The following is a 287,166-nucleotide window of genomic DNA, read 5'->3' on the forward strand; positions in this document are numbered from 1 at the left end:
AGCTCTCCAAGCTGAGGGCTGTGTGGTGAAAAGCAGCTAGTGGAGCTGTAGCCGAGGACATTGTGACAGGGCAAAGCAGTGCAGAGGCTCCTCCATCTTGTATTCTTGCTGAGGCCATTTTAGGTTTAACTAGAATCTGATCTCCTAAGGCTGAGGGAGACTCCTGTGGAAAATCACCCAACTCTATTCTAGGAACCCGAGGTCAAGTTGCCCCAGCCAGCTTAGCTTGTGTTAAATGGCTTACTTCCCCCAGCAGCTGCAGAGCGAGACACCAAGATCAGATTTTGCCTTTGAAAGTCCCCTTGCACTCTAACGGTGGTTTTCAGTCTGTGAGTCATGACCCCTTTGGAGGTTGAACAACCCTTTCACAGGGGTTACCTAAGACCAGCTGAAAACACAGATGTTTACATTATAAATCACGACAGTAGCAAGACTGCAGTTACGGAGTAGCAGTGAAAATAATTCTGCGGTTGTCACCACCTCAAGAGGAACTGTATTAAATAAAGAGTTGCAATGTTAGTAAGGTTGAGAACCACCGCTCTAAAATGCTGGGGGTGGGGGGCTACAGTCTCAGTGAGGCTTACCTGAAGGTAGTCCCAGACATTTGCAAGAAAGGCTTCCAATTGACTATAAACTATGTCTGAGTGGTCCTCCCTGGTGAGCTTCTGTCCTGTGTGGCTTCTAAAAGCTTGTCAAAGACCTTCTCACGCAGAGTTACATCCTCCAGACAGGATCCCTAGTGAGAGCTGTTCCAGCAGAGAGCTAGCTTTGTTCCAGAGGAATGAAAGAATCCTCTTTGCAGCGGGAATTCGGGGACACTGCTTGCTAAACTGTGTGATTCTTTGGAGTAAGGAGGCTCCTTGTGGCTTCTGTCACACTGGGTTTGGGGAGAGATAGCGGGAGTGCTTGCCCTGCAAACCCTGGAACCTGAATTCATTCCCTATAGTCCCCTTCACTAAAATGCGGGGTGTGTTTGTACATAGAAGTTTATCCAGCCAGTGGTATTCGAATAGTCCATGTGTGTGCATTCACCCTTATGTATGTGGTCTGTAGGCATATGAGGTATTGGACAGTAGACGCCAACCTTAGGCTGTTTGAGGGCACGCTTGCAGTGGCCCTGTGAGATTCCACTCTTGTTAGACTTTCAGCCCCGCAGCAATCAGTGCCTGAAGACATTTTCAGGCTGGGAGACAAAGATGAATGGGCTGCTACTGTTGACTAACTCATAAGTGCCAGGGAGGGGAGGGGAATCCCCCCTCTCTGAGTGTGAGTGTGTGTGTGTGTGTGTGTGTGTGAGTGTGTGTGTGTGTGAGTGTGTGTGTGTGTGTGTGTGTGTGTGTGTTTTAGTTTGAAGCTTCACTTATTTATTTTGTTGTTTTATTGGGTTGTTGATTTTCTGTAAAGTTTCTTGTTTGTTTGCTTGTGCAACAGTGTTCCATGTTTCCTAGGTAGGTCTTAAATTTGCTCCATAGCTGAGCTTGGCTTCAGATTGTCTTAAGTACTGACATTACTGGCTTGACCACCATACTCCCCTGGGAAGTGCTTGGACATGGCTTGGCTCAACCTCTTCATGTCCCAAAGCAAGGCTGGGGGTGGTCCCATAGGGAGCTAATTTAAGTCTGAATTGAGAATAACACCCCCCCAAACCTTGGCCAGGCTTCTCTTTTCTACTTGGCAAGATCAAAAGAAACCCTAGCCAGCACCCAGCAGGGCAAGCGCTTGCTGAGACTGTGCCTGCAGAAATGCCCTCCCAGGCAGGCTGGGGTGAGACAGATTATGTAGGTCATTTGGAAATCAGAAAAGCCAGCCCAGACTCTTTGCATAAAGGTTGCTTCATTTGGTCCCAGAAGATTGGATTAGCACTGATTGCCAACACAGAGCTTGGGGATAAAGAGAAGCTAAGCCAAGCACTGAGCTCTGGGCCCAGTTTCCACTGCAGTGTCTGGGACTCCTTGAGCCAAGGGAGCTTCCAGAAGCCTGTGTGGGCCAGCCCCTCTAATGGGCAGAAAGTTGGAATGGCATCAAGAGGCAAAGCTGGGGGCGGGGAGATGAGAGCAAAATAAAGCCCTGGTCACTGATGACTGTTATTCTAACCTTCAGTACACAGGCACATGTACATACATGCACACACAAACACACACACATGTACACATACACACATCATGACTTGGCAGACCTCAGTTGTGACCCTGCTCAGTACGGTGTCAAGCATCTTAGTAACTCAGTGAATATTTGTGACTGCCGTGAGTGCACACACTTAACCATTCCTTCACTCAGGATCGCATGGTGTACACACTCCCAGTTGAGATTCCTGTGAAGCCACCCCCTGTCTGTCTCTCATCCTTTCCTTCCATCTCTCCAGTCTTCTTTAGTGAGCCTTCCCCAAACTCATCTTCCCACCACAAGGCTTAGTCAGACAGACTCCAACTTCAGGTCCACTCCTAAGACTGTGTGGTTGTTATTCCAGCTCTCAGGAGGCTAAGGCGAGTGGATCATGAGTCCAAGGCCAGCCTGGGATTCATAGCCAAGCATTGTCTCAAAAGCCTTAATTAACTGAAAGTAATCACTTGAAATAGAACCTGCACCACACACAGGAAGCTGGCACTGACAATGTGGATGAGGTTCCCGTGCATGCAAGAATTGATCCTGCATTGCTCTTTAGAGGATAAGACAGTGGAAGGAGGCTCTGAGATGCTTCAAAGACTTGGGTTCAAATCCTGTCTCTGCTGCTCACTAGCTTCACATCTTCATATGTTGCTTGCCTTCCCAGAGTCCAGCAAAATCCATATAGGCGAGTATCAGACCCTCCTCATGAGGTTCCGTGAGTCTGAATAAAGAAAGCATGAAAGGGCAGAGGAGCAGGGAACTTGTCTGTCTGCTCACGGATATGGCCCAGCACCTAGAACTGTACCTGGTACAAGGGGGCAATCAACAAACGTTAGTTGTATGAATAAGTAACAGGAAGAAAGGTCCTTGACATGGTTTGAATGGGATCGGGTGTGTGCCCCAGAGGGTCATGCAGTGCGGACGAGTTCCCTAATGATGAGAGGATGGAGCCTTAGGAGGTGGGATTTGGTGGAAGCAGTTAGGTCATTGGAAGGCATTACTCTCAGAAGGGATTAATGTAGTTTCCGAGGGACCCAGGTTAGTTCCCCAAGAGTGTCTGGCCTGTCCTATGCGGTTGCCTTCTTTGTCAAATCAGGGGTGTCGGGAGGAGTCCTCACCAGCAGCCAAGCAGAGGAAGTTTCTTAGTTTTCTTAGTCTTAGTTTCTTTCCCATTGCTATAGCTAAGCACCTAGTAAGAAGCAGCTTAAGGGAAGAGGGGCTGGCTCTGGCTCACAGTTGAAGAGGACCACTGTCCATCACGGTGGGGAAGTCTCAGGTGGCAGCATGCGGGGCAGTGTCACACACAGTACGTCACAGTCGGGAACCAGAGAGAGCAGGATGCTGGTGAGAGAGGTGGATGCTGGTTCCCAGCTCACCTTCCCCCTTTACTCTGTCCAGGGCTTCAGCCCGTGGGGTGGTTAGGGTCAGTCTTCCCACTTCCGTGAATAGTCTAGAAACTCCCTCACAGACTTCCCTGGTCTCCTAGGCAACTCTAGATCCTATCAAGATTAAAGAACTCACCACTCAACCTTGGACGTTAAACCTCCGAAAATTAGGGTTATTTAAAGCTTAAACTTATTTAGCCTTCTTTTCTGTTGTAAAGTACCTTACCTCGGGTAGATTGCTATAGCAACCCAAAATAGACTAGAATGGTTATTTGTTAAACAGCCCGTGTGCTCCAAACTTTGTGCTAAGCTGTGCCAGACAGGCAGCACCATGTGCTATCTTATTAATCCTCATTTCAGTCCTGGGAGCCAGCTCCACTTTACAGGAGAGAACACAGAACACGGGGGCTGCACCCTGTAGTGAGCTTTCAGTTAGGGTTTATTGCCCTTTCTCCTGTGCTACTCTTTTCCCCCTTACTCCTGGCTCCCCACCCCCACCCCACCTTCAGCTTTTCAGATCTCGTAGCTTCAGTCTCCTCCCTTGGAGGTCTTGGATCCCCATTATAACGTCCCTATGTCTAGACAAGACAGATGGATCCTCCTTTCCCCGTCTCTGTCTCTCTGTCTCTGGTTACAAAACAGCTGCCTATGCCCTGGTCCAGCCCTCACTCAAGGTCTCCTCTGCTGAGGATTCTAGTCTCTTGACTCCCTTGCTTCCTCCATCTCTCCGTGTGCTTACTGGCTGTTGGTCTTCTATAGGACTCCTATCTTCCCGTTTAATACCCAGAACCGTTTTCATCTGGCCAGCTGGTCCCACACCTTGTCCAGAGGCAGACGGTGTGACCGATGACTTACCTCTCCTTAGTGAATCCCACAGCAGACTCTATGCTCTGTCCAGGACCTTGCCCTGCTTTCTCTTCCCAGGACTGGGCTCTCATGGGAACTTAATATAGAACTAAAATGCAGTAAGGTAAGGTAAGGAACTGCCCAAAGCCAGCCAGTCTGTTTGGGACAGAGAGAAAATCAAATCTCAGCTTTCCCAACACAACAGCAGACAGCCCAAGGTCACACAAAGCAAATAATGGGACCTGTCTGCATGGTGATCTAGCATCGTAAGTCAGGTCTACAATGGAACATGGGACATTGAGTTCCAGCCTTATGTCTCCTGTCTGATTGTGTAGGAAGAACGGACCTATGAATTCTCAATGCCACCGTGAATGGCTCATTCTTCAAGAACAGCGAGATTGAGTAATGACAGAAGAAAGGCCAGGAAGGAAGGATGCAGCTCAATTAGACTGCACCAGGTTGGTCCAAGCACAACCTTGAGAGCAGGAGTGACCTTGAGAAGTAGGTGACCCGCTTAGCCCTGCTTGGTGGAACCTTGTCTCCCATTGGGGTAGGGAGCCATTCCTGTGGGCTGTGAGTGCCCGTCTGCCGTGGAAGCCCGTCTCAGCACACACTGCTGCTGAGCTTCCCCACAACTCTCCTGTCTCTAGCTCAGCTTTCCCTAGGGAAAGATTAGCACAAAGCATGAGGAGCTCCCAGGTACGTCCAGAGCAGGCACATCCCTGGCTGGTGTGGGTAGAGGGAACTTGAATCAGAGCTTTGAGGAGTAAGTCTGCTCAGGGCAGGCAGTCCTCTGGCAGTCTGTGACAAATCTCCAGAGATCTCACCTGCATTGTCTCGGAGCCTGGCCTTCCAGGAGGGGACAAACAGGACAGGGAATCTGATAAATTACTCCACAGAGCTCTATCTATAAATGGCCCTAGCTTCAGGGGGAAAGGCATGGGTCCTGCAGGGTAGCTCTATCCAAATGGAAATGATGTACCTATCTTAGCTTCCTTCTGCTGAGAACCAGGGCTTTGGAGGAGTTGGCCCAGGAGAAAGACTGGGTAGAAGAGAGGGGAGAGTTACTCCACAGTTTGAAGTGGAATGTATATATATATATATATGTATATATATATGTGTGTGTGTGTGTGTGTGTGTGTGTGTGTGTGTGTGTGTACAGCTTGATGTAGAGGGGGGTCCCAGGCTGTCAGGTGCACTGTGAGAAGAGGGGTGTGTGTGAGTGTGTGTGTGTGTGTGTGTGTGTGTGAGAGAGAGAGAGAGAGAGAGAGAGAGAGACAGACAGACAGACAGACACACAGACAGACACACTGACACACAAAGAGACATACAAAGACAGAGACAGACACTCACACACACAGAGAGAGGTTTATTGAATCAAAGATCAAAGCCTTCCATGACTCTAGAGCCTTCATATTTAAAATCCAAAGGGAATCTTAGTGTCACACAGGTAATCCCAGCACTTGGGAGGTAGAGACAGAAGAATCAAAAGTTCAAGGCCATCCTCTGATACATAGAGTTTGAGGACACCCTGAGTTACATGAGACCCTGTCTCAAACATATTCTCTCTCTCTCTTTCTCTCTCTCTCTCTCTTTCTCCCTCTCCCTCTCTCTACCTCCCCCTCCCTCCCTCCCTCTCCTTCCTCCCCTCTCCCTCTCTGTCTCTCTCTCCCACTCTCTTTTTCTGAAGCACACTCAGAGAGACAGACACATAATTAAAAATAAAACAACCTCCCATTCTAGTAGACAGTGAGAAGTCTATTTCATATGTGAGGAAACAGAGTCTCAGAAGTGTCAACACCAAGTACAGAGCCAAAGAGAAGCCCTGCTCTCCAGAGGGCATGACAGAACCACCTCTGTCCCACGCCCCAGGCCTTACTGAGACTGCCATGTCAAAAGGTCCACCCACACCAGAAGAGAAACAGCCGTGATTTTGCTATCAGGAGGGCGGGACACCTCTGCCACAGTGATGTGCTTTCAACTAATAGGGCTTCCTCAGAGGTAGTCTTTGAAATGTAAATTCTAATTAAAACCCTAATTCTAATAAGCACACCATAGATTAAACCCAGCCAGAGCCGGTTCCTGCTGAGTGAACTTCTCCCCACTTGGACAGACAATGTCCTGGGAAGGGGCATGTTTGAAAACATCTTTCAGCCAGCCTCCCTCAGAGGAACAGCTCATGGAGACCATAGGAGCCTTGCAGTGAAGGAGCTGTGAGGCCAGTCTTTAGCCAAATGGGATCTGAGGGCTATCTGCTGTAGACCGGTCACTGACATCATCTGTCCTTTGGTGTCAGGATGGGTGAAAGTAGTCTGTTGGTTTGAATCTGAAATGCGCCTCCCAAGCCTGTTCCCAGCAGTGACACTTTTTTTGTTTTGTTTTTGTTTTTGTTTTTCATGACAGTGTTTCTCTGTGTAAGAGTCCTGGCTGTCCTGGACTCACTTTGTAGATCAGGGTGGCCTCGAACTTACAGAGACCCGCCTGCCTCTGTCCCCTGAGTGCTGGGATTGAAGATGTGTACTACCATGCCTGTCCAGTGGCAGTGATTTGAAGGTTGTAGATAGTCTTTAAATTTGGGGTCCAGCTACAAACCAAAGCTTGGTTTTACTCCTCCCCGTTTCCTGTCTGCTGATACCCCAAGCCCCACTGACAGACCTACCACCTCTGTCCTCCAGCCCTAAATTGTTTTAGCTATCAACTTGACACTTCGGGGGATCACCTGGGAAGGGAGTCCCCACTGAGGTATTGACCAGATCAGATTGGCCTGTGGTCCTGTCCCAGGTGGGGGGATGGGTTGGAGGTTGTCAATTGATGCAGAAAAGCCTGGCACACTGGAGGCATCCTCCTCCATGGGCAAGTGCTCCTGGCAGACACAGGAGATCTATCCAAGCAAGAGCCCAGGGACCAGCAAGCATCCTCCCCCATGGTTTCTGCTTTAAGGACCTTCGTGAGTTCCATGCTGGAGTATGACCTGGGAGTTGTAGTCTCAACGAACCCTTTCCTCCCCTATACTGCTGTTGGCCAGTGTTTTATGACAGCAACAGAGCTGAAATAACAGGAAAAGTCACCGGGACAGTGTCCAACAAGGGAATCCTCCTGATCCCCAGCTCAGGGCCTCCAGGTCTTCACTCCAGCTTGGCAGAGGAGCACCTGTGCTCCTTTCTCAGCTCAGTCTCTAGCTCTCCATCTGTAACACTGGGGGAGTTACTCTGTTGCAATAGCTTTCATGTCACCTTGTATCAAAATAATATGGGAATCTGTGGAAATCCTGTTGTCTGGTCCCACCTAAGCCCAACTAGACCAGTAGTGCCTCTGCATGAAACCAGGACATGATGAGTTTTTGTTTGTTTTGTTTTGGGGGGTTGTCTGTTTGTTTTACAGAGATGGGGTCTTTTGGAATCTTGACTGGCCTCCCACTCACTACATAGCACAATCTGGTCTTGAGCTCCTGACCCTCGCCCCCTGCCTTCACCTCCTGAGTGCTGCAATTACAGGCATGTGCCATCAAACCCAACACAAAACAATTTTTGTTTTGCTTTTAGGACTCACTATAAAATTGTTTTAAATTTTAAATTCCAGCCCCTACCCCCTCCCAATAATTGAGTCAAAGTTCTGTGAATTTATTTATTTAGCTCTAGTGCAATTATTGGGTAAATTACCCCTGGTTTAATTTTCTAACATTAGTCTAGCTACTTCCCCAACTGTATTCCCAAATACTTGCTGTTTGAGACTTCCCAGGTTATTTCTGTGCCTGGGGAGAGGGGTGGATTTCACTCAGGTGCCTGTTGCTGGTCCATCATGGCTAATGGAGACCTCCTGTTCCCTCTGTCTTCTTCCTCCTCTGAGCTCCTTCTTTCTCTCTCCTTCTTCCTCTTCTCCTTCTCCTCATGGTCCCTACCTGAGACTCCCAGCTTGATAACTCAGACTCTCTGCCTACCTCTATCCTCCCCAGGAATGGGCTGTAGCCCATTATTATTATTATTTAATTAAATTATATAAATTAATAAATAATTATATAAATTAAATTATTATTTAACAAATAGTTTTAAATTGGGAGCAAGGTTTACACGGCATCATTTGGTATAGATGAGGATTTTCTTGTCAGGGACAACTAGATCTGGGAGCTAGTATTTAGCATTTGAGTACATAGCAGCATCAGACCAACCCTCAACAGTTTATCTTATGTTTTATTTGTGTGTGTGTGTGTGTGTGTGTGTGTGTGTGTGTGTGTGTGTGTGCGTGAGCGCTCACAGGTAGATGCTTGAAGGGGCCAGAAGAAGACATTGATTCCTTGAAGCTGAAGTTACAGAGGTTAATGAGTTAGTTACCCAGTGTGGGTGCTGGGAACCAGATTTTGTTCCCTTACAAGAATGGCAAGTGTAGTGCCAGGGAAATGTTAGTGATTCCCCCAAAACCAGGCAGGAGCCAGTCCAATGTGACTCACAGCAGGGTTTTTATTCTATTCGAGCTAGCCTCCCCCAGTGCACCACCATCACGCAGGACAGTTTTGGTGGTGGTGGTGGGGACCCTTCATATCTATCTGGACAAGGCTTTATAGTAAGTAGCAAGCAGGGGATAAGTGTGCAAGCATCTAATTGGGAAGCTACTGTGGTTTTTTAACATAATTGGCTGGTGTCATACCATAAACTTAATTTCTGTTTCCCTCTACATTTGTGGTCATTAGGCAGGGAGTAAGGTAGGCTTGAAACCTGGGGGGGGGGTGCATATTTGTTGGGTGAATAACCTGGAGATGGTGGTCTTCTTGAGGGGGTAACCTGGAGGTGCTGGTCTTGTTAAGGATTAGCCTAGAGACGAGCTAGGCTCAGGTTTTTGTTGGGGGAAGGGCAACTTGGAAGCTAATGCTAGGTAGGTACCACCCTGTAAGTTTACCTGCATTCAAACTTAGGTTAGGTTCTCAAAAATGGAGTCTGAATTTAAAAGATTTGGCCTCTCACAAGCACTTAACTGCTGAGCTATCTCTCCAGTCCCAGAACACAATGTTTATAAAGCTCTTCAGGGGATTCCAGTCGCCATGACTTAACTATTCCTCCTGAGCTCTTCCCTGCTCATAACTCGAATCACACTTTGCAGTAATTATATTTTATGGCTGTCTTCTTTGTAAACTGAGTGACAGCAGAGACAAGACCAAACATAGTAGAAAGGCTAAAACAGACACCAATTATCCCAATCCTGGTGCTCGCACCGCCCACGAGCCTCCCTATGTGCCGTCCAGGAACTGAAATTTCTGTAAATATGGCAAAGTAGTGGGATGTTTTTTATGGGTTGGTTTTGTTTCTTCTCCCCCCCCTTTCTCTCCCTCCCTCCCTCCCTCCCCCCCCCCTCTGTGTGGTGTGTACATGTCAGGGCTGATGTTCAGAATCATCCTTGACTTTTCTTCCACCTTACTCAATGAGGCAAGGTTCATTAATCAAGCCCATAGCTCACCGATATGGCTAGCCTCACTAGCTAGCTTGCTCTGGGGACCCCTTGTTCCTTTCTAGTCTTCTGAGGCTAGAATTACAAGCAGATAATTAAGCCCATTTTAACTCAGGTCTTCGTGTTTACATGGACAGTACTTAACCACTGAGCACCTCCCCAGCCGATTGTTGTTTTTTTTTTTTTTTTTTTTTTTTGGAGACAAGATCTCACTCTGCAGCCAGACTGGCCTGGAAGTCTCCAGCCTCCTACCTCAGCCTCACAAACCATGGGATTACAAGTGTGCACCACACTGACATCAGGGCTGAGGTGATGATGTAGCAGGAGGCAGTGTGTTTCTTGCTATCTCGCTAGGTGACTGCCTTTGCTGACTCTCAGGAACCAAGTTACTATGTTAGGATGGCCACACGGAAGGGAACAGAGGTGACTTTCAGCCAATGACTGATTGGGAACCGAAGTTCTTCGTTTCCCAGTCTGTAAGAACCTGAACCCTAGCAACTATACAGATGTGGAAGTGAAGTCAAACACCCGTAGTGGCATATACCCAACAATCAGCTGCATATGCAAAATACCTTTGTGAGGTTATCACGGAACTGGGAACTTCCCATTGTCTGGCGGTGTCACAGCCATTACCATTCATTCTTCTCACCCCCATTTTTATATCCATTCATTTATTTGTGTGCACCAACGATGTATTGTTAACCGTATAAATTATCCAGACTCAGGCATTTTGTCGTGGCAACAGAAAGTAGTCTAAATGCATTAACGGTTTGTTTGTTTGTTGTGCTGTACTTTTGTTTGAACCATAACCCTGCTTACTAAGACAGAAAACCGACTGTAAAACTTTGCTGCTGTGAGTCAGCCTTGTATAACTCCTCTTCACAATGGCCCTTGATTACATCACTCTCTGAGGCTTGGTTATATCTCGAGGTTGTTTCTTTCCACTTGAGCCCAGGATCAATAAGCTAAAGCATACAGGTGCCCGTGCACACACACGTAGCCAATGTGTAGCAAGCTCTATACTCTAGATGTGTACAAGTACCCTCTGTACTATTCTCACAACAATGAATTATCTCCTAATGGATTTCTTAGAGCACTTGCCTGTCACGAGACTGTGTCATGGGACTCAACTGCCGATGAATCATCAAACCTGGGCTGGCATCATTTTTCTTTCAATTTCAGGTGTGCGTGGTGTATGCATGCATATACATGCATATTCTGTATGTGTGTGGGTACACATGCATGTGAAGCCTGGGGTTGATGTTACCCTCCATTAGTCTGCCCCATCATTAAAGGCAAGTCTCTCAGTCAAACTCAGAGCTCTCTAACATGGCTGATGCCACCAGCCAGCTTGCTTCAGGAATTCTCTCTCTTCCACTTCACAAGCTGGAATGATAGGTCATCCACCGTGTATGTGGTTTCTGAGGTGAACTTTGTTCCTGACGTTTGCACAGTATCTCCCACCCCAGGGATGGTTTCTTAGTGACTGCCTTGGAGAGGGCCAATGCTCAGACTCCTGGTATCAGAAATCGGTGCCACATTAAGATGCTAAGTTCACGATGAGCTTATTAAAGGGTGATTTAAAAAAGGGGGGGGTGGTAGTAGGGCTCTGTGGGCTGCATTGTTGCATGTATAAGACTCTAGTTATCAAACACATACTGCACATACATAAATATACACACACATGCACATAGCACACACATATGCACACGCACACACATACACACCGCACACAGCAATAGAAAGGAAACATCGATGAGCACCTCATCAAACCCCTAAGCTCTTGACATCTAAAACAGGTCACAACACACACAGTCACTCAAAGGTATTTGTTGAGTTAATTAATTAATGCAGCACAGTAACGACCTCAAATCTTTTGTCTTCTTTAAAAAAAAAAAAAAGATGTATCTATTTATTTATTTTATGAAAATACGTTGTAGCTGTTTTCAGACAGACCAGAAGAGGGCATCTGATCCCATTACAGATGGTTGTGAGCCATCATCTGGTTGCTGGGAATTAAACTCAGGACCTTCAAAAGAGCAGCCAGTGCTCTTAACCACTGAGCCATCTCTCCAGCCCTAAATCAAATAATTTTGATCCTCTTTCCTTTTTTTTTTTTTCCTCTCAGTCACAGGCTGACAGCCCTGGCACTCATAGCCCCTCTACTCTCTGGAGGCCATAAGGGGATGCTTACTATTGTGACAATGACTGTTGTACTGTTCTAATGAACTCTGTGGTTGAATAACAAGTCACTGGTTGTAAGTTGGTACTGTTATCCATCAGCCATTCCCTTCCCAGGATGAGGGCTGTCAGTGAGCACTCTAGGCAGAACAAGCAATCCCACCTCACATCTCTGATCACTGTGGAGATGCAAATATGGCTGGGGATGGCTTTTGAGTGTCACTGGCACTGGGTTACAGCCTGCATGGGGACTCTTCCACACGGGCTGACTCTCAAGTCTGCACAAGTCAGTCAGTCAGAACCAACAGCTATGAGGCACAGCTCTCCCTGCTGTTCCTGCACAGGCTGCTGTGGTCAGTCTCCATGGGACTCCATGAGGCCCAGACTCCAAAGGCCCAGGAACAACAGCTCTAGGGAGCTATCAGACTTTCCTGGGGGTCACTGTGATAATTGCTGGTAGAGGCTGAAACTAAAGCCCTGGCAAGACCTCACTGGTCTCTGCTAGCCTTTGGGGTAGCTTCCAGTGAGTGTTTCGGACTGGCTGTCTAACAAAGGCCAAATGAACTGGCTCTCACTGGATCTTAGGGATTAGCTGAAGTTCTGCTTGGAGCCTGGTGAAGGTGTGTTGGAAGTTCCAGTGGGCAAGGCTAGAGGGCTGTCCTTAGATTCTAGGCAGAATGTCAGAACCTGGGGAATAGAGCAGCCTGTATCTCTGTCTTCCACCTATACATTCCACAGTCAGTCTCTGTCTGCCTGTCTGTCTGTCTGTCTCTGTCTCTCTTTCTCCCTGAGCTTCAGCTTCTCATCTGCTTCTGTTGCTTGCTCTCACAAATGCTCACGTCTGGGGTTCAGCTCATTGGCTGTGTGCCCACCTGTTATCACCTACACCGTGAGCAAACCCTTTAAACAGCACTTCATTGAGAGCTGCAGGTCTAAGAAGGCAGCAGAAATACACCCCAGGAAATGGCTTTCCATCTCATCTCCAGCTAGCTAGTTATATAGAGAATAGAACTAAGGATCTCAGTCACTCCAGAGGTCAACCCTTCGGTCAGGTGGTCAGCTTCGTCCATGTGACTATCACCGTCATTGTTGGTCTCTGTGAAACTCTAAGTGTGTTTGCCCACAGCAGTCCTGTATGCCTCCCAGCACCACCTGGGCTGGGGGTAAACTGAGAACAAGCAAAGCATTAGTTAGTATATGTGCTGAGCCATCCATACAGAAAATGCAGGTTCCATGCTACAACATGTAGAACAAGTGTGCCCTTATTTTTTTAAAGATTTATTTATTTTACGTATATGAGTACATTGTCGCTGTCTTTAGACACACCAGAAGAGAGCATCAAATCTTATTACAGATGATTGTGAGCCACCACATTGTTGCTGGGAATCGAACTCAGGAACTCTGGAAGAGCAGTCAGTGCTCTTAACCACTGAGTCATCTTTCCAGCCCCCAAAGGTTTGTTTGTTTGTTTGTTTGTTTATTATAAATACACTGTAGCTGTTTTCAGACACACCAGAAGAGGGCATCAGATCCCCATACAGATTGTTGAGAGCCACCATATGGTTGCTGGGATTTGAACTCAGGACCTCTGGAAGAGCAGTCAGTCAGTGCTCTTAACCACTGAGCCATCTCTCCAGCCTCAAGTGTACCCTCATAATGTAGAAAAAATAAAAGTCCCTATTTGTTCTTACTTGGAGAGCACTGGCCAAATACTGCAAACTTTTATTCCTCCACAGCTAAGCCTGCTGAGAGAGTCCTTCAGCAGGATCAGAAAGCGTTCCCCAAAGCAGTCCCAACGGAAGTAACTATTTACAGCTCCCTACCCCTTGCGGTGGGCTAGGCTCTTATGCACACAACTCATTTAATATGCATGACGTTGCAAGGAGACAGGGATTGTTTCTGCTTTGCAAACATGGACAGAAGGCCTTCTAAAGGATCTAAACACTTGGTCCAGACACAGGGGCACATGCCTTAAACCTCAGCACTATTCACAGTAGAAGAAGCAGGAGGATCAGGGGTCCAAGGTCGTCGTCAGATACACAGTAAGTTCAAGTCCAGCCAGGTCTGCTATCTTCAAAAACAATGAAACCAAAAAGGGTCTAATCACTAGGTCCTGTCACACAGAATACAGGAGTCACTGCACTGAATCTGTGGAGTGGCATCTGATGTAAACACACACAGCTTTCCCACGTTCTCACCGATAATACCCATTGTGTGAGGACTGGTGTGAGCATTCACTTGTTGGGCCTGGCGGGAGCTTCTGCAGCACAGCCAGAATCTTACTGAGCATGGGCCAGCTTGAACCGGCCCTGGAGAATCTGTTACTCAAGAGTGTGATCAGAGGGAAGAAAGGTGCAGGGCTGAGAGAGAGGGCGCCTTGCTGCAGGCCTTTAGCTGGCCAGCCCTGGTTCACTTTACTATACCACAGCCCACTGGTTTCTGGAGCTTCTTTTCTTCACCATGAGAAACCGACAGGAATGGTACCATACCAAGAATGGCTGCTCTGAAACACCATGGGATATTCCTCCTTTTCATTTCAAAGTTTATTATAAGAGAGGGTACTCCCATACCCCAAAAACTGTGTGGAAGTCAGAAGACGACTTTTGGGAGTCTACCCTCTCTTTCGGCTATATGGAAATTCTGGGTATCGAACCCAGGTACTCAGGCTTGGCCGAAAGCTCCTTTATTGGCTGAGTCATCCCACTCCCCCACTAGGTAAAATAAGGACCATATCATTCACATTCAGATGAAACAAACCCCTCCGATTCCATTCAGGTTCCATTTCTCCTCTTCATCCCCCGGAAGCTTCAGCTGCAAATTTGATCATTGTCGCCTGGCTCGTTTCGTGCCTGCCTCTCCACATACCCAGGAAGCTCACACAAACAAAATTAAACGCTGATGTCGTAAGCAGAACCACACTGTACCCATCATCCTGCTGACGGCTTCTTTCCTCTCACGAGCTGCCACTGAGGACACTTTAAAAGTTAAAAATCATGTCTTATTGGTTCTCTGCGGCCCCACATGCCTTGTATTTTCTGTATGCTGAATAATTCAAAAGAAAAGAGGAGGAGGGAGGAAAGGGATAGGGGTGGAGGAAAGAAGAAGGCAAAAGAGAAGGGGAAGAAGGAAGAGGAGAGGAAAGGGGAGGAGTGGAGACCAGTTAATGCCATCAACCTTGAGTCAAAACTTCCTGTGTGGGTCTCAATGTTCCGGATGGAGTATGTGAGACGAAGGAACCTTGGGCTCCCTTGAATCGCTGGGATTCATCGCCGCCAACTTGCTCTCACAGGTCTCTGTTTAAAGTGTGTGAGAGAGGCAGGGACGCTGACCTCCTTCCTATGCTCCATGCTCTCCGCATCTGTGAGAGCTGCCGAGTCCCATGCCAGCCAGCGTCTCTGGAGATTCTGATGTGAGGAACCGCTCACTGCTCATTAATCACCAGCCAACCGGAGCCTGTCAGCCTCTGGAGGATTCCCTGCCAGGCCTGACGACTTGTCTTCCCTCCTTTGCTTCTTCAGATTTTACTGTGTGTCTGTCAACCGTGGGTGTCCCTGGCTCTCAATGGCTCTAGGTCTCCTAAATGTCCACCTGGAGCATCTCTGATTGCTCACCCTGCCCCTTCCAGTGGGCTCCTGGGCCTGCCTGCCTGACTTCTTGTTCTCCCAGGCATGCTACAGCATAGAGCCAAGGTTGAGGCTGGGCTGTAGATCTCTCCTGACTCCTGCTTGCCCCCATTTTAAGGATGCTTTTTATAGTGGCTTCAAGCACAGGAAGCTGCTGGAGGGTTTTTTTTTTTTTTTTTTTTTTTTTTTTTTTTTTTGGGAGGGGAGCTCCAACAGCACCTGCTCTCTCTCCAGCATCCCAAACTCCCCCCCTCCCCAAACTTCACCCCACACCGTGTGGTGGGTCTTTTATTTCTTAAATCATTATGAAAACAGTTATGAGACACTGAGTAAGGCTGGGGATCCAGAGATGGGTCAGACAGCTCTGCTGGAGTTCAGGTTTTATGGAGAGGCAAACAGAAGCCTACAACTACTCAAACAAACAGTAACACATGCTAAGTCACCCTCTGACAATAGCCCCACCCCCACCCCGTGCTCTAATTATAATGTCTGTCTTGCACCTGGCAATAGTCTAAGCATCTGTTCTATGTTTTCTTTTCTAAAACAAAGAATTACATTGTATTTATTATTTATTTTATACATATATATCCTATGTGTTATTATATGTGTGTGTGTGAGTGTGTATTTGTGCCTGTAAGTCATCCATGCCATCCCATGTATGTGGCGGTCAAGGGACAACTTTCAGGAGTTGGTTCTCTCTCCCATGAGGCTTCTGGTGGTCACATTGAGGTTGTTAGGATTAGTGGCAAACACTGATACCTGTTGAGCCATCTTGCCTGCCCTCACACAAATTTTACCCTCCCATATAAGGAGGCTGAAGAAAAGTGTGTATGAGCCGCCTGCTCACAGGTACACAGCTTGTGAGAATCAAGGCCAAGATCTGATCACTGTGTGTGGGAGAGCCAGGGAAGGAAGGCATTCTTCCTGTCCATGGATAGACATTTTGTCCCTGATGGTTTTGGTTTCTTTGTTTGTTTTTTTGTTTTGTTTAAGTCAAGGTCTCACATGTCCCAGGCAGGTTTTGAGTCCTCGATGCAACTAACCTAGGATGACCTAGAACTCCTAATCCTCCTTTCTCTACCAACTATACCCCAGGATTGCAAGCATGCACACAATGTTCAATTGCTGGGAACAGTATCTAGGACCTAGTGCATGACAGGCAAGCCCTCTACCAACGGAGCTATATTTCCAGGCTTCAGACTCTTATTTTGTCCCCTCCCCTCCAGAGCTGAGGAGCGAACCCAGGGCCTAGCTCTCTACCACTGAGCTAAATCCCCAACCCCCAGGCTCCAGACTCTGAGAGTAAAACCAAATCATTAGAAATGAACCATGGGGTTTCTTTTCTGGGCAAAAAAGCTCAAGGTTAGGGAGATGAGGAAGAGGCCCCTCCAGCTAAGATGGCCGAGTGAGAGACGGAGTACCACAAGCGTCTAAAAGGAACACCTCTGCTACCCAGCAAGGTTCTCCCCACTGAGGAAGGCCGAATGCTTACTCAGTCCCAGAGTGCAGAGAGTGATGAATGGGCTGCTTTAAATGAGTGACTCAATTATAAAAACAGCAGGTAGCACCCGGGGTTTCCCACACCCGCTTAGGTTCCAAGTCCTTTCTCCCCATTCTCACAACCTTGAGGTGTCTGGTCACCTCATTCTTGTTAGGATTTTTTTTTTTTTTTCAGATCTTGCTGTTTCAATTAGTAACTGAATTTGATCTAGATGTTTTTCCTCATGTTAAATCCCTTTTGATAAAACAGTCCCCAGAGAACTGGTCTTTAAAGCCTCTTTATGAGATCCGGAGTGCTGGAAAACGCTGAGGATAATCACCCACAAGCAGACACTTCTCAGAATCTACTTGCAATCTTGACAGGGTCCTGCCCTGCCTGAGCTGGTCTTGTCAGCGATCCTCAGGCACCACCTCCCGGCACACTGGCCCGGACAGCTGCCTGGGGGAATTTCAGCTCAGAGAAAGCTTTGTGTTGCGCTGGAAATTCTGCCTTGGGGCCTTTGGCTATGAGATGACTCTTGGATGCTTCTGGAACACACAACGGCTCTCAAAACTTAAGAAGGAAAAGAGGGTAGCTACAAGACTGAAAAAGTCTGGGGCTGAACTGTCAATCTGAAAAGAAATGGTGAAGTCATCCAGCTGGGAAGCAAGTGGGTTTCAGTCCCTCATTGGGCCCCTAAGATCAGCTGTGTGTGTGACTGGGGCCATGTGACTTCCAATCTAATGACACCTGTTTTGTTGCCACTAATGTCAATCAGAGAAGCTTTATTTCAGCTGTCCATCATATGATTCAAGTTGTCAAACACCCCAGAAGAGCCTCTGGCAGGTGACCGCCATGTCTACTTGGGCTTTCAGAACAGAGGTGCGCACACTTCCCTTTAGTTTGGTGTAGTGCATTGTTATTGTTCAGATCCTTGTTTAGGGTGAGTGCGAGTGGACTGATACAGGGTTTCCTGTAGCCTAGATTATTTCTGTTTTATATAGTCAACGCCAGCCTTGAACTCCAGGTAATCCTCCTGCCTTAGCCTGCCAGGATCACCCATAAGCCACAATGCCATGCTTCACACATCTGTTTGATCTAGCTTTTCCTATTCCGTTAGTCGGAGAACTCCACAAGATTCAGGTTCCAAGGCCGACTTGGTAGTGCACATGTGATTCAGTACCTGAGAAGTGGAAGAAAACGGATCCAGAGTTTAAGGGTCCTCTGTTAATTAAAAGCGTGTCTTAAAAAGTAAAGCCAATGTGTGACTGGAGGAGTTAGAGCTTTTATTCTGGCACATTCCACAAGTGTCTGAACTGGTTGGCTCTACGGGACAACAGATTAAAACTCAGAAATATATATTTTTTAATGGTCAGATTTTCGGGGGGAGGGATGTCTCTCCAGGGATGGAGTCATTGGCTTTCCATTCATGACTGAAATTCTTGGCTTTTCTTTAGCAGAGATTCAGAAATTGTATGCTTCTGCCAATCACCGCTCCCCTCCACAAGTGCACTCCCCACCCCCCACCCCCACCCCGTCCTCTCGGATCTGAGGAAAATCCCACTCGTTTTAGTAGCAGACTCAGTGCCCACACTACGCACTGCTCTCCGGCAGAATCAGGTTCTCATTTTCTTTCTACTTCCTACGCTCTAAGCGATCGTAAGAAAGAAATGTTGTTAATTTCTGCCTGTTGTGTGACAGACTTTTCTCAGGGACCCTAGAAAGGGAACCCATCAGCGGCCATTATAATGATGGCACTAAAGTCCAACTTGGTGAGCCAGTGAGGTTTTCTGTTGTTGCTGCTGCTGCTGTTTCACTTTGTGAGTGAAACTTTGTTTCGTTGTGAGTTTCACACCGTGCACCCCGATTTTACTCTTCTCCCAGGCCCTCCATATCCACCTTCTGCCCTTCAACTTCCCCTGCAAAAGAAAACAACACACAAAATAAAAACAAATAAAACGAAAACATTAAAAACAAAAACAAAAAAAAACACCTCATCATGGAAGCTGTAGTGTGTCACAGCATGTCCCACAGAACACCCTTTCATTCACGCATCCTGCAAATGTTCACTGCGATGAGTCACTGGTCTGGTTCGAGGCCTCTGGCTTCTGCTACACTATCAATACTGGATCCTCACCTGAACTCCTCTTGGATATCCTGTTATTGTCCTGTGTCATGGAGACCCTGCAGCTATGGATCTGTAGGACCAGCCCTTTCACATGCTCCAGCAGTTCACAGAAGAGTTAGATGTTGGGGTGGCCAACTCAAAGCCCTGGAGCTGGGCCTGGGTGGTAGCTGAGTTGGTCAGCCCATCTGCTCTCTCAGACACACACCACCGGGGCCAGCTGGTCGGCGCTGATCTGGCTTGATCACCAATGCTGCGGCCAGCAAGGGGCATAGTCAGCTCTCCTGCTCACCTGCAGCCATGTCACCAGGGCCAGCTCTTTTGTGCTGCCCAGGCCATGAGAGGAACACAGGGCATAGGGCCCCATGGAGTGACCACCAATGAGTTTATAGGAGGTTACTAACAGGAGGACCGGTGAGGGGATCACGTACAGGACAAGGAATGACTCAAAAGCAGCCAGGTCTCCCATGTCCCTGCCCTAGAGCTAGCTCTATAGGACTGTCACAGGTGAGCGGAGGGGCGGGGCGGGGCGGGGCGGGGCGGGGCCAGCTCCTCTCAGCCCTTGGACATCAATGTGGTCCAAGGTGGCAGATCAGACCAGGAATGTTTATATGGTCTTTAGTGGTAATATGAGCCACAGACATTGACACAGACCCCTGCTGCTGTATGGCCACACACCCAGACATGGCCCTCAGCAAAATGACTGTGCCATGGCCTCAGGTTGCTGCAGGGTAGGCTACTCTCTCCAAGCTGTTCCTCTCCACCCACAAGTCCCCAGTTTCATCTTTCTGTATGATGCTCAACCCATGCTGCTTCTCTTTCTCTCCCATCTGCCCACCTCATACTTACACATTGTAGTGGCTCCCAATGAGGATAGGCCCCTCGGCCGTGTCTTCCTTTGCCTGCATTGTACCCTGTGGCATGGCTGCGGGCAGACTTCTGGGTGTTCCGCACTCACAGCAGCTGCCATGTGGCAGGTTCTGGATGTCATTCTCTACCCACCACATGGAGTGTCCACCGGTGAAGATTTTGGGGGGTTACTAACAGGAGGATAAATGAGGGGTCACTTACAGGAGCAGGAATGACTCAAAAGCAGTCATCTCTGAAATGCCCATCCAGACTCACAAAAGCTGGGACCCTGAAGCTCCCTGTACCGCACGAAAGCAGCTCCCTGGGTCCAAGAATCTCCTCTTAGCAGCTCAGATAGTCAGTCTCCCTGTCCAGTAGCTGTTGACTGCTTCCTGTGTCTCTGAGGAGGGGCTAGTGGATTTTACCAGTTTCACCTTTCATCAACTTCTGAAGTCTGTTTACCTCCTAATGTAGTAAGCCTCTCCTCCTCCTCCTCCTCCTCCTCCTCTTCTTTCTCCTCCTCTTCCTCCTCCTCTTCTTCTTCTTCCTCTTCTTCTTCTTTTTCTTCTCCTCCTCCTCCTTCTCTCTCCTCCTCTTCCTCCTCCTCCTCCTCTTCCTCCTCCTCTTCTTTTTCTTCCTCCTTCTCCTCCCCCTCTTCCCTCTCCACCCACTCTTCCCTCTCTTCCCCCTCCCCCTCTCCTCCTTAAAGAAATGTTTCAATTCGGAGAAAACTGGTCTCTAACATTACTCAGCCTTTCTCCCTTTCTTTCATTCAGGATTCCACTCATGCTTATGAAGATTGTCCTTCACTAATTACCAGCCTGTGAGTCTCTAGAGTGTTAAGGTCTGGTCTGTTGCTATGTATTGTAATGCTAAATACTGGCTCCCAAGGTCTGGTTGCCTCCAGGGACAAGGAAATCCTCAAGTATACCAAGCGATGCTATGAAACCTTGCTTCTTAATACAAAATTATTGACTGAATAAAGATGTTTATGGCCTATAGCTGGGCAGAAGAGAGGTAGGCATTGTTTTGGTTCCCAGGCTTGGGGTCTGAGGCAGGACCATGAAAAAAATAAAATAAAAAGAGGAGAGTTGAAAGAGGAATGCCATGGAATAAGGGATGGTGAGAACTGGACATGAGGGCTGGTCAGACGGAGTAAGAACAGTCCAGGCAGAACGTAGCAAGTCCTATTTTAGGGTTATTTATAGAGAGGCATAGAGGGTTGATATCTGTCCAGCTCTAATACTGATTAAGGCTTATTATAATATTACATTTTTGTGTCTTTTATCTGGGAACTAAATTGTCAAAGGTGGGATAGAAACCGACTGATATTAAATATTTACAATACTAGAAAGCCTGTCTGATCTATCCATGTGAACAGATGACATAGGCCTAACCAATCAGAGTGTTCTAGTCACATCCCCTCATGATTGATTCTGAAATGGTCATGTGAGACCTAACCAGAATCCAAAGACATCTGCTAGAACTGTTGAAGAGCTGTTTGTTCCCTGGGAGTGGCTAAGCTGTCCACAAATGAGCCTGGGTTTTCTGAGGTTTACCAGATGGACAGAACCTACTAGGAAAGAAAGTTGGTTGTCTATTACTTTCTTTGTTGCTATGATCAAAATACCTGACATAGTAATTTGAGTATGCTTAGCTCAGGGAGTGGCACTTTGTTGGAGTAGATGTGTCACTGTGAGAGTAGGATTTGAGACCCTCCTCCTAGCTGCCTGAGGATGTCAGTCTTCTCCTAGTTGCCTCTGTAACAAGATGCAAAACACTCAGTTCCTTCTCCAGTGCCAGGCCTGCCTGGATGCTGTCACGCTTCCCACCTTGATGATAACAGACAGAATCCCTGAACTTATAAGCCAGCCCCAATTAAATATTGTTTCTTAGGAGAGTTGCCTTGGTCATATTGTCTCTTCACAGCAATAGAAACCCTAATTAAGGCACCTGATAAGAAGCAATATATGGACAAAAGGGATTGGTGTGGCTTGCAGTTTGAGGGTGTAATCCTTTATGGCTGGGGACCCATTGTGGCAGAAGCCTGAGGCAGCTGGTCACATAGCGACTGAAGTCAGGAAGCCAAGAGAGATGAATGCTGACGCTCAGCTCTCTTTCTCCCTTTTATTAAGGCCAGGGCAGAAACTCAGGAAATAGTGTCACCCACACTCATGGCGGGCCTTCCTTCCTTAGTTAAACCTCCCTGAAAATACCTTAATAGACATGCCCAGAGATGTGTTTCCATAGTGATGCTAAATCCAGTCAAGTTGACAGTGAAGATTAACCATTGCATTGACACGGAGAAAAGAAAAGGAAGCTGAAAGGCAGCAGAAACAAACCCCAAAGGTAGCAGCCAGAGCCAGTCCCTTGGCTGCAGACTTCTAATCACCCTAGTCAATACCTTTAGTTACATTTGAGTTTTTGACTTATTATTATGATTATTATTTTTGTTTCACTTTTGCTTTTTATCCATTTCAGATGCATCTGAGCGAAACTTATTTTCTAATTCATTTCTATTTTTAAATTTTTTCTCTCTTCTTAGCTTTTTAAAAAATTTCATATTCGCATTCTGTACACACCATTCTTCCCTCCAGCCCCTCCCGTTTCACCTCCCCTGCCCCCAGATTCATGGCCTCTCTTCCCTTAATTATAATGGTTACAGTTATTTCTTTTTGAGACAGGGTCTCACTATGACAAAGTACTGCAGGCTTAGGGAATCACATGATACAGCTTTATTATGTTGCAACACTGTGTGTTATTTCCTTACTGCTGTAATAGAATATCTCAAAGGAGCAACTGAAGGGAGGGCAGGTTTATTTCAGCTCAAGGTTTGCGTGGACAAAGTCCATTATGGCAGAACAACAGCACCTCCAGCTGGGCACCAAGCGTTCAAACGCATGACCCTGGAATGGGGACCATGTTGCGTTCCAACCTAAGAGCCTGCATAGACATCCTTGCCAGATTCCTCAGTTCCTCTGAGAGCCCCAGGGGGATCTGCTTCCTGCAACTCCTCCATGGAGGCTGCTTATTCCTTGGCTTACAGCCTTTCCCAGGCTCGAAGGCCAGCAGTCCAGCTGTGTCCTATCTTTTCACTGTCACGTTGGCACAGGCTTCCCTCCTGTTGCTAACCTGAGTCCTCCCAGACAAGGGAAGATAAGGTCTCCATCTCAGGGTTCTAAATTGACTACACAAAAGTGTGGTTGTTTTTGCCACATGTGTTCTGGTGATGAAGACAAGAACTTGTTGGGGAGACTCGTAGTCACAGATAGAGAGCCTGGATTGCCTCGTGACCTCCATTTCACAAGGAAGAACCGTAATATAGGAACTGTTCTAATGCCCGGCAGGAGCCAGAGTCCAGACTCATCCCTTCAGGTGTGGTCAGAGCTGATGTCCCTTGTGATTTCATTCCTGGTGTCCCAGCTACAGGTGCTAAGACACCTCACAGGTGACTTGGCCACCTCATGCTTCATTTATGTCACTCAAAAAAATGGAACCAAAATCTTTATGAACATTTAAGGGCATGCATGTGGTATTCTTAGCACTGTGTCTGTGTGTAGATGTGGCTGTTTGTTTGTTTGGTTTTTAGTGGGTGGCAACCTTGCACATCTATACACACATGTAGAGGCCAGAGGGAGGTCACTTGCCTTCACTAATTGCTCTTTATCTTATATACTGAGGCAGGGTCTTTCACTGAACCTTGAGCTCACCAATTAGGCTAGACTGTGTAGAAAAAGATGGGGAAGAAAGAGGAAGGGAAAAGAGGGGAAGGAGAGGGAAAGGAAGAAAGGAGAGGGGAAGGGCAGGGAAGGGAAGGGAAGGGATGGGGAAGAGGAAGGGGAAAGGAAAAGGAACTCCAGACAGAGATCTGCCTGTCCCCATCTCCCCAGGGCTGAGACCAAGCCCAGATTTTTATATCTTGGTTCTGGGGATGTTGAACTCAGATCTTCCTGCTTGCATAGCAAACACTTTACCAAGTGAGCCATTTCTCCCACCCAGGCTACTACCCTTTGGATTTGTTTGGTTGGTTAGTTATTAGGTGATTTGGTTGTTTAGGCTTTTTGTTTTTTGTTTGTTTGTTTGTTTTAGGTTTTTCTGAGACAGGGTCTCATTATGTAACTATGACTGTTCTGAAGCTCACTTTGCAAACTGTCCTCCAAATTACAAATGCTTCCCAGGTACTGGGGTTAAAGGCACAAGCCACTATGTGTGACTTTAGGGCACTGTTCTTAAAATTGTTATTACAGGCACAAAGATAGCTGGTGCTCAGAGGCGCTGACGTGGTATCTTTAGACAAGGGAGAGAGGCAACCTCAGGAATAAACACTTGAGGCTCCAAAGAATCTGGTCTCCAAAGATAATGATGGGGTAAGATATACCTCATCTCCTTAATTTTTTTTCCAGACAGGGTCTTACTGTGTATCTTGGGGTTGGCTGGAGCTCAGACTATGCAGACCAGACTAGCCTCAAACTAGACATGTCTGGTTCTCCCTCCCGAATGCTAGGTTTAAAGATCTGCACCACCATGCTGAGATGTACCAGCTTAGAACTCGGGCAAGAAGACACCTAGGCAGTTTGAGGTAATAGTGTCCAAGCCTGGCACCAGAGAAGATGATTTTTGCTGTGTCTATATGGAAGCACCTCTTTTTCTCCAAAGAGGATGAGAGAGATTTTTATCCCAAGCCAAATCCTAGTGAAATGACTCCTTCCACCATGGGCGTGGTCACCCAAACCTATAAAGTTACCACACAAAAGGCAGCCACAAATCAAAGCATTTGTCAGATTCACTACTGGGACATGAGGCTGCAGCCAAGTGGAAGAACTTGGGGGTAGGACTCAGATGGTGACACTCTCAGCCTTGGGGGCGTTGGCAGTCACTAAGTTAATACATTCTGAAAGCCTTAGTTCCGCAGATCTTAGATCAGATGCCGAGAAAAACGATTAATGGCTCTTGAGGAGTCTAAGGACACCACAAGATGACTTTGGCCTTGGCTTTGCAACATTCGTACCTTCCACAAACAGGAAGTTCTAAGGAGTCCAGCAATCTGCAGGTTACTTCTTGGAAACCTCAGTTCATGGCTGATAGGGAATGAATAGGTGGGGGGAAAGAAAGCAAAAGCAACCGCTCCCTTCTCCCCACAACCTCTGCCTCGCATCCGTACTCACTGCATGCAAACTCTATTCTCGGGCCATTGGCTAGATCCTGCGGCAGCCTCCTTCCACCCCACACCCTAAAGTGCTTTGCTCAGAGACTGCTCCCGTTTTGTCCCTGCCTGTTTTGCTAAATGGGCTCTTTGTCAGCAGAAGGACAGCAGGATTTGCTACCATCCTAACTTGTCCATTTGTCTCCTGTGCAGAGGGTCTGCTGAGGAGTTTCCAGGGACCTCACTGAAGGCAGAAGCCAGCTCTTGACAGAGACACATGGTGGTGATTTCACGGGGCGTTAGGCACGGCTTCTGTGGATGGTGACTCCAAGGACCCTGTTGAGCTCCTGGATCTGTGTGTCAGTTAGTACTGTTAGAGGATGGCAGAGAAGGAGCCGGGAGCAGAGGTGGGGTGCCAGTCTCCCGAGGTAAAGTGTGTGTGGGGTCGGGGGCTCTCCTGGTATAGTCTGATGGTCTAAAATTTTTGATATCCCGGCTCCTATCAGGGTTCACAGACATGTGCTCCCTTCTCAAATATGAAACTTGAACCAGGACACTCCCCACTTCATAATGGGATGCCACCAAATGACGTGAGCTAGCAGCATGGTTCTGAGAGATAAGGGCTGTGGAAAAGGTTTCCAGTGAACACTGGGTATTGTCTTAGTTCCCATCTCCTTCTCTACCCTGTATGGAGCCAATGTTTGCTTAAACGCCTTCCTGGACCACAGTTCACTACTACTCTGGGCAGCTTACTGCAAGTGTGGTGTCTTTTGCTTTTGTTTTTAATCTCTGTGTGCATGCATGCGTGTGTGTGTGTGTGTGTGTGTGTGTGTGTGTGTGTGTGTGTGAATGCACAGTTGAATAGAGCACATGTGAGATTGGGAGGTTATTATTTCTAGTGTCCTCCTTGCCTCCTTTCATCTTCTTTGAGACAGGATCTCTTGTTTTGCTGGTTTACAGACCAGCCAATGGTCAGAGCTTCTAGCTCTACCTCCCATCTCCCTACGGGATCACTGGGGTTACAGTCAGGAGCTACCCGTCTAGCTTTCACGTGGGTTCTGGAGATTGAAACTCAGGTCTTCATGCTTGCTCAGCAAGAACTCTATGCACTGAGCCATCCTCTCAGCTGTCTCCCTCCTCTTCCCACTCCTCTTCTTCCTCGTCTTTTGGGTTTGGCTACATAGCTCACGTTGGCCCAATCTTCCCATCTTTTCTGTCTCAGATCTCTAAGTGCCTCGGTTATAGCTGTACCCAGACGTCTTCTTACATTCTCATTCAACTCTGATTTTTAGGGAGATACTTCAGATTGACTAGGAATACAGCTCTCAGTGGCCAGCCTTGGTTCTTCTTGACAGCCTGAGTTCTCAGCTGTTGGGTTTGCCCCAAGGCAATATACCATGCACGCCATGGTATACAACTATACAAAAAAAAAATTAAAATGTAATATAAATGCAGGATTTCTGGGCTCATTGCTAACCCAGTGAATCAGAACCAGAGTCAGGGTCCTGGGAACATGTTCACAAACACAGGCTGCCTGAGCTGTTAGACCAGAGTTGCATAGTCAGCTAGAAAAATGCCCAAAGGCAGGAGATTTGCAGAGCAGAAATATCCAAAGGGAAGATCGGAGACTCCTCCCACTTGTCAAAAACCAAGCCAGGCATACAGCTAGGGTGAAATTGTTGCTTTCTGAATACCCACTCCTGTTGTTATGTCTATAGAGACTCAGACATGGGTTGTGGAGAACCTTTGGGTGCCACTGGACAGTTGGCGGCAGGAATTTTGACATCACCAGGACAATTAGAAGTATAGTCAAGGCAAGACTCTGGCTCTAAACTTAGGAGACTGACCCAGATTAAGATCATTTACATTTGAAGCTCAGGTCCGGCTCAGTGGATGTAGGTGTGGCAGTTCCTTTGTCTCTTGGGACCCCCTTTTGTGCCTGGTCTCCTCACCTAGCCCCTAGAAAGTTTACTGGATTTTTGATTATTGACTTGCTTGTTCCTTGACTTAGAACTGATGTTATCTTCCTGCGTGTAATTAAAGTGGTTTAAAAGAGGACTGAATAAAAAAGACTTTGCTTCAGTCTCAGAACTGGCTGAAGTCCTGTTATAATTTTGACTGTCTCTCTTTCCTTTCAATCCTTGCTCCTGCCCTGGGGAACCCGTTGTCTGACCGAGCTGGCCTCGGACAGTGGGCCGGCCAGATGGCTCAGCCGGTAAAGGTGCTTGCTGTCTGGGTCCAACAATGTAAGTTCCACCCCGGGAGAAGTGGAAGGGGAGAAGCAACTTCACAAAATTACCCCTCTTACTTCAACTTTGTGACAGGCATGCTCCCACACGCATCGTAGGCACACTAGTGAAAATTAAACTGTAAATAAATAACTGGATTATAAAGTTTCTGGCACACGCTTTGTGTGCATGTTATGCTTCGTTCTAGTCTATAAGGAAGCTAGGATTCGGAGAGCTGATGTCACCTACCCTAGGATGCTATGGGGCCGTGCCTAGGGTGAATTAACTCTCCTTTCCCCCACAACTGTTGGTTAACTCACTGGGAGCCCCAGACCTCAGCCCCACAAGCTCTAGGCCTCTTTCTTGGGTTAAATGAACAACACAAATTGCTGTCATTTGACAGAAATCAGTTTTCTCCTTCTGGAAGGAGAAAAGTTCCTCACTGGGGTTGCTCACGAGGACACCCACCCCTGCCTACCACTTTTAAAGTATTTTTTTAAGATTTATTTTTATTTATGAGTATACTGTTGCTGTCTTCAGACACAGCAGGTTCTATTGGATTCTATTACGGATGGTTGTGGGCCATCATGTGGTTGTTGGGATTTGAACTCAGGACCTCTGGAAGAGCAGTCAGTGCTCTTAACCACTGAGCCATCTCTCCAGTCCCTGCCTACCACTTTTAAGGATATGTTCTCTGTATGAAGAGCAGCGAAGACAGACCATCCTTTCTCACTGCAGTCTCGATATCTAGTTCACTCCATTAGGGAGGTTCACCCAAAACTCTACAGGGTCAGTTCCCACACATCAGCATTTGAATGATCAGAAGTTAAATTAAAGAAGCACCTTGGACACAATACATGTACTGTCTCCCTATCTCGACAAACATTTTTTTGTTATGACCTACAAGGGTCAAGCAGGATCTCCTCCGTGAAATCTGACAGTGCAATGGGTGTGTGCTACCAGCCCTGGCTCCTAGTTTGCCCATCTTCTCTTTTGTTTGTTTTCAAAACGGTGTCTCTGTGTGGCTTTGGCTGTCCTGGAACTCACTGTGTAGACCAGGTTGTTCTTGAACTTACAGAGAACTTTCTGCCTTCTGAATGCTGGAACTAAAGGTGTGAGCCACCAGCTCCTGGTTCATCTTCTCTTTTCATTCTCAACTCTATCCCACTTTTTGAAGATCCTTGGTGCACCGTATGGCTTTCAGATCACACACCTGGCAGCCCCATTCACATTCCTGCAGACAGCCACACTGTGGCCCCTGCACAGTGAGCAGGGTCGTGTAATGAATCCTTCTTGCCATCCCAGCGCCAGCTTTGACCCTGCCTAGCTATCCTGTTCCTGACGAAACTACACTTGGGGGCCAAGGTGGGAGAGGGTCGGGATGCTGCAGGTCACCTGGTTCACCTGTCGGCACTCAGCCATGCCATCAGAGGAGAGGTGAGAAGCATCGTCTCTCGCAGCCAGTGAAGCAGAAAGAAGGAAATGAAGTCCTGGACTGCTGCCCAGCCTGCAAACAGGAGCGTGTGTATTCGAGTGTACGTGTGTGTGTGTGCATGTGTGCATGTGTGCGTTGGGGTGAATATTAAGTCACGTTTGCTTCCCCTAACCCTTTATCTTTGGATTCTTAAAAAAATATGGTGCTAGCTGGGGAGGTCGGATGCTCCCTGTGGAAGCATGAAGACTTGAGTTTGGTCCCCAGAGTCCACGAGAAGAAGCAGGGTATAGTAGCATGGGTAGGGGGTAAAGGGGAAAAATGTGTTGAGAGGTGTGAATGGTGAACCCCAGAAGTCTCCACGACTCACCGGGGATGCCAGTGTTACACACTGAGAAGATGAGCTCAGCTGTGAGGCTGGACCGGGGAGGCTGGGAACGGACAGCTCCACCGCCCCTTTTCTAGGCGTGAGGAGGTTCTGGAGTATGAAGAGACTGGGCCATTTTGCTAATGGGTTCACCCTCTCCTTCATTCATTCTGGAAGACGCTGTGCCAAGTGTGGGGGAGGCTGTAGTGGGGAAACTCAGAGATGGTTTTCATCCCGTGGGAGTTCTAGTCTAAAAATCCAGGCCCACCCAAATAAGCAATTCCGATAGCAGATGCAACAGTACTACTGTGCTGACTGTAATAAAGGGGCAGGCACTTGGTATATTAGGGGATATAATCTGCCTTGAGGGTTCAGAAGGTCTGCCCTCTGTCACCTGACTTGGAGTGCAAAGGTTGAATGAGGAATGACCTAGAGGGGTCCTGGTGCTGATGCATAAACGCGAGGGCTTGCGTTTGATCCTCAGAACCCCTGTTTTCTTTCATCTGTTTGAAGATCTACTGATGTTTATGCGCATTGATGCTTTGCTTGCATGTGAGAGGGGTTCCAGAGTCTTTGAAACTGGAATTACAGTTGTAAGCTGTCTTGTGCGCACTGGGAGTTGAACCAGAACTGGGGAGGTGGAGAAAGCCTGACAATCACTGAGCCCCAGTTCCCAGTGAGAGACTTTATTCCAAACATCAAGCTGCTGGCTCCAGTGGAACAACACATGCAGTTGACCTTTGCTCTCCACATGTGTGCACACACTTGCCTCCCACATGCACCTTCACAAGGCACGTTACCGCTACCCCTGCACGCATGTGCACAGCGTTTAAAATAAATGTGAATAAAAAATACTGAGAGGGCTGGCAGCTAGGCCAGAGAGATACTGGAGTTTGACAGGCAAAGAACTAATGCACACAGAGCTCCTAAATGCTGGACCCTTCACAGGAATGTGTGAGGTTTTCCTACCTGTGTAACCTGCAGAGCAGTCCCAGTGCCTGCCGGGGATACACTGCTGGTCAGAGCCCGTGTACTGTGAGGTCCCTGCAGGACCATGGAGAGTTGACTAGATGGACCAGGCCAGGGGCTGGAGGCCAGGGAACCTAACACCAAGGTGTTGTAGGCACACGGCTGTCTAGCTCCAAGGTGAACCCCTTCCTGGAAGCTAATCCGCAGGGCATCTCCTGGAGTCTCCATTTCTTAGTGCCTTCCCCTCAGAGGGCACTGCACCTCTGATACTGCAGACTACATTTGCCATGCATACCTCCTGCCTAAGCTTTCCTCTGTGTTAGCCCTAGCACGGAGATAATTTCTTAAGCACCAGACATGGATCTGACACGGAAGTGAGCATCACGGTGGGTGGGGACAGAAAACTAGAAATTCAGAGACAGCCTGTCCATCATGGGACTCACAGGTGATCTCACATAAGCAAATGCCAGTTGCTTGTAGGGTTGGGACAAGGAACAGAGGTTTGCATGCATTGCTTATATCTCCGGGGGGGGGGGTTCCCCACATCCACACTCAACATTGCTGGTAACCATCTAAAACTGTGGGCAGAAGATGGGGATTCAGTGAGAGACAGGCCCATCAATCACGTGAAGATGTCAATAGCTACCGTCTGCAGTGGTAAATCAGGAAGCAGAACTAATAAATCATCCACAGGAAGCACCGGAGTTGCATGATTACAGGCACGGGAGGGAGGGGGCCGGGAAGCAGAGTGCTGGCGCTCGGAGCAGGGTGCTAGGAGCATGGCTGGCGCTCGGAGCACACTCCTGCTGCCCACAGACTGAGCGACCTTTGAAGGATCATTTAACTACTCCCTGCCATCTGTAAATGAAACAAAGTGACGGTACCCACCTCACACACTTCTGTTCCTGGGGAGGCAGTGTACAGCAAGGGCTCAGCACAGGGCTTGGTCTGTGATATACTCAGCGACTGTCAGCCGCAGTTAAAAGTAAAACTGTTAGGAAGTGGCTGGCTTCCGAGGACCAGGATGTAGAGGGGTAAGCCTTTCACTATAGCCAAGTGACTTATTTTTATGACACAGGCACATGTCAGATTACTAAAATAAGAATGTTAAGTAGACATGCAGGGGATCTCATCATGGCTCAGTTGGTATGTAGCGATTGCCCAGTGTGTACTAAATCCTAGATTCAATCCTCAGCAGTATATTCAGGGAAATCAAAAGGTTAAAGTCAGGGAAAGGGGATGGGAGTGGGCACGGTATCTCAGTGGGTAAGCACTTGTTTTGCAAGAATGAAGACCTGAGTTCAAATCCCCAGTGCCCATGTGAAAGGCTGAGTACAGAGACAGGAGGATTGCTGGAGCTTGCCAGCTGCCAGCCTAGCTCTAAGGTCCGTGAGAGAGCCTGTCTCAAGGGAACAAGGTAGAGGCTGATAAAGTGGAACACCTTTATCAGTGCCTTTTGCTCCACTTGCTCACCGGCACACACATATCATTACATCATAAACACACATCCTCGCATGCACATGCAAGCACTCGAAAGCACACACACACACATACACACGGTTACTTCATGATCATCTCTAGGAGTTCAAGGCTTGCTTAGACTATACGAGATCAAACAAACCTACAGCTGGGTGTGGAGACACATGTAATCCTAGCATTCCGGATGCTGAGACAGGAGGATTTTGAATTCTAGGCTGGCTTAGGCTATACAGTCAGTTCCTCTCACATGTGCAGGCATGCACGTACACACTGACTAGAAAATTTGGTTTTGAGATGGCTTGGGTCTGAGCAGCTTTCTTCCTCTATACCTAGAAGTAGTTGTGTTAGGGTGTCATTGCTCTGAAGGGACATCATGAACACAGCAACTCTAGTTATTTATTTAGATATAGATTTATTTATTTTATGTATATGAGTACACTGTAGCTGTCTTCAGACACGCAAGAAGATGGCATCAAATCTCATTACAAATGGTTGTGAGCCATCCTATGGTTGCTGGGATTTGAACTCAGGACCTCTGGAAGAACAGTCAGTGCTCTAACCACTGAGCCATCTCTCCAGCCCCCACAGCAACTCTTACAAGGGAAAATATTTAACTGAAGCTGGCTTACAGTTTCAGAGGTTTAGTCCCTTATTGTCATGGCAGGACATATGGCTGTTTGCAGGCAGCCATGGTGCTAGAGGAGCTGAGAGTTCTACATCTTGAGCCACAGGCAGCAGAAGGAGACTTTGTACACTGGGTGTAACTTGAGCATAGGAGACCTCAAAGCCTTCCCCACAGTGACACACTTCCTCCAACAAGGACATACCGACTCCTACAAGGCCATACCTCCTAACAGTGGATCTCTCTATGGGCCAAGCATATTCAAACACCCGAATCTACGGAAGCCACACTATTCAAGCCACCACAACAGTCATGTCCTGTTTTTTTTCTTTCTTTTTTTTTTTTTTTGTTTTTTGTTTGTTTGTTTGTTTTTTATTTCTTTGCTTCATTTTCATAAGAACTTGACTGAACATTTCAAAATTATTTGGCAGAACATCTTACTTATGAGGGCAGAGGTCAGAAGATAAGGCACAGGTTCTCAAGCTGTGGGTCACATGCCACAATCCACGGCACTGCGCACAAGACAAAACAAGAAAATGTGGTTTTCCTGTCAACATCACCAGTAACTATATAAAATATTAGAGCCAACCTGGGAGGGGTCAGTGCGGATAAACATGAGACAGTGTAAGACACTGGTTACTCTCGCTCTGGACTCTGATTTCTGAGAAATCAGTCCAAGCACCTCAAACTCAACCTTCCCATCTGGACCAGTCCAGGTCACAGAGGAAGGAGTGTCCCTGAAGCTACCGGATCCAGCTGGGATCTAATCATAGGCTCTCACAGGTATGTAAAATCTGTTTTACAGAGCAGGCCAGAAGGCTAAGGATACATGTAAATTTTACTAGGCAATAAAGTCAACATTATTAGGTCCCGTGTAAGATGTCGGGTGGCGTGGAGGCCCAGGTGACAGTGGGGTGTTTTTTTGTTGTGGGCTTCACTCTTGTTTCCTATGTTCTTAGGAGGTGCATCTTGATTGTGGGTCTTGGTAGGTCAAGCCAATAAATTAGAGAAGAATTTAACAGAACAACAGGATGGGGGATAGGTGACCACAAGGGAAGGAAGGTGACAGGGCTGGAAATGTGTGTTATCCATCAGTGAGCCTGCACAGGAAAAGAGGTGCTGGGACCAGAGCCTAGAGGGGAAGGCTTGTGTGTGTGAAAGGCAGGGTGACTAGAGATGTGGCCCCTTGAAGGGGAAAACTTATGGCAAGAGAACTATTTGAGACATCCTGGCATCTTTCTGTCTCCCTCTGCATCCACTCCCTGGCTACACTAGGGTCCAGTCTATTCAGAACAAACAAATATATGGCACCCCCACCACCACCAAGTTCTGGCTGACCAATCACAGAGGCTGGGCTCAAATTCAAAGCAATCCCCTGCCTCTGCCTCCAAAACCCTGGGATTACCGGTGTGAGCCACCACCATGGCTTCTATAGATGTCTCTCTACCCCTCCCTAAAGCACAGAAGGGATTCATGGGAGCTAAGGTGGATCCAACCCAGTCCACACCCCTCAGAGGGCTCATAACCAACACTTTAAGCAGCCAGGGCCCAGGGCCTAGTTCATCCCTTCACAGATCTGAACATCACCACTCACATGTAACTCCCAGAAGTTCTGGCACCCAACCCTGCAACACTCACTTTCACTGAAGAAGAGAGAATGTTCTGATTGGCTAATACAGCAGTTGAGGGTGGGGAGTCACAAAAGCGTAGGCTCTAACTTGCTATAAAAAGAAGGCGGTAACCTGAAAATGGCTTAATCAGAGCTCCAGAGAGCCTGATCTACTGACCTGGGGTGCAGGGCTGAGCATGGTGACCCTTAGCATACAGCCAACAGCTTCAGAGCATCCAAGCTCCTCACAGTGCAGAGGTACCTTGCAGAACAAATCTCCTCTCCAGGGAGACTCAGAAACCTAGAGAGATGCCTCTGCTCCACACATTACCACCCGTCTTCAACTTTCACCTTCTCTGTACAAAGGTGGGAAATAACAAGGGGCTGGTGACATGGCTTAGCAATTGAGAGCACTGGCTGTTCTTGCAGAAGACCCTGGGTTCAGTTCCTGGCATCCACATGGTGCCTCACAGTTGGTTGTAACTCTAGCTCCCTGGGCTGGTGGTCTTGGATAATATAAGAAAGCAAGACCAGCAAACTGGAGAGCAAGGCAACAAGCAACATTCCTTCCTGCTCCCTGCTTCAGTTCCTGCCTCCAGGTTCCTGACCTGCCTTCCCTTGAGGAGGGACTGTAACCTGGAGCCCCTTCCCTTCCAAGTTTCTTTCAGCCATTGTCTTGCTACAGCAAAGGGAGACACAAATTAGGGCAGGGCGTTTCACCTTCTTGTTTGTACGTGCACTGTGGATGTATCTGGCGCCCTCAGGAGCCAGAAGAGGGAGGTAGATCCCATGGAAATGGAGTTACTGATAGTTGGGAGTGCTGGGAATTGCTGCATGAGTGCTGAGAACGAAACTGAAGTCTCCAAAAGAGCAGCAAATGCCCTGAACGGCCGGGCTATCTCCCCACTTGGTTGTTTTTTAGCACATGTGCGCACGTGTGTGTGTGTGTGTGTGTGTGTGTGTGTGTGTGTGTGTGTGTGTGTGCTTGCACGTGCGCAAGAGAAACACAGAGAATTTACGTAGTCCCACCGACCCTGTGTAGTCCAGGCTGCCCCTCCATCCATGTATAGGCTGGCCTTGGACTTCTAATTGTCCTACCTCCCACTCCCAAGCGTTGAGGTTACAGATGTGCACCGAGCCCAGCTGATTAAGAAAATAGGAACTTGAATCTGCTCAAGGCCTTGACAAGATTAAGGAATGTTTGAAACAGACTGACCTCGCCTATACCTCAAGGACTTCATGTCCCTCCGCTCAGAGCTCGGACTCGCCAAGCCTGGCTCCTCAACAGGACTTCTGAAAGGTACGGGGAAGACACCCATCTGGAGCTGCACGCTGAAGGCCTGCACCTGTCAGCCTCTCCTTTGAGTGGCTCTGTCTGTCACTGGTGACAGAACAGAAGACTAAGGAGCCAGCCAGCCATGAAACAAACAGTTCCTTAAAGACATGCAAAGCGAAGTGAGACCGGGAAGGTAGGACACGGGATGTAATCCCTTCTGAAGTGTCGGGATCTGTGTTTCTCCTTGGGCTCCAGGATGTGGCAGGGTGTGAGGAGACAAGATGGCTGCCCCAAGGCTCTAGGTGGATACTCTGGTGAGAGCACCCAATGATGAAGGAGGAGATACGCCTGAGGCCAAGAGGGCTGTGTTGAAACTGCAGTGAGCTCTAGGTGCGGAAGAGAGAATTTTCAAAAGAATTGATGTGAAGAGGTCATTTTCTCACAGAGACCCCGAGGATGAGCGCCAGCTGGCCGCATGGGAGGTCTGGCAGAGGGAAGAGTAAATGCAGGGTCTCAGGGCCAGAAAATGGAGGAGCAGGAGCAGGAAGGAGGTGTCTGTAGGTGGTTTCAGGCAAGGAGGAGTGCAAGGTGCAAGTCAGAGCAGGTGACTTGCCTTGCAGCTGACACTTGGTTTCTATGTTCCTGTTGGTGATGAGCTTTCTTTACATCCACAGTTACTGTGCTCACATTGGACAAGGTTTGCGGTTGGTGCTTTGAGTGCACTATCTCATTTAACGACCACTCCGGGCTTAGTGACGTGACTTGGTCTGAAGGTAACAGCTCCTGTGGATTTCAGTTCATGGCTAGCTCAGTTTTCCGGGGAAGTGGCATTTTTCTCTGTGAATAGGATAAAGTCCAGGGAGCCCTCCTCCTGTCCAACCCATCCCACATGGTAGAAAGTGATCAAAGGGCCTTCAGATTAAAGCTGGCTTCTCGGAGTCCCCATTGGGGGCAGATTGAGCTGCTGTGAGCTTTGATCAACAAGTGACTTTGCTAAGTCATGAGAGAAAGCTCAAATCCAATTTCCTGTGGGATGCTCTAGGGAGCTGGAAGAAGAGGGGGAGGAGAGCAGTGCGGAATTCATTCCTTCCCTGGTGACATTAACTGCATGTTTCACCCAGTCAGGCATTACTGAGCAGGACATCCAGTTGGGTCCTGAGCTTCATAAGATGTAGGAAGACAGTGAACTAGGGTCTTTGGGTACTCACACATTTTTCTGTAGAAAGAGATTCTGGTTTCCTGGCTAGCAGTAAAGGCAGGGCATGTGTTGGCTGAGATGGATGTGTTTCTAGGAGACGAGGAAACCCTGCTTTTCCAAATGCTTGGGACTTGCATTCTTGACAGGGAGGCCCAGCTTCAGAAAAACCAAGCGTTGGGAAACCAAACACATGGAGATGAGCTTTCCGAGACAGAGGCTAGGGAAGCTGTCACAAGAGGTAGGACCTCCGGTCTGATTCCTGAGAAAATGAAGAGAACCCTGCAAAGGTTCAGAGGAAAAGAGTTCTAGGAATTGTCTGGTTTCACTTCTGGTGCTGAGATAAAACGCTAGCCAAAACCAACTTGGCAGGGGTTGGGGGATGATGGGGGGAGGGTGTTTGGCTTATACACCCAGGTCAAAGTCTGTCACTGAAGAAAGTCAGTGTAGGGGCTTGGTCCAGGTCCATAAAAGAAGGCTGATTGTTCGATCTCTTGTCTTAGCCGCTAGTTTTCTTTTGCAACCCGTGACCTTCCCACTGCAGGCTGAGCCCTCCTACATCAATTAATAACCAAGACAACATCCCCCCAGATGTGCCCACCTGTTAAGCTGATTTAAGCACTTCTTCAGTTGAGGGTCCCCTGTCAGATGGCTGTAGGCTGTGTCAAGTTGACAAAGCTAAAGTGGATAGGCCCTGAGGTGAGGCTGTCAGGTGTGTGTGAAAGGCATCAAAAACCAGGGTAGCTGGGAGAGGATAAGGCCTGGCATAAACCAAGGGGTTGAGCTAAGGACTCTCATGTGTTACTGGTGTGTGCACACACATGCATGTGGAGGTCTGGGGACAAAGTTTAATGTAATTGCACAGACACCTTCCCCTTCTTTCTCTGCTTTAGCTGATCAGAGAGTTTCTAGGGCTCCACCTCTCTCCATCCCCCTTCACCATCACTGGGATTACAGTCATGTATTTCCGTAATCCTAGCTTTTTAATCCGGCTCTGTGGCTTGGTCCTCAGGTCCTCAGGCTTGTGAGGTGAGTACTTTGTTGACTGAGCCATCTCATAAATTATTCTAAGGTGATGGGAAGCCACAGAGTTTACAGCAGAGTCTTGCCATATGTGGCTACCTACACCGTGCTCAAGGATGGGGAAGCAGTGCCATCTAACTACACCAACACTGTATACTCACGACAGCTCCAGACACAGACGGGACTCAGCATTACTCGTAACTGGGGAGTGATGGGGATAGCTGGAATGTTATCCACAGCCAACTGGATAAAGGAGCTGTAGGGTATACGCGTGTGACTTCTCCTGGGGAGATAAGAGCACATGTCTGTCTCACATAGAACACTGACAACATACCAAATAAATGATTTCACCCAAGTTTAGATTAGACATCCAGCCAGCTGGTTATGTGAGCTATTTTCGGGGTTGTCACTAAAAAGCCCATACCAATATGGCTGATAGCTCATGCACCCTGAAGCCCTACCATGCACCCTGAAGACAGCATGGTTGATCCTGAGGACCCCTTCTCCCCAGGATTATTACAGCATATGTAACTTTGGGGAGGAAAGGTGACATCTTTTAACTTTTTAAGCTTCTTGAGTCTCGTGAGACTAATTTACTTCCTGAGTTGTAGAAGCATCCCTCTTCCTTACGGGGGGGGGTGGGGGGGATTTGGGGTGGAGGGACCCATACACACACACACACACACACACACACACACACACTGTAATAAAAGTGTTTTTTTTCTTAATGGTTAAAAATGATAAAATTGTTATGTGTATTGCCACACACTATAAATTATTTTTAAAGACATTCATTATTCATGAGTATGTGTATGTGCTTAAATGTATTCCTGTGCGCCATAAGTGTGCAGGTGCCAGAAGAGATGCATAGAGACTAAATTACAGGCAGTTGTGAGTTATCTCATGTGGGTGCCAGGAGCCAACCACGGGTAGGGGGAACTGAACCCATGACCTCTGGAAAAGCAGCAAGGGCTCTTAACCACTGGGGCATTTCTCAGTCCCTATAAATTTATTTTTTTTTAAGATAAGACAAAAAATAGACAGAAGAATGGTTAGAGGTTACATCCAGGTATGGCTGATAAGACAAAGGTCCTGTCATGCTCTGACGAACAGCAAGGGGGCTGAGTTTGGGAGACTTGGAGGAAGAGGTGGTGATTTCCCTAGACATAGAGGTGCCCCCCCCCACATAGACAAAGAGGTTTTTGGGGTGTGTGTATGCATTTTTTTTTTTTTTTAGGTGCAAGGATCTGTATGGTCTACAGCACTTGGAGGAACAAAGCTTGCAGCAGAGCCAAAGAAAGGCCAGGCAGAGAGGGGAAATATTTAACCTCAGGGAAATATAACCCGGGACTGTGGACTCTGCAGTGATGTGACCCAAGCTGTGATGTCAGAAAGAAAAAAATGCACTGTTCAGCCTGGAGTCAGACCTGCAAGGCTAGAATTTAGGACACTAGCCCCAGGTAGCCACAGGGCTCAGTGGCTCCTCTGAAGAAGCAGATAGAGCCAATGCATGCCCCTGCAGGAAGGTTGGTAAAGAAGAAAGCAGAGAGGAGGGGGCTGCCCTTGGGCATCCAGGAGCAAGCTGTTAAAAGACAGGCAGTCACTCCGCGCCTGGAGAAGGATCCCACGGACTTCATGTGAGCTCAGAAGCCAGACTTCTTTGGACAAGTGCTCCCTGATTCTGCGAGATTTCATGCAGTTCTGGTTTTCTTTGCTCCTCACTCCTAGACCAGTATCGGGCCCACCGTGGGCGCTCGTTGATGGTTTGAATTTCAGAGAGGAAAGAACATGAGGTTTCGGGAAAGTGCTCTGGGCACTGTGTCCAGAAAAGCACTCTTGGGGCTGAAAAGCAGCCCAAATCCACCGGTTTGGATGTGCAGGAGAATAGCTCTCGCGAGGAGGCTCCGGTCACCTCCTCGAGGGCTTTGCAAAGAACCCAGACTAGTGGCGAAGCATCCAGCACTCTACAGCTTGGAGAGGAGGAAGGAAACCCGGCCACCCACTGAACGATGTGCAAGGTGCCCTTGGCATACAGGTTTCACAGAGTCCCCAGGTCAAAGGCAGGTCAGAATGGCACGTCCCGGGGCAGAGCCCGGAAAAGAGTGGACGGCAGCATCCCAGCGCAGTAGGCTGTAGCGTGTCCGCGCAGCCCCGAGGCTCTCGCTGGCATTGAGCCGCGCGAGTTCCCCAGGGCGTCCCCGATCGCGTGCCCCGCGGCCCCAGAGACCGCCCAACTCCCTAACTCCGGGACTTTGGCAAAGCTGCTGCGGGTGGGGAGCGGCGGCGAAGCAGGACGCACCATTGGGACCCGCGGGGGGGATAGCAGTCAGGAGCCGGGGCTCTCTTGCATCCTGAAGGATTGAGATGCTCTATAAGTGGATGGAGGACGGAAGGATGGAGGCGCATTGAACTCAACCGTGTATCTCATGGTAGAAAGCGAGATGCAAGACCTGGAATGAGATGCCAGGGGATGATGGGGTTGGAGCGCACCCCCACGGCGCTGACACGATGGAGGCGCCCGGGTCCCCCGCTGGCGAGCAGCGGAAGTGCCGCGGAGTTGGAGCGGGGCCGGCGCCGCGGCCGCTTCTGCTGGCCGAACTGCTGCCGCCGCCGGGCGGACGGGCGGACGCGCAAAGCCGGGGGCGGGCGCGGCGGGGCGCGGCGGGGCGGACCGGCCCCGATGAGGCGCAAAGAGAAGCGGCTCTTGCAGGCGGTGGCGCTGGCTCTGGCGGCCCTTGTCCTGTTGCCCAACGTGGGGCTCTGGGCTCTGTACCGCGAGCGGCAGCCCGACGGCAGTCCTGGGGGATTGGGGGCAGCGGTGGCCCCCGCGGCGGTACAGGTGAGTGGTCCGCGGCCGAGGGTGGAGAGCACTCATTCCCCCACTTCGCTTCCACCCTGCAGTTCCTTGTTCCACCCATCCTTCGTGTCTGCTCTGAGGCATCCCATTTTGGGGATGGCAACATCGAGGCTTAGGGAAGTCAAAGACTTATCCAGGCTCCTACTCCAGCCTAAAACTGTTCAGCCCTAGGTCCTTTTCCTAGTTTACCCCCACTCCGCTTATTGCCGTCTATTCCTGGCCTCTTAGCTCTCCCTTTTTCGGAGGATCCTATCTGCATCTCGGTACCACCCGGGATTGTTCGTTCTGAGGGTAGGAGTGAAGATTCTGGTCGTTCTGGTCCGTGTTGTTCAGATAGTCTCTGCGCCTAGCCCCCACCGTCGCCTGCTGATTCTATGTTTGAGACAGACCTGATTCTTCCTGGTTTGTCATCTACACAGGCACTCCTGGGTCTCCACTAAGTTTCCCATCTGGAGAAAGCTTGCTTCCCTTCTCTTCTCTTCTCTTCTCTTCTCTTCTCTTCTCTTCTCTTCTCTTCTCTTCTCTTCTCTCCTCTCCTCTCCTCTCCTCTCCTCTCCTCTCCTCTCCTCTCCTCTCCTCTCCTCTCCTCTCCTCTCCTCTCCTCTCCTCTCCTCTCCTCTCCTCTCTTCTCCTCCCTCCCCTTTCTCCCTTCTCCTCTCCCCCTCTTTCTTTCACGTGTGTGTATGCCTTACCTATATGTACGTCTGCACTACACACATGCCCAGTGCTCACTGAGGTCAGAAGAGGGCATAGGATCCCCCACCCCAAAACTGGAGTTGCACACGTCTTGGAATCACTGTGTGGTTGCTGGGAGTCTAACGTGGAAAACCAGCTCTTAACAGGCCATCCATCTCTCTCCCCGCCTCCCACATCACTCGGTCTTTATCCTAGTCAGATTCTGTGCCTCTCGTGAGACTACTGAGACCATGCCCTCGAGGGGGTCAAGTAAGGACTGAGTGCCTTAGCCTTAACTTGCTTCCTTTGGCATGAGAGTTGAGAATCTCTGTAGAGGGCTTCCTACATGTCCCAGAGCCACAGGTGTCAGGTGCCCCCCACCCCCACCCCAGGGCAGAGTATTTCCAGCCTTCCTTCTTTGTACTAATGAGATATGTTTCTTGTAGGCAAAATTAAGACAGTCTCTTTGAAGTTGTGTGTGTGTGTGTGTGTGTGTGTGTGTGTGTGTGTATACACATGCATATGAGCATGTGCATGTGGACTAGCAGTCTCCTGGAATAGCTCGGTCACTTTCCTCCAGCCATCCCAGCTTTTCTACCCCAGCTCCTGGCACGTGTGGTCATGCTTGAATTATTCCTCCAGCGGGACACTGAGGAGTTGCTTACGGGATTTTCTTGGCCCCATGGGAAGTAAGCAGATGTGTGCCAGGGTCAGCCTTGACTGACTGCTGGCTGGCCTTGAGGGAAGAGGCTGATTTCTTGAGATTGATGCTCTCCTCCCCACCCCCCCATCCCTTCCCTTCCACTGTTAGGGCTGCCATCTGGGCATTTTGGCTTCTGGGGCATGGAAGACTCTTTGCTACAGAGCTGATCAATTTAAACTTGGCTTGCCGCTCTGGTAATTTGTAAATCATCGTCAAGGTCTGGGTGATCCATCTATGGTAGATCTTACTGTTTGGGAAGTCAGGAAACCCCATTTCTTAATCCCTGGTTTGAATTCTGAAAGCTGGATTTAGAGCTCCCTCCCGTAAACTGTTTGTCTGAGTGGGGTTTTCCTGTGGGAACTCTCTTTCCTCTGTTACTGTTCCATGTGGTACCCATGCTGGGAGGCCAGACTCCTGTTCTTAGCTCAACTGTTAATTTGCTGTGCATTGATGAGTCTGGTCTCCCACTCTGAGCCTTGCTTGCTGCATATGTACGATTTGGGGCCAGTATTCTGTGATGCTGTCAATGTGCCATGGAGAGTGGGGCAGGCTGCTGCTGTTTCCTTTCCTGAGGTCCCTTATAATATTCCCGTCTTGGGATGCTCTGCTGAACACAGCCCTGGCTGGGGATGGGGGGGGGGGGGTTCAGCCAGGTCAGACTCTCCTGTGGAATGGCTGTGAGCAGTTCTAAAATAGCCCTTGACATTATGCCTCTGCGCGGAGAGAATTCTGCCGTGAAAGCCAGAGACATCCTCATTTTCATTTTCTATAGACCCAGATGTGTAGCCAGAAGGTCAAGGTTAACTGTCAGTTTGGCCTTAGCTTTCATGGAGAACTACTAACTGTACAAAAGGGTATTGATGCACTAAGGCCACCTTTTGAACAGGGGGCTGGGGGCGGGCAGCTACTGAGTGCCTCTTGGGAGCACTACCTAGACCTCACTGAAAAGGCTGCTTTACCTGTTTTTTGTCTGCCTCTCTGGAATGGCATAGAAACAGTGAAGGAAGGGTAGGGGGGGGAGGCTTCCATGTGATCATCTTTGCTTCTTGGGGGGTCACGGAAGAAAACTGTTTCCCAAGGATGGGCCCTGGTAGGTGCGGCAGGATTCAGCATTCATAGGCTGCCTTTCTGGAACAGTCTGCCAAATTTCCACACAGCCCCTTTGTGTTCCACTCCCTTGCAGATGCAGAGCCCTCCAGTCCCTCTTCCGAATGTCAGCTGGCCTCCAGGAAAGAAGCCGGCTTCTCCCACCCTCTGTATCAGGTGGCTAGCTGGGGAACAGTCCTCAGCACCCAGAGTTGTTGGGACAGTGACGAACCGGCCAGCACTCCCGACGCTGCTGGGTTTATCTCCAAGCAGGTCCGTGGTCTTTCTGGTAGAAATAAGTGCTGGTCTGAAATGTGGCTGAGTTGATCGAGTGCTTGCCTGTGTCCAACCAATCTTCAGCGCCGCATAAACCAGCCTGTGGTGCATGACAGCAATTCTAGTACCCAGGAGGGGAGAGGAGGGGAGTTGGAGTTCAAGGCCAGCATGAGACCTTGCTCTAGAGCAGCTGTTGGGACTTTATTACTGTGAGAAGTTCCAGTGACTTTTCTGTGAGATCACACCTGGGTTTGGGCAGCCCTCTCTGATGCCTGGCCCTGTGATACCTCATGCTGGTCCCTCTGGAGCCAGGAGACAGGGTATTTGGTTCATAAGTGCACACCATGAGTTTGGAGTCACATAGCTGGCTTTTTTTTTTTTTTTTTTTTTTTTTTTTTTTTTTTTGAAAGATCCAGGATTCAGTAGGAAAAGCTGGCCCCGAGGCCATTTTATGTTTTAACTTGGGCTTCCTCCTCTTTCCCACTCCCTAGACAGCCTGACATCTTGGTTTAATTCTAGGATTGGTTTTCATCTCCAGAGCTTGGGAGCTGGTCTTTGATATCCCACGGTGGGACGCCCAAGCGCAGCTCCTCCCACTCTGGTGAGACTTGGCTTCTCTGGGTAATGGCATCTGTTGGGTAGAGACTGCTGGGATCATGGGATGCCAGTGTCTGTGATTTTTTTTAAGTCTCAGGACTTTTTCTCCTTGGGTCAGAGCTGAACTTTATTCTTAGAACACCCTCCCCTGCCCATCCCCCCATCGGACCCTGTACCCCACGCCCCGTTTCGGTCTTCCTGGTAGTGGAACGTTACACACGTTACACACGTCAGCAAGTTAAGTACCATGGCTTTGTGGTCTGGAGTGGTTTCTTTACTTTTCCAAGGTGGAGCTGGTATCCGTTAGACGGCTACTCACCTCTCTGTCAGCTTGGCCAGATGAAACCGGATGCCACCGGGGAAGGGTTCTTGACTTAGCAGAGCAAATCTGCTTCTGCCTCCTTCTCCTGGGCCTGCTGTCTGCCAAGGATGAACACAGAGAAGCCTGGGAGAGAAGGCTGGCCTTGGTTCTCTCTTACCCTAAGACCATTTCGACCTCCGGGAAGTGGCTTAGCCTCTCTGAGCCTTGTATTCCTCACCTGTGAAAGGCGTGGAGATTCAGAAAGGAGGGAGGCAAACGTATATCATTATGGGACCTTCCCACTCGTGGCCTGGGCAGACAATGCTAATCAATCTTTACCACCAATCCCAGGCTTGGCCTCAGGCTGTTGTCCAACAAGTCTTCTCACAACTGGGCTTGCTGGCATCATTTACCACTTCCCCTTTTATTCGGAGTCGGGGCTGTGGGAAATAGATGTTTTGTTGTGGCTTTTCGCATTCTGACATCCCAGGATTCCGTGAGTTTGGAAGTGTTTCGGAAAGGTCGAGAGTCTAGCTGAAGCCCCGACTTAGGTACCTGTTCCTGTTCCAGCTGCTTCTCACAGGCAGCTTTGTGTGCGTGAGCTCCGGTGACAGGTACCGGATAATGGAACCAGGGATGGGAAAGTGAAGGCCTATTTAAAAGATAACCATCTAGCTTGCTAATTGTACCTTGTCTACAGCCAGCTCTTATTCAGAAATGGCACCCAGGACGTCTTTTGTTGCTGTATAAAAGGCACCTGGAGGTGAAGGGGGCCTTGTAACTAACTCACTGCTCCTTACACTGTGGCTTCTGTGCTTTGTACAACTACCTGGTCCCCTCGCATCTATGGAAACAGAGGGTTTGTCTAAGAATCTTGCTTCTCCAGAGAATCACTGTTCTCATGTCTGGGGCAGTGGGGACAGGAAGTAGATCCTACACGTGTGAGCTCCCATGGGTTCCACAGTGGCCTTCCTGCCTGTAGCTGTCCGGAGACTGAGGAGGCAGAGTGCGTTTGTTGAACTGCTGGAGTATAGAGCAGGCAGGGGGCTTCAGAGGACCTCTCCAGTCCAGCTCCCTTCGTTTTTGTCTGATGGAAACTGAGCCCCCCCCCCGGGGGGGGGATGGTCGCTTCCAACAGGTTCTCACCGGAGGAACGCAGACCAGAATGCAGTGCTACGGGCCTAATGCTCCATTTCGCAGCAGAGGTTTTTCCTCCACAGACTAATATTTGCGCCTTCTCAGCCATTATTTCCCCCGAGAGCCCAGATGATCTCGCTGACTCCCAGAGGCCAGCAAATAAAATGGATTAAATGTTACAGCTGTGAAGGGATCTTGCGTGGGGTGGAGAGATTCAAAGGTATATGGTACATGGCAGCGTTGCTGTCTACAGAACTAACTGATCCTCAGAGCCCCCCTTACGGTCTCTTCTGTATCAATTTCAAATAACAGTGGATTCAGCATGAAAAAGCTCACAGGCTCCAGGGACCATCTGGTTCTCAGTATTGGGTGATCTGGCTTCTCTTTTGCGTCTGGCTTTTTCTCTGTTACCTGTGACCTAGACCGTGTCCCTATGAGTAGAATATGATCCCGGAAACGAGGCTGCCTGTGTAGAGGAGAGAAGAAACGTCTTATGAGCCCTGCCTTCCTGTCCCACTTTAGGGACGAGCTTGGGACAACCACACATCTGCCTTGGTGTGTGTGTGGGCGGGGGGACTCTATCCGTGCTGGAGATGGGACTGGGTTGATCTTCTTAGGTGAGAGAAAGAATAGCTCCTCACAGAAGAATCTGAACCCTTGTAAAGAAAGAGGTGCCATAGGCAGATGCTAGCGTGTCTACACAGAGCCCTGGTGCGTTTCCCCAGGCATTGGGCTCAGGCATCTTGGACACTCCGGACTTGCCCTCATATTCAGAATCCGTGGCTGTTAAGTTCGTGTTCCCATTAGCCCCGCCCATCTTGGGATGAGATTCGGAGTGCGGCCTTGCTCATGGTTGCGGAGGCTCAGGCCCGGGTTTTTGCCAGCACCGTACGGAAGCGTCTTCCTGCTTTATCCCCCTCCAGTTCTGTGGCTGCCTTCCTCTCCCCTCACACTTGTCCTGAGTGCAGCCCTTCCCCTCCACACACCCAAAGCCAGCCCACTGCACATTTTCTCTCGAGCTGAGAAAAGAACTTCTGTCTCTCCAGCTTCGACTTTTTTCTGCCTGGCCCTGCTCACTGGAGGGGGCGGAGTGTTCATACTTGGGAAGCTAGAGGAAGCTAAACAATTCCGCTTGCTGCTGCGGGTGGGTGTGTGTTTATGTGTGTAGCTTTCTCTCCATGTGGCACCCTCTTCTCTCTTATCTCTTCCTTGGTTCCCGTTTGCTGCCCTCTGCTGAGTGTTGATAGGAGATGGGAAGGGAGAAAGCACGCCCGGGGTTTCTTTGCTCTTGAGAGAAAGCCGAGCTTCAAATGCTGGATTTTCTTCCACCTTCTCAGGAGAGAAGCCACCGCCTAAAGCAACATTAGTAAAAAAAAAAAAACAATTACAGTGTTGGGGGTTGGGCAGATGGCTCAGTAGGTAAGCTTGCTGCTCAGCAAGCTAGAGGACCTGGGTTTGAATTTCCAGCACCCACATAAAAAGTCAGCCAGACAAGGCTGCGTATGCCTTGTACTTCAATATTGGAGCAAAGACACTGGATTCTGAGAGCCTGCTGGACCTGCAAGCCAAAACAGCCTCTGACTCGTGAATGATCCTGTCTGTGGGCACTTAGGCATTTGGTGGTGGAGGAAGACATTGCACATCCTGTTCTAGCTTCCACATGGATAGGCATGTGGATGTTCACATGCATAACCATACATACCACCCACACACGCACACATGCATGCTGCGAGTCATGTTTAACCCGTCATTACTATATTTCTTTGTATCTGATCAGGAAAAAGGGCTAGTCTCTCAGCCCATCCCTCCACTCCTTCAGACTGAGCAGAGGAGAGAGGCCATTGCCTTGGGACTAAATCTTTCCAGTAGGCCCCTGGGTGGTGCTGTGATATGACCTCCCTGCTCTCTTAGACTGTGACTGGGTAGTGTGCAAGGTTTCAGCTTTGTTACCCACAGCCCTATTCAAACCCCCAGGCCCAGGTGGGACACCTAACATCGGTACCCTAAAATGCCTGGTCTGTGTCACAAGAGTGACACTAATTATCTTGGAACTTCCTTTGAGGATGAACTAGTCACAGGTCACCGAGTACAAAGTCCTGAGCACACTGCTTAGCTCATAATTAAAGCCCCGGACGGAGGTCAAAATGGCTGTGCTTTAGCTTGACCTGGCTTTGGGTAAGGACTGGTTTCTTAGCTTCTCTGTGACTGAGAGAGGTCTGGAAGCTTATGCCGTCACTGGAAGGTTAGGGCTCTGGGAGGAAGGTCTGGCCCACAACAGAGGCGGCATCACAGCTTCTGAGCATACCATAGCTGGTTGGTTGGTAATGTGGTTTGGGAAGTTCATCTTGGGTGCCCACTCTCATTGGCGAGACATCCGTGCCAATCCGACACACACTGTGATCATTTCTGACCGGTGTAGACTTACAGAATGACCAAGGACTGTCAGACCAACTGTATGGTTCACTCTCAGTAGCTACTGGGCTCAAGGCTTAGCCTCAGGAATGGCTTTCCGTGAGCTTCAGGGTGCTGAGACCCCCAAGCCTGGAAAGGATAGAGACCTCAAGATACGTGGGGGAGCTTCATCCCTGGATCTTCCCACACACATCTGGGAGACTGACCACCTCTTGGGCCTGCTCCACTGCTACAAGAATGCCCCCAGGAGGCCTCGTCTCCGAAGGTTGGGCAATGAGGAACAGCTCTCTGCCAGATATCAGCAGGTCGGGCTCTGAGCCCGTGCCCTTGTTTAGATCCGGTCTGAGTGGTTACCTTTCTCATGCTCTACTTTGGCCTGGGCGCCTGCCACCTGCTGCCTTCCAGGGCGAGGTTGTACCTGTGGGACCAGGGCAAGGTGCCTGAACCAGGAACCCTAGGGGAAGGGTGGCTTCATGAAGAACTCAACAGCCTCTCCCTGTAGGGAGGAGGGCAGAAGGAACTGTGTGGAGCTGGGAACCAGTCCTATCTCATTACTAGGTCCGCCGCTCCTGTCTTAGGTCTTATGACTGGTGTCAAGTTCCTTCTCCCCAAATGAGCATGTTACACTGTGTCACAGTGCCCTGGTGTTAGTTAAAGACGGGGTGACTGAGGTCGGCAAGATGCTGTAACACATCTGTGGCCACACAATCAGTGGGCGAAGCGGGCTGGTCTCCTTCTGTCCACTGCTGTAGAGCTGCTGACCGTGTGATTAGGTTGAGTTCAGTCTGTCCCCTCCCTTGGAGTACAGAAGGACAAGTTGGAGGTCACCACTGAAGGCTATAAATCCGGTGTTTGCTCTAATAGCTGCTGCTTCTGGAAGGCACTGAGTGCCCAACAGCAGTGCCAGAATGAGGGTCCCAGCTGGACACGGCCCTTGCCTCCTAAGAGCCTGGGCCTCCAGTTGTGCGCTGGTGTGGGGTTGGTGATCAGGGCTCATAGAATACATTTCCCAGACTGGGTTGGAACAACTGGTGGAGGTGGTTGTGGTTTCCTGTTACTCAGACTCCATGCTCTCAAGTGAGAACTGTTTCTTCTTGCCTGTTTTCTCCTGAGTATTGATTGATTGTTGTCAGCTGCTTACAGCATCGTGTGTGTGTGTGTGTGTGTGTGTGTGTGTGTGTGTGTGTGTGTGTGTGTGTATTTGTGAAATAACCAGTTTCTAAGTTTGGTACCTAACTTTCAGCAAGAAGTTAATGATTCTGGTGCATTGGGGCCTCTAATTTGGATTCCTGGTTATTCTGTTGACAATAAGTCTTAACAGCTGTTTTCTTCAAAAGGTATTTTTTCATTAATTGTGTCTGGGAAGTGGTGGGCGTGTGTGTACTTGCCTATATATGACCATGGATGTGAGGGCCAGAGTTCAACGTCGGATGTCATTCTTTAGGTATTGTCTGCCTAGTTTCTTGAGACAGGGTCTCTCACTGAGACTGGGCTCACCCATTAGGTTAGACTGACTAGTGAACCTCAGGACTCCTGTCTCTGCCTCCCATTCTATTGTTGGGTTATCGCTGTGTTAACCAAGGCTGCTCATGCTCTCTGTTTCTCTGTATCTCTGTCTCCCTTTCTCTCTCTCTTTCTTTCTATCCCTCTATCTCTTTCTCTGTCTCACTCTCTCTTGGCTTCCTTTTTCCTTTTCCTTTTTCTTCTCCTCCCCTTCCTCCTTCTCCTCATCTCCCTCCTTTCATGACTTCTAGGCATTGAATTCTGGTCTTCATGCTTACACAGGAAGGACTTTATAGATGAAGCTAAGCCCCACTCCCCATTCTAATTCCCCACTTTACCTGTGTCCTCTGATGGATTCTAAACCATGACTCATGGGCCACATTCAGCCCAGTAGTAAGCTGTGGCTTGTTCAGGGCTGGCCCTTACTTGGTTAGATGCCATTGTGTTTAATTTAAATGTTTGTAGTTGATAAAGCCAGTCGTTAACATTCTGGCATGGATGAGGAGGGTTTCTTGAGGCCCCACCCCCTAGCTGAGGAACCATTGACAGTTGATCACTGCTAGAGGAGGGGGAGTCATTTGTCCTTGGGGGCGTGGCTATTGTCAAATTGTCCAGGCTCCACCCCTGTGAACAACATTAATTGGATTCAGTGGGTTATTAAGAAAGAAGGCATGGAGGTGGGGGGGGGTATGATGTCCAGGGGAGTGAGAGGTGGGTGCTGGGAATGTGGCCAAATTACATTGTGTACATGTATGGAACTGTCAAAGAATGAATAACACAACCAAAGAATACGTTGTTAATTAATTCATCTTTTTAGAAAAAATTTTCTTATCTTTGGTCTTTTGGGGTAGAAATCTGAAAGTCTGGCACTAGACCTAAGTGTGAGTATCATTAAAAAAAAAATATGTTCTAGGTCCCCTAGCAGCTGCCCCTCGAGTCAAGCCCCCATCTCCCTCCAGCGTCCCCAACCCTGCCACACTCTGTGGCCTGAAACCTGGAACCTCACCCTTAGAATTATCAGTTTATGGGAGCTTCATGGGAGACACTTGAAAACCCTGTGACTAGATGCTAGGCTGAGTAAGAGTGGGTGAGTTGTGGCTGCGTCTCGTAACTCGCAGATTGTGGTTGTCAAAACAGCTTATATGCAGATTTCTGCTCTATCTCACCAACATGGGGGTCCCCTGCTTCTCTCTCGGTCTCTGTTACTCAGCCCCCCCATGTCTAGTGAAGCTTGCTCGTTGTGAGACGGCTGTCAATGGTAGTTTGCTGCTTCCTCAGTGATGGGGGTCCCCCAGAGTTATCTGAGAGTAGAAGACCTGTGTGCAGTCAGATTGGGGTCCCCAGGAGGTACTGGGGGGTAATTCAGTCCTATGCACCCATGTAGGTCTGAGTCCAAGGCCCTTGGATGTAGTGAGCACAGTTGAGGGACCTTTTCCCCTGCAGGTTTCTGCCACAGCCGGGACAGGGGACGCTCTAGCAGGAACCTTGGCTTGGGGTGGTCACAGTCTTGGAACGGCAGCCTGCTCTGTCTTCGTACCCTGGTTCCTTAGCAGAGACAATAGTGGTCACTTTTTGAGCTAGTCTGCATTTGACACTCGATGTGACTTCTTTTCCTCAGGCCTCTCATCTCCCGGTGGGGGTGGGGGGCTCTGCTCATTGTCATTACACAGACTGGACAGCGGGCTGAGGACACCTAAGTAAACTCCAGGCCTGTGCAGAAATAAGCCACAGTGACTGCTTTATCTTAGGCTTCTCTGGCTCCCAGATTTGTGCTCTGAGCTGCCAAATCTGATTGACCCCCCAAGGGGAGTCATTTCCACCTCTTGGCCTGTAAAATGGAAACTGAGCGTCCTGGCACGTGGGCAGTGTACAGACAGGAGGGAGTGGACGCTCTCCAACCCACGGCCTTGGCCTTCCCTCAGCACAGTTGTCCCATACTAGTATGGGGGCATTTTCTTGCCCTCTGGGGTACAGACCCTGGTCCCTCCTGTCCCCAGCCTGAAGCCTGCTGCTCTCCAGTTCTCCTGGCAGCAAGAAAGACAGCTGACAGCTCCTGCCAGGACCTGAGCCAGGGAACAATGGGGGACATTGAGAAGCTGCCAGGTGCTAAGCCAGAGGAACATTTGATTAATTTCAACCCAAATTGTCAGGCTCTGCTCTCTATCTCCATGCAGTGGTTAAAGGGGACAAGAAAAAAAGGTATGTTCCTCCTTGGGGCTGGTGCTAGTTCTTTACTGGGCAACCATCTTAAACCTGGAACTCCCAGTGATGGGGAGCTCACACCACTTCCCTCAGCAAGCTCCTCACTTCACCGTGGCACAGGGCGACAAAGGATCTCTCAGTTGCTCTCCACCCAGCTTTTCTGTTTCTTCTCAAGTTTGTCCTTTTCTAGAAAGCCTTCCCAGACCGTTGGAGGAGGAGCTCATCTGTGTCTTGGAAATATGTGTAGAACCTACTACCCGGTGCTAACCCCACAGACCTTCAGGCTTAGCAGAAGGAAGTCATGTTGGGGAGGTTTTGGATGGGGGTGGGGATAGAGAAGATGGGGGTCCCAGATTGTCAAAGGTAGGTCCACATTCCTTCCCTGGGAGTTCTACTCCCAAACATAGCCATTGTATCTGGGGGTAAGTTTTCAGTCAGAAGATTCCCCTGGACTTGTGAATGGTCTGTTTTCTGTTGCAGCTACTCAGGTAATGCCATTGTGGAATAAACATGACTACCTTATTGTGAACATGCTGTGTTCTAATAGAACGTATCTTTGTAGAACAGGCAGCGTGCTGAGTGGGCAAGCTCTGGTTTGCTGGCCCTGCTCTGGTCTCTTCCTGATAGAGGAGTCCTCAGCTGACAGATAGAAGCCTTCAGGAACTGACCATTTGCTGGCCCCCAACTGTGTAGTGCCTCTTTTGTAGAGGATCCAGCCAGTTCTGAACACACAATGGGGCCCCATGCTCTCCCCAGTGGGTCTGGCAAACCATTGTGGCTGAGCAGAGCTCTGTGGCCCAAACCAAATACTCCTTCCCACAGATGCCCCACTGTGTGCCTGCCCCACCTTTCTGAGATCATAGCCCCACCCTCCTATGAGATCATAGTCTAGTCGGTACGTACTGTCAGAGAATGTCACAGACAGAACTCAGGGGCACAGGTCCTTCCTCTAAAACTCCAGCAAACTTGCCAAGGCAGCACCCACCATATATAGAGCTCTGTTCATCTCTCCAGCTATAGTGGACGTCGTAACGCACCAGACGTGTCTCCCCATGATCCTGGATGTAGAATGCTTTCAACAAGACTGGTACATGACTGGGTCATGGTCTTCCAGGTCTCAGCTCCAGTGTCACCTCAGAGAGACCACTCCCCCCTCCTCTCTCTGCAGTGTCTCAAACTGAATTACCCATCCTACGATCCAGTTGACTAGCATGGCATCACTTGTCATTTCCTGGTTCATGTTTCTGTCAAGAACCAGGAGGGTAGGTACTTTGCATGTCTTATTTACTGCTGCATACACAGTATAGCACACAGTAGGTGCTCAGACTGTTCTCTGAATGAGTGAGTGAATGGTGCATACTCTTGTCCCAAGCAGTCTAGAGTCAGGGCCATGACTTTGAACTTTCCTTCCTACTCTCTTTGCACATCTCATGTGGATGTTCTGGGACCCTGGGGCTGGGGGATGCTGTACACTTTCTTCTGGAAAGAAGAGGGAAGAGACAGCTTTCTTCCCTGGTGAGATGAGAGGGCTTTAAGAGTGTGAGTTCAGGGTAGCAGCCAAGGATTGTTGGCAAAGCTTGGAGAAGCCCTGGCGGGACTCCACTTCTCTCCCCCAAGTCGACTCCATCGTCAACCATGGGGCTTGCTTGGTGGTACCCTTGCCTGAGAAGGGTTTTACACATTCCCTTCAGACGTTCCTGGCAATTTGAGATGCCTTCTCTGGGCTGGTATTTTTCTTGTGGTTCTTGGGCATGTGCACACCCATGCTTGCTTCTCGGTCGGGGGAGAAGGTGTCCGCCGCAGGCAGAGCTGAGTATCCCATCCTGTCAGTCTGAGCTGAGTATCCCATCCTGTCAGTCTGTGGTGGGTCTCTGAGGAGAAGGGCTCCTGACCAGGCCCAGGCTTTTTTAGGCCCACCGACACATGGATTTGAGTGGGGTTGGTATGTGTGAGGGGTGTTAACATATTTCCTAAGTCATGCATTAGATTCCTAAGCCCAAGTACCTAAGAATAAGACCCTACATGGAGGGATGGTGGTTACTGTATGAGGTCATGCTGGAGCGGGTACATTCTTCACCCTCCATGACTTATGGGGCTTTTTAGACGTGAAGAGACACAGAGGAAAGGGAGCCCAGGGAACCTAGAGGTATCATAAGCCAGAAACTCCCGGCATGTCCAGAGCCATGGGTAATAAACAGTCTTAACTTCTTTCTGTTACTTCTGCTCCATTTTAGTTTATGGTAAAGATTCTCTCCTGAGAGAACATAGCATGTCATACTGCACATATGTTCCTTAACTAAAGCCATGCCCTGATTAGGATCCATAACTCTATCCCCCCTCCTTCTCCTCCTCCTCCTCCTCTGCACCATTTTATTTTGTCCCAAGTTCCTACATTGAGTGCAAAAAAAAAAAAAAAAAAAATCTGAGTCCTCACTAAATTGATCTGGAGGATTACTGTGTGCTAGATACAAAAGTCACACCACATTTCGCCCCCACCACCTCCTTCAGAGCTCCAAGCCTAAAGGAAAATACAGACAGGTTCTGGGTGCTGCTTGGGAGACCAGCATCACACTATGGGGTACTGGGAGACGACACTGGTCCAGGTCAAAAAGGGTTTCTGTGAAGAGATGATTTTTACATAGGCCAAGACCATAGCAGTGTGTGCCTAGTAGGACTGTGTCTCCAGGTGGCAGAAAGGGGACCTTCTCCCAGCAGCAGCTGGGGAAGGCAGTTGTACCCAAAACTGCGTGTGTCTGGAGAGGTTGGATCTTAGCCTCTGACTGTTGACCTGGGAAACCGGGAAGCTATGGTACAGTTAAGGTATAGGATGATTGGATAGAAGCCGAGGCTGTACAAGAAGAACCGGAGGCAGAGATCAGCTGCTGAGATGGAGGGAGGGTGAATCCTGTCCTTCATCTTGCTGTGTTCTGATGACAATACTCCAGCCACAGCGCTGGTCGCTTGAAGTCTCTGAGCTCCGGATGTTGGTGACACTGTTGCTAGCTCTTTTGCCAGGTGTGGCCTGGCAATGAGCCTCTGTTGTGAAGAGATACCATGACCAAGGCAACTCTAATAAACATTTAATGGGGGCCGGCTTACAGGTTCAAAGGTTCTGTCTGTTATCAATGAGGTGGGAGGCGTGGCTGTGTCCAGGCAGGCATGGTGCAGAAGGAGCTGGGAAGTCTACATCTTGATCTAAAGGCCGACTGAAGACTGCCTCCCAGGCAACCTCAGAAGCCCAGCCTACAGTGACATACTTCCTTCAAGTTCACACCCACTCCAAGGCCACACCTCCTAATAGTGCCATTCCCTAGGCCAAACATATTCAAACCACCACAGTGGAAGAGGGGGCAGCAGCATGGTCAGCGTTGTGGGATGGGAGGTTCGGCGTATGGTACGGGATACTCAAGGTATTCTTTGGCACTTGAGGAGTAAAGGCAGGTGTGGGACTGAAAGACGCTGGCATGTAGGCAGAGCTAGATTCGTGATCTAGGAAGATCTGTCTTCTAGTTCCAGGAGAAGAGAGTCCAGGCGTGAAACCATGTGGCCAGATTGCTTTTCAAGCTTTCTGCAGTCCAGGAGTTGAATCTCGGATCTCCCCCCTCCGGCCCCCCTCTCTCAACACTGTGGCCCGGTGAGGCAGAGAAGCTTCGGGACCCGAAGGCTCACAGAGCTGCTGTGCGAGCCAGTGTCCCGCCTTGTTCACCATGTCAGTCACTCGTCAGCTTCTGACTCAGTACTGGATGTGACCCCTAGGCTGGCTCTGCTAAGCACTTGACATTCCAAGAGGAAGGATGGCTTTCCCTGTCCTTGAGGACAGCTAGACCGCTGGACAGGTCATTCCAGGGCGGAGCGCCTGCCGAGCTGGATTAAGCAGAGTAAAGGATGCCCAGCAGCCCCAGACTGCCTTCCCAGCCGCTCCTCCCTCCTCCGTGTCCCTCCCCACACTAGTCTCATGTCTGGTGCTGTGATAAAATCCCTTGACAAGGGACTGGAGTGATGGCTTAGCAGTTAAGGGCACTGGCTGCCCTTCCAAAGGACCCAGTCCCTCGTAGCAGTGAAGTCAGTGGGCAGGAGCTTGAAGTAGCTAGCTAGCCCCATGACATGTCCAATCAAGAGCAGAGAGAATGGATGCTCAGTGCTCATCTCCTTTTCCTTACTCTTATGTAGTGCAAGGCCCAAAGCCAGGGAATGGGCCGGGGCTTCCCACATCAATTAATGTAACATAGGCAATCCCACACAGACATGCCCACAGGTCAGCCCCATCTACACAGTTTCTTCCTCCAAATTCTTTCCCTAGATAATTTTAGGCCTTGTTGAGTGTTGAAACTATCACACTGCCTCAACCCTAGGCTTTTACATCCTTGTTTTTATTTTAAAGTGACTTTGATTTCGCATACGAGATGTTTAGCCCGTATGTGTTGTTTGTGCTCTGTGTGCAAGCCTGGTGCCTGTGGAGGCCAAAAGAGGGAGTCACGTGCCCTGGAGCCGGGATGACAGACGAAGTGAGATGACATGTAGGTGTTGGGGACTGAACCTAGATCTCTGAGAAGCGGAACAAGTGGGCTTAACCACTGAGCCATCTCTGCAAGCCCAGGTGTTTTCGTTTTTAGAGATAGGGTCTCATGGAGCCTCACCTAGCCTTGAGCTGCCAAAGAAGCCCCCCATCCTCCTGTTTCCACCTCCAAAGAGTTAGGCTTACTGTGCCCGGTCTAACTCTAGGCTTAAGGCCACACAGGTTTAACTGGGTTTGAGCCCCAGTTTGGCATGTGTGAGAGTTGGGTTGCATGCACTAATCTTCTTCATGGGGACCCCACCCTTGTAACCTGTGTCCCGATTACCTCCTGAAACCCCACCTCCAGATACCATCAAAGTGGCAGCAAGAACTTGAACATGGACCTAGGGAAGCGTTCAGTGTGTAACCCTGGCACAGGTGGCGTCTGTTTGGGGGCATCCGTGGGATGCCTGCATTGTATCACGTGGCTGCCTTGCCGGGGTCTGCGGAGGCTCCTATGATCAAATGCTTTTATTTTTCCCTGTGACAAAAAGGACAGACACACCAGGGGAGGAATCAAGACTGTGAACAAGGCCGTGTCTATTCAGGTCAGACTCTGTCACTAAACAAGTTAATTTAAGAAGTTATTAAAAATGCATCTCGGATCTGGGAATTGAAGCTAACGGCTGGTTGACCCGTCTTATTTTCATTACTTTGCTTCTGGTTTGTAAATTATGCCGCTGCTCCCCTGAGAGTTCTTCAGCAGCTTCCTGCTCTAGAATAGAGACCTGAGCTCTGCCCCAGGCCCCTCCTCCCCGTGCTGTCCTCCCCACCTTCGTCCTCACCAAGTGCAGGACCTCTTCTCTCATCAGGGAGTACTTTCTCAGTGCTTGAACACTCATATGCACACATGCATACGACAAAAACATGCATGTACCCAATACACCATGCATACCCACCAGATAAGCAAGCACAGGTGCGCCAAACACTGCCTACACATGCGTACACTAGAGACGCACACACATGCAAAACACACCCCAAACACACATGTGTGAACACACTGCTCATGCACTACACACTCCTCTGCGCACACTCGGCACACACAATTTCGCACGCACCGGAAGCTCTCCCACACACCCAGTTCAGCTTGCCGATGCCGTGGTCCCTTTCAGATCTCAGCCCGGCCATCTTCTCCCGAGATGGGACTTCCCTGGCCCACAGCCCACTTAGGGATCTTCTTTCCTTTAACGCTCCCTGTCTTAGTTTATACAGTCTTAAACTCATGTTGCTTGATGAGTCCCTCTTGCTGTTAACTATCAATCCACAAGGACAGTAGCTGTGTCTGCTTCCTCACCGTTTTATCCCTCCTGTTTTACACAGTGCCTGCCCCGTGTCAGACCTTACGAGTGAGAAAAGGAATGAAAAAAACTTGGATGCTCTTATGGCCCAGAATTCTAAAAAAAAAGCACAGCTGGGCGCAGTGTCAAGGGGTGGCATCATGGGCTTATAATCTCAGCACTCAGAGGGAAGAAGCAGGAAGATCAGATTTCAAGGCCAGCCTGGGCTACACGAGACCCTTGACTGGACAAACTAAAACGCATAAAGAATGTTAGTGGAGAAATCGGCAACTTGTGGTGTGGGCTGTCACTAGGCGATAGTGTTGTGGTCATGTTGGTGCCTTTATTCTTAGGTGACACACCAACGAATGAAAGCAACAAAAATAAATTTTCCGGTGGGTCAGAAAAACAGTTGGAGGCAGAGAAGGGAGAAAGGAGAAATAGGTGTGAGGGAGGTAGTCAGACACCAGAGAAAATGGCGGAAGCTGTCTCCTCTGCCTGCGTCTTTCTGCGGGTTTAAATTTTTACTCTCTTCTGAGGAGTGACTCCGTGAGCAAGTGAGGAACAGCAGTGTACGCTCCTAGTATTCCCAGCCCTGCAAAGGTTCAGACAGGATTGCCGTTTGAGGCTAGCCTGAGCTACACGAGGCCCTGTGCCACCTCCAACCCCCGTTGTTCTGTTTTATTGTTTTTCTTTAGAAACAAACAAACAAAACCACAGAGGAGCTGAGGATACATCTCAGTTGCTAGAGAGTTTGCTTAGCTTGTAAGAAGTCTTGAGCTCCATTCCAAGCACCTTGTAAATGGAACGTGGAGATACAATCCCACCCGGAGCTCTGGAGGTGGAGGCGGAGGCGGGAGGGTCAGGAATGCAAGGTCATCACAGAACAAAAGGCAGTAAAATGTAAAATCCCAGAGAGTGAATGAAAGAGAAAGGAGGCGCTGGGAGGAAAGAAGCCAGATGTCCAGAGGAGGTGGGCAGGAACCTGCCAGCAGGCACTGTGGCCCTGAGTGGGCCTGGGGCTGTCGCATCCTGTGGCAGAATCTCTAGACCAGGGAGGGTGTCGTTGCTATACCGTTAGGCTCCGCCACGGGGCCGTCTACACCCCCTCGTTTTCTTGTGATGATTTTTGATTGTATGAAGCCAGGTGGTCCTAGATTTACAGTCTGGATTTCCAATTTTGCAGATTGCTCTTCCTCCGTTAAAAAATAAATAAATAAACCCCACAGTTTTCCTGCTGCCTGCTTGCTTTCGAACACATTGCATTTCCCTTCTTAGTTATTTATTGCTGTCCAAAAAGTTATTCTCAAACACGGAGGCTTAACAAACGGATATTTATTTGCTCTGGGTTTGGGTGGGTCGAGGATTCTGGCTTTGCTGGAAGGTTCTAGCTCTGGGTCCTATGAAATTACAGTTTAGAGGCTGGTTCAGTTTGCTTACTTTAAGCTGGGTGTTGGTTGTAGCCATTTGTAGTCCCAGCATTGGGAGGGTGGAGGCAGGATTAGAAGCTCCTGGACATTCCTGATGATTAGTGAATTTCAGGCTAGCGTGGGTTACATGAGACTCTGAAAACAAACAAATGAGGGCTGGTGAAGCCCGAGAGCCCCAAGTTTGATCCCTAGAAGCCACGGTGAGAGAAGAGAACCAACTCCCAAAGAGTTGCGTTCTGATTGGTCTCTCTGTCCAGGGAAGTGTCTGAGTGGTTAAAGCACTTGTCCTGCAGGTATGAAGACTCTAGTGTGGATTCCTAGAATCTGTCTAAATGTCAGATGGGCATGCCAGTCCGTCTGTTACTCCAGATTTCAAAGGCTGGGTCATGGGATCCCAGAGAAAACTGCTCCTGAGACTAGCCTGTTTTGATTGAGAAACCCTGCCTTAATGACTAAGGTAGAGGAGTGATCAGAGATGTTTCCTGGCATTTACCTCAAGCTTTTATATGCACGTATACACACACACACACACACACACACACACACACTCACATGTGTACATGTACGCTCACAGTGTGTGTGCCCTGACACATGTAAAGCATGTAGCACACATGAAACACACACAAAATGGCAAGTAGTTGGTGGTCGTGTTGCAGGTTTCTGCAGTGTCCCTTGCATTGGGCAGTCTGCTCCCAGAGGACTTGGCGTAGGAGGAAGCCTTGGTTGCTCAAAATATGGACCTGTTGACAAGAGGCTTCAGTGACCTTGTACTGTGGCAACTAGCTTTTCCTAGACCAAGTGACTCAGGAGGGCAAGCTGAGACCACAGATCCTCTGGTGATGTAGCCCAGTTGGTAGAGTTCTTGTACCTTATACGACAACCCTTGGTGGCTCAGGCTCAGCCATGACCTAGGTAGAGAAAGAAGAATCAGAAGTTCAGGGACTACATGAGTCCCTGTTTCAGACAGAAGTTAATTAATTAGGTAATTAATCTAGGGCCGTATTATTGTTTTGTTTGAGGCAAGGTATGTAGCCCTGTCCTGGAAATCACTATGTAGACCAGGCTGGCCTCGAACTCAGAGATCCGCCTGCCTCTCAAGTGCTGGGATTAGGCATGTGCTACCACAGCCCAGCTAAATGTAAAACCGCACGCTTCAGCTTGTGTCTCTCAATTTCTGCATCTGTAGTATGTAGCTGGATAACACACATGTCCGGCTGTATGTCACCCTCATCAGTGCCCGGCACGTGGGAGGCCACGGCTGTACCTCTGCCACAGTTAAGGGTCAGACTTGGCTTGGTGTCTTCAAGGCCTTTGCATCAGTTTGACCAACATCCAAGGCCGAGAAGAGAGAAGCCAATGCCAAGTCCAGCCTTCCAACCTTCACATGTATGGATTTGGATGAAGGGAGGGGACTGGAGAGATAGCTAGGCAGTTAAAAGCAGGGACTAACTGCCCCCTCGGGGGACCCAAGTTGAGTTTCCAGCATCCTCTTTTGGCTGTCTCACTACCTCCCGTAACATCAATTCCAGGGGATCCAGATGCTATCCATCCCCTATACGTAATAGAATAAAATAAAAATGAGAGATGAAGGGAAAACATTCCCAGGCTCGCTGTTCCAGCAGGTATTCAATCCCAGTGGCTCTGTCCATGTGGGCATGAAGGCCTTCAGGCATGCCTGCCCTTAACCTCGCCACAGGCCCAGACCACAGCAGATGTGGATTCTTAGGAAGCTGAGCTGGCGCTGGCAACACCCCCACCCCCACGCTTTCTCTGTTGAGCAAAGAGCCCTGGCTGGGTGACAACCTAAATCAGGCAGGGTTATAGAGTTCTGGAACATCTCTAGGCCCTGGGGACCTCTGACGAAGCTCTCCTTCCTGCAGGTGGAAGGCTGAGAACATTTTGGGGTGGGGGTGGGGGAACTTGAGCTCCACTGCACAGCCTCAGGACTTCTCGCTCCTAGCTGTTGGAGACATCTGGGCTCAGAACGGCCGGTGGGATTGTGCCTCCCCGCCCACAGCCAGCCCCTTAAGGTGACTGTCAGTAAAAATGCACCCGAGAAGGATGAGTTTGGGTCTGAATCCTGAGGGTTCCCAGCAGCTCTCCAAAATCGAGAGCCAGACCTCAAATCCAGTAAGCAGTTTGGGGGACTTCACAGTTAGAATGATTGGCTTTTTCTCTGCCAACTCTGGCGCCTGTGCCTGTGCAGGGTCATTATGGATCCAGCCCAAGGTTTCACTGACTAAGCCCAGAGGTATCGGTCAGGCTCTCATCCTGGGGGATGACAACCCACCTTGAAAACCCCTAGATCTTCCGTGGTCATTCTTCACTTCAAACTTTAAAAACTTCCTGTTTGGAACTTAAAAAACAAGTTTCTCCAGCCACAGCCTGGCACAAAGTGGTAGGGGCGGGCCCAGCCTCCTTCTTGTTAGGTTCTCAACTCCTCTCCCCCTCCCATCATAGAGAATAAACCTTTCAGAAGGCAGGAAAGAAGAGGAGGAGAAGGAGGAGGAGGGAGGGAGGGAGGGAGAAAATAAGGACAGCCCTAAGCCAGATAGTACTTTATAAACTCTGGAACCTCACATGGGTACCCAGTACTGGGCCGTTGAAGGCTCCTTCTCCTAACTCTCTTTAAAGGAATAAGGATACTTTTAAAACCATGTGTCTGGACCCTTATTTTTCATGTTGCAAGTCACAGGCTTACTGTTTTGGCTTCTAATTGAAGATTGCTCTGAGAGGCCATGGTTACGAACGATGCATGCATATCCATCTGACACATCCGCCGGCCATCGCTCTGGGCCAGGCTGTAACTCAGAGCGCCTGCCTAGCATAAGGGAAGTTCTGGGTTCAGTCCCCAGCACTGCCTAGAAGTGAGTGTGTGGGGGTCTGTGAGATGGCTTGGCGGGTGGGCGTGGGGTGGGGGTCAAAGGATCTGCCAATCCCGATGGGTGCTCACCTGTTGGAAGGAGAGGAGAACCGGCTCTCACAGGTTGTCCTCTGGCAAACACTTGCCCACATACGTGCACGGACATGTGCATACAAAATAATAATAATAATAAGTGTAGAATTTGGTGTGGTGGTGCACATCTACAATCCTAGCACTAGGGAGGTGGAGGCCAGAGGATGAGGTTAAGGTCATTCTCGGCTATAAGAGATCCCCTGTCAGAAACATAACCTATGCAAAACCCTGAAGGAAGAGCAAAATCCCAGTGTCCCCCTCCCCAGAAAAAAAACCCCTCTTTGATTAATTTTACTGTAAACCATAGGTATCTGAAAGTTAAGACTTTGTAATAATAAAAGGCAACTTTTCCAGCCTTTCAAACACGAGGCTTCAATTGTGGAAGAGGCTCCTGTTTCTCAGAGAGCCTGAATCTGGCCACCATTGGTGGTTTTGGACGGCTAGACAACATGGCAATCCGATTTCACAGAAGTAAGAAACTTCCTTGGTTTTCAACTTGTGCACGGAACCTGGATGATCCCCTTGTTCTCTATGTATCGATCCGCTAAAGAAAACCTCCACCAGCCTCCGGAGAAGGGTGTGCCACGCCCGCCCCAGGTGGCGACGCTTTAATTATAAGAACATTACCTTTTACCTCCCAATTTGTTTCCCTGTGTGCTCAGAGGCTTAGTGGGAAGCTTGCCCATAAAATATCACCCCAACCAGTATTGAACGGGCAGGAAGATGAATAGATTAGTCTTCAGCCTCCTGGAGAGCTCACAGCCTCTGTTCCCTCCTCCCCTCTTCCTCTCCTCCCTTAATTCCCTCCTCCCCTCTCTCAATCTGCCTCCCTCCATTGCACCTCTTCCTGCAGGACGTTTGTCCTGCTCCCGCCTCCAGCCTCTTGTGAACTGCACAGACTTCACCTGGAGAGATTCCAGGACAGCCTGTCTCCTGGTCAGCTCTGGCCACGCAAACATGATGCAGTGGGGGGGGGGGGGAATAACATGTTAGCCTTGTGGTCTCTCTGTGTTTATGTTGAGGCTGGGGTGAGGGTGAAATCTGAGGCTGGGGGATGGGAGCCTCTGGCTTCCTTCTCTGTGGAGTTATCTAAGTCTGTTAGTCTCTCTCTCTCTCTCTCTCTCTCTCTCTCTCTCTCTCTCTCTCTCACAGCAGCCATCCCTAACCCCTGCTGTGTCTGTCCCCTCCTCTCTCAGGGTGGAAAATCGGATGGTGGGGAAGATGGAGAGCCCCCCCCAACCCCTCCCTTGACTCTGAATGAAGCAACTTCAGTAAGGGGGAACAAACAGGGTGATAAAATTTGACCTTTGTCCACGAGAGCTCAGCAGCTAGGGGGGCCTGGTCTACATCTTGACCCTGTCACTGTCAAGGAATGGGAAAGTGAAGGAAGAAACTGCCCGGAGGCTGGGCTTTAAAAAAAAAAAAAAAAAAAAAAAAAAAAAAAAACCTCAGTGTATCTATCTGTAATGGAGAAGATAGTTTCCAACTTCACAGGCTTCTAAGATAGGGACCCGAGTCTGGTGGACTAAACAGCTTAGAACCCAGTGCTCTGCTGAGACCTTCTCTTTAAGGCATGCTGTTTATCTGGCCTTATTTGGTGTGAACGAGTTGGGAGAGGTAGACGGAAGGGAACTGGAACTGGACTCTTATGTCCCCCCCCCCCACGTGCCAGCTTTCTCCTGATCCAGGCCGGACTCTCCAGGAGCAGAGCAAGCCCCTCTGTCTTGTGGGCATGGTCAGCACTTCTCAGCTGGCCCACAGCCCCCCACTCTCCCTCTCAGGCTCCCCTGTCATCCCAGAGTCCCCCAAGCCTTCCTAACCTAGCAGAGTGTCTCCAGCACTTCGTCTTAATCCTGCAGAGACATTTTAATTAATTACAGTAGAGGTTGGGGACCCTGTCCAGCTGTCCGTGAGCAGATACAGGAGGCTCGGTGTCTTGTAGATCAGGGACTCCAGTTTTACAAGAGCATGGTGACATGGTTCCAAGGCCTGGTCACAAAATGGCAGGAACTTTAGCTGGCCATAAGCAAGTTCTAATTGAGCTGAAACTTCCGTTCCCTAATGGCAAGCGTGAAGGCTGATTCACCTCTGAACGCCTTCTGGAACCTTCTCGCTTTTGCCACTCGTTGCTTTAAAACCAGTTTTACAGCTTCCACTTTGGTTCCTGAGCCCAAGGGAAGGAGGCAGTGGAGGCAGTGGTAACAGAGAGGGGAGGAGGCTAGGAAAGGGAGAGGAATATAGGCCAAGGTGTCTCTTCTCTCAGCCCTGGCTTTCTCCAGCCAGGAAGAGGTAGCCACCCTTGTGGGGCCTGTGTGGAGAAGCCCGAAGCCTGCACTTTTCCTTTCCCCTGCTGACCACCACTTGTTCTGTCTGATCTTTGTGAAGAGTCCTGCACGCCAGCATTTTTTTTTTAGCATTACCAGAGACCAGGCTCTCGAGCCTGCTAGGCAAGAGCGTTGCCACTGACCCCCAGCCTCCCCTTCTCTCGTCCCACTGACCCCCAGCTTCCCCTTCTCTCGTCCCACTGACCCACAGCCTCCCCTTCTCTCGTCCCACTGACCCACAGCCTCCCCTTCTCTCGTCCCACTGACCCACAGCCTCCCCTTCTCTCGTCCTCCCCTGTTGCTTTCCTCGAATCCTGTTCTGCCCGGCACCACATTCATCTTCCAAAGCACAGGTCTGTGCACGTCCCTCCCCAGCTCAGAACCCACTGCCAGCCCCCATAGCCATAAGGATAGAACCCAGAGTTTTTGCTGCCCAGGCCTGGCATGGTCTAGCCTCTCCCATCGTCACCATCTCCTCTCCTGCTGTCCCTAGCTTCTTCCGCCCCAGGCCTCTGCCCCGCCTATTGCCCACACCGGGAGGGGCTTCCATCTTGGACAGCTCCCACCCGGGTCCTTTACACAGACAGTCAGATCCCTGCTGAGACACTGCTTTTCTTAACAAGTGTTTCTCTGCTGCCATTCAGACTGCATGGGTGGCCTCCGAGTCCTGGGCTTGTGGATGTATCAGCTCCTCCTACATCCCAGCACAGCCAAGGTGACCTTGGCAGCATCTCTTCCCAGCCCAAGAGTGCAGTTGTTCCTCAGGGCTGTACATTCACGCTTCATTTCCTGCCACAGCCCCCACCTCTAGCACCACGGAAGACAGGACGGAGCGTTACCACACCTAGGAACCAGGCACCTGTCAGACTCACACATAGCTTTGGGGCCTGTGCCATGTCTCACCGGCTAGAGACAGAATTCTCAAAGAAAGAAAGAGAAGAACAGAAAAGAGAATATTCTCTACAGTAATTCTGTACGTGGCTAGACAGTCATTTCCCTGAGTATGGCAAGATCTTGCCGTGATCTGGCCCAAGTCCAGTGTTCATAAAATTGGTACTTGACCCAGAGACAGACAGTGACTTCAGTATGATTCTAATCATGATCTCCCTCTCTGACCTTTGCTCTTCTTCACCCCCTCTCCTCATTCTCCCCCTCCTTTCCTTCTGTACATGAACACAAGCATGCATGCGCGCGCACACACACACACACACACACACACACACACACTCACACTCACCCGAGAGATGACACAAAGGTCTGATACTTCCCACACTCACGCGGTATTCATCTTTGGGAGAGTGTCAGGAAGTGCAGGGGAGAAAATGTGCCTCCTTGCAACCTCAGTTCTGAACAAGGGAATCTTGGCAGGTTGTTAACTTCCTCTCTGTAAAAAGAGCTTCACTTCAGAACACCGCTACTTATTTTTAAAACTCCGAAGAACGACTTGGGTTCTGTGACTTGGGTGGATTTTTTTTAAATACAGGAAATTCCAGATGGTTTATTTTTCTGTCTCAGAAATTGACTGTAGGGAGGAGAATGATCCCGGACGGTGCTGAGAGGTCTGTCAGGGAGGCAGAGCCCAGTGTGGACACAGCATGGTCAGTGTTTGGGGAGGTGCCAGGCCATGAGGCCTTTCTGCATGTTTGCAGGGGAGAGCCTTGGTCCTCTTGTGTTCCACCAGCTCCCAGGTAGTGGGAAGAGCCAGGCTCCACACAGAAAAGATCTGGGGTGGAGGTGGGGCACTCAGAAGACTTCAGGCTGAAGGGAAGCGCTGAGGAACCCAGCAGTTAAATCTCCTGGAGAATTTAGCTGGAAGTAAATACCTGTGTGCTACCAGCAGGAGGCCCTACAGCGAGGATTCCGGACATGAACGTGGAGGGTTCTGGGAAAGACCTTCCAATAATCAGAGGAGATTTTTTCTGGAAATAAAGTCTTACGAGTGAGTGTCCTCCAGAGATCGTGAGTTCTCAAAGCAGGGGCTGGGACCGGGTTTGCAGTAGGCCCATTGCAGAGTTCTGGGCCAGGAAGGGGCAGCTTGGGCTAAGTTAGGTCCCAGCACCTTCTGACTGATCGTATGGTGCAGGAATACCCTAACTGTTGGAAAAGGTCAGTGGGTCCTATGAGGCCGGGTCTTTGGGTTTTTTTCAAGACAAAAAACACTTGTGGGTTTTGTCATAGGGACATGCAGTGCTGTCCAGACAGAGCCGTCTGTGTCTGCTGGGTGGGTAGGCACTTTAGACCTTTTGTTGAGTTGCACGAGCCTGCAGAATCATTGTGATTGGACACATCCACTGGAGGCTGAGTGGTTCCAGAGAAGAACCTGTAAGGATCAGATGTGGGCAGCTTTGTCCTTGCCCATCACTGGTGTTAAAAAACAAAACAAAACAAAACAACCCCTCCCTCTTTTCTTAAAACAGGACTTGGCATGGGGATGGGGTGGGGGTACAGGAAGGCCTGGTGCTTCCCTGGCAGATGCTGGCATAGAGTTCCACTTCTTAAGAGCACTGAGATGAAAGATGCTGTCCTTTCCCCGCACGACCCCAGAGCTCAGGTACCCAAGCCTGCTTCAGAATGGAAGCAGAAAAAGAGCTAAGCCACAGGAATGCACCCTGATGGGGCTCTGTGGGCCTGGCAGGGACAGGAGCATTGAGTAAGTGGGCCCCACCACAACCCCCCACCCCCAGAACTAATCGCATCCAGACGACGTCTCTTCCCCAGGCCGCCGGCTGCCCATCTTCCTGCCCCTGAGCCCCTGGTTCCAGTAGCAGCCTTGAGCCCTCCGGGAGCTCTGCACACTTCAGTGTCATCAAACCAACTGCCCCCCCTTTAAAACAAAAGTCTTTTAAATTAAGCTCAATAATTTGTATACGTACGTGGGCGTGTCTTCCACAGTGTGTATATGCGTGCTGGCCAGAGGACAGGACTGTAAACTTAAAACACTTCTTTTCTCAGATTTTTCTCTTTTTGATAGCTTAACTGTGAGGTCCAAGCGCGAACCTTGTAGACAACCACGTTGTATTGTAGTGTCGAGTGATTGGCATGCCTGTAAAGACCTTTATGTAGAGGGAATCATGAAGACCTTTGTGTAGAGGGAATCATGAAGGTTGTGTGTGCCTTTTGCCTGGTATTTTTTCCCCCTCATTAGCTATGATTTCTCTAATATGCCCATGGCGGAGAATAAAAGCTAAGCAAACCCAGACTTCTTTCTAGGTACGGGCAGGAACAATCCTATGCACCATAGACATGAAAGAAAGAGGGATGAGGGGGCTGTCAGGTGTACCCTGTTAGTCCTAGGCTTAGAGGAAAGACGTTATAGCTGGTGGGCCTTGACGCTTTGTCTCCTTCTGGGTCATGGCACAAGCCTCAAGCTGTCATGCTCCAGTCTCCGAGCTCCTTTCTAGCGCTTGGTATACAGACTGTCCACTGATGCTTCCAAACTGCATGGCTTGTGAGCATGCTCAGGACCCGGGCTTCTGTGCCCAGTGGCTTCTCTACCGAGTCCTCAGCACATTTTATTTATGAATGAGTTTCATCTCGGAGTCTATTTATCGTCACACACCCCTTCCACTGTACATCCATTAGGATATGGGGGTAGGCTCTCTGCTCTTTGGGGAGTCAGGAACTCAGTGACGCAGCGGGAAGACGCTAAAAGAGAAAATATTCCAAGCAGAGTATTACAGAAAATGAGTTAGAAAACCAGTGCCTGTCTGAGTCCAGAGCGCAGTGCTCGGTGACTCCAGGCAAGCCAAAGAAACCCTCTTAATCTTTGTTGCATCTCTAGCACTGAGAGAAAACTCTCATCTGCCCTCCTTTCAGTTGGTTATTGGAAGGTTTCTGGCTAGTGCACAATGTAAGTTTTCTATAAAAGTGGTTATAGTTAGGCATGCTCCTCCAGTGCAAATAAGATTTATTTATTCAGCTCGCTTATTGCTCGTGCCTGCCATATGCTAGGAACAGTTGTGTATAGTGACAAAAACCACGCCCAGCCTTCTGGAGGCTTCCACTATAGTGGGGGGAAAAAATCAACCCACCCTAGATGGCAAATAAGCCAGCTAATGGTAGGACAGTGTTTGTGGTACTGGCGCAGAAGGACCAGGAGGTCTGCAAAGAAACTGAGGGGACATTCCTGTCTCCCTCTGAAAGTTCCAGCCTGCTAAAACCACCGGGAGCTCATCACGTTCACTGCTGAAAGGACTATAGGGACCCAGAGTCCCCCTAGCCTTCCTAACCTAGCAGAGTGTCTCCAGAACTTCGTCTTAATCCTGCAGAGACATTTTAATTAATTACAGTAGAGGTTGGGGACTGTGTCCAGCTGTCCGTGAGCAGATACAGGAGGCTCGGTGTCTTGTAGAGTGGGGACTCCAGTTTTACAAGACATGGGTGATCTGTCAGGGTAGCCCGGAGTGGGCCAGAGCACAAACAATGATACCTCTATATGGAACAGAGTTCCCCTGGCTCTGGAGAGGTGTACAGTTCTGGGAAGGTGGGGAACAGAGTTGTCATGGTGCACCATGTGCTTGAAGTCTCCAGAAGGGACAATAAAAAAAGCATGTCTGGGCATGGTTGAAGGAGGACCTTTTGAAAGCTGCCTTCTATGAGAGGAAGGCTTGAGAGAGGGTTGCGGAGGACCCCGAGGTGACAGGGAGGCTTGGGAACTTACTGCCAGAGCTCTGACCTTGGGGAGTGTTTGCTGAGCCCCAGCAGTATGGCTTAATCAGGTTGTGGCCTGAATCTCAGAAGAGTGTGTCAGCAAGCAGGGTTAAGGAGGGTGGAAACTCTTAAGGTTTCTGGGAGTGGGTTTACTAGAGGCTATTGGGGAGCAGCGTGGCGGGGGCTGGTGAGGGGCAGCATGGGGGGAGCCCCTCTACACCGGCAAAACCGTATCCTCTTTATCTCTTCTGTTCTTTCCTCTTCTCTAGGTTTCAGAGTTACTAAGTCAGTGGAGGTTTGTTCTGACTCCCCAAAGCATTCTTTAAAACATCCTCAGGGGCTTGACGAGTTGGCTCAGCTGATTACCAAACCGGACAACCCGAGTTTGATTTCCCCAGAACCCGTGTGGTGGAAAGAGAGAACTGACCCCACAGTTGCTCTTTGACCCACCCATGCCCATAAAATGGATAGATTAAAATGTAAGAAAACATGGACGGAATGTAGAAGGGAGAATGCTGCATCGTGGCGTCAGTTCCCTGGGCCATGGTCATCTCACTACTGTCCTTCAGCGGGTGGTTACAAAGATAAAGCTAAAACGTGAACATGCTTGGCTTTGCTTCAGTGATACCGAGTATGGCAAATAGACCTGACCAGAAAGTGGGTCCTTTGCATCACAGGTTCATCGGGCTTCGGTGCCTGGGTGCTCTTGGCAAGGTTTGTGGGGTCAGCTTGGGTCAGGTGGATCTGCAGATGGGAAACCGTTCCACGTGCATCGTTCCAGTGCCGCAGAGACAGGATTCTGAGGAAGGAAATGAATAATGAATGAGTGTTTGTCAAGTCAAGCTGCTTCTGGAAGGATTCTGTGAACAGGAAACAGTGAATGTGGACAGTCTTGGATTGCTCTCTCTGCAAGAGACTGTCAACAGCGAAGGCTGCCTTCTCCAAAAGTGTGCGTGGCACCAAGGCCACAGGGTCAGGGAAATAAGGCTGTGGTTCTTCAGAGTGCCACCCCAGGGTGTCCTAGAGCCCCGCCCTGTCTGTGCCTTCAGCACAGCAGAACAGTCAGTCATTCGGCAACATGAGGCTATCAGCTGTCAACCTTGTCTCCGGTGGGGACGTGGTAGACAGAACCCCGCAGCTGAGGCGGGCTGGAGACGAGCCCTGAGGAATAAACAGAAGATGGTGGTTGGTACTCGGCAGTCACTGGCCAGAGCAACAAGTGCTGGAATACAAGGGCAAGCTGCTTGGGAGAAATGCTGCTGGGTAGATGTCTGAAGAATAAGAGAGCCTCAGGACTAGGCCCTGGGATGAGGTCTGGTCTTAAGGACTGAGGGTCAAGACCAGAAATGATAGTGGGTATTTGGAAGGGGGAGTTTGAGGCCCAGGGAGAGAAGTCTGGATTTTTTTTTTTTCCTAATGTCTTTGGGAATCAGAGTCCTGAGTCAGAGGTGAAGAGTCAGGTCTGTATTCTGCAGGGTTGATGGCTGCAGGCTGGAAGGGGGCATACCCAGCGGGGAAGAGGATAGCTGTCTAGGTAGATCAGGCTGGCCTCAAACTCAGAGATCCATTTGCCTCTGCCTCCTTGAGTGCCGAGGTTAAAGGCTTGTGTGTCACCATGCTGGATGTCCTGGTTAGGGTTTCTGTTGCTGAGATGAAATCCAGCTGGGGAGACTCAGGGTTAGAGTCCGAGACCCCTCAGCTTTGGGGATAGTGCTGTCTTCCCATTTGAAAGGGCATCTTCAGCCGGCATGGCAGCCAGCATCTAGCTCACCAACAAGCCTGAGTTCTTCTGCACTGTGAGTGGGGCCCCGGCAGCAAGTTCTAGGGTCACATGCTCTTTACTTTGCAGAAATGAGATCATTTAGCCAGTCTCACCACTGTCATAAGCTGACACTTCCCCTCCTTTGGGGTTGGGCTGTAGGCAATTTTTTTTTTTTTTCAGCTTCTGAGTAGCAGAGCAGAATTGGGACACATCTGTCAGCATCTGCAAAACATCCCATGTGCTTGTGCCTTGTGTCCTTCAACCCACCCACCCACCCATGTACAGGGGATTGAGTGGAAGGCCTTGCACATGTTAAGCTAGTGGTCTAAACTGAGACACACCCAAACTTTCCCCTCCTTTCATCCCTTTCAGATTTGTTGTGGATGACTCTTGGTTTTGAGACAGGGTCTCACTATCCTGTTGTGGAACTTGCTATGTAGATCAGGCCATCCTCGAACTCAGAGATCCACTTGCCCCTGCTGGTGCCACCAAGCCGGATGTCCTGGTTAGGGTTTCTATTGCTGTGAGGAAACACCAAGACCAAGGAGCCAAGTAGGGGAGGAAAAGGGTTTATTTGGCTTGTGCTTCCACATCATAGTTCATCATAGAAGGAAGCCAAGACAGGAACTCAAACCAGGCAGGAACCTGGAGGCAGGAGCTGATGCAGAGGCCATGGAGGGGTGCTGCTTACTGGCTTGCTCAGTTCACTTTCTTATAGAACCCAGAACCACCAGCCAACAGATGGCACCATCCTCAATGGGCTGCGCCACCCCTCCTGCCTCCCATCAATCACTAATTAAGAAAACCGCCCTACAGGCTTACCTGTAACCTGCTCTTATGGCCACAGTCCTCAGTTGAGGCTCCTTCCTCTCCAGTGACTCTAGCTTGTGTCAAGTTGAAAGGAAACTAGCCAGCACAGACACCTTCTTCCTAACTGAGTCTTGCCTGGTGATTCAAGCTGACCTTGAACTACTGATCTTGCCTCAGCCTCCCAAGTAGGTAACAGGTCAGTGTTGTCAGGCCTGGCTTTTCTCTTCCTCCTCCCCCTCCCACTTGCCCTTCTCTAACAGGGCCTCGTGTAGTCCAGGCTTGCCTTGATCTTGCTGTGTAGCCGAGGATGACCTTTCCTAGTCCCGAGTTTGTTCTTGAGGGCTAGAGTTATAAGTGTGGAGCATCACTTCTATTCACGCAGGACTGGGGACCAAACCCAAGGCCTTATGCGTGTCACACAAGTACCCTAGCTACTAAGCGCCACTCCACCTCTCCACAAAGCTGAATCAGGTTAAAGTGGCAGTTGCAGGTTTTCCTCTGAGCCTTGGTGGCTGATGCTATTGTAGTGACCAGGCCCTTAAGCTCCAGGGCAGGAGAAAGTCCCAAGGCTGTGGGGGTTAGTCTACAGACAGCCAGAGGACTGTTTGCTCTGTTCTTGGTGTGCAGTGTTGGCAACCCTACGTTTACTCTCCATTGTTCTGTGTGTCTGTGGTCAACGCCTTTGCCCCTTAGGAGAATTTTGTGAATTGTTAGTTTATTCTGTATGGGAGGGAAGTGGGAAGGCATGAGGTCAGGAGATGTGCCAGAGCTGTCTCATGGGTACATTCAGAAGGCTTATGTCTACTATGTCTAGCAGGGAGACAGCGTAAATGCACAGGACTTTGCCTGTTTAATCTCTCTCTCTCTCCCTCTCCCTTTTCCTCTTCCTCTCTCTCCCGTCTCTCTCTCTCTGTGTGTGTGTGTGTGTGTCTGTGTGTGTGTGTGTGTGTGTGTGTGTGATATGTGAGTGTGGATGTGTATATCTAGCTACAAGTGTGGAGTTCAGAAGACAACCTTACCTTCCAGTTTGCTGGACACAGGGTCTCTTGTTTTACCAAAGCTGTGCCAAGCTAGCCAACCCACAAGGGTTCCATAAATTCTCCTGTCTCCACCTGCCATCTTACCAGCCGAGCACTGTCATTACAGACACGTGTTACCACGCCCATGTTTTTATACGATGTATGGAAATGCAAACTCGGGCTCTTGTGTCTGTGTGGCACATGTTTTACCCATGGTGCCATCGATCCCGGGCTGGGTGTTCAAACAGGGGCCCAGTATGTATGGAGTCCTGGCTAGAGCTGGTGTTCTTCAGCTGTCCGGCGTCATGGATAGTACACAGGTGTTGTACAAGTGAGTGCTCCGCTCCCGGAGGTCAAGGGGAGGCTGGCAACTCCTGAGCAGGAATCCTGAACGGAGGCCTCGGTGCCGCATGAAACACATTATGTGAGACAAGCTTAAACCTTGAGATCCTCTGAGCCCTGAGATTCTAGGATCTGTCACCTGCCCTCCCACACCGTCACTGGCAGTAGAGGGAAAACACCAGAGGGAAGCGGCCTTGTATAGAACTCTGTGGGAAATGGGGGTGGCTCGGGGACTTGTAGACCTTGCTTTTGATGGCTGACTGGGTACTCAGAGCTCAGTGCAGAGTTGCTTCTTGCCCCACTGCACCAGAAAGCACTCAGCAGCTACAGGTTGGTTGTGACTGTACTCTAGAGTGCTTGCTTCAGCACCAATGGGCTCAGTCTGAGACCTGCAAGATTACAGTTTTATGGTCTGCCCCATCGCCCAGACACCAGATTCCCTGCTCCAGAGCCATTGAAGGGTCATAGGGTCAATTGACTAATTCCTCTGTGTGTGTGTGTGTGTGTGTGTGTGTGTGTGTACAAGTGCATACGTGCACATGCACGCATGCATGCATGTCTTAGAAAACTGTTGGTGGATTTGAGGTGGCTGGATATTTCATCGCTCTGCCGTTAGCTTTCAACACCATGAGCTAAGGTATTCTGTTCTCTACAAAGGAGACATGAACGTCAGGGCTGGACCTAATTTTTTTCATCAATGAACTCATGAATAATTCAAGCAGGGCAGTGCTTTATAGGGTTTCAGAAGACTTTTCATGTACGCAATGTCATCAAGTTGTCCTAACAGCTGGAAGCTGGTATTTCCTCCATTTTGCCAAAGAAGAAACGGAGTCTAAAAGGCCCAGGAGGAGCAGGGCACTGCAGAAGTTCACTGTCTCCTGACGGGTGTCTACAGGCGTGTCATTTGCTCATTGTGCTAATGACAGGCCCTGTAATGTGACAGTGGTATAGTCCCCAGACCTTTTCTGTTCACAGTGACACCTCTACCCCTCACCAGGACAGCATCTTGTTATGTAGTCCAGGATGGTCTACATTTCAGAATCTTTCTGCTTCTGCCTCCTGAGTGCAGAGGGCACAGGCTTGTGCCTTGTGGGTCACTGTGCCCTGACGTGGTAGGCCCTCCGCTGCTGTCTGCCTGTCTCTGTCTGCCTGTCTCTGTCTGCCTGTCTCTGTCTCTGTCTCTCTGTCTCTCTCTCTGTCTCTCTCTCTCTGTCTTTCTCTCTCTCTGTCTCTCTCTGTCTCTCTCTCTCTCTGTCTCTCTCTCTCTCTGTCTCTCTCTCTGTCTCTGTCTGTCTGTCTCTCTCTCTCTCTCTCTCTCTCTCTCTCTCTCTCTCTCTCTCTCGTGTGTCAGCTTTGACAGGGAGAGACCAGCAAGGTTAGCCAGACCTCAGACTCTACTGTGCGCACACCCCCAGCCTGCCCCTCCAGCTGTGGACAAGTGACTTCATCAACACTCTTGGGTGTAAGATAAGGATAAATCGCAGCATCTGCTTCATGGAGTAACTGCAGGAGTTCCATCAGGTAATCCACGTGCAGTGTGCAGCCCCGTGCCTGACCCATTGCATCGTTTGTCTACTTATAGGCAGTACCCAGGGTTGAATCTTGGAGCTCTTGCAAGTCAGGCAAGAGCTCTATACCTGAACTACAGCCATACACCCCCATCCCGTTCTTAGCTGTCACGGTCTCTGTTCTTGAAATTATTGCTTTTATGTGCTAAGTATATTCATTTTTGTTTGGACCAACATGTGTGTATGTGTGTATTGAAATCATATGTAAACATGGATACACACTGAAAAGCTTTTAGCAGTTGTTTAATCTTTTTCATTATTATGAGTTTTGTGTGTCTCTGTGGGAACACACATGCCACGGAGTCAGTGTGGAAGTCAGAGGACAACTATGTAAAGTTGATTCTCTTCTCCCACCTTTTGGTGGAATTTTCCTTTCTGTTGTTTCGCTAACACATCCTGGGAAAAAGCATCCCCGGGGAGGAAGGGCTTTGGCTCACAGTTCCAGCTCACTGTCCTTACTGTGGGGGTGTCCAGCTGTGGCAGTTCCAGGGAGCTGCCACCACACCCACAGTCAGGAGCAGAGAGGTAGGCACACACGCACGCTTCTCTTACACAGTCTAGGATCCAAACCCCAGGGAGTGGTGTCACCACTTTCAGACAGGAAATCCCCTGCAAACATAGCTCTCCAAGCCAACCTGAGCTAGACAGTCCCTTATGGACTCATTTCTTTTCCCCAAGCCCTTCTGGATTTAGTGGAGTTGACAATTAAAACCAGCCTTCATATGAGGTGAGGTTTTGGGGACCAGCCTCCCATCATAAAGCTATGTGACAAGCATCTTACCTACTTTGTCCCGTGATTTTTAAGACAAGATCTTGCAGTGGGGTCCAGTGCAACCCTTGATCATCCAGAGCGCCAGTCAGCCCAGCTCCTTAAACATACCTTTAATAAACCTATTCCATCTGGAGATCCCAGTGGCCTTCAGTTTTCTTCTTAGCATCTGTTGTAAGAGTTTTTCAGAGCCCCACCTGACTTCACAGGGAGCCCCTTGAAATCCATTGGAAAACCTGTCTTATCACTGCCAGCCCACAGAACACCCCTGCGAGATGGAGAGGGAGGAGGGAGGATGTGTGTGATTTACGGCGCCACTCCTTGATGCCATTTGGCATTCTACAAGCTGCCTCAGCCATTAGCAGTCACTTTTGAGTATTTATGAGCTTGCGGCTGGAGCACTTTGAGTCTCATAACAGAAACAGGGTCACATTTAGAAAATGTCCCCAATGCCATGCTGGAAAATGAGACGCCCCTCCTCTCCTCCCCAGGCTGATGGATGGGCCCGGGCAGGCAGAGTGTGGCGGCTCTCCAGGTCAGACTGTGCCCCTTTTCACACACCCCAATTGCAGGTTGGCTGTGTGACTCAGGCTTTATTTACCAGGACTGGGCTGTCTGCTTAGAGGTGGCCAGCGTGGGCTAGGGTAGAAAGACATGTCACTAAATATTAGATTGGCTTCCTTGTCAAGGAGATAAATCTGGGAACTGGTGACAGTCCCCCACAGTCCTCAACTGGTTCTGTCTGACTACAGAGAAGGAGGACTCAGCAGTTAAGAACACTTGTTACTCTTACAGAGGATCCAGGTTCAGTTCCCAGGAGGCTCACAACCACCTGTAACTCCAGCTCCAGGGGCTCTGATGCCCTCTTCTGATCCCCGAGGGTAGTCAGCATGTGGTACACATACAAACATGCAGCCAAAACACTTGTACAGATAACATAAAAGTAAAATTAAAGAGAAAGAAAAGAAAGAGCTCTGAAGTTGGAGTTCAGGCTAGACCAGACACCCAACCCACTGCCACTACTGCCTCTATTAGAGGCTTCTGGTTTCCCCTTGTTAAGCTGAGAGCCTCCTTCACCCACTCAATTGCTAGACTCCCTGCAGGTGTCTGGCAGCCAAATTACACAGGAGTGTTGATCAAGAGAAGGAGAAGAAGAACTAGTGTTTACATTGCCAAGTTAAATTAGCAGCTAGGATGGTTAGCATCTATGAAAAGAGTACTCTTAGTACTCCAATGCACCAGCCTGCTACGGAGAGTTTTCAGGGAAAGGTCTGAGGGAGATGTGAGTTCCTGTTCCTGCCCCTGCCATCTCTGTGAGCCTGGGACCAAGATTAGCATTTATAGATCTCCCACTCCTCTCTTCTTCCCTCCCCTCCTCCTCCCATTTCCTCCTTCACCCCTTCTCTCCTCCCCTCCCCTCCTTCTCTCCTCCTCTCCCCTCTCTTCCCCTTGTTCACTTACCTCTCCTTCCCTCCCCTTCCCTTCTCTCTCCTCTCCTCCCCCTCCTTCTCTCCATTTCTTCCCTTCTTCATTTACCTCTCTCTCCTCCTCTCCTCTTTGTTTTCTCCCCTTTCTTCCCCTGCCCTGCCCTCCTCTCCTTTCTCCTCTTAGTCTCATTGTAGCCCAGTTGTCCTTGAACCTCTCCTAGTCCCCCTGTCACCAAGGCCTGCTGTGTTTCTCTGATGCTCACTTTCGAGACTGGTTTTAGACTCAGAAAGCAGGGGACCAACTGCCACTTCCCTTTGTCCCTACCAGGGCTTTCAGAGCTTCCCACTTTTCCCCCCAGAGGTCAGGATATGACCTCAATCCTGGGGTGACGTAGAACTATGCACCATGGCTGCCAGCACCCGGGGGGGGGGGGGACGACAAAGATGACACCCCCCTCCCACCTGTTTTATCCTTCTGTGCTTTACATGAATTCTGCTAATGCACCATTTCCTTCAACTGTAAAAGTATAAATGTTAAAAAACGAGAGAAAATAAGAGCGGCTGGCTTATTTCCTTCTTACCCAGAGACTCCTGGATGTTATTATTTTTTTAAACCCTCCCATTACACTTTCAGCCTTGAAAGCGGGTTTTTAGTCATTAATTAGTAATCCGTATTAATATGCAGATTGAATTAATCTGGTTCAGGCAAAAGTTTGTCTGGAGGAAACAAAGTATCTGGTGTGTTAGATCCTTCCACCTGCCTCTCCCAGTCTCTCCCCCCCCCCCCACACCTCTCCTTGATCATTCATTAGCAGGATTATGACTGATTAGGAAGGGCTGGTGGGGCTCAAGAGTGTGTGCAGCCCCAGGGGCACTGTGGGGGAGGACGTGTCCTGCTCTGAGTGCTCTGATGCACTGGTGCCATGGGGGAATCGTTAGCTTTTAGAGCTGAAATTGGCTTCATAAATACTCATCTATGAGAAACAGTCTCTGCTCTCGTTTTTTTTTTTTTTTTTTTTTTTTTGGTTTTTTTTTTTTTGGTTTTTTTTTTTTTTTTTTTTTTTTGTTTTTGTCTCAGCTAAATTCCTCCTTGGCTCTGTTACTGTCTGTGGAGGTTGGGGTGGGTTTTTTTTGTTTGTTTGTTTGTTTGCTTGTTTTGTTTTAATCTCCGGGGGAAAAATGTATCCTCTCTAATATGACTACTGATTGCTCTTTTACTGTGTGTGCACTAGGCACCTATGGAGCTGTGGGTTTGATGTACAAACACACCTCTGGAGGAAGTTGTCGCTCAGTGAAGGGAAATCTAAAGACTGACAAAGGGCAGAGATGGTGTGAGAACCCTTCGTTGTTTGGCTTGGGGTTTTTTTGGGTGTGTGTGTGTTTTTCAGGAAGGTCTTTCACTGTGTAGACCAGGCTAGCCCAGAACTCAAGATGATCCTCCTGCCTCAGCTTTCCCAGTGCTGGAATTATAGGCTTGCACTACCATGAACTGCTTGGGTGTGAACTCAGAACCCTCTAGTATATGCTTCTCTTTTCTTAAAGAAGAAAAAAAAAAAAAAAACAGAAGAGGGCACCAGATCCCATTACAGGTGGTTGTGAGCCACCATGTGGTTGCTGGGAACTGAACTCAGGACCTCTGGAAGAGCAGTCACTGCTCTTAACCACTGAGCCATCTCTCTAGCTTTTCTTTAGTTGACCATTCACAGCCTGTCCGGCCTGGCTGCTGTGTCTCTAGTGTCCTCAGGTAGTCACCTTCTGCAGGCTCCGGGTAGGCAAAAGTCCCCGCACCGTACCCCTCCCTGCAGGGTGACCTCATCTTGCAGGGAGGGACCTTAGGAGCTCAATACTGTAATTGAGAGGAGTTGGCCTGCCTATCCAGAGTATGGCCCAGAGCCCTGGGCAGGAGGCTCCTGTGTCCTCTGCCTAGAGGCCGTGCTGAGTAGGTTATAGGCCTGAGCGCTCTGGGCCCAGAGTTTCAGCGGCAGCTTACATTCTCCTAGGGAAGAAACCCAGAGTCTGGGCAGTCCGTGGGTTGGGAGCTTCTGTCTCTAGCCTTATCTGTCTTTTAGTAAGCAGCTACTGAGAGCCAAGCTTTGTGCTCAGAGGGTGACATCCATGACTCTTGTTCTTAGCTGATAAGATTGTTGGTGAGCCTATAGGCCAGCTAAGAAAACCTGGAGTTCACAGAGGGCTGAACTGTAGAGCTGCTTAGGACATGGAAAGTCTATCTAAATCCAGAGGCTCCCATTCCATTTTCCTTGTAGTATCGTGCCCCCCCTGTGTGTGTGTGTGTGTGTGTGTGTGTGTGAGAGAGAGAGAGAGAGAGAGAGAGAGAGAGAGAGAGAGAGAGATGGCTTTACACAAGTCTCTTCTCTTAGCCCTATGTCCCCACCTACAAAGTAGATACGTAAAAATGACTCTCCCAGGGCCTTGATAAGGAAGGACCTGAAGAGGGCAAATGTGCTCTTTTGTTTTTAATGTATGTGAGTACACTGTTGCTGTCTTCAGACACACCAGAAGAGGGCATCAGATCTCATTACAAATGGTTGTGAGCCACCATGTGGTTGCTGGGAACTGAACTCAGGACCTCTGGAAGAGCAGTCAGTGCTCTTAACCGCCGAGCCATCTCTCCAGCCCTGAAATGTGCTACTGATGGTCGAACCACTAAGCAAGTGGTACAAAGACAGGTGAGTGACAGTCTGATCACAGATGTGTATCTCAAAAAGTACCAGCCTGACAACCCCATAGGCTTCTGTCCCTCTTAAGAGATAGACAATGAGGAGGTCAGATGCTAAGGATATGGGTCCTTTCCGTTGGTTCCAGGACACCCAGAAGGCTACTCAAGTCTTAAATGGACAACATGTTGGCTAAAAACAGCCATTCTGTCCTGTGAGTGAGGATGGGATGGGCATGAGTCTATTTCTTGGATAAGGAAGGCAACTCAAGGCCAGATATGTCCAGTGCCAAGTCAGTTCCAGGGTGCTCCGGTCCTCCGCAACTCCACAGAGGACCTAGGATTGAGTCCCTCTTGGCCACTTTCTGGTTTCAAGACCCAGGCAGGAGATACAGCCTCGTCTGTCCTCATCTGAGAGCTGTGCCTCTCTGTCCGGGCTGTGAAGACAGAATGAGGCAGTGCTCAGGACACATAATCCTGCGGTGCTCAGTCAACACGGAGGCAGTGCGAAGATAGCTCCGCCCAGCTTTGGGCCATAGGGGGAGCACATGTTCTGGTCAGGTCAGTGTGGCTTCTCTGGGAGACCTCACCCCGGCTTTGAAGTTCAGCAGTTCCTAGGGAACCTGGCCTGAGAGCCCCTGAAATGTGCTGAGACTGACTGAAGACTGACATCGGGGGCGTGAGGTTAGTTTCTTGTATTCTTTCCCAGTAGCAATGACATTTCACTGTAGGAAGCTGTCAGAATGCAAGTGAACACAGACACCAGAGCAAACTCAGTGACTGTCACGGTCTGCAGATGACCACAACCATTTGTGTTTCTGCTCAGCCAGCAGATAAAGAGGGCAAGAGGGTGACGCCCTCCAGGGTCTTGGGCATGCGTTTCGTCATGTAAGGTTATCATAGAGCGAAGGGAGAGCATGCATTTTTCCACTTCTTTAGGGCCATGGAAAAAGGGCGCTCATCTGCCCATTGGGCTCACCCAACCTCTGTGATTAGGTCTGTCCCTCAGTTACCACACATGCTCCTTTGTCCCATCTTCCTGTGGGCTTGTTAAACTCCTGGCTCCTGCCCCTACCCCAGGGTGAGTGTCAGCTGATTGAGGGCACAGTCTGGAACTTGCATTCGTAAACCGAGTTTCTGGTGTCTGTACTGTGTCCTAAGCCGCGCTGCTCTCTTGTTCTGACTTCCCCCTGGAGTCCATGGGTTCTAGGCCAGTGGGCAGGGTACATCACCAGTCCTAATGACAGAGGCTTCAAGTCAAAGCTGCAATGGAATTTGAACAGCCAAGAGAGTAGACTCCAGCCTGTCCCTTAATCCTGGCCCCAGTTCCTCATCCCACTAACAGCTCTGCCCCTGTGTGGTCTTCAGGATGTATGTCAGCGAGTGCCTGACCTTCCATCTAGGGTCCAGCCAAGGTGCCTGGCTCAGGCAGTTGATGGACTGCAGACTCCATGGCAGGCCCACCCACAGCTCCTGCTGTTGAGAATCAGAATCCCCAAGGAGGCGAAGCCAGACACCTTTCCTCCTTGCTTGCAGAGACCACAGAAACCTCTTGCTCCCCTGCAGGTCACCCTTGGCCTCCAGGAGCATATGAGGGAATGTCTGTCTCCATCCCATGCACACATCCCATGTAAGCAGCAATGCTTCCTGGGACCCCAAGCAAAGGGTTCCACAAAGAGACGCCAGGGAGACAAATGGGCTTTCTGTGGAATGAATCCCGCTCACCGGGTTGTCTCTGTAGGCTTCTGTTAAATTGCATTTTCTTTTCATTTTTCTCTCTCCCTTCCCTGGGACCAGCTGCCCTCAGAGCCCGACACCAGCCCGATTTGTGCGATTAAGCATTGAAGTTAAGGAAGCTGTGGGAACCCTCCCCCCCCCCCCCGCCCCAGTTCATCAGTAGAACCAGGAGACCGTGGGGGAACCCTAGAGTCACGTCTCCTCTGGACTTGAGGGTGTCGGGACTGTTTAGATGTAGGTTTATTTCCTGGAGTGTCACTTCTAAGTGCTTGGTGAACCTTTAGATGATCTCCCCTAGAAGCCCCATGCATAATTCTGGCTGCTTGTAGCTGTAATTAATGGGAGGCACAGCTCACTCAAATGATAAGGGGATTTATTACTTGGCATAAGAACCCGACTGAAGGGTGACTGTGGAATGAATTAATTCAGCAGCTCAGCCAGGATCATCTGACAGTCACCGTCCCGCCCTCATAGGCTCTACCATGCTGGGCCTGTTCCCCACTGGGTACATGTCTTTACTGTGCCAAGACGAGGGCAGCGGTGTCAGGACTTTACTGTGCCAAGACGAGGTGCAGACGCAGAGCCCTGCAGGATGATGGATAAATGCACAACATGAAAGTTCTGTTAGGGCGGAGTAAGACACTGGAGCGAGGCAGGACCCCTGGGGTAAGGAGCCTAGTGCCAGTCCATGTTCAGACACATTGACCTTTTTCCTTCGGTCTGAGAACATTCTGTCCTGACAGGATGAGGCTCACACAGAGGACCTCCAACCAACACTTCCTACATTCATCTTCTGGTGTCGGCCTGTGACCCCTGGGTGTCAGACCACTGTTCTCAGCGTGAGTCACGCCCCATCACTACCTCCTTGCCTTGCCCGGGCTTGTGACCTGTGTCTGGAATAGCCCCATTCCACAATGCTCTCAGCCCAGGATGTACCACACCACAAGGAATGAGCAGCTCTTTCTCTTCTCCCTCGCACGCCTGTCGGTTCTAAAACAGATTTTCTTTTTTACTGAGAAAGAAAGAGCAGGGAGACAGAAAACCGTGGGAAATATGGTGTTCTAAATGCCTCGCCCTCCTCCCAGAGAAGACAAGGAACCTGGCAGCTCTCCAGGTACCCCTGCCCTGTGCCATCAGCTTCCTCCATCCTACAAGAACAGATTTACCTTCTTGCCAGTCACTTCTTTTCACTTAGAAAACAGGCTTACTACTCAGTTTACTACTACTCACACGCCGCGGCTGGATTTCGGTTATGCATGCTTTTAAGCTCCGGCTCCTCTGCCCTGCTCCTCCAAGAAGCTCACGTTCTTACCCTCCATGATATCCATGTCTGGTGGTTTGGCCTGACAAGATACTACGCTTGCCTTTGCTTGCTGCACGCCTATGGCTCTGGTTCCAACATTCCCGGCTTTTCCCTATTTTCTACTGAGCAGTAGCTTACCAAACTGCAAGGGTTCCCTGTAGCAAGAGTCCCATGTTCTTCCTCAGAAGGCACACCGCGTCTCCTGCATCTTCCCTGTCCGTCATCTGTGGGGCTCTCAGCCTTGGTAACATTCTCTGGAATCTTTGACAGCGTTGTTGGCTTCTGCCATGTCATGATACCTGTGTTCAGCCAGTGTTTTCTCTGCCTCAGGCTGGGAGTCAACCATTTCTCTGAGAAGCTCCCTGGCTTCTTTCAATGGAATGTGAGATTCTAAGATCATAGGCTAAGTTCCAGGGATGCTTTTTTTGACCCCTAGGTATACTCTTGGCTTTTGGAGGGAACCCCTTGGGAGGGAGGGATTATAAATACAGTTGTGGGCTGGAGAGATGGCTCAGCAGTTAAGAGCACTGGCTGCTCTTCCAGAGGCCCTGAGTTCAATCCCCATGGCGGCTCACAACCATCTGTAATGGGATCTGATGCCCTCATGGTGTGTCTGAAGATGGCCACAGTGTGTTTGCATAAAATAAATAAATAAATCTTTTAAAAAATAATAATTAATAAAAAATTTTAAAGAAATAACAATCGGGGTTATTATGTGAGACAGTTAAGAAAATTCAATCAACCTATACAATAAAAATTCCCCAAAATACTGCCTGATAGGTAAGAAAACAAACAAACAAACAAACAAATATGGTTGTATTCACGTGTGAAGATATAGTATCTCAGGAGTCCTGATGTACACATTTAATTTAAACCAAAGACTATATTTTTCTTTTCTTTCCCTCCTCCCTCCCTCTCCCTCCCTTCTTCCTTTCTCTTTCCTTCACTGCTTCCGTCCTTGCTTCTGTCCTTCCGTCCTTCTGCCCTTCCTTTCTTCGGTGTTCTGTGCATCTTTTGGCATAAGGAGAACCCTAGTTACCTTGTTACCCTGGACAACAGGGTCAGGATAGCAGCTTCAGCATTGCCTCCTGCAGACTGGAAAGCGCTGGAAACTCCTTGGGCCTACTGTCCCTCTTCAGGTGTTTATAGGTGTCTGTCCCTCCTCACCTGCCTCTTAGTGCTCATTCTCTTAGCCCCGGGATAGCTGTGTTACTCGTCCACCATCTGCACACCGATGTCTCTGAGTTGCCTCAGCTCGCTAAGGCTCTTTCTGGTAGATTCTCTGATGGGCTCCCGGGTGACGCCTTACATGCTTCGTTCGGTCTTGTGTCCTTTGACCTTGGATACCAGGGTTGCTGGACATTGTCCCTTCCCTGGATGTACTGATCGTGTGAGCCCCGTGGCTTCTGGAGCAATGCCTGTGTTGGGGCTGAGGTCTTGCAGGCTGTAATCCTCACCTGGCCTGTGGCACTCTCCCGGCCTGCTTCTGTGTTTCTGCCCGGACTCTGCTCTCAGGACAGAGCTGTGGTCCTTGTCACTTCCTGCTTTTTCCTATGCCCCTCCCCCATGCTTTCTGATAGTGTTTGGGCTTTTGGGGAGCCTTGTTCCCATTGTGTATGCTGTTCCAGTGGTAGGTAGCCTTGCGGATCTTCCTGAAATCCAGACAAACCGAAATCCCACACTTTGTTGCTCCCTTGCCTGTCTGGTTCATGGCGCACTCGACGAGAACTCTGAGGGGAGCTATGAACGTGCCCCCAACACAATATAGTAAAATCTGAGAACGTAGGTGATTTGATTTTTTTTTTTTTAACTCCACTGGGAGGGAGGTTTTCCAGTTTGAACTTTGGAGATGACAACTCCATTGTGTCACGACGTGACAAGGTTGAACGCACTCCCAGTGGGTCTTGCATACACTTTAGACACGGTGGCATTCTTTCGTGCCCCTCCACTTCCTGCGCCGACCCTTCCTCTTCTTTCCCCTCCCTTTCTCTCTCCTGGCTTTGTTCAGGTTTGATTCACACACTGTTATCATTTGCACATTCCAGGGGCTCAGAATCCACAATTCTGAGGCTGTCACCAAGGAAGCCAAGTGTCTCTCTCCGCAGCGGCTTTGCTTCTGCCTCTGGGAGGGTAGCAGGAAGGACCCTGGGCTGGCCAGCTTGCACACCTCCGCCTCCATTATAGGCCTACTTCAGGCAGGTGAGACTACTGCCCGTGAGGAAGAAGGGCTGGCTGGGCTGTGGATGAAGCAGACAGCCCCCATCAACGAGGCACAGCTGTTACATGCGGCTTTAGGTACCCATTGCTGGCCCTGCCATCTGTGCTGTCAGGGAAACGGGACATTTGGGTCTTCAGAGAACTTTGTGTATGCTCAAGCATTAGCTCTGTGTGGGCCCTGTGGCCTTGGCTGCCTTCCTGGTGTTTCTTGTTTTTAAGATGCTGTTATCACTTGCAAACGTAGAACTCCCAGCTCCTGGAAAAGACCCAGGGCAGTGCTACCTTGATGTTCAAGGATCCCAAGGATTCTGTGACCTCTACTGGGTATCATTTGCCTCTTCTAGGAAGGCCCTGCTCCTCCTTCAAGGCAGCAGGAAGGTTCCAGAACCTCTGGATTTGATATCTCCAGCCCAGCTTCCCTAGCACAAAGCTACCCTCCTGCTGCATGTAGCCAAAGTCACAGGCTAGCCCAAAGTCACAGGCTAGCTCAGCACCTCCTTTCTGTCCTACACTTTATTTATATTCCTCCTCTTGTGGTGGTAGGGGAGGGGGAGGGGGGGCAGGGAGAGGAGAGGCTTACCCTGAAATGGAATGAGGAGGCTCAGGAGCAAGCAGCCAGAGAAAGTGCCCATTCTCCAAAATCAGGTACACGGTCACCTGCTTTTTGTATTTAAAGCATCAGATACCTTAATATTTAGTAAGAATATTGATATCAGATACCTTAATATTTAGTAAGAATATTGATATTCAATATTAATATTCATAATGTCCTAGAAGCATCTGTTTCAAGGGTCCCAGGTTGTTGCTATGGAAATAGATAGGGCTGCCACGTTAAGAACTGCAGATGTAGCTCAGTTGGTAGAGCGCTTTGTCTAGCATGCCCTAAGCCCTGAGTTCCATCCCCGGCACTATAATCCTAGGACTCAAGGAAGCACCTTGCATAGAGAGTTATGAGGTCAGCCTCTATTAAAAACAACAAACAAAAACATCCAAAATATCAAGAAGCAGGGTATCTTTAGTAAACAGTTTACTAGGTGGCCTCTTAAAATGAAAGGCCGTTTGAAAGTTTAGCAAACTCATGCTTTTTGTGATCAAGAGGGGGAAGGGCAGCTTTCCTGCCCATGTGCAACTAACTAAAGGCTGTGCACATTAGCCTCCTGGGGTCTTCACACTGCATCCTAGAAAAGCAGAGCTGTTCTCTCACCTGCCATCCTTGGGGAGCAATGGCTTCTGCATGAGCGGGCTTTATCGACTTGTTTGCGCTTCCCAGGTTTGCCTCTGTTTTATTTAAAAACAAAACAAAACAAAAAAACCTTCCTTAAAACCCTTCTTTACACTAAGGACATGCTGATCCAATGAATACAAACGGAGCTTTTCCCACTGCTCTTCCATCTGACTTTTCCAGAAGCCAGGCTGAGTGCCAGCAGGTGTGAAAGTCTGTGGGGGGGAAAATCAGACTTCTTCCCCAGACCTGAGCTGGGAGGATCCAGTCTTTTCACATGAAGTAAACATGTGTGTGTGATGTAAGACTCTAGGGGAGTGTATAGATGAAACCTGGAAAAGACAGAGCTTCAGACCCTGGAACTCACTCTGTAGCCCAGGCTGATCTCAAATTTACAGCAATCCATCTGCCAGCCTCACCAGTGGCGGGATTCCAGGCATGATTCTCCATTCCTAGCTCACCACTAGCTAAGCCTTCAGGCCAGGGAACATTAGGACTTGGCCAGAGAAGCCAGAGACCAGGTCTTCAAGATGAATCCATTTAGATCCTGCCACATGAATCAGTCAACTTTTCTTGTGACTTGTCCAATGTAGACTTGCACTGGGACATTAGTCTTCTGGCCTTTGACCATCAGATAAATGGGATGCCAACCCAAATGCTCACCCTTCTAACCCATGGCCCTTGTCACTTCAAAGGAAATGGGAACCCTGTGCCTTCTTGACAGTAAAGCAGTGCCCTACCTGCCCCTTACTGCCAAGAGCTCATCTCTTGCTGCTCCGGCATCTCTGAGCCGAAGCAGGAATTATGGCCGGCTCTTCATGACCATTCAGAACCATTCAATTTGGATCCTGAAACAGAGTCATTGGTAGGGTCAACCCTAGCAAAAGCACAGTTGTTTTTCTCAAAAATACTGACTCGTCAGACGTTACTGTGCTGTGAAAACTTCCTAACCTATAATTATAGATTTATGCCTCTCCCAAAGAAAAAAAACCCAAAAGTGAATTCCATGCTCTGGAATGCTGCGTGCAAACCATAGCCCTGGTTTATGGCTTTGGCTTTCGATGGTTATGATTTTTTTACAAAAGTTACAAAGTCTTATGCACTCAAAATATTCTGTGGGGTGGTTTTCTTTCAAACACGAAATGAGCCAAGTTAGACTTAACATAAGCACATGGGGTATACTTCTTAGCCCTCAGCAAGCATTTATTTAGCACTTTTTGTATATAGTCCCTCTGTTGTTTATGGGACATGAAGTTCATGTGGCATAATTGTTGCCCATCAAACCTGCATCTTTTCCCCTTTCCACAGGAGGGTTTTGTATCAAGACCCAAGGAACAACGGGAGAGAAAGCAAACAAACAGAAAAATGTGCTCTTAGGAGGCAGTACATTTGAGGATCTTTGAAGAGTTCAGAGAAGGCACAGAAGTTACTTTGGGCTAGCTGGCCTTATGCCATGGCTTAAGATATCTCTAGTCTGAAGTTTCCCTTTCTGAGATACTAAGTGGAAACTTCCAGAAATCAACAATTCATTGGCTTTACCTTAACTTTATTATAGATAATTGCATCGTTTTATAAATCACTGCTCTTATTAATCTTTATACTTCCCAGTTCCTAGATTAAATTTCATCGCAGCTTCATATGTATAGAATAAAACATTTATAGAGAAGGTTGGCATCATCTGATTTTGGATGTTCCTAGGGTGGGGGGGGGTGTGTGCCTCAGAACCTGTTCCCTGAGGATGAGGGGACTACATTCATTTAAGCAGAGGGAGAAAGGGAGAAGGTGGGAGAGGAGAGGAGAGGGAGATGGTAATAGAGTTCCAGCCGCCTTCTCCCTTAAATCCCACCCTTTGCTGGCTTTGATTCCAGTTCCTGTGTTTGAACAGCTCCAAATCCTTGCCCTTCATGGCTGAGGTGTTTTCTCTCTGTAATTACATTATTATTCCAGACACCGTCCGGAATGCTTGTCACAGAGGAAGGAGGATTAGGCCGGGCAGACTGAAGCTAGAGCAGCCACACAGCTGCCCTGAGCCGGGTAAGGGAGATTGTGCCTCTGGAAGCCAGGCTCCCGGCTGAGCTGGCTTCATTTAATTAGTCTCTCGTCTCTTCCTCTTCCGAGACAGGGGCAGAATCCAGGACATACCCCCTTAATGGCTGCAGATGCTTCTGAAGACATTTTGTCACTGCTCATTTCAAGAAAATCAGAAAATTGTCAAAACTACTCTAGTCTCAGGAAATAACTTTGAGAAGCGTCTGTCTCTCAGGGGAGGGATCTCTTCCAAGTCCCTTCAACAAAGAGCCTCTGCCCGCTGCACGCTCTGGTGCTGTACAGTTTAATGCTGTTTTAAGTGAATTCTCTTTAGTTCCTTCATGAGACTCGGCGTGACCTCCGCAGATCCGTAAATTTCTATGCTGATCACAACCGAGAGTCAGTGTGTGAAACGGTAATAGTCTAATTAATCGGTAATAGATCGTAGGCAATGTCAGGCGAAAGAGAAGGAGCGAGTGCTGCTTTGTGAATCAGCCTCTGAAGAAAGCATAGACCGGGTCTTGTGCCTCCTGTTGGAATGAGTTATGGATGGTCCAGTTAACTACATAGGAGTGTGAGGTTTGGGGGACTGAGGGCGGGGGGGGGGATTCATTATTAAATGGCTGTGTCCAGCCAGTCAGGGAAAATTCCTGATGCATGGAAACTCTCCCACGCCCACCTTGTTGTCTGCTAGGAAGTGGAAGAGAGACAAGGGCTCCTAGGCTGAAGAGCAGCCCAAGTTATAGATGGAGAATCAGGATCCCGAGGGGGAGGAAGGGGCTTCTTCCTGGGAACCGAGTACATGCATGGGATGGGTGACTCTGGGAAGGAGTCCATGTTCTCTGCCCTTTCCCACGAGAGAATCCCAGGTAGAATCTCATTCCTGCTACCCTGAGCATGTGTCTTCTTCCGGTGGCTAGATTGGCTAGAGAGAGCAGGAGGCCTCAGAGCCACACCCTCTCTGAGTAACCTTCCCCACCAAGACAAATAACTAGGGTAGGGTCCTCACCGGGACTCCTCACTTTCGGCAGCATTCTTGTGTGTATGCTCCGGCAAGTTTCTTGTCTAGCTGAAACTGTAGAATGAATCCCCACTCACCCAGCCCTGTGTGGAGCTCCTGGTCTAGAGCCCCTTCTGGAGCCTGTGGTCTAGAGCCCCTAGTCTTTAGGTTGGTTATCTGGCCTTCACTGGATGCACCGTAATTATGTTCAGGAATCAGTTCATTAACCAAGTTCAGGAGCCTTCATCCATTAAGTGGGAATAGCTCAGACCTTTGGGAACAAGAGAGGCAGCAGAGGCAGAACAGCAGGGCTCCCCAGGTAAGAAGCTACTGGCTATGTTGCTGATGCTATCAGCAACTCTTGTTTTCTTGCCATGTTTCCTTGTCCAAGGAAACCTGAGGTCTCAGCAGCGCCTTAGGAAAGGCGTCCTGTGCAGACTACATTTCCTCTTTGGTGATGCCAGGAGCCTGGCCAAGCCAGGACCAGGTTTCTGCTAACCCACTTATGCCCTCTGGCTTAAGTTTGTGAGTTCTTGCTGCTGCAGAAGTTGTGGTGTATTTTATTAGCTCCTGCCTGAGAGGTGTGTCTGTGCAAGCTCATTACCATGCTGGGAGTGAAAATTTTAACTCTCCGTGATACACCCTAACTCCAGTTAACCCCAACCAGTACTTAAGGCATCAGAAGCAAGCAGACATTGCCGAGAGCCACTTAGAGGCCAAACTCTGATTCCCCATGTCCCTTCAGCTTCCCGCTTCTTCTGTCTGACCTGCCGTTCTTTCCTTGGCTTCCTCCTGAAATAAGGCTTTGGATGGTTTTCCCGGTGGTCAGGATCTTACAGGATCATTTTCTCAGCATCAGTCCCTGGAGGATGCACCCCAGAATTTCCATGTTGCTGGCATGCTAGGCTAGAGAAAGGTGTTGTGTGGGTCCAGTCAGAACCAGAGTGAACCCCTCCCCCATCCTGTGCACTAGGTCCTGCCCCTCTTCCCTCCATGTTGTATCACAGAGATGGACTGGTGGTGTTCGAGCTAGTTACCGAAACCGAAGTGGAGCAAGGGGCAGACCCCACGACGGACCTGCCCAGAGGGGAAATGGCTATCCGTGCAGAGTGTGATGGGTGATAAAGTGTGCTGGTGAGGCAGTGGAGGAGCTGGGCCCTGGAGACGTCCGCAGCTCTTTGGAAAGGTTCATTGTGGAGTTGTCATGTGACCCAGAATTTCTACTTCTAGGAACAGACGCAAGAGAATAAACCCAGAGACACACCAGATCTCAGAGTGGCACATATCACCTTTTTGTGGCAAATATTAAAAAGTGATATAACCTTTTATCCCGTGTGAGTGCCAGCAACCGCAGGGCCACATAGCACTGTGGGGTATCTTTATCTTAGTGGCTCCATGCCGCCTCTAAGTACTTTCAGACACCAGCTTCTTTTGACCCAGGCGTGGCTCACTCTCTGCCCTGGCTGCTTCTGTCCCAGGTGGTCCATGACCGCCCCAACGTATTGTTTTTACTCACTTCCCCTTGGTGTGTTTTTGCCACACTTTGCACACACACACACACACACATCCCAACACCATGACGGGCTTTGTGCGTTCCGCCACTACACCCCTTGAACTCAACTAAGTCGTCTCATCAAAGAACACACCAGAATACTCTGATCTAATTGGTATGATATAATTTGCCTACCTAGATAAGTCAAATGATCCTGTACAATTCCATCCCTTATAAAATATTTATAACAACCTTATCCATATAGAGATGGCCTGAGAGAAACACCCATGTCTGCTTCCATGTTGCCTCCTCTTGAATCTCATGCTTTCTTCTCCCCCTCTCTCTATCCTAGACATTTTCCCCCGCCTACCTTCCCTTCTCATCCAATGATAGGCTTAACCTGCCTTGTTCTATAATGACATCATCCTATATCACCTTAGTGAATAGCTGTGTACAAAGCAGTGTGTCAGCCATATAGACCTCAGCCGGTGCGTATCACCTCAGTGAGTGGGTGTACAGAACAGCTGTGAAAGGATGGAGGACTGACTTCCAGGGGAGACGCTGTACTTCTTGGTTTTGTCACTTTGACACAAACTTATATATAATTTGGGAAGAAGAAAGGTCAGTTAAGGAACTATCTCTATTATACTGGCCTTGGGCATATCTATGGAGAATTTTCTTGATTGATGATTGGTGTATGGGAGTTCAGCCCATTGTGGGCAGTGCCGTCTCTGTGAAAATGTGTGGTCCTGGGCAGTATTAAAAAGCAGGCTGAGCACGCCATGGGAGGGAGGGGAGATAAGCAAGTCAGTAAATGGCATTCCTCCATGGCTCTGCTTTAGTTCCTGCCTCTGGGTTCCTGCCTTGAGTTCCTGTCATGACTTCCCTTCAGGATGGACTACAAGATGAAAGATGAAAGAAACCCTTTCCTCTCAGTTTTGTTTTGATCATGGTGTTTATCCCAGCTATAGAAAAAAAAGCTAGCACAAATTTTGACAAGTCTGTTCATTCCAGATAAGGTCCTGACCACAAACAAAAGAGGAGGAGTGGCCGTGTTTGTGTTTGTGTGTGTGCATGTGTGCGTTTTTAGTTATAGGAACACAAATGACTTATATGTGGTTGCATCACTGAAAAGTCCACCCCAGCATGAATGATGCCTCATGAAAATTTGGAGCTCTGTACACAACTTGTAGGCAGAACTCTCACCCTTTGGGATGGTTTAGTATTTTCAGTCTTGGTGAGGGACCCTGTGATACTCCTAAGCTTATGAACTTCATGGGCCTTCTGAATTTCTTTGGCTTCCTGAATCTTGCAAGTCTCTTCCTCCCACCAAGAGGGAGTGTTTCTGTCAGGATGAGGTTTCTGTGCAGCAGAAGCCCCTAGGGAGCATGCTGACTCCTGGTGTTTTTCCACTCCCTGAAGAAGCCAGAGTACACAACGTTACATACATTACAAGCCTCATGTAGGTGAGCAGTAGGTTAGTGGTGTCTAAGCCTGGAGTGGGAGAAATGGGAAGGGACTGGCTTTGTCTATGTTTGTGTGATATATTAATTACTCTTGTGTTGCTGTGATTAAAAACACTTGACCGGGGCTGGAGAGATGACTCAGCTGTTAAGAACACTTTTCCAGAGGACTCAGATTCAAATCCCATTACCCACATAGCAACACACTACTGTCTGTAACTCCAGGGATCTGACACCCTCACACAGGCATACGTTCAGGAAAAACACCAGTGCACATAAAATAAAAATAAATAATAATAATAATAATAATAAAAACACTTTGATCAAGGCAACTTCCAGATGAAAGCGTTTATTTGGACTTACGGCTTCAGAGGTTTAGAGAGTCCACCGTGGGACCGAACGTGATGGTGGCACACACCTTTAATTCCAGCACTCAGGAGGTGGAAGCAGAGGCAAGCAGACCTCTTTGAGTTTGAGGCCAGCCTGGTCTATGTAGTGAGTTCCCGGCCAGCCGTCATGGTGGCAAGTGGCAGGCACGGTGGCGGGAACAGAAGCTCCAGTCTTCAGACACAGGCATGGAGCGGAGAGGGCAAATCGGAAACAGTTCGGGGCTTTGAAGCCCTCGATTGGTGAGGGCCACGTGTTCAAATGCTGAAGACTACGGGGGGGGGGGAATCTACATTCAGTCACTACAGGTGACTTTATAAAAATGCCTAAGACGATTGATTTATACAACACACACATAGAGGAGATGGCATGGAGACAGCATCTTCCTTCCAGCATCTTTATCTTCCAGCATCTTTTTGCAGTGCCCTCACATGATGAAGGTCTTATAGGTCTCTTATAAGAACGCTAATTCGGACTCTCATCAGTCACTTCTCAGTTCCCATCACCTTAGGGTTGGTGCCGTCACTCGAACTCACAGATGTTTGGCCACAGTGCTACAGAATCTCCATCGTGGAAGATGGAGGCAATGCCAAATGAAAGCATGGCGGTATGACTAGAGCCATGTCAGAGTAAGAACCGCGCACTTCCAGAAGGTTTGTCTTGTGTCCTGTGAATTATATGCTCATTAAGAAAATAGGGGCATGACACTGGGAGGTTGGATCCCCAGAACTCAGGAAACAGAAGGTAGTTGAGTTGGCACCTGTAGTGCCAGACTCTGAAGGCAGTTGTCTTAGTCAGGGTTTCTATTCCTGCACAAAACATCATGACCAAGAAGCAAGCTGGGGAGGAAAGGGATTATTCAGCTTACACTTCCACACTGCTGTTTATCACCAAAGTCAGGACTGGAACTCAAGCAGATCAGGAAGCAGGAGCTGAGGCAGAGGCCATGGAAGGATGTTACTGGCTTGCTTCCCCTGGCTTGCTCAGCCTGCTTTCTTATAGAACCCAAGTCTCCCAGCCCAGGGATGGCTCCACCCACAATGGGCTGGCTCTTCTCCCCTTGATCACTAGTTGAGAAAATGCCCTTACAGCTGGATCTCATGGAGGCATTTCCTCCATGGAGGCTTCTTTCTCAGTAATAACTCCAGCTTGTGTCAAGTTGATACAAAACCAGCCAGTATGGCTGTGATGGGACTAGCCAAGTCAGGGAACTCCGGCTTGTTAAGGGCAGTTCATGATAATGCCTGATGCCAACTTCTGTGTCCCACACATCTGCGTGCTCACCCGCACACGTGCATACAGGCACACCACACACATCCATGTGGAAAAGGAAAGGAAATACAGAGTAATCTGGGGACCTGAGGGGAAGTGTTTAGATGTTGCACACATACATAGGAATGCCAGTTATGTGGAATGGCAGGGGAATGTAACCGGGTAAGGGAATGATCTTTGGCTGGCGAGGAGTGTGCTGAAGCACCCAGATGGCCGAATGTCTTGAGGTCATCTCATGAGTCGGCAGAAACAGTCTAAATAGGCGAAGACTGGTCATAGAGGGACCCCAGTGCTTGGTGACGGTGCATTTCTGTTGATATGATTGGACATGATGGGCTAACAGGTTCTATTTTCACAAGTCACTGAGTTGGGATTTTTAGAATGCCGAGGGACAGGAAAAAAAGTCAGAGGGCTCTTGGCTGTCACCCATCTTGAGTCTCTGTCTAAGACAGGGATAAATGGACCATTGTTTCTGCCTTCCCCAGGGCAGTGAATTCTGTCTCAGAGCAGGGCCGCCCCCCCCCCCCACGCAGCTGTTCCTAGGAAAAGTCTGAAACTCACAGCCCAGTCTATCGGGCCACTGTGCCAACCACCAGAGGGGACTTTTCGTCTGACCTCCAGTGGGCAGCTGAAGGCACGCCCATCCCAAGTCACGGCCCCCTCTCTGACCCCGTTCTAGCCAAAGACTTTCCTGGTCTATGTGTTTCTCTCCTTGCTGTGTTTGTTCTTGAGGGTATGTAGAACCTTGTGGGATGGGTCCCTAGTTTTGTGCCCTTGTGCCCTAAATAAAAAAGAAAGAATAATCCCCAAGTTTCCAAGCAATCTACATTCATGAAGAATCTGGCCAGATGTCTGCTAGAATAATCGGAGAATTAATCACCCGAATATCAGACCTGGGGGCTGAGGCTGTGGCTAGATTAGTAGAGCACTTGCCCAGCAGGCACAAGGCCCTGGATCCAGTCCCTTAGCCCCCATATAAAACCAGGCACGGTGCTGTCTATTCATAATCTTGTCACTCAGGAGATACCAACAGGAAGATGAGAAATTCGGGGATATACTTGGCTACATAGTGAATTTGAGGGTGGCCTGAGACATATTAGACCCTGGCTAAAACAAAACAAAAACAGGGTTAGAGGGGTCCTCTGGGCTTCTTGTTCCCTGCGCGTTGACGAGGCCTGCCACCTGGGCAGTGTGACTGGGAGTATTTTCAAAACCTTTGATGGCAACAGCCATTTTAACACTGGGCAGAGGCTGTTCTTTGGATGTGCAGACTTGTCATGAGTATACAGTGTTTCGATTCTAAATTCACAGTGTACACCTTCATTGGCGCAGGGTTTGGATCCGTGTTGACCCCCAGTAGCAATGGTCTGTGTCTGTTTCCTGAGCTGTAGCCTTCTCAGAGCAGAGCCTGGCCTTTCTTCAGAGAAGTCGGGTCCAGCAGCTGCAGAGATGTCTCAGCAGTTAATAGCACTTGTATGTGGAGGTCAAAGGTCAGTGGCGGGCATTTTCCTCAGCCACTCTTTATTTCAGCCATGGCTTACATGTATTTAGTGTGTGTCTGTGTGTGTGTGTGTGTGTGCATGCCATTATGTGGTACCTGTGGAGGACAGAGGAGAGAGTTTGTGGGAGTTGGATCCGTCCTTTTACTGGGTAGAACGCAAAGATAAAGTCAGGTTCGGCAGCAAGCACCCTAACCCACCGAGCCAGCTCGCTGGCCCCCTTCAATTTATTGGGGCAGCTGAAGCTGGAGCTCACTAAGTTGGCTGGTCTGGCCAGCTAGCCCACCTGGGAATTCTGTCCCCACGTCCCCAGCACGGGAATTACAGAAGGGCCACCAGGCATGCTCACTAGGCTTTTTATGTGCACGCCGGGGAACTGAGTTCTGTTCCTTACACATGTGCAGCAAGTGCTTTATCCACAGAGCCATCCCCCTGCCCCATGCCAAAACTTACATAGTGGAAAACAGAGAGCAAATGAACTCCCCAGCAGGAGGGGACAAGATGCGCCCATGTGTTAGGGTGCAATAGGCTCTGACGAGACTTCCAGAGTCTCTTTGATAACAGAGAGCTTCTCTTGATAACTGGTAGGTGAAGAGATGCCTCTGGACCTCTAGTTAAGGTCTTCGGGTTTCAGTCACACATGGAGACAGGATAGCACAGAAGAACACAAAGCCGGTCTCCGTGGTGACACGAGGCAGTGGAGTTAGGGGAGCTCTCCTTAATCACATTGTCTCGTTACTTTGAGTTAATCGTAAATTCCACATGCAATTACAGGAAGTAAGGATTACAGGCAAGTCCTCTGTGCCTGCCTCTCTGTTTCCTGGAGGGAATTTTTATTTTTCCCTTTGTGCTTCTTCCTGGCCACATAATTGACAGCTGAGGAAAATAAAGTTGAGGGTTATCCTTGTAAACACATGTGCCTGAGTGCTCCCTCATGCACATGCGGGTACACCACACACACACACACACACACACACACACACACACACACACACACACACACACACACATGGAAAGCTAGCTTTTTGTTTCTCTGTAGACCTCTGCCTCCTGGTCCACTGTGAACATTAGAATCTTATACTAATCTCGAGTTGCTGAACCCCATGAGTCCCGTGCCCGGCCTAGGCTTTCATGGAGAAAGTTCATGTTGCGCTCCTGAGAGCATCAGGCTTCCTCACCCCATTTGGACAAGAGACACATGGCTGTTGTGTTAATGTGAAATTGCAACATCCAAATTCTCAAGTGAAAAGTAAGGCCCGAAATAAGCATTAAAGCAAAGCGTCGCAGCCCTGGCCACCTTCTTTTGAAAGCTTGGAACATGTTCCTGGTCTGAGCTGTCTCCTCTGGGGACAGTGATATGTCCGTGGAGTACTAAAGGAATCCAGCTAGATGGCTCGTGTGTTTTCTTACCCTCACCCAGTGTGGTGGAAGTCAGAACACACAGCACCATAGGAAATGGGGCAGCTAGAGTCTCTTTCCTTTTTATTGTGTTTATTTTGTGTGTTTATTTTACTTGGCACAGAGGAGAGAGTCTGTTGAGGCCCAGGCTGGTCTTGAACTCACTAGGTAGCAAGGGATGAACTTGAACTCCTGACCCTCCGGCCTCCAGCTGCCAAGTGCTGGGAGTCACGCTGAAGCCCCACCATGTCTAGCATCTCTGCTTTTATCAGAATCTTAGATTCTCTGTGTGTCTTAGGACTCATGGCTTGCAGAGAATTACCTCCTCCACTCTCATCCAAGAGTCAGACCCATGGGTAGGGTTCTTGGCTCCGGCGTTGGTTTCTGTATGTTCCCGTCAGGTTGTCTTGTGTCTTGGTCCCTCCTCCATTGCTAGCTGATAAAGTATCATCTCTCAGAATTCCCCCTCTCTAAGATGCTTCAGGTTAGTCCATCGGTCTAGAGCATGGAGTGTCACCAGCTTTTCCAGATCCTTGCACCTTGTTGAAGATCCACAGCGCCCCTCAAGAAGTTGAGCACCCTTTGGAGCTAGCCTTTGGTGACTGGATTTGTTTTTCTAAAAGAGTTAGCTGGCTTCAGAAATAGACAGGCAGGCGACTTCTACTTCTTTCCCCTAAAGATCATCCCGGGGATGTCAAAAGCAGTTTTTATAGGTAGGCTGTTCTTTTACAAGAGATGGGTTTACAAAGCATGGGGTTAACATTTTTTGCATGGAGTCAAGGAATTCCCATTAGCATGGTGGCTTGGGTGTCAGGTTTGTGGCCCCTGTGGTTGTTAGCAAGGTCAGTGTCTCACGCGGCGATGATACAAGTGGCAGACCCTGTCATCAAAGCCCTGAGCCAGACAAACTCTGGACTTCTGAAATTTGGGCTAGTGAGGCTCACCACACAGTGTTCAGGCACTTGACCGCTTACAAGAGGACCTTTCCCAGAGTGGATGGCTACTAAGGAGCCACAGATGGTGTACATAATTTGAGGGAAGACAATAGCACAGGTTAGATCAACAGGTGCACATTTCAGTTGTAGTTTAGGATCTCTTTAGGCTCATAAAGCTAATAAGAAAGTGTTAAATTCTATAAATAAAAATCTATCCAGGGAATCGTGTTGATATATAATTTCAGAGTTGGAGCTGTTATTTTTTTTTAAGATATTATTTTTTTTTAAATTGTGAGTGGGGCTGGAGAGATGGCTCAGAGGTTAAGAGCACTTGCTGCTCTTTCAAAGGTCCTGAGTTCAATTCCCAGAAACCACTTGGTGGCTCACAACCATCTGTAATAAGATCTGATGCCCTCTTCTGGTGTATCTGAAGACAACTACGGTGTACTTATCTATAATAAATAAAGAAATCTTTTTTAAAAACTGTGTCTGTGTGTATCTGTGCCTGTGTCTATGTCCTGGAGCTAGAGGTACAGGCAGCTGTGAGCCTTGTTACCTGGGAACTGAACCTGGGTCCTCTGGAAGATCAGCGAGAATTCACAACGGCTGAACCATTCCCCTATTCCTGGGTTGGGTTTCTGTTGGTTATATTAAGTGAGATAACAGATAAGCTCTGAACTCTCTCTGTTGGATCTCCTCATAGTTCCTTCTGTAAGCTTATATTTTTCCAGTCATAAGATGGCTTCTTAATAAGGCTTCTTAAGCTCTTCAGCTTCTCTTCTAGCCCACAGACTAAAGGTGGGGGAGGAAGATGGTTAAAAGGAGAAGGAGATGTGGACCTGTTTAGAAGTGGTTCTTTGGGGTGATTCCAGTCTTCACTGTCAGGATAGCAGTGGTCCAGTCCAAAACAATCAGCAAACACCAAACATGAATCAGTAGCAGTAGCAGCAGTTCAATCCAGAAGAAACCACAAGTCCCCGGCAAAAGGGCACACACAGGTCTGCAGAAACAGCAAGAAGCAGCTGGAACACCATGAGAAGTTCTTTATCTCTATGAAGCCACAACAAATGAAGATCAGCGAAGCCCGGCAAAACTCTGCAAGACAAACCAGTGCCAGAGCATCGTTCATGGTCTCTGGGCTTCTTACAGTCTTTCCAAATATCGGGAGTCCTCCCAAGTGTCTGCCTTAGCAAGACACCCTCTCACAAGACAGCTTGCAGAAAAACGTCACCATGAAACCAGAAATCTGCACTTCATCTTTCTCGTGTGACTTTTGAGATGCGCTCTAGCCTCAGTCTCAAGAGCCCCCCAAAAGGGATAGGAGGGGGCGGGCAGAGTTCTGGAGAACTTAATGAGAATTGCTCAGAAAATGCTGTCAAGGGTGTGTGATGTCCATTCCTGAGACCCGGAACCAGGCATGTGGAGGAAAGCCTCTCCTCGAGGGTCACACTCCTGTTAAGTCTGTTCGCTAAAGCAAGGAGAGCAAGCTGCTGGGCTGGGGATTGAGTTCAGCCGAGTAGAGTTGAGAACTGTAAGATGGTTCAGACTGGCTATCTGAATTCAGTGTTCCACCACAAATACACGGAGAGGAGGGAGGGAGAGTGGGAGAGGGAAAGAGAGAGTGAAATGTAATTTTAAGACAACTTTTAAGTGTGTGTATGAATGTACATATGTATGCATGTATGTGAGTGCTCTATCTGCATGTATGCCTGCATGCCAGAAGAGGGTACCAGATCCCGTTACAGATGGTTGTGAGCCACCATATGGTTTCTGGGAACTGAACTGGGGACCTCTGGAAGAGCAGCCAGTGCTATAACTGCTGAGCCATCTCTCCAGCCCCGTAAACAAATTCAGTCTTTAAAAATTGGAAGCCTGTAGTCATGCAGACCTGGGTTCAAATTACACTATGTCTGTAGCACTAAACAAATTATTTTACACTGTTTATCTTGTTTTTGAGACAGGGTTTCACTATGTACCCCTGACCAGCCTGGAATTTGCCACATATGACCTTGAAACTCATAGAAATTATCCTGCCTCTGTCTCCTTAGTGCTGGGATTAGGTAAATGCCACCAACCCAGTGTCTCCAGTAAAATGTATTAGCTTCCATCTAAGACCTTGGCAATACTTTTATCCTCCTCTTGGGCTGGTTTTGAGTGTAAAGTGGACTGATGCACTGAGAAGAGAGTCCAAGGATCAGTGCGTGAAGCCAACCATTCATCCGTTTAGTTGATTGAGCTGGCATGCCCGGTATGTTACTAAGTATGGTCAGTGGAGTGTGATTGTGAACCAGAGCAGACGCTGCCGCCACCTTGCTGAAGTGTGTGATTCCTTGCATATCCCTTAAGCAGTCATACAGATGTAAGCCCACTTTCTGATGTAGGGTGACTTTGAGGAAAAGATCAAGCTATGCAGGGAGCAGCCTACACTGAGAAGTTGGGGAAGATTTCCCTGAGGAACTGACATCTGAGGTGTAGTGTGGACTTGGAACGGGGACAGATGTGACTGGTATCTGTGGCAGAGAAAATGGCTTGTGCAGAGGCTTCCCAGTAGGAGAGATCAAAGTGTATTTGAGAGACATAAGAAAGTCTCTAGAGCTGTATGACCCAAAGGGAGGTGGGCAGAGGCCGGGCCCTTCAGAACTTTCTAAGCCTAGTAAAGCATTGGACTTCATTTAAGAGCCCTGGGAAGCCATGGAAGATTTTTAAAGGAGCTTTTAAAAGTATTAAGTTCAATAAATGCTGGTTCTATTGTTCTGTTCTGGGAATGTTTGTACATCCCAGCCTTTTTTCTCTTCCTGGATTTTATACATGTGCCACTTTAAAAGCACAGACAATAGGGCTGGAGAGATGGCTCAGCAATTAAGAGCACTCACTGCGTTTCCAGGGGACCCGGGTTTGGTTCCCAGCACCCAGATGACAGGTGAACTTTGTCTGACAGGGAAAGTTTGACTGAGGAGAGAAGTCAGGCTCTGAGACAGGTATAGGGTGCCCAGATCACCCGACCCAGCTGAGCTCCTGAACCTCTCAGTCAGCCTGGGATTCTGGCCAAGACCAGACAACTCCAAAGTCAGGGAGCCTTGTAGGCATCTGACTTTGTCATCCCTGGACGACCACAGGTAATGAATCCATGTTGTCTCCCTGCTCACACTGGAGTTTCCTAAAACCCTACTGCTACCCGATAGATGTTTCCATCCTCCACCCTTCTGGTCCTGCCTTCAACTCGGTTCCCTGTGAGGAGTCTCAAAGCTAGGAATGTGTAGTCTGTGTCCCTGTGCACACCAGCGTTCTCTAGTTGGTGGCTGAGTAGCCAGGGGTTGGCTTAACCACACTCAGCATCACGCTACACAAGCACCACCTTGGGGCTGAGCTTCCAGAGTGCATCTTTGAAGACTCGGGCCCTTCTCAGAGGCAGAAGCAAACGTGATTGCATCCCACCTCCTCAGCCCAACGATGTGAGACCTCTAGCTTCCCAGGTAGACCACGCCCAAGGATGGTTTATGACAGCCACTTCTGTGATCATGGACATTTGCTGGCGCACCTCTCTGTCTCTCTGTCTGTTTGTCTGTCTGTCTCTCTGTGTGTGTGCATGTGTGTGTGTGTGTGTGTGTGTGTGTGTGTGTGTGTGTGTACATGAGTACACTGCCCCTCTGTTTAGACACACTAAAAGAGGGCATCAGATCGCATTACAGATGGTTGTGAGCCGCCATGTGGTTGCTGAGAATTGAACTCAGGACCTCTGGGAGGGTAGTCAGGGCTCTTAACCGCTGAGCCATCTCACCAGATCACGGGGACCTGTAGTGGTCACGGTAGAAAGGATGAGGAACAGAGCTGAAGAAACATGGGCTTGGCTGAATGGTTTAACAAAAGTCTTGGACATTTGCTGACTCTGCTACGTAAGTTTTCCAAGTCCAGGTGAAAAGCGTGTGGCCCCGTCTGCCTGTCTTTCTGTGTTTTCTGGCAAGAAGTAGAATAGCACATCGATATTTATCCTTTGAGTGATAATGTATTTCAGAAATATGGCTCATTGTCTACACATATATGGTCACCTGGGATCCCCTCAGGAGACCAAAAGGCACCCCAGAAGAGGAGAGCCTTAGAAACAATAACTTCGGTTAAATGGGGACTTCAGTCAGCCACCAGAATGTCTCTTAGCGAAGGAGCCCTCTGCAGGACCTGGTGGGTAGCCTAGTCTTTAAAGCGCTCACACACAAGCAAGAGGGCCCAAATTCAGATCCCCAGAGTCGCTTTAAATGCTAGGTAGGCATGGTATAATTCTGGGGCTTGGGATATGCAGTTACAGACCTGTCTATAATTCTGAGACTGAGATGAGATCGCCGGAACAAGCTGGCCAGTGAGACTAGACTAACCACACCAGGGAACTCTCTGACTAAAAACTAAACCCTGCCTCAAAGCATAGGGTGAGAGCAATTAAGGAAGATTCTAGACATTAACCTCAGCCCCTCCCCCCACACACACTTGAACATAGACACATAATAGAACACACATATGCACATGAAAAATGAAAAAGAGAGCGTGTGTGGGGGAACGCACTCACCTCCCCCCCCCCCCCGATTATTTCCAAGTGTGGAAAATGGGAAGAAGTGGAGTCTCTGCACGACAGATAGCTGCTTCTCCAGGCCCCGCTCTTGAACGGACCAAAGAATCCAGCTTTTAATTGAGCTCTGACTGCCAGCATGTTTCTGCCTTGTGGATGCCAGTGGAGAACTCTTGGCAAGTGAATGTTTCCCAGAAAAAAAGTGCCCATCCCCCTTCCTCACTCCCAGTGCCATGTGACCCCTCCCCAGTGTGTGTCTACCTGTGCCAGACTCCTCGAAGCACTGAAGACTTTATACCAGTGGATTTTGGTTTTTTTAATGACCAGTCAGATACCTCTGGACTTACTCACTTGTGCTGGGAGATCAAGGGCTGTGTGTTCCATCACACCAGTCTGACTACACTAAACAGGACGTAATCGGCAGCGGCTTAAGCCCCTCCCCAGCCACCCCCTCCCCTGCAACAAAAGTAAGATCCCTCTCTTTGCAGATCTTTGGCCTTCTCTGGAGCTGAGTCTACATCCAATGCCTCGGGAAGGAGCTTGGTGGGCTGTCAGATAATGGAGGGGGCATCAGGAGGAGTCCCTGAGGTTGGTTGTTTGGGGGCATCTCTTTTGGAACTGCAGTATGTTGGTGTGCTGTGTACGAAACAACAACAGCAACTGCTGGGGGCCGTGAGCAAATTTCCCTAAGCCTTGGGTTAACAGGCTCCGTTTTCCTCTCTCATTATCCCTTCCAACCCCATCTCCCGCTCTCTGAATCACGGAGGGTAACACAACAGCAGTTCCACCCTCAGGCTTGCCCCTCCCCGCCCCCACACAAATCCTGCTGCATAGAGAGCCCCACAAGTGCTAACCGTGGTAGGGGAGAAAGCTACCCGCCTCATCTTCCGAATTTGAGGCAGCAGAAAGGTGAGGAAACCAAGAGAAACAATGAAGTCACAGGAGGCCTGGGTGGGGAACAGACAGGAGAAGGGCAAATATGTCAGTTCTACAGAGAGAAGTGACCAGGCTGCAGGAAGCTGCTCTCCAAGATCAGGAGGTACAAAGGTGTCATCCTCGAGGGGTGGTTACTCTTTGGTTGAGACCATGTGCCGGGAATTTTACACAGGCTCGATTTGGACTTGAGCTGGGCCAGTGCTGATGCTGAGAGTGTGGAGAGACTAATTCTAGTCACTTCCCCACCATGGAACAGCCCACAGGGCACAGGGTCTCACAGACAGGGCACACACGAGGCCCTCCGTTCCATGAGTGGGGCTGACAGAAATCGTTTCGAGGGCTGTGCTGGGGGCTCGGGCTGTGGTGCTGCAGCTGCTGGTCTGTAATGGTGATCTCTGGAAACAACAGTGACTTCAGCATAGTAGAAAGGTAGAGAGAAAGAACAGAAACATAAAAGTCCAGTGGGAAGACACGGGGCCTGGCTGAGTGCTCTCTGGAGCCATGCTCTGGGTCTGATTCCTCACTATCTATTCTGGAAGCATCCACAAGACGAGGGTCATTTCTAGGGCACGAGACTGGGGGCTTAGGCATGGAGAAACTTATTTTCTACTGGGTGCTTTTTTGACTCTTTCTTTCTTGCCTCTTTCACATTTTCTCTGTTATTTCTATGATTGTAAATCGAATTACAGGGTTTGGCTTTTGGGGGGAAAATGCAATGAAGGGTTTGGATCAGTCCATTGGTTTTCCAGCTTTCTTTTAAATCAGCAAAACACGTTCTGTATAATCTTACGAGAAAGCCTAATTAACGTGTAACAGAGAGGAAGCCCCTTTGACTGGCCCACCCCATCCCACCTCCTGCCCTCAGCATCCCCCATGCACCTACGGCACCGCTAGAAACAGCGATAGCAGCTATTTCTTTTAGGCCTATTTGCCTCTTCAACTCTGCGCCTGCCTGGCACTCATTATGAAAGCCGCCGTGCTCCAGCCCTGAGGACTGGCTGCAGTCTACACCCCCCACCCCCAGCTACCACTACCCCCAGTAGCCACAGACCTCCCGTCCTTGCAGGAATTGGTAGTTGGTACCAGTTGAATGTCACCCAGAATCTTGGAATGTGGAGAAACAGGTCACTTTGGGGTGACTTCTCTTAGGCTTGTGAGTTGATGCTGTGGTGTGTATATCAAGTGCCCACCCCCCCCCCCGACGGTGTCGTGTGTTTGAATATGGCTGCCAGTCAGGAGTGCTGTCTTAGGAGATGGAGAAACCACTGGGAGGTGGGAGCCTGGTTGGAGGAAGTGTTTTGCTAGGGAGTTTATATTCTGGCGCCATGTCTTGTCCCAATCTCTATTCCGGATCCCACCCACACGTGGCAAGCAGCGTCTTACTCCCGCCGCCACCACAGCTTCAAGCCACATGGTAGACTGTACCCTCACACTGTGAGCCAAAGCCAGTTCCAAGTCCCTGAAGTTGCTCCTTGTTAGAGTTTTGGGCATTATTGATAGGAAAGGTTCACGAATACAAAGCGATAGAGAAGGGGCTGCCAAGAGGACTCGGCAGGGAACGGCTTGTGCCACCATGCAGGCCTGAGTTCCACGCCTGCATGCACATACACACACACACACACACACACACACACACACACCTGCGCACATACACATACCCTTGCATGCATGGAGAGGCACAATTAATTAATTAAATCAATGATAGAGAAATATTAAGAAGATGCCTTAACAGCCATCCCAGACAGAAGCTTCGATAGGCAGGATCCTACCAGGACAGTAAAGTGGGGAAGAGCAGTAGGAAAAAAAAAAAAAAAAAAACCCTTCACGTTGTCACAATGTGCATGTGGTCACAGACTTCACAGCCTGTGCACACCATGATCCCAGCAAGATGCTTAGAGTGTGTGAAAGAGGAAACGAGCCCCTGCTTCCTGGGACCATTGAACAGGACTGTACTCGTGATGTTCAATAAGTATCACTGGTCATTTTTTGTTACTGGTATCCTCGTCACCATCCTAAGATGCTTAGGGGACTCCGACGACCATCCTTGCTGCGTCTTTCTTGGTATACTCTTAGTAAAATTGCCACCTCCCGGGATTTCATTTCATCTGTGTACCTAAGAGGTGTTGTCTTGGCTGAGGATTTGCTCATTGGATTGCTGGACAGAATCTACCCACAGATGTGTTTGCTTATCCAGACCTCTGAGATTTCCAGCTTTCTGGCTTCCACCCGGTAACCATGGGCCGGGACTGGGTTGCCGGTACCCCACACAGTCAGACTCTTGCCTTCTCTGTGTGCTTTCTCTCACACTCGGCCAACCTCCCCTCCACTTAAAGGCATTCTGGAAGTTTGTGTCGGCATCCTAACTCTGGGCTTACTCCTTCCATGACTCAGTGTTAGGTAAAATGTCCCTCGCAGGCTCCTGTATCTGGACATTGGGTCTACCATGGTGCCGCTTGGGAAAGTTGGAGATATAGACTTACTAGAGAAAATGCACCAGTGGGAGTGAGGTTTTTAAGGTCTTCATACCACTTCCTGCTGGTTCCTGAGATGCAGTGTAAGCAGCCAGCCTCTTGCTCTTGCCGGTCTGCCTTCCCAGCCTCAGGAACTGTGAGCCAAAATAGGCCCTCTTCCCTTAAGCTGTTTTTGTTGGAGCGTAAGCAACAGTAAGGAAACTAATACAAAAAAATAAAAAGACAAAGAAACGAATACAGAGACTGACCCTGAACGTGCCTTTGCCACCTCTTGGTACCCATGCCTGCCCATCTGTAAAGCGAGCAAAGCTGAACTTCCAGCCTCAGCTCTCTCAGATCTCTGGGCAGTGTGCACATTTTGTAAATGTTCATCGGGGCCCTCTTTTATCCAGGAAGTCTAACAGGAACTGTGACCACATGGAGCCAAGTAAGAAGGATGGGTGTGGCCCAGAGGTGTTTTAGCACTGCTTCCCAAAGGGTGACCTGCAGACACCTCAAGCTCATGAGATGGATGCAGGGACTGAGGAGGAAGCTTCTGGTGTTGCCATGACAACCATGTGCACAGGTGGTGGGGCTGCTGTCAAACAGCTGTGGATCAGGGTTCCATGTTGAACTTGGTGTGGTGCAGGCACACACTTGCTTCATCTTAGCGTTTGTACTCAACATTCTGCTCTACAACTTGGTGGCTTGGAGGTGGAGAGGTGGCTCAGAACACTGGCTGCTCTTCCAGAGGACCTGGGTTTGATTCCCAAGATCCATATCTTGGCTCACAACGGTCTAACTGTTGAATTTGAGTTGAATTCTGATCTCTGCTGGCCTCCACAGGCACCTGGAACACACTTGGTACACAGATAAGGCATCTGTCCCGTGAAATCCTATTGGCTGGGACATTCACAGGATCTGCTCATGTTTAAAAGGAAGGAGCCAAGAGCCCATCGCTTGGTGGGCTTGTAGAAGGTTCCAGAAGAAAACTAAAGGTGAAAGATTTTGTTAGCAGCCAGTTTGGAAAAGTAAAGCAGAAAACAAAATGTCATTAAGAGGTGTAGTTGTTTTCCATCGCCATGTAACAAGACATCCCACGTTTTAAAGCTGGGGACTCTGCAGGTCTGGCCTCTGAGTGGGATTGCCTGGGTTTTCTCAGGAGATCAAAGTCAAGGTGTCAGCCAGCAGGGGCTCTTAAGTGCCAGGAAGTCTAACAGGAACTATGATCACAGGGAGCCAATTAAGAAGAACTGAAGTAAGGGTCTGACCCCGACTATTTCAAGTTGGTGGCAGAATTGAGTCCTTGTGAATGTAGGATTGAAACCCCTACTTCATTCCAGGCTCTCCGATAGAACTGTTTTCTGCTCCTTGGGCCATCTATACATAGTCCCCTTGATCTTCAGAGCCTACAGCTCCAAGGCAAATTGATCTTCACTCCAAATCCCCTTGACTTCCTCTTCTGCTGCCAGATGGAGGGAGCACCCAGGGATTTGTGTGGGATTATGTGACTTTGGCCCTGGAACTCACTGCAACCACAGGAGGGAAGCTGTGAAGCCGTGTGTGTGTGTGTGTGTGTGTGTGTGTGTGTGTGTGTGTGTGTGTGTGTGTCTGTCTGTCTGTCTGTCTGTCTGTCTGTGTGTCTGTCTCTGTCTCTCTCTGTCTTTCTCTGTCTTTCTCACCCCCCCAGTATGTGTGTGTGGGGGGGTGCAAGCGTGCACAAGAGCATACATGTGCACCGGACCCATTCATGCTTAGGCCAGGATTGTAAAAGCTGCTTGCTCACTCTTAGAACTTTGGTTTCACCTCTCAACGACTCAGAAACGCAAACGAAGTCGCTCTTCTTCACAGACAGTTCGAAAGCACTGTGTGGTGTCCAGCAGGAGGGAACAACATGTCTGCAAACAGCCGTGACTTACGACTGTGCCCTAACTTCCAAAGAGAGACTAGAGCACTCAGGGCCCAGTGAATCTGTTTTTAGGTGCAGCTGCGCAGAAGGAGGCTTCATGGAGGCCACGGGCTCTGAACAGGCTGTGCAAGGGAGGCATAATTTGGATGTTCAAGAAGTAAGTTGAGTCGGGTGTGATAGCACCTGCCTTCAATCCCAGCACTAGGAAGACAGAGGCAGAGGGATCTCTATGAGTTTGGGGCCAGCCTGGTCTACAGAGTAAGTACCAGGACAGCCAAGGCTGTTACATAGAGAAACACTGTCTCGGGAGTGTCTGGGAGAGTTGGGAGGCCAAGGCTCAAATACTTTGGATTTTGACACCCCAACATGCAAGGGACAAATTGATACGAACCTCTTAAATCATTGCATTGCCCTCCGCCCCCAGAGACTGTGTACTTTGTTATAAACTAACCCCCATGTGCAGGGATTTCATGTAGCCACTAAATCTTGCTCACAGGTCCACAGACCAGTGGGTAGTTTCTCCCACCTTGGGCTCCAGTGTGCATCTGTGGTCATCCACATGTAGCAGGAAGCCCTGCTCCTCCCACCAGGGATCTTGCACCTCTTTGGGGATTGGCTGTCCGTCTGCTAGCCTAGGACATTTGCCTTTTCGTTACCATGACAAAATACATGCTATACAGCAACTTAAGGGAGGTTTGATTCTGGGCTCACAGTTTAAGAGGGTGGCCCACGGCAGCAGAAGCAGGAGGTAGCCGAATGTGTAGACGGATCAATGGAGTGAAGATGGATCAATGGGTGGATGGATGGTTAAAGAGACAGATATAGGTGCTTCCAAAGTTGTTACCATAAACTTCATTTCCCTCCTGCCAAGTTACCGAGATTGAGCACAGTGGTTTCATGTCTACAAACTTTTCCTTGGTGGTGGTTTTTGTTGTGTTTTGCTTCTCTAAGATAAAGTCTCTACGTGTATCCCTGGCTGGGCCTCACACTTACCACCCTCCCTGGGATTACAGGCACTGGCCACCACAGTCAGCATCAAAATGCTTTGAAGAAACAAATTGGAATCAAAAACCCTGTTGTGGGTTGTGTGGAGAGGAGCCGTGCTGTGTTCTTTCTCCTGAACCCTGTAATTATTAGCAAAAAAAATGAGGTCCCGAGACTCCTCCCTGGCTACATTAATCACTTCTTGGTGGCCGGGGGTGAGTGGGATAGGGGAGACTTTTATTCAGGCAAAATTTTGAAATGCTGTATTAAATTTTAAAAGCTAGGCAACTTTCTGTGGGGCTTCAAACAGCCTTTCTTTACTGTGTGTGCGGATGTGTGCAGGTGGGCATGAATGTAAGGCTTGTGGATGTAACACATGTGGACTCACACACTCATATGAAAACAGAAAGGAAGTAAGATTTGCCTAAGTAATCCCAAGTCACTAGGATGTATCCCACATACTTCTTTCTTCTGTTTGGTGCCATGACCCAGGCTCCTTTCGTGTGTTGAGCTTTGCTAGTCTGTCTGTCTGTGATTCATTCTTCCTGTAGCCCATGCTAGCCTGCATTCTATTCTCCTGCACTCACCATCCTCCTGCCTCAGCTCCCCAAGTGCTGGGATTGCAGAGAGCAGCACCATGCTGGAAGAAAAGTTTGTGTTCATTTTTGGTGTGTCAGATGTAATCATTCCAGCACCCCCTGTTGGAAAGTTTTTCTATTCAATTCCCTTAGCACTTTATGTTCAGAATTTATTCAATAAGTTTGTATGCACATGTATGTGTGTGAGTGTGTACATGTATGTGCATGTGTGTACATGTATGACCAAGCATGTGTGTGCATATATACATGGGTGTATGTGTGCACTCTGGGGAGGGGGGTGTTCATATGTTTGTTTTATGCATGACCTCATTATTCATTTGTCTGTCCTCATTTAAGGACCACATTCTCTTGTTCACTGTAGCCATGGACCAAACCTTGAAAAGTGTATATGTGTCCTTTGCCTTTGTCCTGTATCATGTTTTTGACATGACTGTGTTGCCTATAGATCAATCCTTTAAGGACCAGCACGGTTTTGTTTTGTTTTGTTTGCAGCTAGGTCTCACTATGCGCCCCCCCCCCAGGCTGCTCTGAATCTCATGATCTTCCTGCCTACACCTCCCACATGTTGGGGCCCCACCTCTGGGAGAATGGACATCTTGACATCAAGGCTTTGCAGATGCTGATGCCACCTGTGTCCTGGTCTAACAATCTTGCTCTGTCTCCTCGAACACCCACTTGTAGCTTTCGGTGCCTGTCATGGCTGTTTTGTTCAGTTTGTCCCGTAAGTGTTTGATCTGTTGGCACTGTTGTAAGGGATAGTTCAGTTCCCAATGTTTCGTTGCTAGTATTTAGGAATTAAATTGACTTTTCCACATCATCCCTGTCTCCCATGACACTTTAAACTAGCTAGTTTCGGATGCGTTTCTGTCCGTACTTAAGCATTTTTCAAACTGATTTGTCTGCTAATGCCCTGGCCAAACTGTAGCGACCTAGACAGACACGGGATGGTATCTGTAGACCCTCCTCATGGATGTGGACAGAGGAATGAGAGAAACAGCTCTTCCAGCTCCCCTTAGGCTCCCTGCTACAAAGGCTTCTCAGCAGAAGAAGCTTGTCTCAGTTACGACCGGATTGGAACAAATCAAGAAAATAGGAGTTTTTCCCCTCACTGAAAAGCCTGGAAGGTGTGTGACTGGGTGTATTTGCTTGTGAGCTAAAATGTCTGCTACTTCCATGAAAATGAAAGCAGCCCCAAAGAAAAAACAGGCAGAACCTCTGCTGCCGGCCTCAGGGCTAGGAATACAGACAGGGACACTGACTGGCAATGAATATGGCAGGTATGAGAGTTCAAAGCCCGGGGAAGCTTTCAGAAATCACTTTAGGGTCAGGTGAGCCCTCTCTCTCTTTAGAATTTTGCAGCCCATTAAACTGACCTGAAGCCATTTGATCAGAGGATAAAGTTAAGCCCTTCGTGGTATTATGTCCTTGTGACTGTGTTAGGCCTGTCTAATCCCTGTGTGACCTTCTGTCCATCCAGAAAATAAAAAGAGGGGAGGCATATCTGTCCACTCAGCCGTCAGTGAAAATATTTTTCTGGAGTTAACAGTTTGGGGAGACAGGCAATGTCTTAGTTAGGGTTTTACTGCTGCGAACAGACATCATGACCCAGGCAACTCATAGGCAACATTTAATTGTGGGTAGCTTACAGGTTTAGAGGTTCAGTCCATTATCATCAAGGTGGAGGCTTGGCAGCATGTAGGCCAGCATGGTGCAGGCAGAGCTGAGTGTTCTACATCTTCATCTGAAGGCTGCTAGTGGAAGACTGGCTTCCAGGCAGCTAGGGTCAGGGTGGTAAGCCCACACCCCTCCCAAAGACTCTTCTGTAGGAATCCTGGTGAGAACCTCTTCTACATACCTAGAGATTTTATCTGTACCTCCTTTAAGGCAATACACGTTAGTGATATGTGTCTTTTCCTATGCTATTTATTGAACCCAGGGACCATCTTATTTAACTATATGTATTAACTACTTTCCTCATTGCTATGGCAACCTCATCCAAAGCAAATTACAGAAGGGAGATGGTTTGTTTTGTTTCGTTCTGTTTGATGTGAGTGGGCATCTGTTTGCATGCAGTCTGCGTGCCCTGCATTTCCCTAGTGCCTCTGGCAGCCAGAAGAGAGCATCAGATCCCCTGGAACTAGAGTTGCAGATGCTTGTGAGCTGCCGTGTAGGTTCTGGCGACAAAACCCAAGTCCGTTTGAAGGACAGCCAATGTTCTCAGCCACCATGCTGCCCTCTCCAGCCCCATGAAGGGTTTATATTAAAGTTACAGTCTATCCTGTCAGGGATGCCCTGGTGGTAGGATCTGAGTGTGAGACACTGTCACATTAGGTCCATAGTCAGGAAGCGGAGAGAGATGGCCCTCCGTTCATTCTCCTTTTGTTGGGTCTGGGACCGTGGACCAAAGGGATGGTACCGTCTACACTTAGGGTGTACTTTGCTTCCTTGGTTAAACCTCTCTGGTTAATGCCCTCTTGGGTGATGCTAGACCCAACCAAGTTGACCCCAAGGTTACCCATCACATTTTGCCTTTCCTAAAATTCCTTGGACAAAGTAGGCCCTTGTTATATGGGTGAATGAAAATTACTCAGTGTTTGGCCTTAAAATTCATAGAGAATTTCAACCTACAACTGTCCAGATCCCCTTCTATTGCTATGAAGAGACACCATGACCAAGGCAACTCTTACAGAAGAGAGCATTTAACTGGAGGCTTACTTTCAGTTTCAGAGAGCAAGTCCATGATCATCATGGTAGCAAACATGGCTGTGGAGTAGTGGCTGAGCGCTTACATCCTGATCCTCAGACAGTAGGCAGAGACACTGGGCCTGGCATGGGGTTTTGAAATGTCAAAGCCCACTACCAGTGACACACCTCTTCCAACAAGACTGCACTAGTCCACACCTCCAAGACAGTTTCACTAAGTGGTGACCAACCATTCAAATGTGTGAGCCTATGGGGGTAGTTCTCATCACAGCACCACACCTTTTATAAAAACAGCTTTATTCATTTGGCTAGATAAGTTCTACTCTGGCTGTGTGTGTGTGTGTGTGTGTGTGTGTGTGTGTGTCTGTGTATGTCTATCTTGTCTGCCTGCCTGCCTGTGTGCGTGCGTGCGTGTGTGAGTGCATGCGTGTGTGTGCATTGACAGGCCCTGCCAAGTCTGCAGCCATGGGATTGAAGTGTGTGCTCAGACCAATCTTTTGTCTCCAGCAGATTGGAATTGGCTTTGCTCCGCTATTTCTCTTGTCAAAGGGTGCCAGACTCGCTAAAGGGTGATTAAGCAAAGATTAAAATTCCATTTGTGTGAGTGAGTGGGTGGCGTGTGGGACCTCTGGTACCGTGATGGAGCACGAGGGTCCCAGACACAGTCAGTCTGAGCACATCAACATGCATTTAGGGAATTCCAGTCCATTCCACCAGGCCCCCCAACTAGCTCATGTCCTCAAGTGTTCCTGCTCTTTGCATTCATTGCCTGTGGCAAGGGAATGTTCTGGAAGCTGGGGGAAGGAAAAGTATCAGAAAATGATTACAAACAAAGAAAATGATCTCAACCTTCAGAGACACACCCCTGGGTGTTCAGTGTTACAGAAACATCTGAGTACCTCCGGGTCGAAGTCTTGGGGTGCTTTTTTTACATAATATTACATCATCAGTGTTACTTAAAAGTTGTGTTCTTGGAGCTCAGTGGGCCCAGCACTTGCTGTACAAGTGTGAGAACCTGGCTTTGAGTTCCCAGGACTCTTGTGAAAGCAGGAATCTGTCATCCCAGCCCCTGACTCTCATTTCTAAGGCTCTGTCCTGGTGTAGCCATTACTCAGCCACCTGCAGCTCCCAAGCACTGGAAAGGGGTTAGAACTGACATGAAGCCAGGAGGCGTGCAAAGTCTTAGTCCAAAAAGAGCAAAATGCCACAATTACATGTTATATTGACTGCATGTCCGTGCAAATGGTTTAGAGAAGGTGGATTGGATTTAATTAAATATATTGGGGCTACATAGATGGCTTAGTGGTTAAGAGTGTGCCCTGGTCTTCGCACAGTACCTACATTCAGTTCCTAACACCTGCGTCTGAGAGCTCACAACTGCTGGTAACTCCAGCTGCAGGGGATCCGCTGCCCTCTTCCGGCCTCCACAGATATGCCCCTCCGCATACATACACAGATAGATACATAGTCCAAAATAAATACATCTTTAGAAGAATAATTATGTTACTCAAACCAGCGTCAGTGTCACGTATTTCTTGATCGTTCCTTTGGAGTGCTGAGGACCAAACCCAAGGCCTCGAGAAGGCTAAGCAGGCACCCACTATTGAGTTGCGCCCCTTAGCTTCTGCTTATTTTTGTCTCGTTTTGACCTGTGACAGTGTCTCACTGTATAGACCAGGTTGGCCTAGAACTCGTGGTCTTCCTGCCTCTGCCTCCTGGGCATCAGGATTCCAGGGACTCACCACCACCCCCAGCCTCGTTTTCTTCCTCCAGTGTGGAAAGCAGTTTGCTTTGCCTGTGAGGGCTTCGTCACAAACCTTCCTGTTGGGCCACAGCACACTTGGCACTTTGTCCCCTGGATAGAATGACTATGCCTATCTTTCTTCCTCTTCTGCGTGGCGACTTCCCAAGGGGCCGCGCTGAGCTTCTGTGTCCCCCAGCCTCGGCCCATCTAACAGGCACACATGGTCAGCACTCAGGAAAGATGCTGAGGGCTAGACAGGAGATAGTGTCTCTTGAAGCAGAGTAGTCTCTGGGCTGTTGTTACTGCCAGTATTTCCTTTTTCTTTCTTTTCATGGTTTCTTCTTTTTTCTTTCTCTCTCTCTCCTTTTTAAGGAATTACACAGTCCAGAAAAGAAGACATTTTTCCTGGGAGCTGAACACCGGCTGAAGGACTGGCATGACCAGGAGGCCATCAAGAGGGACGCACAGCGTGTAGGTATGGAGGGCGGGGCCAAGTGTGGGCATAGTGTAAGTGTGCCGTGGGCGTGTTCGTATGTGCTGAGTGTGTTAGGAGTGTCTGGACTTCTGGTTCGCTTCCTGCCTGCCCTCCACCATCCTTTCTAATTCCTGTACCTACCTTTCACCCATCTGACCTCAGCCGTTAGCACCATATTCTCTGTCTTCAAGTTCTCCCTGCCACCTGCACATCAGCCCATGACTGTGTCTCCATCCTAGCAAGTCCCATCCCAAAGTAAGGAACAGTGATTCCGATCGACAAGGATTGAACACGGAGCAAGTCCCACCCTCTGCAACCTGATCAGCCTTTATGGGCTGCTGAATAAGAGGGAATCTTTTACCCCCAGAGAGATGCTGCCACCTGCCAGCCATCACCCAGGGAGAGAGCAAGGCCAACCTGGGACTCACCCAGGACTGGAAGGCAGAGCCAGTTCCTCACCAACTACAGATTTCTTTTGCTAATAGGGCTTTGTCCCCAATCCTCAACGCCAGCAGATGGGGGGAGGGCCAGCACAAACAGGTAGAGACTGTGTAAAGATTGTTCTCTGCAGAGTCTGGACAAAGGTCAAGAGAGCAGCTCCAAGGCCACCCGCAAGCCTGTGGGCCACCGCTGAATTCTGCCCTTCCTGAGCCTCTGTCTCCCCATCTATGAGTGGGTGTAGGCAGCCTCAGAAGGTTGTTCTGAGTGCGTGGAGGGAGAAGATGGCTGTAATGTTGCTTTGCTTGACTGCAAAGTGGATACAGCAGCCAGAGGGATTGAGATGGTGTGTGCTGATCTGGGTTAAAGGTGTCCCTTCTAAATAATAGCAACTAAATAAAAGCAACTCGCCACAAAGCTCAGAAGAGGAAGAGTGTAATAACTGAGCTGATGCTCAGGACATCCCCAGCCCCGACACATGGTGCTCTGTGTGCCAGGATTGAAACCAGAAGGGTACTCCTTTAAATTAAGGAAGGAAACGTCTGCAAAGAGACAGCTGGCCAGACAGTTGTGCCTGAATTATTAGAATATCGGGCTGCCTAGCAAGGGAAGAAAGAACAGCAGAGAGATTAGGAAAAGCAAATGACTGTTTAATTTCTTGTTTGTTGAAATAAAATTATACATAAGTATTGAAGAGTAAATATTTTTTAAGTAATTTATGAAGCTGCCTCATTATATAAAAAGAAAGAAAAGCGACTAACAAGACCGGGGAGTGCTAAGTACACACAGGGCCTCTCCTGCTGTCTCGGAGGACCCCGTTTGTGGAGAAGACAGAAGCCGCAGCCTTGCCAGGATGCTGCACGGGGGTCCGGCTGGCTGACCTTTGCCCCCTCTCCTCTACTCAGCATTCGGGGCTGATTATTGCTGTGCAGGTCTCCTGGAGCCTCGTTCTGAGCAGAGGTCAGACCTCTTCCAGCCTGATGCACCTGAGCAGCCTCAGTGACCTTGGTTTTGTAACACCCAGAGGACGGTTGGCCCTAAGCAGCCGCTGGGGTGGCTGACTGTTGGACACAGCTGTGCAGACCCTCGAGGTGCTTCTCCCAGAGTTGAGTCCTTTCTCAGTCACCAGAAGCTCATGGGAGCCCCAGAGAACACGCTTTCCGAGTATTAGGGACCCCTCTGGGCTTGTCTCAGGAGCTGCCCTCATAGACAAACCCAGAATGAGATCTATTGATCTAAGAGCATCTTAAAAGCCCCAGATAACCTAGATTTAAAAGAACGAGTTTTCTTCTATTTTATTAAAATCATGTGGGGGCCTGGAGAGAGATGGATCAGCAGTAAAGAACACTTTCTCACGAGGATCTGAGGTTAGGTGCCAGCGCCCATATTGTGGTTTATGGCGATCCATCATACATTACTCCAGTTCTAGGGTATCTCAAGCCCTCTTCTGACCTCCTCAGGCACCAGGCACACATGCAGTACACATACATACACACAGGCAAAACACTCTTATACATAAAATTAAATAATTTTAATTTTTACAAAAATTGTGTGTGTGTGTGTGTGTGTATAACTGTGTGGGTATGTGCAAATATGAGTGCAGTGCCTGTGAAGGCCAGAAGAGGGCAGCAAATCCCCAGGAGCTGGAATTGTAAGGCAGTTAAACTGCCTGATTTGGGTTCTAGGTCCAAACGTGTTATCTCTGTAAGAGCAGCAAACACTGTTACCTGCAGAGCCATCTCTCCAGCCCCTAACGATCAAGATGAACTTCACTCAAGCATCCCCCCACACTGTGCCGGGGGAGGGGGTCCCAGCACTCACTTAGCCAGGGTCCTGCTCTGTACTCCACAGATCGTTTCCCTGGAGTCCCCACTGCAACCCTGTACAGTGGACTTGACAACTGTCACTCTGAATGTACTCTGAGACTCATAAAAGGTTACGGAACCAAGTGCGAGGGCCGAAGCCCATGCTCCCCGCACTCCCTCCTGAGCCAGAACCCCCTGCCCACTCAGTGCCCCCAGACAGGAGACAGGTCTACTTTCTCTAAGCTGATGAACCCTCTGATACCAGCAGGAAGCATGTCTGGGGGAGTCAGATGAGAGAGAACACAGTGATACCTCTCTGTGAGCTGTCAAACACCAGTTAGACTTGAGGCTATCTGACCATCATCATCTAAGTGAGGTAGATATTCCGTGTCAATCAAAATTGCCATAAACATGGGCTGGATGCAGCTTAGTGGCAGAGCATTTTGTCTAGTGCTGTCTTGGGGCTGGATGCTCAGAACAGCTGTAAATAAATAATAAATGATTTTTTAGATGCTGTGATTTCTCTTTAAAGCTGGGAGATAACTTAAGAGCCGCCTTATCTACTAACACTAGGTCTGCTTGGAACGTTCTGATGCAAGTCCCAGATTCAGTGGACAAAGGGCTGCCAACCTCTGGCAGATCTTTGGCGCTCGGCCTGAGGAAGATTGTCTTACAGAGAGGAACACTAGGAGACATGGGTTTAGGAGAAGGGCACCAAGATGAACTCCTCTTCCAGGGGAGAGATTTACTACTGTCGAATGAGAATGGTCTAGCGAGGGCCTGAAGAGAAAGTCTTCAGTCTCAACAGCCAAAGCACGGTGTCCATCCTTAAAGACTTCCTCGGCCAGGCTGGATGCGGCCATCGTTAATGTACGGTCTAGCAGTAGTCCAGTAGTCAGGTTGTCTCCAGCGTCCAGGGAGCAGAGGGAGGGAGAGGGTGTGGTTTCTTGTGAGGGCAGTGAGCGGTCTGCCTACTTCCCAAAGAAACCCCTGGGGAGAGAGAGGTTTCCGGAAGGTGCGGCTGGATATTTTGAAGCCCTCCAGAACACCATCAGCGGGGTTTGGGACCCAAGGTGATGAAACTGATAGGGACAACAGTTTGAGAGGAGACAGAAGTAGCGGGCAGGGCCCCGGTGCAGGAAGTAGAACACGGGGTGGGGGAGGGGTGTCCTGGGGGCCGGATCTCACTCTGACCTCTTCCTGTACTTCCTCTCTCTGCTTCCTGCTTCTGCCTGAGCCCACCAGCCTCCTCCACACATTCCTGCCACCACACAGCAGGCCCAGAAGCACAGAGCCATGTGACAATGGACAGAACTCTCTAGAATAAAGCCCTTCCTCCATCAAGTTGCTTAGCTCAGGTCCTTGGTCACGATAATGCAGATGTAACTTAACCAATGTGCCCCATGACCAGGTATAAGATTTTTTTTTAGATGTTTTTATTTTATATGTATGAGTGTTTTGCCTGCATGTAAGTCTGTGTAGCACGTGGTGTACAGTGCCTGTAGAGGCCACAAGAGGACATCTGGTCCCTGGAACTTGAGTTACAGGTGGTTGGGAGCCACCATGTGAATGCTAGGACCCAAGTCTCAGTTTCTCTGCAAGAGCAGCCAGTGCGCCAACCACTGAGCCAGACATCTCTCCAGCCCCAGGTGTAAGGCTTTATCTGAGGTCCAGTCATCTTCCCCCAGTCTCAGCCCTTGTAGATGTCAGGTAAGCCAGCAACACTGAATTTGCTCTCTGCCTCTAGGAAATGGAGAACAAGGGAAGCCTTACCCCATGACCGATGCCGAGAGAGTGGACCAGGCATACCGGGAAAACGGATTTAACATCTACGTCAGTGATAAAATCTCCCTGAATCGATCTCTCCCCGATATCCGGCACCCAAAGTGAGTGTCCCCTCTCTCATCTTCTGCTCTCTAAGGATTTTGCCCGTTGCTCTAGGTGGTGAATTCATTAAAACAAAACAAACAAACATTCACACAAGGTGCTGGCTGCCAGGTGAAACAGAGCCCCTGCAGAGGTTTGAGCAGTCTGCAGCTTGGAGCTGGTGTGCCTGGGGACGGTGCACCGGTGTGATCCTTCACTAGGAATCGGAGCCAGCAATCCTCCCGGTGTCCGAAGAACAGTGACGTTGGTTCACCTGGAAATTTGTTATACTTGCAAGAGTGGGTGAGGGGCGTGAGTGTCACACCCACATGTGGAGGTCAGAGGAGGACCTCTGTTGTAGGTCCTTGCCTTCTGCTTTGTTTGAGACAGGGCCTGATTGTTATTCAGAAGGCTGGCTGTTGCCAGCTCCTAGAAATTCTCCCCTCCTCGCCTCACCAGTAAAGTGCTGAGGTGACAGATGGTCCATAGCCATGCCTAGCTTTTCCGTGGCTTCTAGGAATTCAAACCCAGGTCGTCTGGTTTACTTAGCAATCATTTCACCCACTGGGCTCTCCCCAGCCCACTCCTGTGCCTCCACTCAGATTAACTGTCCCAAAGCACGAGACCATCAGCCCACAGTGTCCTCAGAAGCCCCGAAGGTGACTCTGATGCAGACAGAGGGTAGAACAGGAAACAACATGACAGGCAAGCCTCGCTTGGAAGACAGGCTGTCCCCCAAGACTAGACTCTTTGCATCAAACGCTTGCCCAGAGGAGACAGAAGAGGGACCTGGAGTGCTTGCCTGTGGGATTTACTGTCTGTTTCATGGCCTTCAGGAAGGCTCTAGAACCTTCCGCTGTCAGACGAGAGTGTTGCTCAGCCACACTGGTGTAGCTGGCAGTGAGCTGACACTGAGCATTACCAGACCAAACCTGTGCCCGACACCGGAGCACCAACGGTCACAACTGTAAAACTTACACCAATTGTCCCAACCCCCCACCATCGTGAGTCCCCGGGAAGCAGTATGACGACTGGTTATCTCCCACTCTTCTCCTGGTGCGGGCCTTCGATATCTGTCCTCCTGCCTCAGCCTCTCGAATCGCAGGCAAGACAGGCCCAGCTCATGTAACTCACTAAATGCTGCCCCAGCATGAGCAGGAGATAGATTATTACATAAGGGATCTTTTAATATGATTAGACAGTAAGTAAATGCTCAGCTGAATAGTCCAAAGTTGGAAATGATGTCTATCTGATTTGCTCCCTTTCTTTTTTGTTTTTAAATTTCATGTGTGTGCATGTATGTATGCATGTGTACATGTATGTATGTGTGTGCATGTATGTATGTGCATGCATGTATGTGTCTGCATGCATGTGTGCATGCATGTACTTGTGTGTGTATGTATGTATGTATGTATGTATATGATGGTGCATATTCCACAACATGCCTGTGAAGGTCAGAGGACAGCTGACAGGAGTCACTTTTCTCCTTCCACCATGTAGGTTCCTGAGATCGAACTCAGGCTTGGTAGCAATTGCCTTACCTTCTGAGACAATCTCTACAGGTTTTCTTCTTATTTTGTATGTATCCTTTCCTTCCACATTAAGAGTGTTGTCCTGAAACGCGTCACGGCTTGAGAAGGGGGTCTGAGCTCAGGAGGCTTCTGTTAGCAGCCTGTCCCCCAACCCTAACCTCCTGCTTACTAATGTTGAATCCATCTAACACCTGCCTTTTGCAGTCACCAAGTGTAGAAGCCGAGTTTCCAGCAGCAAGTAGACAGATACCTTGAAGACCTCCTCTCTCCCCAGAGGGGAGGCTTTCCTTCAGTTCGTCAGTGGGAGCTGTTGTGCAGCGCGCTGCGCTCCGTTTCTTTTAGCTTAAACAACTTCTCAGGCAGGAGCCGGGGTTCCTCTTTTCCCTTTATCCCTTCAAACTGAATTTTGGCAGCAGCACCCCAAGAGCAGAATAGAGGGGGAACTGTTTGCCTCTGCCGTCACCTTTATTCACACCAGAGGCTGCTGTCCTGGAGACACACACCCACAGAGAACAGCTTGCTGGGCTAGCCTGTGGGCAGTGCCCACTGGCTCTGAGCAGGCCTGCCCTCTGCGTCTCCAGCCAAGTTAGCGTGAACACGGGCTGGCTGGTGGGCTGGCCCACTTTCCCTGCTTTCTGGGGAACCCAGCCTGGCTGCTTGGCAACCAAACATAGAGGCTCTTCAGGACCCACAGCAGGTGACATAGGGATCCTAACATCCTAACAGAAGTGAGTAGGATCTGTAGGCTCCTCGGGGATGCATGCAGTTGGACCTTCAGCCCCCCAGTGCTAAGCTAATCACAGTGGGGGTGACAGCAGCCCTGCAGCCACAAATTGCTCCGTCCCGAACATTGAACTTCAGGAAAGAGTGGATACGAATGGAGTTTTTCTCCTACCACATCCCCACCCCCATGTCCCCTTTTGATTTTTCCTCTTTTTTTTTTTTTTTTTTTTTTTAAAAAAACATGGCTAATTTATGATGTGTTCTGGACTTCCTCAAAAGCATGTATGGATTATTGTCATAGGCCAGATTCTCCAGAGCCTTTCTACAACTCCAACAGGTGACAGAGTCCAAACGAAAAGGAAGGGAAAGCTCACTGCCTCTAACAGTCGCGTGACGCACACTGACAAAGTGAGATGGTCTGCAGAGAGGGCTCAGTTGACAAGGTGCTTGCAGCTCATGTATGGAGGCCTGAGTTCGGATCCCCAGTACCCACATAAAAGCCAGGGGTGGTGGCACACGCCTCAACTGCTAGCCATGGAGATGGGGGAATGTGGTGGATCCCCAGAGCGCACAGAGAGAGCTCGAGCAGCCTGCGGAGGAGCACTTGTCGGTGGCTTCTTCAGCATGTGTCTTGGAGAGAAAAGCGTTACCCAGCAGGACTGGAGAAACTCTACCAGCGGCTGATAACTGTGCCTCCTCCCACCGCTCAGGCTGGGAAGGCTCCTAATTGAAACTTCCTGAGGAGGTGGGTGAAGAGAGTTTATTTACCTTGGTGGGAACTGTTTAACCCTCTGGACCGGTCTAGAAAAATCATCATAGATTATGAATGGGAGCAACAGAGGTGTTTTTCCGAGTAACTTAACATAATGCTAAGCTCAAGGGTGCAGATGTACAAACAGACACTCGGCTGTGAACGCTGATATAGCCAGCCAAAAATTAGGAGCGCAAAGTGGCAGGGCGGCTGACCTGTGGTAATGAGAGCAGGCTTCAGGCAGAAGCTCCCAGAGCTGAAACAGATGTGGCCTTAGCAGGACACTGCAACTCTGTTCTGTTCATAAAGTTAGGTAGAGGCATAGACAATATTAGAGAGACTCAGTGGGCAGGAGAGACGGCTCAGTGGTTAAGAGCACTGGCTGCTCTTCCAGAGGTCCTGAGTTCAATTCCCAGCAACTACATGGTGGCTCACAACCTTCTGTAATGGGATCTGATGCCCTCTTCTGGTGTGTCTGAAGACAGCAACAGTGTACTCACATACATAAAATAAATATTTTTTAAAAAAGTATTTTTAAAAAAAAGACTCAGAAATGGAGATTTACTCTCTTTTTCTGTGTGTGTGCTGTTTGCATGTATGTGTATGTATACACCCCGTGTGTATGTGACTGATACGGTGTCCTCAGAATGCACAAGAGTTCATGAGATGCCTTGCAACTGCAGCTGTAGATGGTTATGAGCTGTCAAGGATTTTGGGAACCGAATCCTCTACAGGAACAGCACGTGCTCTTAACCAGTCAGCCATCTCTCTAGCTCCCAAACTCCATAAGGAAAACCAACTGTGTCTGAGATGAAATGTGCGTACACTAATGATGGATTAGCTGTTGCAGGGGAAAACGTTAGTGAACTTGAGGGCACAGCAAAACAAACTGCCCAAAATAATACATAAAAGTTTTAAAAGGGGGGAAAAACAAACTCTGGGAAGTCTGAGACAGTTATGATCCGATCTGTTTAAAATGCGTGTAATTGGAATCTGTGGTAAAAAAAAAAAGGAGGATAGCAGCTCGAACGTCTCCAAATTGGGCAACGGTTTTAAAGTCACGTCCAGGGAACCCAGAAAGGAGGCAGGGAAGATGGCCCAGTGGGTAAAGCATGTGAGGACCCGAATCCAGATTCCAATAGCTAATAAAGCAAGACGTGGTGGAATGCGGCTGCGACCTCAAAACTGCCATGACAGGGTGGAGTCAGAGAGGACAAGAGCGTCTCTGGAAGCTTTACAGGTCAGTTAGCTTGGCATGGATAGAAGCCACAAGACCCTGTCTCAAATAAGGTAGAAGGTAAGGGTGGACACCCAGGGTGCATTGCGGTATGGCATACATATGCCCACACACACGCGCACACACACACACTAATGTGTGCACACAGATGCAAGCACATACATGCACACATCCAAAGAATGAACAATTGTCAGCAGCCACTGGTAGGACCAAGGGACCAAGCTAGGAGACTGTGGCTGCAAAGGAGGAGCCGGGAGAGTGACTTGTGTTAGCTGGGAGCATCAGAGGAGCCAGGGCTAGTCTCAGGGCACCATGAGGTTGACACACTAGCGTCTGCCTCAGAGCTGCATGGAGGTGAGCGGAAGAGCGGCTAAAGACAGTGCAGTTTCTGGCCCGGAGCGGCTGAGGGGGTGGAATCACAGTTCACAGGCGGGGGGTGGGGGGTGGGGAGTGACCCTGGAAAGAGCAGGATTGCATCCAGCGTGAGACAGTGTCCACCAGGCAGCGAGGGGTGGTATGGAAAATGGAAAAGGGGTTTTTGAGTTGCTGTGTTCCAGGTGTGGTTTTAGTTCACCGTCCATGAAGGATAAAAGACGGCAGAGGCTCAGCAGGATTGTAAGTGTGATACTGACCCGAGACGGGCTGTTGTCAGGTTACGTGGACCCTGTGCTGATTAGTTTTAACTGCCAACTTGCCATAACCTAGAGTCCCCTGAGAAAACAGCCTCGGCTGGTAAATTGTCTGGAACACCTCTTGGGGTTGGGGGTGTCTTGAGGTAGAAAGAGAGACCTGGGCATTGTGGGAAGTGCGGTTTCCTGGTTTGGGGTTCTGAATGGTACAAGGGTGGAGAACGCTAACTGAGAGGGAGCAAGGGACGTGAGTTTATTGTTCATTTCTGCTCCTGACTACAGATTTGATGTGGCAAGTTACCGCCTCGGCTTCCCCTCAGTGATAGAGTGTATCTAACCCGAGGGATAAACCATGTAGACCAGTGGTCCTCCACCTGTGGGTCGTGACCCCTTTGGAGGGGGTGCACATATCAGACACTTACATCATGGCTCCTAACGGTAGCAAAATTACACTTAGAAAGTAGCAATAAAGTGATTTTATGGTTGAGTGTCACCACAACATGAGGGACGGAGTTAAAAGGTCACGGCGTGAGGAAGGTTGAGAGCTATTGATCTAGAGCCTCCATCCAAAGGCTGTTTCTGGTCAAGGTGTGTCATCTTGGTGACAAAAATGGGGTCTAGAACATTCCTTCTTCAGGGTTCAGAGGTCAGAGGTCAGCAAGAGCCCCACTCACTGCCTCCACACCCACTGTCACTTCTGCCAACTAGTGACAAGCTTAGAAGACACAGTACTGGTTGGCAGCCTCCTTTTCATCATGGTTCATGAAGGAAAGTAAGCTGGGTGGGCGCCCCTAAAATGGAGTACCCCAGAAGCACCCAAGATGTGGAATTTTGCCAGCAGGGATGTGGGCATGCTTATGTGACAGTCAGTTACAGAGCCAGCTATGGGCAGAGAGCCCTTGTGGGTGTGGGGGTCTGTGCACTGGGAAAGGAAGTCTGAGTTTCTCTGTAGCACCTCTATTTCCTCGGGAGATACATCAGCGCTCCTAAAAAATCAAACAATTTCCTTCTGAACCATGGGGTGTTTTTTTTTTTAAGATAGCAGTTATTGATCCATTGGACCCAATATCAAGATTTAAAGGTTCACGTGCCTCGAAGTAAAATGGCAGCCAGTAAAATTTCTCCAGTTGACTTTTTTTCCACTCTCAGTTTTTAAGCCAGATTTCAGTAGGCTCAGGCCTTAGGTTGAAAATTGTGGAGATTGATAGCTTACGAGCAAAAATGGCTGCCTGTCAGCTAAAACTCAAACAGACATGTATCGCACACTATGCATGCTGCCTAAAAAAAAAAAAAAAAAAAAAAAAAAAAAAAAAACACCCACAGCCACACCAGCTGAGGGGTGGTCTGTATGTCTGAGTTTGGATTTTTCATTGTTGTTTTTGTTGTTCTTACAGAGACATTTTCTAAATCTGCCAGAAATAGATGCTGCATTAATCTTTAATAAAAACTTCCATTTATCAAGTGCTTTTCATTCTTTGCTGGTATGGTAGGCTCTGGGTGGGGCACTTCCCAGTTACAGTGTGGTTCCAGCCCCTTCAGCACGATTTTATGGAGGTCTCCCATTGCATCACCTGGACTGAGTCTTAGGGATGCTCTTGGCTAAAGTCAACACAGCTAGAAGAAGGGAGATCAAAGCGTGTGACTCTTATAGATAGAGGCCCACATCGCACAGAGAAGAGGAAGGGATCATAGTAATTTACTTGTTAATGGCTGGAGGTTTTTGAACTAGTTTTTTGCTAGTCCATCAAGCATGGCCAGCACACGCTCCATCCACTTGCATTCCATACTCCATGTTGGAGATGATACACACCTATCCAGGAACAGGCGGTTGAAATCCAGTTGGACTGGTTAGAGATGAGTGGAATTTATGTGATATTGGTCTTGAACGAGTTTAAGGATAAAAGAGATGAACCAAGGAAAGGTGAAGTTAGCATTAGCTGCCAACCTGACCCAGCATAGAATCACCCAAAAAGAGATTCTCAATTGAGTATCTGTCTTCATCAGGTTGGTCTGTGGGCAGACCTTGCTTGATAATTGATGTAGGAGGATCCAGTCCACTGTGGGCATCACCATTCCTTAGGCAAGTGGTCCAGAGCTATATAAGACAGCAAGCTAAGCATGAGCCTGTGAGCTAGTCAGTAAGCAACATGCCTCCAAGATTTGTGCATAGATTTTCTGCTCCGACATCCCTCGGTGATGGACTATGACCCGGAAGTGTTAACTAAAATAAAACCCTATCCTCCCGTAAGTTGCCTTTGGTTGTGGTGTTTATCATGGCAATGGAATGAAAAAGAGAGCATCACCTCTCTCTCCTCATGAGGATGGTATCGGAGAAAGATGATGACAAGTTAAGCAACTTAGTTCAGGGACAGAACAGGGTACTCTCCTCGTGGCAAGTTCTTTTATCCGTTTGGATGGAGGTTGGGGGACCAGCAGTCCTCCATTCCCACACACTCAGATCCCAGCTTTGCCCAAGCAGTGCACGAAAACCATTTGGTCTATGTTCATAGTGTATATAGACGTGTGTGAGCTTTGTTTGTCTTGATTTTACAACAACGTGGTTGGACTGTTTTGTTCTACGAGGGGCTTCTTTTATGTGTAATGCTCATGTTTGTCAGCGACCTTCCATGACTGTGTGACACTCCTCAGGAATAGTCCTCTCTATTGTTGAGCGGTGAGCCGTACCGGTACTTTCCAATCCTTTGCTTCTGGAGACACGTGGCAGAACATTCTGGAACCTGTAACTCTTTCCAGCTTATTTGTCTTCTCTCATGAGCTGAGTGTCTTAGGGTAAAGTCCGTTTCCTCCTAGCAATTGTCAGCTGTCGCTAACCCATCTGCCATGATGCCCTTTAGGAACCACAGTCATTAGCAGAGGCTGGAGGAGCATCAGGAATTTTAAGCCAGCTTTTGACTAGCAGGCAAAGCCCTGTCTCAATAAATGAACGAATGAATGAATGAATGAATGAATGAATGAAAAAGAAACATTTGTTTATGACCAGAACAAAGAAGTCTTGAGAAGGTAGGATCATACAGGTTTAAAATATATATATAGTCCAAGGGCTGGTTGAGGCTGCCTGCATCTGAACCCAGGGGCAGGAAAGGCAGGCATGTAAATCTAGGTCATGACCCCTGATAGGGCTGAGGCCCATAACTAAGTGGTAATAAACTTCGTTTCTCTGGCTGTCTTGGGCAGGTGCTGGCTCTCGGCAAAGTGTCTGTGAATGGAACCTATCCATAAAGAACTTGGCTTTGGCTCTTTTGTCCCACACATCTTCTCGCCCCTGAGTCCAGCCAGCTGTGAGCAGCTGTCTGCTGTTTCGGCTTTGTTTGGTCTTAACACTAGGTTTCAGTGTAGCTAGAGTCGGCCTTGAACTCCAGACAGACACCCTCCCCGTCTCCCACCCCATAACCACCAGGGCTTTCAGGGCTGGGAGAACAGGTGCACACAACGGCTCCAAGCAGGCACATCAAAGAGAAAGCTGTCTCATCCCCAGACACAGAGAAGGCCTGGGGGTGCCCGCTTAGGAAGGAGACTGAACACAGGTGTGTGGCCTCAGAGAGCAGGCTGAGCACTAGGCACACAATTCCTTCAGCTCTCAATGCTCCTGACTGTGGGTGTCACGTGACCAGCTGTTTACGTGGGTTCTCTGCTATGGTGGATTGTGGCCAGAATAAGCCCCCTTTCCTCCCAAGCTTCTTTTTTGTCAAGGTATTTTGTCATCGCAACAGAAATGAAACTCAGACAGGGCCACATAAGAGCAATCTGCCGGGTTTGTCCCTCCGCCATGATTTTGTGGGTCGTTGAGGCTGGGGACTGAGGATCTAAGCATCACCTCTTAGGAGACAGCGTGGGATGTGAGAACTGGAGAAACCAGTCTCATAGTGAGTGATGAGGTCCCTCACGAGGGCATGGGGCCAGCTTACAGCTAAGAAGCCAAGAGAAACATTTGCGCGGGGCCCACAGCACAGGCTTGCTCTCCGCTGCTCTCTCTTCCCTCGGGCTTCTTCTTATTTCTGGAGCCTGCCCTACCTCCACAAGCTGTCCCCCAGTACACAGGTGCTTAGACAGGACTGTGCTCCTTTCCTGGCAGGGCTTCAAACCCAGTGATGTCACCTATGAACCGTCCTGTCAGTGGGACTCTTAAGTGGCCACCTTCCTTCCACACTTCTCGGGCCTTCCCTCGAGCAAGGATGGCATGCCCACCGGGTCTGCCCTGGGGTTCTCCTCGGACCCCTTCTCTTCCTCTCCCACCTCTTCCTCTCTCTTCCTTCCACTCTGTCCTCAGGATCCCAGGAAACCTTTCTGCAGTGGTGTTGTGTCTTTGCTTATCTACCACAGCGATCCTTGAACTTGAGTGGGCATCAGAATCACCCACTCAAAAATTGAGTTAAAATTGAGGCTCTGATGACCGCCCTGAGAGGCTCTTAGGTCTGGGGCGGGCCAGAGAGTTAATGTTCTAACAAGCTCTCGGTCGTGCTGAGCCTACTGGTCCAGGCAGGACAACGCCTTCAGAACAGCTGTCTTCTCTGCTCCCCCTTTCTTCCCTTCTCCTTCCCTCTTCCCATCCATCTCTCCTGAAGCAAAACAGTTTATTAGAAAGCAAATAAATTAGCTTTCCTTCTGCATAATAATCTTAAGCTGAGCAAACTGACTTAGATATTGGTCCCCAGAATTGGACTCGCCCTCTTCTTTAAAAACCTAAAATGGGCTGAGAAGATGTCACAGTCGGTGAGAGCACTTGCAATGGAAGGGTGAGGACTTGAGTCTGAATCTCCGGCGCCTGTGTAATAAGATGGTCGTGGCTACGTGCCTATAACCTCAGCAGTGGGCAGCTGGGGCCAGATGCTCAACACACTAAGAATATAAGAACTCCTTGGCAAATGACACCAGTGGAAAAGGAAAATGACATTGCATTCAAGGATAAAAGGTCCGTGTGTCATCACTCCAAGCCATCCCACCATCACCTCAGGCCAAGACAGCTAGCTGCCTTTGCCACTTCCCCCCAATATTGCTTTACAGTCTTTAGTAGGACAATCAGACAAGATAGATAGATGGATAAATGGATGGATGGATAAACGGATGGACGGACAGACAGAGGAAGAAAAGACAATCAGACTAGATAGATAGATAGATAGATAGACAAATAGGACAATCAGACAAGATAGATAGATAGATAGATAGATAGATAGATAGATAGATAGATAAATAGATAGGTAGGTAGGTAGGTAGATAGGTAGATAGATAGATAGATAGATAGATAGATAGATAGATAGATAGATAGCACTAAGCGCACAATTCCTAGTATGTGACAACATGGATTAGAGGCAGGTAGGCAGGTAGATAGATGGCTTCTCGGTTGGAAATTAAGTAAAATGATCTATTTGTAAATGACATTGTGTGTGTGTGTGTGTGTGTGTGTGTGTGTGTGTGTGTGTGTGTGTGTGCGCGTGTACAGAATATTCTGAGGAGTTCATAGTGGTCAGCATGCCCCCCAACACACAAACATGACCTACTCTGAAGAGGTTGCAAGGATATCTTATGTAATTAATTAAGTAAAGCCTCTACGCCAGCTTGTCCTGCATAGCCAGCTGCAGACCACTGCAAATCCTGGAACCAAAGTGACCCAGTGTCCTCAGCACACCAGTAATAAGGAAAAGATGGGCATTTCCAGAGATGCAGGAGACATGTCCACAGTGGAGAGACTTGGTTTTGATCTTCATTGAAACCAGCCGACTCTAGGCGGATGTAAGACCAGGGAAATTTGAGCGCCAACTAAATTTTCAACCCTCTTTTTAGTTTTCATTTGTTTGTTTGTTATTTTTGTTTTGTTTTAGAGACAGGAATCCCACTGTAGTGACTGTCTGACAGTCTGGTTCTGTAACCCATACCCTAGGATTAAAGGTATACTCAACTTCTCCCGGGACAGCCAACTGGGACAAGCATGCCTCCCATATGGCAGCACACCGTTTTCCACAGGTGACCTAGGACCAGTCCGACACCCTGGTCACACCCTTGCTGTTACTGTGCCACAATTGTGGAAAGGACCAAGCTGCTGTTCTGTTAGGCTTGGCCATGTCCCCTACATGAACCCTCTTCAACTTCTAGGGTTAAGAACCTTTGAAAGATTCCTTCATAAACGCTTGTCTTTTCTGTCCCTCGTCTCTGTTACTTTCTAAACTTGGCGAACCAGTTCTACTGGGAAAACCTACCCCACCCCCACTGTCACCTGCCATTCATGGTGATGTTGTTGCAGGTTAACCTTGACAGTGTGGGCATTGCTGCTTTTTGCTTTTCTGTGCAGTCAGTACTGTAACGTTTGTTTTGAGTTTTATAACTTTGTAGCATTTTAGATAAGGTTGTGTTTGTAGTGGTGTAGAATGAAAGGTGTTGAATAAACCTAGGGTTAGAGTGCAAATTGGAAGAGATAAATGTCAAACTCAGCTTCTCCTGACCCTATCCAAACTTCTGGTCATGATTCTAGTGACCAGAAGCGTCACTTCATTTTGACAATGGCACCCCACTCGGGACACTTCTAAAGTCATCCGGAGTCAGTCTCAAATTCGTGCCTATGTGCATGCGTGTGTGTGTGTGTGTGTGTGTGTGTGTGTGTGTGTGTGCATATCTGTGAGCCTGACTGTATACTAAGACAAAGGGTCATTTACACAGGGCCTACTCTGCTAGCATTGGAAATAGGACACCATTGGACCAAGGAGAACAAAGCTTCATCCGCATTCCTGCCAGTGTAAGAGCTGAATAGTGACTCTGTGTCTTCTCTCCTCCGTCTCCCTCCAGCTGCAACAGCAAGCTCTACCTGGAGACTCTCCCCAACACCAGCATCATCATCCCTTTCCACAACGAGGGCTGGTCCTCACTGCTGCGCACTGTTCACAGCGTGCTCAACCGCTCGCCCCCAGAACTGGTGGCGGAGATCGTGTTGGTGGATGACTTCAGTGATCGAGGTAGGCCTCACCCACCCTGGCTCTGCTTTTCATGTACAAAGCGGTGCTGCCCAGAAAGCGATTCTCGAGCAGAGTGCTGTATGATTTCCTACTTAGGCAGGCTACAACAGAGACCTTACCCATGAACTCATTTCCCACTCACGACATCCCAGCAACAGATCCTATTTTAATCCCCTGTTGTTGGTTTGGAGATGCCGTAAACCTTGAAGAAGAAGATTAGATGAGCCGTCTCTGTTAAGTCAAGGATCCGTTCTCTTTCCTGTCTACCTGTTTACAGGACTGGCATTTCTTGTATCTGGGGTCTAACCAAGTTTACTTTCCATTGCTGTGATAAACACCATGAACCAAAGGAGGGAAAACACCACTGGGGGAGGAAAATGTTTACTTTTATGGTCACAGTTCATCACTGAAGAAAGTCAAGCCAGGAGATTAAACCGGAACCGAAGCAGAAGCCATGGAGGAATGCTGCTTACCGGCTTGGTCCCTAACTTCTGCTTAGCTAGCTTTCTTACATAGCTCAGGCACACTGCCTAGGGGATAGCACCACCCACAGTGGGCCAAACCCTGCTCTATCAAATAACAGTAAAGACAATACCCTATTTCTTCAGTTGGTTTTTTTTTTTTTTTTTTTTTTTTTTATTTTTGAAGGTCTGTATCAAGTTGGCAGTTTAAGAAAACAAACAAATAAACAAAAACTAACCAGGCTAGGAACTGTAGTAAAAACAAAACCAGACACTTCACTCATTCCATACCTCTTTCCTTTCCTCCTGGTCACAAAATGGCTGCTGAGACCTGTGGACATTCTATGTAAAAGGCACCACTTTCTCATGTCAAGCTTCGTCTTCTTTTTTTTTTTTCTAGAAGTTTCTCCAGAACCTTGTGACCAGAGGTTCTGGGATCTGGTTGTTTTATCAGTGTGGGGAACTCTGAGGCTTGTGTCTGTTGTAGAGGCAGAAGGAGGGAGGTAGGAAATAAGTTTAGTAAACCAGCCTGCCTGTGGCAGTACCAAGCTGTGCCTGTGTGCCTCCAACCATGTGTCGATATGCAGAACCTCCAGACTGTGCATCTCACCTGGAGGTTGAAGAAACACACTGGTGCAGCCAGAAACAAAATCCAAGGCAGAGTGCCTTACAGCTCACAGCCTCTCACTTCTCGGGCACCCAGTAAGGTCTGTGAACCTGCGGTGGCAGTGGGGAAGCCTTCCTTGTCTCGCAGCTATTCCAGCTTTTCGATGCAAGCCTGGAAGTAGCTAGCCTCTGATCTTGTCCCTGACTCCCACTGGCTCTGTGACCACAGCCCAGGTACCTGACCCCCTCTGAGCTTCAGCTCCTTCATGTGTAAAAAGGAATGGTTAAGATCAACTTCCTTTAAGGAACCCTGGCCGTTAAATGAATCACTAGGACTAGACCATAGACACTAAAGCGCTTGGGGCAGTGCCTCACACAGGGAGAGCAAAGATAAGCCTGTTCTGCCGGCTGTCATAACCGCGTCTGGCGTTTATTTATCAGTGGTTTGTGGTGGACTACCCTTTGTCCCCTCTCTCCTGCTCTCCTCTCCGCAGCCTCCTATTTCAGCCTCCTCCTAGCTTTTCTTTACTACCCTCATGTCAGAGAATCCCATTAGTCAGCACAAAGGCATTTGTGACTCGGGAGCAAGTGACCCTCTACGAGGGCAAATGGTCTCAACTTTGCTCACACACTTACCCCACGGCCTAATCCACTCTTAGAGTCCCCAGCTCGGACCCCATCTCTCCCAGGGCCTGCCCTGGGCTGTTCCTCTTCAGTGGCTCCTCCCCAGGTTGTGCTCAGAGACTGCACTGCTGGGGCATCCTGGGAGATGACACAGCTGGGCTTTCTGTGACCTGTGTACACATTCCTCTGTCCCACCGCTCCCGACTTTGGAACAGCATCTTTCCCGAGGAGCTCAGCTGTGAGTGAGTGTGTGAGTGGATTAACTGTGAGCTGCCTGGAGTGTCGACATGCTGAGGTGACAGCCATGGGGTATCTTCTGCACAGTAAGACTGCCATCACACAGATAGGGAAACAGAGGCTGTAGGGTAGCAGATTCCCCCTCATGAGTTCTAAGAGTGGTCAGATGGCATTTGGCATGAAACTGGGTCTCCCTCGAGATCAGTTCTGTAATTCTACGATCTACAGTAATGGTTGCGTGGTGTCACGGTGATGCATACAAGCTTGCGGGTCCCCCTATTCCTCCTGTCACTGACCACACGCACTGACTTGCAGGCTCTCTCCGCCGTTAGCTGATCTGCTGAGCACTTTCCCTCATACTCAACATAGAGGACTGCTAAGACTCAGGCACTTCCGGAAATGAAAGAAATCTAGAAACCTTCAGGGAATGTCTGGCAAAAACACAGGGTGTACGAATCAATGTGTTTATGGGACGTTTTGTGCATCTTTAAGAAAGCAAAAGCTAGGGTTTATGAATCAAGCACTATATAAATGATGTCTGGGGAAAGAAAAGAATCGGGCTAATCTCAGATTGCATCTGAAGCTTCAAGAGCTGTGGTGTGTGGGAAAGGATTGTTTCTGTTGTGGAAAATAGATGCATTGTATTTTCAGAAAGTGACACTTCCACTGAGGCGGTGAGCCCGCCTGCCTTCTTAAAAACTGTGCGCAGCAGGAGCATTCAGCTATGCATTTTCTCTTGGTTTTCCTGCGATGACTTAAGCCTCCTCCGAGAGCCTGTGTGAAGCCAGTGGATAGTCTCAGATTCCATTTGTTTGAGTTTCATTCCTATGGCTGCAGTAAGACACCCCGACAAAACGCTTCTTAGGAGCAAATGGGTTTATCTGAGTTCATAATTCCAGGTGGCAGCCCATCACTACAGAGAAGTCACAGTGGCAAGAACTTAAGATATCTGGTCACATCACATCATGGTCAAGAGCAGGGGCTGGTAATTGCATGTGTGCCCATTTGCTTGCTTATGCTCAGCTTGATTCCCCCCCCCCCCGTCTTAGACAGTAAAGGACCCCCTGCTTAAGGAATAGTGCCGCCCGTGGTAGGCTGGGGTCTTTCCCCTTCAATTAATTTAAGTAGGACAATCCCCCGTCGCCATGTCCACAGGCTAACCCAATGTAGGCAGTTCCTCATTGGAGGTCTCTTCTCAGGGGAGTCTCTGTTTTATCTTGCTGCCAATCTAAATGTAATTATATTTTATTTTCGCATGTATGTTCATGGGTATGAGTTTGGGCACTGGACAAAGTGTGGGAGTTACTTCTCTTCTTCCACCACGTGGGTCCCAGGGACCAAACTCAGGTTGTCAGATTTTTATTGCAAGCACACCGAGCCATCTCACCTTCCTGAGTTACGATTAAAGCTGACTCTCACATCATTTCTCGGGAGCCACCTGCCCGGTGTGGCTGTCCGTGTTTGTTTGCTTTTGAGATGGGACCGCTAAGTAATCTGGTGTTTGCCACTCAGCTGGACTGAATACCAGAGAGCCGCGGTATTCCCCTGTTCTAGCCTCCCCAGCTCTGAGATTACAAGCATGCACCACCCGGCATGCCCAGCTTCCCTCATAGGCTGGGGGGTCAAACTTAGGTCCTTGTACTTATGGTAAGCTCCTACTTGAACCATCTCCCAGAACTCTTGAAACCAAACTTTAAACTGTTTCAGTGTTTCACTAAAAGAGTAGTGGGTGGGGAATGAAGTCCAGTGGGGCAGGACATTGAGTTCCTTGCTCAGGGTTCCCAGAGAGAGGGCATGGCATCACCCTGCTCTCCGTCAGGTGACTGCTGAACTGCCAGCTGAAACCTGCCGGCTAAGTGTCAATCACTTGAACTGAGTGGAGAGCACATAGAAGGTAGTGAGCATTAACCCCGGGGGGGACGCTGATGACATAGGCTCGTGCGTTTAAAACACTCTGTCCCCAGTTGGTGGTGCCATTTAGGGAGGTTGTGGATCCTTTAAGAAGTAGAGCCTTGTGCTGGCTTCAGCAGCGCATAGATTGCGATTGGAACGATCCGGAGAAATTTAGCATGGCCCCTGCGCAAGGATGACGCACGAATTCTCGACAAATGGATCCGCTATCTCTACAAACACCTTAACCGACATGGGAAGTGCAGAGAGAGCAGGGAATGGAGCAATATATTTGTCACCATGGAGAAGACAACCGGGACTTATCCTCATATAGTTTCGGGGAGGAGGAGGAGGAAGAAATACAGCCTTGCTGTAAGAGGTGGCCCACTGCTAGCCCTTGAGGTTTTATTCCCTGTTGCCTACTTTTTGTCTACCCTGTGCCTCCGTGTGCCTGCAGACGCAGTGAGTCCCAGGCACGTGCTCCCAGAGCTTTGGCCTCCGCTGTACCACCCCAGCCATGATGGATCGTATCCTCTCAATCTGGGCATGAGGTAGACTAAAACTTCCTCCCTAAGTCAGCGGTTCTCAACCCGTGGCAGGTCAAAGGAGCCTTGTACAAGGGTTGCCTAAGGCCGTCAGAAAACAGAGATGTGCACATTACGACTTTTAACCATAGCTAAAGTACACTTATGAAGTAGCAGTGAAAATAATGGTATAGCTGGGGGTCACCACAGCATGAGGGACATGTGTTAAAGGGGCGCAGCATTAGGAAGGTTGAGAAGCTCTGTCCTAAGTAGTTTTATGTCAGATATTTTTAGTCACAGCAGAGAAAAGTAACAAGTGATTTAAGCACATTGTAGCTAACTGACCTATCTGACTATCAACACACACACATACATGAGTGTGCTCTCACATGCACACATGCATGCATATGTACGCATTGCATGTACACACACTGATAGACACACCAACACACACGTGCATTCATAGGCACACACATTCACACCCAGGCATCTTCATGCATATGCACACACACCTCCATACCTGCACACACAGACATATCCACAACGACACACAGAGACTGACACACGCCAGTGCTGATTCACACAGACATACACACCAACACACACATGCCTAAATATGCACACACATACACACAGAGAGACAAACACCGGTAACAACACTTGGAGGCGTGCACCCTGACACACAAATGCACACAGGGTTGTGTACAGAAACACAGATGCAGTCACCTGGCAGACTCCAGAGGCCATGGCTTACTGAGACCACACAAGAATTCTTCCTGCCTTTCTGAGATTAGAGCATGTCTTATTGGGCACCCATCACTCCAGAGCCAGTGGTGGTTTGATTTGAATCCAGAAGCACCACTGGAGCTGTTACTATCCGGCTCCAGCTAGGTACAAGCTCATAGCACTGAAGACAAGGTGTGCCTTTATTCTGAGATCTTTCTGAAAGAAGAAAACAGTATCCAGTACTCTCCAGCCTCAGAAACCTAATTTCCCGTCTGTCTTTTCCTCTTGCTTTCATGCCTCAAATTAACAAATTTTATGACCAATTAATTTTTACATCGTTCCAGAAAACAAAGGGTCAGGTATGTGTTAAGGCCTCTGGCATCGACATTGGCTCCTATAAAGTGTTAACAGGTGTGTTCTACTTAGACTCGGGAAGCCTGCACACTGGGTTCCTTCCAGAACATTCTTTGATCCCACAATGATTTTTAAAACTAATTGTATTCATTTCTTAGGGACGCACACACGATGTGCGAGTGACTAGCCACTAACTTTTTCCTGTCTGCTGTTGGCTCTGAACCTACTGGGTGGTAAGGGGATTTGTAAATGGCTGCAGTGAGGAGATCACAGCAGGGGAGTGGGTAGCTCTGCTCGATGCCAAGCCTGCTCAGATGTCAGAGTGTGTGCTAGAATGTTCTCCGTCTGAACTGCTCCACAGCCTCTCTTCATGAGATTCCAGGTAACAGTCACCCTTCTGTGCCTCACCGCAACCAGCCATGACCTTTCCCAGCCAACAGACTGCATCCGGTCCGGGACAGCCTTGTGACCCGGAAGTGAGGGAGATTGACCCGTGAGCAATCCTTCCTGAGGAGAGGCCATTGCAAGATGCTCTTTGTAGTGGACCCCAGCTCCCATCCTGTTCTCCTCTTAGGCTTTGGGAGCAGGGAAGTGGAAGGTTGGGTGTGGTAGCTTTAGGCCAGTGTACCCCACCCTGTCCCTGTCCCCAGAGCACTTGCCTTCTCTTCTCGAGGCCTACGGGAGTGGATTTGGCATCACTTCCACTTTCCCCGTCACGGCTGAGTGAGGACCAAGTGAGTTGATGCTCCAGGCCAACATGGAGGCCAGCATGGAGCGAACAGCCATTGCCAGTCTCCACTGTCACAACCAGGCTGTGCTGTTACTGTTAACTGGAGCCGTGCTTGCCTAGACTCCCCCAGTGAGGGACTGAGAGGAAGGCTGAGCCTAGAGAGCCCCTGCCTAGACTTCCTAGTGAGAGGCTGGAAGAGTGGCTCGGTGAGAGGAGGCCTTGCCTTAGCAGACCGAGTTCTTGGTTCCAGTCTAAGGCTCTGAGACTTATGGGAAACCCTGGCTTGCAGGCATGCCAAGGCCACTGAGGGCACTTTGTAGCATATTTGGAGGGTATGATCCAGGAAAGTGTGCCACCACATATGATAAAGCACACAGCCCCTGGTGGGGTGGGGGAGGCTGGGTGTCAGCCTGCAGGCTCATCAGACCTTGTTTTTCCAGGAAGCCTTGTTGTAAATCATCACTATTCCACATCAGGCCAGGATTTATGGTCCCACGTGTCATTTCAACCCCTGTTCATTAATCCTGAGACCTCACTTAAGTTATTAAGCCATCCTGTTCTGGTTGTGAGGGTTCTCATCATATCCTCAAGAGGCTGTCATCACCCAGGTTGTCAGCTACACTCAACAGGCACTAGTCTGTCCCATCCCCAGTGTCGTTTCTGTTGTCCCCACCCCCGGCCCTCCATCCGTCCCTGCTCTCCCCACACACACGCCCCATCAGGACTCACCTGTGTTACAGGACAAGATCTAAGCCAAAGAGTCAGGAGGCAGAGAGCATAGGTTCTCAAAGTTTGGTGTGCATGAGATCATCTGGGAAATGTGTGTGTTGTGCAGATTCCCAGGTCACACCCTCTCTCCACCTGTCTGGGTGGGACCAGGAAACTATACCACAGCCAATGTTTCTGGGGATGCTGATAGTGATAACCCTAGGAGCCAGAGCTAAGACATTCAGCCTTGGATGTCAGGGCTGTTCAGATCTCTTGAGAAATAGCTGTCGGGAAAAACAAAAACGGACACGCAAGCTCTCTTAGTCACTGTTCTGCCGCTGTGAAGAGACATCATGACCACAGTAGCTCTTATAGAGGCAAGCACTTAATCTGGGGCTTGCTTACAGTTTCAGAGGTTTGTCATCATGGCAGGGAGCTTGGTGGCACTCAAGGTGCTGGAGCAGCAGCTAAGAGCTACATCCCGATCCGCAGGCCCAAAAAGAGATGCTGGCCTGGGATGGGTTTTTGAAACTTCAGACCTCTGTGACACACTTCCAACAAGGCCACTCCTCCTAATCCTTCTCAAGCAGTGCCACTCCCTAATCCTCCCAGTCCCTCCCTTACAAATCCCCCTATTATCTCCTCCCCTTCTCACCTTGGGTACCACCCTACCCTAGTACATCTAGTCCCAGCAGGACTAGACACATCCGCTCCTGCTGAGGGCCAACAAGGCAGTCCAGGTAGGAGAAGGGGAATCCAATGGCAGGCAACAGAATCTGAGGCAGATTTTATTCCAGTTGTTTAGAGAACCCACATAAAAACCAAGCTACACATCTGTCACAAATGTGTAGGGGGGCTGGGTCCAGCCTGCGCATGCTCTTTAGTTGGAGTCACTCTTACTCAGACCACCACGGAACTTTTTTTTTTCAGACAGGGTCCCTTGTAGCCCAGGCTGACCTCAAACTTTCTATGTAGCCAAATATGGCCCTTAAACACCTGATCCTCCTGCCTCCACCTCCCACTTGCTTAGATTATAAATGTACACTCACCACCAGGCCAAGTTTATGCAGCACTAGGGATAGAACTCGGGGCTTCGTGCATGCAGGCAAATGTTCTACAAGCCAAGGTCCATTTCAGCTTCTCCTTTTCCAGTAGAGAAGCTGAACCCCAGAGCAACAGCCTGGCTCCCTGGCCTGCCGTGGGGATGAGGTAATCGATGGCCGAGCACTTTGGAATCATTCAACACTCTATAAATACACGGTGATGGTATTATTTTCCAGCTGGATCGTCCCGTGACAGAAATGGCTTGGTACTTTCTCTCTAAATTACCATAATCACCTGTTTGAGGCTTCCACCAAGACCATAACTCTAAACTCACGGGGCATAGAATAAATCGTTCCTGAATGAACAATAAAAAAAAGTTTATGGGAGAACGTGCTTGGGGCCCTTCCTGGTCCTCAGGCAGACGTGTCCTGCCTGTTCTGTTGCCTGGACCATCTGATTTGCAGATGGATTGCATCTTTCTCAACCACAGGCAGCGGGTTTAAAGGGTCTCTGGTTTTTCTTGGTTTTCTTGGGACATGTGTAACTCACTTGTGAGCCTTCGCTTCTGCAAAATCCTTTACCCACAAGAGTGTGCTTCAGCTTGTCTTCATAACTTCAGAAAGGAGGAAAAAACTCAATTCCAGCATCTAGCGCTTTGTGCTCAGTAAACTGTCTTATATGTTACCCACCCACAGAGCCTGTTTTCAAATCTGGACCAGATCAAGTCTCCCCTTCCCCAGGAAGCTTCATCTTCCAAGGCCACGTGGCTTCAGTTCCAGGGAGTAAACCCTCTCCTGCTTGCAGGAATCCACTCCCGAACTGCACTACTTGTTGGGGTTCTAATAACCCCACCCCTCAGTTACCTGGCAATAGCCAGGTATGCTCCGCCCCAGTTACCTGACACTATAAAAGGGGATGCTTGCCCCTCCTCTCTCTTGCTCTCTTGGCCTCTTGCTCTCCCCCCTACCCCTCCTCTCCCCATTCCCTTCCCCCCTCTCTCTCCACGTGCTCATGGCCGTCCTCTGCTTCTCTACTGCTCTACTCCTCTCTTGTCTCTCTGCCCCTACTACCCTCTTAACTCCCCTCCCCATGTCCTGATTAAACTCTATTCTATACTATACCGTGGCTGGTCCCTCTGGAAAAAGGATTCCCAACATGGGTCCCCCAGAGGCATCCCCCTGCCCCAGGCCTTGCCACATCTCCATGGAGCATGTTCCCCCCATTCTCTTCATCTTTTTTCTAACATTCTAACTCAGGACATCATCTTTTCTTTTTTATATATGCATTGGTGCCCCGTGTGAAGAGATTAGCTTTCCTCAAGATCTGATATCTTCTTTTTTTTTTTTAAGACTTATTTATTTATTATATGCAAGTACACTACAGCCGTCTTCAGACACACCAGAAGAGGGCATCAGATCTCATGACAGATGATTGTGAGTCACCATGTGGTTGCTGGGATTTGAACTCAACATCTGGAAGAGCAGTCAGTGCTCTTAACCACTGAGCCATCTCTCCAGCTCTGACATCTCTCTTCTTTCACTACTGAACTGCCCTACCTCACAGAGCCAGTTAGTGACAAGTCCTGCTCTACATTCAAGGGGCACCAGTTCCTGGCAGCTATAGCCACACTTGACACTAGGCCCCTTGAGATGCTGGGCATATGGTCAGATCCCCATAATCCAGTCTGTTGCTACAAGACCCTTCATTCCCTCAAGAAGCAAGATTGAAGGGTCTTAACTTTGTCCCATTACTAACGTAAGCCTCACAGGAGCATACCTGCCCACACTCCTACCCTCACAGGTGGAACTGACCAAGGGGGGAAAAAAAACACTAAGGTGTCCAGGATGGGTGTTCACTTACTTCTACCATCAACTTGCTCGGATTAAGAAACACAAGGATCCTGGCCTGGTGGCACAGGCCTGTAATCCCAGCTCTCAGGAGGCAGAGGCAAGCAGAGTTCTGTGAGTTTGAGGTTAGCCTGGTCTATATATCTAGTTCTAGGACAGTCAGTGAAAGGAAAAGATGACGGGGCACCACTGAAAGGAAAAGTCACGGGGCACCAATGTTGTATAAAGATGACGTCCCGGGTTTCAGCACCAATGTTGGGGAAAGGATGAAGAGAGTGGTGGGCATATGGCCCATGGAGGTGTGGCGAGGACTGGGGGCAAGGGAGATGTCTCTGGGGGGCCCATGCTGGGAATCCCTTCCCCCCTAAGGGACCAGCCACACAACGGTATAGTACAGAATAGAGTTTATTCAGGTCATGGGAGAGTTAAGAGGGTGGTAGAGGCACGAGGGAGGGGGGATAGACAAGTAGAGGCCAGCCATGAGCACATAGAGGGAGAGAGAGGAAGGGAAGGGGAAGAAGAGGGGTAAGGGGTGGGAAAGCAAGACTGCAAGAGAGCCAGGAGGCAAAAGAGAGAGGAGGGGGCAAGCAGCCCCTTTTATAGTGTCAGGTCACTGGGGCGGAGCAAACCTGGCTACTGCCAGGTAGTTGAGGGGTGGGGTTGACAGAATCCCAACAGTCAGGGCTGCCAAGTGGACCTTTGTCTCAAAGGCATGGGGCAGATAAACACAAGGACAAAAGCTGAGGCACACCTTATGCATTCCCAGAGCAAATGAATTGAGGAGAGCGAACGTGGAATTCCCACCCTGTGGAGTTGGCTGGGTTGGTGGTAAAGTGCTTGCCTAGCAAGTGAAAGGCCCTGGATTTAGTCCTCAGCTCCAAGAAAAGGTTTTAGAGAGAACACTTGCTGCTCTTGCAGAGGGGCCTGTGTTCTGTTCCCAACACCCACGTGGCATGCGCAATGGCGTAGCCGATGGAATTGTTAGTGTTTGTTAGCTAGTGCTGGGTGGCACACATCTGCAGGAGTGGAAATGTGGGTTTGGCCTAAGGAAGGTATACTCGGCCAGGTGCCTGGACATTTCATGCCAATGCCAAGGAAATTTGATTAGCATTGAGTTTATGAAACCTTGGATCGCCTGTGTATTATTTCAAGCCTCGGCCGTCGATTGGAAGGAACTTCACACGGTTCCCTCCCTAGATACAATTCCTTTGTCCTGAGTTCTGTTCTGACTTCTCACAGCTGCACTGGGATCCATGGTCCTCCCAGCAGGAACCCTCCCCAACTCTAACCCCCTCCAGAACAGAAGTGGCATCAGCTCCAGGAAGAACCAAGGGCTACATTCTTCAGCACAGATGTTTCCTTATCATCAATGCCAGGAACTTGGCTTTGCCCTAGAATTTATCTTTTTTTAATTTTGTTTTTGATTTTTAGGGTATTTTGGGTTTTTTTTTTTTTTTTTTTTTTTGGCTTGGCAGGGGTTTGGGGGAGCTGGATTCACACTTGTGTATTGGTTGGAGTTCCCTAAAGAGAACAGGACTGATAAAATGATCATTTATATATATATATATATATATATATATATATATATATATATATATATATATATATATATATAGCTGGGTAATCCAACAATGGCTGATTCTGGGAGTTGCTCAGTCCATGAGAATAGATGTCTAGAGCAGCCCCAAGCTGGCGCAGGAGTCCAGAGAATTCCTAGAGAGCTGCTGGTCTTTGGTCTGTGCAGGAATTCGAAAGCAGTAGGTTTACAGCTGGGTAGATAAACTTGCCATCAGAGCAAGGCCACATGGGCTGAAAGCAAAAGCTTCCTTCTTCCACATCCTTTTGTGAGGGCTGTCCCCAGAAGGCATAGCCTAGGTTTTGGTGGCTCCTCCCACTTCAGTTGATCCAATTCGGATCATGCAGCTTGGGTTTTAGTTGATTCCAGATGTGGTCATGTTGACAACAGAGATTAGCTATCACAAGGCATTTATTTGCGAGCTACCTAGTGTGGGTGCTGAGAACTGAACTCTGGTCCTCTGAAAGAGCAGCAAGTGCTCTTAACCACTGAGTCCCTACAGCCCCAGGAAGTTGTTTGTTTGTAGGTTTGTGGCTTTATGCTAATTTTGGTTTCCATCTCCAGGGCCAGTAGAGGCCAGGGTGTTCTTGGTTTTTATTTTGTTTGGGTGGTGGTGGCCAGGATTTGTGAACAAACACAAATTGTACTGACACCCCCATCCCAGAAAACTTTCAAATTCTGTCTCACCATAGCCAGTCCAATCTGGCCAAGGGTCTTACAGACTCTGTGTCTCAGGGAGAGCTGTCACTCTCAGGGTCCCGCTTTCTAAGGGGGATCTGCTGGGGTACTATCAAGGAGTAAGTAGAGTCTAGACTGGGCCACTGGGCCAGCTTTCCCTTGCCTTTCTCTGCTTTCAGAAGTCTCTGCTGAGCCCCAGTACATTCCAGGCTTTGAGTAAGGCTTTAGGAATGCATGAGGTAGAAGACAGGGCCATGTCCCAAGAGGACCTGAGACTCTACAGAACACTACAAGAGAAGAATTAGCAACTTGAGCAGAAGTCAGAGACGCAAACACACAGAGAAGATATCAGTGAAGACACATTTGCCCTGGAGCTATGGTGTCCTTAGAAGACTGACATACAAGCTGGGGAGATGGCTCAGTAAAGTGTTTGCTGCACACACGGGGACCCGACTTCATTCCCTAGCATAAGAGTCTGGGTGTGGCAACACGTGCCTGCAATCTTAGCACCGAGGAGTGGAGCCAGGAGGAACCCAGGGGCTCATTGGCCAGCCGGTATCTGAGGCCCGTGTGCTCCAGGCTCAGTAAGATGCCCTCTGTGGTGGTTTGAATGAAAATGGCCTCCATAGACCTAGAGGGAGTGACACTGTTGAGAGGCGAGGTCTTGTTGGAGGAAGTGTGTCACTGGGGCTGGGCTTTGGAGTCTCAGAGGCCCAAGTCAAACCCAGTGTCACTTCCTGTTGCCTGTGGATCCAGGTGTAGAACTCTCAGTTACCTCTCCAGCACCGTGTGTGCCTGTGGGCCACCATGCTTCCTGCCATGGTGATAATGGACCAAACCTCTGAACCCTAAGCCCAATTCAGTGTGTTCCCTCGTAAGAGTTACCGTGGTCAAAATTTTACTTCACGGCACTAGAAACCCTAAGGCAACCCTATCTGCAAAACTAAACTGGCGGAAGGTATTTGGTGTTGACTTCTGGATGCCACACGTGTATACGCACAGAGAAAGTCAGCACACACACATTGCCTTGCTGGGCGGAGGGAACTCAACACAGTAACAAGCTGGGAGCACTCGGAGCTGAAGTGGTACTTGGATCTGGGACATTTCCCGGGCACCTTCTGCCATCATACTTTCCCCACCCATCCCCCACCCCTGCTCTGGTCCATTTACCAGCTGTTGTTTCCGTTTATCTTTTTGTCACCTCCCGGCCAGATTGCCAGCTCACTGTGATACTGCTAGTGTGCTCGGCTGGCACATGTCATCCACGTGATAGAATGAGGTGTCCCTTAGCACCGCATGGGACTGGGGTGAAACAGACCAAGGGCTGAGTGCTGCTGCAGGAAGGAGTCAGGGAATCTACCCTCAGGAACAAGCCGGGAAAACACACACACACACACACACACACACACACACACACACACACACGTCCATCCACAGCCCCAGTCCGAACCACCCTCATTCCTGAGCGTGCACATCTGTCCTGTGCTGTCTGATGGCCCTCATTCCCATCCCTACCCCAGGTCAGGCAGCCAGGCTTCTCCGGCTCTGAGAACACTTCTCCCACCCGGCTATACTGCCTGGGAGGTCTGAGAGCCTACATGCCAAGCCACTCACTGGTGGAACCCTTGTGATTTGGTCCCTGGCCCCAGGCTCTGGGCCAGGCACTGCCTCTCCGACTGGAAGTGAGCAGTCACAGGGATGAGGAGCCAGGCTCAGTGGGAGTGGGCAGGCCTCAAAAGTTGGCCGGCCTCATGAGCATTCACAAAATTTAAAAAAAATTTTTAAAAAACAGAAACAAGAAGGGTTCGAAAGAGAGCACACATTGCTGTCAATGAAGCTGCCTCTTGGGTCCTGGCTTGATTTTACTGCAACCATCTCTGCCACCATCACTGCCCACCCCAGGGATAAGGTGGTAGGTTGCTACACTTCAGGTGAGGCAGATGAGATTCCGAGGGTTGGCATCAAGTTCATCAGATGAGTCCAGGCACAACCATGGGTTTGGCAGGAGAAAAGCTTGGTGTGTGAAAACTGCCTACAAAGGGCCTGTTTCTATGCAATGCACACAACGCAAGAACACCGGTGTCCTGTATGTATACTGGTGTGCGTGTGCGTGTGTGTGTGTGTGTGCGTGTGTGTGTGTGTGTGTGTGTGTGTGTGTGTGTGTGTGTGTGTATGCTTATTTTATGTGTATCCATCTTAGCAGCGGTCTGGATGGTGGCCTCTGGTCCTTCCCTCTTCCTTTTACCCATTCACTAAACACCTTTGGTCTGTGAGAACTACTTGGTGAATTGTTCTCCTTGGCTTAATAGCTTATGTTCCTTTCAAGGTCTTAGAAACAGCCCCACAGACCTCCTCATCTAACCTTCAAATAATTAAATTTTGAGGTTGTTGCCAATATTTAGAAGCCGAGAGAATTAAAAAAAAAAAAAAAAAAAAAAAAAAAAAAAAAAAACCTGGGTCTCTGGCTCTCCTCGTCCCATTGCTGAGCCTACACCCCCAGGAGATTCCCGTTAGATCTGGGGGCTCCACTCTAACACTGTCCCATATGTCCTCGAGCTGACCTGTGCTAGAAACACTTGGACTGCATCCGCTTCTCAAGCCCCTCAGCCCAAGCATTGACATTCGTTGTTAATAATTGCTCAGAATCTACTGAGCCTGGCATTTGGCTAGCCCAGGGCCCAGGACACTCCAGAATGCGATCCAGGGGAAGACTGGGAAGAATGGACTTTAGATCCTGCTTGCTATACTTAACACAAAAGGAGGATGAAGACCGGAGTGGCCAAATGCAGCTCCCAACATCTCTGTGACCTGCCCAGTGTTCTGAAACTGGAGAGCGTCTCGAGGTCCTGAGACCTCATCCTTCCTGGCTTTCAGACAATAATAGTTTAATAACTATCAAATAGGTTTTCAGTCTGTCAGTCACTGGGTTCCTACTTTGCAGACAAGGATTTGGAGACCTAAGTACAGAGCTGGTCTGTAGAGAAAGGAGGTGCTGATCTAGGAATGCGGCTCGATTGATCATGTCTGCCTAGTTAGTGTACAAGAAACCCTGAGTTGGATCCTAGTAGCACATAAACCAGATGTGATGACACATGCCTGTAATCCCAGACCTTGGGAGGTGGAGGCAGGAGGATCAGAAGTTCAGGTCATCCTTAGATATGTACCAAGATTGAGACCAGCCTGGGTTCCATGAGAAATGAAAAGGGGGTAAGGGAGTCTGCCTGGCTCTGCCTGAATCAGGGACGCCCCCTCCCATTCCTGCATATGCACCATGGTATCTCCCTGGATACTTGGGAAAGTTACACCCATTTTCCCCTGGCATGGCTGTGGGTCCCAGAGTAGTAGACTGGAGCCACATAGCTAGCCTTCACCCCTCTTCTTCATTCATTCTTAGGACGTCACCCCCCAACGGATTGTAGTGGGGCTCCCCACACTGCTCTTCCCGGAGCATGTGACTCCTCCACCCCATTACCTACATGGCCTTCGGAGTTCAGGGCTGGTTTTCCTGCTTTCTGCCCACGCATGTAAGATCCTTCCCACGAGAGCCTGATTAATCACTCGGAGTGGAAGGTTACCAAGAAAAATATGCCAGAGCGTGACAGGCCATTAGTATTTGTGTTGTAGGGAAACCAGTAATCATCTTAATTGGCACTCACTTTAGAGCGGAGAGGGGCTCTCTTGATCGCTCTCTCCTCCTTCATACACCCTTAGCACCAGGAAAATGCACCTTCTCCACTTCCACTCACTGCCACGGCCTCGGTTCGCCCCGTGAATGCTGCTGGGTCATCTGAAGCGACTCAGAGGAATAGGGCCAGTCAGAGGTGCATGAGCTCACCGAAGCAAGCCTGCCTATGTCCCTGGACGTGTCAGACCTGTGGCTTGATGGTGTGCCTTCCAAAACACAGGTGTTCCCAAGGCCCGGGGATAAATGAAGTCTGCCTTTGGGGACCCTCCTCCCCGAGTCTGTGATTTCCACCCAAACCCAGCTGGACTCTGAACTTCTCTCCCTTTCTCTTGCTTCTTCCCTTCCTCCTCCCACTCCTTCATCTCTGATCTCCATCCCTCCTCCTTAAGCCACCTTCCCATCTTCAATGTGGGTGGGACCTGCCCCCTCTTAGAGGGAGGGCCTTACTCTTGTGTATCACCCCAAACCAAGATTAGTGTGTCTTAGACATCTGGGAGTCTACTGCTCAGTTCCAGCTTAGAGAGACAGGCATGTGTAAACCATTAGCATATCTAAGGACGGCCACTGGGACGTAGCTTTTAATCCCAGTGTATTAAAAACAACAAAGGGCTAGAGAGATGGCTCAGTGGTTAGGAACACTGACTGCTCTTCCAGAGTCCTGAGCTCAATTCCCAGCAACCACATAGAGGTTCATAACCATCTGTAATGGGATCCAATGCTCTCTTCTGGTGAGTCTGAAGACAGCTACAGTGGACTCATACACATAAATAAATGAACAAATGTTTAAAAGAAAGGGGGGGCTGGCGAGATGGCTCAGTGGTTAAGAGCACTGACTGCTCTCCCAGAAGTCCTGAGTTCAATTCCCAGCAACCACATAGAGGTTCACAACCATCTCTAATGGGATCTGAAGACAGCTACAGCGTATTCATTAAAAATGTTTTAAAAAAGAAAGAACCTAAAACTTCATCCTCAGGAGAAGGTGGGTAGCAATATGGCCAGGGTGGAATGAGGTGTCCAGGTGTGGTGGCACACACTTGTGACTCCAGAATCTGGGATGCAGAGGCAGGAGAGTCACTTCGGAGTCAGCCATGGCTACAGGAGCAAAGCTTGAGAGCAGCCGGGATAAGTGAGGCCATGTCTGAACTGCATAAACAGGGTTCTGTCACGTCGCGTGGAAAGAGCCGGTTGTCACACAAACACACTGCGGGGGAAGGGCCTAACAGAGAGAGGGAAAGAAAGAGTTGCTTCGGACTGCCCCCATTGGAGGCAGTAGAGTGGCCGAGGGTTGAGGGTGATTCCCTCCTTGACTGTGCTAGAACACTCAGACCAGAAGCAACTTGAGGGAAGCTGAGGCAGCACGCTGTTTACTGGCTTGCTTCCCCCGGCTTTCTCAGCTCCTTTATTTTTTTTATACTTCTACAGCCCAGGCCCATCTGCCCCAGAGTGGCATCCCCTACAGTGGCCTGGGCCTTCCTACAGCAATAGCAACTAAGAAATTCCCACAAGCCACTCTGACGGAAGAGGCAGTTCCTAGGTTGAGGTTCCTCTCCCAGGTATGTCTAGTTTTGTTGGGGTTCCCCCTACACACACTCACAAAAACTATGACACTTTGATCTGTGGTGTTTTGTTTATTCAGGGAGTGCTTATTTCTTCGATTGGAAAGTGGTAGTCTTTGAGAAAAGAAGGTAAATGATCCAATCACTTACTTCCCAAAGTTTGCACCATGGCCCCCACTCCTGTGAGGGGAGTGTCGTAATCCAGAAAAGAGCATACTGGATATTTACACACCTTTAAGAAGCACACCCTTTCCATCTAAAGCAATTACGAACAACTCGCTCAGTGCATGTTAATGAGACAGATCATTAGCGAAGGCTGTTGGTTTCCAGTTCCTTGGATGCTCAGAGGGTCTAGCACTCTGTGCCCTAATGCGAATATTCTCTCTTTCCTAGAACAGCACACAGTGAATTCCAATACAGCCAGCTCCAGTGGTCTCTCCTTTTGTGGACCTGCTCCACACTGAACCCATTACTCAGTGTCTGCTAATCTTTGCACACATGCCAACAAGCAAAGGAAGCCCAGTGGTTAGAAACACAAGCTTGGGACTCAGACTAACCTGGCCATATGTCTGCTCTGCCCCTCAGCTTCCATATTCCCGTATCCAACTTGGGGTGCAATGAGGATCCTGGAGGATGCTTTGTTCTGTGTCTAGAGACCAGGGTCGCTGTGAACAGAAGTGCCTTTCTCTGTAGATATGGTCTGAACTTGTCATTCAGCTATTCTTACCTGTGCTGTCCTGGGCAGTGCCGACCAGGACTGCACAGTTTCTCTTCACCTTAGGGACATGAAAGGCCAAGCAGACCATAAGCAACTAAAGGAAGCCACTTGGACGGTGAGCTTAAAAAGTGACATTTAATTTCTCTTGTGTGCCCTGTTTTCCAAACGGGAACGTGCTTTACTAGTATAATGCTTTCATATGCACCCCAGAGGACAGCCAGGTTAACCACAAGAATAAGGTCTCAGTGACTGGGCGGTGACAAGCTCTGGGGCATTAACACTGTGGAATCTTGGGTAACTGTTATGTACCTGAGCTCACATCCCTGGCCTCTCCTGATGCTGGCTGTCTGACTAAAATAACTGGGTCCCTAGATGGGAGGAGGATCCCAACTACTTCTTGCTACGGTGCACAAAGGGCCTACAACCCTCCTTATTTGGATCTGATCGCCCCAGCTCCATCTTCTGATCTTAGAGCCCACCTCTCACTAAGATGGGAGCACTGGCCATTAGGGGAGGGTTTGCATGCGTGTGCACATTCATACCTGAGTGTGAAACAAACCAGAATCCCCAGGCGTGCAGCTCACATCCACAGGAGTCCTGGACCATCCAGTCAGAACACACGGAGCTCCAGCCCGCATCACCTTCACACACAGCTCCTCCTCCAGCCACAGCATCCCCCTGGGCAGCCCTGATGTGTTTTCTGGCCTTTGACAAATTAAAGCAAGCCTAGCACTGAGAAGTGCAAATTGCTCACAGCTGGGGCAGAGAGACAGCTACAGGGGTAGGTAAACGGGTGCCGTTTATGAAAAGGAAAACACCGTCTATGCTGATGACTGGGTGCCTCTCTGAGGAGCCTTCAAATTACAGGAGTCAAGCTTCATCTGGGTTCCTCCCATTCCTGGAGCGCTGTGTAGAATCTCACAGTGCCAGGGCTGGAGAGAGCCTTCAAGCCCTGAAGTCCAACCACGCATCCAGCATCTGAGGTAGGGCTAGGCAGTTCTGTCTCCGAATGGGTTACAATGGCAGAAGCTCTTATGTGAACTTCCTTCTTTGTCCACTGAGCTTTAACCCCCTGCAGTGGCTCTTCTGGCTCCTGACAGTGTGATACCAGGACAGCGCCTGAGCCAGAGAGCACAGATGTTCACACTGAGCGAATTCTCTACCTCTCCCTGTGTTGGTCTCCTTGTCCTACAAACCGGGGCTGTTTCTCACGTGGCATAATCCTAAGAACAAGAAGGCAGAAAGGGAAAGGACCAACTAGATCTGCAAGTACTGATCTCGAAAGGAGACTATGCCATACTGCCACTAATAAGTAGGAAAACGGGCTTCGGAAGGAATGTGCACAGGTCAGCATCAGTGCGGTCTCTCAATTAAAACACTCGCCGTGGAGGAGGCTCGTGAGACTCAAGGCTAAGGAGACTTACAAGGCTTAGGAAATTACACAAGGCCCCCTCCCAATGTTACAAAAGCAGTAGCAATTGCTAGGGAGGAGACTCCGGTGGAACTGCCCCCAAGCTGTGAGGAGACTTCCAGGGATGTGGCTTTCTTGATTTGTCACTCATGCTGGTCACCTATGCCCCTGTAACTTACTGGTTCATGGAAACAGACTTGGAGAATCGTTTTGTTGGTTCTTTGTTGGTGTCCTATCAGAGGTCAAGAGACATTTATTCATGTCTCCTGGGGGTGGGGATTCATTTTGAAAAGCACTGGGAAACTAGTCGGAAAATGAACTGTTGGATTTGGCCATCTCTGGCAGGGATGACAAGTGTGACCAGAGTGGCTTGTGTGTCACATGCACCGCACACTCGACAACACAAGAAAGTGACTGGCTAAGTCCTGCTGGACTTTCCTCATGTCGTGACCTCTCATCTGTCCACACCGTGTCACTCGAGGCCACTCCAGAAACACAGGTGGCAGCCTCCCTGGCATGCTTTTCTGTCTTCCTCTTGGTGACAGGTGAGCTTTTAAGGTGCCTGTCATATACGGGGTCTAAAACTGTAAACGCAGACGGCAACAAAGAAGGATCCAGTCAGCACTGAGCACCAGCCCTCTCTCAGCACCTTCCATATGCTAGGTGCCGTGAGGGACATAAATCACCCTGTGCGCAGCCCCCAAGAAACCTGTGCAGGGCAGGAGCACACATGTCCCCAGGGACTGTGAGTGAGCCTCATCTGGGGATGCTGCTGCCTTGGGAAGCACTTCGAGCATGAATATGATTGCCCAGGACAGAGACACGGAGCAGGATGCTTGGAGCTGAGGGACTGGCAAGAATGAGGGACTGAGGTGAGAAAATGTGGAGTGGAATCAACACGGTGGAGCATGAGATTCAGGGAGACGAGGCTGGAAGGGTGGGTGAGAATGGCGAGCCCCAGACATTGCTGAGAGGCCTGGATTCGATGATACCACATGAACTGTGGTAGCGGAACAAGAGGCCAGAGGACTCCTGTCTGTCAGATTAGTTTCTGGGAGGAAATTTGTAGAAGCAGCCAAAACCCTCAAAGTTCCTGCCCTAGTATTACTCAATGTAAAAGTGATCTGAACAGTCCAGATACTGTGTTGGCTTGGAGTTGTATGTGTGTTTGCGTGTACGTGTGTGTGTGTGTGTGTGTGTGTGTGTGTGTGTGTGTGTGCGAGCAGAAGAGCGTAAGCATTCATGTGCATGAAGTGTGTATGTGTGCATACATGAGCATTTATGTGCATGTGTGTGTATGTGTGCACATATAAGCGTCATCGTATGTGTGTCTGTGTTTGTAGGTGCAGTCATGCCACAGCACACCTGGGACGGTCAGAGGACATCCTACAGAGGCCACTTCTTGTACTATGTGGGTACAGGAGATGGAACTCAGGTTGTCAGGGTTGGCAGCACCTTTACTCCCTCAGCCGCTTAGAAAGCTGCGACATGCGCTAGGCTTTTTCTTTCTATGAACTGTGTAGGAAAATCCCCGCCGGAGGCACCTTTGCCCTTCAACAGATGAGAAGCTGACAGGCCAACCCGTTGCCGGAATGGAATTTTCTTTTCCTTTCTTGATAGCGCTGTGAGTGATAGGCGTGGAAACCCACATCCTTCCTGAAACACGGGTTACATGTTACATGTTACACTTGACGTCTGTCAAGTGGCACGATTTAAAAACAGCCACCAAGAGCCTGATTCCCTGGGTGGGCTGCCACTGGGGAGGGGCTCAGCCAATTGGTGGGGAGTCACTTTCAGAAAACAGGGCATCATTAACTCCATCAAGGTGGCTTTCAGAGTATTTTTATTTGATGTCTGACTATTAAACAGATTTATGCTCCTGCCCACCTGCTGAAAAGAGACGAAGACATTTAGCTGAAATTAAAAATGCAGACAGGGCTGTCTGTCTAGGTAATAGCAGCACTCTCAAAGGGTGACTCATCTTGTGTGGAGTGAGGACAAGCCGTTCATTTGCATGATGAAGTGCTTCCCAGTCCCCGGAGCTGGCTGGAGGGTGCCCACTGCTTGAGGAAAGAGCATAATTCATTCACAAAACCACCAAAGGCATGCTGATATCCCAGTCCCACTGGAACTGTCTGCTGTCCTGCTGCCCCTCACCTCCCCCCAATCTTTGAATTTCCCTCCAGAAGCAACCAGTACAATTTCACCCCAACTTCTCTTCCTGTTTTCTTGGCCCCATCACCAGCTACCATCCAAAGCCCATTTCATACCCAGACAAGATACTCACCAAGGAGACTCGGTGGGTGGAGCATCTTCCACCCCGGTATCTTTTTCCTTGACTCACCCAGTAATCCGTGTATCTCGGGGCTGTGCTGTGTGCATTCACTTGGCTACACCAGAGGCTGTTTTTGGTGCTTTGGTTCTGTGCTCAGTCGGTAAAGTGTTTGCCATGCAACCATGAAAACGTAAGTTCCATCCCCAGAGCCCGAGTAAGAAACCAGACATGGTGACACACACGTGTAATCCCAGCACTAAGGAAGCAGAGAGAGGCAGGACCACTGGGGCTCATAAGCCAGTGAGAGACCCTGTCTGAAAACAGGGAAGATAGCTCCTGAGGAACAATGCCTGCACATGCATGTGTGTGCATAACACACAGACAGACAGACAGACAGACACAGCACACAGCATTCACTGATGAAGATACACAAAACTATGACAGTTACAGGACAGTGGTTCCTGTATCCTTGGGAACTGGACTCTTGGAGCCCAGAGGATACCAACATCTGCAGACGCTCAAGTTTCTGATTCAAGATGGTGTGGCATTTACATAGAACCTTATCCTCTGTCTCCTGGAAGTTGTCTCTGAGTTGTTGGGGGTAAGGGCACTTGCTGTCAAGCCTAATGACCAGAGTTTAATGACCAGGACCTACATGGTGGAAGGAGAGAACTGACTCCTGTAAGTTGTCCTCTGACTCACACATGTGTGCAATGGCACATGTACATGGACGTGTGTACACATGCATTCGTGTGCGCACACACACACAAACATATTTTTTAAATAACTACCCCTCCATCGTTTGTCACACACGGTACAATGGATATCTTGTGTGTAGTTATTAAGCCTTGTTACAGTGTTCCCAGTGTTAGGCTTTATCCTTTCTTATTCAGGAAATAATGACACGAAAAGCAAGTCTGGCATGACCAGAACAGATGCAATTGATCTTTCTAGCATTTTCCCCATACAGTTGAGCAAGATTGCATCGCCCATGGATCCAGAGCACTGACTATAAAAATGCTTGGCTCCATCTCTTCCCTTCTGTCTTCAACTCAGACATTTACACACCGAAACTATTGCGGTTGTTACCTGTCTGTAAGACCACGGTTGTGGCATTACATGGAAATCTTTGAAAAGTGGTCGTCTTAAGGTGACTAGGTGATTTGTAAACTCTAAGACCTTGAAAGGCAACATGTGAACCATGTTACATAAAGAGACATCGAGCCATAATTAAAAGGGGGGAGGGTTCCAACCAGATGTTCTGCTGGCCTTTAACAAAGAGCTTCTGCCCAATTCCCACAAATCTGCGGTGGGCTTAATGCTTTCCAGCCTCCAAGACAAGAGGCCTGCAGATATAAGTGTTTTCACTTCTCTGCACACTTTCCAAGCAGCCGCTGTGGTGGGAGGAAAACTCCACCATCCCCTCTAGAGCCTCAGAGAAGGAAGAGGTCCATTGTCATTTCTGAGACCTTGAGTCTGTAAGAGATATGTCAAGGAATGGCCTGTTGAGGGAAGCAGGTAGGGACAGCCCTATCTAGATATGACAGTGGACACCTGTGTGTTCTCAGAAGCATGGTCATCATAGCAAACTGGGGACTGGCGTTGTAAGATGCACCAGCCCCGGAGTCATAGCTGATGCAGAAGACCACTCTCTCAGGATCAAGCGTAGTGTCTTATCACTGAATGTGCTCCAGGCTGGAGTTCTCTAGAGAGTAGCAATGGACCCATTCAGGGAAGCAGTCTGCGGGGTCTTCGAGCCCAGCCGGTTATCAGAGCAGAAACACAGAGGTGTGGAGGGAGTACATTCCAATGTGTCAGTTTTGAATGTCATTTCAGTGTTTGTGTGTGCCCACACATGTATCTGCCTGTGCAAATTTGTTAGGGTTCATGGGGTCGGGGTGGGCTCATACATATACATGTGGAGACCAGTGGTCAGCCTTGAGTGTCATTCCTCAGGCACCAGCCATCTTGGTTTTGGAGACAGGGCCCCTCAATGGCCTAGAGCTCACCAATAAGGTTAAGCTGACCGGTCAGTAAGTGTCAGGGATCCTCCTGTCTCTGTTTCCCCAGCTCTGGGATTACAAGTGCCTGCCACCACATTTGTCTTTTGTGAATAGGTCTTGGGGATTGAACTCAGGACCTTGTGCTTACTGGGTATGTATTTTACAGACCGAGACATCTCGCAGCATCCCCTTCCCCAAGGACTTTCGGGGTCAATCTTAACAGAGTTCTTCAGAAACACCATTGCTAAGCCACAGCTGTGTCACCATTTCCAGCAAGCACAGGTCGCGTTTATAATGCTGCATGTCCTAAGTGTCGATATGTTTAGACTTTTATGAGCAAATGCGGGCTCTGGTCAGTGCAGAGCTCCATTGCTTCCCTCTGAAATTCTCCAGTATCTTCCCCAGTGGCGGGTCACTTACCTTTCCCACACAGCAAACGATGCTCCAACATATTGTCACTTGCCAGAGCAAACGAAGGACATTAGACATTCGAGCAACGGAGGAATGGAGAAGCTGTTCAGTGACGTGGTTAAGAAAGCATGACACCTGCCTCATTCCAGGCTACTAACTCCCAGCTGGCTGAACGGAGCTTCATACAGGACTGGGCTGATCCTTCATTTCCCCATATGGGGTACAAGGGGGGGTGTCATAGGTGACACCTTGGGAATGAAATGGCACATGACCATAAAGGTGAGGGTCCACTGCTCCTAAAAGTATTTTCTTGGGTGAGAAATACCTTCACATCCAAAAAGGACTGCGTAGGATGCCTTCAACTGCTGGAGCCCTCCTCTTGCTCCAGAAGTATCACTGGTGCCTCAGGCACTCTGAAGTTGATGAGTAGACACTTCTGTTCCTGAAGATGAGCTGCAACTTAGAACACAAGAAATCCAAGCTGAGCCAGGATGTCATGAGACGCAGAACATTGACAAGTACACCAAGGACGGCGTCCACCAGTATGGTGGCCACTGGTGGCCTAAGGACTGTCTGGACAGTGCTTGTTTTCCATCTCTGTGTCCAACCCAAGCAAGGGACATACAGACATTCCAGGTGCCACCTCAGACGGTGTTTCTGGTTGGAAGCAACAGGCTTTGAAATTCAGATATAGTCCAAGTGGGAATTGATTCTACAGCTCAGAGCACCAAAGACTCCCAGAGGACCGAAGGGAATTTGAAGCCATCTTGAGCACTTAGCCTGCTGCTGTATAACCTCAGATCAGGAAACTTTTCAACATGAGACAAAGATGATGTCCTGTGGCCACTTCCCTTGTGGCATTGACTGGAAGCCACGGAGAATTTGGCGGTGACATGTGTAAGCCTCTGGCTTAGTGCTGGGCACAAAGGACACCTAATAAACAGAGAGTCTACACAGCCTGCTTCACTGAGCTTGTGGTTCAAAGCAGAGGGATGTGGAACCTGACTCCCAGGGAACTGCCACCAGCCAAGGTGGGCGGCTTTGGTCACAGAGGTAGAAAAATGAAGCGGTAAGAGAGGAAGATGTGCAACTTCCACCTCTGGCCAGCTGCACGCAAGAAAGGCATGCGTGTCTGCACAGACACACCTGGAAAAGAATGTGTTAGTAAATAAGGGGTTAGCAAGATGACTCAGCGTACTGCGGTGCCCATCAACCTATGTACAATCAACAGGACCTGAATGGTGGAAAGGGAGAATTTGTACTCACCAAATTGCCCTTTGAGCTCTTTACTTGCACCATAATGTAATCTCCCTACCCTGCACACGCACACACACACACACACACACACACACGTGTGTAAATAAATAATTTAAAATGTTAATGAAAATATTAAAGAAAAAACTTTGGGGAGGGAGGGAGAAGGGACACCGCTAAGCTGTCTCTAGCAGCCATCAACTCACGTGGTTGAGGGTGTTGTCTTTCCTCAGCCGGCCCTCATTTCCCTCTTGCTGCCTGTCCTGATGGTAACACATAGAGGTCTGCCTCCACCTTCCACTGAATGTATGACCAGTTTCTCTCTAACAGGCCACCGGCCAGTGGCTTCAAGCCCACCTTCACCCAGTGTTAACTGCCCTGAACTGAGTCGATCTGCAGAGACTGTTTCCAAACGGTGCCGTGGCCACGGGAATCGAGAGTTGGGATTTCAGTATATCATGTTAGGGGGGTGCAGTTTCAAATCAGCCGCCCTTCTGACCTCAGCTCTCCCAGAGACTCGCCTGTAGATCCAAGAGCATGGGGCTAGCAAGATGGCTTAGCAAGTAAAAGTGCCTGCCACCGCACCTGACAGCGTGTCTGTCTAGTCACTAGAACTCATGAGGAAGGAGAAAACCTGTCACATGCACACCCGAGCTGACTGATCTGTTCCCTCACATAGTAGAGGGCAGTGGAGATGGGCTCCGGATGGTGGACCAGGGCAGGGGGACAGGCGTAGGTAGGCAAGGAAAGGAATTTTATAACACAGAACTTCTGAACTGGAAGATAGTCCTGGCATGTTGACCCACTGTGTGAATCTGAGTCATTAACTTCTCCAGCCCTCTCAGTTCCTCGATAGGGGGTGGGGTGAGTGACAAAAGTGTTAGTAGGCATCAGGTGAGAGGTGACATTAGTCTCCGTAGACCTGGCGTTCTAATTTGTAACTGTTTGCTGAGCAAATCACATCCCTGCTCTGAGCCTTAGTATCTTCTTCTGTAAACAGGACGGCTAGATACTAGCTATCTGAGGTAATGCATGTGAAGCAGGGAGACCTGTGTGTGTGTGCCCGGCTCAGCAGGTATCCCCTGTCCTTGTCACCATGGTGACCATCGTCCTTATTTGCAGTTCCTTTTAGCTCCAAATCCTGAGACCTTCTCAGATGTCCCTGTGCAAGGAGACTGGCAAAATAAGGCAGCCCTGCTTTGAGTAAATACACCTTCTCATACAGACAGGAAGCAGTAATTGCCCCTAAATAATCGTTCCAACTGTACCACGGGCTGTCGAAGGGCCCTAATTGGCCCATCAGTAACAAGGGCAGCCATCTGCATTAGGGTGATTTAGCGATGGGGCCCTGTGCACGTGAGGATCTCAATGATTACACGGGCAGAGGTGATATTTCTCCCTCCTCAGGAGCACTGGCGTGTGGCGCAGAAGATAATCTCACTCCCAAGTTAACAACCCACTGGTTGAATGCAGCCCCGAAGCAGCAGTGGGCAGAGACCTAATGTGGCTTTCTGCTTTCCTCTTTCCTCCGAGAGACTGTTCTAGAAGAACACCCTCTTGCTGTGTGTGTGGGGGGGGGGTCTCACTGACTGAGAGCAACTGAAACCAAGGCTTGCTCTTTGTGGGATCTTAATATCCCCAGTATATTTTTTTCAGAAGAGAAGAGGTTTCTGGAATCTTTTTTTAAAAAAAGATTTGTTGATTTATTCTATATAAGTACACTGTGGCTGTCATTAGACACACCAGACAAGGCATTAGATCTCATTACACATGGCTGTGACTGGGATTTGAACTCAGGACCTCTGGAAGAGCAGCCACTGCTCGTAACCACTGAGTCATTTCTCCAGCCCCGGTTTCTGGAATCTTAAGTCCATATGGCCCACAGCCCCCCTGAGAGCTGTTGTAAGTGGTACCTGGGGTGACCTACATGATCACATGGTTTCACACGATCTCAATGGGGGAAGACGCCTCTTACAACACACTAATTTCCCCTACATCAAGAGAAGGGCCTCAGCTAGCTTCCCAGGTCACCTGTTCTGACCGATCTAGTTCACAGCTGGAAAGACAAAACTAAAACAAAACAAAACAAAAAATTAAGGCTCGACTCTATTTTTGTTATTGTTTGTTTGTTTGTTGTTATAAATGGTACCAATTGTACATTTATAGGGTTTATATAAATACATCTTTAAGAACAAGCATGGGAGTGTGGAGTTAGCTCAGTGAATAAAAGTGCTTACTGTGAGAAAAACTGAGGACCCAAGTTCGAATCCCCAGCACGCTTATAAAAAGCCAAACATGGCTGTGTATTTCTGTAACCCTAGCTTTGGGGAACAGAGGCAGGTGGATCCTTATGGTCCATGTTTGTAACTTTAACTTTTCAAAGCTTACTTGACCAACAAGCCTTGTACAGCAAAGCTCCGCAAGCAAGCCAAGCTCAGCCTCGTCACAGTCTGCTGAGTCCCATCTTCACTCCCTCCGAACAAAATGTGCCCTCTATGCGCCTTGCCTCAGCACATGCATCCAATCAGCCCGAGTCTGTGGAGTCTTGACAAAGGCAGCTCAACTATGCAATGTAAGGCCGACCAATACATGCTCACTGTTAGCAAGGAATCCTTCATCACGAGTCCTTTCACGAGTTTGCTTTAGCAGAACATCCTCTCTCCTGTGTCTGCTTCAGCTAAACATTCCTTCGCATGTTTGCCCCAGTAAAACATCATCCAGCACAACTCAATTTTCAAAGAACCCATAAGTTTACACTTCAGTATTGTTCAGAATATATGTATACATGCATGCATTGTGCATGCATGCACACGTATGAAGCACAAATGTGTCTCTTTTTTTTTTCCTTCTATCACATGGTCCCGGGAATCAAACTCAGGCTGTCAGATTTGTGGCAATCACCTTTATCCGCTGAGCCATCTCTGCGGCCCCTCACACTGATTTTTAATTACTACAACTGTACACTAAGTTCAGTCACTGAGGAGATGACCAAACATGACTCTCCCAACATTTTCTATTCTGAAACACCTCCGCTATTCTGGGTCCTTTGTGACCATATGCATTTTAATAGAAGTCTGTTGACTGTCACTTCTGCAAAAAAGACACAGTGATGCCCACAGCTTTAATTCTGCTGTCACTAGGAACCCTGATCCCTGAGAATGGGATGTCGTTCGTCTGTCTTGGTGTTCCATGTTTTCCAGCCATGTTTTGTGTTTTGTTTTTGTTGTTGTTGTTGTTGGGTTTCTTGGTTTTGTTTATTTCTGTTTGTTGTTGAGACAGGGTTTCTCAGAATAGCCCTGGCTGTCCTGGTACTCACTGAGGCTGGCCTCAAACTCACAGAGATCCGAATGTTAAGATTAAAGGTGTTCACCCAAAAACTAACGAACATCAAAAGAGACCAACAGAAAGGCTGGGACTTGTTTTTATCTTATATGTTTGCCTAAATGTGCCTATATGCACTGTTGCATGCAGTGCCCTTGAAAGCCAGAAGAGGGCACTAGCTCCCCTGGAACCAGTAGAGCCTTCATGTGGGTTCCGCTGAACATTGATCCGGGTCCTCTGCAAGAGCTGCAAGTGTTCTTAAGCACCGAGCCATCTCTCCCACTTTGTCACATTCTTTGTAGTATTATTTTGTGTCCCCAGCCGAACCACCTAGAACTCACCCAGTCTCATCTGATCTTGGAAGTGAAGCGGGGGCAGGGGTGGCTAGTACCTGATTGGAAAACTGCCCGGGGATATCAGGTGCTGTAGGCTTTTACAGAATAAACTATTTCATGTGTGCATGAGGGTAGGGGAAAGGCATCATGGGTGCACCAAAGGGCAACGGTGGGAAGCAGAGGACAACCTGAGGGACTGAGTTTCCTTCTCCCATGTGTGTGTCCCAGGGATTGAACTCCAGTCATGAGGTTTGGTGGGAAGTGCCTTTACCCAGTCAGTCATCTCACGGGCCTGAAAGAAAGACTTTAATACTTATTCGGGACAACTAGCCCATGGTAGAATAAACAAACAAGAAAAGCTATTGTATATAGTAGAAACTGTCTGCTCCAGGTTGAGGGGGATCGATCTTTCTCTCTCTCTCTCTCTCTCTCTCTGACATCTACATCTGTGTCTCCTAGGTGATTTGAATCTAACCATTACACCCTCTCTACTGCTGCATGTTGCCTGCATCCTCAGGACTCCCCGCCCCCAACCCCCTCCCCTCATCTCATTTTTCCCACCGAGGACTTAGTAAAGCACCTTACCAGGTTGCATGGCCATCCCTGAACCTGTCGGTGTATCCGAGGAATGGAGTGCAGTGATTGGCTAGGCCTGAGCCACATGATCCTCCCACTTACTTCAGGGGAAGGAGGTCAGTTGGATGGATGAAAGGGGGGGGATGGTCAACCTCAGGAAACAAGACTTTCTATCAGGAAATGAGGGAACTGACACTAGACAGACATAAACAGCTGCCTGAATCCACACCCTTCCTTGCATGTGACGTTTTTTATGTTCCAGCCCTGTTGCATCACTGGACCTCTGTGAGCCTCAGTTGCCCTGTTTGTAGATGTTGTCCCCTGCCCTTCTTGGCTCTGTCTAAGACCCGTGAGATAGTGAACTGGGAATCGGTGCCCAAACTGTCACAGAGCAGTCCCCACGCAGCCACTCTGACCCACCTCTCCCCTCCGTCTCCTCACAGAGCACCTGAAGAAGCCACTGGAGGACTACATGGCCCTTTTCCCCAGCGTGAGGATTCTCCGGACCAAGAAACGGGAAGGCCTGATAAGGACCCGAATGCTGGGGGCTTCGGCCGCCACCGGAGACGTCATCACATTCTTGGATTCACACTGCGAAGCCAACGTCAACTGGCTCCCCCCTTTGCTTGGTAAGGATCGGGGTAACCTGGAGTGGGTGGGTGGCTTTCCACTCCGAGGTGACACTAAGACTTCTGCTTACCTGGCAGCACCCAGCAGAACTCCAGGCTCCAGATGGGGGCTCAGTTCAGGTCTGTCCCCTTGTTTCATAGAGTAGGAAAGTGTCACCGTTTCAGAGACCAGACAAATCTCTCAGATTGCCCTAAGTCTGTTGAAGAGCAAACCAAAGCTTTCTACTATTGAGAGCCAACTTATGGGACCTGGGGACATAGCTCAGCTAGTAGAGCACTTGCCTAGCATGCATGAGTGTCTGGGTTCTATCCCTGCTGTCGCACTGCAAAAATCAGGAATGATGACAGACCCCATCACTTGGGAAGTGGAGGCGGAAGGGTCAGAAGTTCAAAGTCATTCTCAGCTAAGGCCACACTGGAATTCACAAGACCCTATCTTAAACAAAGGGACCAAATCGTGGTGGCTTCGAGGGAGGTGTCTTTATACTAAAATAGTTACTGCTCAGCGCCAACTCCGTGAGCCTGACGGGTGGCAGGGAAGAGCACCAGGCCTCCCAAGGGTGCACAGTATTAAACTGGTCCTTTTTTTGTAGCAAAGGAAACTGAAGTTGAGATGCTCGGTGGCTGGCTTGTCCCCTCAGAAAGTCACCATACGTTAAGCACCAGAGTTTGTTGTTTTCCACAACTCCACACTGCTTCCAAGGTCCCTTTTCCTCTCAGACACCCAGGAGGGAGGCATGATCCAGAAACCTTCCCCTGAAGCCGGTGGATAGCGTGTCAAAGAAAACCAGGTCAGGACAACCTACCCAGAGGGAGGCAGTAAGCAGAAGTCTCCAGGCAGACAGCTAAGATCGGTGTTTAGTCAGGGCTGGGAGTCATGGCAGGGCAGGGCCAGGGCAAGCTGTGAGGTTACCACCCTCAAGAGGAAAGTGAACTCCATCTCAGAGGTCAGGGGTCTGTGGGAGGTAAATATTAAAAAATGTAAAATGTCATCATGTTACTCTACCACTGGCTACTCTCTGGCCCCAGTGGTGGTCTCGCCATCATGGCTAATCCCGGCAGCAGCCACCTGTCTAGTTCCACACCAGCCCCATGCAACGACCAAGCATCTTGCGGTTCACTTTCACCAACCCCCGTAACCCGCTAAAATCAAAACTCTTGAGGCTTGTAATTTGTCAGTCAGATTTATATCAGTAAATTCTCACCCCACAGAACAACAAACTCAGCCAATTGATGTTAATATAAACTGCCCACGTAGATAAGACAAACGTCCTATAATCCCTTATAAGATATTCATAGCTACCTGTGGCTATTTAAAGTCACGCAGGGCTGGGTTGTCCTTCTTCTCCTCCATCTTTCTCCTTCTCCCTTCTATCTCTCTGCCCTGTCTCTAAAGTTCTCAGCCCGCCTTTCTTTTTCACTGCCCAATCACAGGCCCTGCCTTTTCTTGTGCCTGCCCTCACCTGCATATACACATCAATCTACGGGGGTCAGACATGCCCCCCATGATGCCCCAGTCAGACCCTCTACCCCAAACATGTAGATTATGGCAGTCCAAGGAGCCTCACTAGTTTTATTTGCAGGCTTTCGTGGTCCAGAAACCACAGCAGTAAATGCCCCTGTGAGGGTGAGAACCGAAAGCCAGCTACACACAGTCCCACAGGATCACCCAGCCGGGTTTCTTCCTGACCTCATCACTAAGAACTTAGTGGATTATGTGCATCTAATAATCATGCCCAGGGATCTCACTAGGCTGAAAGGAAGACCAGAATTTCTGGTAAGCTGTATTTAATTAAACCAAGCAGTGGCCTGCATCTACCTCTCATTACCAGAGGAGAGGGAGAACATAAAGCTTCAGCCTCAGCCTCAGCCTCAGCAGCCCCTGGGGGGGGGCAGCCATTCTCTCCTTTGGCGAGAATGAGGTGGTGGACCACTGAGTTGAGCTTGTCTAAACAGCCCTTAACTCTGTTTCTATGGAAATGCATGAGGGCTATTTTCATCCTCCGAAAAAGAGCATCCCCTCTTCCTCTTTTTTTTTTCCCTCCCCTCCAGTAGAAACACAAGAACTTGTGTAGAGAGCCCAGCATGGCTTTTGTCTGTGACTCCATTAGCACATCCATGCTTGGCTGACTCCGCCCTCATTAATGATGAGACCTTGTGGAGCTGGTGAGAAAGTGAGGGAGCTGCTCAGAGCATCTCTTCACTGTAGTCACAGTCCTTTCAGCTTTGAGAGTCAGTCTTACCTGCATTTCTCGTGTGACAGAGAGGACACAGGTACTCACAACGGCTGTTTTGAGTGTCCTGCAGCTGTGGCCATAGAAACTGGGGAATGCCAGCACCTCAGAGACCCGCAAGGAAAACAAAACTCTGAGGCAGCAGCCAGCCACGACCACAGCTGCACGATGAAAGGGCGACATTGGGTGTGAACCTGGGCGTTCAGCTCCCAAATTCATACAGTGACACAGGCCCCTGCCATGCAGCACAGTGACACAGGGTCAGCTGTCAGCCATCACTGGTGCCGATGAGCTGTGGTAGTGAAATGTCCACAAAGGTCTTGAATAATCAGGATAGGAACCCCCTCTCCAGATCTTGGCCCCAAGGTCCCCAGGAGTCACGAAGACACTCCCACACACGAGAACGTCTGTCCGCAGGCAGATGGAAGCCAGGAATTCTGACTCAGTGGGTGAAGAGAACAATAGAGGGGTAAAACGAGTCCCAAGTGCATCCAGTGCTAGCCACGCTACTGTCCATCTGGGATGCATGGTGCAAGTGGCATTTCTGTAACTCTGGGTGTGTGTGTGTGTGTGTGTGTGTGTGTGTGTGTTACAGCTAGTGCATGCTAAACAAATGCTCTACCACTACCCTACATCTGCAACCTCTGCAACTATTTAAGTCATGTGCCACAGTTAGAAATGAAGTGGCTGTCTCGATCCAGTACAGCTGTGTGCAGACAGTAGGGCTAACTGTAACCTTTTCCTGTAACAGAATCTGCTATCTATAGGGTCACCGTTCTCCAGCCTTGCACGTTGCATGCTTGTATTGTACACACACACACAATTTCACCACTCACCTACCCACCTGTAGGTCATGCCTTCAGACAAAAAAACAGGCACAAATGCTGTTCTGTGAAGGATTCTGTATGGCTTGATACAATGTGGGCCCAGCCCGTGTCTAGCCTTCTAGGGCCTGCATTTTGAGTCTGGAACATGACCCATGATCCCTGACCCTGACCAACAGGCACAGCCCATCTGCCCCTCGGGGCCGATCATTGACCCCACAGTGGTTCCCCTGAAGCAGTCAGAGCTCCCTGTGGGAAGGACATAGGGTGTCTCAGACCAGCGCTAGGATCCTTACGGTAGATGGGCACAGAGACTCTCGGGCATGCAAGAGACCAGAACGTAGACTGGGTCAAGGCCCCTTTTGCTGTTTAAAATCACACCATGGTGACACACTCTGCCTGCATGCCTTCCTGCTTGGGAACCTAGGACTGCCAAGGTATGTCTGCTCCCTTCTGCTCTGTTTGCTGTTTAAAAACTCAAGCTGAGGGGCAGGAGAGACGGCTCAGCGGTTAAGGGCACCGGCTGCTCTTCCAGAGGTCCTGAGTTCAATTCCCAGCACACACATGGTGGCTCACAACTGTCTTATGGGATCTGATGCCCTCTTCTGGTGAGTTTGAAGACAGAGACAGTGTACCCCAATATATAAAGTATAAATCTTAAAAAAAAAAAAAAAAAAAACTCAAGCTGAATTCTCTTCCTGGTGATCACCAGTATGGGTGCCCATAAATAGTCAGGGAACCATAAGTCACTATCAGGGTTTGGCAATGAGGACCATGGCAAGGCCAGAACAGGGGTCCTTATAGAAGAAAATCCGTGCCTGTCCATGGCAGAGCCATATTCATAGCCTGTGCGTTGACACTCTCAAATACCGTGTTATCTGAGCCTTTTAACAACCTCGGAGGCACTTCACAGTGTTATCTAAGCCCTCCCACCCCACCTCACAGAAGAGACCCTCGGGCTTAGAGATGCAGTCTAAGGACCTGCTTCCTATGTGCTGCGTCTGGACGGAAGCCATGGTCATCCTGGGGGTTGTTCAGAGTAAATGCCCTACAGAGCAGGAACAGCCCTTGGCTGCTCCCTCCACTAATGGCCATCTCTCCGCCCCCTCAGACCGCATCGCTCGCAACCGAAAGACCATCGTGTGCCCAATGATCGACGTCATCGACCACGATGACTTCCGGTATGAGACACAGGCCGGGGACGCCATGAGGGGCGCCTTCGACTGGGAAATGTATTACAAACGAATCCCAATCCCTCCAGAGCTGCAGAAGGCTGACCCCAGTGACCCATTTGAGTAAGTAAAACTGGCCTAGACTCACACTGTAGAGACCAAGTCTTCACTTATCCTTTGTCCAGTACGGGGAGGGGTTCCAGGGTCCTGAGCCCACTCAGAACCCAGCACCAAGAATCTAACAGCTACGAGTATCCAGTTCCCTGACATCCCTTTCTTCATCCCTTGGACGTCCCACACATACAGAGCTTCTTCCTGCCAAACAGCCTTGTTGCAAGTGCAGCCGCTGTCCTAGACCACCCAGAGTGAATGTCACCTTAGGTGACACAACAGAAGTTGAGTGAGGGGTTCCCATCCCACTGACCCTTGCCTGTGGCATCACCACAGTTCACTCCTAGGAGGGCAGGGTATAAGGTCAGTAATTAGGATCTGCAGCTTAGAGATAGGGTCAAAAGCCAGCTGTGAGGCCAGTGGCTCTGAACCGTCCCACAAATTCCCTGGGAGTGAGCCCCGCCCCCTTTGAAGGTGAGGACACCTAAGTACTTGCAGAATAACCTGTAGTCACACCCTTAATAATGTCCCAGGGATCCCCTACCCCCTGCATGCCTTGTCTGAAGGTCCCATTAACCTGCCACAAGGAAGGTGTCTTAGTTAGTTAGGGTTTTACTGCTGTGAAGAGACACCATGACCAGTGCAAGTCTTATAAAGGACAACATTTAATTGGGGCTGACTTACAGGTTCAGGGGTTCAGTCCATTATCATCAAAGTAGAAATATGGCAGTATCCAGACAGGCATGGTGCAGGAGAAGCTGAGAGTTCTACATCTTCACCTGAAGGCTGCTAGCAGAGTACTGGCTACTGGCTCCCAGACACTGGGACAAGAGTATTAAAACCCACAACCACGCCTACTCCAACAAGGCCACACCTCCCAACAGTGCCACTCCCTCGGCCAAGCATATACAAACCATCACAGAAGGCTTAGGAGACACATGGTTAGGTGCAGCCTTATCCCATCAGTCTCTCCCATGAGTCCTGGAGCCAAGCAGGGGCATAAGGGCTACCTCCAAGCATGCTGGCATGAAGGTTTGGATTTTCAACAGACTGGGGCGCAGCCATCCATCCTGATAGAATTTCACACAACAGACATTAGGCAGCTTCCACTCGGTGCTACCCTTTGTGAGGCTCCATGGTTTCCTCTGGACCCCATCACGTTATGCCCTGACCACCTCTGTGCACCCTTTCTTACTCCCTAGTCGTGCCCCCTTTCTCACCCTCAGGGCTGGAAACAGACACAGCCTTCCTTAGTGTTCTTCTATTTTTTTTTTTTTTAAGATTTATTTATGCGTGTGAGTACACTGTCTCCGTCTTCAGTCACACCAGAAGAGGGCAACAGATCCCATTACAGATGGTTGTGAGCCACCATGTGGTTGCTGGGAATTGAACTCAGGACCTCTGGAAGAGCAGTCGGTGCTCTTAACCACTGAGCCATCTCTCCAGCCTTCTTGTCTGTCCTTCCCGAGGCAGCCTTTACTATTTATACTGTCTGTCTCCAGGAGCCCTCTGTGCCAAAGCTCAACACAGCTGTCTCCCGAAGGACAGTGGTTTGTCTCCTGACCTCTCCAGCACCCACTTCATGAGTGGCATTCAGTGACGAATGAATGAATGGAGTCCATCCTTCCTCCCACAGTGATCAGAAGGATTGAGCTGGTGTCTGTGGACAGTACAGCCTAGGAAACATCTGCTGATTCAGTGAGAGTATCCTCAAAGGGTCCAGATGCTCTGGCCCAGAGGCTGCTTCCAAAGGCTTGGAGAGGGCCCAGAAAAGCTGTGTTATTTCCCCATCTCTCTAGAAGGTTCTGCAGCCCATACACACAGAAGACAACGGTTCAGTCCCTGTAACTAAGGGGAAGGCTGGACCACATGGCTATGCTGCAGCTGTGAGGCCTGTGGGGAGGAGTTGCTGTTGCTGCTGCTGCAGATCTCACATCACAAATACTCTCAGGCGTTTATGAGAGGATGTGGCAGGCAAGGCCAGGTCCCTGCCCATGAGACCTTAGAGTCCCCAGCAGACAAGCTCAGTTTCTGGGGACGCCAGCAGCTGGGAAGCAGGGCTTCTGACTACGTGTCCTCACACCGGGCCCCTTCTCCAACAGATCTCCCGTGATGGCTGGAGGGTTGTTCGCCGTGGACCGGAAGTGGTTCTGGGAGTTGGGTGGATACGACCCTGGCTTGGAGATCTGGGGAGGGGAGCAATATGAGATCTCCTTCAAGGTGAGTCCTCTTCTCCCATGTGCAGCTGCCATGGCCTCTCTGATTCTGGAGTGGAGAAGTCGGGAACTGGCTAGCTACTCTCTGTGGTAGAGGCAGTGAGAGGGCAGAAGGGACCTTGGCATTCTGGCATTTGCTCCTTCTCAGCGTGGCGAAAGGCTGTGCCAGGGCTTCCCACCACCATCCGGAAGATGAAGACAGACAAATGTAGACCTCAGGCTATGTGACCTTACAGATGCCCAACCAGGCCTGCTTGGTTACCTTTGAAAGTCCTCCCTCTTGTGTGTGTCACAGCATGAGGTAGCGTGGCCCACAAGATGGAAGCTTCAGCGGAGGAGTTGGAAAGATCTCAGTCCAAGTTCTAATCTAGTCAGTGAGCGGCTTTGGCTTTGACCGGTTCTGATCACTTGTCCAAGCTTTGCCTCCTCAGCTGAATGAAAACTCGCACCCCCTGCCTGGCTCCCAGCCCAGCCCCCACCCTCTACACACATACACAGACCCAGGAAGGTTGACTCAAAATAACTAGAAAGTGCTTATTAGCACAGAGCCTGGGCCACAGCCAGAGATGAGCGGCAGACAGACATTGCTAAAGATAACAGGAATCGATATTTACTATTGCCTCTGGGTCGGCCTGGATCCAGCAAGCTGCCCGACGGTGACTGTGGAGGAGTTAACTACTTAAGCAACTAGTTCACCACTTGTAATATGAGTGTGTGTTCTATTCTGTATTTGTGGGGTTCTCTTCGGGCCCCGGGAGAAGAAGGCTCAGCCCCTTGGAGGGAAAGAATATCTTATCCTATGCTCTTGAGACCCATGAGGACCGGTACCAAGGGCAGGTGAGAGGACTTAGGTTAGAACACCCACTGCCAAGCCTGACAGCACGTTTGTGCACACGCATATGCACACACATGCACAATAGAACCAGCATTCAACATGAGCTGCCCCTGGCTCACAGGTTCCCAACCCGTGAGGGACAACCGGCACCATTACTGGGCTGAGCCTCGAGCTTCAACGCAGCAGCAGTCTGGTGTCAAGCATCATGGTGAAGGACCTCAGGACTGGGCTCAAGTGGTCCGTGTCAGGCGCCGGAGCCGCCGCTTCCAGCAGCAGCTGTGTGGGCTTGGACCGGGATGTTTCCCCTCACTGATCCTGAGTCCCAGCTTCCATAAAATGGGGTTAGTGGTTACGTGGCTCTCAGCCGTTGTTGAGAATTAGTGAGACCATGCTTGCCAGGGGCTCTTTAGGAAGAGTTCTACAAAAACATTCCCATTATCAAGTCACCAAGACATCAGTATCATCTACAGGACCCGACGCTCAGTCTAGACCTTAGGAATACAAAGAGCTCCCCAGAATTCTGCCCAGACATTTCTCCAGTGTAACAGAGAGTAGTCTCCATCTCTATGGGTCTTTGGTGCTTTCCCCTCTGAGAGACCAGCCTCCCAAATACAACTAATGTTGGTAGCAAGGGATAATGCCTGGAGGATTTAGCAAAAGGTTCTGCACCAGCCAACCAGGACAGATGCCCCGGAACAGTACAGCTCCAACCCTAACAGTGACTAGGACCCTGCAGCACTTCACACGTGGCGTTGTGAGGGTGATGGCCACTGTTACACCCACCTCACGCTACACAGTCTTCAGTGATCGGGCCAGGGCCTGAGCCCAAGCTTGCCAGTTCCAGAATCTACATACTATGTAGCCCGTTGAGAGGAAAAAAGCAATTGGGAGGAAAACTAGCCTAAGAAAGTCAGCTGCATTCGCTCACCCTTGCTTCCTGAGATTTTGCCTCTCCATGGGATCATTCCTATTTTCCTTGGTGATTCTTTGGGCTCCCAGTGAATAGAGTGAGTAACAGTCTAAGTCAGGAGTAGTGAATAAGGGACAGGAGATGTGGCTTAGTGGGTGAGAGCACTTACTGTTCTTGCTGAAGACCTAAGTTCAAATCCCAGCACCCACATTGGGCAGCTCATAACCCCCTCTAACTCCAGCTCCAAAGGATCAGACACCTCCTCATGGCCTCTGTGTCTACTCTGACATGCACAAATGCACACACACATACAAAAAAATTTTTTTGAGACAGGGTCTCTCTCTGTATGGTCCTACCTGTTCTGAAACTCACTCTGTATGTAGACCAGGCTGGCCTCAAACTCAGAGATCTGCCTGCTTCTGCCTCCTGAGTGCTGGGATCAAAGTCATGTGCCACCACTGCCTGTCTGACATAATTTCTTTAAACTAAAATAAGTATTTTTAAAGAAGAAGAAAAAAGTAGCCTAAATAAACTCTCCCCAGATGTCTTTGGTGTTGGTAGGGGCCCCCTTCCGTGGCTGTGCATCCTGAGGCCGCTCATAGACTGAGCAATGGCACTCTCTGCTGCGAATGCAGGTTTTGTGAGCGTAGCACGGGGATCTTGTCTGTTGGCCCAGTGTCCCCGTGCATTCCATAACGAGGTCCCCGATCTGTGTGGTCGATGGAGGATCTGTCTGTGTCTTTCTGACTGCTACGTTCCCAGCACCTGGAGGTTCACCTGCCAGGGACCATGCTGGAAACCTGTGGCCACAGATGTGTGACCCTGACCAACCGTGTCACCGGCCAGAGCCCCTTCCCAGCCCCACAGTAGCTCCTTCTCCAGAAGCTGCTGCTGTGGCAAACAGCAGACAGGGAGTCGTTCTCAAAGGGATCTCGGAGCCCACAAGGATTTCATTTTGTTCCATATGCTTCAAAAGCGCATCTAATGTCCCTCGTCGGGGAGTCACAGCAGAATAAATGATAGGGGGGTTGTTTTGGGTTTTTTTTTTCCTCCACTCAGTTTATTTACAAAGGACTGGCTAATGAAACCACACTGAAGAATGAATGAGGAAAGAAGCTGGCTCGAGTTCCATCTGATCCAATTATGCTGGGCACTCTGGGGAAAACGAGCCGGAATAATGAGTGGGCCCAGCTTCAGGGAGGGAGGCATTCCTCTCTCAACTCTCTCTCCTTCTCCCCCTTCCCTCTCTCTACCCTCCCACTCTCTTCTTCTCTCTCCCTCTCTTCCTCCTTCTCTCACTCTCTCTCTCTCTCTCCCTCCCTCCTGACCTATGACAGCCCACCTGTCCTGCCCATGTTCCAGCCCAAGACAGGCCTGTCCAGCTGCTGAGCTGACTCTTTGAACACAGGTTCTGCCTCAGCTAGGGCTCAGCCTCCCCCTAGGGCCTCTCCCTTTGCCGAGACCTCATTCTTCATGGTGACAGAAATGACAGTGGCCCGAGAGATGCACATGCACTTCCAGAAACCATGATGGATCCGTCTGTGCCATTGGGCCCAGCAGATGTGCAATCCAGCTCCCATCCCAGGCCAGGCCTGTTTCTCCTGATGGGAGAAGAGTAAACCCAGTCCAGGGCTAGAGACGGAGCTTGGTGGCAGAGGGCTTGCCAGCAACTGTGAGCCACTTTCACAGAGTTGATAAATAATTGCACCTGTGCCACCATTGATGAATTGGTTGGATGTGGTGACATACACTTGTAATCCCAACACTCAGGCTGAGACAGGAAGGAGCCAGAGAGACTAAGACTGGTCTGCACTCCACAGTAGTAATTCCCTGTGTTGGAAGGAGGGAAGGAAGGAAGGAAGGAGGAAAGGAAGGAAGGAAGGAGGAAAGGAAGGAAGGAGGAAAGGAAGGAAGGAGGAAAGGAAGGAAGGAAGGAGGAAAGGAAGGAAGGAATGAGGAAAGAAAGGAAGGAGGAAAGGAAGGAAGGAAGGAGGAAAGAAAGGAAGGAGGAAAGAAAGGAAGGAAGGAGGAAAGGAAGGAAGGAGGAAAGGAAGGAAGGAAGGATGGATGGGTGGATGGAAGGATGGATAGATGAAAAGAAAAGACACAGGGCTGGAGATGTTGCTCACTTGGTAGAGCGGCTGCCCAGCATATGGGCTCTGAGTTCAATCCTCGGCGTAAACTGACTTGGCGGTGTGTGCCTGTGATTCTAAGCACCAGAAGGCAGAAGAATCAGGAGTTCAAGATCAGCCTGGGCTACATGAGACCTTGCCTCAAAATAAACCAGAAAAGTCACAGTCTGAAATGTCTGACAGTCACTGTTCTCTGCTTTCTCCTGCAGAGAGGTCTTTGTGCCAGTCTCCTACTTGGAGCTTGGCTTCTCGTCAGGTCTAGAGGCGGGTTAAGACTGGGCTCTGCGGTCCATCTTGCCACCGTTCCATCTGCTTCTCCTCTGACCCCATCATTCCCAGTACATATTCCCAGTACCCAGACCAAAACCAACATAATGTATGGAAAGGCCAGGCATGAAGGGCTGACAGTCCACCTCAGCCAGGTCTACACACTCAATCTGCCATGGTTCACTCTCCAGGGCTGCCTCCTGCAGCTCCCCAGCAGCCTATGGGAACCTGAAGGAAACTCTTCGAGTGCTCTTGACATGAAGGCTGCCATTCTTGGTGGTGTATTGGGGAGGAACTTAACTGCAGCAGGCCTCAGTTTCCCTATGTGAAGCTACGTTGGCTGTAAAGGAAACGAGGCCAGATGGTGCAGTGTGACTAGCTAGGAGCAGGTCCAGGCCTGGGGCTTGGACCCGCTGTGGCTGCCACTGTCCAGTACAACTCGGGATGCCAACCTGAGCCTCTGGCTTTCTGTCTCAGAAAGGGGCAGCCCCCAGTTTTGGGATCCAGCCTTTCGAGATGAGAGGTGGTTGTTAGAAGACAGAGATGATGGAGACCGTGACGATGAAGCTGTCTGCTCCACTTGACTCAAGGCAAAAATAAAGGCAGGCCTCATCCAGAGAAGGATGTGCTGTTCCAGACAATGGCTACGCTCCTGGCTGAGAAGAACATGAGACCCTGTCTCAGAACAAACAGAAAGACCTGGGACCTCAGCCCCAAGGCTGGGAACTAAATCAGGCTAGCCTGGTCACTGGCCCCAGGAGGAGTGAGGACGACAGTCCCTCACACAAAGTTCTGACAGGCACAGACACCCAGGAAGACCTCGGCCGAGATGCATCTGTGCACATAGTTGTGTTGCATTTAAGAAGAAAGCAATGAAGAGAAGTGCAGGCCCCTCCTGGGAGTCAAGATGCCCCTGGAGGTGTCAGGGCAGGGCCTGCAGGGAGGCTGGGAGCTAGGGAGCTAGCAGAGCTCAGGGTACAAGGAGTTCTCCAGACTGAGGGAAGCGCTATGGAGAGAGAGACAGGGACAAGAGGTGGAGACAAGAAGACAGCCACGGGGACCCCTTTCATTCTGATGACCCGGGCAAGGTGCATCTTGGGTAGTCTAAGTGGACTCAGTGGTCAACAGGAGGCTCTGCTGGAAGGGAATTCCCCTTCTGAGTCAGCCACCCGCACCTCCATCCAGGGCAGGGACCCATGGAGAGAATCCAACCAGGTCGCCTGTGAGTTCAGGACATCCTGGTCTCTGGGAATACCTTGGTTGCCTCAGGCCTTTCACCAGAGCAAGGTCACCCTGGTTTCTTCAGGCTGGTGGCTAGTGTGGCCAGGGATAAAGGAGTTGAGCTGGAGGCCCTGGCGAAAAGAAGTCTTTGGGTCTCGTTTGTCCAGTGCACAGTGGAAGGACCCGAGGCCAGCAGAGCTGGAGACAGCATTAGCTAGTCCACATGTCGCAGGGGATGGTCAAAACCAGGATCTGCAAGTTGTCTCCACCGGCTTGGCACCAACTCTCAGAAAGGCAGAGGGTGGGCTGGCATCAAGCAGGCATATCTGCCTGGCAAAGCGTACTTGCCCATCCATCTCTGGCGAGAGGAGAGTGGCCGTGATGGGGACCTGGCGGCCGAACGATGTCTCCTGCTCTAAAAATAAAGTTCTTGGCTTGGCCTTGACATTAATCTAGCATCCGGAGCCCATTATATTGAGACCAGTGTTCTGTTCCATTGACCAGCCGGGGGTTCTCCTCTTCCCCGCCGTCAGAATAGAACCGCATTGCCCAGAAGGCACCTCTGATGACTGCATTCTGGAACAGCTCCTACCCTGGGGAATGGCAGAAAGGACATCCTGTGTCCATCCTGGCAAGAGGTAGAAAGTCTCAAGACCCTTTGAGATCCCTGAATGGATGAGAATGTAAAGCCCAGCCCCCGGTGGACCCCAGCAAGGGTGCTGCCCAGAACTGGTCATCCCATACCAGTCTCAACCCACAGGAGACAAAATTTGAAAACCTGGTCAGCGGTGTCCCAGAAGCAGCTGGGACCCTCCACAGCCAGAGCCACTGTGGCCTCAGTTCTAGCATCCGCCTAGGACCCACTACATCCTGTGAGCAGAGCCAACTTTGTAAAATTAAACAGTATGAAGACAGCCTGTCTAGCCATACCCCGACAGCCTGTGCCTTCCCTTCCCTCACACCCCACTGGGTGCCACCACCACCACCCCCCACGGGCCCCCGACATACAGGATACCTGCCCCTGTGCACACTTGCTGGTGTCTTCTCCTTGGAGAATTTTCCCGCTGTTCTGAGTTCGGGACTTGTGAAGCCCGCGCAGGCTGTGTGCTGGCATCTGAGGGCATGGGGACATAAGGCTAGAGGTGTCACCTTTGTCCTCCCTTCTCCCCCCCCCCTACAGGTGTGGATGTGTGGGGGCCGTATGGAAGACATCCCCTGCTCCAGAGTGGGCCACATATACAGGAAGTATGTTCCCTACAAGGTCCCTGCTGGAATCAGCCTGGCCCGGGTAAGGTGGTGGCTTTTTGGGGAGGGAGGGTGGTGGGGGGGGGAGTAGCCTGTGGCAGCTGGAGCCCTCCTGGGACCCCAGGCTGAGTAGTTGATAGATGATTTCCAGGTGAACTCCAACCAAAAGCCCTGCTTGGCCACTTGGAGGCTGGGTTCGGAACTCTGATGAAAGGAAGCCAAGCCTTTCCGATATATGCACTGCTGCCCAGCACCGAAAAAGAGACAGGAGACTGAAACATTAAAGAGTGAACTGGCCGTTCCGAGAGGGGCTTGCTTGTGGTGGAGCTAATGGGGGTACGAAGCTCGACCAGGGGTAATTTAAAGAAACATGTCAGACAGGCATGGTGGTGTTACTCCACGTTGAAAACCTTGTTGGGAGCAGGAGAGGATAGATAAATTGAACGGCTGTCTTCCTCACCCTCCCCCAAGACATGCCAAACTGTTTGATTGGCCCGAAAGCCATATCAGGGGGTTAAAATTGACTGCTGACTACAAGGGGCAATCATTATCAAAAGATTTGGGGGTATGGGGTTCTTTGACTGGGGAAATAGATTTTATTGGAAAAATAAAAAGGGAACCTCCAAACTAAGTAAAGCTGACAAGACACGGTGCTGTTTTGGGTGCTAGAGAGGCCAGAGTACAGCCACACACCCCAAAAAGAACCTTGGGGAACCTTCCGTCCTGAGTTCCCAGCCATCGCCCACCCCCACCCTGTCAGAGAGCCATTTTCCAAGCTTCAGATACTGCTGAGCCAGAATATGGCCCAGAAGGCAGGGCAGCAGAGCCCTCTAGTGGTGAGAATCTGCAATGACAGCCTCCAGGCCCGCTGCTCTGTGGAACTCCCCTTAAGGGGGGGGGAAGCTGGGTTCCAGATAAGGCCCACCAGAGGTTGGAAATCTTCCCAGATGCTGTTGGCCTTCCCTGGGGAATAACCAAACAGGAAAAGAGAACCAGTCTTTTCATAAGCTAGAGACTGCTACTCTACACAGGTGTTGGCAGCTGGGGCTGGACAGTGTGCCTCCATTCCATGTCTCACCTGAGTCAGATCCTGCGTTTGACATGAGCTAGCCCCCATGGTACATCCCACCTCTTCCCTGTAAGCCCAAATGTCGCCTGTATGGCTGTACACAAGGTACCTGTGCCCACCATGACTACAGCTCACTGCCATCCCTTAGTTCCGGGTCACATACAGCATCATTGCTCATCCCAGCATTCCGGAAGCTGGGACAAAGGGAGTTGAGAGTTCAAAACCAGCTCAGGTTTCACAGCCAACATCCCGTTTCCCAAAGACTAAAAATTAAGTCAGCTCACTGTTTTGGTAACGAAGTTCTCAGGCTTGTAGGACACTTTCCTCCTAAATGCCATGTAGGGCCAGGAGAGAGCCAGCATGCTCCCTTCTAGTGGCATATCTGCCACTAAACAGTGGGACTTACTGCACAGGCCCAGGCCCCTCACTGTAACTGAAAGGCGATCCTTCAGCAGGTGGAGGAGGGGCCAGGCCTTAACAGGCAGGCCAGTGAAGATGTCCTGCTTTCTAGATTGTTCCTGATGTGTGGGGTCCTGAGGCCTTCCACTTCCACCAGGCCCAGCATTTGCTGCGCAGGCACCCAGTGAAGCAAACTCTCTTTCCAGTGGGGTCGGTGGCAGCAAAGAAACTTGACTGTCTCTGGGATCTACCACAGGGTTCCTTCCCACGTGTGGTCTGTCCCCCTGGTGTCTCGGCCATGCCTCCCTAGGCTCCAGAGAAGGTGACTTTCTGCTTGCCTAAGAGCAGTTTTCACAAATTTAAGCAATCGGAGGGGAAATCTATGACACTTGAAAATCAAAAGGCTGGTTGACATCATAAAGTTTTATTGGTGCCTGGCCCTGCTCCCTCATTTACATCGGCCCTGTCTGTTTTACAGCCTTGAGACCATCTGGTCTCCAGAACTCAGATCCCCACCAGAAAACACAAAAACATTTGTCCAGCTTCCCCACCCCCACCCCACCCCAACCCCTACCCCCACCATGCAGCCGGCTCCTAAAGCAGACCTTTACAGACAGACGTGAATGACTGATTACAGTTCAGAGGAAAACTCAGATTAACCTCAAGATAGACGTCAAGCCCACCCAGTTACATGGCTGTCCCGAGGGAGGGGAAAAGCGGGTCCTAGCCATTGAAAGTAGCCTGGGTTTGAAGAAGTTTGCAAGCAGGGGCTTCCGCTGGACCCTATAGACTTGTGCTCTTAGTTCTGAGTGGAGTCTGCACAAGACCTTAACCCTCCTGTGTTCACAACATTCTCTCCGGGGCCACCTCCTCCTGAGGCTACAGCCAACTGCCATTTGTTGTTTTATAGTTGGCTGACCCAAGGCTTCAGGGTAAAACTTTCAAACCTCTAAGGATTGTTAGGAACCCCACCTCCGAGTGCGATTGGGCCTTCTGAGTGCAAATTATTCTTGTCACGGAATTTGGTCGGAACTGTTGTTTAAAATGGCAGAAACCAGGCTGAAGAGATGGTTCGGTGGTCAAGAGTACTCCCAGAGGTCCTGAGTTCAATTCCCAGCAACTACATGTTGGCTCACAGCCATCTGTAATGGGTTCTGATGCCCTGTTGTGGTGCGTCTGAAGACAGCTACAGTGTACTCATATACATAAAATAAATAATAATTTGTTTAAAAAACACCCAACTCCAATTGGCTTTGGAGAGCTGGAGAGGTGGCTTACGAGTGTTCAGCGTACAAGTCTGAGTTTGGATCCCAGCACCCACATAAAAAGCCAGACTGCAGATACCTATAACCACAGCCAATCCAGGAAAAGACAGGATAACTGGGGTTTGCTCAGTGAAAGACCCTATCTCAAAAAAAATAAGGTACAGGGGTTGACGTGATAGCTCTGGGCTAGCCTGGGCTCCTCGGCAAGCTTGACTCTTACAGCTATCTCTCATCCCAGAACCTAAAGCGAGTGGCGGAGGTGTGGATGGATGAGTATGCAGAATACATCTATCAGCGCAGACCAGAGTACCGCCACCTCTCAGCTGGAGATGTCGTGGCCCAGAAAAAGCTCCGAGGCTCCCTCAACTGTAAGAGCTTCAAGTGGTTTATGACCAAAATTGCCTGGGACCTGCCCAAGTTCTACCCACCAGTGGAGCCCCCGGCTGCGGCATGGGGGGAGGTAAGTGTGGAGGACTTGACACACTGCAGTCTTAGGAGTGGGCTGGGGCGAACCCCCAGTTCCTGATGCCAACCTCTTACCCAAAAGGATAATTCTACATAGACGGCAAAGATCTTGCATCCCTTTTGAATCCCTTCCCAGATACTGTCCCAGGACACCTGTCCCTTCAGGCCCTTGGAATTGGGGTCAAAACGGATCCTGGATCTGTTGGATGGAATGCTCAGGGTGAGGCCGGAGAGGGACCTGCAGGCTACTTCTTTCTCCCGGAGGACCTCCCAGCAGCCTGGGGAAAGCTCCTCACGGACAATTCGAAGTTCAGCCTGTCTTGGATTTCTGCCTTAGCCTCCCCAGCAGCCAGCAGGGCCCAGTGGGCATGGTGAGGTGTCTCAGTAGCTGGTCCTTTATTTCCCTCAGATTCGCAATGTGGGCACAGGACTGTGCACAGACACGAAGCACGGCACGTTGGGCTCCCCACTGAGGCTCGAGACCTGCATCCGAGGCCGTGGGGAGGCTGTCTGGAACAGCATGCAGGTAAGGGCCACAGAAAGGGACTCTTGGGTCCCAGGTCAGTTGTCAACCAGAAGACAGGTCTCGAAACTCCCAGAGCACCAGGGAAAGGGATTCGTGCACGTGACAGGTCCCACCCTCGTATCTGTGACCGATAGCTTTGGCCCGTTTCACTAATAAGTCGCGTGTGCATGCATGTGTGCGTGTGTGTGTCTGCTCTGGTTTCTGCCACGTACTGAGCACTTTATAAAGAATGAACGTTTATATACTTGACGTTCTTATGGTTCTGCAGATACAGGAGCGGGATACCCACCTCTGGCCAGGCTTATAAAATCACAGTTCTGGCCAGTGAGGCCACCCAGCCAGTAAAGGTACTTGCTACCTCACAAGGCTAAAAATAAGATGAATTCAACCCCCGGAACTCAGGCTAGCAGATGGGAACCAACCAAATCCCCCAAAGTTGCCCCTGGCCAACATATTCATGCTGTGGCACATGCAGAACACACAAGTATACACACACACACACACACACACACACACAACACGCACACACACACACGGCGGGGGATACATTTTAAAAATAAGTAAATAATTTTAAAAAATTGTTTTTAATAGGGGTCTCACTACGTAGCCCCCTAGCTGTTACGGAACTTGCTATGTAGACCAGGTTGGCCTTGAGCTCGCAAAGATCCTCTGGCCTTTGCCTCCTGAATTCTAGAATTAAAGGCGTGCACCACATCCAGCCTATAACAATAAATTTAAACAAACAGAAAGCACTGAGAAAACCAAGGCTGGTGATGCAGCCCTATAGAGTGATTGCCTAGTACACAAAGCCCTGGACTTAACCCTCAACACCACATAACTAGCATGGCGGCACACGCCTGTCATTCATCCCAGCACTCTGGAGGCTGATCAGCGTGGGAGATCAAGGCCAGCCTGTGCTATGTGAGACCTTGTCTCAGTGAATAAGTAACAGCAGCTCTCTCTCTTTGGGGGTGTTGGCATAAATCCCTTTGAGGAGGAGGCCTTTCCGCACCAATTTTCACAAGGGCTACGCCAACTGGCCCTCCTCCCCAAGGCAGCAGAGCCCCGTGGCCTGCGTCCCTGTCCGATCTCCACTGCCGTTTGTTTCCTTGTTCATACGAATTACAGACACACGTGTGGTAAAGCATGAATAGTATTCACTGCTCAGGCTTCTCCCAGGACATGGGGAGTCTTGAGCACTGCACACTGCTGGTAGAAACCAGTCATCTCAAAATAATAATAATAATTAGTATGCAGGGAGGGGACATTGTGCTATCCCTCTTGCAATGTCCCTGTGTATATAGGTCTTTACCTTCACCTGGCGGGAGGACATCCGGCCCGGAGACCCTCAGCACACCAAGAAGTTCTGCTTTGACGCGGTGTCCCACACCAGCCCAGTCACCCTCTATGACTGCCACAGCATGAAGGGTAACCAGCTGTGGAAATACCGAAAGGTGAGGCATAGTGCAAGATGGGGGGGGGACCCGAGCACCTCCTCCGAGAGAGGGGGGGAGAGAGGGAGGAGGGAGGAGAAAGGGAGGGGAAAAAGAGGAGTCAGTGCTGAAGGTCCCGCTTAGACGTAGCATTCATCACAAGGCGACAGGAGCTTTCTTGTTGCTGTCATGGCTGCTGTGTTTCCCCTCACCCCCCACTGACAACCTTCCTGTTCTGTAGGACAAGACCCTGTACCACCCTGTTAGCGGCAGCTGCATGGACTGCAGCGAAAGTGACCACAGGATCTTCATGAACACCTGCAACCCCTCCTCCCTCACGCAGCAGTGGCTCTTTGAACACACCAACTCTACGGTCTTAGAAAAATTCAACAGAAACTGAGTCCTTAGACCTCCTTGACAAACCCCTCGGATTGCTCTGGAGCTCACAAACCTTCCCCCTGTGGGAGAAGAGGTATCTGTGGGCACCAAGGTGCTGGGCCAAATGGCTTGGGCCAGAGGGTTCCTGAGATACTTGCGTGGTGGGGCCATGGGGAGAAGAGACCGTGCGTGCAAACGGCTCTCCAAGAAGGCAGAGCCTGCTTACATCATAGCAGAGCTCACCAGCCTGTCAGCAGGTCCCCCTAAGTGTCAGGAATCACCTGGGGGTCAGCCTTGAACCGGAACATCAGTCCTGTGAGGTTGCCCAGCCCCTTGGGCTACTGCCAGACATGACAGTGCCCTAGAAAGAAAGGTGGTATTGTCCTTGGGGCAGCTTCTAAGCCTATGGCAAGGAAGTCTGCCCGTGCTGAGGGAGAGCTGCCAGTACTGCCCAGCTTCTGTGTTGGTCCAGGGCAGTGAGAGCCCACCGGGACCTCAGAGTAATGCCACAGCCAGCGCTGGCCAGCAACCAGACAAGGAGCGCCTTCCTCGGCAGCCAGATGTAAAGGACGTCTCCCCTGGCTCTCTGGATGGTTCCGATCCAGTTACAGGGCTATCTGGGCACCAGGGTCTCAGGGCTTGTTCAGCTGGCTAAGTAGACCTCCAGACCAAAACAGTTCTCAGCCCTTGCTTCCAAAACCCTTTCTCTTTGCTTTCCTTGGCAGCCTCCTGCCTTGGAGAGGAGCCGGTGCTGTGAGGTGCTCACCTCCAGAGTCCTCTGGGGGTGGCTCCCCCCAGATAATGACTGTTATGGTTCTAGCCTCACAGAACCCAGGAGTTTCTGAAAAGTGCTGTGGTTCTGCCACACGCAGCGATGAGCCATGACATGTGTGGGCGTGTAAACGGGAGCAGCCATGTGTCAGGCAACCCCTCACCCAAGCAGAGGCAGTGGGGCACCGGAAGCTTTGATACAACCCAATGCCTGACCATCACAGCCACAGCCTGGTGAGGACTGTGGACATCATGAGTTATTGTCCCCTGACCAGATCACCTTTAACCCCATGTCTCAGATGAGGACTCGCCCTCCAAGGATTGGGTTACTCAGTCTTGTCACTTGCCAGTGGAGTAACTGAGATGTCCTGGGGACAGAGATGCTGGGATCAGGGTCCTCGGGTCTCCAGATTGGGCCAAGTGGCAGCTCACTGGGGTTTCTAGCGTCCTTTTCTATACGAACATTCTAGCTGACAGATGGCCAGCTGGGACGGAGTCAGAAAGGGGGGAGGTGGGTGTCTAGAATCCAGAGGGGGTGCATGTTGCAGCCAAGGGGAGTTGAGTCCTCAGGGAGCAACGTGGCCTCGTTTCAATAAAACTGTGCCTTTTACAAAGAAGAAATGCAGCCGAGGAGCTGATTCCCTAAACTTGAACCACTTCCTAGTGCCTTGCCAGACAAACAGACAGGGGCGGGTGGAGGAGGGGGGCTTAAGCAGGTCCTGTGAGCTGAATGAGTGTCTGACTTCAAGCAAAAGGTACTGGGCTTGGATCAGAACTGAGACCCAGAGGCCCCCACAGAGGGACAACTGCCTATCTGTGCAGCCCTCCCTGAGACTGGGCAGCTCTAGTAGCCCAGTTCTAGAGACCTGACAACCCGGGGAGTGTGGAGGTGCTGACCCTCCACAAGTGCTCTGCCTGTCCCTCCCTATCAGGGGCCAGCTGAACAGCTGGGTTTCCAGGTGATGCCAAACTGGCGGTTAAGGCAGATGCTGCCACAAGCCATCCCTGCCTCGCTCGCCCGACTCATTCCATTCTCATCTGGTCCGTCCCCTTCTCCAGTGGTCACTTCCTCTGCGCTCACCTCAGCATTTGTGACTGCTGACCTCTGACCTTAAAGCATAAGACCTGAGGAGGTGTGTCACAGGAAGGACCTGGCTGGCTTAGTGGCTGGCTGCAGATACTTAAGTCACACCTTGTTCTGGCTTCAGGTGTGGAAGTCCTTGTCCCGAAGAGTGAGGTTTCTACTCTGCACAGGCATTAGTGCCGGCGGACATGCCACAGCCAAGCAACAAGCCAGGCAGCTGGCCTCTTTTCCTCCAAAGCTTTATTCTGAGGCTAAGACTACAAAACAAGATGTGGTTAGAAAGGCAGCCTCCCTCGTGCCCCGAAAATTCCAGAAACATTTTGGGATGCAGTGTCCTTGCTATGAGGCCTTTGTGTATCAAGCTGTCATAGCCTGCCCTGCCAACTGGAGCTTCTGGCTTTAAAAGCAGCCAGCAATGATAGACCTTCATCTGTGGCAGTGGGCTGCTCTGATGGGCAGCCTACTGGATTTCCAAAGTCAGCATCACGACTCCCCTCCAGTCCTTCCTGTTACGTTCCTCCCTCCCTGTGTGTAGCCTAGACGCGCAGACCACTCTCTTCAGCGGTCCCTACTTCTCACAGCCGAGGCTGTCTCCACCCATTGCTCAGGGTGGCGCATCTCTCTAAAGACGGGCCATCTGGAAGGGACAAAGAGTGCAGAGCCACCCCGCACTAGTCCACACTGGCCGCTGATGCTTCCTACGGCAGATCCTAGTCATATTCTGGTTCAGGGTTTTGATGCTGAGCCAGGGTCCTGCTGCCACCATTGGGTGAGAGTGGTAGCTACATCCCAGATTTCAAGATCTTAACGCAGTCCACTCGGCGCTGACGGGGAGGCTGGGGTCCCCAGGGGCTGCAGCCAGGGAAGCTGGGCACTGAGACAGGGTTCTGTGGGGGAAGCCCGAGACCACCCACCTCTCCTGGGAGAGTGAGCTTCGTAAAGGATGGTTTACCACGTTCAGCTGTGACTGTGACTGATTGTTCAATAAACCTCTGGAGTTTCTCTAAAGCGGTGTCTGGCATGTCCCTCGTCACCCGCCTTTCTGTCGATGACCTCAGAACACTGAGTGCCTGCCCATTGTGCAGATGCCCGGCAGGGTACTGAACCAAGTCAAGGTGCTGCCGTTTCTAGAGGGGAAGGCAGACCAGAACAAGGATGACTATAGGTACAAAGGCTGAGAAGGAAGCTAAGCTGGCCATCGTAGAAACTGGGGTGAGGGGCGGGAGAGATGGCTCACCGGTTAAGAGCACTGACTGCTTTTCCAGAGGTCCTGAGTTCAATTCCCAGCACGTGGTGGCTCACAACCATCTGTAACGGGATCTGATGCCCTCTTCTGGTGTGTCTGAAGACAGCTACAGTGTACTCACATACATAAAATAAATAATTCTTTAAAAAAAGAAAAGAAAAGGAAACCATCAGGAAACACCCCTCAGAGCTGAAAGACCAAGCAAGAAGAGGGCAGAGGGCAGTCCCTGCAAAGGCCACGAGATAGAAAGGGGCTCAGGTCTGGAGGAGCACAGGGGCTCACACCCAGCCTTCTAGATTAGAGCAGAAGGGAAGGAGTTTCAGAGGGCAAACAAACTGAGCTCACGCCTCAGTTCACAGTGCTTGAAACGTGTAGTCCCAGAGGAACCCTGAACAGGAACGGTTCCTGGTGGTGTCGCTTAGCAACCACCAGAGGGCGCTATAGACATGGCTTGAAGGTCACGGACCAGGAATGAGGACTCTGGCCCAAAATGCAGGTGGAAGAAAAAGGACAGTGCAGAGCAAGGGATGGGTCAGCAGTTAAGAGCATTTGCACTCAGGTTTAGTTCCCAGCACCCACGTAGTGGTTCACAACCATCCTTAACTCCAGCTACAAGGGATGAGATACCGATGTGTCACCTCACGCATGGTACCCATGCATGTATACACATAGGCAAAAGCATTCATACAATAAAAAAAAAAAATCCTGGTTTTAAAAAGGTTTTTAAAGGGCTGGCGAGATTGCCCAGTTATCCTTGCAGAAGACCCAGCATGCTCATGGTGGCTTCAGATTGTTTGTACCTCTAGTTCCAGGGGACCCAGTGCCCTCTTCTGCACCCCATAGGTACCAGGCAGGGACATGGGTGCACAGATATATACATAGGCAAAAACTCATATACATTAATAAGTAAATTTTTTTTAAAGAAAGTTTTTTAAGGTACCCAGCGAAAGTGTGACCCAATGGTGAACGACAAAGTGCCTACTGTGTGCAGACACTCAGCTAGAAATTGAGAGACAGAGGGTGTAAGCAAGAACCAGAGTGAATGACTTACTGGGTCTTCACTCCCATGTGATTCTTACTTACCCCTCTCACTGTTCAACTGCCTGGCTTTGCCAGCGTGTAGAAAGATGCTACGTTTATTCATTTGCTTGCTTATTAAAAATAAATACATTTGTACAGGTATATAGAGTCACAGGTAGTATGTGCCCTTCCACATGGATGCGGAGAACCAGATTTGGGTCATCTGCAAGAATAGCAACCTTAGGATTGGAGAGATGGCTTCAGGGGTTAAGAGCACTGGCTGCTATTCCAGAGGACCTGAGTTCAATTCCCTGCACCCACTTGGCAGCTCACAGCTGTCTGTAACTCCAGTTCTAAGGGATCCGACACACTTGCTCAGACACATGCAAACAAAACACGGACATAAAAAATAAAAAATAACAATCTTAACCAACCACCCAGCTCTCCAGCCCTCAAAGTATTTTTAAAGTACTTTGTGCCTATTACCCCCAGCCTCTCAGAGGTCAGTGAGACCAGTACTAACCTTTCATTCCGTTTCAAGGAGCCCAGACTGGTACAGTATGCCCATAACTCTAGCACTCAGGGATGCCAAGGGAGGAGGTTATGAATTCGAGTCTGGCCTGGACTGTATTATGAGACCCTGACGCAAACCAGACAAGTGTTCTTGTCTACTGTGTGCAGACACTGCCGGGGTCCCTCTCCGAGTCTGTAGTCTAACAAAAACAGACACTGAAGGTCAGTAGAGTGGATACATCATTAGCGTCTAGATGAGTTCCACAAAGAAGACAACGCCTGCAGATGTTATGTCCCTGCAGATCCAGAAGGATGCTGAGGCCTCCGCGTTCTCAGAATGAAATCAGGTACTGTGATGGTTTGGATAAGAATGACCATATAGACTCTTGTGGTAGGATTGGGGGCCCAAAAGGGGACAGGAACTCCACAGGAGTCAACTAACCTGGAACCTTGGGGCTCTCAGAGACTGGGCCACCAACAAAAGAGCATACGCAGGCTGGACCGAGCCCCCTCACCCCCTGGAACATATGTAGCAAACAGCAGCTCAGTCTCCATGTGACTTCCCCAACAACTGGAGCAGAGGCTCTCCCTAAAGCTGTATCCTCACTGCGATGTTTGTTCCCCAACAGGGCTGCCTTGTCTGGCCTCAGTGAGAGAGGATGCACCTAACCCTGCAGAGATTTGATGTGCCAGGGTGGAGGGGTACCCAGAGGGGACCCCACCCTCTCAGAGGAAAAGGGGAGGGACTTTGTGAGGAGGAGACTGGGAGGAGGGCAGTGTTTGGAATATAATTAATTTTTAAAAAGAATGGCCTCCTTAGGCTGATATATTTGAATGCTTAGTCACCAGGGAGTGGCCCTGTTAGAGACAGGAGGTGTGTCGTGTTGAAGAAGTGTCATGTGTGTAGTGGGTGGAAATGGTATTTCAAAAGTCCATGCCAGGTCCAGCCTCTGTCTTCCTCCCCTCCCCCTCCTTCCCTGCCTCCCTCCTTCCTCCCGTGTGGATCAGTTACTTCTGCCTGCCACATGCTCCCTGCCTTGATAATAAACCAGGCCTCAGAAACTGTAAGCAAGCCCCCATTTAAATGTTTTTATTTTTTTTATAAGAGTTGCCTTGTCATAGAGTCGCTTCCCAGCAGTGAACAGTGACTAAGACAGCTGCACTCTGGGAAACTGAGAAGCATCCAGTGAAGGGCCTGCTTAAAAGCAGTGGTTGATGGGGCTGGAGAGACACCTCAGCAGTTAAGAGCACCCACATGGTGACCTACAAGCTGCAACTCCAGTTCCAGGGGCTTTGGTGCCCTCTGCTGACCTCTGAAAGTACTAGGTGTGCGCGCGCGCGCGCACACACACACACACACACACACACAGGCAAAATACTCACATGCATAAAAATAATAAAAACTCAAAACAGTGGTTGGAGCTACATTAACCAGCAAGTGCTGAAGACTCAGGGATGGGAGGTAGCAACAGCCACTGCCCGACAGGAAAGGACAGAGAACTGTCCTCTGTGTTTACTGCCTTTGGGCATCAGCCCTCCTCAACTCCCATTTAAATCCACCTAAAGAAATGAAAGACTCTTGTCAAGGGCTGGCGAGATGGCTCAGCAGGCCAAGGTGCTCGCACACAAGCCTGACAACCTGGGTTCCAGCCCCAGAACCCACATGAAGGGGGAAGGCAAGAACTAACTCTAAAGGTCTGCAGCACACACACAAAATGTTCAGTAAAAAGTTCCCCTTTGTTACTGTGTTGAAACAGGGTTTCGCTATGTAGCCATGGCTGGCCTCTGGCTTGCTAGTTAGACCAGGTTAGCCTGGAACTCAGAGAGACCCACCTGCCTCTGCCTCCAGCACGCTGGGATTAAAGGCATGCATACCCTGCCCAGCATGAGTAATTTTGTTTAAATAACTAGTCAAGATAACTATGTAAGTGCTTGGGTTGGGGCTGAGGCTCAGCACTAAATCATCAGAACACACCAGGCTTTAAGTTCAATTCCTAGTACAGGAAAGGAAAGGAAAGTGTGTAGGTGAACTCAGAAGGAAGCACAAATGTTTTTATGGACACTCTGTTATCTGGTTTAAAGACTGCATACGTTGACGGTTGAGCCACTTGATCACAGACAAGGGACAATGGAAGGAGCTGGGTTTTGTGATGGCAGAGCTGTCATAGGCTGCTGACCTTGAGCTGTGACTCCTGAGAACTATTTCTGTCCGGTGGTTAATTGTAATCCGGCTGTGGTCACACACCCCTGTAATTCCAGCTCTCGGAGACTCCACCTCCATAAAATGAAAAGGATTCTCCCTGCAAGCGTGGATCAAGACCTGTGCATCACTCCCCCACTTCAGGGCACCTCTCCTCATGACTGGCTGATTCTCTTTCCCCGGCCAAATTCATAGAGGACTGACTTACAAAGCAAAGGTTAGCCATTTTGTCCATGGGTATTAGAATTTTCCAGTGACCGGAAGAATGACATGGTGTCTCCTGGTCTTGCTGTATCCCTCCTTAGAAGCTGGCTGAGTAAGCAGACCTGGGAAAAGCCAGGAGGAGCTGAGAGCAGCCAGAGGGAAGGCCACGCTCCCTACAGGTCTGGAAGCACCACAGGGGCCCCACCCTTACATTTGATTGACACATGGTAATCCAGAAATTCGTTCTGATTGCTTTATTTTTAAGTTTCATTTATAGATACTGTTTTTGCATCATTTCCCCCTTCAAATGACAGTTTTGATTTTTTTTTTAATTGATTTTTTTCTTAGGCTACAATGCATTTCATCATCGAGTCTTCACAGGTGTGTCAGGGTACTTTTGTCCTTACCAGTTCCCCTGCCCCGGTGTCCCCACCCAACAGTAGTCCCCCCTCACAGTTAGTCCCCTTTCTGCTCTTTGTGTCCACTGTGTCTACTGAGGTCACAGAGGTCCGCCTGCTGCTGCCTCCAGAGCACTGAGATTGAAGGGGTGCACTGCCATCCCCAACTATTTTATTTATTTGTTTATCTTAGGACAGTGTCTCTCTATGTAGTCCTGGCTGTCCTGGAACTCAACATGTGGACCAGGTTGTTGTCCTTGAACTCACAGAGATCCTTCTGCCTCTGCCTCCCAAGTGCTGAGATTAAAGGTATGAGCCACCAAACCAGGCTACTAATACAAGTGTGTGTGTGTGTGTGTGTGTGTGTGTATTTGGAGTAGTACATGTCATGAGGTGGAGTAGGGCAATTTGCAAGGCCAGTTTGCACCTTCTAGCATATAGGTCTGAGGATTGACACAGGCTCAGGGGCAAGCATCTTTACCCACTGGGCTACTGGGCCAGCAGGAATTCTCAGCTTTTAAAAAGAAGTATAAAAACAATAATATATGATCATGTATGCATATATACATGTGTGTGTCTATATATATATATATATATATATATATATATATATATATATATATATATATAGTAATCCTGGAAAGCAAACTCAGGGTCTCTCACATGCTAGGCTAGCATTGTATCGCTGAGCTATATCCCAGCCCTTCTCCACACTGTGTGAGGTCTCTCTGTGAGTCAGTGCAGGCTAGTCTCAGGATCATTCTGCCTCTACTGGGATTCCACGTGGGTGCTACCAACCTGGCTTAAGGCTGCCCATTTTAAATACTAACTTTCCTTTAAGGTTTTAAGTTCAATGTACCGATTTTGGTACTTTGAAATTTAGTAGCTTTTCATGCAGAGATAAGAAGAATCATTTTCCTTTGTTCTTTATTGGTGTTGAATTGTTAAGTTTAATAGACTTAATCCTTCTTAAAGATTTGATAGACTTGCTGCCTTAATTAATCAAAGTTCCTTAGATAGTTCAAAGGACAATTAGAACTGAATGTGCCGGAGTTTTTTTTTTTTTCAGCTTTAAATGCCTAGCAGAGCAGACTGACAATCTGAAACAGTAACAGTCTTTCTTAGGGATTCAGTAATGGTTACAAACAGATGGCCCAGACTTGTGAACAGGGGCTGTGGCTGGATGGGAACTTGCCGCCCATGAACCAAGCCCTGGGTTCGATCCCCAGCACCCTGTGAATTGGGCATAGTACAGCACATCCATAATCCCATCACTCGGTATGTGGAGTCAGGGGGAGGAGTTCAACACAGTGAGTTTGAGGCCAACCTGAGCTACATGAAACACTGTCTCAAACAAACCAACAAAAAGACATAGATACAAAAATACTTAAACTTGTACATGTGGCAAAGTAGGTTCTCTTGGCTGTTTCAAGAGCCTTCAAACACATACAAAGCAGAAAAGAGCCACTCAGCCTTGAGTGCCACACTCAATCCATTTTTCATCATCTGAATATCCCTCTCCTTGTTCTGGAGACAGAGTTGTTTCTGCGAACTTAGTCTTCACTTGGGGCTGGGGTCGAGTGAAGCCCACCCGAGTCTGTAAGTGTTTGCGTGGACATTGATTTCTTTATAGATTCCTCATATGGGATTCTGGGGAGCTGGTGAAAGGGCAGGAGGTGAGGACTCATTGCAGTTAACTAGGGGACTGTCCCCTCTCTGCCGGGATCCGCCCCTCTCCTTGCTGGACAAGATGACTGACATCTCAAAAACCATGAGCCGAAATTGAGAGCTCTTGGCTATTTTTGTTGCTGTGGCACAAAATAACTAAACTTTATCACACACTGACCTTCCAAGCGGGGTCTTGAGCGCTGGTAAAAAGAGTCACCTAGGTTTGGCAGGCTCCACAGGTAAAGGCGCTTGCTGCCAAGCCTGGCAACCTGAGTTCAGATCCCCGGAAAATATGTAAAAAGCCGGGGATAGAGGTATACATGTGTAATCCCAGGACTGGGAGGGGCGGAGACTGGAGGATCTCTGTTTAGCAAGCCAGCCTAGACAAACCAATGAGCTTCAGTTTCAGTGAGACTCAGTTGGGACTGGAGAGATGGCTGGGTAGTTAAGAGCACTCCCTGCTGGTCTTCCGGAGAAACCACAGCAGCCATCAGTTCCCAGCAGCCAAGCTAGGCATCTCGTAATTCCAATTTCAGGGAGTGCCAACACCTTCTGGCCTCTTCAGGCACCTACACCTACACATAACTAAAAATCATTTTAAAAATAATAAAGATTGTGAACAAGTATGGAACGGCACTCAGTGGGAACCTGTGACCCCCATATGCACATGTGTATAATGTATATATTCTCACATACAAACACACACGAGAGTCCATGTGTGCGCAAGTGCACAAGCAGGTATATAACATACAAAGCAAGAAATACAAAATATCTGCAGATCTTTGAAAATTGTGTCGGAGAGAACTTACCAGGAAAAAAAAAATGGAACCAAATTAACAAGATATCCCTGGCCCTTAAATTAAAAAGATGGGAATTTAGAAGAGGTATGGCAGAGATGGTTGGCTGTGGCCAAACACACATTCCAGATCCCACCCTTAGACCCGTAGTCACTGGCCCTCCATTTTCACTGAGCACACAGCTACCAAAAAGTCAGGACATTTCCTGGTTCCCTGCTGTCAGGTATGGCTGAATGATGACCAGGGATACAAGTTGGAATCCATCCAAAGCCCATGAGAAGTCTCCTTAAGGGGAGGTGGGATTCTTCTCTCTTTCTTCTTCAAAATGTCAAGGCAACTCCAGCAGCCATCTTGGTCAAAGTGGAAACCATGGGGTTGGAAATCCCACCACCCTCATAACGGAGTGACAGAAAAGCCTTGTTCTCTGGTCCTTGAGGAAGGCTCTCTAATTCTTGAAGCCTCCAGAATCCTTGAAGGTAAGAGAACATTTACTCTTCTGTGGGGGTTTTTGTTATTTGTCAAACTCAACCATAACTGATTTAGCCACTGATAGAAATTTGTGCCAGGCACAATTATTATACATAATTACATTATATACATAACTATATTATGTATATATATATAGGTACATATATATGTATGTGTGTATCATACATGATTTATTGTATCTACTAACTCTAGTAATTGTTACAGTCATAGAATGTTACTATTTCATAGATGAGGAAACTTGGGCATTGGCAAAACTGTTGAGGCCAAGCCAGGATCCAGAACCGAATCTAGGGTCAGTGATCCAAGACACAGAACTGTACAGAGGCCAGAGGTCATTACCCTCATCCGGCTATCTACTCATCCAATAAGTGCTGACCACTCAGCAGGCCCTGGAAGCCTTAAACCCCAAAACAACACCTGTTCCCACAGCTTCCAGCCACTCTCTCCAGGTTCCTCACACACCCCACTCACCAGCTCTACCACCAGACTCTGAGCAGCACACTAGGCAGGCTTCCACTCCTGCCCATCCCCCATCCTCCTCCCTCCCCAGCCCCTCTAGATTTGTTACCAATTACTCAGACAAGATGGGGGACAAAAGGAAGGAGGGGTTTATTTTGGCTCCCAGCTTAAGGGGGAGCTGTTTATAGTGGCAGGGAAGGCACAGCAGCAGGGGGTCGTGTGGAAGCTGACCACAGTGTGTCCACAGTCAGGAAACAGAGGCGGGAGCACCCAGTGAAAGACCCGCTCAGCTCAGTTTCTTATTCGGTCTGGGAGCCCAGCCCATGGGAAGATGCCCTGTTAGTTAGGACTTTCCTTTCAGTTAGGTCTTCCTGGGGACACGCTCCGATATCCTCACAGGGATCTGACATCCAGCTGAGGTGACAATGAAGATTAACCATTACAGCATCTCTGATCTGTTGAGCACATTTCCACTCCCAGTGATGTCGAGCCAAAAGCCTGACCCATCAGCTGCCCACGGCTAGCGCACTCATAACAAGCAACCCAACACTCGAGATCTAGCACTAATTTCCCATCTGTCTCCAAAGACAGAATTACTGAAAATAACTCCAGCGTGCTCTGCTGTCAGCCCTCCAAACAGGAAGGAAGAGCGCAGAAGGAAATTCCTCCTGTCCAGTAGCTGCTTAACATAGGCAGCAACCCTGAGCCTTTCCGGCTGGGATGGTGTGGGAGCATTGCTGTGTTGTTCAGTGGATGGAACAGAAGGGTGATGGGGGAAGAGAGCAGGGTAAGAAGAGACTGAGAGAGAAAACTTCACTAGAGTTCTCCTTCTGACAGCCCACTATGGAAGCAACCATAAGCAATAGGAAAGGGTGTTATTTTGTTACTGTTTAGGTTTGGTTTTTTTGTTCGTTTTTGTTTTTTGAGACAGGGTCTCTCTACATAGTCCTTGTTGTCCTGGAACTCACCATATAGACCAGGTTGGCCAACTGAGATCCACTTGCCTCTGCCTTCTGAGTGCTGGGATTAAAAGCATGCACCGTCACACCTGGGTAGGAAAAACTCTGTGTTGAAAATTTTACAATGGGATTGGAGAGGTGGCTCAGGGGTTCAAAGCACTCACTACTCTTGCAGGGGACCTAGTACACACACCAAGTGGTTCACAAACATTTGTCAGCTAGTGCCAGGAGCTCTTTTGTCATCTGGTTCCAGGGCACCCTGAGCTACAGAGACAAATGCTGGGGCTGGTGAGATGCTTTGGTGGTTAAGAACACTGGTGGCTCCTGCAGAAGACCTAGGTTCCCAGCACCCACACGGAAGCACACAATCACGTGTAACTCCAGGTCCAGGAGATCGGAGACGCTCTTCTGGCCTCCACAGGCATCAGGCACACATATGGTGCACATTTATGCATACGGGCAAAACGTAAAGACAAACCCTGTTCGAAAAAGAAATCCAGCTTTGGAAGCAAATGTAAGCGAACTGAGGTAGGTGGACAGAATAGCACTGATTAACCTTTAATGTGCACGGCACTGCGGTGGGCATTTACACGTGAAATGAGGCTGGCTGGGGCTGTAGCTCAGCAACCAGAGTGCTTACCGAGCAGCCATGAAGTCCCGAGCTCCATCCTCAGCACCACTGTGTGTGGCGCCATGTGCCCGTCATCCCAGTATTTGGAAGGTGAAGGCAAGAGAATCAGAGGCTTGAGGTAACTCCTGACTACATAGTGGGTTCCAGGCCAGCCCGGAATATGTGAGGCACTGTCTCCTAATGAAAAGGAATGTGTTAGCATCCATAGCACATGAGGAGTAGTGCTCAGATGTGGACACTGTTCCAACAGCAAAGCCAAACCTCTAATGATGCTTCTCCACAGCGCATAAGTATTGCAAAGTCATTAAAGCCGATGAAAGACTCTAGGATCTCTGCAAAGGATGGCCAGAGCCTGAGAGCAGGTGCTCGCACATGGTGCACACACACATAGCACGTGCACACTCTACAGACAGGAGGCTTGATGCTTATTCTGGTCTAAAGATGAGCTTATTTTAACGGGAGACTGCACTAAGAAAGGATTGCCAAGTAAAGGAGGGGAAGGTGGCTCTAAAGAACACCTGGGATGACAGCTATCGGGAATGGCCGCTATCCTGATGACTGGGCTGGGGCCCCCAAGGGAGGTGCTCCTTACTCCTCCTGCCAAGGAAGGCTGACAGTGAGGCAGTTTGGTGCTGAAGTGACCTGGCAGAACTCAAGATTTCTGAAAAGCATCTCAGCATTAAAAACAAACAAACAAACAAACAAACAAACAAAAAAAAACCAAGCAAGAACTACTTTAATCCCAGCACGTGGGAGGCAGAAGCAGGCTGATCTCCGTGAATTCGAGGCCAGCCTGGTCTACAGAGTGAGTTCCAAGACAGCCGAGGACCATAGGACCATAGGACCTCTGAACCAGCACACACTGCCTTGAGCGTACCCCCATCCACACCATAGGACCTCCGAACCAGCACACACTGCCTTGAGCGTACCCCCAGCTTCTCTACACTGAACTTTACCCAGCATTATGCTGCTGTAGCTGCCTGTGTTAGTTAGGTTTTGTTTTGAAGATTTATTTATATATGAGTATTTTATCTGCATGTACACCTACATTCGAGAAGAGGGCATCGGATCCCATTACAGATGGTTGTGAACTACCATGTGGTTGCTGAGAATTGAACTCATGACTTTTGGAAGAACAGTCAGTGCTCTTAACCACTGAGCCATCTCTCCATCTCAACTTGCTCTGGAATATGCACTCGGAAGCAAGGCTAGTAAATTGTGTTTATCCATTAATATTTTATTATTACTTTTGTTACTGTAAAGGCAAACAAAAAATCATTTAATTTTTAGGAAATATGCAAAGGTAGAACAAAATATTAAAATGTCAACTACATTTCTGCTACCCCAAAATAATCACTATCTGTAATATGGAGTATTTCTTATGTGTATGTTTTTAAATTTCAAAAAAATATTATGACTTTTTTTTTCCTGTTGTGCATTCATATCACAGTAAGGCTGTGGTCAGGGGATAATTTGCATTAGCCAATTCTATCTTCTGCCTGTGGGTCCTGGGGATAGAACTGAAATACTCAGCAGCCTTATTGACAAGTATTTTAACCCACTGAGCCACTTCGTGCCCCTCCCAAATGTTTTGTTATTGTTTGTTTTGTTTTGTTTGGGGATGGGGCACTAGCACACTCCCAGGGTGGGCAAACTTCCTGGAACTGGAATTACTAGCCGTTGTGAGCCGATGTAGGTGTTACACAGAAATGAATTGGGGTCCTCTGGAAGAGCAGTATCTCCCCCAGCCTCCCACCCTGCATGAATTATTTATTTTAACATAAATATACACATATTGCATTCCAAAAGTCCACATGCAATTTTATATCCTGGATTTGTTTTGGAACAAGGTCTCATGTAGCCCAGGCTAGCCTCAAGTTCAATAAGAACTCCGGATCCCCCTGCACACTTCTGAAGTGTTGACATAACAGGTGTGGGCCACAGAGAAGAGCTCATTCCACACCCTTTACTCAGCATTGAAAAGGTCACTTCTCAAGCTCCTCCTCAATCTTTGCTACAGAGTTGCTGGTGACTTTTAACACACACACTGATGTTGAATCTACCTTAAAAACTCACATATACATCTTTTTCTGAAGATGTTAAATTTCACTTCACTTCTTATTTGTAATGTTTACAGTACTTTTTATAAGCAATTTCATAATGGACATGTTTTCTTTTGTTATTTTGAGACAAGGTCTCACAAAACCAAGACTGGCCAGGTGATATGTAGTCAAGAATGGCCTTAAGAGGCTGGAGAGATGTCTCAGCGGTTAAGAGCACTGACTGCTCTTCCAGGGGTCCTGAGTTCAATTCCCAGAAACCACTTGGTGGCTCACAACCATCTGTAATGGGATCTGATGCCCTCTTCTGGTGTGTCTGAAAATAGCTACAGTGTACTCATATACATCATATAAATAATTCTTTTTTAAAAAATGACCTTGAACTTCAGATCCTCCAGCTAACAGACGGGAATACAGACCAGTGCCACCACATCTTGTTTAAATAGTACTGTGGAACAAATCCAGAGCCTCAAGTGTGCTGATCAACCATTCTGCCACCAAATTACAGCCTCTGCCCCACAGTGGGCTTAAATTTTTACCGGGTAGGTATATTTTCTAACATACTGTCTCCTGTGTGAAATTAATAAAATTAAACTATACAAACTCATCTTAGACCTTTGAAGAGAATTTAAGAGCTTACGTGACATCCACCCCATATCCAACTCCCTTCTCCCTCCCCCCACTCCACACAATACTACTGACTGCACGACCCGACCCTCATAAAAGTCCCTGTGTCCTTTCAGGAAGGGCGAGGCACCCTGGTCTTGACAGGGTGAGGTGGCTTCCTCCCTGGTTGATCTGAGACCTTGAAGCAATAAAACTGCAAAACCAGTCCCCAACACGTTTGAAGGCGAGTCCTCTGTAGGTGGCCTAAAGGCCTTTCACCTTTGCCTCAGCCCACAAAGCCCATCCTGAGGATCACCTCAGGGAAGGGTTGCCATAACCCTGGGCTTTCCTCTTTAAGTCCTTCGTTCCTTGGTGCCTGCTCTACCCAAAGATTGCAGCTTCTTTTGTCCGACCTCCCAACGCCTCTTTTATGCGCATTTGCACCTCCATACTAGCTTTATGTCCCACACCATGCACCCTGCCTCCCGCTGCTGCGCAGGTCTTCCAGCCCAGGATTTTCCGTTTTGCCCGGTCTGTTCTCCCTAAGATCCCCTTTCCACACCCTTCCCCCACGCTTGTCTTCCCGTTTTCCTCCGCACGTCGATGCTTCAATCCACTTCGAACGTGATCTCTGCTGCAAGTCTATCACTGCTTCCCGTAGACCCCACTCAACATCCGGGCAGTTATACGAGACCTTTGGGCCTGTCAGACCCGGCTTAGCATTTCGTCCCGTAACCCGCTTGCTCATCACCCCACAATGGAGCCGGGCTCCACCTCAGGATCCCGCGCTGGAACTGGGTACCTGCCCAGCACCCCATAACGGAGTGGAGACCCTGCGTCCCTCCATATCCCGCTCAGCACCCCTCCCTGAAGTGTGGGCCCGCGTCCTTCCTGACCTAACTCAGCATCTCGTCCCAGAGCCAGTGGGCCTCGCTCACCATTCCTGCCCCGGACCAGGACTTGCTGCATTCTTCCAGACCCCGCTCAGCATCCCTCCACGGAGCGAGGACCCTATTCACCATCCTAACTGGGACTAGAACATCCTGCATCCCTCCAGACCCATCTCAGCATCCCACTCCACAGCCAGGATGAAACCTGCGGCCCGCTGTCCTCTCTAGCCCGGGTAACTCTTCCCTCTTGCACTTTCTCTACTTTGAACCCATCCCAGCAGAGTCCAGGAAGTAGCCTGGCACCAGAGACCGGCAGCGATGGCGCCCAATGGGAACTGCCAGCGGCGAGGGAGACCCCGCCCATATAAAGAATACGGCCATTGAGTGCACGGAGGCGGGACTTCCGCTGTGCCGCGGCGGGCGGGGAAGCGCACTGTTGTGGTGCGGCGCGTCGGGCGGGCGGCGGCCGGGGCGGCCCAGGGGCTGCCGCGGGGACTCGGGGCGCCGCCGAGCGGCCAGGCGCTGGGGCAGGCCAAGCGCACCGCGGGGCCCGGACACGGCGGGTTCGAGGCCGGGCCCCCGCGCGGGGAGCTGCGGGGTGGAGACTTTGCCGCGCGGCGCGGAGCAGGCGGGAGCCGGCGGGGGCCTCGGGAGCCCCAGGGCGGCCGGGCCCGGATCCCGGGGGAGCCTCGCGGGCCCGGGCCGCAGCCTCGGTGTGCTCATCCCCTCCGGGGCCCGGGCTGCAGGAGCACAGAGCAGCCGGGCCTCTCGGAGCTCAGAGCGCGCCTGACCCGGGGTGCACCGTGGGACCCGGACGCGGGGCTGGCGGAGAGCTGCCCCGCGGGGCTAGCAGCCGCGGAGTGGCCTACAGGGGCCCTCCCCCGGAGGGGCCGGGCCGGGGCGGGGAGATGAACGGCTTCAGCACGGAGGAGGACAGCCGCGAAGGGCCCCCTGCCGCCCCCGCCGCCGCCCCGGGCTACGGCCAGAGCTGCTGCCTCATCGCGGACGGCGAGCGCTGCGTCCGGCCAGCGGGCAACGCCTCCTTCAGCAAGAGGGTGCAGAAAAGCATCTCGCAGAAGAAACTCAAGCTGGACATAGACAAGAGCGTGAGTCTCGGGGCGCGGCGCAGGGCCGCGGGAAGGGACCCCGGGGACGCTCCGCGCGTTGGGCCTCGCCGCGCAGTCTGTGCAAAACAGGGGACTCAGGTTCCTGGAGGCCGCTCGGTGCTCCGCGACGCTGCCCGCATCCCCGAGGGTGGGCTGGCAAACCGGGGAGGGCTTGGCACACTCTTCCTGCCTGGGAAAGGGACAGCAGCTTTCAGCTGTCACTGTTGCGCCGAATAGTAGAGCAGAGGGAGGTGGGTTACTTTAGCAAGAATTAGGCTGAAGGGGTGACGAGGGAACCCGGAGGATCTTCTCCAAGTTCGTCCTCTCTCCAAGGACCTTGTCGCTCTTTCAGACACTAGCAAGGTGGCCGCGACTTTCCTGTCTCCCGCGGCCTCCGTCTCTGCAGCGCAGCACAGAGCCCGCTTCGCTGCCAGCGAATGAGTTTTTCTGAGATGTGGCAGAAATAAGGCCAAGGCCAGCTCTTAAATGACTTTCTGTGGATGTGATTGGAGGGGGCGAGGAATCAGTTTTCTTGGGGGGGGGGGAGTAGCATCTTTGGTAATAGCGTTGGAGGTGGAGAGGTGCACCGTTTCAAATTGAATGGGTTCGCCCTACGCCTTGTGGCTAATTATAAGAAACTTCCTGATTTCACCTTCTCTGTTAATGGTTCTGAAGATGTGCCTACTGCCAACCGGTTAAGAACTTTTCAGTTTGCCATCTGTTGCTGCCAGCCCTGAGTGTCAGCTTCCAGGTTAGGAATTGAGGCTGAGTTAAGGAACTCTGAATATTGAGGGAGCTTGAATTCTTACTGTTCGATGGTTAGGGGAAATCAGACATTGCCTGTTAGCGAACAGGGGAGCCCATCTTTACACTTCTGATGTGGCAGAAACTGGGGCTGGGAAGCAATGGCGCCAAGAGCACACTGCACTTAAAAGCTGGCTAATTTCCTAAACCCATTTATTAGCTGGCATGCTTCCAAAACCTACACCCAAGTTTCATTCCTCTATAATAAATAAGGTCATCATCCTTTCTTCTAGACTCTTCACTTGACTGCTCAGTTTTATTGAGTTAACCAGTATAGTCCAGCTTTTTTGGAATCGTGCTTTTTTTTTTTAATGATTAGGACTTTCTCTTTTACAAATGTATGTCAGTGAATGAATGAATGAACGAACAAAAATTACTCTGAGGCAAAACCTGGCTAAACACTCAGGCATCCCCTGCTAATCACACATGGGAGTGAAAGGGAACTCGAGACTGTCGATGATGAATTTATCCACATGGAAACGGTGCCTGCCTCCTGTGTGGGCTGCAGTTACCCTTGAGCGTCCTCACACCTGGATGGTTTTGTTGTTGCAGTAAAGACTCCTTTTATCCACTCATCCCATGGGGAACCCATGCGAAGAGTGTTGACTGTATCACACACACCATCATCATCTGGAAGAAGGGCCCCTTTGCCCTGCAGTAGCATTCCCAAGGGCAGTACTCGGAAAGGCTGTGGTTAGACTGCAGCCTCAGTCCATGTCAAGGTGGTGATGTAGAGTCATTAGGTCTGAGAGAGTTTCTATTTCATCCCACAGACTCGGGCAGGAGTTCAACCCCAAGTAAGTGTGCTACAAGAATTTCTAGTTGTTGTAGCAAGTGAAAGGAGAAAGAGGGGGGGGGAAAAAGACACCCGTGGTGAGCCTTTGCTCCTACCCTGGTGGCCCCACCCGCAAAGGCAGCAGAGCCCTTTCAGATCACTGAAAAGCAGTTCAGACTTGAGCCCGGTTAAGGACAGAGAATCGCTGTCTTGTAAAAGGATCTAGCAAAAGCCCTTTTAAAATAAGACACCACAACCCTTCAGGTGGACACTGGCTGCCTCTGTAATATATTGATACATAGCCAACTTGCAACTGACATGTTTCGTCTTTGCTTCTGGAGGGTGCTTGAAGTGAGGAATCAAAAAGGAAGAAGGCTTCAGGAGCCTGGGATACTCACCTCTCCATTCTGGGTCTGACGGCTTCCTACCTAAGCTTTAGAAACACCCCATCCTGCTGCTCTTCCCAGTTTACCACTGTGCTGTGTCAACCTAAGTGTCAGCTGCCAGGAACAGGACAGGGGACACATGTCCTGTAGTCTTGTTTTGCCTGTGTGTTACTCTTTAGGACAGTGGCATATACCAGGTCCAAAAGTCCATTGTTAGAGTGGAATCTGGCAAAAGCCATCCCAATTTGTGACCTTGTAAGAGGTGGCCTTTACCTGCAAACGCCGTTTTTAGGTATGAGAGTGTCTACATTGGTGTATCAGCACTTACTGGGCGCCTGCTGTGTGCAACACAGCGTCACAGTTTACACTCCGAATGACTCACCAACCCAACCACACAAAACTGATAGTCAACCCGATTAGACAGTTTTCGTTATTCCCTCCACAAAACAGTCTGCGTTCATTGAAGGTGACTTCCTGTCGGTTTACTTTTATATTTAAGGACTAAACTCCAGGTCAGATGTCTCCCCAGAACATTTGTGCACCATCCGTTCCTACCCGAGGCCAATATGTAGGCACTGGGTCCTGCAGGGTCTTCGAGTGGGTTCCTCCAGGCAACCGTGCTATACTTACTTCTGAAATCAAAACATGTTCTTCACATCTGAGCTGCTGTTGGCACCTTCACTAATACACTCTGGTGTTTATTAGAAAATCGGGGTGACATCCACTCTCATTTGTGTGGTGGATATCCTTTGTGAGAATCCTGTCTCTCTGCTCCTTTGTGAATCAGATGTGGGGTATCCAAGTTGGAGGTGTACTTCCCACTGAGTCACACTGCCAGCCCTCTGTATTTCTTCACATGCAGCGTATTTCGGTATGGTTGTAAGCTGTGGCCTGCCTTCCACTCATCCGTCTCTCTCTAGTGCCTGGCCAAAAGAGAAGGCTCGTGATTTCACAGGTTCCAAGGGGTTGGTAACACTGACTTTAGGTTTCTTCCAGGTAAGGCACCTGTATATCTGCGACTTCCACAAAAATTTCATCCAGAGCGTCCGAAATAAAAGAAAGAGGAAGACAAGTGATGATGGCGGAGATTCCCCTGAGCATGATGCTGACATTCCTGAGGTAAAGGCCCAGGTGCTGAGAGAGCAGGGAGAATAGACTGTGGCCCACACCTCCCTCCCAGCCAGAGAGTGAGAGTAGTGGGCTGAGACTCCAGCTCTCTCCCTGGCTATTGTGTCTTCTGAACTAATCAGTCATCTTTTGTCTGCTTGCCTTGCTGCAGTGTGTTTGAAAATGAGTGCTCTAGACTTTGAGTAACATTGAAAGCTTGGTGACCAGCCGCTCTGCCTGCTTGCCCGTCACTCTCCAGACGGACCCAGGCTCCGAGGTCCCAGGCTGTACTAGAGTCTCCGCTCATCTTTGTAGTAGACTGTAGGGCTTTGCCTTTGAGCCCAGCTAGTGCTTAACACAATGTTACCCCTTTTAACACCCTGTTCTTTAAAGTTAAGGCTCAGCTTGTGATCTAGACAGCTCTTGCCGCCTTCTCTGACCTGAATGTAAAGGTTCATCTCGTCAGTGTCGCCAGCTGGGCTAAGGCTTGTCCCCAGAGACACACCACAGCCATTTAGCCTGAGCAGAAATTTGACATTTGAGGGGAGGGGCCCATCTTGAATATGATCAGCAGAAGCCCCCTTGTGCCCCCGACCACTAGAGGCCAATGACATCGTTGTCTGAGTTGTGACAGTGCAAACATGTCCTGTACACATTGCCACGTGTCCTTTGGGATGTGCCCCCAAATTAAAGAGCACCGCGGAAGACCATGAACCCCATTTTCTCACCCAGAAGGTTCCCAAGTATGCTAAGGAGGCCTCCAGGAATATTAGCTGGGTTTCCTTCCCACTCGGGCTCTGTGAAAGAGGAACTATGGCCAGTGTGCACTGCGCATCTGGTGCATCCTCACCCTGCCTCTGAGCACACTTCATGGCCGCGAGTAGTAGGTAGGCCTTAATCTGCAGGTGTGGAGAGGCCTATGAAGCTCAGCCGTGTCCTCACACCCCTCCCCGGGTCCCTTCCCCGGCCTTACTTTCCAATATCTTTTGCCTGTGGCGTTGCTGTTATTTCATAAAGATACATTCAGTTTCTGAATCCCTTTGACCAAGCATTTTAGAAAAGTTTTCTTAGAATGTTTGGAAGTGAATGGAGGATTCTGGACCCTCATATTGGCTATTCTTTTTTGTTTTGTTTTGTTGTTTTTCCTTCAAATGAGTTCCACTATCCTGAATGAAAAGCCTCTCTTGGAGTCAGGTCAAGGCAACCCATGTTTCTGGACCTTCTCTATTTCACGAGTAGGTAGCTTACCCTCTCCCTAGGTTAGCTGAACTAAGAGATGGGAGCCCTTGTTCCTTAGCCTGCTATCTGCAGAGACGCCAGCCCTGACCTGCAGGTGGATCACTGTGCAGCCTTTCTGGATGGTGACATCTGAGGCGAAGCACCTCTGCTCCTGTGACCTCTGCCCAGCCACACTTTAGCTTATCTCCTTCAGGTGTCCCTGAGCTGGCCTTCCTAGATACCCTGGTGTCCTTTAGCACTGGCTGAAGCAGGGCTCAGCTCTGCCTTCTCACTAGAGGGCCGGTGCTGCAGGTCTTCATTCCCTCCAGGCCATCCAGCTCCACCCTCAAGTGCCGGCAGCCCAACCCAGGACACGCCCCAGTGCTTGCTGCCCCAGCCCTACCTCTGCTCCAGGTGTCCACACTCAAAATCCTTCTCTCCTCCTCACTACCTCTACTATTGCCTCTTCTGACTCAGCTTCCCTCCATACACAGAGCCTTCCCCTTACCTGCCTTTGGCCTCCTTGTCAGTCCCTAGTCCTTGGACAGCGTCTCCGACTTCTTTAACTCCTCAGCCCTCCTCGGGCATGCCAGGCAGGGTGGGCTCAGACATACCTCTCCCCTCGCTTCCAGGTTGATCTGTTCCAGCTGCAGGTGAACACTCTCCGACGCTACAAACGGCATTACAAGCTGCAGACCAGACCCGGCTTCAACAAGGCGCAGCTAGCAGAGGTAGGTGGGTAAATCAGAGGCCCAGCCTGTGCTCCTGTGTTCCAGCTGCCCCTCCCACAAGTCATCAAGAGCTTTCCACGTGGAATAGAATGTCCTACTTCCAAAGAGATGGATGGACTTGCTTTAAAAGTCACATGGCAACCTGAGGACCCCCAATTCTGAGTCATGACAGCATTTTTGCAAGGTTCTTGATAGAATCAGTTCTTATAGGTGTGTGAGTGTGATTGTCTGCTGTGTCTTTAGGTTTAGGGCTTGATTTTTCTTTGGGTAATGAAGAGCAAATCCAGGATTCCTTATATGACAAATCATCTACTAGTGAGCTTTCCCTTCAACCTCCAGGTTCCCTGCCCCACCACCACCACCACACACACACTTTCCTTTCCCTATTGTGAGTGATCTAGCAGTGCTAATGGCCTCAGCTTCCCTTCTAGACACACGACACGCACTTGGCTTCCTCAACCCTCTTGATTCTTCTGCCATTTCTTGTTTAAAAAAAATGAGAGGCAGAGAAAGAAAAACACAATCCTGAGATTTATTTATCATTATTACTACCACCACCACCACTACTACTACTACTACTACTACTACTACTACTATTATTATTGTTATTATTATTACTCTGCCCTGACCACCTCCATCCATGCAGGTCTACTGAGAGGCCGCCCCCTGCTGGCTGGCTTTGGGCTCTGATGTCTCCACTCCCCAGCCCTGCCCTCACCTGCACCAGGTACAACAGCAGCGCACAGCTTTGCTGCTTAGCCATTGCCAGCTACAGAAAAGAGTAGGGAAGAGGAGGCGGTGTTTCTCCGGGGCTAAGACAAAAGCCGAACCAGGACATGAGCGGAGAGCACCCTCCCTTACACTGGCAGACGGCCCGGGAGCAGCTGTCCCCACTTTACAGGAATTCTTGGGGCCAGACATATCTGTTTCAACTGTCCCTTTGACATTTTAGGGCGGTTTTTATTTTGTTTTGGGGTGTGTGTGTGTGTGTGTGTGTGTGTGTTTTCAAGGCAGCTGAGGCTGGCCTTGGACTCCTGACCTGTCTGACCTGAGTGCACGGATCACAAGCATGCAACACCACACCCAGCTTGACACGATTTTTAAAGCCTGTTTTTTGGTCTACTTCCAGAGCCTGAAAGGCTTGATGGCAATTGGCCAGCCAAGGAAGCCTCAGCCTCCTTACAGCACAGGGTAGCTGAAGTCATGCCAGGGATGGCTAGATGCTACTGAAGTACATCCACGCCTTGGTGCCGTCCTGGGCCGCGGTGGTGCACTTTTGGTAGCCTGGGGGGAAAAGCAGCTAAGCTCTAGAGCAAGGGGCCCACTACCTCCCGCAGCTTCTTGGCAAGTCTGGGGGCCAGGCGGTTGCTTCTGGAAGCAGCTCCTTTTCTCTCTCTGCAGAGTGTAGGATCTAGGGCCCAATTTGCACAAAGCTTAAGGGACTTTGGTCTTTTCTCCTGTGTAGACTGTGAGCCGACACTTCAGGAACATACCAGTGAATGAGAAAGAGACGCTTGCCTATTTCATCTACATGGTGAAGAGTAACAGGAGCAGACTGGACCAGAAATCAGAGGGCAGCAAGCAGCTTGAGTGAGGTGCAGCACCCCGGTGAGGTGGGGGCCTTGATGAGAGGACAGCCATGTACTGCCTGATGACAGGTGGCCTCTGCGACATCTCAGCCAATAAGGACTGTTCATATCTACTGTAAATAAAATTTGAATGATGGATACTGTAAATGTCTCTGTCAGGAGGATTATATTCTCACAGGTCAGCATGTGTATAGAAAAACTTTAAGATATCTGCTCAGACTGAAAAAGAAAAACCAGTGTTATAAACGGAGTTTTAAAACCGTGTCTAGAGTGCTCAGCAAAGCTTTAAATCGGTCCTAGAAATGCCGGGTAATGTGCATTTTGGCAGTCACCATGCAGTACCAGGCTGCCCATGGCAGCATGGCTCAGTGACCCATGTTTGGACAGACCCTTGCCCTCTGGGGACAGAGGCATGCCACTTTATAGCAAGTGTTGCCATTTAGTACCATTCACTTTGACACTTGTCCCCAACTTGCCCTGTGACCTGTGCACAGTGGGCTCTCAGTGTGTGTTTGCCAAGTGCTGTCACAGGTACGCAGCCTCTGCGTCACCCTTCCTACCACTGAGACCTGTCCTTTGTGTTGCTCTCTGCTTAACCACCAGAGGCAGAGGACACCCTGCCCCTCCTCAAGGAGTCCAGGTAAGCAGGGATCTCTGGACATGCACATGCAGAGCTGTCTTGAGATTTCGGAATCCACAAAGATATCACAGGCTGGCCATAATGGTGCATGCTTTAGTCCCACCATTCAAGAGAAGAAGACAGAAGGATACTGAGCTCAAGGGTAACCTGGGCTACAGACCTGTCTCAGAAATAAAACAATGTTTTGGGGATGGCTCATCAGGCAAAGGCACTTGCTGCCAAGCCTAATGACCGAAGTTCAGTTCCTGGCCAAGTAGCACACTGTTTTTCTCTTTCTCTTTCTCTCTCTCTCTCTCTCTCTCTCTCTCTCTCTCTCTCTCTCTCATATACACACATACACATACAATAAGTGATTTCTTAAAAAATGTAAATAAAACCACATCCTTCCATAGGAATATGGTCTTCTACGTTTTACCCAGAGTGAGGTATACGTGGCCTGCTATGCTTCTGGCAGTGAGTGCTCTGAGGGACAGAGATGGAGTTCATGTTTCTAGTCTTCAGTATACAACCTGCAGGAAATCTGCCAAAGTCCCTGTGATTTCTGCTCCAAAGCCCAGCTCTCTGGAGAGACAGTGTGAGACTTGGCTCCTTGGCCCTGTGAGGCAGGAGATTCTGAGCCTAGACAGGAAGTCACTACCACCTGACATTTAAGTGAAAAACTCAGAATATGCCTCCTTTTGGGGAGAATGCCTTCGAGGGTAAATTTTTTAAAGTGTTAAATTTTGGCATTGTTCAAACCAGACCCTTCTATCTAGTTCTGTCAGAAGCACCCTAAGAAAGCAAAGCTCTCATATCCAAAGACTTGTGTATAATTTCAAGTCAGTTGGTGGGGCACAGGGTGTGTGTAAGAGGATAAGAAAAAGATTCCTAATTTCTAGCCATCCTGTATGTACTGGGCCAAATGTCTCATTTCTCTATTCCACTTCAATTCTGAGTTTTTCTTAAGCCCTAACAGGAGAACAGGCCTGGCCTGACAGTTTTAATGCCTCCCAGATGGCTTGCCTGAGTGCCGTCTCAGAGATCACAACTAAACCCTGCACTGAGTGGAGGAGTGTGTGAAGGTTTCCTTCTATGGAGCAGAGTGTCAAACTTCTGTGGAGTGGAAACAGGGCCCCTGGTGTGACTAACATGCAGTGTGTTCCATTGTGGCCAAGCTCCCAGCAGGACTCAAAATGCAGAACTCGGGCTCCGCATAGAAGTCAGTCTCCCTCCTACCACTGAGGGGACAACAGAAGAGACCAGGAGAAGCTGGTGTCTGAGGGCAGGTGGAGCCTTCACTTAACTTACCCTGCGGAAATGCCAGTGTCTTATCAAGCAAGATTAGCTTTCTAATTAGTAAACCAAAATGGGAGGCATGTAAGTCATGTGACTTTCCCTTTAGTATAAAGTCTATTTTCCCGTGGAGAGAGAGGCTCACTTCTGTGCAAGATGTGGTATTAGGCTTCACCTATTCCCAGGTTGTATGTCCAGATCCAATCTGGGGAGTATCTGTGACCCCAGAATTCTCGTCCTCTGATGCAGACAGCCTTGGAGAAGTAGAAGCCAGGACTGTCTTCTTCAACCTTTTAAAACAGATCGCATGAGGGGAAAGGCAAAGAAAGCTATTTGAACTTACGTTTCTCACGTGTTCAGAAGTGTACTGTGTCGTTGGAGCAGCAGCTCCTGGCCTCCCGTCTGCTGGCCTAGCCATGGGCAAGAGCCTGCTGCCTTCAAGGTTCAGGCCTGGCTGGGGGGGGGGGGGGCATCAGGGTTTAGTGAGAGAGCAGTAGTTGTCTTGGCTGCCTGTATTTTCACATCACCTGTCCCTCTCTCACACACACATATCTATAATGGCTCAGCATGGTCTCTCTACTTGGTGCTTCTGGGCAGAACTGAAATTTCAACCCCAGAAGTGATATGGCTTCCTGTCTCTGATCCAGCCTGGTGTGGTTCTTCAGTTCACCCTGAAGGGGTCACATGGAGACATTCATAGCCTGCCATTTGTTCATTTGGGGGCTTGAAACTTTTTACAATGCAGATGGGCAGAATTCTTATCTCATGGAACAAACTGTGGAAAAAAAAAAAAAGACGGCAAACCAAAATTCCTGGTAGGCTTTGTGACTCGAGGAACTTGGCTTCTCTGTGCTGCATGTTTCTGCCGTAGGTAGCTATGCTCATAATAGCCTCTCAAAGAACAGACCATAATGTTGCAGGTAGAGGCTGGGCATGTGTGTGCGTGTGCACACTTCCTGTTAGTATTTTTACCAAGTGACTGCCTGGCATGTAGCGGTAGGATAATGTCCACTGTAGCAGGTGGTCCCTGGCATAGTCCCAAAGAAGTTGCCTCATCAACACCATCTGAAGGCTCTCTGTGATTCGACAGGATCCAAAGGGTTGGAAAGAGTCTTGAGTTCTCCAACTTCTTCATTGGTGCTGACATTCCACCTCTACCACCCCAGCTAAGAAGCAGTCTGCACTTGGCCACTTCCAAGGACAGAGAGCTCACTACCTCCTAGGGAAGACTGTTCTGTTGTTAGCTTCTGGCTTTTCCATGCTCTCTAATTTGGGGGCCATGTGGGCAGAGTCTCATCGGGCAAAGGACCTGGTCTTAGCATTGTCCCACACGTTTTAGCTTTTTTGCAGGTAGGAACAGCTGGATACAATGGGGGTGTTTTCACAAACCTTTACCCCTAAGTATTGGCCTATTGGTCTTGGTTCCTTGTTGGAGATGTTGGAGAAACCCCTCAGCCCGCCACTCATGTCAAAGTTACCAGCAGGGCATCAGCCTGCTAGCAAGAGTCCAAGTCAACGGAGGTTTTGGTCCCATGCTGGCCACACAGAACCTATGGCATCTCTGAAGGTTCTAGACAGCACACAGCTTTGCCTGACGTTTAAGGTCCCAAGGTTGCTCATCCTTTCTGCTTCCCGTGTGGATGTCACCCCAAAAGCTGAAAGTGTCCCATGTCTCAGTGTTGGAGGCACATCAGTCCCTCAAAGTCACTCAAGGTTGCTATCCCATGGTCTTTCTATGTGAATGGGGAAAACAAAGTCCCAAGAGATTTGCCAAGGTCACATGTCAGGGAGGGGCCTCTGTGGCCTTCATTTTTGTGCTCTAGTCATTGGCTTGTGACAGGTAATCTCAAGTAAGCTCTCTGGCATGTCTCCGAGTTTATCCCTGGGAGCCCCTCAAGGGCAATTGGCTCCCAGGACAAACTGGCCTGCAGAACTGCAGGAGAATCAAGGCGAGGCTGGGGACTGCTACGTTTAGCAAGATGGCTGGTCAAAGAGCAGACCAGCTGTATTTAAAACCCCAGCAGGCATGCCCAGCACAGCTCCCAGCCCCCTGGGATAGCAATGAATGTGACCCAACGCAGAATCGTAATTATTTGGAGCGTTATGAGACTTACAATTTTTAAAACTCAGTTGTGTCATTCTTGAGCACGAATTTCGTGGATAACAATTAGGGTCAGAGAAGTCAAAAGGTTGGACCAACACTGGTGAGGCAGAGTGTTAGCCTGCCTTCTCTGCCCTTATAAAGTGGGCTCTGTCTCTGCCCAGCTCCTGTCTTCTAGCCTGTCTCTGAAACTAAGTGATGGCCCTGGCTCTGGGTCCCTACTGAACTAAGCAGGGCAGTCAGACTGGAGGTGGGAGGAGCTCAGGCTCATGCCTTGGGGAGCACGGTGCCTTTGGAGTATCCATTGTTTCATTGGATTACAGACTGCTTCCAGATTGTTGATGGTAAAAGAAAAAGTCACTGTGATGTTTAAGGTGGGCAAAGTGGGCCTGGGGCATAAAGTTGAGCATCTCTAGTGGGTTCTTTCCCTCCACTGGCACCTCTGAACACAAAGCCTCCCTCTGCTTACTGTTGTGCCATCCTTGCCTGCTTTTCTATTGCCTGTAATGCCCATTGGAGCGTATTTGGGGAATGGGGTTTATCCGCTTTGTAACTGCCTTATTGAAAAGTAAGTGCCCTTCCATCCCAGGCCTCTGACTGTATTTGTTTTCCTGCCAAACGCGGGGGGGGGATGGGTCATTTGTACTTTGTTTTTGTGCCTGTGGCTCTGTACTGTTGAAGGTCTCGATTCTCTGGACTCTCCTTAGCATGTGCGTGACTCCTGTTTTGGTGTCACACAGATGAGACGGCCTGACCCTCATTCTCAATAAACGATCTGAATGAGCAAGAGACTACTCCATGGCTCCCTTTGAATTCCTGCTCAGAACCCAGCTGCTTCTGGGCCCCAGTACTGTGTAACTGGCTTTTGTGACAGCCTTAGATACCCAAAACCTTTAGTCTCAGTACAGACGGAAGCATTCGGATCACAGTAGAGTGGACCCAAATGTTAGTCCTGTGTGTTCCTCAACTGGAGAGGCAATAGGTACCCAGTTCCTTAGCTCATTAATGGCTGCCTAGAAAACTAGAGTCTCAGATGAAGTGGATAGAAGACCACCACTAGAATGCCCACAGGGCCAGGCTGCAAAGTCCCTCCCATTACCCTCTGTCCCTGCCCTGTGGGGACACATTGAACAGATCTGAGAAGTGGAAATCCAGACCCTTCTGTAACTATCCCAATGCCGAAGTATCGAACCTTTGCTTCACCAGCTGCTGTGTCTCCTCCTGCACTGGCATTTGCTCTTGCCAGTCCCCAAGCTAGTCATGCGCACGGACATCCCACCGTTTGAGAAGCCTGGGCTCTGTGACTGAGCTTTGAACCTGCAGATTCCAGAGGCCCCATGGGCTAAGACCCTCTGTCCAGCCTTACAGCACCGTGGGCAGGCTCAGCATGCTATACCTTGTCCTCACTGCTGTCTTCCGAAGACTGGGAAAGGAAATGTTACTTCTCTTTTGTTGTCTTGGGTACTGTTTGTTTTTACTGCAGCCTAACCATGTCCAGACCAGCCTCCAACACATGATCCTCCTGCCTCCACCTCGTGGTGTTGGGATTGTGGAGATGTAACACCTGGCTGCGGCTTTCCCTCTTTTTTTTTTTTTTTTTTTTTTTTCTTTTTGAGACAAGGTCTTATTATGTAGCCCAGGCTGGACTCTTGACCCTATTTCCCTGTCTTATCCTCTGAGTGCTGGGATTACGGAGTGTACTGAGTAACTAACAAGATTGTTTTTAAGATAAATTTTAACAATGTTTTTATTCTTCAGAAACCCTATACAATGTATCTTGGACATAGTCACCCCTCCCCCAGCCCTCATAGCCACTCTTTCCACTTTCTCATCCCTTCCCACCCAACTTTGAGATTTCGTTTGTTTTTCTTTCTTTCTCTAGCAAGTCCATTTACTGTTGCCCTTTGGGGGTGGGGCCTGCCCTGACTTGCAGTCTCACAGTCTACCTACCAAGCAGTCACTTCCGCTAAAACCGACTTTGCCTCTCCCAGCAGCTGTCAAGTCCCTCTCTGCTGGGATTTTGTGTTAATTGCCATCTACTTAAAGGTGAAGCCTCTCTGATGAGGACTGAGAGCTTAGGAGTTGGGTTAATACTGTGCCCATTTAGAAGAGTAATGTGTTCTCCCTTAGGTTCTGTGACCTGCCTGGCCACGTGTGTAAAGTCATCGCTCCAGCTCACCCAGCTCAACTGATGGAAGTGTTCAAAGTCCACTGCTCCCGTATCACCGTCCGCACAGCCTCGGAATGAGAAGGCAAACCAGAGGTGGGAGGGCATTCTTGTAATCCCAGCACTGAGGAGACAGAGGAGCAGGTCAGTCATCCATTCGGTGCCATTCTTGGCTGCATAGCAAATTGGAGGAAAGCAGGAAAGTAAAAGAGAGAAATAAGAAATGTGGGGCTTGGGGCTGGAGAGATGGCTCAGTGGTTAGAGCACCGACTGCTCTTCCAGAGGTCCTGAGTTCAAATCCCAGCAACCACATGGTGGCTCACAGCCATCTGCAATAAGATCTGATGCCCTCTTCTGGTGTGTCTGATAACAGCTACAGTGTACTTATATATAATAAATAAACAAATCTTTAAAGAAATGCAGGGCTGGAGAGCTGGCTCAGTGGTTAAGAGCTCTAACTGTTCTTCCAGACGTCCTGAGTTCAATTCCCAGCAACCACATGGTGGCTGTAATGGGATCTGATGCCCTCTTCTGGTGTGCCTAAAGACAGCAACAGTGCACTCACATACATAAAATAAATAAATAAAATCTTGAAGAAAAAGAAGAAAGGAGGAGAAAGGAAGGAAAGGAAAGAAATGAAGAGGCGAGGAAAGAAGGGAAGGATGAAAAGAAAGAAGGGAGGGGAAAGAAGGAAAAAAAGGGAAAAGGGAGGAAAGGAAGGAGGGGGAAGGGAAGGAAGCTGGGGAGGGGAAGGGAAAGGGAGAGGAGGGGAAGGGAAGAGAAGAAAGGAGGGGAAAGAAGGAAGGGAAGAAGTAGTTTTTAAACCTAGCACCCAGGAAGCATGGATAGGCAGATCTCTGAGTTCCAAGCCAGCCTGGTTGACTTAGTGAGTTCTAACCCAGCCCAGCCTGAATAGTGAGACTTCTCTGAAAGAAAGAAACAAGGAATGGAAGAGAAAGAAGACGACCTGAGGCCGGAGATGTGGCTCAGGCCATCGAGTGCCTGCCCAGCTATGTGAGATCCACATACAACATAGACGGATGTGGTCACACTCCTGTCATCCCAACCTTTGGAAAGCAGAGGCAGGAGGATTCGAAGTTTAAGGTTGTCCTCAGCTACAAAATGAGTTTGAGGCTAGTCTGGGCTACATGATACACCATTGAAGAGGAGGAAGACAGTGACAGAGGGAAGAGGGTGGGAGTGGAAAATGAAGAGCCATTTGCGTGGCAGCAATTTAGGAAAACGACATCAAAATACCATATCCACCCTTCCCAGTGGGCTGCCTGGGAGCCCCGTGGGCATGTGGGAAGATACTGAATTCGGGGTGGGGGGCTGAGTGTTCCGTTTCTACAGTTGCCTGGAGTTTACAGGGATCTTCTCATAGTCCTGTAAGCAGGATCCGAAACTAACTCATTTGTAGGGATGTAAATATACTCAGAGAGGTTGTGGCACTTGCCCGCCAATGACAATGAGGTGTTAGAACGACTTCGGGGGTGGACCCAAGGTTCACTTGGCTCCAGGAGCACTTGCCACACTTCACAGCGAAGAACCCCAGCGTGCTGTGCTTTGAAGCCACCTGCCTGTAGGTCACCCGGTCCTCAATGGGAGTTGCTCAGTTTTAATGAGGGACTCCAAGAAGTCGCTACAACTCTAGTTAGGGAATTTAATAGGGTCTAATGGAGGTTAACAAGGCACACCCAACCTTCTGGCCAGGTTTTCACTTACCAGGGCCCAAGAGTATTAACAAGAAAAGCACTACAGAGACCTGCAGGGCTTAGTGGGGTTAACGAGGCCATCAGGGGTTGTCGAGGACAGCGCAGAAACACACGTAGCTAAGGAGCACACTGCTGGAGGTCAGTATGTGGTTATTAAATGGCTGTAGCCTGCTGCTTCTCTCCCTGGACATCGCGTGGAGAGACACCCAGGGATGGCCACCAGCACTATGCCAACTGGAAGAGCCCTGGTTGGTGGGTTTGGGAGCGGGCTGCTTTCTGGGTGTTCTCTAAATTGTCCTGTTATGTGTGCCCTGATTAGCTTTTGACCGGTGGTTCTCAACCTTCCTAACGATGCAACCCTCTAGCACAGTTTCTCATGCTGTGCTGACCCCAACCATAAAATTATTTTCATTGCTACTTCATAACTGCAATTTTGCTACCGTTATGATCGTAGTGTGGATATCCGATATGCAGGATGGTCTTAGGCAACCCCGGTAAACAGGTCGTTGGACCCCCAGAGAGGTGGGGACCCAGAAATATCAGATGATGATCTTGAACTTCTCATCTTCCTGCCTGTACCTCCCAAGTGCTGGGATTATAGGCATGTGCCAACACTTCCAGTTTGGTGGGGTTCTGAGAGCCAAGCATAGCCCTAAGCAGTCTAGGCAAGCACTTTACCAACCATGCCACATTCCAAACCTCCAAAGCCACATTTTAAATTTTATATACATATATCTACATTATGTATATAAAATCTACATATATACACATATATAATGTGTGTATATATGTTATGCACACCCACGGAAGCCAGAAGAGGGTGCCAGATGCCTTGGAACTGGGGTTGTGGGTGACTCTGTGAGCCATCCAACATGGGTGCTAGGAACCAAAACCTGGCCCTCTAGAAGAACAGTCAAGGGCTCTTTACTGCTAAACCGTCTCTCCAGACCACTGCTTGTTATTTCTACTTGTGAGTTGTTTTTGAGACGGGGTTTCTCTATGTATCCCTGGCTACCCTAGAACTCTCTCTGTAGACAAAGCTGTCCTAGAACAGGCTGGCCTCAAATTCAGTGATCCCCCTGCCTCTGCCTTCTGAGTACTGGGATTCAAGGCCTGTGCCACCACTTCTGAGGAACGATGCAGACTTAGATCTGGGCAACACTTGTGTCTTATGAAGGGCCCTCATGCAGCATTCTCCGTAGGTTTTTATCACGTGCTGTGGAACGGTGGTAGTGGGGAAGAGGAAAGCAGAACGCGCCAACCGGTAATGTCTTGGTCATCATTCACCGTGTACCTTGCATGCCTCCACAGCCAATACTGAGCAGGCCTCTGAGCAAAACTGCCATCATCACCATCGGACTGTGCCTGCTTGTCAGAGACCAAGGCAGGAGAGCAGAGCCTGGTGACTGCTGACACTCCTTCAGAGAAGGAAGGCGTGGGCAGAGTCATTAGACCCTCACCTGAGGTTTCAGCCACCCCTCCCGGACATTTGTGTGCAATTCTACTCTAATTGTACTTGGTCTAAAGGGACTCAGGAAAAGCTGGGGTTCGTAGTCTGGGAGAGCTGTAATAAAGGGGGGCATCAATGGCCACTGTAGGGAAGCCATCATCCCTGCTGGGTGAAGACTTTCCAGTGCACCTGTCTTGGGGTCATCCATGCTCCTGTGCAACCTCTTGACCATGATCTATGAGAAAACACAGCAAACTCCTTGGTTCCCCGGAGTGGATTGGGGACATCATGCTTTTGTTAGTCTTTGGGTTCTAGGAAGAAGGGTAGACACTGCTTACCTCTCTGTAGTGAGAAATTTTTCAATCCTGACCACATCACTGAGCAATGGCCAGAGGTGAAGCCCAGGACTCCTCAGAGTGAGAACTGAGGGAGACCATGATGACAGGACCCTGGCCTTTCAGGGATGTGTCTAAATGGCAGGAGGTTGGACTTGGTTGAAATCAACCTAAGCAGTTTCTTGGCAGCCATCTCCCGCTGAGGGTGGTTTTTCCTCTGGTTGCTGATACCATATCTATATTCCTGCCTAGGACTATTTCCAGAGCTGGACACGGAGTGGTAAGGAGGACAGCTGTCTGTTTGATGACCTTCCATTAGGTAGAGAGAACTGTGGAACCCTGAGGTATATGCTGACGGTCATACCGACTCACCAAAAGTTCAAGTCCTTCCCTGGGACCTTGTGGTGAGCCTCTTGCACGCACCATGCAACCCTCAACACCCAGAGAATAGGAAAGCTGATAGTGTCAGAGAGATAAAAGAAGTGTAAGGTCCTTAGTCTTATGGAAAACCCACCTTGCTATCCATTAGTCCAGTACAGCAGAATGGTAGCAGGAGGCAGGTCGATTCCTGCAGGACTTCCGTGCTTTCAAAGTGGCCTCTGTTCACAGAAAGTATGCCCTGTATTTTGGGCTTTGCAAAGCAAGGCGGCCCAGATATATTTTGTCTCTGGGTGTCTTCAGGTTAGAAAGCCTGAGTGATCTTAGACTGCAGACCCTGTGTTATCTTGGGAATTGGCATCCGGCCCAGAACTCCCAATTTGACAAGCCTGCTGGGTCTACTCTCAGTGCCCAGAATCTCCTAGGCTTTTAGGGAAAGGGTTCCGATCTGTGCTGCTCTATCAAGAGAGGCTTTTAGATTTTGGAGGGATTTTTCTGCACTCACATCGCAGAAGAGGCAGTCTGGCCACCAGGGGGCGCCCTCTCCTTGGTCGGTGGCAGCCTGGGCCACAAGGCTGTGGCTGTTACTGATGGAGTCAGGTCTCAGCCCTGCAAAGCAGAAAAGCAGTTAGAGTTCTGGCCCCGTGCCCTTGATTTACAGCTGGCCAGTGATCAAAGCCACACAGCCTAGACTTCTACCCCACACGCGCACACACACAAACACACCACCACTACCATCTCAGGCCTGTGAGTGGCCTACCACTCCCCCCATGCTGACATGGCCCAGGAATTCTGAGCCGCCACCACAGCAGCCCTGTTAATGGCTGTTGTCCACCAACCCCCTCTTCTCAATGCCAGGAAGTTTTCTAATCATTTTTTTACCCGTCCTAGATCTTTGCCCCATCTCCAGGAGCTAGTCTCCCCTTTCATGAAAAGACGCCCGCTCCTCAACACACGACTCGCCCAAGCAGCCGAAAGTGGTAGTGAATATACGCTCCAGAGCCTAAGCAGGCCTCTCTCTTGACCTCAGTGTGTGATGCTCTCCTGTATTCATTTTAGCCTGGAACCTGAAATGAAGACAGATATGATCAGCCCCCTCCAACCCCCTTCGGCTCCCCACTCCCCTTTTTGGAACTTGATTTGTAGACCAGGCTGGCCTTGAACTCACAGAGATCCACCTGTCTCTGCCCCCAAGCACTGGGATTAAAGACATGCACCACCACACCCACCCTTGGTTTCGAGACAGGGTTTTCTCTGTATGTGGCTTTGGCTGTCCTGGAACTCACCCCTGTAGAACAGGCCAGCCTCAAACTCACAAAAGATCCACCTGTAGCTCTGGGATTAAAGGCATGCGCCACTACTCCCTGGCCCTGGTCAGCCCATCTGAGACAATAAAGGACAAGCCACTAGAAGATGATTGGCCGGAGGGATCCTGACTTACTAGGCTTGATCTGGAACCAGAAAAACTCTCCCAGAACATGCCACACCTACCCAGTCCCTGCCTCCCTAAATCTCTCTACACTTTGGGACTCAGGTGGCTCCCACTGTAGACTGGAGAGCCAGGCTGTCAGAGTCTGAACCTTAGCTCTTCAGTTTAAGAGTCACACCATTGGATAAACAGTCAAACTCTTGGCCCTGCTTGGTGACCTTTATATAACCTTAATACCAGCACCCCTGAGGCAGAGGCAAGGGGGAATCTGTGTCAGTTCAAGGCCAGCCTGGGCTACATTGTGAGTTCCAGACCATCCAAGGTTAGATAGTGAGATGCAGTCTCAAAAAAAAATAAATAAGCAAACAAAACAAAACAAACAAAAAACGGAAACACTGAACTCTTGAATCTAAAGTCGCAGATAGGTCTGGGTAGTTTAAGCTACATTATCTGAAACACACTTGGGAGCTGGAAGGTTAGCTTGTCTGGGAGAGCGCTGGCCTAGCATACAGAAAGCCCTGGGTTCAGTTCTTAGCCCTTCATAAACCAGGACGACGCATTTCTGTTCCTAGCACCTACGGGGTGGAAGTTAGATCAGAAACCAAAGCCACCTTCTCAGACACAGAGAGCTCAAGGCTAGCCTGGAGAGATCCAATCACAATCAATCAGTTACAGTAAACACTGTTTGAAAAATAAAAGCATATGGCTTATCAGCATGGTCACTGAAGGTTCGTCTGCTGCTGGTTGACTATTTTGATTTGTATGTGCGTAGCTGGTTGTTATCCACGTATGTACTTGTACTGCAGGTGTGCCTGGTGCCTCTGAAGGCCAGAAGGCTCTTAATCACTGAGCTGTCTCTCTAGCACAAGCCTGTCTGTCTGTCTGTCTCTCGATTTACTTATTTTTGGATAAAGCACCAGCCTTATAAGTCTTTTTTTTTTTTTTTTTAATAAACATGTAAGTGCTAGAGCGACAGCCCAGTGGTTACAAGCGTTGGTTGCTTTCCAGTGTTTGATTCTCAAAACCCAGATGATGGCCCATAACCATTGGTTACTCTGGTTCCACGGGGTCTGTCTGACATCATTTTCTGGCTTCCTCAGACACGAGGCACGTGATACGCAGACATACATGTGGGCAAAACACTCACACAACATAACATAATTATCTTCTAACTTAATTTTTAAAATAAAATTTAAGTGCATGTGTTTATTGGTTGTGTGTGTTGCATGCACATGTGAGAGGAGAAGGCACAACGCCAGGCACATGTGTAAAGAAGAGGACAATTTTCAACCCCCTAGAACTCAGGTCCTCAGGCTTGGCTGTAAGTACCTTTACCCAATGGCCAACCTATCGCTTTCCATTTTTAAAATTATTTATTTATTTTATATATGTGAGTACACTGTCGCTGTCTTCAGACATACCAGAGGAGGGCATCAGACCCCATTACAGATGGTTGTGAGCCACCATGTGGTTGCTGGGATTTGAACTCAGGACCTCTGGAAGGGCAGTCAGTGCTCTTAACCCCTGAGCCATCTGTCCAGCCCCTCTCTTACTATTTTTAATTCCCTATGTGGAACACCTCTGTGGTTTGCAGTTTGCAGAGTTCCTACTAAACAGTACTGCCTTAGACAGACACTTTCCTCTATTCAAAAGCTATAGCCTTATGTAATCCTCAGTTTACCTTCTGTGAGCCTTAATTTACCTTCACTAGATGGAGTATAATGTCTTTGACCCTGGAATTCACTCTCTGGCCATGTGCCCCTGGGAAAGTCCATGAAATACAAGCCTGCTAGAAATAAGTCTGTTTTTACAAAGTAAACAAACCTACTTAAGCAGGCTGTGGGCAGGTTCAATCAAATAATGAAACCAGCTCGCTACACAGAGCAGCTAATGCGATGCCATCTTTATCTAGTTACACTGACAGGGCCTGGGGACACTTTAGGTGACTCTTCTCCCTTTGTAGATAAGGAAAATGAGGTTCAGCTGGGCTGCTGGGGAGAGAGAGTTGGCTCAGTGGTAGAGCGCTTGCCTGGCATGTGGGAGGTCCTGGGTTCTGGCTTCAGCACCCCCACACATTCGAACATGCACACACACACACACACACACACACACACACACACGCCCATGCTGAGACACAGGGAAACAGAGAGAAATAGCAGGCAACTTGGAGCTGGCATTAAGAATAGAAGCTGATAGTAAACAAAAGAGACACTCTGCATGTGAACTTGAACAAGCTTCTCCTCTCTGTCTGTGGAGTCTCAGTTTCCCCTTCTGTGGGCTTCCTGTGTAAGCTTTAGCCAGGCTGCACAGTGGATGTGGGCTTGTGGGCTGAGGTCTGATGCCGCACACTGTCCATTCTGTGGGGAATAAATGTGCATTTCTGTTGGTTTTAATAACATCTGCAGGAGCTTTATATAGTGTCTGTGTCTGCTTACATTAGACGATGTGTATTAGAGTTAAGAGTCTTTCACTATTTCCCACATAAACGGTGTTTTTTATGGGGTTGGGAGAGCTCAGCTGTAAAAACTCTCAGCTGAAAAAAAGAGAGAGAGAGAGAGTTTTCTTTTTCACCCAAACAAATTGGGTTGAAATCAGCAGTTGGCTTCAGACACTTTAGAACATGCATATTTTTTCTCCCTAGTCACTTTTCATTTGAGAATGAGGCTAGCTGAATTTTTTTTTAAGTTTCATTTCTTTTATGAGGATTTAGTTGGGCCATAGTTTAACTGTGGGTTATGTGGAGGGAAGGTGTGCTGGCCTCATCCAAAAGAACCCTGCATCCTAAATAGGCTTAGCTGCCTCTGTTCCTACTGCTTTTCCCTGGCCCTGGGGCCCTGAGCTAACAGTGACTTCCACACTCCTCTTTCTCTATCTGTCCCAAGGAAACCTCACGCTTACCTGCTTCCCTTCTAGGCTTTGGGGACTAAACTGTGCTCAACGGGGTAGAAGCAGATCTGGCTGTGAGATGGTATGTCAGGCCTCCACATTTGATCGCCTAAGTCTGTTCCCCGGGACCCAAGGAAAGGTAGAAAGAGAAAACGCCTCCATGAGGTTGTTCTCGGACCTCCACACTCATGTTCACACACCTTCACACACTAATAATGAAATTTTTTCCCCCTTAAAAGGTGGGAGAACAGGCTGGAGAGATGGCTCACCATTAAAGAGCACTGGCTGCTCTTCCAGAGGTCCTGAGTTCAATTCCCAGCAACCACAGGGTGGCTCCCGACCATTTGTAACGAGATCTGGCGCCCTCTTCTGGTGATGGTGACAGTGCACCCACATATATAAAATAAATAAAATCTTTTGAGAGGGAAAAAAAAGTGGGAGACCTCGAGTGAGGATCCCATGTGTAAGAGCTGAGGGGCTGCTTTATAGGATACTGGGAAGGAGGCTATGGGGTCAGGATGTCACCTATAGAAGAGAGAGGCTAGAAGTGGAACTACCCTCTCTCCAGCAGAGAGAGTTCTGGGAAGAAGGTCAGCATCCCAGACCCCTTCACAGGTATGGCCTCTTTTTATTATCTATCCTATTGCATGGGGAAGTCGGGTGAGATAAACTGTCTTTGACTACATATGTAAATACACACACATATACACAGAAATATGCAGGGACAGGCACACGGCCAGAAGCTGTTACATTGTAAGGGAAAACCTGGTCCCTGAAGACAGCCCTTGCTTCATTCTGATCCCAGCCCTAACGACCTTTTATCTGCTGTCGAAATTTCAGTGAATTTCAGTTGCTGTTTTTAAATGTAAGAAAGAATATATTCACTGTGGAACCTATAATAATAACAACCCTTTGAAGACTGATACTTGCTGGGTTATGCTGAGTTCTGATCCGTGTTTGGACCGTTTCTTGTTCATAGTGTTTATACTTACCGTGCTCTGTGCATGGTAGACACTCAAAATGTGGGTTGGGTATAGCACAGAAACTGTAGTGAGCATGTGCCGACAACCAAAGGGAATGAGGCTGCAGTTTTAATGTAAAAAGCAATGTTTGGTCGTTTTAAAAACTAGAGCAAAGCAAGAGGAAGTAAAAATGTGCCTTTTTTTCCTCGGGTCAGAAATAAAGGGGGGGGGGGGAAGAGCAGGGTCTGTAACCTCAGTATTTAGGAGGCTGAAGCAAGAGGATTAACAAGTTTGAGGCCAGCCTGGGCTATAAAGTGAGACCAAAACAAAAACACAGAAAAACAAAAAAAAACAAACCAGCAAAGGTGGAAGAGTAGATATTTTAATGCCCTGTGTGTTTGACTTTTTTTTTTTTTTTTTACATACACGGATCATTTGGGCAATATCTAGTTATCCAGAGACGTGTTCCTTCACACATCCAGGAGAATTTTCTTGTCGATCCCAGCGGTTGTTCTAAATGCTAAATCCTAACTGCTCTACACGAATGGGTTTCGTCTCTAACCTGCCTGGGTCTTCGGTTGTTTTGTCCTCTCTGGCACTGTAGTTAAAACCTGCAGTCCCTGTTTCTTAGTATTATATATATCCCCGGTGCTTCTTTTTTGAGTTGTCAACGATTCTCCTTCAAACGTATACCTTTGAGAGAAAATATATTTAATTAAAATAATAACAGCATGGCTTCTGCCCACCCCCGGTTTGAGGTGAGCTCAGGTTCTGAAGATATTTGCCAAGGTATCTTGGAGCTCCGGTAGTTGTGACTCTGGGCAGAGCTGGATGATTCTGGAAGCCCGGGAAGGGCTGGTTTGCGCACCGCCAGTCTTTTCTCACTCCAGAGCTGGGCCGGGGTGGGTGGTGATTAAGCCTTTGGAACCCTGGATCGGATTTCGTCCTTCACGAGCAGTGGCTCTCACTTGCTGGACCTGGGAATGGGACCACAGGAAACTGAGGTTACATTTAGGGGTCCAGCCCTCTCAGCCAAAAGAAAGGTGAATTGGGGGCAGCTGAATTTGGGTGTCCCTTGAAAGACCTGGCTGTGTAGGCTGCGCTGAGGAGGTACCCAGGCTAGGTACCCTCTCCACCCCGGGGCTGTAAGGAATGAGGACGCGGGTGCACATTCTTCCCGAGCTTGGGATGCTTTGCCAAGCTAAAAATAGAAACGGGACCCCTAAGAGGGTTGGTGATCTGGACCTGAACTAGAGTCCTGGGTTCGAGTCTAAGGAAAGTTTGTTCCCTCACTCCGTTTCCTCATGCAGGCCAGAATTTCCAAAGGGGAAAGAAAACCATAACTAGCCTCAGGTTTCCTTTCTGCGTGTCCCGGACTCATTACGACGAGGTGTTGGTCTAGTTAAAGCGCGGGCTTGTTTGATCTGGCGGCGGGTGGCAGAGAGAAAGAAGAAGAAAGGATGGGGGCGCGAGCCGGGAAAAGCTCACACCTCCCCCGCCGTTTCCTAGCGCCCATAAAACACCTTTTATTAACTCCTTCGCGTCCGGAACGTCCCTCGTGGCCTCGCAGCCCCTGCCACGGTGTTTACAGCCGACACTAATGGGGCCCCATATTCACTCCGATGTCGGGTGGAGGCGTCCACCCAGGACCTCCATCTTCATCTCCAGCCGCAGTTCAAGGCCTGGAGAGACCTTCCCTCCTGGTCCTCAGCGGGAACAGGCCAAGATCTGAGCACGCGCACTCAACGCCCAGTTTGGGCCCCGCGGTGACCGTTATTCAACACCGCGGAGATGCCTTAGTGCACCCCAATTTAGTTAAGCTCCATACTCACCCGCACCCCTCAAGCAGATGCGCCAGCGGTGGATGCGCATGTGGGGACACAGAGGCCGGCTATAGCTTAAATACTTATGAGAACATGTGTGGTGTAAGTGTTCTGTTGCAAGAGAGAAACCTCAATGTAACTATTAACATGAGGCTATTTATATAAAAAATAGCAGTTACCTAGGAGCGAGTCTTTATTGCCTCCGGTGCTTGGAGTTGGGCTAAGAGGACCAGTAGAGTCCCGGGCTCTTTAGGAGTGGCTCTCGTAGCTGACACCTACGAGCTCAGCCCCAGCACAGAGGCGGGGCTCCTTCGTGCGGTAGCACCGTTGTACCTCCACAAAAGCTCAATCCACACACCAGTGTGCGAGCTGGCCAAGGAATTCCCAATCAAGTAAGTCTCTGTGTCTGATTACTTTCTCCAGCTTTGTCTAGAGAAAGACTCCCAGTTGCTGCTCTCTTCTGAAAACGTGACTCTACTTTCTACATTTAAACCCTCTGCCTCCTTCTTTCTCGCAGTTTCTCGTTCGGTATTTATCAGAGAAGGGGAAAGGGGGAGGCGACGGGGCGGCAGCTGTACCACACAAACCCGCGAGATTCTCTGAAAACTTTTTATTAAGTCAAGAGCATAGATACTGCTTTGGCAAGGGGTGGGGGGCTGCGAGTGGTCACACTGATTTGAGGTAGAAAGAGGGTGGGGGCAGGGAGATGTATACCTGAGAGCCACAGGCATGATAGGTAGTTTAAATACGTTATAAATTCGGCAACGAATGGGAACGCTTTTATTTAGAAAGAAAGGGAGAGAAAGGAAGGAGAAAGAAAGGGGAAGAGGGTGGTAAGAGGATGAGGAAGGGGAAAGGAAGAGGAGAGGGGAGGGAAGGGCAGAAAGGGAAAGGAAGGGAAAGATTTCCCTTGGAAAGCAGAGGTGCTGCGGAAGGAAGCAACGCCTTCCCTCTAGGTAGGAAGTGTAGCGACAAGAAAGAAAACAGCCGCCATCCTGGAGAGATCAACCTAGGCAGCGTCAGGCTTCCTGGTTGGGAACTCCCAAATTATTCTTATTGCATTTTAACTCGAGAAGAAGGCGTCCGGGTACCGACGCAGAGCCAGGTTTGGGGGGGGGGGGGAGGACAAGAGAGCGAGCCAGAGAGAGGCGCGACCATGGCCTTTGGGATCGAGTTCCACCCAGACGGGTTGGAAGGGTGTGTCTTTGGGGGCTTGGGCTTCTGCAGTCCCTTCTTGAGTCGAGCCTCCAAGAGCCGCCCTCGGCGGGAAGTGAACATATATATAAATTTCTCTTTCTCTTATGTATTAACAAATTCAAATGACATTGCACGTGCGATTCCTAGTGGGTAGTTGCAACCACCGACCCGCCGGTGCTCCGCGGAGACTGGGCGGGTCGCGCGCGGGCACCCGGAGACCGGCCGTGGCCGCTGCGTCCTTCCCTCTCCGGATAGCCAGGTGGCCGGGTCCTCGGCGCCGGGGTTCTCACTGGTTGAGCTCCAGAGCCCAGACTTGCTGAGGCCAGCCGGTGCGCCCTTTAATCCTCTTCTCGCCTGGCCCCAGGGCAGGAGGAAAGCCTTCGTGCTGCTCAGGCAGCTAACAGACACAAACAAACAAACAAAGGCGAGAAAGTCAGGTTTAAGTTATTCAGTTCTGTCTCCCTGGCTTGGAAGGGAGTTGGGGGAACGGGGTCGGGAGCAGTAACTGGGGGTCCTTTAACTAAGTGACAGATGTCTGTTTGTTGAAGCACACAATCGGGATTATAAATCTGCCTTTATGCTCTTAGTTCCTGGGATCTGGGATGATCTGACCAGCTTGAGGAGGTTTGCTACTGAGAATTCACCAAGTCTGGGGAAACTGACCCTAGCTTTGGCATCTTGAGCAGGGGAAGCCGGCATCAGAGGCCTGGTGTGGGAAGGGTGGGGATAGTAATCCAGGTTATCAGCCTGCCTTAGGATCTTGGCTTTGGTGTAAATTGGGTGCTGGCTAGTACCAGTCCTGGGAGTCTCCCTCAACTACCTAGGGAGGAAACAATTGGCCTGATCGCCAGTCCTGCCCGGCTCTGGTAGCAGGAACCCAGTGTGATGTTACTCGGAAGAAGCAGTGCCCTTCCAGGATCTGGACTGGCCCTATATCTGCTCCCAGCAAGGTGCTCCTCCGTCCTGCCGCCCCACATCCCCAACCCAGGCCTCAGGCGGCTGAGGCTGGAAGTCTGTCTTTCCGGTGGCTCCAGGTAAGCTAGCCCTACTTTGCCAAAGGCCCTGAGCGTCAAATAAAAGCCATCAGCACACCCACCCCCCACGTCCACACTGCTGTGCCTAGGCCTGATCCTACCAAACAGGGAACTCTGGTGGCCAGAAATCCCACCGCTCTGAGGAGGACGATCACTCCATCACTCCAACTGGAGAAGACCCGTGAAAGGCTGACTAGGCTAGCTCAAAGGCCAAAGCCCTTCCTTTTTGTTGCATACAAAGCCTTGAGATTGTCTAGCCCACCACCAGACTAGACCCAGACAAGGAGCAGGCTGGACACATCACTGAGCTGACTTTCCACTCCACTTCTCCCTCCAGTGGGTTCTATTCCTCCCATTAGTACGTTAATTGAGGTAGAGAAGCCTTTCCAATAAACCCTGTGGAAAGCGGGTAATTCAGATATTCATAATTAAGCAAATTAAAGTATGAAGTCCTGACTTGTATTTGGTTTTTGGTTTTGTTTTGTTTTACTTTAAAGCATGTTTTGGGAGAACTTCATACGTTAATACAGCATTTACGTCACTTCCTACTTTCATTCTCAACCTGGCTTCCAGGAGGGCTCAGGAAAGAAGACTCAGAACACCTTCAAATTTAAAACAAAATACCGTACAGAAGCCCAAGGTTGTCGGTCCATCTTGTAGGGCCCTAAGATCGCTTTTAAAGAGTAAAACTCTATGTTCACTTAGTAATGACTGTGCACACAATGGCAGACTGTGTCAACCTCAGAACCTCCCTAGTCTTTCAGAATCACACCCAAAACAACACAGTTCGGCATCGTTTGCAGGCCTCTCTTACCCCAGCCCGCACCCTTGGCTGGAACTTATAAGCCCCGGTACTCACCAACTCCCTTTTCCGCTTGCTTTCTCGACCGCCGTCAGTCTTTTTGAGTTCAGCCTTGAAGGCCTCGGGGTCACCGGCTTGTGCATCCTTGGCTAGCACGTCCATCAAGTAGGCGATGTAGCTGGTGGCCAGGCGCAGAGTCTTGATCTTGGAGAGCTTCGTGTCGGCGGGCACATTGGGGATGCACTCACGCAGCTCCGCGAACGCGCTGTTAATGCTCTCTGTACGCCTCCGCTCCTTCTTGGGTCCTGTGCCTTTTCGCTTGGGCAGCCGGCCTCCGAGAGCCTCCAGCCGACCCGGGCTCTGACTCGGCCTGGCATCGGGACCGTAGGCAGCCGCTGCCACTGCGGTGGTAGGTGGCGGCCCGCCGGCAGGGAAATCTGGGGCCGCATCAGCCGGGCTCAGCAGCCAGCTCTGGAAGTAAGGCCGCTCCTGGTGGCAACGCGAGGCCGGGCCAAAGAGGAAGGGTTCGTGGAGCATGGGGTGCGGCGGGTGTGTGTGGTGATGGTGATGATGGTGTGCGTAACTGCCCACGAGGTTCATGGTGGAGAGGCTCCTGGCCTGTGCTGCCAGCCCAATTAGCACCGCCCCATGCACCCCACAGCAAGGGATCACCGTGGGCTCCAAGGCAGCGAACTGGCTGGGTTTTGGAGGAGTCCTGAGCAAGGCTGGAGATGACACGAGGGACCTGCGGAATTCGCGAGAGCTTCCGTAGGCAGCGAGGGAGAAGGGTTCGGATTTCCAAAAAACCGGGTTTAACCCTTCTGCGGACTTGCCACCAGGATCCTGCTTATATAAGGCCTCGGCTTTGATGTCAACCTCTAGCTGGAGCCAATGGCAGGAGGAGGGAAGGGGGTGGCGGTCCCAAGTTTTGTACTCAGAAAGCGCCACACAATTCTTAGCTGACCACAGGGACTGAAAACCGGCCCCGCCTTATGTCCCTCCCCTCTCCCAGTTCCCCTCCTAAGAGGGCGGGGGCTACGAACTTGAGGCCAGGCCTGCTCACGCCCTTTCTGCATGGATCCAAGGAAAGGATTCTAGAATCATCCCTTGAAAATAGACAGCCTCATCAACACACACACACACACACACACACACACACACACACACACACACACACACACACACACGATTTCACAGATAGGGAAACTGAGGACCAGAGCAAAACTGATTATTGTTTTCAGACCTGATATTCAGAATAGGGTATCTAGCATTCCCGAACCCGAAATCTAAGGACCCCGCTCATCGTGGGAGCCTGAAGGCCATCGGGCGCAGTAGGGAAGTGGACCAGGCCCTAACATCTCCAGCCCCACCTTTAGGTCTCCTGCTTCAGGCTAGACCTGGAGCTACTACCCAACACGGTGGTTCCCAGTGATCCAGTTCCCACCCAGCTGCCGACTCCCAGAAGAGCCTTCAGAGGCCGAGGTGGAAGTGGGCGGGAAAAGGAGAGAGCTTCCAGCTCTTGGGCACTGACCGGTTTGTTCCGGGCTTGGGGGTTGGGGGTGGAGACGGTGGCTGATCTCTGCTCCTCTAGCCTCTCAGGCGCCTGATTCGGTGTAAACGCCGGCAGGCCGAGCCGGTGGCGAGGCAGCCTGGCGGCGCCTTGGCCCGGAGGCATCTCTGTGGCAGGACTCCCCAGTGTCTTCGGAAGATTCGCACGTAGGGCTAGGAGCCGGCGACTGCTGAGCTACTTACTCCATCTGGCTCACCACCTGCATGAAAATCTTTGATCCTATAAAGATACTAACACTGAAAGAAACCGGCCCGCCCCCACCCCGCTATCCACGGAGAAATCAGCCTCGGCGCTTCACACTCACCCCGCTGAGGCAGGGTCTACCCCTGCTGCTCCCCTTCAGTCTAGGGCACTTCTCCAAGGCGGGAAGGGGGGTCCAAGAGTTAATAAGAACTTGGGAGACCAGGATATGGGCTTTAAGCCTGGGACTCTGGGTCTTCTTCATCTTTCCTAGGACACCCTCCAACCTCACCAGCCTTTCTGGTCTCGCTCCTTCCCTAGGTGGGCTGCGGGAAGTGTGCCTTTCTGTCAAATGTCAGTTAAGGGAGAAATGAGACGATGTCAAATTCTCTTTCATTCGCTTTTGATCCAGCCACTCGAAAGTTGCTTACTGAGGCCCATCTTGTGAATAAGACAATTAACAGGCAGCGACAGTGGGAGAAAGGCCACCGTGCGCGCAGACGAGATGTGAGGCCCAGTAGCAAGTGGGTAAGTGAAAACGAATGTGGAACAGGTCGTGGGGTTCAGCAGATGGCAGCCCTAAGAACGTATGCGAATTGAGATTTCTGCGCGTCTGTGCAAACGTGGACTTCTGTGAGAATACCCTCGCCTTGAGGCGTAGAAGGAAGCCCAGTCGCGGAGGTTTGAGCGCCCAGGTCCCACCTGTGGGAACTGGCTGTGCAGGAGATTGTGCGCAGCAGAGGCAAGAGGTACTGGGACCTCACTTTCCTGCCCCAGGCGAACTGGAAACTGCGGCGTTTGCCGGCGCCTGGCGGCCCGCAGCGCTGGGGTTGGGCTCAGCCAGGGGCCTGGAGAAGGCTCCCCGGGAAGGCGCCGGTTCCGCAGCTGCTTCTCGGGTTCTTGTGCCCTGCGGGCTGGGAGTTAACTCTCAGAGAACCTGGGTGGAAAGGAATAACTCCTGGGCCTGGCTGGAGTCTCGGCTCAGCATAGTTCTGACGCCAGCCATTTTCATCCTGGGCTCTGTGACAGGTCCATACACACAGGCTCTTCCCTTTGCCGGCACACACAGACACCCGTGTGGTGTTCTTGTCAATAATACAGTAACGTGGCATGCGTGCACTAATGCAAGATCCACACATTCCTAGGATTTTTTTTTTCTTCCCTACAGGATGTCTGTCATCCTCTGAAAGGGTTACACATAGGAGCTTCCAGTTTGGGTGCTCAGGGATTCAAGGCCACAGTTTTACCAGAGGCACATACTTCTAAACACTGGGTGTAGGGGTGCACACATGTGCTCACATCATTTTTAATTACATTGAATCATGTGTGTGGGGAGCACATGGGTGCTGTAATGTATATGTGGCGGCCAGTTGTCTCCTTGCAGCACCTAAATCTTTGGGACTAAACTCAAGTGGCTAGCCTTGGTGACAAGCACCTTTACCACTGAGCCATCTTGCCAGACCACAAGCATGTATTTTATGTTAACTAATTAATTAATTAATAGCAGAGCCTCACCTAGCCTCCTCTGATCCTCCCACCTCACTAAGATCTGGGTTTTCACCGAGGAGGTCACCACTACACCCATTTCCCTTTCTACCTCTTTACAAATTCTTCAGAGTTCTATCCATAACACAAACTCCCCAAGCCCCTAACTTACCAGCGGGGCACAGTGGTACAAGTAGCCTGAGCTAACTTAGAGGCTGAAGCAAGAGGGTACAGTTGGTCCAGGGGTTCTGTTAACTGGTGGTGGATGAAAGTCAGGAAAGAGGATCTAAAACTAATTGTTTTTCTGGTTTTAATTCTGGATTTTTGTTTTTTGCTTGTTTGTTTTGGTGGTGGATATGTGCATAAAATAGATTCAACGCTGAAAGTGTAAAAATTAATGTGAAGTGTTGCAGTTTTTATTCCAAATGCTTGTTCTACTCTATAGAAGTTTGTCCGGTTATACAGATGTTAGGTCTGGTTATTTTGGGTGTGAGATTTTTTTTTTAATTTGTACATTTAAAAAAAAAAGATTTGTTTACTTTTATTTATATGAGTACACTGTAGCTGTCTTCAAACACACATGAGAAGAGGGCCTCAGATTTCGTTACAGATGGTTGTAAGCCACCATGTGGTCCCTGGGATTTGAACTCAGGACCTCTGGAACAGTCAGTGCTCTTAACCACTGACCCATCTCTCCAGCCCTATTTGTACATTTTTTAATAATAACATTTACTTAAAAAATTAAGCATCAGACTGGGCAGCACTGAAAGCCAGTCTCAAGACCAACAATAGCACCAGCCTTCCCCAAATACACACACACACACACACACAAACACACTCACACACACAGAAAAGAGAAACAGAACACTAGACAACACGCATATAGATGTGCAATAGTTCACAAGCAGGCATTCTCATACATTGGCGGGCTCAGTCGCTCCACAGCAACACACAAAGTCCACCTATCCCATTTGACCTGCACACGCCTGCTACATGGTTTCCAAACACCATGCACATTCAGTTTCTCGTGTATTACGGCCTTAGACGATGTCCCCACTGACAGAACGAAATTGTACATCATCGGTGCTCATATTTTCAGATCATCACACAGGGTCACACGAGCATCCATATAAACAGGCATGGCTTTCCACCCAGCAGTGGGAAGTCCACTTATTTGACATTACACAGATCACTCACTCGGGCCTGCATACCTGGCCTAGATGTTGCAGTAGAGAATGGATTGAAGTGCAAAGCAAGAGTCACCCCCACACCCCACAATCCCAGAAGCGCCCTGAAGGCTCCCAAGTCACCTCACTTCCCAATGAGTGTTTAAAAAGCAGGATTTCCCCACACCCCTGACAGTGGTTCAGGATTTGATTCAAGGGGGTCTTGTGTGAGACCTGCTGGGATTTGGAATGGAACACTCAAAATTATGAACATCAAGGAGAGGACAAGGTTTCTAGACACCAGGCCCATCCTTCCAAAGTGCACGGAATGGCACCTGGGGCTCGGATGAGCTGGGAGGGGATGGGGAAGGGATGAAATCTACTCTGGTTTGGTTTTGTTCCTGCCTCAGGCTATGCAGTCATGGGGAGGGGCTTGCATGAGTTTGAGCAAAAGATGAGGCTTGCAGTTGCTTGTTTGTGGAGTTGTTTGGTTGTTTGGTCTTTGAGTCTCCCGATGCCCAGGCTGTAGGTGGAATTTAAATTCCTGATCCTGCTACCTCTCTCCTGGGTGCTGTGACTTTAAGTGCACCACCCCGTCCAGCCCTGTCAAATTCTGGCATCTTCTAGGAACCTACTATTTCTTTTCTTCTTTCCCCATTTTTTTTTTTTTTTTTAGTGAAGAGGGATAAGACTAGGCAACTGAGTTTATAGTTTCAGTCTCTTCTGAATTGGTCATATAGATCCACCAGGGTCAAAAGATGGCCCAAAAGGAAGTGGCCCACACTCCTTCAGCCTACCTCTGCAGATCAAGCCTTGGGAGCCTTGATCTGGCTCTGGGGAGATCCTGACAGCCCCACAGAGCAGTCAGTGTGCCTTACATTGATCCGACTCTCTTAGAGGCAGGCTTCCCAGGTCTGTCCCCAGTGATACGTGCCAGGCAAGTGGTCTTTTCCAGTACACAGACAGAATACAATCCTCTGAGGATTAAAAAAATATATAGTGTCCAGGGGAAACAGGCAATATGGAGCCCATCTGAGTTAGAACTGTCGGCTTTGCTCCCACCCTGAATCTGGGCAACCAGCAGTTTCCTTTGCCTGCCTAGGGACCCAGTGGAAGCTTGAGTGAGGTCTGACAGGGCTGGAGCGGTGGTTGATGTGCCATGGGACCACATAAAACAAGAATGAACTAACTCAACGCACAACCCACAACCAGTCCTGAGTTTTCATCTGATGCCGGGACACTGAGGAAAAGCTGCCCCCTTGACTAGGCAGCAAAATCGTGCGAAGGGCAGGCTGCCAGGCCACCGAATTCGATTGACACTGGCCTCTGCTGGTGGGTTCCGGCCTCTCCTTGTCCTACTGGTCCTATAGAACCCAGCTGCCAACCCGCGGGAAAAAAATTGAGTCCAGGGGAACCCGAATACCAGTCCCATACCTTCGCCTGGTTTTACGTGTTAATGTTCCAGTATGTGTGTGTTTGGAGGGGGTTCTGCTACCTCCAAGGCCTTAGCGATCCAGATGGCTGTGCCATGCCCTGGAGAGAGGCTGGCCCCCTTTCTGCTTATCCCACTGCGGCCTGCTAGCTCCAGAGAGCGCTCACGCAGGCGCCCACAGCAAACCCCCGCGCAAGCCCCGCGCGATTGCGATTCCAGTGACCTTGACGCCACAGGCAATCCCCGCACCGGACCCCTTATCTAAATAGGGCAGTAAATCAAGGACCTGTCAGGGTTCGGGTAATTACAGGAACTCCATAAAAAGGACCCGGCCAGCCGCCTGTTTATATTAGCGCGGTGTAAAATATTCTCGCTGTCTTAGGGAATCGCGTCGCGCAGGAACGCGCCATAAATCAGCCCTCGGGCCATTTGCTGCGGCGGCCTGAGCGAGCAAATCCCTTAAACATTTCTTGGTCGCATCTAAAGAGGGTCTTGGGTTTTCCAATCTGGCCTGACTTACTCCCCTGAGCGGAGGAAGGCAGGGAGGGGCTGATGTCTCCAGGATGCTGTTAGAAAGTGAAGCCTTCTCGCTCTGGTGTGGGGGACTTGCAGAGATACAATAGGGACCCACTTCCACGGAAAATGAGACCAGAGTGGGGAAGGAGTTTTTCTAAGGGCACACAGTCTGATAGGTAGAGCTCAGACCTCGTGAGCCTGGAGAAGATACCGCTCTCCTTGTGACCCCCTTGAAATGAGCAGTGGTCTGGTCGGAAAAAGTCTAAGCCAGAAGTGACTTTTATCTAAGTTCATAATTTCTCTTGTGTGTTCCGTGGCTTCTAAGTCTTTGATCCACTTCTTCTTGTTTGACAAGTGGCGACAGAGACCCATCATAGGGAAAGGTGTCCATAGAAGGATGTAGCCACACATAGGTCCTCCAGGGCTGGGTGAAACACACACACACACACACACACATACAGATACACACACACATACACACACACACACACACACACACACACACACACACACACGAGAGAGAAAGAGAGATTGTATAAATCTTATCCATTCTTACATTTTTAACAACCTCAAAAAATTCAAAATCTATTTAAGGTAAACCCACCTTTTTCTAATGAGTAACATAAATCAAGCTTATAGAAAAAGAATATTAAATTTTCCGTGTCCTCCCTCTGGGCTGAGACCAGAGAATTTTGAGAGAATTAAACGTGGATGTGTTTTCTCCACCCCCTCCCTTTTCTGTCCCCCCCCAACCCACCCCATTCTCTTTCTCTTCCGAAGTCTGTAAATGACAACGTGTTTACACAAGTTTTTATGTTGTCTGAGCTTTGTCCCGGCTCCGTTCCCTCCTGTGTATTTTCCGCACCGAGAGATGTCTGCTTTGGGAAGCCGGGAAGCCTTCAACCTAAACAGAGCCCAGTCTGATTGGAAAGTGTATTTATTTGAAAAATCGTAACTCACAGTTTTGGTGAAAACGGCCCCCAAATTTATGGGACGGCTTGGGGTGCAGCGGCCATAAATCAAGAAAAACTGACACCTTCTGCCCTGCTGCCCTGTACCCCCAGCCTTGGGGTAGGGTCTGAAGGAGTCCCTGTCCTCTCAGCCCCTCAGCCTCTGCTGCAGCCCTCCAGCAGCTTTGGTGGCCCAGAAAGCAGGTGGATTTCTCTCACCGGCCTGGTGGCGTGTGTGTAGTGCAGTGACCAGCTAACCATGCCGGGGGTATTGGGGGGTATGTTAGTTTTGTTGTGGTATATTTGGAGTTCTGGTAGTTGCTCTCAGGGCTGCCCAGCCATTTTATACTTACAGGGTTATCTGGGCTTAGGAATGTCAGTTTTGAGGCCTGAGATTTTGCTTCCAAAATCTGGGAAGTTTTTTCCTCTGTCAGTCAAATTTTAACTCCTGGCGTAGGGATGGGGGGAGGTCTGTAGCTCAGGTAATTATACCAGGCATGCATCGGACCCTAGGCAACTTCATTACTGCATGAAGTCCCAGCCAAGACCAAACCAGCACACTTTACCTAGCTCCCCCAGTCTTGGTGAGGGCTGGGGTATGTGTGTGCAGTTAGAGACCACGCTGATCACAGAGGCCACTGGTAGTCACAATGGGTTTGACTTTTCTGTTGAACCTTTACTTTCTCTTTCCTTTTCTGCTGTTTGTTTGTTTGTTTGTTTGTTTGTTTGTTTTGCTATGCTGGAGATGATGCCAGAAGCCAGAACCTTGTCTGCATACTAGGCAAGCCTCTCCCACCGAACCATCTCACCCCCAGGACCCGCCTCTCTCTTTTGACATGGTCTCATTTTAAAGTCCATTTGCTTCAAAGTCACTAATACAGCTGAGATTGATCTTAAACTCCTGATCTTCCTGCCTCCATCTCCCAAGTGGATAGCTGGAATATACTACCATGCCTCATTTTTTTTAAAAAAAAATATACTTGTATTTCTTACCCACCCTTGGTGCTCAGTGCTTTTTACTTGCAGGACCCCCAGAGAAGCCAGGAACTTCTGTCGGTTTTCCCTGCTAAATGAAGCTACCTCAAGGAGAAAACTGGAGGCTCTAAATTCCATTACCTTTTTCTCCCAGAGAAGGCAAAGGAATACGTAAGAATGGAAGCTACAGGTTGTGTGGCAGGCAATCTTCTGAAACCCTAAGGTTGTCAGCCCCTAAAGCCTCTTGGTTGTGTTTGTCTTCGAGACAGAAATAGTCAATTCACAGTAACTTTTAGTTGAAAGAAATGCATACATTTCAATAGAGAAAATCTTGTCTGTGGACCGAAGTCAGAGAGCTGGTGTAATACAGCTTTTGTTACAAGGGTGGGGAGAGAGGACCCTCCCCCAGTTCCCCTTCTTTTTAATTTGAGGCTGGAGTGAAAAAACAGAAAGCCCCCCCCCTCTCCTTCTCTAGACCTATGGTGACCTTGCCCTAAGGGACCATGAGTCCCTAAATTCTCTAGTACTGCTAACAGCCTGGAACAGAAAGCTTAGAGACACCGGGAATGCAGATGCCAAACTATGGAAATGGTCTCATCAGCTGAACCCGTGCAGCTTGGTAGATAGAGGTGGTAGATAGGCAGCAATTCGGGGCTTTCCAGAACCTTCCTTCACCCAGCAGCCCTTGGAAAGAGGCTTCAGGCTGACATTTAGTCTGATTATTTTAAAGAGGTTCAGGCTACATCCGTCATCTTTCCCATAATGGTCAGCTGTAAACACACTTTAAAAGAGAAAAACAAAAAAGGGATTTGGGGTCGACAATGGGAAACCGCTTAGCTCTGGGCTCACTAGCAAGATGCCTCAGGAGAGAGCTTATGATCAACATTTTTAATTTTTTTCCCCGGTTGAAGTTTAAATCTCACAGGGCTCTTCTTGTTCTCCTTTGCTCACAGTGGGGAGGTCTTCATTAAAAAGCTAAAGGTGGGTGAAAGGCTTTGCATGTGGGATGGAGAAGCATCCCCTTCCTGCCCCAGCTTCACAGTTGCATCTCCATCCTGTTGTTCTGTCCCAGGGAGAATTTCACACTGAATTACTTGGGGAGGGGTGGAAAAATACTAAAATAATCAGAATCATTTTATTTTTAATATTACTTATTTATTTTTATTTATATGAGTATGTAGCTGTCTACATACACATAAACACACACACACACACACACAAGACGGGGCCATCAGATCCCATTGTGAGCCACCATGTGGTTGCTGGGAATTGAACTCAGGACCTCTGGAAGAGCAGCCAGTGCTTAACCACTGAGCCGTCTCTCCAGCCCCAGAATCGTTTTCTTCCCTGGTACTGGTACAATGGATTGAACCATGGGCTTCTTGTTCCAGGCAAGCGCTCCATCACCAGAGCCACCACCCCAACCCTCAGAAACCCCTGAGGAAAAAACTGGGTGTTTGGGGAAAAGGGAGGTTAGGATGGGTTTCCTTCTAGGAAGCCTGAATTTTGGCATATCTCCTTTGGTGTAGTCTTGCTCCCTAGCCTCTCGGACAGACAACCCCATTAAGCCACCCACAAACACCAGGGGACTGGAGATTGTGTTTCTCCGTTCCCTATAAGCTATACCAGATTATTACTAAAAGAGCAGGCTTTCCTAGCTGTGGAGCAGGCCCCAAACCCAACCCCAGCGGCTACATTTACTAAATCCATTTCCATCCACGAAACCAAAAGGTTCCAATAGTCTATTAACAAAGAGGGTAGGGGTGGCATGGGAAGAAACAAAGGTGGCATGAGAAGAGAAGAGAAAGGAAAGTTCCAGAAAACAGAGCAGAAATTAATCTAATTGCCTATTCTTTCTGTCATAAAATCACAGAGGAAATCAGATCTTTCATGTAGATTCGTATAAAAACCAGTCAGAATCCCAGCTCACCAAAACCCATTGTGTCTCCAGCAGAGTCTCCTAATTGAGAGAAATTGAATGTTCCAGGAGACCAGGCATCCACCGAGCCAGATTTTCCCCCCTAGGGTGCTTGCTCTGGAGCCAGAGAGAATAAACAGGGCTAATCGGCAGGCTGGAGGAGAAGGGGACCTTCTGGAAGCCCAGGGGAGTGTGGAGGCGGGGCTAGGAGAGGGCAGATGCCTCCTTCCATTCCGCATTAGATGGTAATGGTATATCTCTCATAAACAGCCACATGTCTTTCTCAGCTTCTCACCTGACATGCTTTTTGTTGTTTAATTTCAGCTGTGACAGATGACGCTAACCGAACACCGGCGCTTCAAGCGCAGAGAGCTGTGGGGTTGGGTGAACAGAGGGACAGAGGGCGCCTATGTAAGAATCTGAACGGTCCGCAAACGCTGTTACACAAACCCTGGGCAAGAGGAAACCAGGGATCTGGTCCTCAGAACCAAGTGTCGCAATGGTCCAGCATCACCTCCTTCTCTTGGACTCTCCCAGGCACATGGATTCATTGCACCTGCTAAAGACAGATTATGGAAACAGTTAGCAGTGGTTCTAGAGGAGAGTGGGAGGAGTCAGCTGTATCCCAGCCAAAGGAAAAAAAAAATCAGTGCGTTAGTTCTCACTATCAGCTTAGTTCATTCATTTATATGTCGGGGACTTTTCCCCCTCTTTAGAAAATCTATTTGCTAGTCGTAAGAACACCTTCACAGTCCCTGTGGAGAGCTCATTGCACACAGCCTTTAAGGGAGAGCCTGCTCTCAGTAAGCTGAGCACTAGACAATGAAGCAGAGTAAGGAAGCTTCAAGATAAGAATCTCCGCGGAAGGGATATATGTACATTGTAGCCAAGGCTCAAGGGATACAGCACTGGGGTGATGTGAGGGAGGCATTAGGTTCCAGCCTCAGCGCTGGGGGTGTAAGTGGAGGCAAAAAGATCAGTTCTTTAAAAAAAAATACAGTTAACCAAGAATGAGATATTTACCTACCAAAGTTATTCCTCTTGTTAGCAATATTGCTATGGGGAGCCACTTTACAAACAGTATCTATACAAAAAGCTACTATACAAAATGTATCAATTTGAAGAATAGGCACATAAAAGAACAGGGAGGGCCTAACTTTTCTTGATGGTGGCAATCCACCTTGACTGACAGGACTAGGTTTTTGTGCGTGTGTGTGTGTGTGTGTGTGTGTGTGTGTGTGTGTGTGTGTGTGTGTTTAGGTCTTGGTATTAGAATATATTTTCAAATTTTCAAGACAACCAGTAACATTTTTGTCCACTTTTTGATTGCAGTTATTGTTTTTGTTTGTTTATTATGTGTTTATTGAAGGGCACGTGCTGTGGGTTGTCTGAAGGCCAGAAGACAACTTAGCAAGAACTGGTTACCTTCTCTACTCTCTGTAGTTGTTTTTAATGTGATGCTAGAAATCAAGCACAGGGCCTTGTGCCTCCTAAACACACACGCAGAATCACTGAGTTCTACTCCCCCCTTCTCCCTTCCCATGCCACTCTGAAACCTTAACATAAGAATAACACTAGCCCCGTGTTTAATCCTACATACTAATCCCACAGTCTAACTAGAAATGGTACCAGGGCTCTGTGTGTAAGTCGGTCATTTCCCACAACACGGCTCACTTAAATACTTATCATTTCACAGAGGAGCAGATAAACACCCAAAGACTTTAAAAATTACTTCCCTCAGAGTGTTTGACTAGGAAGAGAGCTAAGATTCAAATATTTAGCTGGTTTTACTCCTATATCTGTGTTCTTTCCCCTACCACACAGCATAAGGTTTTAGTATTTTTAAAAAAAATATATAGCTATATCAGGACATTGGAAGTTCTGTGTCACCTAAAAACTTTAACCCATTCATTAAGGACTAGGGTTTTTGTTTTTCTGTTTTTTGCTCCAAAAGCCAACATATTATTGGATACAATATTGTTTCCGCTGTCCTACCTCAGACACAGAACATGTAAGACTCTAAAACACGTTTGCTGAAAGAAATAATTGGTTGCTTGCAACTGTGGGATTCGATGAGCTCTAAAAACAATGGTCTAGGAGTAGGGGGGAAAAGAAGGAATAATTGCACGCAAGTATATCTGTCACTAGGATGAAATGCACATGCTTTTTCTCCAAGTCTTGTCTCTTGATCTGACAGACTCCAGCCTGCTCTATCTGATATTGTTTAGTGTCGTCTTTGCCTGCGGCAGCCCACACCATCAACAAAGGTTAGAATTGAGATGTGCCTTTCCTGCCTCATACCAGACAGAACAGTGAGCACAGAGGTCTTCCTCAGGCCTTCAGAGAAAACAGAATGTCCAGAAAACACCAGAAACAGGGGAGGTTTTCAGTTCACAAACGTGTAGTTCTTTTTCCAGACCTTTGAGGCTAAGCCTTCTGTCCCTGAGTACAAGGGTGGCAGGATCATGTGCCACCACCCTCTGTGCATTCTTCGCTTAATGTCTGAAGAGCTTGAGGGAAGGCACCAGAGAACTCAGATTCAAACCCCATCTCCCTAGCACTAGGGAGGCAGAGGGGTGGCCACAAGTCTGAGCCCAGCTTGGTCTACAAAGTGACCTCCATTCCAGCCCATGGGGTAGCTAGTGAGATTCTACATCAAAAGCATCAAAACAATCAACAACTAAATAACCTCCTTTTTAAAAATCCCTATTAAAGCCATATAATATTAACCACAGCAATTTTACATGTAAGCATGTATATTTTGGGGAGCAGTGCTAAGGACCCTAATCCAAGGGCCTCATAATCTCAGGCTGTACCCTAACCTTATTACTTACTGTAATTTATTTCTAGTGAGTAAATTACAACAAATATTGACAATATTTATAATAACTAAAAAACTTAAACCTGCCACCCAAACAACATATTTACTCGGTTTTATTCCTTCATTTCCAAATACTGTGTTCTAAGAATACTTTCTGCTGACTAGACTTTATGTTTAGCTGTTTTTTCCTTTATAATTATTTTAATTTGTATTTTATTTTAGATATTTATTTATTTAGTATACAGTGTTTTGTATGCATATATGCCTGCACACCAGATCTCAGTATAGATGGTTATGAGCCACCATGTGGGTGCTGGGAATTGAACTTAGAACCTCTGGGAAAGCAGCTGGTGCTCTTAACCTCTGAGCCATCTCGTTTAAAAAAATCTGTTAATAATATATTTTACTAATTCTTTAAGAATGTCATGTAGCATATTTTAATCAGACTCATCTCCCTACATTTTGGGGGTGGTGGGTATTCATATAGGGTTTCTCTGTGTTAACAGCCCTGGCTATCCTGGAATTTTCTTTGTAGATCAGGCTGGCCTTGAAACTCAAAGAGATCTGTGCTGGGATTAAAGGTGTATGTCATTATGCCTGGTTCACCTCCCTACTTGTGTGTGTGTGTGTGTGTGTGTGTGTGTGCAGCTATCCTCAGAGACCTTGTTGCAGTGGTGGCAGAAGCAGCGAAGTGTACATCTTTAATCTCAGCACTTGGAATGCAGAGGCAGGGGGATTTCTGAGTTTGAAGGCAGCCTGACCTACAGAGTGAACCTCAAGATAGCCAGGGTTACACAGAGAAACCATGTCTAGAAAAGAAACGCACGCAATGCCATGTCTAGAAAATGTGTACTCAGTAGTCAAGTGGTTACCATCTTTGTAATACTTCATATTTTTGCTAATATTTTTACTGAGATATAATTGGTACCATATATAGTGTTTTGTGTAAAATTTTTTATTGCATTCATTCATTCATCTATTCATTTATTCATTCATTCATTGAGACAGGGTTTCGTTGTATGGCCTTGGCCGGCTGTTGTGGAACTAGCTCTGGAGACCAGGCTCACCATGACCTCACAGAGATCTGCCTGCCTCTGCTTCCCAAGCACTAGGATTAAGGAGGTGTATCAGCACCACCTGGCCACATTTGCTTATTTTTGTCTTTGTGACTAGGGTTGGCATGTTTGCGAGTATGTGGAAGTCAGTAGACAATTTGTAGGAGGTTTGTGCTAACCTTCTACCAGCCTAGGCTGGTCTCAAACTTGCTAAGTAGCAGAGAATGACCTTTACAGTTTGGATTATCCACACACTCCAATACATCTAGTTTATTTTATAAAAATCCTGGACAGGATGATTATCATCCTGGACAGAAAAGGTCCAAAACATAACAGAGAGAGTTTCTGTTTGCCTTCTCTCCCCCCATACTGCCATTGTTCACAACTGAGGCACATTTATCAAAACCAAGATGCTAACAGTGATGTGTTACAGTCCAGCCAAACGCCGGGCTTTATTTAGCTGTCGCCACTTTTTTATTTAGGTCCCTTTTCTGTGCTGGGATCCCGTCCAGGAAGGGCAGTTGTGTTCTGTCTTAGTCACTTGTGAGAGGTCAGAATGTTTCTATGGAGATTTACCTTTGACTGGCTGGTTTTTTTTTTTTTTTTTTCAAGATCCAACTTCAGACAATGTTAACGGCTTCACGGCATTAATACAGTGGGATTGAAATAGACTGCACAGTGGGTAGCTTCTTCGCTTGCTCCTGCAAATTAGACGCACTTTCTAGACTCAGTGGTAAGGAACGGAAGGGTCTTAGTGCTGTGTCTGATATGGAGTCCCATCATCTCTGGGGTTCTTAGCTGTGTCTCCTGCTGGGCTAACCTGGGGCAGAGTCAGACCTCAGTCTGCTGGAAGAAAACAGGGTTTGCAGCTAGATCCAGAGTCCAGAAGTCACAGCACATATCTAGTTGCATGTACGTGCCTAGAATGTGAAGACATCAGTATAGTAAAGAATCATGACCGGGGATAGGGGTGTTGACGCTTCTGTTCAATGGCACAAACACTGAGAAATTCACCATGCTATGGAAAATAACCTCTTTATCCATGATCATAAAAGCAACAACTGAACCAAGTCACACACACACACACACACACACACACACACACACAAATACACGCGCACACAGACACACACAGAGCATGAAAGCAGGAAGGGGGTAGTGAAATGACTCAGTGGTAAGGAAGGGTCTTTGCTGTGCTACCTGACAACTCAAGTTGGATCAACCAACTCCCACAAGTTGTGCTCCGACCTGTCACACTGCGGCACCCATATGTACAAACACAATAAACAACAGACAAACATTACAAACTAAGAGGGCTGGCTGGGGACAAAAGAGTCTCAGTGAAAGAGGAATTCGAGCATGTAATAGAGGTGACGATGAATGAAATCCACGCATACATGACGCCCCACTGAGCCCCACGTACACACTCCTATACAACAGGTGCTGTCACAAGCTATGGAGCCTGAGTGGCCCCAGGTCTACTTATTTATCTTTGCTTAAGTTTGTCTCACCTTGTTCAGAAATACAAGTGTAACAAGTGTAATGAATTATGATCGTGATTGGATTATTTTGTTTTTAATGAACAGAACAGTAAAACGTCAGAATGCTTTCCACCAGCATCCTCCTGTGAAACTTCCTTCTTGTTTCCTTTTATTTTTAGATTTTTTTTTTTTTTTGTCTTGTTTTGTTTTTCAAGACAGGGTTTCTCTGTGTATCTTGGGCTGTCCTAGAACTCTCTCTGTAGATCAGGCTGACCTCAAACTCATAGAGTTCTGCCTGCCTCTGCCTCCCGAGTACTGGGACCAAAGGCGTGTGCCAGCCTTAGATTTAATTGTTTGTTTATTAATTTGTCTGTGGTGTGTGTGGAGGGGGAGAACATGTGGCCTCAGAGGACAAACTGTGGGAATCTCTCCTCCTTTTACTGTGGGTTCTGGAGATCAGACTCAGTTTATCAGGTTTGGCAGCGAGTTTCTTTACTTATTCAGTGAGCCATCTCAATAGCTTTCCCCTTTATAAAAAACATTCTCTCTCTCTCTCTCTCTCTCTCTCTCTGTGTGTGTGTGTGTGTGTGTGTTCTTTTGAGACAAGGTTTTCTATATATCCACATCCGTGATGGCCTAGAGCAGCTCCCTATGTATAGCTGAGACTGTCCTCACTCAGACTTGTCTCAATCCCCCTGCCTCAACCTCTCAACCTCCCACGTACTAGATTTACAGGCATGGCCACCACACCTTGTTTATATGAAACGTCCACTTCAAGATGCTGAGCTCTGGGTCTGAGGGAACGTGTCCACTTCTTAAACTCTTGTCACTGGCCCTGGCCTGACCCAGCCATGAGATTCTGGACTGGCACTTAGAGGTGTAGTGGCCTGTTTCCTGTTTCTAATAAACTGAGGGATTCTGGGAGGGGAGGATGAAAATATCAGGACTTATCTAAGTCCATCCTCATTCCCATCGAGGTCTAGGGGCAGAAACACAAGCTCAGAGAGTGACGGTACTTGCTCAAGGTCACACAGCAAAGCTGAGACTGTGGAATGAGGAATCTAACCGTTCCCTTTTTGTCTCCACTGTGAAAGTCCTTGGGGCTTAGGGGGACCACTCCGGAGGCCCACAGCCCAGGGACATGACTGTGGAATGTGTTGGAGAAGTAAGACGCCTTCGTTTGCAGGCCCAACAAGCCAACAGGCCTACGTGTGGCGAGAAGGGGCTATGGTTATCTGCCTCCGCCTCTGTTTCGTTTGGTCTGTCAGGTCCGACAGCAAAGTGGCCCAAACGTGTGAGGCTTGATAAAGGTGGAGGAGACAAGGGCGGGGATGCCAGGACATCAGGGACCAGAGCCTGAGAGATGTTGCAGAGCCTCTGTCCCTCCGGAAGCCCCTCCCTGGGGACTATGGTGGAGACACCCCCACATCTAGGGGACTGAGTCCTCTTCATCACAATATGCAGCAGATATGCTCTCAGACTTGTGTGTTGAATTTAGACTCTTTAAAAATTAATTTTACAAAACTAAAAAAAATTCTCACAGGCGTTAAGTGTTGCGTTGAACATATTCCTCAGGCCACATCCTTCTCTGTCCCTCCCTCCCTTACCCTGCCCCTTACTCATCCCTCCCCATCCCTCCCTCCCTTACCCTGCCCCTTACTCCGCCCCTTGCCCCTCCCCCGTCTGTCTTCCTGCATAGTTTCTCTTCCTCCTGTTAATCTTTACATGTGTGTTTTTTATGTGATCATATAAAACAAAGAATCACAACTGGGAGAAAACATATTTGCCTTGTTTTTTTTTTTTTTTTTTTTTGTTTGTTTTTTTGACTTGTTTGGTTTGGTTTGGTTTGGTAACAGGATTTCTCTGTATAGCCCTGACTGTCCTAGAACTCACTCTGTAGACCAGGCCTCCAACCTCCCTAGAGCTGGTATTAAAGACGTGTGCTGCCACCACCATCCAGCCACATATTTGTCCTTTTAAAACCTTTTATTTAAGGTGTGTGTGTGTGTGTGTGTATGTATGTGTGTGTATGTGTGTGTATGTATGTGTGTGTATGTGTGTGTATGTGTGTATGTATGTGTGTGTATGTGTGTGTATGTGTGTGTATGTGTGTGTATGTATGTGTGTATGTGTGTATGTGTGTATGTATGTGTGTGTATGTATGTGTGTGTATATGTGTGTATGTATGTGTGTATGTGTGTATATGTGTGTATGTGTATGTGTGTATGTGTGTATGTATGTGTATGTGTGTGTATGTATGTGTGTATGTGTGTATATGTGTGTGTGTGTGTATGTGTGTATGTATATGTATGTGTGTGTTGTATGTGTATGCATGTGTGTATGTGTGTGTTGTATGTGTATGCATGTGTGTGTATGTATATGCGTTGTATGTGTGTATTGTATGCGTGTGTGTGTTGTATGTGTGTGTATGTGTGTGTGTGTACATACCATAGAGTCTACATGGGTTCTAGGTAGTGAATTCAGATCTTCATACTTGACGGCAAGTGCCATTAGCTGCTGAGCCGTCCGACCAGCCCATATTGTTTTCTGTGATTGCTTCCATGTGCTTCATGCACTTACTGGTCTCCAGCTGCACCTATTTTCCAAGGACAGCATGGCTTCATTCTTAGTTACTGGCTGTATGTATGCACCACATTTTCCCTATCTGATGCCTAGCTTGGCCCCACAGCTTAGCTCTTGTGCACGGTGCTTAATAAACGCAGCAGTGCAGAAGCCCAGAAGGAATCGGTGCTCAGGATTTCACATTATGCTATGAAGTCGCAGTGACGAAAGCACCATGGCATGGTCACAGAAAACAGACATGTGGCTCAAGAGAATGGAACAAAAAATAGACCTGAGTAGCTACAGCCACCAGAATCTTGACAAAGATGCCAAAAATATACACTGGAGAAAAAATAGCCTCTTTAACAAATAATGCTGGGGAAACTAGGTGTCTGCATGTGGATGGGTGAGAACGGACCCTTATCTCTCACTGTAGGAAAATCAACTCCAAATGGACCTCAGGCTTTTTACCCCCCTGAGAATGGTTCTCAGAAGCCTTAATCTCTCATCCACGTACTAACCAGGCCGGACCCTGCTTAGCTTCCGATATCAGACGAGATCGGGCGTGTTCAGGGTGGAATGGCCATAGACAGCCTCAGTCTTAGAACATCACAGAGCAGTACCATAGACCAGGCACCGCCATGCCAGCTGGATCTTTATTATTTTTATATTTTATTACACGTATGTGTTTTGTGGGGTAGAGTAGAGGTGTGGGGAGATCAGAGGGCAGCTCCGAGAGCCTATTGTTTCCTTCCACCATGTGGGTTCTGGGGACTGAACTGGGGTCATTAAAGTTAGCTCAGCAGGTACTCTTACCTGATGAGCCATCCCCCATCCCCACCCCCCACCAGCTAGATCTTGTAAAAGAAGTTTATCATGTTCTTCTGAGTCTCCCTCCTCCCTCTTCCTCCTCTCCCTCCTCCTCCCCTTCCTCCCCCTTCTCCCCCTCCTCCTCCTTCACCACCATCACTTTGCGGTGCTGGGACTGACATACAGGACATCCACATGCTATGCAAGCACTTCAGCACCGCACTACTCCGGGTTGTTTGTTACTTTCCATGTAGAAAGCAATGCCAAATTTGGAGAAAGAATCACAACACTTACACTCCTGCCTCCAGAATGGGACCACGGACCGTCCCTCCTCCTTTCGCTTTTCTCACGGGTCAGGAAGGGTAATAATGGGTCACATTTACTGCATATGACCTGGGTGTCTGATGAAGACACAGTTATTGGTTATCCTGAGTTCGGGTTTTGCTGTTTGTTTGGTGTGAGCATGATATCATGTGTGTGCTTTGCTTTTCCTTTTACCCTTCTCCTGTGTGTATGTGTGGGTGAACATGCATGTGCATGTGAAGATCAGGGGCTGACATCGGATGCCTTCCTCTTCCTTCTTTTTCCTCTCTCTCTCTCTCTCCCTCTCTCTCTGTGTGTGTGCATGTGTGTGCGTGTGTGTGTGTGTGTGTGTGTGTGTGCGCGCGTGTGTACATTTGAGCAGATGCTCACAAAAGGCAGAAGAGGGCATCAGGTCCCCTGGAGCCGAAGTTACAGATAGTTGTGACCTGCAGGACATGGATTCTGGAAACCAAACTCTGGTCCTCTTTAAGAACAACAAATACTCTTAGTCCCTGAGTCATCTTCAACAGCCATCTTCAACCCACTGATGTCATTCTCTAATAGCAATTTTTAATGTCATTCACAAATCCCCTTGAAAATCTTAAGCTATCCAGTTTCCATAATCTCAGGGGTACACAGTGCCCTGATAAGACAGGGTCTCACTGTGTAACAGAGGCTGACAACAGATCACAAATGTCAACTGTAACATGGTTTTGTTTGAGGGTTGTTGTATTTTTATAAGACTGTGCAACATTCTTGTCCTCCTTCCTCATCTTAAAGACAAGGTCTCGGTCCACAGCCTTGGCTGGCCTCAAACTCATTATGTAGACAAGGCTAGACTGAAGTTCGTAGAGATCTTCGGTCTGTCTCCTAAGTGCTGGGATCGACATGCATGCATCATCGACATACCCCACCACACAACATATCCTGAATGGATAAATCCTAATTCAATCAACCGATGCCCCATTTATGGGAAACTTTCATGATAATTATTAGTACAAAATGTCCTAATTGTATATGCATACACAATACACATGAACACACACATTGTTTTTGTTTGTTTGAAGCAAGGACTCTCTATGTAGCCCTGGCTATCCTATAGTTTTCTATGTAGACCAGGCTGGCCTTGAACCTGCAGAGATCCTCTGGCCTCTGCCTCCTGAGTGCTGGGATTAAAGATGTATACCACCACGCCTGGCTTGCCTATGCATTTTCTTTGGGATTTTCTTCTTGTGGCTCGTCATAGACATATTGGTACATGCCTGTGATCCCAGTACTTGGGATGTAGAGAAAGAAGGATCCAGAGTTCAAAGTCATCCTCGGATACACTTGAATTCCAGGTCATCCTGGCCTATATATGAAAAAGAGAGCCTCCTTCAAGAAGTTGGGGGGAGTAGCATACTTTCTCCTTAGGTGACAGAGCAAGCCAGTGGCTAGGACCTTCTAACAGTCAAATACCAAGGCACCAAAATACTTTCTCAAGGGCTGAGGAAGTCAGACCTGTGTAGGCAGACCACTAGCACCAGCTGTACCCTTCTCCTCCTCCCCCTCCTCCTCCCCTTCCTCCTCTATCTCTTCATCCTCACCCTCATCTCCTTCTTTCTCTTCTCCTACTTCTTTCTCTTCTCTTTCCCTCCCTCTCTCCCTCCCTTCCTCTCCCCTCCCCTTCTTTCAGACAGGGTTTTTCTGTGTAATCCCAGCTGCCCTGGGAACTTGCTCTGTAGACCAAGCTTGCCTTCAACTCCCTTGGATAGATCCGCCTGCCCCCCTGCCCCCTGCCCCCTGCCCCCTTCCCTCTGCCCCCTGCCCCTGCCCTCCTTCCCCCTGCCCTCCTTCCCCCTGCCCTCCTGACCCCTGCCTCCTGCATCATTTCCAGAGCTGAGAGCAATGGACAGAAGTCCTGCACCACCGCACAGGCACCTCAGCTCCTCTTTTAGACAGACATGTGCTTTCTACTTAGTCCAGGCTGATCTGGAACTTGCCCTTTACTTCAGACCAGCCTTGAACTTCTGATCCTCCTGCCTCAGCTTCATGAGTACTGAGTTTGTAGGCATGTAGCTCCATGGCCCGCCCAGCTGGTTTTCTCCTTTGCAGTTGGGTTGGATCACTAATACCTAAAGTCCTCAGAGGGGAAGTAGCTCCATTTGGTCTGGAAGCAAATAGGTGTGCCTGGCGCTGACACGCTCACCCACCCAACACTCTGAGGTTCAAAAATAATTTCATTTCTAACCTATGGCTCACGGCCGGTGATAAATCACTGCTTTGTGTTTTTTAACTCTATAAACATTTTGAAAATGATTTCCTGTTTCTGACCATTCTCAAATGCTTATTTTTTAAAGATAAAATTGAAATTATTTTTAGAAGCTTTTTGTTATGTGAACATATGTTTATGTACGTGTGCCATCGCTCATGAATGGAGGCTAGAAAACTGCTTTTAAGAGCCACAGGAACCGAACCCAGGCCATCAGTCTTGGTGGTAGTCTCTACTCTTTGGCCAGCTCTCTGGTTCTAATTTTTAAAATTTGTTTTTCTTTGGTTTTGTTTGCTTGGGTGGGGGAAGCTGGATTTATTTTAATTTTGTTTTTTAGGTTTTTTTTTTTTTTTCATTTTATTTTATGTACGGCTTCCTGCTTGCTAAGCAAGCCTTCTACCAACCAGGCCACACCTCCAGGCCAAGGGTTGTCTGCTTTGCAACTGTGGTTTGGCGAACCTGTACCTCACCTTGGCACATGGCATCTCACCATCTCGACCTCTTGGCTGACAAATCTGTCTTCATATCCTGCTACATGAGGGATAAGAGTCACCCTCAGTTTTAATACTTTCACTGAGCAGAAAACGGGCTGGCTGGGAGGGCTGTTTTTGTGGGCTTGTTTCTTCTGTTTTTCCAGTTTCCTAAAGAGGCTGTTTCCCCCACCCCCCACCCCAGGCACTGATATTCTCCCTCATAATGTTGGAGCTGAAGGACAATCTGCAATGGGTGGTGCATTCCAGACCCTTCTCTGCTTTCCTGTAAAGGTTGGGTAACTGGACTGGCAGCTCACAGCTGCCTCCTGCTTCCGGGGGCTGCCACAGGCGACTGGCTTCAGGTCCTGTTCCCCATGGGTGGACTGGGGTGGATGACCGACCACTGTGGATCCAGCAAGGCAAGTCCAGCAGGCAGTTCACGCTCCACAGCTCCCCAGGGATCAACCTCTGGAAACATCTCTGGCCCCCTGCCCTCTGTGATCCCGCTTCCCACCTCCTCCTAGCCTGACAGTTTCTCAATAAAGGAATTGCACAAGCATCGCTGTCTCAAGCTTCACTTCCAGTTAATCTATTGTCACCCAGGTAGGAATGTAGCCAAGACTCGAATCTAGAACAGGAAAGAAAAGAAGTTGGAAGTTTGCTGTTTCAGAGGAGCGGTCTACCAGGGCATCCCATCATTTCATTACTGTCCTCCAGATTTCCAAGTATCCCAGAGTAGATAAAATACACACAGAATGAATAAATATACAGCGATGGGGACCTGGGGGCCTGGGGATGTAGCCTGGTTGGTAGGAGACCTAAAACATGCTGCTGATCTTAGGGTCTGAGCGCTGCATAAAAAGAAGCAAGAGCTGAGAATAGAGATCCCACAGACAGTAGCAGCATAGTGCCAGGATGCTCAGGTTCCTCAGCACCATAGATGCCCTTGGGATTCTCTGAGCATCTCACATTCTTCTCTCAACAGAGAGCCCACCTCTTCCTCCCCTTCTTCCTCCATCTCCCTCTCCCCCTTCTTCCCCTCCCCTCCTTATGCTTCTTCAGTTGCTAAGGATCAAAGCCAGGGTCTTGTCATGCTCGGCACACATTCTACCATTAAGCTACATCCCCAGATCTTGTTTTTGGTTGGTAGGTTGGTTGGTTGGTTGGTTGGTGGTTGGTTGGTTGGTTGGTTGGTTGGTTCATTGGTGGTTGGTTGGTTGGTTGTTTGGTGGTTGGTTGGTGATTGGTTGGTTCATTGGTGGTTGGTTGGTTGGTTGTTTGGTTGGTTGGTTGGTGGTTGGTTGGTTGGTTGGTTGGTTGGTGGTTGGTTGGTTGGTTGGTGGTTGGTTGGTGATTGGTTGGTTCATTGGTGGTTGGTTGGTTGGTTGGTTAGTTGGTTGGTTTGAGACAGAGTTTCTCTATGTGTAACTCTGGCTGTCCTGGAATAAACTTACTTTGAAGACCAGGCTGGGCTTGAACTCATAGAAATTGTTGGGGGTTTTGTTTTGCTTGGTTTTTGTTTGTTTGTTTGTTTGTTTGTTTGTCTAGACAGCCTTTTATTACACAACCCAGGTTGGTTGGAATACAATTTACAACCCTCCTGCCTCTGCCTCCTGAGTACAGAGATCGCAGGTGCACACTACACCAGTTTTGGCAACACCCTTCTTGCTAACATTCGAAACTCTCGGATGCCTATTGCCCCAGGAACTCAAGAGACAAGGCACTTAAATGCAATGTCTCAGGGTTGCAATCAGACAGGCGGCAAGTGCTAGTTCTCAGATTCCAGAGAAAGCTGAGGCTCAGACAGCTGTCCACCTAAGGGCTAAGATTACAGACACAAGCCACTGTACCGTTTTCACAGTGCTATGGATGGAACCCAGGGCTTTGTGTATGCTAGGCAAACACTGTTATCTCCCTGGCCCCCAAAACCATGTTTTATCTATGATATATTTGTTCCCATGTGCTATGACCATGGCTCTTGCCAGTCTCTTCTCTGTGTTAGGTTCACACTCCAACCTTTGAGAGGCTCAGCGCTGCTCCCCAGGCAAAATGTTCACTGGCAGACTGAGCACTTGAGTGTTGGAGTTCGAAATCAATTGGTCAGGTGTCCCATGCTTCCTGGGCCTTCTTCCTTTTCCTTTCTTTTTCCCCCTTCTTTCTTTCTTTCTTTCTTTCTTTCTTTCTTTCTTTCCTCCCTCCCTCCACCCCTCCTTCCCTCCCTTCTTTCTTTCTTTCTCTTTTCCTTCCATTTTTTTTTTTAAAGATAGTCTCACAATGTATCCCTGACTACTGGAACTGGCTCTGTAAACCAGGCTGGCCTCAAACTCACGGAGATCTGCCTGCCTCTGCCTCTTGAGTGCCTGGCCTTGTTTTTTCACTAAGAGACAGCCCAGAGTAGAGAGGGGCGGCGTGCATAGGAAACCGGATGGAAGGCTTAAAGAAGTGTGAAGAATTGCTTAGCTCATATTTAACTTGTATTTGCACTCACTACCCCATAGATGTTAATGTGCCTTATTTTCTACTACGCAGGAGCAACTTGAAACATATTTCAGCCATGAGAAGGTCTACAGAAGCCCACAGTGATGGGCCTATGACCCACACTGTTCAGGGTTCTGCAGATGGATCTAGTGTTCTTCAGAGTACCACAAGGGGAAGAACAGCACTTCCAAGGCTGGGCTAAACTGTGATTGACAAAAGGGAGCCAGGTGGGACCTAATCAGGCTAGAAGGCTGTGTCCTAATGTCAAATCTCATCAGTGTTAACCCCGGGGGCCAGTGGGGCCACCTGGGACAGTGGGCGCAGAAGCCACCACCCGCTACACATTTTCAGGGCCAGGCGGGAATGTGAAATTACTGTATCAAATCTCCTACTTTTTAAATGTTTTCATTTGAAACACATGTTCAGTGCGACTGAGCCAAACTGAACACATCTGTGGTAGGATGTGGCCACAGTTTGCAACTCTGGAGCCTTCAGCTGATGTGGTGGGAAAAGCCAGGGCCATCCGTCCTTCCCCCAGGAAGGGAACTCCATCTCCACAGGTGTGGGTGGGGCTGGTCCTGGAGCCAGGGCTGCATTCAGGGCTCATTAGGAAAGAAGGCTATGAATTCCTAGCTGAGGTCAGTCCTGAGCTGCTGAGGGGTTCAGGATGAGAAGGACCTATCCTGGAAACAGCTAAGATTTGGCATCAACAATGCCAAAGACTCACTGTGTGTGTGTGTGTGTGTGTGTGTGTGTGTGTGTGTGTGTGTGTGTGTGCGCGCGCGCTCTCTCTAACACACCTTAGAAAGGGTTGAGAAGGAGTACTCCTGAGAAAGTCCCCCACAGGAACTTCAACATGACCATATAGTTAGTTTTGAATCTTACTCATTCCCACTTAGAGGAGAGGAAGGATCAAAGGCAGATGCCCTCAGCTCATAGAGGTACTTCCTGATAGATTCATGGCCTATTGGAAACTCGTGTGTACCAGACAGGCATGTTGGTGCACATTTTTAATCCCAGCACTCAGGAGGCAGAGGCAGGCAGATCTCTGAGTTCGAGGCCAGCCTGGTCTACAGAGTGAGTTCCAGGACAGCCAGGGCTACACAGAGAAACTCTGTCTCAAACAACAAACAAACAAACAACAACGACAACAAAAAACAGAAGAAGCAACCTAGAAAAGGCTCATCAGTTATAAATAGTAGGAATCTCTGGGGGGAGGGGTGGCTAACTCTTGCTGGGACTGCAAGCTCCCATGCTGCTGCTCTGGGACACTCTGGGCCAAGCTAGCCTGGGCCTGGTGTTCCAAGTTTACCAAGGACCCTGGAGATTTTGCAACAGGCGTGTAGTGCTTTTGCCAGACTTAGCCAGATTTAACTCCAGCCGACTAGCCCATGGCTAGAATCCAAAGACCTACAAAGAAGACACCAGGCTTCAGACTCCCCCATCTTCCCCTGTCACCCAGGGCTGTCCCAGAACCAGAAAGGTAGCCGGCAGATGGAGAGGAGGCAGACAGGAAGCAAGGAAGAGAAGTATGGAGAAACAGTGCATCCATGTAGTCATCTATTCCTTTATTTACTGTTAGAAAATGGACTTTGCATACGTGTGTGTGTGTATTGTGTGCATGTCTGTGTGCATGCCTCATCATACATGCCGAGGTCAGACGACAACTTATAAGAGACATTGAAAGAGATAGTTCTCCGTTCTCTCCTGTCGCAGGCCGGCCTGTGTACCTGAAGCTCTGGAGCTGAGCAAGGTCTTACAGGAAGCAAAGGTGGTAGCAGTCAGGTTCCAACAGGCTTCGAACCTCAGGCTGTGACGTCAACCTTTATTGCAGAGCAGTGGGAAGTCAATGACCCATCTAAAGAGGGGACTGTGTGAGGCAGAGAGCACTCCAGGTGCTCTCAGAGTGCAGGGAGTAAGAGGAAGAAGGGAAGTGTGACAGGGCATGTCCTTGAGGGGACCCTGAAGGACTCTATGAGGTGGGGAGTGAGTAGTGAGAGGGAGGAGGCTGCGGGATTACGAAAGTAGAGTCACCATGCAGCTCTGGCTCAAAGGTGCTCATTTCTCGGTGCTCCTGGGCAGGGACCCCTCACCCTGACGAGTTGGATGAGGAGTCTCACAGTTGTCCAGTACAGATCTGCTCCAAGTCAAACATGGAGGACACCATGGCCAACAAGACCGTATCCCTGCTTGAAATTCTGTCGGAGGAGAGACAGTGATGTGAGCAGACATCGAGACAGAGTCAAGCAGACAACAGAGTGAAGTTAGGGCTGACAGAGGACAGCGAGGAACTACACTTCCAAGTTTCATGGCCAGGGATACTCTGATCACGCGGCCACTTGTTTTCCGTTCCACTTTTGAAAAAATATCTGAGGCAGGCATGGCAGCACACGCCTTTAATCTCAGCACGTGGGAGACAGAGACAGGCACTGTGAGTTCAAGGCCAGTCTGGTCTACATAGTGAGTTCTTTTGTTTGGTTGTTGTTAGTTTTGTTTTTCGGTTTTTTGTTTTGTTTCGTTGTTGTTGTTGGGTTTTTTGTTTTTGTCTTGAGACAGAGTTTCACCTTGTAGCCTAGGCTGTCCTGGAACTTTCTCTGTAGACCAGGCTGGCCTCAGAGATCCTCCTGCCTCTGCCTCCGAGTGCTGGGATCAAAGGTGTGCGCCACCACTGCCCTGCCTTTTTTTTTTTTTTTTTTTTTTTTTTTTTTTTAATGCATTGGTGTTTTGCCTACATGTCTGTTTGAGAGAGTCAGATCCCCTGGAACTGTAGTTACAGACAGTTATGAGCCGCCATGTGGGTGCTGGGAATTGAACCTTTTTCTTCTTATGCCTCTTAACCCAGTGAACAATCTCCCCAGCTCCAAGAGTTCTTATCTTTAAAAAAGAATGGGGCTGGGGTGGATAGGGCCATGGCTCAGTCAGCAAGCAGCGCTTGCCTACCAAGCACGAAGCCCTGGGTTTCCGCTCAGGCGTCAAATACACTGAGCATAATACAAACCTGTTACCAGTACTCAGGGGGGCCAGAAGTCCCAGGCCATGCTCGGCTACACAGGGCGTTTAAGGCCAGTCTGGGCTAGAGATCCTGTCTTAGACAAAACAAAACAAAACAAATCCTGGGACCAGCAAGCTAGCTCAGGGTTTGAGGTGCTTGCCGACATTCTGGAGAAACTTGAGTTCCGTCCCCCAGGATCCATCTGGTGATAGGAGAGAGTGAATCTCTGAAATGTGTTGTCTATGTGCTGCACATACACCTCCCAACCAACCAATCAATTAATTAAAATCCTTTAAAAAACGGCCTTTATTGTGATAGAGTAGGCTCATCTCGTGAGTTATCTTCCGGAATAGTTCCTAAGGAACCCCTGCAACCACCACTGGTCTCCTCACCTGGCTCCCCTTTATCTCTAGCCCCTGCAACCACCGGCTCACTCCTGCCCTTAGGCATCTGTGCCTGGTGTATTCTGAAATGCAACTGTTATGTGGTCTTGGGTGGACTGGCTTCTTTCAAGTAGTGCCTGAAGCTTTGTAAGGATGAATCCTTTGGGCACGTAGCTGGAGGTAAACAGGCTGGCTGGGCAGCTGTTGGGGTGTGGAGCCTGCAGAGGCCATAGGTGATCGTGGCTCCTGCACACCAGTGAATCTGTACTGGGTCCCTGAGAGGAAAGCAGGAAAGAAGCCACCAGAATAGCAGACAGTGAGGAAGGGCAGGCTGGAGAGGCAGCATAGGGGGCGTTCTGGTGGGTTGTGATGGAGGTTCCAGAGAGAGAGCTCTGAAGGGAGGGCAGAAGCCATGTTACTAGAATTGTCCCAGCTCCATGGGAGTCTCTGAAGGAACACACAGTGGTATAAAGCCACCCTGGTCCACAGAGAAGAACCAGCTCTCCCCCAACACGCCTTTGTTGAGGATGTGAAGGTCCTGTGTGGCCACCATGACCCCCTGGGGTCTAGGTGAGTCCTGAAGTGAGTTTTACACAGTCAGAGGGAGTGACCGCGAGTTTTGAGAGCTACTCACCGGTCAGTCTGGATTTTTCTTGGCTGTGTCACAGTGGAGGTAAAGGAAGCAGTGGAGATTCTAAGGGCTCTCAGTGGCCTTGTGAGTGGGAGTCTCAGCTCTCAGGGAGCTTTCAGAGCCCTGACCTCGAAGGGCAACAGACTCTCCTGGACCACCCCTCTAATCTGATACTGCAGACTCCTAGGATAATGTCCTAAATCAGGCAAATACTTGAAGGGTGCTGAGACCCCAGTAAATGCCAGGCAACAACATGGTCAGACAGGATACTCTGGACTGAAGTAAATGGGGTTCTTTGTATAGATATATCTGAAAAAGTAAGAAGTTGTCTTTTTCCCCACTAAACACAGAAAAAGAACACAAACTTTACTCCATTCCCAAATGGGAGAGTAGTAGGTCACCTTGTTGGTTGATTGATATATATATATATATCTGTTTTTATACAATTTTCATTGTGTATATTCAGGGTATTGGGTTATACAAGAAAAGTTCCACATTCCCATTTATTTGTTTGGTTGGTTGATTGGTTTGCTTTTTCTAGGCAGGATTTCTCTGTGAAGCACTGGATGTCCTGGGACTCACTTTGTAGACAAGCCTGGCCTCGAACTAGAGATCTTGCCTGCCTCTGCCTCCTGAGTGCTGGGATCAAAGGCGTGTGCCACCACTGCCCTGCTTCATGTTTGATTCTTGAGTGTGTTTTGTCGACGCTTTCCCCATGAGCAGTTCCAATCCTTCAGTTCTGACTGAATTTAGATGGCAAGTGCCCCCTTCCCTAACCCCTTCCCTTGTCTTTCCCACCTCTCAGGGACAGTCTCTGGTCATGTTTGGTGTGATATAAAGATGACTGGGTCTTCCAGGCTCAGCAGACTCTCCATCTGTACAGAAACGCCTTGGCATAGCAGCCTAGGCATCCTGGACGCACACCAGAGCATCAGGACATCCCCTCCCCCTGAAGGTCAGGTCTCCCAAGACCAGGATCCATTTAGCACTGGATATCTTCACAGGCCTACTCTGAGCAGTGCCAGGAATCCCTAGACATCTTGGGGCACATCAGGTTCCTTGTGCTTACTGAAATTTTTTTCTCTTACACATTTAAACATGTGACACACTAAAATAGATTCACAGTTTAAATGTAACACACTTAAATATGCTAGTTAATCCAAACACACTATTTAAAGATATTTATATATTTAAATATCTACGTATTTAATAGTAAATGTCAACTTTGTACCATGTAAAATTGGTGCATTTCCCTTACTTGGGGAAGCAAGACCCACAAAAGAGGATACAGTAAGGGTGAGGTGTCTGATACCTCAAGAAGGTTGTAGGGTGGATGGAAGCCTAGATTCCGGGTGTAGACACAGTCTGATAAGGGCTTCAGTCTAACATGGGAAATGCTCACAAAGTGTTAGCTGCTTTAATACCTACCAAATGCCGAGGTTAAAGGCACAGACCACCACACCGAGATTATTATTTCTGTACACTATTAAAAGAGATTCTGTCTTAAAAAGCAAAACTAGAGGAGCAGGTGAAGAGATGGCTCAGTGGTTAATAGCAGTTTATGCTCTTCCAGAGAACCGGAGTTCAGTTCCTAGTACCCAGGTCGGTGGCTCACAACCTCCAGTAATGCCAGCCCCAGGGCATCCAATGTCCTTTTCTGGTCCCTATGAGCACTGCACACACACATACACACACACACACATGCATGCACACACATAACTAAAAATAAAATCTTTAAAAATAACTTAAGGACTCCAGGAGGTGGTAGCACAGGCCTTTAATCCCAGCACTCGGAATGTAGAGGCAGGTTGATCTCTGAGTTTGAGACCAGCCTAGTCTATGGTACAGCCTGAGCTACACATTGAAATCATTTCAAAAAAAAAAAAAAAGTTAAAAATAAACAGACTGCCAATACCTGTCTCCACCCACCAGCCTCTCCATGTGGACTGTGATTTCTCACATCTTTCCAGAGATAAGTTTCACCTGTAGAAGTTGAGATGCATGTGTGTATATCTGTGTGTATGAATGTATGAATGTCTATGTGTTTGTGTGTTTTTCCCTATTTCTGTGTCTCTGTGTTTATGTGTTCATGTGTATATCTGCGTATGTATATGTATGTTGTGTCTCTGTATGAATGTGTTTACATATATATGTATGTATACATTATGAATGGGTGTCTATATGTTTGTGTGTGTCTGTGTATGTGTGTATGTCTATGTATATTTGCATATCTGTGTGCATATATGTATCTATGTGTTTATGTGTATATGTGTGTCTGTATGTATCTATCTGTATTTGTGTGCATCTGTTTGCATGTTGTATATATCTGTGTTGGTGTGACTACATATAAATGCATGTGTGTTTATATCCGTGTTTAACATGTGTATCTGTGTGTGTATGTCTGTGTGTTTATGTATATGTGCGTCTGTGTGTATAATGTGTCTATGTGTGTAATGTGTCTTGTGTGCTTGTGTACACACACCTATGTGTATCTGTTTGTGCATGTGTGTCTATGCCTGGAAGAGTGTGTCTACAGATTCCATTTGGGATGATGAACAAATCCTGAAGAAGATGGTGGTGACGGCCATTAGACATCGTGACTGTGCTTTACACTGCCGGACTCCATCACGTGTCCAATTCTGTGTGTATTTTACCCCAGTTAAAAAAAGAGTTGCCGGTCCTCTTAGTTCTATCTCGTCACCGTATGTCTATAGCACCTGGCCACACTGCGTGACGTGTTCTGGGTTCTACCGGTGTGACTAAGAACTGTCCTTCCCAACAAAGTAGATTTTCTATGACAGCTGCTAGAAGAGGCATCTGTTCTGATTTGTCACCATTTGGAAGGCGGAAGTGGGGAGAAGAGATGTCTGGTGATTTGGAGGCAGAAGTAAGCCCTTTGACCTCAAGGTTGAGCTCCTTTCAACATCCTGGGGGCCAGAACCACAGAGGTTTGGGGAGCTCCCAGCATTGGGTCTTGCTGCCCCCTTCTTAACCTGTGTCCCAGCTAATCTCAGGACACCAGACCCCATAAGACAGCAGGAGAGATGTAGTCCACAGAGAGACAAAGCTTCAGGCAAACTTTCCCAGAGCCGCATCCAACCCCCCGGGCAGCTGAGTCAGCCCTGTCCCCAGATCCACAGGGCTGCTCTATCCACCTCCAGTTCCCTTCTGAATTTCCACTTCCAGTCATGAACGGTTGTGTACAGAGACTCTGCTTCATCTCATCTTTTAAAAGGGTGCAACAAAACCCACACAGTGCAAAGCTTACCGGTGTGATAATTTTAATAAAGCTAAATGTATCACAGATATTCACAAGCTTCCCAGCAGCCTAGCACCTGGAATGAGGATCCGGAATTCAAGGTCATCCTCAGCGAGTTTGAGACTAGCCTGGACTACTTGTGACCCTGTCTCCCATATACAAAAGTACACTAATGTATCTAGGCAGCGGTGGAACACACCTTTAATCCCAGCACTAGTGAGGCAGAGGCAGGAGGATCTCTGAGTTCAAGGCCAACCTAGTTTACAGAGTGGTTCCAGGATGGCCAGGGCTACCCAGAGAAACCCTGTCTTGGAAAAAAACCAACCAACCAACCCAACAAACAAACAAGCAAAAAGTAAATTAATGGGCACCCAACCTACACAATTTATGTTACAAAACAAAAAGTCATCACCCATTAAAAACAGCTTCTGTTGTCCCCAGTTCCCCACCCCATTTTTTTCTAGGAGTCTGAAGGAACCAGGTAATTCATGTAAGTGGGTTGTATAATATTTGTCTTCTGGTAGGTGGCTGGTTCACTTAGCATGTTATCCATGTACCATAATGTACCCACATTCCCTTCATCTGGGCGTCTGAGTGATAGATAACCCACCGTGGGCACACGATAGGTTTTGTTTGTCCATCCTGTAGTTAACATACAAGAGTGGGCCATGCACTTTTCATCGTGGGTAGGGAGGTACTTATGAGACTCCACCCCAACCCAAAAACTCTTGGCAGTTAGCAATGTTGGGGTGGGGGGAAGTCACTTCAGTGTTGTAGCTAAGCCACCTGTGCTCCCAAAAATAATTCCCACCTGTGTCAGTTAAGAACTAAGGAGGGGCACTTGGTGAGAAGGAGTCCAGGGAGAGAGAGATCGAAAGAGGGCAATTGGGAGTAAAAATGACTAAAGTCTGTCATATAACTATACAAAGCACAAAACCAAATAAACAAAACCAAAAAGCTATCAGCGTGTCATGGTTGCTCTGTTGGGCCACTCCTGCTAGGCACACAGTCTTTGGCACCAGCTGGACTCTCTCCTCTGTCATCACACTATGGGATTTGGGTACATGGCCAGGATTCTGTGAAGGAGCATTGTCACCCTTGCTGTGGTCACCTTGGAGGTGCGTCTTCTCAAAGCCATTGGGCACGCTGTTGCTGGTTCCCCATTCTCAGCAGCCCAGGCGCCCACGCTCAGAGCTTAGTGTTTGCCTCTCCCACGCTGAGTGATCTCTCCTGGTCCTCGACACAGTGTACATGCAGACCTGCCACGCTGAGAGCTTCATGGGCTATGTCACCCAGGAAGTCCAGGGGTGTTTATGAGGTCAGAGAAGCTCCTGTACTCTGCAGACCTCTCTCCTGTCCCATAAAGCTGGGCTGGGGAGGGATGTTAACCAGCGGTCTCGGTGCATGCTCACATTCCCTGGGCTCTGAAGTTTTTCTCCTCAACCCTCTCTCTTTTTACACAGGCTCTTATGTCTCCCAGGTTAGCCCCAAACCCCCTGTAGCTGAGGTTAACCGTGAATCTCTGAGCCTGCTGCTTCACCTCCAGAGTGTCAGGATGACAGGTGAGCACCTCCACATCCAACTCGGCCTCTGCTTTGTCATCTGGTCCCTTCAGTCGGTGTCCGGTCATCTCTTCCACCCTTCCGCACCCTGTCCATCCATCACTCGGACACTTCAGTGTCCATCTTTATCAATGGCTCCTCTGAGTTCCGCATCTGCGTGCACACAGACCTAAGCAAGGAGAACCTCTCTTAGCAGTACACTCCAGAGCCGTTGCTTCAGGGCGTCCGAGGAAGGGATAGGTGTTGCCTTGAATTCCTGGAGACACTTTTGGCTGTTACAGCATGGCTGAACAAGAGCAGCCCACACTGCTATCCGGTGTGATCACTGCGTTCACACGTCTCCTTATAGGGAGCATTCTGAGAAACGAGGCAAGGAGCAGACTCCTTACTCAGAAGACAGAGACGTGACCTTAGAGCACAGCCACGTCACCGGGAGACGTGATCTCCTATCTGTGATCTGACATGGACTGAAGGATGGATGTGCCTCATATGACCATCTATGTTCCTAAACATGAAGTAAACATATGTGGACATATATGGGGTGGGAGTGAGGAAGCAGCTTATTTGGTGGAGCATTCACCTAATAGGCAGGAAGTCAACCCCTAGCACAGCACGAGCCCAGTGCAGGCTCCACACCTGTAATCCATGCACTCTGTAGGTACAGGCAGGAAGATCAGAAGTTCACGGTCACCCTGGTTACCTAGTACATCTGAAGACTGTGTGGGCCACATGAGACGTTATCTCCAAAACAAACAAACACAAAAAAAAAAAATCAAATTGGCTGAGCTGTTTTTAATTTCTTCGTGCAATAATGTCATAGGTGATGTTTGAAACAGCAGAGAGGCCACCCTTGAAGGTGGCCCTAAATTGGGATCCCGGAGACACTGGGCTTCTAGCTATGACCTAATATTTCCACCTTCGTGTTTTTCATCAAAGAGGGGGAAACAGTAGGTAGGCGTCTCTGTCTCGCTGTACAGATGAACATCCTGAGGCTGGATTCCAGGCAGGGACGTCACAGGCTGTCTGCCAAGTTAGCTCCAGCACTAGCCCAGGACCCTCTGAAGCTTCTGGAAAATTCATGTTGGTTTGCTGGCAGGGACTGTGGGGGAGAGGACGGCTTGTGGAATCGTGGTAGAGTGCTGTAGGCCGGCCTGGGCTGGGAAGCAGCACTCTGAAGGCGCCTCCACCACTCCAGTTCCAGCCTCTGCATGGCTGTCTTGGCCTGGCTCCCTTCCCCACGCCTTATCTCCAGACGCCCGTTATCTGCACACCCATCTGTGGACAAATGGCCAGCCGGCTGGCTCCTGGTCACCCTGCCTGGAGGGGTGGGGTGGTCTTTTCAAACTTGTGTCTGGCAATTTGGGCTGGAGCCGAGGTGGGGGGTCTCCCCATGGAGAAGGCCAGGCCCAGAGTCACCCCCAGGGGCTTTAAACCCAGAACCAGGCTGCATGACATTCCACTGACTCTATTCAGAGGATAGGCATCCCCGTCCCATCCTCTACCCCCACCACTTGGAGTCACAGAAGGTGTTGTATGGAGGGGCACAGCCGCAACAGTTATTTCACCGAGCCCATGGGGAAACTGAGGCTCTGAGCCCACACAGCCAGGCAGTGGTCTTACCTCCACAGTGCAGGCTCCAAGCCTCACCTTTCACAGAGGATGTTGGGGCAACAGCAGCCTTCCCCAGCCTTAGTGTTTTTAGAGGGTGGTATTGTTTCTCAAGTCCGACATACTTACATCTCAGTGGGACATAGACAATCACCCAGTCTTACGCCCTGTGTCAGAAGTTCTACACCTGAAAAACACTGGGAGATGTTTCTACACCTCACAGATGGCGTCTGCCTAGGTACAACGCTTAGGACAAAATGTATGCTGCTTACCGTCTTTTGTGTGTGGTTTTTAAATTTAAATTTTTGCTGCTGTTACTTTAACTTATGTTTGTAAAAGACTTACTCATTTAACTTGTTGTTGTTTGAGACAGAATCTCACTATGTGGCCCCGGCTGGCCCAGAACTTATTATGTAGATCACACGTGTCTTGAACTCACAGCCTGCTGAGTGCTGGGATTAAAAGCATGCATCCCCGGACCTACCCTATTAACCTGGGTGTGTATGTATATGTGTGTGTACACAATTGTACACACACACATGTTCAAAGCTCCGCCTGTTACATGGATGCCGGCATCCAAACTGGTCTGAATGATTTTGAATCAAATACTTGCTGAGCCATCTCTCTACTCCCCTGTTACTCTTTTTTTGAAACAAGGTCTCACTGTGTAGTCCTGGTTGTCCTTGAACTCATGATCTCCCAGCCTCAACCTCCTAAGTGCCCAGTGCATCACCACACCTAGCTTAAGGTGCTATTATTTTAATTAGTTGGGTTAGTGTTCAAATATAGTCTGCCAGCCACGGGAGTCTCTCTCTCTCTCTCTCTCTCTCTCTCTCTCTCTCTCTCTCTCTCTGAGATGGGCTAGAACTCACTATATAGCCTAAGATGTCCTAAACTTGCAGCAATCCTCCTGCATCAGCCTCCCCCAATCGGGAGTATAGGCATGCACTATGGAGCCCAGCTGAAATCTGGTTTCTTATTGTGAGCCAGTGTCCTGGAGGCTCTAGTCCTCCATGGTCAGGCTGGGGTGGGGGTGGGGAGCTGCCAGATCCACAGTGAAAATGTCCTGCATGGAAGAGTAGGAGTCAAACTGTGCCTTTGTTTATAGAGCGCATGTCTCCCCTGATGGATGTGAGGCAGAAGTCTGTTTGCGTGTTTCTCCTGAAATCATGCGTCAAGTTGTGTTTGGAGAACACGTGCTTCTGTCAAACATTCCCTGGTGCTAGGGCCAGGGAGTGAGGTGGGGTGGGGAAGGTGGGAGGCAAGAAGAGAGAGCAGAATGTGTCCCCCATCTCTCCTGAGACAGAGGCTGGGCCTAGAGACAGTGTAGCCCATCCGCAGTCAGGCTTGGCCTGGGCTCGGCAACCTCTGAGACAGGCATCCTCCCTGGGCTCAAGGAGCTCTCTAGAAAGCAAGATAAGACCTGGGCTGGCCCAGAAAGTGGGGAAGGAGAGATAAGGACCCATCTGCTTCTACTCTTGGCCCCTCTGGTCCTCCCCAGCTGGCCAGAACACTTAGAAATGTAAATCACAGCCACTTCCTTTACAGAGGAATCAGGATCGCTCTTCTCAAAAAATGGCTGCAGAGGCCCTCTGGATCCTCCGTCTGCTGCAGGGACCTCACCTCCTGCCCTGCACACCCTCCCATCACCCTCCCATCTTTCTCAGCCCTGAACCCCTTGTGGGTGATGGGACCCTGGCTCTTCACTGGTGCTGCCTACTCAGGTGGGGGGGCTGGGGGGAGTCTATTTTCCACAGGCTTCAAAGGAACCCCCCTGGGCAAGGCGTTGCACAGCAGGGTATGTGCAGCCGGCTGCACAGGGGCTCTGAAAGTATGTTTGTTTCCTGCATCAGTGATGGACCGAAAGAAGTTTAGATATTTGGCTTGGGAATGTGGAGGTCTTGGTGAGTGGGGGTATTTGACAAGCAGAATGGATGAAGCAGGGATGTAGGGTGAAGACTTCCGGTTGAGGAAAGGCATCATGGAAAGATACTAAGACCACAGGCTGCAAATTCGGCCACCATGGCAAGCCTCGCTTTGGTTTAAGAATCTGGAATGTATGGATACCTACTCCACAGACCAAGCATGCAAAGAGGACATCCAGTGTCAAAACGAGGCTCGTGAGCACAATTTTCATCTCATTATAAATTCATCATGAAGGAGATATTGTCTGCTTCCCCCAGTCCCCCGCAATAAACTCATCCACAAATTTTATTTACTTACAAGTCCATCAAAATGACTCCATGGGTAAAGATGCTTGCTGCGGAGCGTGGAGAGCTAAGTTCATCCCCTGAACTCACATGGTAGACGGAGAGAACTGAAAGCTCTCTCAGCAACCCCACCCCTGCAACACCCCTGCACACCAAATAGATTTGCTATTTTCATGTGAATGTCTGCACACATGCATACCTGGTGCCATCAGAGGTCAGAAGAGGGCACCAATCCCCTGGAACGGGAGTTGCAGACAACTGTGAGCTGCCAAGGGGGAGCTGGGAGTTGAACCTGGGTCCTGTGCACGAGCAGCTGCTAACTGCTGAGGCATCTCTTCATCCTCCCACACGAAATCAATAAGTGAATAAATAAACCAATGACATGGATGCACATTTAGTTTTCTGAAACAGAGCCCTTTTTGTGTAGTTCATAATTCCCCAGCCTCATCCCCCAAAGTCACTATACTCACAGGCTTTACCACTACCATACCTTAAGATGAGTACTGCCCCTCAGAGCCAGGGGTGGTACCTGAGCCTTGGACATTCGAGACAAGTGAACTACCCTGAGCTATCTCTGCCTTACTTGTGGTTAATATTGCATGCTTTTGAAACGTTGACACTGTCCTGAATTGTCAGGCAGCTTGGAAGTTCATTAGTGTCCCCACCACAGCCATTTGGACCTGAGTCGATGGGACAATGGGACCTGCCATCTCACTGGACAGCTTGTTTCTGCCCCCTGAAAATGAGGTCAGTCTCCTGCAGACCCTAAACCATCACTCATTAGGAGATACCGCCTGTGTATGCCCAGGATGGAGACCCTCTGTGGTCTCTTCGGTTGGAAGGAACTTCCAATACTCAGACTTCCCTTGACCTTTCTCTTGACCTTTTGAAGAGGTGTGTGTGTGTGTGTGTGATACATATGTGTGTAACATAGGTGTGCATGGGCCCTATGAGGATGCAATAAGGACCTGATCTAGCCTGTTAGGCAAGGGTTCAGACACCAAGTTTCTATCTGCGTGTATGTGTGTGTGTGTGTGTGTGTGTGTGTGTGTGTGTGTGTGTGTGTGTGTCTGTCTGTCTGTGTGACATTCGTACAAGTGTGCGCGCACACAGTTGACTGGAGCCACCTTTCCAGTCCCTGTTTGTTTTGAGCAGGGTCTCACGATGTAGTCCTGGCAGGTCTGGAACTCATTGTACAGACCAGGCTGGCCTCAAACTCACAGAGCTCCATTGCCCCTGACTTTGCCTCTGGGGTTGGGATTAAAGGTGTGTGTCACCCCACCTGGCTCTCATCCTCGTTTTTAAAGAAAAAGAAGTGGAGAGAAAGAAAAAGTGGTAAAGGGGGTGAATAAGGAAGGCTTAGGAACTGTGGGGTGGGGCCCTCTTCTGGGGACATGGTTCCTGGTGTCCTCTAGGTGGCACCCAATTCCCTGGGGAGGCTGATAAACTGCTCCTCAGGCTACGAGGGGAGCTTCTGAGGGTCTAAGTCATGTCTGCCATTCCTTTTTGATATTTTGGGAAACGAGCCCCTATCTTTCACTGTTCTGAGGCAGATAGCATTGTTGGTTCGTTCGTTCATTCATTCATTCATTCATTCACTAACTCGTTTGCTCAGGGACACATTCACCAGTTGTTTTCCCACGCTCCCAGCCTGCTCTCCACAGGACTCTCATCCTTTGTAGGTCAGAGCACCAAGGGCTAGGGAAGCGCTCGAGAGGCCTGGCTTCATTTCACATCCTGTGTCTGCTCTTCTCTTGCTGTGAGCCTCTTAGGCCTGCAGCTTAAAAAGAGAAAAGGTCAACCTGACCAGATCCAATCTCTCCACCTCTCAGCACCACAGCCCCACCCAGAACCACGGAGGATGACCTCACAGGAAGGAGAGAATAGAGGTCATGTGGCCTGGGGCATCTTCATGGGGTGTGGGCAACCCCTCGGAGGATATAGGGTGCTGTTTCCCTGTCCCTAAGCCCTATTTCGGGTTCTTCGTCTGTGAAATAGAAAATGTTGACACTTTCTCATGGGGACACCGCAGCCGACTCTAAGATTAAACTCCACTGCTCTCCAAAGAGCCATGATAAAAGGGAAACCTTCAGAGACTCAAGGTCTGGGCCCTGGCAATCTACCCGAGGTGCTCCTGGGAATAGAAGGGGCACACAGGTGACCATCACAGATGTTCCCTGGGCCTCCCGTTAGTAATTCTTTAGCCACTGACATCTTGTTGTGCTGTGATCCATGACACTCATTTCCACCCAACTGAGGGGACCAAGGCTGGGGACAGAAGCCTTGGCCAGCAGCAGAATGGAGCTGCAGAAGAGAAAGGACCAGGCAGTTTTGGGTCCAGTCTGGGTGACACAAAGCAGATTTCTCAGCCTGGGAGCCTCCTCCTCTTTTATGCATGTAGGGACAGTGAGACAACCTTGTTTTCAGGCCTCACTAAACATGGAGCACAAGGGTCGTCCAGCTCGGGTGATGGTTCAGAGTGAGAACAATTTCTTTTGCATCTCTTCATGACTGTCTTTAGGGAGGAGAGATGTGTTTCTCCTCCTCATGAAAGTAATCCCTCTGCCCCCACCTCCTTCCCAATCACCTCCTAATTAGACTAACCTCCCGCCATCCTGTTTGTAAGGAAGACTGGCAAGGGTCTGGCCTGCTCAGCGGCGAACGTCGATTACTTTCTCTGAGTGAGCACAGGGATGTCACTTTCATGGCCACCAGAGATGACCTGGATTCCTCTGCTCCATCTCTAAGATTCTGGCTCTTCCTAAGGCTGCACTGGATCCATCAAACCTACCAAGAACAGAGTTCTAGAGAGAACACAGCCAGCAGGGGGAGGGGGGGCAGAGAGGTCTACAGTAAGGCAAGCAGACAGACATCCTTGTAGAAATCTGGGGCCAGTGTTCAAAGCTAAGGCTGAGCTGAGTGCAGGTACGCATGGTCCTGCTATACCGTGGTCCAGTGATGTTACTAGAGATGCTAGGACACAAGCCTGACCTGTGGCAGACTTAACAAGCCAGGTTCCACCACCTGTCTGCAATAGGCCATTTAAAGCCATAGGATTGCAATGAAAAGCAGAGAAAGATTTACTCAACGTGGCCATGTAAAGAAGTCTGTCTTCAGAGTTCTGGCGAGGTTTGGGTTTACATAAGAGGGCAAGAAGCAAACATAGCTAAGTAGTCCTGGTCAAGGACTGTGGTCAAGGGTGTGGTCCCCACCCGCCACAGATTGCCTGTTGTCTTGGCTCTAGTTCCTCCTGTGAAGTGATCTGACAGTTGTCTGAAGTCTTTTTGGGGACTGATGTCAGCCTTTCCCTCCTCTCAGATTCCTGGGGGAAATTTCTTCTTCTGGGGTCCACTGTCTTAGCAATCTGATAGTCAAGGGGGGGGTGCAAATGTCTCCTTAGAACATCTTTTCTCCAACAGTTCCAATGGTTTGTAGAAAGTGGACTGGCCACTTGCATTTATGGAGGCTGACACATGACTGTCACCATCTCCTGGTGGTTCTCGGTTCCTCCTGCAACACAGAGGTCACTTTATGCTCCTCTCAGCCATATCCTACTCACAGCCAGCCCCTGAGGCCACCCCAGCTAGGCAAGGTGACCGCCTCCTAGACCGTATACCCAGTCTGTTGCTCAGATGTTGTCTGACCCATTGGTTACCAGCTCCGTGAAATCATGGAGTGTCTCTGTCTGTGTTTCAGTTGGAGGTGCTGCTCAGCTAGGAGAGTGTTTGCCCAGGACCCACCTAGTCCTGAACTCTATCCTAGCACCAAATAACCCGGGTGTGGTGGCACATGTCTGGAATCCCATTATGTGGGACGTAGATGCAGAAGAAGCTAGAGTTCAAGGCCATCTTTGGCTAGCTAGCTTCCTAGAAGTCAGCGTGCACTGCCTGAGACCCTGCCTCACACTGAAAGAGAAAACGAAATTACACTAGAGCCGGGCACGGTGACGATGCATGCTTGTAGTATCTCAGTGCTTCAGGAGCTGAAGCAGGAGGATTGCTAGGAGCTAAAGAGTGAGACCCTGGTTCAAGAAACAGAAGCAAAAGAATGAGCAAAAGCCTCTGTGCTGGACTCTTGGGATGGGATTTGGTACTGGCCAGAGGCAGCGGAGACCCTCAGCCTCAATCCATCAGGCATAAAGGACCAAGATTCAGGCCTGGGAATCAGCAGGCGGAGCTGCTTCAGAGCTCCAAAGCTGTGTCCCTCCGTGTCCTTTCTGCTGCCAGATGATTTCTGTGCCCCACCCTCACTCTGTGTGGTTCTCCACGGTAGAGATGCAGAGGCAGGGGGATGAGGAGAAGGACTGGGAGAAAAGAGCTAGCTAGGGGGAAGAGCTGCTCGCTCAGGGCAGGAGTGGGGTGGGTTCTAGCCTCCTTCCCCCAGTGGCTAAGAGCACTGGCTTCCGCATCCACTAACCTTCCTCACTGTGTGCACCAAGGTAACTTATTCAACCTCTCTGAATACCAGGTTTCTCCATTCAGTAGTCACTAGAGGAGCAGAGGACATTAGTATGACTCAGGGCAAACCAATCTACCTCCTCCTACTCATCATTTGTGGAGAGACCCTGAGCCAGCCAACTGGGAACAGATCTAAGGTTTTGGAAACATTCCATGGGATGGTTGGAGGACCCTGGCTCTTCTCGGCTCATTGGTGTGAATGAAGTTGATCATAGTGGTGTACACCTCTAATCCTAGAGTTCAAGAGGCAGACGATGGTGGGTCTCTGCGAGTCTGAGGCCAGCCTGTGTCTACAGAGTGAGTTCCGGTGTAGCCAGACTACATAGTGAGACCTTATCGCAAAAGAAAAAAAGTGGGTTCAAGCCCCTACGGAAATGGAAAGAGCAAGTCCCCCCTTAAAATGCTGTTCCCTAGCAGAAGCAAAGACCATTTTGGTACCACACCCCTGGGTTACTCAGTCACCAACCAGAGCTCCCCCTGGCCTGTTGACTTTCAGGGTATCTGGGTGATGAAAGTCCCTCCTTGGTCTTTTTCACTCTGAAGCCGTGAGAGAAAGCAGATCCTAGCCTGGTCATCACATGACTGATCCTACCATGGTGCCAGACAGGAAGAGTGACAATGGGGAGGAAACCTGGGCACCGGCGTGTGTGTGCACAGTCACTCCCACTGGGGCCGAAGATCAGATGTGCATAGTCACACAGACATTTAGTCACACCCATGGTCCCAGCTCCTCCCAGAGAAGACCCCTGATGGTGCCAGGAGACCTGGCATGACACAGGGCACTCTCCATGTTTAAAGAGACCTTTTTCCAGGAGGGTATGGCCCTCCACCACACACAAGAGCGAACTGGCCCAGCCCAGTTGCAGGCATAGAAGAGGAAGAGGACATAAAGGGGCCCCAGAAGGCCGTTCCAGAGTCAACTGGTGCACACTGGCTGACTCGCGACCTAACTCTCCTTAGCAGGTGTGGGACCACACATCTATAATCCCAGCACTCAGGGAGCTAAAGCAGGCGGATTGCTGAGAATTTGTGATCACCCTGGGATATATCTTTAGATCCTGTGTCCAAGAAACAAACAAACAAACAATAACAACAACCAAAAAAAAAAAAAAAAAAAAACAACCAAGGGGATGGAGAGACTGTGGAGAGATTGGATGCCCAGTGGTTAGAAACACTCACTACTCTTCCGAGGACCCAGCTTAGATACCCAGCATCTGTGTAATAAAGCCCACAATGCTCTGCAACTTGGACTGCAGGTAATTCTAACATCTTCTGGTCTTCATGGGCACTAGGCACACACGGAGCAGCAGACATATATGCAGGCAAAACATACATATAAATAATTAAAAATCTTCTCCTTCGTTTTAGAAGTTTCCTTTTTCAAAATAAGAACAATTGCTTAGCCAGACAGTGGTAGCGCTTGCTCTTAGTCCCAGCACTCTGGAGGCAGAGGCAGGCAGATCTCTAAGTCTGAGGTCAGCCTGGTCTACAGAATGAGTTTCAGGACAGTCAAGGCTACACAGAGAAATCCCATTTTCAAAAACCAATAACAACAACAACTTAACATTTTAGAGATAAAAACAATTTTTTAAAAACCAGTAATAGCATTAGTACAAGTAGATTTCAAGTTTGAGAAAACCTGCGTTCTTGTTCGTCTAATTTGTTTGTTTTGTTTGTTTGTTTGTAACAGGATGTCTCTTTGTAGCCTTGGCTGTCCTGGAATGAACTCTGTAGACAAGGCTGGCCCCAAACTCACAGAGATCCACCTGCCTCTGCCTCCCGAGTGGCGGGATTAAAGGTGTGCGCCACCACTGCTCGGCTAGAAAATCTGGATCCGTGAAAGACAGTGAGAAGCTCCCTGTCTACTCTCCCAGCAGACAGGCAGAGGTCAGACTAGAGAAGGATGTGGTGTTGTGAGCCTGGAGAAGGACCCTGCTGTGGTGGGACCCTGCGGTGGCTGTTCTCGCTGGCTGTAGGACGTGGGACAGCACAATCAGAGAGAACAGAGTCCCTACACAGCAGATTCAGGGACACTCCTCCACGGAAGCCACGCAGAGCCTAGGATCAAGTCTCCTAACCCACAGAACGGCAGAAGGGGGCCCCAGGCCTCTGTTCCTGTGCCCTGGATACCCCACCTTCAGTGTTTCAGAGGTAACTGTGGGGAGCACATACTAGAAAGACAAGAGAGCTGCAGGGAGCAGACAGCCCAGATACGGGGCAGCCATCTTGGGAAGGGGATTGGCTCTGGCCAGGGAGGAGCTCACCAGGCAAGGGGGAAGCGAGCACAGCCAAGGCGAAAGGAAGCCGCAGCCGATGTAAAGGACCTGGGGCAGGCAGGAGAAGGGGTGCTCGAATAACCTCAGTGTGGCAGAGGCACAACTGCCTACTGAGGCGTTCTTGTTCACGCGTGCTAGGAAGCTGGGTAGGACCAAGCAAGAGGCTCAAGGAACAGAATGGGCTTGGGTCATGCTTGCAAGAGCAAGGGGAAATCCATGAAGGGTTAAGGTAGGGAGTGACCGCGACTCTGATAAGATGCAGGCCGCAGGAGAAGTTAGGAGGAAAACGCAGGATGGGAGATGTGTGCATCCTCCATCGAAGCCGAAGCATGTGACCACAGCCACCATGTGACCACAGCCACCATCAGCGACCACCGTGGGTCTGGAATGGTGGACAGAGATAGACACATAAGCTTCGATGAGTGGTCTGAAGTGGGATCCCAGGATGCACAGACTGAGACTTGACCTCGAGCACCGTTTGACAGCACCATCCCCAGTGGTAGGCAATGGGAAGCAGGAAGTGACCATTGAGGTGCTGACTGAAAAGCGTGGGAAGCTTTGGTGGGCAGGGCACGTGGACAGGAGAGCCAGCAAACAGGAAAGCAAGGCTCACAGGTTGTCTCAAAGGGCAGGACACTGCCGGCTAAGCCTGGTGGTTGACTTGGATCCTACATGGCGGAAGGAGAGAAGCAACTTCCATGAACAGTCCTCTGACCGCCGCCACACACCCCGTGGCACAAGCCCCCTCTCACCCACCAAAGGAAATACATTCTTAAAAAGGCGTTGGCATAAATAAAAAAATGTGGTTACTTCAATAGATACTTTTTAAATCAGGAGAAAAGAAATTGAGCAAGCTGTGCTGGCGGAATTGCAGTACCTCCTGGCTGCTTTTAGGCATGAATGGAAAAGCGTATCTGTGTGTTTATGTATTTTTTTTTTATGAAGATGTTAAGCGATATTAGGGCTTCCAAGATGACCCAGTAGGTAAAGGCTCTTGCCACTAAGCATAACGACCTGAATTTGATCCCTGGATTCCACATGGTTGAAGGGAAATAGAAAGTTGCCAACTGAGAATCCTTATCCAAAAGAACGGGCCGGCACGGCCGTTGTTCTCCGACCTTTGCGTATGGACCAAGGCACACGTGCCTCCTACACACCCTAATACAGAAGTAAAGGAAAATCTAAGAGGGATTTAAGACCAGATACTGAGGGGTTACAGTATTGAGAAGGGGACAGGGTGCTGACATAGTGACATACTATGTGACAGTTAGTACTGGGGAAAGGGCAAGGTGAGAAAGCAGCTGGTGGCAGCCCCAGTGGCAGCAGTGGGCACGGAAGGAGATGGGTCCCTTAAGGACCTGTGCAGCAGATGAGACATCCAGGACAGGAAGACACTTATCATGAGGAGGGGGACAGCAATGTGAGTCCCACCAATGATCTTGACCACCCCATCCCTTGTCTGTGAACTAGATGTGAACACAGACCCATTCCACTGTGTTGTGAGGAACTGGCAGACCCCCCCCCCCTAACCCCATGGTCACAGACAGCATCCATCACTCTAGGCGGCATAACGTTGGCCTGCTTGCTGCAGGCTCCCTGGGACTCCTGGGCTGTACGTATATGGGGAGCAGTGCTCAGTTAGGGGAGGCTGGGCCTGGATGTGAGTCAGTCAGATCAAAAGAACTGTGCCCAGGGAGCAGGATTTGTGGGCAGGACACATGACCTATTACAGAGCTTGTGAGGAAGGCTGCGGCAAGGACCAAGGTCCCAAGCTTCAGACACTCCATTAGTTGGGACCTTTGCAATCCAGTGAGTATGAGGCTGCCAAGCAAAAATAACCATCCAGGCAAAAAGCTATGCCTAGGAACTGAACTCAGGTCCTTTGTGAGAAAATAGATACCCTTAACCTCTGAGCTACCCCTCTAGCCACACCAGCCAGCTCTCTTTAAAAATATCCAGGTGGGGCTGGGACATGGTAGCGAATGTCTTTAATCCCAGCATTTGGAAGGCAAAGGCAGGCAGATCTTTGTAAGTTCAAGACAGGTTTCATCTATGTAGCAAGTGCCAGGCTAGGCTAGCGAGTGAAACCTGCCTGAAAAATAACCAAAACAATAACTAAAAATCTCCAGGAGATGAGCCCAGGGAAATGGCTCAGCAGATATAAATTCCCTGTCAAACAAAGGCAAAAACCTGAGTTTGAATTACAACACTCACGTAAAAAGCAACCGAGGCTAGGGAGATCCTCAGCTGGTAAAATCGCCTACTTCCAAACCTGGAGATATGAGTGTCATACCCAGGAGACTCGTGGTAGAAGGAGAGAACCGAATCCTACAAGTTGTCTGCAATGAGGTATGCATGAGTGGCCACCCCTATACACATATACCAACACTCAAAATAAACAAACAACTAGGCATGGTGCCATACACCTTTAATCCCAGCACTCAGGTGGATCCGAGTTTGAGGCCAGCTTTGTCTACAGAACCAGTTCCAGGACATCCAGGGCTACACTGAGAAACCCTGCCCCCAAAATAAATAATGGTGTGATTTTTTTTCAAGACAGGGTTTCTCTGTGTAGCTTTGACTCTCCTGAAACATGTTCTGTAGACCAGGCTAGCCTTGAACTTGCAGAGATTGACCTACCTCTGCCTCCTGAGTGCTGGTATTAAAGGTATGTGTCACCATCTAGCAATAATGTGGTGTGGTTTTATAATCTATATATGATAATATATAATCTATATATAATATAAATATTATATAACCCAGGTCTATAATCCTAGAACTGGGGCAAGATGGTAGGAATGGATGCAGAGGACCTCAGAGACTCACTAACCATCCAAACTCGCTGAAAGACTCTAGCCATCTGTAAAGATAATGTGGAAAACCATAGTGAAAAACACTGATATCAGTCTCTGGTCTCTGTGCTGACAAACACACATGCACACATGCACAGGCACACACAAACCACACTCACACACATACACAGGCACACACACACAAAATGCACACATGCATGCACATACACACCACACACACACATATGCACACAGAGACATACACACACACACACACACACCACAGATCACACACACACACACACACACACACACACATATTCACTCATGACCTCCAGGTGAAGCTGGATTCAGTATTTCATTTCTGTAGTCCCACACAGGAGAATCACAAAGCTTGAGATCAACCTGGTCTAATCTGAGTTCAAAGTCAACCTGGCCTACAGAGTGAGTTCTAGGACAGTCAGAGCTACACAAAGAAATCCTGTCTCAAAAGGAGAGAGAGAGAGAGAGAGAGAGAGAGAGAGAGAGAGAGAGAGAGAGAGAGAGAGAGAAAGAGAGAGAGAGGAAGAACAAGAAGAACAAAAACAAGAAGAACAAGAAGAAAGAAAGAAAGGAGACAGGTAGAAAAATGGAAAGGAAAAGAAAAGAAGAGACAAAAGGAAGGTGTGGTGGTACACTCTTGTAACCCCAGCTAGGGAGGAAATAGGGAACACAGGTGAATACAAGAGAATTGATTCAAGGTCATTCTAAGCTACTTCATGAACTTGAGACCAGCTTGGGATACACAAAACCCTGTATAAAACAAACTTAAGCAGACTAAAACAAAGATTTCATATGGCAACCAGGATCAAGAACAACGAAAAGCAAACGAATGGACAGATAAAGAACTCTGGGATTTAAAACTGGATGGAGGGGCATCTATGACTAAAAACATTAAGAGGTTAGGGTCATAGCTTGGTGTTGGAGCCTGACATGTGGAAGGCCCTCCGTTCAATCCCCATTTCAGGGATGGCAGAAGAGTGACCCCAGAACACCCCATAAAAAGCCATGCCTTTTGAAGGGTGGATTGGAATCTGCACATAGACACGTATAGTTTGTTTTTTAAGAGAAAAATTCTTCCCATTTCTAGAGGATCATCACCTCAAGACCATCTTCCAGGGGCTGAGCTCTGCTGGCTGGATACTGAGGATCAATGCCAGCAGTATGGCTTCAGGCTGCATTGCCCCTGCCCTGAGGGTTGGAGAGGCCCAAGGACTGGCAGAGAATTCTAAGGAATGTTCATTCACATCCATGTCTCCTAACATAACAGCCTCTGCCCTCCAAGTCCCCACTACTGAGGAAGTTTTCTTCTTCTCCTTCTCCTCTTCTTCTTCTTCTTCTCCTCCTCCTCCTTCTTTTTCTTCTTCCTCTTCTTCCTCTTCCTCCTCTTCCTCCTCTTCTTCCTCTTCCTCCTCTTCCTCCTCCTTCTCCTCCTCCTCCTCCTCCTCTTCTTCTTCTTCTTCTTCTTCTTCCTCTTTCCTTCTCCTTCTACTTTTATCTCCTGCTCTTCATCTCCTTTTCCCCCTTTCTCTTCCTTCTTTTTCCCTCTTCTTTCTCCTCCTTTTTCTTTCCTTCTTTTTTTTTTTTTTTTTTTTTTTTTGTAGGCTTTGGGCTTTTTGTTTATTTGTTTTGATTTTAAGACAACACCACCCTTCATTCAGTGGATTCTCAAAGAAAAGCTCTTCAAGTCATGTGAAGAGGCAAAACCAACCCTGCTGCTGAGTTTTATTTAACAATAAAATGACTTTAGCTAATGAATTGAACATAATCCACATTTTTATTTTCTTTCATTTCTAAAAATTCAGCAAGCATTTTTCGAAATCTTAATTTCCTGAATCAGGTCTTCTTTTTGTTGTTGTTTTGTTTTGAGAACTCATGTAGACCAGGCTGGTCTTGAAATCATTATAAAGCCAAGAGTGACCTTGAATTTCTGGTCCTCATTCATTCATCGCCCACGTGTTGAGACTACAGGAATATGCAACCATATCCAGTTTATACAGCACTGAGAACTGAACTCAAAATTCTAACACACACACATCCCAGGTGTGTGTGTGTGTGTGTGTGTGTGTGTGTGCATATGCATGTGTTTGTGCTCACATGCAAGTATGTGTGCCTATGTGTAAGTGCCAATAGAGGAGTCTTTATAAGATTGTAAACAACTGAATGTAGGTGCCAGGAATCAAACTCTGGTCTTCTGCATGAAGAACAAGGCTTTTAGCAACTGGTACATATCTCTAACCCCACTTGTTAAAAAATCAGGTTATTTGTGAGTTTTGTAAGTGAATTCCTTATATATTTTGAATATTAACCCTGTGTTAAATATGTGGCTTCCATGACTTTACTTAGATGCTGTTGTGGTTTGAATGAGAATGACCCACATAAGATCATATATTTGCAAGCTTAACCCCTAGTTGATGAACTGTTTGGAAAGGATTAGGAGGTGTGTCAAAAGCCCAAACCAGGCCCAGTCTTTCTCCCTCCCTCCCCCTTCCCCTCTACCCTCTGCCCCTCTCCCTTCCCCTCTCTGTCCCCTCCCCTTTACCCTTCTCATTCTCTTTCTCCTCTCCCTGCTGCCTTCAGATCAGGATGTAAAGCTCTCAGCTACTGCTCCAATGCCACCATGCTGTTCTGCTTCCTGTCACGATGACAACGGACTAGCCCTCTAACTGTATCCAAGCCCCCAATTAAATACTTTCTTTTAGAAGAGTTGCCTTGGTCATGGTGTTGTATCACGGCAATAGAACAGGGACTAAGACGGATAGAGAAAGATAGAGAGATAGACATCTCAGGTTTATGGCAGCCCTGGGCACATCCCCAGTAGCTGAGGATGTCAATGGAGTGCTGCTTTCTGTGGTATCAGGCTAGGTCTGAGCCCAAGGCACAGTGGGGGAGCAGAGAAGGAGATAACCAGGCATCTCGTTCTGCTTCCCTTTCCCCCTCTCTTCTTCCAATGGCTGAGTGCCAGAGTTTGCCGGGTGTAGTGGCACACGCCTGTAATCTCAGCTCTGGGAAGGCTGAAGCACAAGTTCAAGGCCAGCCTGGCAAAATAGTATGTTCTCAGGAGAGCCTGAATTATAGACAGACAGACAGACAGACAGACAGACAAAGTTGGAAGTTCTACAACGGCTAGCTCTGCAGTCTTGGTGAACATGCCATACCACGTGGCCTTGGTCTGGGCTTCTGTCTGTAAAACCAGGACAGTGACAGGGACCCTTTCACAGGTGTTGGCTCAGCTGCAACTAAACAGGAGGGGCTTCAGCTCGGTGTGCAGTGTGTAGTAACCAACAGCCCAATGGATTGGCAGCTGTTTGTGTCACCTCCTCTGTCCCCAATCAGCCCATATGTACCTGAAGGACTGTGGAGAAAGTCCCTCATATATGGTCCCTAGTTCTCCAATTTGTACCATAAGCCCATGTGATCCTTGCAGCTGGATGGTTTCACATGGACATCCACTCACCCCGTGTTGGTAATGTTCAAAACAGGGTCTCTCTGTAGCCCAGGCTAGCCTTAGACTTCCGAAAATCCCCCAGCTTCTTCTCAAGCACTGGAATAACAGGTATGAGTCTCCTTGCCTGGGTTGGCATCTGTCAGGTTAAGAATATTTTAGAGTGCATGTGTGTGTGTGTTCATGTGCATGTGTGTGCAATGCGTGTGTGTGTGTGTGTGTGTGTGTGTGTGTGATTGTGTGTGTGTGTGTATATTAGCATAGGTGTGGAGGTCAGAGAATTAATTTCAGGAGCTGGTTCTGTGAGTCCTGGCCATTGAACTCAGGTCTTCAGGCTTAGCAGCAGGTGCCTTTACCCACCGAACCTGCTCACCAGCCCCCGTGAACGCATTTTAATATACAAGAGAAAAACAAAACTCTGAGAGCAGATAGGGTCTCAACAGACATTTCAGAATAAAGCTACATTTTTTAAAAGTTGTAGTTTAAAATAAAAGACAGCAGTTGGGATATAGCTTCACGGTAGGGCACTTGTCTGGCATTTAAGAGTTCCTGGGTTCCATTCCCTCGTGTGGCAAAACAATTACATAATAAATGGCAGATCAGGTGGCAGATGTGGGAGAATTGGTAAAGTGGCCCTTGTGCAGCTGACTTGAGGAAGTGTGCCCTGGATGGTCTGTCTGGCTTTGATTATCTGGCTCAGCAGAAACTCTGGCGCATGAGCATCTCTCTAAAGGAACTGCTTGTCCCCTTCCCTCCATATTCCTAAGTGGCCAGGATCCTGGAAGCCTCGCTGCCAGGGGTTTGGGCTAATGCCCCTTCAGTACACACTGCAAAAGTAATATAAATAACTCAGGGCAGGACTTCAAACACGCCACCTCAGATGTATGGTGGGAGATTACAGGTTTCCAAGCCGCAGCCCCTCCATCATCTCCCGGCTTACAGGCTTGCTGCAGAGCCCAGATCAATACGGAGGTTTTATGGGCCGCTGGCCCACATGACCAGGCCCCAAATCCTTTGCTTTATGGGTGTTTACACATTCCTGGTGAGAAATGGTTTACATTCTGGGCCCTGAGCATGCTCCTAAATCAGCTGCAGGGTTCCTGCAGTTCGGCCGAAGATCTGTGTGTCAAGAGGCAGGGAGCACAGAGGGGCAGGGCAGAGCCCTCAGCCTGCCTGGGGTTGCCTAGAGATGGCTCTGGGAGCCCCTGCTGAGATTGTGGGGGTGCTGCACAGGGCCTGGGGTGAGAGGTGTGAACAGGTGTGCCCAACTTCTATTGTACATGGACACTTGTCATTGGACACTGAGTGGAAGAGAAACCCAGTGAGGACTTGAGTAAGGGCTCAGGTAAGGACCTTGGAGAAGACCTGGATGAGGGACTCAGAGGAAACCCAGATGAAGATCTAGATGAGGAGGACCCAGATGAGCAATGCAGCTTTGCCCTTGACTGGGCTAAGTCACTGTCTAATCCCATGTCCCAGAGCTGACCTCATAAAGCTGATACACAGGTTCTCTATATCTCAAGAGACCGGGGCTACTCTGGGGTCCCTGCCTGTCCCTGTCCTTACACTATACCTCTTCCCCTCAATCATTATCCTTCTCTCTCCCTCTTCTCTCAGGCCCCTCCAGTCTGAGGTATCCGCTTCCTTGTATCCTCAGCCCCAGCCCTGCCTTTGCAGACACACAAACATCTTCTAAGTAACTGAGTCACACGCTGACTTCAACACGGTTTCTAGCCCCTTCCTTGTTCTGGCAGCTGCCTCCTGGGGGCAAGGCAAGGAGGCCACCCACGGCTGAGGGCAATTAGCGAGCTGTCAATCTTCCTCGAGGGATGGAAAGGCAGCCAGTGGGTGTGCAGACCATTGGGATAGGCAGACAGGAGGCACCACCAGATCACCTCGCTTCCATCTCTCTGAGCCTCATTTTCTCCTCCGCAAAACAGAAGCCATCCTGAGACGGACACCTGAGCTGTTTGCTGCAAATCATCCCAGTCATTCCCTGTGAAAGATGAATGGCAAAAATAATCAATCGATCGACCGATCAATCAATCAAAAGTGGCCAGGCAGGGGTGAGGTGGTGCATGCCTGTAATTTCAGGACTTGGAAGCTGGCATTGCAGGCCTGTGCCCCTACACTTGGCTTCTGTAGCATTTAAACGATACAACTGTGATGCTTACCTGGAATGATTGCTATGGAATTTGAATGACCTCGGCAGTAGTGTCTGGCGCATGTGCGACACTTAGTGGGTGACAGTGGGTGCCATCATTTTCTGTCTGTCCTCCTGTCATGGTCATACCCTAACCAGAGGCAGGTTTCCCTTTTCTGTGAAGTAAGCCCATCATGTCCTCTGAGGACATGAAATGCTCCCATCTTGGTTGAGCTGAACTGCTGTTTCCGAAGTCTTCAGCAAGTCTCTGCGTATCTGCAACTTCTCGTCTGTTCTGGGCTGAGTCTGAATCCCTCAGCCCAATCTTATGTCGGGCTGAGCCTGAATCCCCTTGCCTAAGCTTATATTGAGGCTTCATCTCCCATAACCACAGAATGAGACCGTTTAGAGATTCAGTTCTAAGGAGGTAATTAGGCTAAAAGTGGGGCCATGATGAAGGACACTCATTCACAATGGTTGGTATCTTTTAATTTATTTATTTTTATTATTTGCCTGTAGAGGTTCTGGGGGCTTAACGTATGCTGGAACTTGAGCCATCAGCTCTTGTCCTTTCTGTTAGATAATTTTGTCAACTTGACACAAGCTAGGGTCATCTAATAGGAGGGACCCTTCATTAAGTAAAGGCCTCTAAATGACCAAGCTGCCGGTGAGCCTGTAGGACATTTTCTCAGTGGTGAATGAGGGAAGGCCCAGCCCACTGAAGGTGGTACCATCCCTGGACCACCTTATTTTATTATTTTATGTACATTGGTGTTTTGCCTGCATACATGGCTCTGTGAGAGTGTCTGATCTTGAAATTACACACAGTTGTAAGCTGCCATGTGGATGCTAGGAATCGAAACTGGGTCCTTGGCAAGTGCAGTCAGTGATCTTAACCACTGAGCCATCTCTCCAGCTCTCTGAGTTGTCTAAGAAAGCATGGAGAGCAAGCCGTGGGGAGCAAGCCAGTAAAACTCCTGCACAGTCTCTACATCAGCTCCTGCCTCCAGGTTTCTGTCCTGCTTAAGTTCCTCCTGCTTTTAGCAATGCACTAGTATATGCTGCTGTGAGCAAAATAAATCCTTTCCTCCCCAAGTTGCTTTCAGTCATGGTCATCACAATAGTAACCCTAAAATGTCCTTTTTCTTTTCTCCTCCCACGGCCTGCCGGTGTTTCTGTTGGTGTTTTGTTTTGAGACAGGTTACATGAGTAGCTCTGTCTGTCCTGGAACTTGTTCTGGAGACCAGGCTGGCCTCAAACTCACAGATTGGCCTGCTTCTGCCCCCCCCCCCCCCACAGTGCTGGGATCAAAGGAGTGAGCCCCGTCAGTACTGTACTTTCCTACTGTTTGTCTCTGGGAAGTTAAGTCCCTAAACATTACCTTCCTCCATTGTAAAATGAAAATGTAGCCTGGGGGGAGGCGGGGAGGCATCGTGGGAGAGGATGTGCAGTGCGGTTGCCCCAGGGCCAGGTTTAAGGTAAAACACACACTCGCTAGCTTAGCATTCAGCGGCAGAGCATTGTACATATTAGTGTATTTTTTGTTTGTTTTAAAGCAAACTTTACAAATATAAAACCATATGTGTTCACTATTCCAGAAAAAAAAAAAAAAAGATTAATACCCAAATGTAAGAGGAAAAAAAAAAAACTAAAGATTTCTACAAAACACAGTCCCTTTAGGATATGGGAAAAAATAATTACCTCCCTACCTCATACTATCCCGGACTTCCTTCCTGTCCCAAAAGATCCCAAGTAGCTAGCTCCCCAAAGACTGTGTTTTAACATTCCCGCTTTAGTCTGCCCTGCTGGGAAGCAGGAGGAGAAAGAACCTTGGCCTTCAGAGTGGCCCCGGGTCCCTTGCAAGAGCTACTGGTTGGAAGAGAGCCGTCTGCTAGGGCGCGGCCCCCTCTTCTACTCTGTCTCCCCGCCCCTCCCAGGTGTTAAAAGGAGAAAATGTCAGTCTGTGGTGAATGTTTACAGCTTACTTGAAACCCTTAAAAATAAAAATCCATCATAACCTGACAGGTCTTTAACTTCCCCGAGCTTGCCTAGTGGCTGTAACGTTTCCACACTCGGGGAGCGGGGAGAGGCCATTCTATCAAAACCACATGGGCTCTTTTCCTACCTGGCTGCCTCTCCGAGCTGGACTAGAGGAAGTGTTGGCGGGGTGCTGGTTTGGAAGGGTGGAAGGCATGGAGCCCTTTTTCTTTGGGTCACCTTTTCTCAGGGACCTTTGTGTGAGTGGGCCAGGGAACACCAGATCTGTACCTCCTGGTGTTTGTCTGGAAGCACGGTGAGCAGAGAGTGTGGCTGTCAGCCAGTTTTTTGTTGTTGTTGTTGTTGTTGTTGTTTGTTTGTTTTTGTTTTTTGTTTTTTTGTTTTTTTTTGACTCTTGGTTCTTCTAAAAATAACTAGTGGTGTGGCCATAATAACCTCACCTGATTGTTCTGTGCCTCAGTTTCCCCATCTGTAAATGAGAATCTCTGTGGGTGGTGACAATAATTCCTTCATTTTATACTTGTGTATCCTTTCTTCTAACATTGTTTCCTTACTGTCTTTTGTGTCCTCGTCCCCCCTGCCCCCCCTTCACACTTCGAGCAGTTTTTATGGGGTTGCAACTTAAATGCAGAACAGTCCAGACTGTAAGTATGTAGTTGAATGAGTCTGGCTAAGCCTGTACACTGAGGTAACAGCTACCACGTCAGAGATATGAAACGAGGCCGACAGGGCTAGAGACCCCCCACAATAGTTACGAGTGTTCACTGCTTTGCAGAGGATCTGAGTGTGGCTCCCGGTAGCCACACGTTTAGCTACTCACAACCACCTGTAACTGTAGCTCCAGGGGATCCATTGCCTCTGGCCTTCCTGGGCAAATGCACATACCTACACAGAGAAACACACGCACACATAATTAAAAACAAAACCTAAGTCTTATTTAAGGGGAGGGTGCCATCATAGACCTTCTGAATTTTGATCTTTTATGTCTATGGGATGAATTTTGCCACATATTGTAAGATAAATTTTGAGATCCCTCCAACACAGGGAGCTTGCTGTTGCCATATATTTTCTTTACACAAGGTTTTGGGGGAGACCAGGAAACAGCATGGTGGTTAAGAGCACTTGTTCTTGTAGAAGAGCAGAGCTTGGGTCCCAGTACCCCTGTGAAGCAGCTCACAACTGTCACAGCTGCAGCTGCAGGCTACCCATAAGCACCTGCACAATGTGTGCACACACAGCGAGAGATGCACACAGAGATAAGAACAAAATAAATCTTCTCTTAAAAGTCTTTTGGCTCCCCACTGAACTCAGTTACTATGCTACCTTTGGTGAAATTTGTTTGGCCAGGTCTGTGTGTCTTTAATTCATCCACCTGCCATCTACCCACTCCTCCTTCCTTAAAGGACTATCCCACTTTCTTGATTCTTGTGACTTTTTATCAGGTCTTGAAACCATGTAGCTACTTGTATTCTAGTGCTAATTATGTCCCCCAAAACTGTTTGTAAGAGACAGTCTGCACGGAGCTTCTGGGAACCTGCCCTAGTTAGCTCTGATTGGTAAATAAAGATGCCAGCAACCAATAGCTGGGGAGGAGGGACAGAGATGGGATTTAGGGTTCCCAGGCTTGGGACCTCAAGGAAGCAGGAAGGGGGAGGAGGTACTTGATGCCTTATAAGGGACTGGGAGAGCGTGTCCAAGAGCACCGCTCAAGTGGATCAAGAGCAGCCCAAAATGGAACATAGAAATTAGTAAGTACTAACTCAGAATTATCGGTGGGAAGTGGATTCTAACAGCTTGGAGGTTAAGCAGTTGTCCAGCTATCGTGCTGATTGAAACATTTAAATATAGAGGTCGTGTGTGTGTGTGTGTGTGTGTGTGTGTGTTTCATTCGGGAACATAAGAACATAAATCACTGAAGTGCCGCCCTGAGATTTATTAAAGAATTAGTACTAGAAAAAAACACAAGTCTTTCAACTTTATTTTCCCTTTTTCAGACTTATTTGAATGTTCTAGAATTTTTTATGTGTAAATTTTAATTTGTCCCTTTAATATCCTAGGGAGATGGCTCAGTGATAAAGTATCTCCTGCTGAAGCCTGCAGACTTGAGTTAATATTCCTACACACACACACACACACACACACACACACACACACACATATATATGTTGTTGTTTCTTCTATGTGTATAACCATTTGACAGACAGGTATTCCTGAGTCCCCAGAGAAGGATTAAAAGGAGAAAATGTCTGGAGCAACAGCCTTCATACCTCTGCCTACTACCTGAGTGCAGATACAATGTGTCAGCCATCTTTCATATCTCTGCCTACTACCTGAGTGCAGATACAATGTGTCAGCCATCTTTCATACCTCTGCCTACTACCTGAGTGCAGATACAATGTGTCAGCCACCTCTTCTTTCATACCTCTGCCTACTATCTGAGTTCAGATACAATGTATCAGCCATCTTTCATACCTCTGCCTACTACCTGAGTGCAGATACAATGTGTCAGCTACTTCATCCTTTCACCATCACAGCTTCCTTGTCACAGGGACCGTATCCCCTTAAACCATGAGCCTCCTTAAGTTATAGCCATCAGGTGTTTGTCAGGTTAACAAGAAGCTGAGACTACAATGATATTTTATCCCTCCCTCCCTTTTATGTGAAGGATTTTTGGTCTCACAAGAACTCTTAGTAAATTATCTTTTCTCTTTTTTGTCTTTAATTCAAAATTGGGTATGAGTATAATGCTGCATCATAATATAAGACCGAAAGTAATCTTCTTTTTTTCTGGAAGAAATTGTGATGTTGTTTTTCCTTATTTGAATATCTGGTATAAATAATTAACCAGTAATTCCATTTATGTCCAGAATTGTCTGTTGTTGATGTTGATGTTGTTGTTGTTTGGGTTCTTTTGAATCAAAGGCACCCTGTGTAGCCCTGGTTAGCCATAAACTCATAGAGACCCATCTGCCTCTACCTTCTTAATATTATAGCTAAAGGCATATAACACTATATCCAACTAAAATTGTCCTAATGGAAAAGTCTTAATTATAAGTTTAACAAACATACAGCTATTGAAATTATAAACTTCTTATTCTACCTTTGTTTTGTCTATTTGTTGAATTTATTTAGCATATGGATGTCTGTTATATTCCCAGTTTATTCTTTAAATTTTTTATATTATTGCTAATTTGTATGTGCATGCACATGCAAATGTGTGTGTGCATGTCCTTGGAGACCAGAAAAGGGTATCAGATGCTCGGGAGCTGGGATTATAAATGACTGTTAGCTGCCTGACTTGGGTGTTGGGACCCACACTTGGGACCTTTGCAAAAGCAGCAAGCACAGATGAGTCATCTCTCCAGCTACCTCCACAAGTGCTTTTTTTTTTTAGTATATGTGCTGCCGAAGCGAGCACCACAAGTGCTTTTTTATTTTCAAGTTTCTGTCCTTGTGTTACTATTGTTGTGAGAAAACCACCGTGACCAAGGCAGCTTATAAAATAAAGCCTTTAACTAGTGGTTTGCTTACAGTCTCTGAGGGTTAGTTAGTCCATGTTCAGCATATAGGCAGGCAGACATGAAACTGGAGCCAAGAGCTCACTTACATTCTGATCTGCAGGCAGCAGGCAAAGGGAGTTGGAAACTGGGTCTGGTGTGGGTTTTTGAAACCTCAAAGCACACACCCAGTGACACCCCTCCTCCAACAGGGCTGCAACCCCTAATCATTCCAAAACAGTTCAACTAATTGGAGGCCGAATATTATATGAGCCTAGGGAGGCATTCTTTATTTAAACCACACAGGTTTTTTTTTTTATTTAATTTTATTACTTTATGTGTATGGTTGTTTTGCCTGAATATATGTCTGTGCACTACACACATGCAGTGCCAACAGAGACCAAAAAGGATGTGAGATCTCTTAGAACTAGAGTTTCAGATGGTTGAAAGCTGCTATGTGGGTGCTGGAAATTGAATCTGAGACATTTGGAAGAGCAGCCAATGCTCTTAACTGATGAATCATCTCTCCAGCTCTTCTCATTAAACGCTTTTAACAACTGTAGGAACTCTACTATTGTCTCCTTCTTTATCTCTGAAGAACTAATTTATGTTTTTTCTCTTTATCTGTTTAGGTATTTAATTGTATCCATCTTTCCTAGTTTCTGTTTTTATATTTATATTTTTTATTTTATACATGAGTATTATATTTACATCATTTCTCATTTTTTTCCATTTAGTTTCTCCCATATTTCCATTCCCTCTCAAATTCATTAAAATTTTCTTTAACTTTTATTTCTACTTGTGAGCAGGAGAAATGGTTCAGTAGTTAAGAGCACTGGCTGCTCTTCCAGAGGTCCTGAGTTCAAATCCCAGCAACCACATGGTGGCTCACAACCATCCTAAAGGTATCTGAAGCATGCCCTAGCATACAGAATACATGCAAATAGAGGGCTCATATGTAAAATACATAAACAAATATATATTATAGCTACTTGTATATGTGAGTAAGTGTGGAAATACAGCTTCTTCTGAGTCCATTACTATTGCTCACATGCATTTGTATTTGGAGCCACCCCTTAGATTTGCATAACCTATCAGAGCTCATCCCTGGGGAAGAATGATTCTCCCTTTCTCTGGTCATTCATTCCTTGTAGCTCTAGAGGTGGGAAATTTACTTCATTCATGTTAGCATGTCAACCAGTGTTGTCGTTGTCCCTATCTTAATTAGATGACAACATTGCTGAGATTTCATGAGTACAGGTTCCCAGTCACATACAGAGGAAATAATCTTAAAGCACTCATTCTGGTCTTTGTTTGTTTCTTTTGTTTGTTTGTTGAGACAAGGTCTCACATAACTCAGGCATATGAACCTCAAATTCAAATATAATTAAAGATGACCTTGAATTCCTAATTCTCCTGCCTCCACCTCCTAGGTATTGTGATTATAGGCATGTAACAACACATGAAACACATGTCATGATGGAGGTCAAGCCCAGGCCTCCAGGCCTTCATGTATGCTAGGCAAACACTCCACCAACCATTCCAATGTTTTGGTTTGACTTCATTCGCTTTTATTTTTTTCATCCCAGATTTTGCTCACTCTCAGACCCTCTTCCCAGAGTTCTTCATCCCATACTCCCTCCCTTTCTCTTCTGAGAGGATGTTCCACCCCACCCCACCCCCACATTCCCTCTCCCTGGGGCATCAATTGGTTTGTTTGTTTGTTTGTTTGTTTGAGACAGGTTTTCTCTGTGTAGCCCTGGTTGTTGTGAAACTCACTTTAAAGACCAGTCTGACCTAGAACTCAGAGATTTTCTGTCTCCCAAATGCTAGGTTTAAAGGCATGAACCACCACTTCCAGGCCAAATGTTTTAAGGTCTTAGCATTTAGTACCATACCTTGTATTCACCTGTAACTTCTTCAACACTGTAACTGTCAGTGTCCTCTGGTTGACACTGTTCACTGGTATATGGTACTGGTTGGCCACAATTTACCCATCTTTCTATTGGAAACAAATATTTAAGGAAGAATATTGTTACTTTTTTCACTGCCGTGACAAATATCTGATCAAAGTAACTTAGAAATCAAAGAAGGAAGGGCTCCTTTGGACTCACAGTTGAAGGGAATACAGTCCATCGTGATGGGAAGGCTTGGTGGCTGGAAAGCCCAGTGGCTGTCCGCTTACATCGCATCCACACTCAGGAAGCAGAGAGAGATGAACCCTGATGCTCAGTTCCCCTTTTCTTTCTTCTCCTTCGCAGTCAGCCCAAAACACCGGGCCCTGAGACAGTGCCGTCCACATTCTCTCTTCCTCAGATAAACCTCTCCCTCTCTGGAAACCCCTTGACATGGATGCCCAGAGGTATGTGTCTCAGGTGACCCCTAATACAGTCAGGATGCCAGTGGAGAGTGACATCCCAGAGGGGCTGCACCGCTGCACCGCTTCAAACATCCCGAGAACTGTCCCCTCCTGTCCCATTAACAGGCTTCCTAGACTGGCATGAACAGGGCTGTGTGCAGAGAGAGAAAAGGCCAGTCTGCAGTGGGAGTGGAAAGTGAGGGCTCAGTCTTCTTAATATTATTATTAGAGGTTCCAACGGCTTTCCAAGTCACAACTCTTCAAACACATTGTTGAAGACTTAAGTGCCAATGAATCAGAAACACATGGATTTCATTTGCCTCAAATTACATAGGATTTTGAATGGGCACAGTGCCCCCAGGGCCCAGTACATGAGGGGTACTGTGGCTGGTGGTGTGCGAGTCCCCACACTCCCACCAGGCTGCTGAAAGAGGAAGCACCTGTTGCCGGGCTCCAGCACAATCCTTAGGGAAAACCTGCCTGCCTCACCTCTACCTATGGTGCTGCCTGTGAAGCCACAGGCTCACACCTAGGTGACTGACCTAGCTCCTGCCTTGATGCTGTTTTGCTGGGTGGTCTTGGACTGGTGGTACTCTGTTTCTCTGGTTGGTCCTCAGTTTCCCTTTTTGGGGGAAATGATCTGCCTGTAAGGTGGTATAAGGGAATGACTGAGATCCAAGGTCTGGCTGGGTGGTGTCGTACACCTTTAAGTCCCAGAACTCCAGAGTCAGAGACAAGCAGATCTCTGAGTTCAGGGCCAATCTGGTCTAGAGTGAGTTTCAGGACAACCAGGACTACACAGAGAAACCTTGTCTTGAAGGGAAGAATAAAAAGAAGAATCAAGGACTGGGACAGACAAGATGGTTGGGTGGGGGTGGGGGAACACTTCTACCCAGCCTGTTGGCCTGAGTGTAGTCCCTGGGATCCGTGTCATAAAAGAAGAGTGCTAACTCATGAGGGTTATCCTCAGACTTTAGCATGCATGCTACGGTGCATGTACACCCCTCCTCACCAAATAAATATCATATTTTAAAAAGAACAAAAGCGGACTGAAGAGATGGTTCAGAGGTTAGGAGCACTGACTGCTCTTCCAGAGGTCCTGAGTTCAATTCCCAGCAGCCACATGGTGGCTCACAACCATCTGCAATGAGATCTGATGCCCTCTTCTGGTGCGTCTGCAGACAGCTACAGTGCTCACATATACATATATGTGTACGTATACGTGTACATATACATTAAAATCTTTTTTAAAAGAACAAAATGACTAGAATACTAAAAGTGTCTGATTCGTGAATAATTTTCAATAGACCCTCAGTTGGCATTATTGCTCTATCAGAGGTGGGCCAGGGTCTGAAGTCCCCTCAACTCTCAGAAGTAATGAAGGGGATCCCAAGAGAGGACTATGCAGCTGCCTCAGCTTCCCATCGTGTACCAGCCATACCCTAGTCCCTTGTCCATGTCGGTACCTCTACGAGAACAAACGTCTTCTCATCTGGTTGTGCAGTGAACGCTAGAGTCACAAAGAGCCATTCACTCCTGTACCACAAGCACGTGGCTCGTTTCATACCCACTCCCAACACTCCACAGGCTGACTTTAAAACTCACCATGTCCCGGTGTCTTCTATGTGGGTCCCCATTTACAGCTCAGCACAGGGAAATGGACTGGAGACTTAAGAAGATGGCTCCAAGCTGAGGAGCACTGGCTTCTCGTGCAAAGGACCTGGGTTCAGTTCCCAGCACCCATATGCCAACTCCCAACCACTGCAACTCCAGTCCCTAGGGATCCAACACCCTCTTCTGGCCTCTATACGTACCAGACACACATGAAGTACGTATATAGGCAGCAAAAGACTCATGCACATAAAAGAAAAAATAAATCTTTAAAAGGAAAGTGAGTTGGTGCCACCTTGTTTTTAGAAGACAATCTCTAAGTCTTATCCATAAGTCTATCATCTGTGCCTGTGGAGAAGTTTGACATTTGAACACATCATGCAGGGTTCCAGAAATCCTTTGTATTTCCGAGTCTGAATTGCCAGAGACCTCAGGTCTCTGTCATCCCAAGTTTCAGCTGCAAAATAATTCCAGATCCACGCAGACCTCCAACTGCCTTCAGGACTATGGTGACATCAGCAAGTGCTTCAGGCCTCTGTTCTCAAGTCCTCGGATACTTTTCTGGTGCCTCACTTCCATCCTCAGAGTGTGCTGAGCAGCCCTGTGGGAAGATCTTCGCCTACGGAAGACCACTATGGGACAGACTCTTGAGGGAGACACCCCACAAGGGTTTCTCCTCCTGGAGCTGAGGACAATGGGAGGCATCCAACACAGTCTGTTGAAAGCTGGAAGAGAGAGAGAGAGAGAGAGAGAGAGAGAGAGAGAGAGAGAGAGAGAGAGAGATGCACACACAGCTGCACTGGAAAGAGCCAGGTCCCAGCTTGGCCACTGGGCTCAGTGCTGCAGGTCACTGGAGGTCCATGTGACCTATGTGCTCTCTCTCCAGCCTCCCAAAGGCCCTAAAAATCTAGCATGTTCCTTCCTGGTTTTGCTAACCACCCCACTCCCACCCACCCACCCACCCACAGACCCCCAACTACCTAGGAGAGAGCACATGTGAAGAAGACACTCCTTGGAAAGAGGCCAAAGTGGAAGTGGAAACCCACTTACACAGAAAGAAAGTTCCCCCGAGAGCAGTCATTCCTCAGAAGTACACAGTCTATTTCCTTTCCTAACTGGTCTGGTTTTGCTGAGCTGTTCTCTAAGAGCCTCATTGTTTGGGGTGGAGATAAATATATATCCACGTTTTCAAAAATATACAAGTAGGGCTAGGTGTGGTGGAATGTGTCTGTCATCTCAGAACTCAGGAGACAGGCTATTGGATCTCTGTGGGTTCAAGGCCAGCCTGATCTAAATAGTGTCTATTTACACAGCCATGGTTATATAGAGACCCCTGTCTCAAAAATAAAATAAAATAAAACACACACACACACACACACACAAACACACACACACACACACACACACACACACACCTCCTTGAAGATAGTTTCTCTCCACAGTGTGAACATTGCCTGTGGCTGCAGAAACTGAACTAGAACCATGTGCCCGTGTTGCTAACGGGCGAGCCTGGTGCCACCGGCTCACAGTGGACTCCGTGGAAGGCGAAGCTGAGATACAGAGTCCCTGACTGTTCATGATGCTACCCTATGCCAGAGACCTCAGGGGAACAAAGGATCTGAAAAGGAGCTAGATCAAAGCCACCAGTCACAGGTTGGGAAACTGAGGTCCAAGAAAATGAGGGGGTAGACCCAGAACAGGGAGCTGAGTGATGGATCTTGGAACAGCTGGATGCATGTTGAGATGAGGCTCCCATCTCGGCCTCTCAGAAACCCTTCACTAGGAGGGTAGAGCAAAGCCTAACTCCTTCACACAAGACGCGAAGGCTCACAGAACGTGACCCTTAGCCTAAAGTCAGCCAGAAGGTAGCTGCTGAGAGTCCCCCATCTCTGTCTCCCTGGCATCCCAGGGAGAATTTTTGCCAGAATTGTGTTTAAACAATGTGAAACGGGGTTCCCTTGCCCACTAAGTTAAAACCAGTACCATCTGAAAGCAAATTCACTAGCAGCTGACTGCAACACTATTGAAATCTAGCTAGAGTTCAGCAAGAGCCCTGGGCCCTTGCTCTCTGTCATACTGCAGAGTATGAGAAACCAGCTCCATGCTGAGGCTTCGGGCGGGACAAAGTCCAGGAGACTGGAAGAAAACGGAAGAGATGAGCTCACCTTTACTTTGCCCTGTATTGCTCTGACCTCTCTCCATCTCCAGGGCATAACATCCGCACTGACCGGCATACCTTCCGTCCCTGTCGCAGTGCCTGAGCCTGTGGCCTCTTGACTTCAGTCTGGTTTTATTTTTCTGCCTGGTTTCTTGTTTGCATGTTTATTTACTTATTGTGGCAAGACATACGGTCCCAAAATTTGTCATTTTAACTTATTAAATACCGTCTTGGGACAATGAGGAATTGGCTTAGACAAGAAAGCGTGTGACTCTCCAGCATAACCTGAGTGAGTTTAGATCCCCAGAACCATCGAGGAAGCTGGGGTTAGGGGTAGGAGAAAAGTGCACATCCCTGGGTCTTTGCAGCTAAGCGGTGTAATCAATAGGTGAGCTCTATATTCCGTGAAAAACCTTACCTCAAAAAAGAAGGTAGCTTGGGGACGGGGGGGGGGGGGGGTTATGGGAGGTATGCCTTTAATCCCAGCACTCAGGAGGCAGAGGCAGGTAGATTTCTGAGTTCGAGAGCAGCCTGGTTTACAGAGCTGGGGCTCTGTAGAGAAACCCTATCTTAAAACATCAAAAGCAACGTGGAAGGGGAGTGGAGAGAGAGAACAAGTGAGCACAAGAGAACAAGTTTGGTAGGTCAGGAGGTGGGGGAAAATCTGGGAGATGCTAGAGGGAATTAATATCAAAATATTGTGTGAGAAATTCTCAAAGAGTGAATAAAAGTACTGTACAAATTTTATTTTATTTTTTAAATGTTTTTTTAAGATTTATTTATTTATTTATTTATGAGAAGTACACCATAGCTGTCTTCAGATCCCATTACAGATGGTTGTGAGCCACCATGTGGTTGCTGGGATTTGAACTCAGGACCTCTGGAAGAGCAGTCAGTGCTCTTAACCACTGAGCCATCTCTCCAGCCCATTTTAAAAAGAAAGAAAGAAAGAAAAGTAGATGGAAAACAATAAAGGAAGACACGGTGTCAGCCTCTGACCTCCAGATACACACTCACTTGCACATACATGTGCACAAACACAAACACAAGTGCTCCACACATGGACAGTTTTAAACCATTTCAGCTGGGTCTAGTGGTACACTCTGGTTGTTTTCAGACAGGACATAGCCCTTGGTGTCCTGGAACTCACTCTGTAGACCAGGCTGGCCTTAAACTCAGAGATCTGCCTGCCTCTGCCTCCTAGCCTCCCAAACACTAGGATCAAAGGTGTGCACCACCACGCCTGGCACACTCCTGCCTTGTCACCATTCAGGTGACAGAGGCAAGAGTATCAAAGTCCAAGGCCATCCTCAACTACCTAATAAATTCATGAATAATCTGGGCTGCATGAGACACTGACTAGACAAGGCGGATAGAGGAGACAAATTGGAACAGTGACATTTCAGAACTTGGGAGGCAGAGGAAGGAGCTATACGGCCTTAAGTTATCTGGTCTTTATATTGAGTAGATCCTGGGCTTTGAGGCTTTGTCTCAAATATTTATATATTTAAATTTTATATGTATAATATATATATCATTTTAAATGTAAGTGTGATATTGATTATACACATAACTATACAGACATCCCCACTATCTAGTT

The 287,166-nt window shown here is 49.0% G+C and overlaps 3 protein-coding genes across 6 annotated transcripts; 2 read left to right on the forward strand and 1 right to left on the reverse strand.

Annotated features, from left to right (window-relative positions):
• The first annotated feature begins 39,955 nt into the window (after positions 1-39,955).
• GALNT10 (polypeptide N-acetylgalactosaminyltransferase 10) lies at positions 39,956-179,109 on the forward strand. 2 transcript variants are annotated; one of them, XM_080922995.1, is made up of 12 exons: positions 39,956-40,213; positions 112,892-112,994; positions 116,985-117,123; positions 128,771-128,937; positions 158,931-159,116; positions 163,286-163,469; positions 165,560-165,677; positions 172,219-172,326; positions 175,255-175,476; positions 175,891-176,007; positions 177,312-177,461; positions 177,682-179,109. In XM_080922995.1, the coding sequence occupies exons 1-12, from the start codon at positions 40,055-40,057 to the stop codon at positions 177,838-177,840; spliced, it is 1,812 nt and encodes a 603-aa protein (XP_080779121.1). In that variant the 5' UTR covers positions 39,956-40,054; the 3' UTR covers positions 177,841-179,109. The 2 variants fall into 2 exon arrangements, with proteins under 2 accessions (XP_080779121.1, XP_080779122.1); XM_080922996.1 differs by lacking the exon at positions 39,956-40,213 and having other exon boundaries at positions 112,944-112,990.
• Positions 179,110-194,241: 15,132 nt separating this feature from the next.
• SAP30L (SAP30 like) lies at positions 194,242-208,006 on the forward strand. Of its 2 annotated transcripts, XM_080923808.1 has the most exons (5): positions 194,242-194,919; positions 197,881-198,003; positions 199,842-199,940; positions 201,406-201,535; positions 207,673-208,006. In XM_080923808.1, exons 1-4 carry the CDS (start codon positions 194,722-194,724, stop codon positions 201,532-201,534), a joined length of 549 nt encoding a protein of 182 aa, XP_080779934.1. In that variant the 5' UTR covers positions 194,242-194,721; the 3' UTR covers position 201,535; positions 207,673-208,006. The 2 variants fall into 2 exon arrangements, with proteins under 2 accessions (XP_080779934.1, XP_080779933.1); XM_080923807.1 differs by lacking the exon at positions 207,673-208,006 and having other exon boundaries at positions 201,406-206,289.
• A 12,164-nt stretch (positions 208,007-220,170) lies between these two features.
• HAND1 (heart and neural crest derivatives expressed 1) lies at positions 220,171-222,320 on the reverse strand (the record flags this gene model as incomplete). Of its 2 annotated transcripts, none has more annotated exons than XM_080924146.1 (2): positions 220,171-220,281; positions 221,781-222,320. In XM_080924146.1, 2 exons carry the CDS (start codon positions 222,318-222,320, stop codon positions 220,171-220,173), a joined length of 651 nt encoding a protein of 216 aa, XP_080780272.1. The 2 variants fall into 2 exon arrangements, with proteins under 2 accessions (XP_080780272.1, XP_080780273.1); XM_080924147.1 differs by having other exon boundaries at positions 220,171-220,275; positions 221,778-222,320.
• Positions 222,321-287,166: the final 64,846 nt, after the last annotated feature.

The sequence above is a fragment of the Micromys minutus genome (genome assembly GCF_963924665.1).
Source record: "Micromys minutus genome assembly, chromosome: 10".
Taxonomy (NCBI): Eukaryota; Metazoa; Chordata; class Mammalia; order Rodentia; family Muridae; genus Micromys; species Micromys minutus.

Coding starts and splice junctions, on each gene's coding strand:
- GALNT10 (XM_080922995.1), top strand. CDS start 40,055: ATGAGGCGCAAAGAGAAGCGGCTCTTGCAGGCGGTGGCGCTGGCTCTG. Junction 112,995..116,984: donor GAGGGACGCACAGCGTGTAG/GTATGGAGGGCG, acceptor CTCTGCCTCTAG/GAAATGGAGAACAAGGGAAG. Junction 163,470..165,559: donor GACCCCAGTGACCCATTTGA/GTAAGTAAAACT, acceptor CTTCTCCAACAG/ATCTCCCGTGATGGCTGGAG.
- SAP30L (XM_080923808.1), top strand. CDS start 194,722: ATGAACGGCTTCAGCACGGAGGAGGACAGCCGCGAAGGGCCCCCTGCC. Junction 198,004..199,841: donor ATGATGCTGACATTCCTGAG/GTAAAGGCCCAG, acceptor CCTCGCTTCCAG/GTTGATCTGTTCCAGCTGCA. Junction 199,941..201,405: donor ACAAGGCGCAGCTAGCAGAG/GTAGGTGGGTAA, acceptor TCTCCTGTGTAG/ACTGTGAGCCGACACTTCAG.